At 37.9% G+C, this 286,294-nt stretch overlaps 24 protein-coding genes and 2 long non-coding RNA genes across 49 annotated transcripts in view; 9 read left to right on the forward strand and 17 right to left on the reverse strand.

Annotated features, from left to right (window-relative positions):
* Window positions 1-792: 792 nt before the first annotated feature.
* Window positions 793-1,329, reverse strand: LOC133836775 (uncharacterized). Its single transcript, XM_062267367.1, has one exon. It carries the CDS (start codon window positions 1,234-1,236, stop codon window positions 853-855), a length of 384 nt encoding a protein of 127 aa, XP_062123351.1. The 5' UTR covers window positions 1,237-1,329; the 3' UTR covers window positions 793-852.
* A 275-nt stretch (window positions 1,330-1,604) lies between these two features.
* LOC133836764 (glucose-fructose oxidoreductase domain-containing protein 1) lies at window positions 1,605-3,865 on the forward strand. The gene has a single exon (XM_062267356.1). It carries the CDS (start codon window positions 1,666-1,668, stop codon window positions 2,824-2,826), a length of 1,161 nt encoding a protein of 386 aa, XP_062123340.1. The 5' UTR covers window positions 1,605-1,665; the 3' UTR covers window positions 2,827-3,865.
* On the reverse strand, window positions 3,286-17,112 carry LOC133836753 (ATP-binding cassette subfamily G member 4). The gene is made up of 13 exons (XM_062267345.1): window positions 16,979-17,112; window positions 16,151-16,304; window positions 12,474-12,892; window positions 12,291-12,408; window positions 10,303-10,498; window positions 10,083-10,228; window positions 8,330-8,568; window positions 8,112-8,252; window positions 7,344-7,654; window positions 5,437-5,605; window positions 4,565-4,665; window positions 4,342-4,500; window positions 3,286-4,274 (listed from the first exon to the last, which is right to left on the reverse strand). Exons 3-13 carry the CDS (start codon window positions 12,838-12,840, stop codon window positions 3,930-3,932), a joined length of 2,292 nt encoding a protein of 763 aa, XP_062123329.1. The 5' UTR covers window positions 12,841-12,892; window positions 16,151-16,304; window positions 16,979-17,112; the 3' UTR covers window positions 3,286-3,929.
* A 3,842-nt stretch (window positions 17,113-20,954) lies between these two features.
* On the forward strand, window positions 20,955-22,213 carry LOC133841995 (rRNA-processing protein UTP23 homolog). The gene is made up of 3 exons (XM_062274883.1): window positions 20,955-21,172; window positions 21,228-21,428; window positions 21,480-22,213. The coding sequence occupies exons 1-3, from the start codon at window positions 21,053-21,055 to the stop codon at window positions 21,885-21,887; spliced, it is 729 nt and encodes a 242-aa protein (XP_062130867.1). The 5' UTR covers window positions 20,955-21,052; the 3' UTR covers window positions 21,888-22,213.
* LOC133841987 (dehydrogenase/reductase SDR family member 7) lies at window positions 21,876-23,050 on the reverse strand. The gene has a single exon (XM_062274871.1). It carries the CDS (start codon window positions 22,908-22,910, stop codon window positions 21,945-21,947), a length of 966 nt encoding a protein of 321 aa, XP_062130855.1. The 5' UTR covers window positions 22,911-23,050; the 3' UTR covers window positions 21,876-21,944.
* Window positions 23,051-25,911: 2,861 nt separating this feature from the next.
* Window positions 25,912-26,733, reverse strand: LOC133835991 (exosome complex component RRP40). The gene has a single exon (XM_062266205.1). It carries the CDS (start codon window positions 26,648-26,650, stop codon window positions 25,952-25,954), a length of 699 nt encoding a protein of 232 aa, XP_062122189.1. The 5' UTR covers window positions 26,651-26,733; the 3' UTR covers window positions 25,912-25,951.
* Window positions 26,734-27,164: 431 nt separating this feature from the next.
* LOC133835982 (enolase) lies at window positions 27,165-30,696 on the forward strand. The gene is made up of 3 exons (XM_062266192.1): window positions 27,165-27,326; window positions 28,808-29,540; window positions 29,599-30,696. Exons 2-3 carry the CDS (start codon window positions 28,824-28,826, stop codon window positions 30,181-30,183), a joined length of 1,302 nt encoding a protein of 433 aa, XP_062122176.1. The 5' UTR covers window positions 27,165-27,326; window positions 28,808-28,823; the 3' UTR covers window positions 30,184-30,696.
* A 1,212-nt stretch (window positions 30,697-31,908) lies between these two features.
* LOC133835968 (serine/threonine-protein kinase grp) lies at window positions 31,909-43,274 on the reverse strand. 2 transcript variants are annotated; one of them, XM_062266171.1, is made up of 7 exons: window positions 43,038-43,274; window positions 36,109-36,368; window positions 35,584-35,807; window positions 34,552-34,729; window positions 34,287-34,429; window positions 33,423-33,632; window positions 31,909-32,835 (listed from the first exon to the last, which is right to left on the reverse strand). In XM_062266171.1, exons 2-7 carry the CDS (start codon window positions 36,231-36,233, stop codon window positions 32,162-32,164), a joined length of 1,554 nt encoding a protein of 517 aa, XP_062122155.1. In that variant the 5' UTR covers window positions 36,234-36,368; window positions 43,038-43,274; the 3' UTR covers window positions 31,909-32,161. The 2 variants fall into 2 exon arrangements, with proteins under 2 accessions (XP_062122155.1, XP_062122165.1); XM_062266181.1 differs by lacking the exon at window positions 43,038-43,274 and adding an exon at window positions 39,642-40,117.
* LOC133836017 (uncharacterized) lies at window positions 38,366-39,793 on the forward strand. The gene is made up of 2 exons (XR_009893673.1): window positions 38,366-39,133; window positions 39,261-39,793. It is a non-coding gene; the product is annotated as an uncharacterized LOC133836017 (long non-coding RNA).
* Window positions 43,275-44,406: 1,132 nt separating the features above from the next.
* On the forward strand, window positions 44,407-56,057 carry LOC133835934 (transient receptor potential-gamma protein). Of its 3 annotated transcripts, none has more exons than XM_062266151.1 (15): window positions 44,738-44,903; window positions 47,541-47,583; window positions 49,426-49,604; window positions 49,672-50,040; window positions 50,097-50,429; window positions 50,560-50,742; window positions 50,806-51,683; window positions 51,743-51,856; window positions 51,916-52,111; window positions 52,186-52,380; window positions 52,433-52,658; window positions 52,724-53,077; window positions 53,484-53,789; window positions 53,855-53,973; window positions 54,028-56,057. In XM_062266151.1, exons 4-15 carry the CDS (start codon window positions 49,690-49,692, stop codon window positions 54,259-54,261), a joined length of 3,489 nt encoding a protein of 1,162 aa, XP_062122135.1. In that variant the 5' UTR covers window positions 44,738-44,903; window positions 47,541-47,583; window positions 49,426-49,604; window positions 49,672-49,689; the 3' UTR covers window positions 54,262-56,057. The 3 variants fall into 3 exon arrangements, with proteins under 3 accessions (XP_062122127.1, XP_062122135.1, XP_062122118.1); XM_062266134.1 differs by lacking the exon at window positions 44,738-44,903 and having other exon boundaries at window positions 47,535-47,583; window positions 50,806-51,351; window positions 51,415-51,683; XM_062266143.1 differs by lacking the exon at window positions 47,541-47,583 and having other exon boundaries at window positions 44,407-44,903; window positions 49,426-50,040.
* A 135-nt stretch (window positions 56,058-56,192) lies between these two features.
* LOC133835895 (fibronectin type-III domain-containing protein 3A) lies at window positions 56,193-141,941 on the reverse strand. 5 transcript variants are annotated; one of them, XM_062266067.1, is made up of 7 exons: window positions 104,626-104,717; window positions 102,653-103,127; window positions 86,294-87,360; window positions 75,774-75,827; window positions 66,758-66,927; window positions 62,215-62,515; window positions 56,193-62,154 (listed from the first exon to the last, which is right to left on the reverse strand). In XM_062266067.1, the coding sequence occupies exons 3-7, from the start codon at window positions 87,261-87,263 to the stop codon at window positions 58,352-58,354; spliced, it is 5,298 nt and encodes a 1,765-aa protein (XP_062122051.1). In that variant the 5' UTR covers window positions 87,264-87,360; window positions 102,653-103,127; window positions 104,626-104,717; the 3' UTR covers window positions 56,193-58,351. The 5 variants fall into 5 exon arrangements, with proteins under 5 accessions (XP_062122051.1, XP_062122060.1, XP_062122043.1 ...); XM_062266076.1 differs by having other exon boundaries at window positions 104,637-104,712; XM_062266059.1 differs by lacking the exons at window positions 75,774-75,827; window positions 86,294-87,360; window positions 102,653-103,127; window positions 104,626-104,717 and adding exons at window positions 130,145-132,324; window positions 141,575-141,941.
* LOC133835999 (uncharacterized) lies at window positions 137,604-138,372 on the forward strand. The gene is made up of 2 exons (XM_062266232.1): window positions 137,604-137,900; window positions 137,956-138,372. Exons 1-2 carry the CDS (start codon window positions 137,717-137,719, stop codon window positions 138,240-138,242), a joined length of 471 nt encoding a protein of 156 aa, XP_062122216.1. The 5' UTR covers window positions 137,604-137,716; the 3' UTR covers window positions 138,243-138,372.
* A 598-nt stretch (window positions 141,942-142,539) lies between the features above and the next one.
* On the reverse strand, window positions 142,540-143,228 carry LOC133836003 (uncharacterized). The gene is made up of 2 exons (XM_062266246.1): window positions 143,015-143,228; window positions 142,540-142,963 (listed from the first exon to the last, which is right to left on the reverse strand). The coding sequence occupies exons 1-2, from the start codon at window positions 143,138-143,140 to the stop codon at window positions 142,787-142,789; spliced, it is 303 nt and encodes a 100-aa protein (XP_062122230.1). The 5' UTR covers window positions 143,141-143,228; the 3' UTR covers window positions 142,540-142,786.
* Window positions 143,229-152,267: 9,039 nt separating this feature from the next.
* LOC133834967 (histone-lysine N-methyltransferase Suv4-20) lies at window positions 152,268-169,189 on the forward strand. 2 transcript variants are annotated; one of them, XM_062264771.1, is made up of 4 exons: window positions 152,268-152,870; window positions 155,621-156,479; window positions 156,526-156,590; window positions 166,537-169,189. In XM_062264771.1, the coding sequence occupies exons 2-4, from the start codon at window positions 155,774-155,776 to the stop codon at window positions 167,890-167,892; spliced, it is 2,127 nt and encodes a 708-aa protein (XP_062120755.1). In that variant the 5' UTR covers window positions 152,268-152,870; window positions 155,621-155,773; the 3' UTR covers window positions 167,893-169,189. The 2 variants fall into 2 exon arrangements, with proteins under 2 accessions (XP_062120755.1, XP_062120753.1); XM_062264769.1 differs by lacking the exons at window positions 152,268-152,870; window positions 155,621-156,479; window positions 156,526-156,590 and adding an exon at window positions 163,245-163,456.
* Window positions 169,190-171,043: 1,854 nt separating this feature from the next.
* Window positions 171,044-182,932, reverse strand: LOC133834966 (dnaJ homolog subfamily C member 7). Of its 2 annotated transcripts, none has more exons than XM_062264767.1 (4): window positions 182,453-182,932; window positions 172,449-172,901; window positions 171,542-172,386; window positions 171,044-171,477 (listed from the first exon to the last, which is right to left on the reverse strand). In XM_062264767.1, the coding sequence occupies exons 1-4, from the start codon at window positions 182,584-182,586 to the stop codon at window positions 171,389-171,391; spliced, it is 1,521 nt and encodes a 506-aa protein (XP_062120751.1). In that variant the 5' UTR covers window positions 182,587-182,932; the 3' UTR covers window positions 171,044-171,388. The 2 variants fall into 2 exon arrangements, with proteins under 2 accessions (XP_062120751.1, XP_062120752.1); XM_062264768.1 differs by lacking the exon at window positions 182,453-182,932 and adding an exon at window positions 178,908-179,063.
* A 5,332-nt stretch (window positions 182,933-188,264) lies between these two features.
* Window positions 188,265-209,840, forward strand: LOC133841393 (uncharacterized). Of its 12 annotated transcripts, none has more exons than XM_062273827.1 (10): window positions 188,265-189,522; window positions 192,190-192,216; window positions 199,280-199,437; window positions 202,136-202,564; window positions 202,646-202,915; window positions 203,010-203,549; window positions 204,350-204,433; window positions 207,280-207,519; window positions 207,742-208,146; window positions 209,238-209,840. In XM_062273827.1, exons 1-10 carry the CDS (start codon window positions 188,408-188,410, stop codon window positions 209,369-209,371), a joined length of 3,402 nt encoding a protein of 1,133 aa, XP_062129811.1. In that variant the 5' UTR covers window positions 188,265-188,407; the 3' UTR covers window positions 209,372-209,840. The 12 variants fall into 12 exon arrangements, with proteins under 12 accessions (XP_062129811.1, XP_062129818.1, XP_062129826.1 ...); XM_062273834.1 differs by having other exon boundaries at window positions 202,157-202,564; XM_062273842.1 differs by having other exon boundaries at window positions 199,301-199,437.
* Window positions 209,841-220,328: 10,488 nt separating this feature from the next.
* Window positions 220,329-224,312, reverse strand: LOC133849635 (uncharacterized). The gene is made up of 3 exons (XR_009895403.1): window positions 224,271-224,312; window positions 221,516-221,680; window positions 220,329-221,213 (listed from the first exon to the last, which is right to left on the reverse strand). It is a non-coding gene; the product is annotated as an uncharacterized LOC133849635 (long non-coding RNA).
* Window positions 224,313-224,761: 449 nt separating this feature from the next.
* On the reverse strand, window positions 224,762-226,545 carry LOC133849570 (chitinase-like protein Idgf3). Its single transcript, XM_062285744.1, has 3 exons — window positions 226,290-226,545; window positions 225,661-226,212; window positions 224,762-225,607 (listed from the first exon to the last, which is right to left on the reverse strand). Exons 1-3 carry the CDS (start codon window positions 226,411-226,413, stop codon window positions 224,955-224,957), a joined length of 1,329 nt encoding a protein of 442 aa, XP_062141728.1. The 5' UTR covers window positions 226,414-226,545; the 3' UTR covers window positions 224,762-224,954.
* Window positions 226,546-226,941: 396 nt separating this feature from the next.
* LOC133849578 (chitinase-like protein Idgf2) lies at window positions 226,942-229,973 on the reverse strand. The gene is made up of 3 exons (XM_062285757.1): window positions 229,780-229,973; window positions 227,694-228,251; window positions 226,942-227,632 (listed from the first exon to the last, which is right to left on the reverse strand). Exons 1-3 carry the CDS (start codon window positions 229,886-229,888, stop codon window positions 226,980-226,982), a joined length of 1,320 nt encoding a protein of 439 aa, XP_062141741.1. The 5' UTR covers window positions 229,889-229,973; the 3' UTR covers window positions 226,942-226,979.
* The window catches only part of LOC133849524 (leucine-rich repeat-containing protein 15), a 63,675-nt gene continuing 6,129 nt past the window's right edge, over window positions 228,749-286,294 (forward strand). Inside the window, exon 1 of one of the 2 annotated variants that reach the window (XM_062285680.1) lies at window positions 228,749-228,882. Coding sequence is in view for 1 of the 2 variants with exons in the window: in XM_062285670.1 (XP_062141654.1) it covers window positions 245,486-245,499 (14 nt within the window). In the remaining variant the exon portion in view is untranslated. Of the gene's footprint in view, window positions 228,883-245,470; window positions 245,500-286,294 lie in introns of those variants that run through there. The other variant, XM_062285670.1, reaches the window with a different exon arrangement.
* LOC133849535 (chitinase-like protein Idgf2) lies at window positions 230,163-231,745 on the reverse strand. The gene is made up of 3 exons (XM_062285691.1): window positions 231,576-231,745; window positions 230,961-231,509; window positions 230,163-230,904 (listed from the first exon to the last, which is right to left on the reverse strand). Exons 1-3 carry the CDS (start codon window positions 231,682-231,684, stop codon window positions 230,213-230,215), a joined length of 1,350 nt encoding a protein of 449 aa, XP_062141675.1. The 5' UTR covers window positions 231,685-231,745; the 3' UTR covers window positions 230,163-230,212.
* Window positions 232,403-233,979, reverse strand: LOC133849543 (chitinase-like protein Idgf2). The gene is made up of 3 exons (XM_062285704.1): window positions 233,818-233,979; window positions 233,199-233,756; window positions 232,403-233,139 (listed from the first exon to the last, which is right to left on the reverse strand). The coding sequence occupies exons 1-3, from the start codon at window positions 233,948-233,950 to the stop codon at window positions 232,484-232,486; spliced, it is 1,347 nt and encodes a 448-aa protein (XP_062141688.1). The 5' UTR covers window positions 233,951-233,979; the 3' UTR covers window positions 232,403-232,483.
* Window positions 234,408-238,050, reverse strand: LOC133849553 (chitinase-like protein Idgf2). 3 transcript variants are annotated; one of them, XM_062285733.1, is made up of 3 exons: window positions 237,878-238,050; window positions 235,216-235,773; window positions 234,408-235,151 (listed from the first exon to the last, which is right to left on the reverse strand). In XM_062285733.1, the coding sequence occupies exons 1-3, from the start codon at window positions 237,990-237,992 to the stop codon at window positions 234,490-234,492; spliced, it is 1,335 nt and encodes a 444-aa protein (XP_062141717.1). In that variant the 5' UTR covers window positions 237,993-238,050; the 3' UTR covers window positions 234,408-234,489. The 3 variants fall into 3 exon arrangements, with proteins under 3 accessions (XP_062141717.1, XP_062141700.1, XP_062141708.1); XM_062285716.1 differs by lacking the exon at window positions 237,878-238,050 and adding an exon at window positions 235,837-236,007; XM_062285724.1 differs by lacking the exons at window positions 234,408-235,151; window positions 235,216-235,773 and adding exons at window positions 236,496-237,193; window positions 237,255-237,812 and having other exon boundaries at window positions 237,878-238,044.
* LOC133849603 (chitinase-like protein Idgf2) lies at window positions 238,181-239,868 on the reverse strand. The gene is made up of 3 exons (XM_062285789.1): window positions 239,615-239,868; window positions 239,044-239,556; window positions 238,181-238,983 (listed from the first exon to the last, which is right to left on the reverse strand). Exons 1-3 carry the CDS (start codon window positions 239,721-239,723, stop codon window positions 238,301-238,303), a joined length of 1,305 nt encoding a protein of 434 aa, XP_062141773.1. The 5' UTR covers window positions 239,724-239,868; the 3' UTR covers window positions 238,181-238,300.
* LOC133849594 (chitinase-like protein Idgf2) lies at window positions 240,199-242,163 on the reverse strand. Its single transcript, XM_062285782.1, has 3 exons — window positions 241,570-242,163; window positions 241,022-241,507; window positions 240,199-240,961 (listed from the first exon to the last, which is right to left on the reverse strand). Exons 1-3 carry the CDS (start codon window positions 241,700-241,702, stop codon window positions 240,261-240,263), a joined length of 1,320 nt encoding a protein of 439 aa, XP_062141766.1. The 5' UTR covers window positions 241,703-242,163; the 3' UTR covers window positions 240,199-240,260.
* LOC133849585 (chitinase-like protein Idgf1) lies at window positions 242,255-243,838 on the reverse strand. Its single transcript, XM_062285769.1, has 2 exons — window positions 243,108-243,838; window positions 242,255-243,046 (listed from the first exon to the last, which is right to left on the reverse strand). The coding sequence occupies exons 1-2, from the start codon at window positions 243,766-243,768 to the stop codon at window positions 242,388-242,390; spliced, it is 1,320 nt and encodes a 439-aa protein (XP_062141753.1). The 5' UTR covers window positions 243,769-243,838; the 3' UTR covers window positions 242,255-242,387.

Here is a 286,294-nt window from a genome sequence, read left to right on the forward strand (position 1 = left end):
ACACACACAAACACAGAAAATTACACTGCACATTTGCAGTGTATGGTTGTATGTGTTGGCCGCAGGAGCGCACTCTTTTTTCCGCTGTCCACATATCGAGTTGGCATGACAATTAATTGCATAGACACGTTGCACTTTAGCTTACACTTACCACCATACACACAATACAAAAAAAACAAAAGAAAAAACATCACATCAACAATAAAACATTGGTTATTTAATAAAACTCGTTAAACTGCGCAGACTGCACGCATGCAAACTTTTAACTGCGCTTACAACTTTAAAGACAGGGTTGTTATAGTGCATGACAAAAGCTGCATGCGATCGTCTACAGACACACTCACCCATATTGTAGAAACAAATTGTCCGTACAAAATATAACGGTTTTTCTTGGATCAAATGTACCAAATATAACATTCGTGAAGTTTTATGTTATTGAGATTATTGAGAATGCGGAGCAACTTTGTGTTAGACAATTAATAGAGCTTTTTGATTACCGCAGATAGTTAATGTCTTCCACAGCAGCTGTTTATTGCTGCCAGCTGCAAGCATGTTGTTGGCAATTACGCTCTTTGTGTTGGCTTAATTAATGCTGGGAAAGCTGCTCCTTCTGCGACTACGACTACGACGATGGCATTGCCGAGGGCAAAAAAGAGATGACTGGGAACTCAATTACACTAATTGGGTTATCATATGACAAGGCAAGTTTGTCTCCGAATATCCTTCTTGTTGTACTGAGTGTCAACTAAACATGATTTAACCCAGATTTGAGCAGCCATTAATCGAGAGTGGTTGAAGTGAGAGTAACTTTAATTAATTTACAACATTGTGGGTGCATATAATGTACATATATTAAAGTCGTACGGCTGGCTCAAAGTGAATTAGTTCGGAATTTTCGTTAGATGTGCTGCTTGACATCATCTCTTCCAGCAAACGATTCAATGACTCGGAACCAAGCTCACAATCCTTCTGAATATTATTTATGATCCTCGGACGCATTGCAACATTGTGCTCATCGCTACTTAGAATCTGCTGCAAAGCTGCGCTTATCTGTTCTGAGCCCATAATATAGGGAAGATCTGTTGATTCGGATTCACTTTGAACTGCAGACGAGTACATGCAATGTGCACAATAATATTCATTGTCTTCATTGGCCACCTTCACCATGCGAATGGTTTGTGTCCCCGCTAAAAGGCCAGCTGTAATGCTTACAAGCCACCGAGCGATCGGTTTCATTGCTTACAAATTTTCTTTCAGATGTTTGTGCTTAAATTTTCTGTGCATATTTAATTCCAAAATACAAATAACTTGACATATTTTTCAATGAATAACTTATGAGAATGTGCTCATGAGTATATTTTTTAAAAGGCCGTTACGTGCTTACAGAGTAAACAGCTGTTAACTAACAGATGAAACAGAAATACTTTGGTATTTTCGGTATTAATACCTCAGTCGTCTGCATTTTAAGCAGAAGAATATACAACCGTTTATAATTATACTCAATAATTGCTTAGTTAATAAAAAGTTTTAAATAATAAATAATTATTGACAACTACTGAGAATACCGTATATAAACCACGCAGTATATTTGTAACTTGAGCCTGCGATTTTGCCAGTTACTAAACTGGTCACACTGGCTGCACGACAAATAAACATAAACGTAAAATGCTACCTGGCGTTGGCGTATTTGGAACGGGTGAAATTGCCAATGTGCTGGTGCCACTGCTACGAGAAAAGGGCTTTGAGGTGCGCGCCATCTGGGGCCGCACCCTCAAGGAAGCCAAGGAGACAGCGAGCGCACAGAATGTCGCCTTCCACACCAACGTCATAGACGAGGTGTTGCTGCGCAAAGACGTCGATCTGGTGTTCATAGTGTGTCAGCCTTTTTTGCACGCTGAGATCTCGGTCAAAGCACTGGGCATTGGCAAACATGTGGTTTGCGACAAACCTGCTGGACTACATCAGATGGACGCATTGAAAATGGTGCGGGCATCACAATACTATCCAACACTCATATCGCTGGTGAATCATCCGTTGCGGTTTTTGCCCGCCTTTACACAAATGCGTCGCTGCCTGCAGGAGGAGCTAATTGGGCCGCTGGCGGCCGTCGTGCTGATGGATGTACGCGTCCAGCTGGGCACACTCTTTCCTGAGAAGTACAACTGGATGTGTGACGCACAGATGGGCGGCGGTGCCCTCAATCTGGTGGGCAGCGTTGTGGATCTAGTTAGCTATCTACTGCAACAGCAAGCGGTGCGTGTGCATGGCGTGCTCAGATCGTACACGAAGACAACGGGTGCCATCAATGGCATACGGCAAATTACAGCGCCGGATTTCTGCAATTTCCAAATGGAACTGGCAAGTGGAACACTGGTGACAGTGGCGCTGCACAGTCACACTGTGCCCGCTAAAACGTTCTCGCAGGAGGTGCTCGTTTATGGTAGCAAAGGACATCTGGTGGTGCGTGGCGGCGATTTATTTGTGCTGAAGGAGGGACAACCGAAGGAGGAAGCAGTGTATGTAGATGTGCAGGATTTACATTTCTCAACAAACAACTCTTTGCTGCCACGTCCCTACATCAAGGGACTGTGCAAAATGGTCGGCGCATTAAAGGAAGCCTTCGGCAGCAAGGAGTCCAGCTGGATTAAGGCACCCGTTTCCACAGCAGCCACGTTTGAGGATGGTCTCTATGTTCAAGCCGTCGTCGAGGCGATACGAAAATCAAACGAGACGCGTCAGTGGCAACGTGTCCAGCTATCGACGGATACGCCTCTCAATCACGATCAGATCATAAGATATGGCTACGCACGCATGTCCACAATGTGAAGCACATACATAGATAGATATATATACTACTATATAGGTATTAACTCATTGGCCGACTTACTAAACAAAGCACTTCACTAATCGGCGTCAACCGTAAATGTATTTAACTTATTGTATTAGCATTTATATTCGTGCATTAACAAAGCGTAATTGTTTTTGTTTAGACCGTAAGTTTAACTTAAATCGAATAAGCAAGTTTGAGATATATACATATATATATATTTTTCCAAATTTTGTATAAAGTAACCAGACAAATCTGTAGATTATTCCCCCATGTCAAGTGCTCTCCGATTTGTATTTAACTGTGCAATCAAAATCATTCTAAAAATACAACTAAACACATTCGAAATTATGCAGCAACTCAAGTACTATATTGTTAAGTTTGATTTGCCATAACTAATTGAAGATATACGTATTTTAATATGTAGATTTCAAAACGCATTTGTAAGAAAACATTAATTCCAATTACAAATTTACCATTTTATTTAATCAAATAAAAAAGCCACAAAAATTAGAATCCGTTAAATGTGCTAAATTGTTTAAACTAAAAGTTACACTAACTAAAAACATGAATATTCAAATTTAATGATCACAATGTATCTTTGTTTGTTGACCTTAAAAGTGGAATCTGGTTGTTCTGTGTAGTTTCTGCCACGAATCCAAAGATACTCTATAGTACATAATGTTGGCAAGCTCTTCATTTGGCTATGAAAATTTGTGTGCTTGAATATTGTGACAGCAATCAATTCCATTTCGTTTGATTGTGCGTGATTCTTGCTCATTTGTTTTTGTATTTTTTGTTTTTCCTTCTTTTTTGTGTTTTTGGTATATCAGCATAAAAGATTAAATTAAAACTATATATTACATTAATATGGGTGAGAATAAGTGTTTAAAATGTTACCCTAAAGCCTTTTTTGAACAATTTAGTTAAAGTTATGCAACAAAATCGAATGAAGGTCTTTAACTTAATGCTAAATAAATAGTACAATTAAATAATAAATGAATTTGAAGAATCAAAACGAAAAAAAAAACAAAGAAATAGACACCTAAATATATACAAAAATCATAACTAACTAAGTCTACATCAGGTGTATGATGATGCTCTATCGTTTGTTCAGCTTGCGCCACAGCGTGATCACCGTCAGCACATGCATCACACCAATCACAGTGCCCATCAGCAGTATGCAGTCGGACATGTGAACATCGTAGATCATCATGTACTTGAGAAAGACTTTGGGACTGCGAAAATGACAGTACATGACATTGTCGGGACAGTCGAGGAATTGGCGATCCATGCCATAGATGGCATTGAGCGATCCATGGAAACCAGCACGGAAATAGCTCAGATGCCACATCCAGCGAAACATCGGCGTTATGTCGATGTAACGTGTGCAGAAGCCAAAAACGGAGAACAATACAGCCAAAATGGGTCCGATAAAGACGGCAAGCTACAAGCATAAAAATATTATAATTAGAGAGAGATAATTGCGACAAAAATATGCGAATTTGAAGTACCTTAGTTGGCAGCGTGGCGCCCACAAATAAGCCCCACGCTTGGGCACTGAGCGTGGCCATAATGGCCAAGAGCATAAAGTAATAGATTCGGAAAGATTCAGTGCTGTCGTTATCCGTCAATCGCACGCTAATAACTATATAGAGAGCGGCACACAAACTCTGCAAGATTAATTCATTTATTAAATTCTCAATTCATTAATCATTTATCAATTAATTAACTTACTTGAAAGGGAATCTCGAAGCTGATCAGCGACAAGAAATACGGTCCCAGCTTGTACCAACGATTAAAGTGTTCCCTCGTCAGCATATCGATCTCCAAGGGAACTGCAAGTAACCACAACAACAAAGATCAAGAGTCATTAATGAGCTGGCAAAAAAAGTTAATAATAAACTTATGATGAAAGCAGGCCCGCCCCTGTCAGCAACATGTTATTATATAGGTCAGGTCAGTGGACCGAAAACGACAGTTTTGCGATGTCAAAAACCGGTTTCAAAGCCACACAAAATCAATACAACAAAATTAAATAATAATAAAAACTGAGAAAGTCTCGAGGATATAAAAATGAGTCTCATATTACGCATCTCCATAATTAGTGAAAAAAAGTTTGCTTAACAAGTTTGATTAATGACCGAAAATGTATTTAAATCAAATTAAATTATAGAAGAGTTGTGTAAATTATAGAACAGTAAAATGCTTTGCTCTTTGCTTAATCGATTTAATTACCGGTTTAACCTTGATAAAATGTTTATAGCTTTTTTGTTGGGTTTCTTTGTTAGCATTGATCTTTCAGCCAATAGAATTGGCCACTTGAGCGTAGGAGATCTTTGCGAACAAGAGACATAAATAAGCAAATATCGTTGGCAAACATAAACTGCAGCTGCTGCTGCTGCTGCTGCATATAAAAAACTCCTGACTCTCAAGTTTTTGTTTTTTGCTTTTGTACTCGTATGTGCAAACAGTATTCACAAGTGTTGAGGTCAGCATTGCATAAGTCTATGAACACGAGTAACACCAACTTAGGACGTCAACAGTTTACATTTTGCTTCGTGTTGTGTTGTTGTTGTACTTTAAACTTGTATCTTTATGCTACTTACATGTCAATACCACTGCCATTTTGCCGGTGTAGACCAAGAGGAGGGTTGAGCCATACAGATAGACGTAGTTGCCCAGCACTGAGTGCGCGCTGTTGCCGACATTCATATACAGGTAGCCGAATATCACGCCAATGACTATGTGCGATATGATGCGGGCCAAGAGCAGAAACTGCAAAATAGCAAATAGAAGACATCAATGTATCTATAAATCTAAAGAAAATGTAAGATAAGCGAAGCCGCCACCGCATGGAAGCATTGCATTTATCTATGTGAAGGTTGCCGTCGAGTCGAGTCGCGTCGCTTCGATTGGCTTTTTTGAGTTATATTCACAATTGAGTGGTTTTCGCATACTTCAATTCTCAATAGCCACAAACAAGCCCACATCCATCTACAGCATGTTTCGATGCTTGTGCACAAAGTAGAACAACAAATTAATTCGCAAGACGCTAAAAAGCACTCGTTGTCAATGGCAAACGAATAAATATGAAAAAATCAAAGTATTCATGTAAATTGTTTTCAATTATGTAAAACACATTTGTATAGCGAGTATAGCTCTCAAGTAACTAAAACGAAGCTACATTTCAATGTCTCAAACATAAGCAGCTAATATCGCTCATACGCAAATATTACGTATACGCAGTGTGATACATCAGATTTAATTACGCTTGTAATATAAATTGATATTAATAAATATCAGTAAAAATGTGATTCAATCAATATTAATTAGAAACATTCCCAGCTTTATTTCATTTTTTTTAAACAAGTCAATAAAAGTAGTTTGTGTTGCGTAGCTATAAATTATATCAGGTGTTAATTATATCTTATCTAAATAGTCGTCGGATATTAAAAATTAATAATGAAATAGGTGTAGCAATTACACATGCTTTTGGCCTGCTGACCTCAGTTTAGCACCTTGTGGAGATCTTGATTTAGGATTGTAGTCGAGTGGATTTTAATTGTCAGCACACTTTAGCACTGATTGCCGTAAAACCGAGAAATTGTTCGATAATTTCTATTTCGTTACATTGTAAAAAGTGCAAGTCGTAAAGAGAAGTGTTTTTACTTGTAGTTGCTGCAAAGTGCAGAATAGTTCATGCAATAATGCGACGTGTTCAATGGCATAACAAGGCAATAATTGCCATGAACATTTAATAATCATTACCGTCAAGCTCAAAAATGATGGCAACGATTACTTAAGAGCAAATCGCGTGTAAGTACTCAGTTTATTAAATAAAGAAAAAGGTCAAATATTATTATATGTATGAACACACAAACATATTTCAGACCTTTCGCAAAATGCGTCGAAACAGAAAGCGTATCCAATGCCCAGATAAAGATAGAGGGAAACATGGACTGTGCTGTGCTAGTTGTAATTATGGGCTAGGTACAAGGCAATTAAATATAAAAAAAAAATACAAGACGCATACTTAGATATTAAATATAGTATAGTGCAACGCACTCAACTTAAACCAAAAAATTACTAGACCATAAAAGATGAACACAACACAAAATGGTGAAAAAAGTATAAAAACTTGAAATGAACAGCAGCTAGTACACAAATATATAATATTTAACATTTAAAATGGGTCATACAATTTTTGGGGGAATCGCTTTAAAAAACCTGAATATAACAATAAGTAAATACTTAGCTTGCCTTACTTAATGGGTAAAACGCCGTAAATTGCAACGAATTACCAAATCAACTTGACTGGCAATCAAAGTCAAGTTGTCAACTCGCCGCGTTGCGAGTTGCCAAGTTGCCACTTACGATTTGCGAGTTGCGATTACGATTGGCGAGTTGCACTGCCCTAAACCGGCATGAGCATGACCTTGTTTCATTAACAAGTACGAACTATACTATATAGATTGTATATATACGTTGTATCTTATCATCATCGTATACTCACATAGTTACGACGGGCGCAGACCAAAATGCGTTTCATCAGAAGAAGATATTGCATGAGGAACGAGGCCGATTCCATCTTCCCAGATGTCTCCAATCCAATGGCAAGCTCTGTGCTTCTCACATCGGCAATCTCCACATCATTATCATTATCTTTATCCTTATCGTCATCGTTGTTTTGTGGTCGATCATTGATTTCCTTTAGCGGCAACTCTTCGTAGCCAGACTTCGCATAGTCCAAGCTGGCGATTTGTGTGATCGCCAGCGTGGAGAGCTCTTGGGCCGAGCTGCTCAACTTCTTGCCGCCAATGTTCTCTGTAATGTTGTAATGCAAATGAACATTGAGTATTCATACATAAAGTATACATTTAAGTAGCCACACGCCATTCAAACAAATACAAGTACTCTGTGGCTATGCTGTCGTGCTAATTATTCACGAATCCGAATGACGCAACTACGAGTATTCAATGTGATGTAATTCTTTGATTCACGATATAATGTTGCGCAATAAGAAACTTTCTTTAAGCAATTGCATAAGTAAACACGAGTGTAATAAAAAATCATATTCATATTCTAATTACCAGTTTTTAATTCAAAACTTGTTTTAACTTGAATCCATTTATAATCTTTGATATTTAAAATTGCAAGAAAATTATAATTCTTGAATTGAAATTGTATCCTTATCTCTTTGAATATTCTTTAAAAGCAAAATTGTCACAATTTTAATGTTGCTGCTTATTATCATATAAATGATATCGATCAACTCTCTCACCTCTTATATTTGATATAATGCGCGACATATCGTCGGTATTAACGTAGGGATAACGACTGGCATCCTCGTAATACTTCTGTTTCGCAGCTTCTATCAGATTGCTGATGTCGTGTTGATGTTCGCCAACTGCCACCTCCAGCACTGTGCACAGATATAGATGCAAAAATATATAACATAACTTATTGCAGATACAATCGTGAGCATTTGCAAATACTTACGGAAGTCGGCTGGATTGTGATAGCTGGGACAGATGAGCTGCTGATCGGCTAAGAAGGGCACCAGCTCCTTCACCCTGCCCTGATACATGCAATGCCCATCGGTGACAGTGTAGAGCTTGTCAAACATCTCGAAGATCAGTGCACTCGGCTGATGGATGGTGCAGACAATCGTGTGACCCTGCGAGGCAAGTTTCTTAAGTAGGGCAACGCATGAGCTGCACGAGGAGCTGTCAAGGCCGCTGTGAAAAGGTTAAACGAAAGATGATTCAATTATAGATGATGATAATGAATGATTCAACTAATACATAACATATAGTAAAAGCAATAAACACAATCAGCGCACTTTCTTCGGTAATCATATTCGAGCACTCAACCCAACGGAAAAACACCAAATCATTATTTCAGCAAACAAATCTATCACATGATCAGAGCATAGACGATGCAAAGGGATCGATTTTCAGTTACCCTAGAATCAGTTTCAGTTTGTATATGGGTAATTCCATGACGGAATTTGTCCCGTGCGAGACTCTTTACATTGAAAATAACATAAACTGAAACAATTTTGAAAATAAGAAAAGTTTATTTTAAAAGCTCTAGATAAGTACTTTAATTAGAGCTAAGAAATTATATATTTTATCGGAAAACAGATAAAGTTCCTAAAATTAATCTTAGCTCTAAAGTGCTTATCTAGAGCTTTAAGAATAACATTCACTTATTTTTAAAATTGTTTCAGTTTATGTTATTTTCACTGCAGTGCACTGTAAAAAGTCTCGCACGGGACCAATTTCGCCATGGAATTACCCATATACTATATAGTGCTAATTCTTAAAAGACGATATACCCTTATGGGGTCTTGACAATTCCCTGTATAGCTTTGAACTTTATAATCCCTTTGTTAATTCGACAGACAATCAAAATGTTGCTAAAATGAATTCGTTTTGGCGACTCACACTTAAAAGTTAATGCTCTTTGCGTTCATTACAGACTCTTTGTTTATAGCATTGTACGTAAAAATAACCGGTCATATAATAAACTAACATATGATTCTTATTTTGGGATTCTACTTTGTATACGACTACAAATAGAAAGCGCATTTTTTGTGAACTCGTAGTTAATGAATTTATTCATAGTGTGTATAAAGCGGGTCATTAGACTCTAGCTTTAGAGCTTCAATTTGCAAGTCATTATTCGTAATGGCCATAAAGTTGTAGACATCCATAAATTCCCCCCATCGGGCCTATGGTCGAGTTTTTTCACAGCAATTCTCTGTCATAAGTAACACAAATTAAGTAGCTGAACAATTTAATACTATGCAAATGGAAAATTACAATGGAAAATTTTATGGAAAACAATTAATGATATTGGGTAGAGAATGCACAATTAAAATTTCAATTTCAGACCCTTTGCATTACTTATGTTTAGATGTGCGAATATTTTTTTTTTTGTATTTTATTGCACTTTTCCATTTACTTGAAACACATTTCAGATACTTTTTATGAATCCAGTTATTGGTTACTTTTTTAATTGAACGAATGAATTTTTGTGTACTTTAATTCAATTCTGTTGCTCCTAATGATGTTCTATTATTTCATATTTAATTTTAAATTATAGTTTCATTCATTCGCAATTTATTTGTTCTGTTCTATTTTATTGGTGTGAGGGGGCGTCAATTAAAACTAAGTTCAAAGTACTTTCTGTTCTTTGCGAAGTGGTCGCAATATTTATTTAGTTATCACTACGTCTTGATACTCACGTCGTTGGCTCATCCAGATAGAGAACCGGCGGGTTGCTTATCAGCTCCAGGGCAATGGCAAGACGCTTCTTCTGTCCGCCCGACAGTTTTCCTGTGTGCACATTGAAGCGATGCTCCAGGCCCAACAGCGATAAGATGTGTTTGATCTATGCAAAATCAAAGCAAAGCATTGAAAAGATTGTTGAAATATAGGGCGATTATTTCATAATGACATATTTACCAAATTCAGCTTGTAGCTTTTGGTCACTTTGAAGCCGAGCTTCAAGTGCGCTGCCATCATCATTATCTCGCCAACCATCAGCTGGGGACGCAACAGATCATCCTGGTGAATGTAGCACGACAGCCGGCGAAATCGCTCCGAGCTTGTGGCCATGGGTTTGCCATTGACGCGAATGCTTCCACTGACTCCAGAGGCGCTATAAAAAACAAAAAGAAAATATTAAAAGGGACGCCGCAATTAAAACAAACTCTGTAAACAAAGTCAAGATGCGAGCAAAATTGTGGCGGGTTACGAATGCGACTTTAAGTTGCCGTCTGTGAGTGTGAGAATGAGTGTGAGTACGAGTCTGAATACTTGTAAGCGTATTCATTTCAAGTTCGTAGTTTATTGACCGATAAGCGACATTATGGCGACATGTGTAAATATACTCTGAACTCTAGTCTAAAGCAAAATTGCTGAATCTTTTAATATAACATATAATAATAAAACTCATTAAGTTTTGAAAAGTAAAACGATTATCTAAGAAAGTAGATTAATTGAAGATAAGCATCGAGAACGAATACCTTGAGAATTTAACTTTTGGTTTAGATCTAGTGAATAGAATGTACTAATGCTGTTATTTAGATTAATTTATTATTAGAATCAAAAACAAATTTGTAAAGAATTTATCCGCCAGTTAATTCTAATGAATAGAACTTTCGCCATTTATTTTGTACATCATCTAAAGAAATTTCAAATTATATTTTCCTATATTACAACGCTTTGGAATTCGCATCGCATTATGTAAAAGTTTAGAGATAGGAACGTTATCAGTAATCACTTAATTGGTGAGAAAATACCTTTGTAAATTAATTAGAATAAACTTTTTTGTGGGATGTCTGTCTGGACAGTTGTTACCCAACCAGGTATAGTCACTTGGCATAAGATTAGATTGGTTGTGCAATTAGCAAAGTAACATTTTGATGCAACAGTATATACAGTGATAGTAGAAATTTGTAAAGAATTTATCCGCTAGTTAATTCAAATGAATAGAACTAACGCCATTTATTTTGTACAAAGAAATTTCAAATTAAAGTTTCCTATATTATAACGCTTTGGAATTCGCATCGCATTATGTAAAAGTTTAGAAATCGAAACGTTATCAGTAATCCAATAATTGGTTGGAAAATACCTTTGTAAATTAATTGAAATAACCTTTTTCGTGTGATGTTTGTCTGGACAGTTGTTACCTAACCAGGAATAGTAATTGATTAAATTGATTTTGCAATAGGCAACGTAACATTTTGATACAGTATAGAGATCCGCTCGTGTGTGGACTTTGCCAGGGTCTTTCATAGAGCAGAGGCTGATGCTGTTGCTGTCGTTGAAAATGAATCTGCTGATAGCTGATAGCGTGTGTCTTTGACAGTCAGTGACAGTTCCGACATAGATTATTAGTCTCTCATATATGTAACTCTTGTTAATAGGCTCAATAGGCTGTCGATTGTTCTAGTTTTAATTGAAATTCGTTGAAAGCATTTGCAAGCAAAAATTGCAGTTATGCAAATGCTCGTTCGTCACAGCAATTATGACTCAGGCATTCGCTACAGTCGATTTCATTATCGCTCCGAGGTTCTACTTAGACATGCAACAAAATGCCCAGTGTCTGTTCTAATATTCAGACTTGCATATACTGTAAATAGATATACTATAGATATGTTGGTCGTACGATCTTTGAAGTCTTGTGGCGTCACATCGCAACTGGACTTTGTAGGAACTATACTATATATAGAACGCAATTCTTTATTTAGTAGGATATCGCTAAAGAGAAAGGCATTATTTACTAAAGATACAATAAATTCGCCAAAATAATATAAAAATAACCGCTAAATACAATAAATCAATGCTAATTTATTATCAAGACTGTAGTCTGGTTTTTAAAATATGCAAATGTCGTGGTAATTGTATACAAAAACATATTAATTGAAAGCGTAAATCTAATAGCTTACCAAAATCCCGACATGACATTCAATAGTGTGCTCTTGCCTGCACCCGAAGGACCCATAATGGCTGTTAGTTCACCTGACTTAAAGTTGCCTTCAAGATTATGCAGTATCTCCTTAGTAACTGCCGATGGACAAACAATAGTCAGTACTCTCTTTCAATTATTTCAGACGCCTTTGAGTACTTACCAAACTTGCGTTCGGCAAAGGAAAACTTGCGAACCGCATAACGCAGATCGGAGAATTCAATGTCGATGGGTTCACAGGCGGCAAAATTGGCATGAGCCACAGCTTCGTGGTAATTGAATGTGCGAAACTCGTTGAGATTATTGTTGACCTTATGCGAAGTCGATGATTTCTCATCGATGGACAACTCTGAGCTCGCGGCCGAGGTGCAACAATTCATGCCCAGGCAATCGCTTTTGCCATGATGATGATGATGATGCCGTTGCTCCTTGATGCTGCCACTGGTGCTTGCCTCGCTGTTGCTGCTGGTGTCGCCTCCACCCACGCAACAGGTGGCGTCGGTGGCCTTAATGTCTGGCAAGATAGTCATTTTACTTTATCGAATTACGCGGCTCCACTTTTGATGTGTTTATCGCTTTAGGCTGCAAAGGAAATGCACAAAAAACATTAGCGAAAATGCCCATCATATGATATATCTGAGAAATATTCTAGAGAGCGGCTGAATCATTAATTTGACATGCTTCCAGATGAATACATTAAGCGATGCCTATTAACTGTGACACCTCTCTGAAAAATGGTTTCGTGTTAATACAATGAATAATTGCCAGACAGAATGACAAGCTGATTGACAGACTGACTTACTGACTGCTGCAATTGAGTATTATGCCCTCTTTTAATAGTGTCAACTAAAAAGGGGATTGTTTAATAGAGCCTTAACCCCAACAAAAAATCATGGTAAACACTTTAATAACAGTACTCATTGCTCATTACTCAAAGATCAGAGCTCCATTTAAATGAAATTAGAAAGTTTATAAGGTTTATTTTTAAATTTGATGTACATCACATATATATATAACAGTTTTAATTTACTTGAAAGTACAGTTAAATAGCAAAAACACAAAATAATAAATAATTAATTTATGCATCAGCAAATTCCAGTTCAATTGTTTTGTATTCTCAGTATCGACAATATGCGTCAAAAGGAGTATAATATTTAGTCAAAATCAACAATAATTTGCATTGGCATAAAACACAATTTTTTGCTGACACAAAACTTACTGTAATACGAGTATTTAAAGATAAGTACGTTTGCACCAACGGTAAGAGTAAGAAGTGCACTAACACTTGAATTGATTGATTCAATAAATTGATTCAATTAAGAAGTTCTAGACAAATTGCAAAATGCTGATGTCAATTGCCGCGGTCAAATTTATTTTTCAGACAGTGTCTGGAGAGAATATTTCCCTTAAATCTGTTATTTTTAGATACAAGGCATGAATACGAAAAAAGTTTTCAACTTTTATGAGTTATTGTTTACAATAATTGTGTGTAATGTTTGCTCTGATCCCAGAGAACAATTCGCGAATTGTTTTCGACATTTTTAGCGCAATTGAAATATTTTTAGAATGCCTTCTACTTATTTGATTTTCAGCTCAAACTTGTTAATTGCAATCATTATTGTGCACACAGTTCACGTAGGCGAAGCGGCGATTATTTAGTAAACACAAATTGCATTTTTAACCGGGTATGAGTAATGCGATACGATTAGTAAAGTCAACATGGTAGTTTTGGGTAACGCCTCCAATTAGCACGAGTTTAAATGCGCACTCTATAATTAATTCAGCGAGCATTATTATCAAACAATAGCATATAATATAGCCATAGTTAAATCATACATCTTGGCAATTAATCAATAGAATATGCGCATACATAAATATGCTAAGTGGGTATGACGGAGAGAAAGGGTATTACCTCTCACTTATTTTGCACATACATACGTCATCGTTCTATGGGGAAGTCAATTCAGAGATTGGGGAACACGTTTAGAAAAATGTCAGTTATTTTAAGAAGTGGAATTTCAAAAATGTCTCACTATTTGTATGTACTTAAAATAAAGTCATTGCGAATAGTGCAAGCGAGTTTTAAGCCCATTTCAATTACAGTCACGATCTTGCCATTTTTTATAAAGGCAAAACGTGTAAGCGAGAGTCAGAGAGGGAACGAGGGAAAGACAGACTGAAAGAGAGACACACACACACACATACAACTACGTTTTGGGAATATGGGGTATAAGAGTTGACAGAAAGCGGCAGGCATGATAAAATAAATAAACAAAATAAATACAACAACAAAAAAGTAATAAAAAACCAAACAACAGAAGAACAAGCAAAACAAACTTAGAATGAGAAACATTATGTATTCGACCCTTAGAATCACATTTGCGATAAAGAAAAGTGCCATCGACAAGGTCAGCACGTGGCGATCGGCTTAGAAATCTACTGAATGCGAGCGCTTTGTGTGGGTTCAGGGACAGGGTCAAGGGGGAAATATGCGCAAATAGGCAAACAGAACATATAACACACATTTTCAGGTTCGGCAGTCAGATAACTTAGCGCGAAATTCGTACTTCACAGTCTGTGAGTTCCCGATGTTTTAAATACCTTTCTAAGCAAGCATTACCAACTCTTAAATTTAACTTGTTTTCGAAAAAAAACACTCATGCTAACATAACAATTGAATTTATTTTATTATTATTATTTTTTATTCTTCAGAAAAACTATAATTTATCTTGGAAGACAATAAAATAATAAACTGTTTTGACTTGTTGCGTATCAATACATATTGTAATTGTTTTTAAGAACTTTGTATTTCTTTGCATTGAATAAATTGCGATATTATGATAAGTATTCCAGAAGTAGAATAATACGTAATTGATCTGGTAATCCACAATGGTAAACAGTTTAGCAAAAAAAAATATATTAGCACCTATAATTAATTGGTTACATACCAAGTTGCGTAAAAACTATACTGAACTAGATCATAAATATTAAAAACACATCATTACATTTGATATTTATAGAGTTGATCAGGAAAGAAATCACGCAGCAAAGTAACTTTGCAATTGTTTTTGTGCGATGTACTTATACTCTATTTACTCATAAATAGGAATATGGCTGCAAGAGATAGGCGAAGAGAGTGAAACGAGTGTTACGACGGCTGAAAGAACGGCTGGAACTTCCAGACTGGAAGAGCCACGACGCATTATCAAAACAACAGACAAGCACAGAGAGACAACATAGATAAATAGTCAGAGAGACGCCACTGGCCTACTTTTGAGTTGTGCTGCTCCCGCTGCTCTTGCGACTGAGACTCAGATTGAGATTGAGACTGATGCTGGTGATGCTTATGCTAGAAACGAACCAGAACCCGATAATAATCACAGCATGGGAGGCGAAAGCTTCACAGAAACAAACAAACAAAAAAAAACATTTTTGACTATAAACGGAATGTTTGTAAATACGCATTAACTACACATTGAGAAAAACTCAATCGAAAATTAACATATCTATATATAGGTGTGTATTTATATAAATTAATTAGGAAACCAATTTAAAATTTGCTAATTATATTTATGTACTGGGAAGTTAATTTTGAATTTGTTAATTATATATTTGTTTATAAAATCAATTAATATTTTTCTGCTTGAATTTATATTGCAACTTATTTTCTGTGTATTTTCAGTCGTCTTTGAACTTCTACTCTCTCTCTCTCTCTCTCTGTTTTGGGCAATCGTCCACCCACCCCAACCTAAAAACAAATCTCACTCACTACCGCTCTCGCTCTTTCTTCACTCGTTGCACGTAAACTGCATGCAGTGTCGTCGACTCCATCGCACTCACCTTTATTTGGCCGCCAGCTGAGCTTTATTCTTGGGTGCAGTTCTTTGCCTTGTATTGTTGTTCTGCTCTCACTCGCTAATGATTTGTATTGTTTGGGTGATACAGTTTGTTTTTGTTTGTTGTACTCAGTTGAAAAATCGCGCGCGCACGTGAACTAAAACGATGAGATGCAAATATTTATAAGAACACAAAATAAATAACGTCATTCATGAATGAAATATATTGCATCTGCATTTCCTGTGTCTGTGTATCTTAATCGTATTATGTATACGTTAATATGAAAGACGTATATAGCACAAAATTGTGTAAATATTATATTTCTTTGCATAAGCATTGACAGTTGTTATCATCACACTAAACACGCGATCGCAGTAGTTTCGAATAAATAGTTTGTTATTGAACTCGCTCGCGTTAATAACTTTTGTAATTTTAATGGCAATTCTATTGTTTGCGATTTCCGCTTGCACACAAATTTCAGTAAATTAATGGAAAGAACGAACACATGAGCTTTGTTTTGAAAGATGAGCTGCAACTTCAGCACACACAGATACACATGCACAGATATATACGTATGTAAATGTTTTCTTTTAGTATTTGTACTTGTATCAAATGCAATTGCTGTTGTTGTCATTCGCTGTCGCATTCTACGCTTTGTGGCCCGTTCTTCATTGAACTTATGCAGATCAACCGAAAGACAGAAAGACAGACGGACAGAACAGCACGTAATTAATTTTAATTGTACGTCGATGTCGTTTTGTGTTGTGTGTTGTATTCTTTTACTATGTGTTTGTGCTGCTATTATACACCACACACATGCACATTATTTACTTTTTTCTGCGCTTTTCACTTTGACGCGTTTCGTCTCCTTTTTATTTCGCCCGCTTTACACAATTCGTTGATGCGCGTGTTCCATTTGCGCCGCTGGCTGCCGTTGAACTAAAGAATGCGCTCTCAACGGCTTGTTATTATAGCATACTCAAGTCAGATGCCCGCTCAGCTGTGTTGCCGGCAACACACATATACAGTGGACGTGGAGCCTCAAATGCTCACATTTATACTTCATATAGATTTTGTGGTAAACAATTACGTACCGATAACGTCTAGCAGTTGTTTTAATCAATTAACAAATTATAAATCAACAAATACACAAAATTTATAGCGATTATTCAAATTCTTTCTCTCGTAAAAATATATTATGTTGTTTACAGTGTAAACAATTACATGCATTAAGGTAGCACTTGATTCAATGAATTATCGCAGTGTGCTTCAAAAAATTTAAACAATTGTAAATAGAATATTTCTCTTAAAAATATATATGTGCTTAGTTTCATTATTATCAAATAATGTAAAAAATAATAATATTAAATTTTTTAAAAACATTTGTATAAATGGAATAACATATTTATGTAGAAAAGATCGAATGGCCTAACCTCGTAATGCACATATACAGTATTTTAATTCCTAATAAAGAAAGTATTAAATATGATAAAATATTTAAGTAGAAAAGGTCGAATGGCCTAACCTCGTAATGCACATATACAGTATTTTAATTCCTAATAAAGAAAGTATTAAATATGATAATATATTATATAAAGCTTGCTTTAAGCATTTAACCCCACTGTGCAATTAGCATGGGGATCAGTAGCTTCAATTGACTCTCTGCTCTCTGGCAATTATTCTCGCTCACTCTCTTTCTCATTCTCTCGCTCTCTATCAAGCCGACCTCTTGTAACGATTAACGTTTAGCGTTACGTGGAGAGAGAGCATTACGTTATGCTTTAAATAACTTTGCACATCATAATTTAATGTTTGCGGTTAATGTGTTTAACCATTGTGCGTATGCGTAATTATCCCAAGTACAATATAGCAATTTTAAGACAGTTTAATAGTTATAAATAAATAGATATGTATATACGTAAATACATTTATGAGCACTCAATGGGTAAAGCTTGGGTAATTCTCCATTGCGTTTTTTCCAATTCTCGCTATGAGGGAGTGCAATAATTATAAGTCACACTTTCTGCTCGCAGAGTCTTCACCTGACGATTTTCCCAAGTATTGTGAAATTTTCGTTGATTACCTTTTGTTCTTAACCACGGTCTAATTATAATTTGTAATTTTTCTAAAAAAAAAATTTTTTTATAGACTTTAAGTAATAATAATAGAAAAATCCATTATGAATTTTATAGAAATATTTTTTCTATTTATAAAAATCATTTTAAAATTTCACTCTTACACAACAAAAACTAGATTTAAATGATCGTATTATCAGTTATAATCTTGTCAACGTGGTTAGCGAACTGTATGGCGACCTTAGCTTAATCTGATGTATAACGTACATATGTATGTGATATAACATATAAAAGGGATATCGATTATTTAGCTTGCAATTAGTTTAGATCAAAGTGCCAACTTACTATTTATTAGATTATCGTTAACGTTACGTGATTTCGATTAAAGTCAACAAGATACGCTTAAGCAAATATAATAAAACCACCTTAAAAATCGCATTACCTATTGGATTGCAGATAATTATGGTTATTTGCCCGTGTGCCAAGTCATGATCCGAAAATCTAGCTAGAAAATGACGCAGAATAACAGCAAATGAATTGCGAACTTGAATTGAATGAAGCGTGCTTGAATCTGAAGTACTTAGCAAAGCTTGAATGTGATTAATTTGTTTGTAGAAACAATTATTTAAATTTTTTATATTTAAAAATTTAACAATATTTCAAACTAACATTAATTTAAATTGCAACTGTAACATTTAAATATAAATGGAAATATAATTATTATATTACGATTTAAAGTGCTCTTGTTGTTATATTCAAACGTGTATTACATTGCCAAAGACAATATTGATAGCATTCGGTCGTTTGCTGGGATTGCACTTTAATTAGCAATGAAATAAAATCGCATTAAAAATAAAAGTCGGCTGACAACGCCAAATGTTTGCTAATGGCCACAAAATCCCGAATAGAGTCAATGAAACTGCATGTCTTTTTGGCTAATAATTTAAATATATATGTATGTTATTTCAAATGAGTCTTGACAAGTGAATTAAATTGGCATGCTGAGTGCATTACTCGCTAACTGATGAATGAAGCGAATCAAGCGAGTACTTAGTATTTTGATCGGACTCTGAACTGTGCCTGCTGAGCGTACCTGATGAGCTCCAATAACTGACTGCGTAAGCAAACAATATAAAATCGCGACTCCTGAGTGAAATTTTAAGCACTGAAATAATGGGAGTGCCATTTACGTAGAAAATGCAAAAAACGCCGGTTGAGTAAGAATAATAGAGTTGCCTTTTGATGAAGTTATCTCGCTTCAATCATTCTTGACTTTCACTGGCCTAATGACTAGGCAAATGTGTCCGGCTGCCAAATGAGTACATCGGCATCGCTCCACCGGAAACCCAGGCAAGCCGGCAGCCAGCCAGCCAGGCTTTGACGTAAGATTCCACTAATTACGTATGCAGAACATGCAGAACCTAACAGGTTGAATAAGCAACAAATACCATATGTTAAGCAGTTATGATGCGGAGAGGAATACCGCTTTTGAAAAGTGCCAAAAGTGTTAATATGGCAGAGAGTTAAGAATCAAGCATAAAGAAAAGCTATCTTAAGTTTGCTGATCAAATATGTTAGACTTGTGCGAACCCACTGAATGGACAAAGTCCGATAACAACAATTGCTGTGTTGCTCTTTACCAAGTTCCATATGGTTCACTATCGAACGGAGAGAATAACAAGCTTGCAAATAGTCATCCCTCGCAGCCGATAGAGAGTACATATGTATTTCATTTGCTATCCAGGGGCAACCTTGATGGAATGAGAGCAAGTGCGCAGTTTTATCGCCACAAGTGGCAACTGCAACTTGGCAAATGCGTCACCAACGAAAGTGCTCGCAACTAAGTTGCGTTCTTCTCAATATATAGTACAACATAGTAGTGCTAATCTGAACGATAAGCCGACAGTTGGATTAAAAATGCAATAAAGGAATGCACTACAATCATTCAAGCCATTAAAACTGCACCCAATAGCAATAATACTATATAATTCACCAATGTAGCAACACATGCTCAAGTTCCCAGAAGCCCAGAAATATATGTACCATATGTACCATATGGAAATGCAACAAACGCTAGGTAATCGTATGTATATAGAGTATACATTAAAATGCACATATACACATGTGTACATTGTCTATTTTTGTCGCGTATGTAGGGAATAAACAGAGCCGCGGGTTATGCCCTATGTGCAATGCAAAACCAAGTGAATCATGGTAAAAATAATGAAACAATAGTCTCACTTCAAATGCAAAAAATTTCACCACAATATTTACATGTGTTTTGAATTCACATACAACGTCTCTTAAAAACTATAACTTGATAATTGCGCAGTTGAATTTACAAAAGTATCGCCGGCAGATGCAACCAAAACAAAACTAAACCATTGGGACCAGGAAAATGCAGAAAAGAGGGTGAAAACCCATGTAAGGTGGTGGAAAACACACACGCACGCAACAAATTGTGCGCGCCAAGTTTTGAAATTTTCAAATTTAAAGAGTGCTGCAAAACGTTGAAGTCATGCAAGCTGAGTTAGCAGCGCTGTTCCAGTATATATCAAACTGTACGATCCATTGTTAATTTGTAATTAGTTGTCATCGCTTGTTGTAGCCCCGCAAAGTTTGTAAATTAGCAAATACATTATTTATCTTATCTTATTCATTAATTATAACTTTATATTATTTGTCTGCCAGTAAAAATTGTTGAATAATTGAAATTTCTCTAACACTACGGCTTTTTTGCTATATCAGCCGATGGTCACACTGTTGGCTCGGCGTGTTTTGCTTTCTGTGTTGCCCAAAAAGAAGTTATTTGTTTATTTCTAGTTAAACGATGAAAATCTCGCGCTTTAAAAAGTCACACAAAACCCTGGTGTTTTTCGCCAGCAACTTTGATTATCGGGAGCCCTATCAGGTGCTCGTCGACGCCACATTCTGCCAAGCAGCACTGCAGGTGAAGCAAGCCAATAAAATTGCAACACAAGTTTTATAACAATTTCTGCTTGCAGCACAAAATTGGAATAGAAGAGCAGATACGCAAATACTTTCAGTGCAATGTGAAGCTGCTAACCACACAATGTGTAATATTGGAGGCAGAGGCCTTGGGTGCACCTCTAACAGGTGCCACAACAATTGTGAAACAATTCCACGTGCACAAATGTGGACACGAGGGGAAACCTGTTGCGGCTGCGGAGTGCATCAAATCAATGGTTAGTGAATGGTGTTAAAAGAGTCCATTATTAAACATACTTGCCTTGCAGACCAAGGACAATCGCTACGTGGTCGCCTCACAGGATCGTTTGTTACAAGCAAGTTTGCGCAAGATTCCCGGACGTTGTCTTCTCTACTTGCACAAAGCGACGCCCGTGCTCGAAGCTCCCTCGGCAGCATCCAAGAAATGGGTGCTAAAGCGTGCCAAAAATCTAATGCTGGGGAAGCAGGCAGACAAAATCGATTTTATGAAGCAGCAGCAGGGGATAAAACCAACAGAGCCAACTGTGAAAAAGAAACAACAACGTGGTCCAAAGAATCCGAATCCTTTGTCCTGCAAGAAGAGCAAGAAACAAAAGGCAGCGCCCCAAGGCGTGCAACAGACAACTACAACGATAGCAAAGGCGAAGCGGAAACGCGTCAAGATCTCCGCGCACATCAAAGAATTAATCAATTAAAAAATTAGTTTAATAATTATTACATGTATAATTATCTTGCACACAAGTGATGTTCTTTTAGAGTTTGCCCTCGCGTATCTTATTAAGCGTCTTCTCCGTCATAAACTGACCCAAGATTTTGGTGAGCGTCGCATTGCGTGCGCAATACGCCATCAGATTGACGGGGAACAGTCCACACCATGTGAGATCCATTTTGTTGGCCAGCGCAACAGCAAAGAGTTCTCCACAACGCTCGGCCGTCAGACGCTTCTGGTTGGCGGTGCTCTGACCCACTTTGCCGCCCTGTGAGCCCGTAAATGCCTCCAGCAGGAAATCGGTGGCAATGGGACCCGGTGCAAAAATTGTCACATCCAATTTACGCAGTTCCGTCTTCAAAGCCATCAGATAAGCATTCAGCGCATGCTTGGCAGCACAATAAGTGGCCGAGAAGGGCACTGGACTGAAGCCTGCAATGCTTGAGGTGGCCGCAATGTGACCACGTCCGCCATTCTGCTCGAGGAAGTAGCGCACCACTAACCGAGAGAGATGGACCACAGCAAAGACATCAAGCTCGAAGAGTTCACGATCCACCTGAATCTCAATGTCGGTCCAGTTGGCGCGTTGCGAGCGTCCCGCATTGTTGACCAGCACATCCAGACGCTCGAAATGATTGAGTACCGTGTAGAGAGCTGTCTGATGCTTGTCTAGCTGCAGCATATCTAGTGGCAGGATGAGCACATCCTTCTGCGCCAGCAGACCACGAGCCACTTGCAGGCATTCGGCCTGTACCTGCTCCAGCTGCTCCTGACGTCGAGCACTGAGCACAAGTCGAACACCGTGGCGGGCCAGGCTTACGGCCAAAGCACGTCCAATGCCGCTGGAGGCACCGGTTATCCAGACCACCTGCCCACGCATTGTGGAGAGCGAGACACCGAAACGAGATTTATACCACAGGGCAACATTGCAGTCGAGCACAATCCAGAGCACCACATAGACTACATAGTAGAGGACGAGCAGCAAAAGCAAAAATTCGAGAAACGTCATTTTATTTTGATGACACCTTTGGACTCGCTCTCTATGCCGTAAACGTAACCGTAACCAGCTGTGACTTGCTCTATTCTGGAAAGTCGCCGCTGACACCTGCACTTGCTTCCGTGTTTGCGGCTGATAACGACAATCAGCTGTTTAACTAAGTGAGGAGTGAGTTTTGTGTGCGTGTGTGAGAGCTGATCAGACTTTCAGTATATACCAACTTATGGGTCACACTGTTGGGAGAGAGCAAAAAAGGAACAAAGTTTTGATCATAATACAATAACAGCTGGTAGTCTCCTCCGTAAATTATGGAACCTCTTCAATCATAACAATGAGTGCGAGTGAAAGGCACTCAGTGTATGAGCGAAACGACAGTGTGTGGATTAACCCTTAAAAGATGCAATGGGATTAAAGTTGCCAGTTAGAAGAAAAGAGAATTGAATTTGAAATAAGTTTTTGTTTTTGCATAGACAATCTTTTATTTACTAGTCCTTAATCTTCGTCGTCCGTGAGTTCAATGGCAACATCCAGTTTATCCGCTTCAACTGGGTTTTCTCCTAACCACCTATATAACGTGGCTCGACTCGGCAAAGGAAAGCCTTTCTTGTATAAATGTTTATACGCACGAGGCCCCGCTGTATGTAGACAAATCGCAGCAGAAATGTCTGTAGAATTGAATTGCGTTCGCTTTCCTCCATTCTTTAATATTTTTATTTGGGTCTCCGTGAAAATTTTGCTAAGAGACATATCCAACTGCGTATGTTCCTCCAGCTGCTGGCGTAAAAAACGATTTTCATTCTCCATCTCACGATTCATTTTTTTAAGTCTGTTGTTTTCTTTACGCATTGTAGATTCTATTATGTCGTCCCTTTAATAAAAATGCATTATTGTTTCCCTAAAAGTTTTGACTTATTGTAACATGTTCAACTTACTCTGTTTGAGTGCCCGAATTGGCGTAGCCTAATTTTGTAAGTTTAGGGTCTCTCACTGGAACAGCATCTTCGTTTAACCGCCTTCTTTTTGTGGTCTTCTTCCACTGACCCTCCCTAAAATGCGTTTCGCAAATTTTGGAGTGATCACCTAGTTTGCATTCCAACGATTCCTCCCACAATTTTCTTTTCATCGAACACTTGGGCGCCGTCACAAATTTTACACCATTCACGTGTCTACGGCAAACATTGCAATATGTCATTTTACATAAGGGTTAATTCAAAAAAATTCGTCAGCACACAACCTTTAACGTCAACAATCTCGCGGACGAGACTAGCTGCTGTTATTGTAGCATTGTACTAATTGTAATAATAGTGTGACCATGTTTTATATTAAGCAATCCATATTTCAGTATTTATATATTTCATTTTTAAAATCCCTTTTCTAAGGCGGTTTTTGAAAAACTTTTCCCGATTTTTCTATGGAGAAGGATGATAAGCAAAGCTGCATTTATAGAAAGTGCAGTACAAACAGGACGGATAAGTACTGATCATAATACAATAACAGCAAGAAGTCGCCTCCGCAAAATCTGGTACCTCTTCAATCATAACAATGAGTGCGAGTGAAAGGCGTTCAGTGTATGTAGTGGAGCGAACGAAACGACAGTGTGTGAATTAACCCTTAAAAGATGCAATGGGATTAAATTGACAGTTATAAAAAAAGAGATTTGTTTAACCATTTAATTTTCAATAGTTTTGAATTTAAAATAAGGTGGTATTTTTGTTTTTGCATAGACAACCTTTTATTTACTAATCCTTAATCTTCGTCGTCCGTGAGTTCAATGGCAACATCCAGTTTATCCGCTTCGACTGGGTTTTCTCCTAACCACCTATACAAAGTGGTTCGACTCGGCAAAGGAAAGCCTTTCTTGTATAAATGTTTATACGCACGAGGCCCCGCTGTATGTAGACAAATCGCAGCAGAAATGTCTGTAGAATTGAATTGCGTTCGCTTTCCTCCATTCTTTAATATTTTTATTTGGGTCTCCGTAAAAATTTTGCTTAGAGACATATCCAACTGCGTATGTTCCTCCAGCTGCTGGCGTAAAAAGCGAATTTCATTCTCCATCTCACGATTTGTTTTTTTAAGTCTGTTGTTTTCTTTACGCATTGTAGATTCTATTATGTCGTCCCTTTAATAAAAATGAATTATTGTTTCCCTAAAAGTTTTGACTTATTGTAACATGTTAAGCTTACTCTGTTTGAGTGCCCGAATTGGCGTAGCCTAATTTTGTAAGTTTAGGGTCTCTCACTGGAACAGCATCTTCGTTCAACCGCCTTCTTTTTGTGGTCGACTTCCACTGTTCCGCCCTAAAATGCGTTTCGCAAATTTTGGAGTGATCACCTAGTTTGCATTCCAACGATTCCTCCCACAATTTTCTTTTCATCGAACACTTGGGCGCCGTCACAAATTTTACACCATTCACGTGTCTACGGCAAACATTGCAATATGTCATTTTACATAAAGGTTAATTCAAAACAATTCGTCAGCACACAACCTTTAATGTCAACAATCTCGCGGACGAGACTACCTGCTGTTATTGTAGCATTGTACTAATTGTAATAATAGTGTGACCATGTTTTATATTAAGCAATCCATATTTCAGTATTTATATATTTTAAGTATATATGGTCTTCAAACAGCCATTTTTTAAATCCCTTTTCTAGGGCGCAGCTTTTAAAAAACTTTTCCCCATTTCTCTATAGAGGATGATAAGCATTTATAGAAAGTGCAGTACAAACGGGACGGATAACAATAACGCAATAACGTCCGCTGGAAATCAGCCATCGAATAAATGCCAATAATGACTCAAGTCACCCCCACCACAAGAAACATCACGTTCAGATTTCAAAATATTTCCAATGAGTTTGAGACTTGCGCGCAGGCGACTCAATGCAATCCACACTCAAACACAGCCATGACCAGTTACATAGTTCCATTTGGCCAATGAAATCTAGAGCTGTCAAAGTTATAAATTAAAGTGAATAAAAATAAAAGTTTTACATTAAAGGAAAATGCGAACTTGAAAAGGTTAGTAACTCTATTAAAGCGTCGTTTATTCACTATGCCTGCAACACATCTCCAAGGTTATCACACACTTTGTCGATCTCAGAGTGTCCCGCCTGTTCCAATGACAAAATGGCATTCGCCAGTCCCACAGTTTCGGCTGCCGAGTGAGCTTTCACCCAGATGCGACCGTTAACGCCTACGGCAATTTCGTAGGGCAGTTTTTCCGTAAGTGCTTTCAGGGCTGGACAATTCTCACGCAGCAGCAAACGTCCCAAATTAAGGCTGCACTTGAAGAAGAAACCATCCTGCAGTAATCCCAGCTTGCCGCGCTTGCCATTGGAATTGACGCACACTAATTCCGGTTCAATATCTGGACTGGCATTGAGAACACGTGCATAGAGCAGATCACCAGGATTGAGATCGGGACGATTTTTTTTGGTGGCAGCCTCAAAGGCCAAATATGAAATTGAAGCCGAGTCTGCAGAGCCAATATCCACACGATACACATCACCAGACTTGGCTTTGATAATGCCAATGATCAGATCTCCTCGCGCCGGAACATAGCGTCGCTGATAGTTGTCCACCCAGTACGTGTTTGGTTCCCGGTGTTTCAGTGGACCTGCTTTGCTGGCCACAACTGTGTCGTTGACTCGTCGCAGACCAGGGCCCAATATGATTCGCTTGCCCTTTGCCACATCCTCGACAGCCGTGATGCGCTCGCCGGGCATAACAATGTTCAATGAGCTGGACATAATTCGTGCAAAATAAACAATATAAACAAACTTGAGAGCGGGCCGCGTGCTGAATGCGTGCGCAGTGTGACCAATACTTGCAATAGAAAATATAATCCGTAAATTTTCCCAAACTTGCTCCACACCGCCAGTGCTGTAAAACATGTGTAGTTAGTAACTAAGTACAAATTGCTTTCTATATAAGTTATTTAGCTTAATATTTATTACTAATTTTTAAAGTAAACATTTAAAATTATGTGTTTGCAGCTGTGTGAAATTAAATAGTCATATGTGGATGCCATTAGGCCTAACCTTGTCCGAAGGTCAATTCAAACATTTAGCCCCTTACTGAGAAAGCCGGCAGTCGGTAGTCCGGTGTACGCCTACAACAAGCCAGAAAGAGCCCCCACCTGGAAGCACACTCTCACTTCCACTCAGTACCACGCATCGGCAAGAATTTACGATCCACAAACGACAACAACAACATGGCTCACATTGTATTTGTATCGCGCGCTCTCCGATTCGGCCCAACGTTGCATTCGTCGACAGCGCAAAAAATCAGCCAAAGTAGAAAATTTGTCGTCTGCTCATCGAGTTGGTCGAACGTAGCTTTCAGTAGCAAATCAGTCGGACAAGCCGGAAGCTCGCTAGAGTCGCTCTCGTCTGGATTTCAATTTCTCAAATTTAAAAGTTCTTGGTATGTATCACAAATATTAGATTTATAGTATATAAAAGTGAGAGTGTGTGTAATAATAATTAATATTCAAACACTTTATTCAATTGCAAAAATTGTTTGCTGCTGATAAGCGCATAAATAACTGAACGCTACGATTATCTAACAAATTAGACGACAGACATATATATATATATATGTAATCTATATATACAATTTTTCGCTTACATTTGATGATTGCGAATTACACATTTCCATCGATATTGTTCTTAAAATACAGCAAATACTACAAATTAAGCATCTTTGATGTAACATTGTGCAGTTTACTTTCTTTCCGGCAAATTTTCCTCATTACTTTTGCTACGACCTTAAGCGCGGCGTAGAGGTCATTCGTACAAATCGCACTGCGGTCGCTGCTCTCCCGCATTGCTGCTTTGCAGTAAAAGTGTTTTTTTTTTGCGAATTACTGTTCATTTGCATCATATTTGTTAATTCTGCTAGAGCAACAAATTGTGCTACGTTAATTTAAATATATTCAATTTATTTTTACGTGTCTGCTCTACTCGGTTTTTCTATCAATGAACACAAGTTTGTCAGCTAAACATTAATACATATGTGAATTTAAATTCATACCTAGCTGAGTAAATTGGAAAATTTCATTTGTGTATATTTATTTAAGCCGCAAAAACTACTCTTAATTTCACTTAAAAAGCATGTGAATGTATATGTGTATATTTGTTGGCTTCCTTGATGAAATCTTTGACTTCCCAATTGAAATTAATTCGTTCTTATTTAATTGGATTAACTCATTTTAATGTCATTTGGGACACGCACACACATAGAAATATACATACATATAAATTTTCAGAAATACATGCACTCATTTGTAAAAAAGCGTGTGGTATACTATAAAAAAACACTGTTTTCTGGATCTGGAAACAATATGAATTCTATTTATGTTGTGCCATCGTGCAAAAAAAAGGAAATCGTTAAAAAATATATATATTAATTTGACTTACATTAAGTATGTTATATTTATTGCGAATATTTTATATGTATGTATATACATACATATATATACATACCTACATACGTATATATTTTTCTATGACAATCTATAATACATAGATCATCTCCGGGTCTTATCTGCCACTATAAAATTGTTTTTATTTTCACGGTCCGAATAACATATTTAAATAAAATTTGGAAATCATTTAAAAAATTTAATAAAAGTTACAAAAAACATCAGATGCTTTTAGAATTTTTTAGATTCTTTAGTACTTCAAATATACTTTTTTTTTAATAATTTGAATATACATTTTTTTGTATATCACCTTTCTAGATTTATTACTTATTTAAAAAATATTTCGGTGAATTTTGTATTATTTTTTTCTGTGTTTAAATATAATATTATTCGTATGCACTTTTCTACTATATCATCTGAGATATTAGATAGTTTACAACATAGTACTAATCTTTCAACCAATCTTCTCATCTGTTTGCAGTACAAACGAAAACAATATGACCATCAAGTCGATCAAGGCCCGTCAAATCTACGACTCGCGTGGCAACCCCACCGTCGAGGTCGATCTGACCACCGATCTGGGTCTGTTCCGTGCCGCTGTCCCCTCGGGTGCATCGACCGGTGTGCATGAGGCTTTGGAGCTGCGCGATGGTGACAAGGCCAACTATCACGGCAAGTCTGTGCTGAAGGCCGTTGGCCATGTGAACAACACTCTTGCTCCCGAGCTGATCAAGGCCAATCTGGATGTGACCGATCAGTCTGCCATCGATAACTTCATGATCAAGCTGGACGGCACTGAGAACAAGAGCAAGTTCGGTGCCAACGCCATTCTGGGCGTGTCTCTGGCCGTTGCCAAGGCTGGCGCTGCCAAGAAGAATGTGCCATTGTACAAACACATTGCTGATCTCGCTGGCAACACTGATATCATTCTGCCTGTGCCCGCATTCAATGTGATCAACGGCGGCAGCCACGCTGGCAACAAGCTGGCTATGCAGGAATTCATGATCCTGCCAACTGGCGCCACCAGCTTCACTGAAGCCATGAAGATGGGCTCTGAGGTCTACCATCATCTGAAGAATGTCATCAAGGCCAAGTTCGGTCTGGATGCCACCGCTGTGGGTGATGAGGGTGGCTTTGCCCCTAACATTCAGTCCAACAAGGAGGCTCTCTGCCTGATCAGCGATGCTATCGCCAAGGCTGGCTACACTGGCAAGGTACACAATAAATCTCTTCAACATCTATGGCATTGTTTAACTTTCATCGCTTTTACAGATCGAAATCGGTATGGATGTTGCTGCCTCTGAGTTCTTCAGGGATGGCCAGTACGATCTGGACTTCAAGAACCCACAGAGCGACAAGGCCCAGTGGCTGTCGCCCGAGAAGTTGGCCAACTTGTACCAGGAGTTCATCAAGGACTTCCCCATTGTGTCCATTGAGGATCCCTTCGATCAGGATCACTGGGATGCCTGGACCAACCTGACCTCCAACACCAAAATCCAGATTGTCGGCGACGATTTGACTGTCACCAACCCCAAGCGCATTGCCACCGCTGTGGAGAAGGGCGCTTGCAACTGCTTGCTGCTGAAGGTCAACCAGATCGGCACAGTCACCGAGTCCATTCAGGCCCATTTGTTGGCCAAGAAGAACGGCTGGGGCACCATGGTCTCTCACCGTTCCGGTGAAACCGAGGACTCCTTCATCGGTGACCTGGTCGTCGGTCTGTCCACCGGCCAGATCAAGACTGGCGCTCCATGCCGCTCGGAGCGTCTGGCCAAATACAACCAGATTCTGCGCATTGAGGAGGAGATCGGCGCGGGCGTCAAGTTCGCTGGCAAGAACTTCAGGAAACCACAGTAAACGTTGACACTTCAAAATTCCAAACACACCGAGCACACTCACCTCTCACGCTAAAAACAAAAATAAACGAAATGAAAAAGTAAAAAGAAACCAACCAACAAAATGAACACAAGTGTCGCATTTGGTGTAACGTTTTTGTCAACCTCTTATTTGGGTTTGTGACTGGCGCACAAAGCAACCGATCTATACTATTACCCACACTTTGCTTCGTTATTAGACATTATGATTAACGTTACGATTAGTATGATCCTTCTCCACTCATTTTATGCTGCTCGACAGAGGCACAAATATCATTGTATAACCATAATATGGTACGGATTCATCTATGTTCAATGCTGCCCCGATCAACAATAAAGATACAATACAATTACATACTTGTTATAAGCATCAAATTGTTCGATTCGATCAGTTAGCGAGTATATATTGTTAACACGCTAAAAACAAAAGACGAATCCATTATACTCTTATTCAAAGTGTTACTAGATGTCAAATAAATATGGTTGAAAAAAAAAACAAATGAAATCTTTTCTTATGCATTACAAAATCGCAATGGAAAATTATAAAAAACTCAAAATCCTGAATATCTCGAGAACCGACAGGTCGATTGGGATGACCTTTGGTCAGTCAATAGTCCTTACTAAAAGAAGTTGTTTGACACGGGATTTGCCAGGATCGGCAAGGATACAGCTGAGTTATCGCTTATTTTCTCCGTACAAAAAAGTCCTTATATCTGACGTGTTTGAAGGATGTTTGTCCTTTTGCCAATGTCAATTTGTTTCTTATAATCAGAGCTATTTATGTCCCAAAGGACATCCCAATAGTCCTTCAAATGACCGAGATATTGTGGTCTTCCCGATTTTTTGCCATTTTTCCTATACCCACCCCTTGAAAAAATTTGAGGTGCAAATTTTGTAAATGTCTTGATAATCCATGAATGCCAATCGATAGTCTTAGACCTTCTGATCACAAAAATATATTTCCCTACGAGATCTTTAAGGATTTGGTCAAGTTATGGCTAAAAAAGCGAATGTCCTTTTTTGAAAAAGAGCTATATTTCTGTCATATCCTGCCGAATTTTTAAAGGACACATATTGTTAGCATCGCAAGGACTAACTCTATCGATCGGCATCAAAAAAATATGGGGTCATCTAAGAATCCAACACTTCTCATTTTTTCGTCCTCGGCTGCAGAGGAAAATGTGAAAACCACAAAATCCTGGATATCTCGAGAACCGGCAGGACGATTAGGATGTCCTTTGGCCAGTTGATAGGCCTTACTAAAAGCAGTTGTTTGACACAGGATTCGGCAGGATCGATAAGGATACGGCCGAGTTATAGCCTATTTTCTCTATATAAAAAAGTCCTTGAATCTTGGCTGTTTGAAGGACTTTCGTCCTTTTGATTTTATAATCCGATATTACGTGACAAAAAAGTACTATGGTCCAAAGGACATCGCGATAGTCCTTCAAATAATCGAGATACTGAGGATTTTATGATTTTTTGTTAAATCTCCAATGGGTACCCCTTGAAAATTTTCAAAATTTTTTTTTGTAAATAATTGGGATAATTTTAAATGCCAATTAATAGATTTATATTTATTAGTGTAACAATGAATGTGGATTGACTGTAATTATTGCTGGTGTGAAATTTTTTGAGTTTGCATTTGACATTTATCCGTTAAATTTAAAAAAGTTTCCTCATCAATTTGGTCATGAATGAAACAGTCTTGTTTATAAATATCATCAAAATCGATGTCGATTTATTGTGGCATAACGTTTATCTAACTAAACTAAACTACTTACGCACTAACAATTAACAAAATTAAAAGTTTGTCATTCTATATCTATGTGAAGTTTGTTCAAAGTTTTTAAAATAGCATGAGTGTTTGTAATAAATTCTTTGCTTATGAAGTTTTAACGAAAATGGTAGCACACATATTAAAAAAAATGTGAAAACTTAAAGAGAATTAAAATTATAGACTAAGGCACCGAGTTGGTAGCGATAGCAATGGGCCAAGTTGTTGGCCCCTTTAATACGATATCCTCGAGAGCATGTTTGATCTTAATGAAGCGACGCTTGAACTCCAAGCCGCATCCCTTTGACAGTCGGAAGTCCACAAGTATTTTGCCATCCATTTCGATAATGTGCGCCTTAAACACAAGACGCAGTTTGCGCCTATCGATGGTGGACACAGTGACGACGCCCTCGTCGCTCACCTTGCATGTGTAGCCACCGAGTCGTTCAATGGTGCTAACCAATCGCTTGATGGTGTCATCCCAGCGTGTGGTCACAAAGAAACGCGTCATGCGACGGACCAAGCGCTGGAAATAGTTCTGTGATGCGCTCTGTGTCTGATTCATTTGCGTGGCCAGCAGCAAATCATCCAGCATGGCGGGCTGTGAGAAGCAATAGGTCAGACGTGCCTCCTGAACCAACGCCTGTCGATCGCCATCCGCCTGGTTATTGCCACAATCCTTGTCGTTGAACTCATCATCGCTGCGAAGCGTGGGCATCGGTTGTGAGCAATAGTTGCGGGAAATTGAGTCATCCAGATTGGTGCTAAGATGAGCGCTCGACTGCAGCCGTTGTCGCTTGGCCTTGGGCGAACATATCTCCAGGGCAGCTGCCGAATCGACCAGATCATAGGAGCGATCTGTAAAATAGAGAAAAATGCTTTGTAAAATGACCGTAATAAAAGTCAGCAATCAGCAAGACAGTTGTGCAATACAAAAATGAACGTAAGCAAAGCAAATAAATAGGAAACGAAAGCAGTGCAAAAACCATTTGGTATTTGGTAATAAAGCTCTATGGAATACGCTCGCACCATACAGCTAAAATCACCAAAGAGCAAATAATATGCAAACAAAAAGTTTAATAAATAATAAGTTTAATGCGTTAATATGTAATTAGTTCACTTTGTAATTCGTTGGTCTGGTCGCATCCGCCAATGCTTTGGTAATCTAGCTTTATGAAGTATTCAAATCTATCATACAGCTAAAGCGCCAAAGCAATGGCAGTGCAACAAACGCTGTCAACACTTGATCACATTCTCTATAACTCTTTCACATTTAGGCAATCGTTGTATTGTCACATACGCGGTACAGGCACAGAGCGACCCTCAAAATATGCAAGGCACAGATGTGATTGAGAGTCACTAAGTACCTGGGCAGCAGTATGCGCATTCTATCGAAACTCCGCACTTGAATTTCAAACTTAACTCTTGGCACTTTCTCTTCTTACCATGTTCGGCAAACTGCATGTTGCTCCACTTGTGATCGAGTATCTTCTCGAGGGTCAGACGAGAGCCCGGACTACTTGCCAGCACCTTGCGTAGCAATGAGATGGCCAACGTATCCAGTTTGCTCCAAGGCGTCTGGGTTTGCCAATGATCGTTCTCCTTCCAGTTGATGAACTCTGTGCAGGTCGCTGATGGCTGATCCCAAGGTAGCTCTATGAGTAGATAAACATGCTAATTAATACAAAATTTCTTGTAGCATAACGAAGATTGTGATTTTTAGGCCAATTTGAGCCGTGCAATAAACAAGCTATTTACAAAGTTGACGTGCTCTGAGATTTGCTGACTGTTATTGTCAGTTGTTGCTTATTATTATTATGAATGATTGATTGACTGATTGTTGGCTGGTTGATTGGTTTGGTTGGGCGGGTGCGCTGGCAAGCAATTTAAGCTGGAGCTTTGGTATAAAAGCTTTAGATGATATAAATTATAGAAACAATCTACAGCTAGAATACCAAAGAAACAGCAAAAATGATAGTTTAAACAGTAGTTGCAGTATTAAATGGTTAAAGACAACATCAATAACGAGAATAATAAAAAGAATTCAAGAACAAAAACACATATTAAACACAATTACATTCAAGTACGATGAACCTTTTAAACGGTGCCTTCATATGGATGCGAAATGTGTGTAGGAAACGATCTTATGCGATATTATTTAATGCGCTATGCCTTAATAGATTTTGCAAAATCGAATCGCGTTGAATAGTGAAAAGTGCATTAAAATAAAATGTTATATATAAATTAAATATACACATGGCGATAATAATGTTGAATGAAAGTGGTGGGCACACTCTAATCAAACATACCTCCCGCTAGCATTGTGACCAGTATGACGCCACAGGACCAAATGTCCGCTGGCTGTGCATGGTAGGGCTTTAGAAGGACCTCGGGTGCCACATAGGGTAATGTGCCGCATCGCTTGTCCAGCAGACGCTCCTTGCCCTTGCATCTAAATAAAAATAAAATGATGAAAATTAGAAATTGAAGCAGAGAATTTGAAATATAAACGAATAAGATATGTTACAACATTAATTAAATTTTAGTAGTAGTATCTTTGCTTGTACCTAATACCTAAACATTGTGGCCATGCCGAAGTCTGAGATTTTCACATTGTCGTGCTCGTCGAGTAGCAGATTTTCCGGCTTTAAATCACGGTGCGCGATGCCGCGTTGATGCAAATACTGCAGTCCCGACAGTAGTTGTGTGAAGTAGCGTTGTGCCTCATGCTGTGGCATGCCAACATCAGGTTCTGCAAATAAAGAGGGAGATAAAGAAGTATAATAATAAACAATTTTATAGTAATAATATAAAATGAAAATATTGTAATCAGCAATCTTGAAAAAGAAACCGCAATTTGTAAACTATGTATTATATTTAGAGTACATATGACTTATTATTATTTTTTATTTATATTCCTATGATTCTATTCTATGATTTTCTATAAAAGTTATCGTTTTTAATTCCCTTCAATAAATTTTATATTCGAATACTATACATAAATAGCAATAGCTCTTTTTTATTCTTATTAGTGTCAGTGTCTCGACCTCTTTAACTTCTCATCGTCATTTGGAGTAGCAAAATCATCTGCTAAGCCTTGACTTAAACATCTGTCGCGCCTAATTTAAAAGCCCTTAGGAGGCAATCAGTGCAGTCCTGTGTAGTGCAGACTAGTTTCATTAGGCAACTGACAAAAACGTTGCACTGTTTGCTTCCCACATCTGCCCCCTTATTTGCCATTGCTGCCAGTTCTTGTGTGGTTATCAGACACATTGCCAAATTGCCATTTTCACATCGTCGTCCAGTCGAGAGTTCCATGCCGTGCTGTCGTCGTCGTTGTAATCAAGATCTGTAACTTGTCATTTCGGCTTGTCGTCAGATGTTCAAGCTGTTTGATTTGCCCCTAACGTCTCCCTACAGCCGACCCACCACACAACAGCGATGTCCTTTGCGTCAATGTCAGTTTACATTTGCTGTGCACACATTTGGTCGAGCTGCGTCAACACAACGAATGCTCTATTTGACAGTTAAGGCAAATTGGGAGGCTGATTGAGTATACGTCGTGTATACCAGGATAATAATAGTTATGCTGAGATCTTCACTTACCAATACGATCGAAGAGTTCACCGCCCGCTGCGTATTCCAGGAAGATGTACTCCACGTTGCCTTGCGAACGTTTACCAAAGAAGCGCAGGATGTGCGTGTCCTGCAGCATCTTCTGTATGCAGACTTCCTTGCGCACCGAGATCACAGCATCGGGATGCTTCTTTAGATCGACCATTTTCATGGCCACCGCCTCGCCCGTCTGCCGATTGATCAGCAATTTGACCCTGCGACAAATAAGGGTGAAAGAAAGGGCATTAGATGTTGACTGTGTATCGAGTGTATTTTTTTTTCTTTTGTTCAATGCTCCTATTCCCAATTCCGACGCAGTGTGGTTGACACATGCGCACAAAATTAAAGCAGTAAGACAGGGGAACGAGGTGGAACCGAAGCCGAGTGGCATATGCCGCAAAAAATACGCCGGAAATGTGCGTTCTTCTTGCGCCTCAGAGCGTTTCCGGTTTATTGACTTCTCCAAGCATGCACGCAGCAGCAAATGCCGCAATGTTGATTTGGCTTTCTACTTACTCGCCATAGGCTCCTTCGCCTAAAGTCTGAGCCAGAGTCCAGCCTTCGACAAATTCACGGCTCGCTGCTGCCGACGCCGTCGTTGCTGTTGTCGCCGTGAGAGCGGTTGCTGCGCTGGCCGCCATCGTATCTTTTGCTGGCACGATTTATGTTTAATATCCTGTTGCCGTATCCTGCGCTAACTGCTCTCGCCATGTGTTGTCCTCATGGACTTGTCGTCATCTGAGATGCTGTTGCTTTTGTTGCGGCCAAAAGCATTGCTGCAAAGACCGAAAGAAACAATTAGCCAAGAGTCAGAAACTATTTTACATTTATGATGTGCGGATGTGACGGAAGGGATTCTTGTGTTCGTTTTCTAACCTCAAATTTCCCAGCACCCACGCACACGCAGACATACACACCCACTACTAAAGTACTACTACGTCGTAGTTGAAATGCATATATACACACACACACACACTCACACGAGTACATGTACACACTTTGGGGATGTTGCTGTTACTGGTGTACACACACCAAAGCACAAAAAGCAACTTTTGATGGCCTTTTAATATTTCATCCTTTGGCATGGTCATGGTTCGTTCGCTCCGTGCAACCACATTGACATCACACAAGCATGCCGTCGTCCCCCTCCCCATTTCGATTCCCCTCGCCTAACGCCATCGCATCTCAACTTAGAAACTTTCCGAGATGGCTTTGTGAGCTCTGAGAGAGCACATGCGCTCTCTTCATTCTGAAATTTCGCTTGAATTGAAGCTCTTGAAGTTTACTCTCTCACGCACACAATGACACATTTCAATCTGCATAAATACACATATGTACATATTTACACACGCTATACATACACATTGCAAAGCAGAGACCTTTTGTCGTTTTTAAGGAATGCCATCAATAAATACGCACAATATTAACAAATAAATAAGGTAAAAATATTTGTGCGACAGATAGTTCAGTTAACCTAACCGCAGTTTTCTATTTATTTATTTTTTTCAGCAGGCGTAGCGTAACGCAACAGCAACGATAACAACTATGACTGCGACAGCGAAAGAGACAGAACAGCATCCATCAAAGACGTTGTCGTCGTCATAAAAATGTATTCCTGCTGTCCATGCGTCCCCATCGTCATTTTCACAATATTGCGTAGGAAAGCTCTGCAGCTGCTGCGCTGCTATGGCCACAAACGAATATGACGTCGCGGCTAGAGCTTTGCTTTGCCTAGCGAGGACAGCAGAGACAAAGACAATAACTGCTGTTGCTGCTGCGCTCTCTCACAACGCGACGTTCGCATTGACAGCGACAGCAACTTCTTATTTGCCGGTGCTAAAAAGCTCAATGGCAGGCGTCGACGCTGTTGCCGCTCTTCTCTTTGCTGTTGTTGTTGCTCTGTCGGCTTGTTCAACAGGCCACTATTACGATTTCTTTTATACTCCTTGCATATGCATGTGTGTGTGTACTCCATTTACATTCAACAAAGTGGAATTTTTACCTCTCTTTTACACATATATACACGCACTCACATACATATTTAGAGACTGTGGCACACTCGCTTAATTTTTCTTTTTCTTTCATGCTGCGCTCCCTTTTTAACGCTTTTCATGGCAGCTTCCTCTTCCTTGGCTATTTTTAGGCTAGGTAGAAAGATGGAGATAGAAAAAACGCAAAAAAGGTACATTTTCTTGCGGTAACAATTCGAATTGCGAATACTCTACACGATAATTACGTATACATAATAAATAAGTTACGTTGACGCTTGGCGTATATTCAATATGAGGTCTCTTAGGTCAATGTCCCCTTGATAAACCCCCATTTAATTATAATCACAAATATCCTTTCATTATATTTGGCTTCACAATCCCTGAGATCAATGCACTCCTGCGCCATTTAGGGTTGCTAAATGTGTCGTCCTTATGTCCTTCTGTCATTTCTGGTATTTCCACAATGCGCCGCCTTAGGGTAAAGGTCGTAAAAAGCAACGGTTACAATGTCGGAGACCCCGCTCTCTTTTACTCTTTCGGCATCCTTAACAAACAAACGCAAAATACAGACAACAACGGACAGTTTCTGGTGTTGGTAAACACGCTTAGAAGGTTGGGGGGAGACTTAAAAGCTAATGAGACTTTGTTGGCTACACAAGCCGCAATTGTTTGTAGAGTCTTTAGATTTAATGAGCTTGGAGAGCTTGCTCAAGCCCAGAAAATATTTACTATTGAACTTTTGACATCAAATAATTTAATTACCCTGAACTTGAACTCGAATTGAAATTAATTTTAGAAAATGCAACTTCTTTTTCTACTCGTAAGCAATACGACTTCTTTTTGTTTTGTGCAGTTTGTCATGGTATAAAAAATGAAGTCAAGCGCATGGCAACAGACACGGGATTGCACTTGGACATAGACAAAATCGTAGACGGACGAACTGGTTGCTTGCAGTTTTGTGGCAAACGAGTTGTTGACCAATAAAAAAAACTATCAAAATCGAAAAGTGATATGTGTACTTTTCTCATCCAACCAGGTTTAATTCAAATTCGAAATTGTTGTAATAATGCGATTTTTGGCCTAGAAGCGACTAGCATTTATAATTTTGGCCAAATTTCATTGAACTTCGAGTGCTGTAATAACTGTGATTATGATGAAAGTCCGGCGTACTGGGAACTTGACTATGAGTTACTTGATGCCTTTCTCTGCAGCGAATCAGCTGATCATAAATATGATTTATACCAAAAGTTTTCCAGGCGCTTTAGCATTTGCGGTATATGCAGCATATAATTACTATAAGTAAAGACATGTTATTTGCTGTGCCGCTTTGCTCAAAACCTTGCCCCTAGCAACAGCAACTGTAAGTACCTCGGGGATCGGGGACTGCAGATTGTAAACTCAACTCAACTGAAGGAAGACTGTTGTCCCTCTCTCTTTCTCTGTCTCTGGTTAAACAACTGACGATAAGGCTCAGCAAATACGAGTTTGGATATGAGCTTCGCCGTTCAAAATACAAAAAAAAAACCCAGGAATAAACTTGAATATTCCAGGTGAGTGAGATCGACTTGTCAATACCCTATACAGACAGATAATAACCGACTCAAATAAACTAAACTGAAAAACTTTTAAATACTTTTGAACATAATCCTCAAAAATAGAAGTGAAGTTAGCTTTCAGTTCGAGTGACTCGTTCCAACCTATTTGCACAGGGTATAGAAATTGATTGTATGGCTAAGATGAAATACACACAACTCTCTCTGGGTGGATGCAAGGACAGCCACCAGATGCGGACTCTCGGGCGAGCGACAGAGACGGAGTCCAGAGAGGGGACATAACAGGCTGCCGCAGACAGAGAGCAGAGGAGAGTTGGCAAAACAAGACCAGACCTGAGCGGCAAGCAGCAAGTCTTCTCGGCACTTTTCTTCAATTTATACATATCGTGTTTTAGTTTTTTTTTTTAAGGGAATGGCGGGCTTTGGTCGGCAGGAGCCACGTGAACAGAGCAGAGAAAACGCGACGACTAAGTAAAAGTTAATTTCATTAGCATTGCAGGTTTACCTATATATGTGCTTTGTATTTGATGGTTCAGCCATAACGTAAAGCGGAGACTGAAGAACGATATCTGGTGATAAAGTTGGGGGGTCATCACTTTTTTCTTTATTTTCGACACCGAAACCGAATCGGAGTTTGGGGGACTTGGGAGCGCGCGTCATTGCGAACCGAAAAACCGTCGCGTCGTAATGAGCCCAAAAAATTGTCTCGTTGTCGTCGTCGTCGTCAACTCGGCAATGCGTCGAAGTACTCACGACACAATGGAAAACCCGGCACGGTCCATAGTTTGATGATGGGGCAGCCGTTCCTTGTTTGCCACCTTGTTGCTAACAATGTTGTATTCTCCATAAAAATTCCTTTTTTTTTTGTTCTGCTCCCGACGTTGTCTAGAGGTGATTCAACTAGTATAGTTTTTCTTTTTTTAGAATAGATGGAGAAAACCGAGAATTTTAGACGCAATCCTGGCGACACACGTTGGTTCGTCCTGGGCCAGCGTTAAAACGAAACTGTGAGCAGCGAAACTGCGACCGATACATGACCATTGTATAATATATATTCGCATACACATACATGCCCATAGGCCAGGCCAGGCTACGAGGCAACGAGGCAACTCGCAAATTGCAGAGAACAACGTCGCGTTGCCAACAAAGAGAGCGATAGAGCGAGCAACACATATAGTTTACATATACAATATATATACATATAAATATCCGTATATATTTATATATCTGTTTAAAGATATCTGTATATGTGTGTGTGTGGAGAAGGAAAGACGCGCTTGCGCGCGCCAAAAAGGTGGATGCAACACACTGAGGCTCAACACGTTTTCGGTGGTTGCTGCTGCAGCAAAGTCGTCTCTCCGTTTGGACCGTCGACGTCTCTCGCGCTCCAAAGCAGCAAACAGCTTTCAAGTTTAACTTGCCGCTCGCTCTTAAGTTCAATGCGGCAGCTGTGGCGACGTCGGCAGCCGAGACAGAAACTGAGACCAAGACCGAGACAACACCACACACACACACACACACACACAGCAGCCAAACGACACGACGAGGAGCAGGAGGCAGAGCGTTAAGCAAAGGGCTGTTGCTTCATGTTATTCCTCATCACAACTCACATTTCATCATACATACAGCGTATACTTGTATTTAGCATTGTTGTATTATTGGACAGATGAATAGTCAGTCCACGTTCCCGTCCCCATCTCTGTAAATCACACCTTGACAAAAACCTTTCCAAGTTTTATCGGCATAATTAATACCAACTTTTTAAGGCATATTTCTTCTACTCTTTGTTTCGCTAAATAAAAGTAAATTAAATTTTGAAAGTGTTTTTTTTTTTTTTAATGTAACAAGGATAACTTATCTTCAATTTAAAACGTTTGTTTTAAAAATATTTAAATATTATTCTAAATTTTTTTTTGTTTACAGCTCAGTTGGCTGAGCTTTTTCTCATTTTTGTTTTGTGGTCTTCCGATTTTGTACCCTCTGTGTATTTATTCCATGTGTATACAAGTATTTATATAAATATATAGCTGCTATAACAAAAATAATGAATAAGAGACACACTGCAGCATCCCACAGTGACTCTTGGCAATAAAAACAAGTCATGAAAAACGACAAGGCAATGTGATAAATATAAAAAAAAAATCAAATCGTTTTTAAAGTTCACTGAACTTTAAATACTCTTTTAAAGATTTTTAAAATATCTACAGCACGTTTCAAGGATAATTTCCAAGCTGCCGAAAATGTAAAAACTTCATTTTGTAATTTATAATTTCATTACATAAAACAAGAATCTTTAATGTAAAAATAATTACATGTGTGATCAAGTTTACGTCCCTTAGAACGTCCTCTTCTATGACATATTGTATATTTCTCAGGGCAATTTCACTTATTTCGAGTGAATCGGATCACTCCAACAATTGATATTTCAGCATAACTGCCATCATCCTGTTGGTTTTATCTATATTCAATTTGGCTCCGATCCGATTGAACCATTGGGATCCGTAAGGATGCTGGATGTATTGTCCACATCATTTGGTTTTAAAAATTTGTGTCTGCGACAAGTTCCAAAGTAATTGAGATCAAAGGGAAACTTTTGCGTCCATTGTCCATAATGATGTGGACCTCATAGCAATCCCTTCCTGTTACTGTCCACTCAATCTATCGTAGTCGTATGCGCGCCCAACTTTTTAGAGCCGGTAATCTCCTGTATGCGTTAATATTTCTGGTCTTCGTGCTTTTCGAGCTCCTGGTTGCGTTTTTCTAGTTCCTTTGGATACTTATACTTATGGTGGTGTATTTTGTTAGTTTTGTTGACAATTATCATTTTCCGTCAATGCATCCATCAACATAACCTTAATTTTTCTGCATGCAGTTGCATTTCTTAGTATGTGAGTGTATGAGTGGAGTTCTGGAAATTCGAGAGTTAACACATACACATGAATGCATTCATTCATGCGCCTTGCTGACAAAAAACAATAGCAGCAAAACTTGCCAGGGTCTTGAGATGCGTTCACAATACTAAAACATATGAAACATATGCAGCGTAGAATCAACAAACTTCTTATAAATGAACTTCACAGGTTCAATTTGACAAATGCTATACGCAAACATGCGTAATGTAAATTCCCAAACAAAAGTCAAATTCACCGCGTTATATTTCGTATTCACAATAGAGATGGAAAATATCTTCCCCTATCGCTGTTTTTTGTTTGATTGTCGATAATGTCAATAATGTAGTCGCGTAGAATTTGAATAGGGAAAAATTTGTGTATTCAAATTCATAACTATATAACAAAATCAACCGCTAAAAGTTTTTTGAATTAAATTTATAAAAAAAAACGGTAATACAAGTAATTTATCTGATCAGCTTGTACGTTAAAACCAGCATTAGATTGAATAATTATGCTGCTTCATTTGAATTTTTAACATACATATATTTGATAAAATGGTCGATATATCGAAAACGTCGTGATTTTCCCAACACTGATGCATAGAGCTGCCACAAGTTTTAAGCCGTTTTATCGATTATGCCCCAAATTTCATGATTGATTTGCTTGGTTTAATTTAAAAATTGTAATCCAAAAAATTCAATTAATTTAATATGACTATATTGCAGAAGTAAACGTGTTAAAGCCAAAAAAAAGAAAAAATCTGCAAGTGTATTGAGCAGCTCTGCAGTACACAAGCATGTCTATATCCATCCCGCTCTCACACCTGCAATTTTAATGCTGTACGCAATAAAACACCGAAAGAATTGCGCCAAAAAGTCAAACAAAGCAAATATATAAAGGAAAATGCAAAAAGATGATGATGGCAGCAAGCGCTTCGTATCACGCACACGTATCACTGAATTACTAATAAATGCAAATAATTATGCATACATTTTATGGAATAGACTTACCGCTTTTCCACCACTTGCACACAGCGGCGTTTTTTTGCACGCCTTCCCGAAGGTTTCCTCTTTCAATCACCAAACTAAGAAACTCGAAAGCACAAAATATTAAACGATTTACTTTATGTGTTCGCTTGTCAAGTGCTTTTAGCCATACACATTTTATTTATCACAATTAAAACTCCGTTCAATTAAAAATTAAGAGCCGAAGAGGCCGCCTTGTAGATTTGGCAAACAGAGCTGCGTTAGAGGTGGATAAACATCAATGGCACTATCGCTGCGTCGATGTTTTTGGAATACTTTTAAACATCGATTCTTTATTGAAACCATCGATAACTTTTGAAGAAAATGTTTTTAATTGATAATTATGAATTATTTATTATTGATTTGTTTGCTTAATTTTAATATTTATTTGAATGCGGAAATTATATACCAAAATACAAACTCACTTTGTTGTGCCCCACTATTTTAAAAATTTTTATTGGAGTGTTTATACCGAAAATCGACAGTATATTTACGGTCTCACTGTTCAGTGCATTTTTTAAAACTATCGAAGTCAAAAATACCAAATGTCGATTTGTAAAACGATAAATGCAATAATTTGGCGGTTAACAAGAATTTGAATCAAATATATTAACGGAGCCATTGGTTTTTTATAAATAAATGTGTATAAATTAATTGCTGCAATATTGTGTTTACATATTTTCCAATCTCATTATTTGTATCATGTGGAGACAAGGTTCATTGTCCTCGTCTCCTTTACTACTACACACATGCGCGATGCAGCTTAACAGCCGGTCATAGTTTTCATTAATAAATATCCATCGTATTTCGCCCCAAAACTGAAAGTTCTCCACTCGCGATTTCGCCTACGCTGCTGTGAAGAGTCCTTGCATTCGACCAGTTTCCAGTTGCATATCTACAGCGGACCAAGACGCACGGAAATTTGGAAAATCGGAAAAATATCAGAGTGTGATGACACATACTATAACAAACAAATTAATAAAGTGAAGTAACACTTAACAAAACGCCAATTAGTGCTTTTTAATTTGTAATACAAAAAGAGGCTTATATTTGTTTAAAATTTTTGATTTTAAATAATAATTCTATATTCGTAATTGTAAGTGTGTCAACAAATATTCGTTTTAACTTATTATTCAGGAATAATTCTTTTGTGCTATTTCATTGACCAAATGTATGAAGTAAAATATATTTCTTCGGATTGTTAAAAAACGTTATAGTGACTGTAATAATTTGCGAGGAATGCATTTCTAGGTCATAAACTCTGTTAAAATTGCCCTTTTAAAATGTTCGACTGTAATTGGGGTCACTGTACTTCCGGTTGCAGTTGATGTGAAATATACAAATTTTATTTCATAGTTTTTCAAAATTTGCAAAATATTTTCATAAACTTTTTAAATACATATTTGGAAAAGATTTGCAAAATATTCTGCAAGTATTTATAGAACCATATGAAACGTGTCATAAAACCAAAACAGCAAACCAATCAAAAATCTCGAAATCAAACATCAAAACAATTGGATTTGTTAATTGTTTATAATTGAGAAAGAATCAACGAATAATTGCGAACGTTTTCCACAATTCAATCGGAAAGTAAACAATATTTAAGACAACGAAGTTCTACATAAACATACACTTTTGTTGTTTCACATTAGTTCGCGCAGTTTTCTAATTTGATTTTCGAAATCGCGTTCCGATTATTATCAAAACATTGTCGCTGTCGCTGCTGCTGCTGCTGCTGCTGACGCTGTCAACGTCGACGTCGACGTCAATATCAACGCAGATAGTGCACTGGAGGTGCTACGGCAGCAAACTCGTTCGATTGCTGCACTCAAGAGGAAATCTCAACTCAAGGTAACTAGGGGATGCACACTAGATGATGACACTCGCTTTTCACTTTTCATTTTTCCACTGTACACTGTACACTATTCACTGTTCGTTCTCCTTCTACCGAGTCTAAAGCTGAAGTGCTTCCCCACTTGTGCCAGTTTATCAATTTTATGCAATTTACTTAGTTGGTCATTACAAAAGGGGCACAGAGTTTGTGTAGCACTCGTCAAGTGAGGGAAAACTGAAAGTAGCCAGCTGCAAATACTTGACTTAATTATAGTTAAAACTATCTGAAAGGTATTATTGCTATCCGTTTAACGTTCTTTTAAAGTGTTAAGTAAAGCTTAATTTTAAGTTTTATACTTTTCACATTTTCATATTTCTGTAACTTGCTTACAAGAAATTTAACGGCGAAAACAAGTTAACCTACTTTTTCGCGCAACCGTGTGCGTGTTCACAAACACACACACACACATATACAATGTGCAGTTTGCATGTTTGAACCCAGCAGACCAAGTAATCATATGCGATATATTTGCTTGCGACACCGTTAGCGATAGTTTTTTATTTTAATAATTTTTTTCATGACGGATTTATAATGTTGCCACTTTTTATGTATTTACACTAAGTTGAACTAAATGTCTTTTTATTTAATTCAATTTTATTATTCATTATACCTTATGAACAATGCGATACTATCGCTAGAGGTTTGTTAATTGGTGTGCTGGGTCACCAAAAGGAAACCCAACTCACACACACATAGGAAAATTCGTAAATAACAATACACACATACAGAAACACAGACGTGTGTCAAGGAGGACGCAATTTAAACAGCTTTTAGCAAAAACAAAACACGGCACACGGCACACGCCGAACGACGAACGCCAACAGAAAGTGTTGTCGTTCTTGTTGACGTTGGGGTCTGGGTCGCAGCGGGGGAGATGGGGGATGGGCTGTGCGGTCATCCCGACCGAGTGCAGTGCCCTCAATTAGCAGGCGCTCAAGGACAACAAGAACGACAACCACAAAGGCTGCAACAACAGCAATAACGACAACAACAACAACTACAACGGCGACTGTTGCAACTGTGTCCATAGTTACCATTAATTGAATATTAACGTGGCGTATACGTAACATTTCGTTGTGATTTTATTTTATTGCAACCTATTGGTTATGCAAACTCTCATTAGTTAGAAGAGCAAAGCTAGATACACGCTGGCGATAGGAGATGATGGCTAATGATGATGAAGATGTCATTCATAGTGTTGCCAGCCTGTTAGAATTTGTAATGCATGTGGTTGCCACTTCGAGTGCACTTAAAGAGCACGCTTGACCTTCTACGCAAGAAAACAAGCCAGAAAGCAGTAGTGCACAAACTGCGCGACTTCTATATACCCGATAGTTCCACGGTTTATGCTTATCAGAAATGTCTCTAAAATGTCTTGTCTCCTTCTGCCAAATGTTTCATAGCCAGTATGCCCTTTCAGCCGTCAACAGCCGGGTATTAGAGCACGTCAACAAATGCCTAGCAAAGACTGCAGATTTCACGAGTATGTTGTTGTTGTCTTGGCACGCACTTGCCCTCAATTTCTTGCCAAAAAAAACAAAAAAAAAATATGAAAAAAAAGAGGTAGAAGCACTGCAAGTTCCCTTTGAAGAAGGCAGCACTCGACTGATGGTTCGTCCGGTTTTTTGCCATGTCCTTCTCCGCTTTGCCGTTGGCTTTGTCTGGAAGCTGTACTAACTGCGTAGCCAAGGACGCACATGTGCATGATGTTGCCAGCAGCTTAAGTTGTTGCCGGCATGCCACCGCAACAAGGACACTTTTGTGGGCGGTCTGTGTCTGTGTGTGTGTGTGTGTGCGCCACATCTTCATTCTCCCGACTGCTCTGAATCGATAGCTCCGCCGTCAGAGGCAGCCGGATGTGTGCAACCTTCGTTTGAGGTGAAGCACTGAGCACTGTGGACGTGAACCTGAAGCTGAATCCCCATCACCATTTGTATATTTTCATATGTGTGTGTGCAGTTGTTTGTGTACGCATGTGAGTAAGTTTTTCGCTTGTGTGGCTGCTGCTGTAAACATGTTTGGTCAGCTGTGAACACCAACAACAATTGCAATGTCAGTCTTGACATTTAATTATCTGCCTGATGTTGCTGCTGCGGCTGCAGTTGCAACTGTTTCTGGTAGTTGTGTTGCTGCTCTGTGTGTCAAGGCTTCCACTGTTGCACGGTCAATGTGGTTGTCCTTAACTTTCAAACAGTATTTAAAAGATCATCCTGGTTTTTGTTGATAACTTCATAAACTTAAGTAGATTATTTTGTCGAACACACTTTTCATTGAATCTGCAAGTGCAACACCCACTGCGCTGAGAAGTATGCTATACATTTTGAGTGACAGTAAATCACGAGACGAATACTTAACATAACAAGCTTGCACCTAACACTTTAGTTTATTACATTCAATTGTCAATATTCCTAACAATGTGCTAAGAAAGCCTAAACAAACTTTCTTTTTTATTTCGTGGTTTATATTAGTTTATAAGTACGATTTCTTTGTTAATTTTGTTTGCATTATGTAATTTAAGTAAATGTTATATCTAAATGCTATGATTACTAACTGCACTAACCTAATAACTTGCTATGCTTTATCTCATGTCACAGTTGTCGAAATGGACCGATGCAAAAACTGGAGAGGAAGGCGAAGGTAAATGGCATGATAACAAAACATATATGTAAACAATTATAAAGTTTATACAGAAAGTTAACTAAGTACTAAAGAATGTTCAGCAAAAATTGTAAATAACTTAAGCTTAAGTTTAACTATTTTCAGAAGCGGAGATTCGTGAGAAAATTCTTAGCTATCGTATAGGTTAATTGAACTTTTCAAAGTCTTAAGGTCACTGCACCAAAAATGCAATTTCAAGAATTTTTAATTGCTATTAGGCGAAGTGTTTAAAGCATGTGGTTTGGTGAAGTGGGACAGCTGCAATCGAAGTAGACCCAAATTAGCAAGTGTGGGTGTGCTTGTTTTCAGGTCAATCAATAGTGTTTCAATGGATTGCGATTACAAGTATTTGCCAGCCCTAAAGCTAGCTAGAGGGGCACAAATACTTTGAAATGCATTGATCTGTTGATGCGCTGAAATGTGCTCAATATTTCAGAATGAGCATAGTAATGAAATTAGTTGGCAAGAGTCAAAAACTGTCGCCTCCTAACTTTGTCCTCATTGCGAATTATGGAAATCTCTGTGGCGTTTGATCATCGCCAAAATGCTGGAGGGGTGGAAAGGTGGTATGTGCGGGTGTGTGGGTGAGGCTCTGACTGTCTGTGTGCTGTGTGACTCTGCTTGTGTTAGTGCAAGTGTGTATTTAATATATGCAAAATCAAGCAACAATTGACCCAGATTTCTGTTTGACGGCGCATTTTCGCCTACTTTTACTCTATCCATAAAATGCGACCATAAACTTGTTTGTGTTTCGCTTGAAGAATGCAATTTAATTTGCTGTTAGATGGCTTCATTTCAAGTGAAAAACAAAGAAGCGAAAAACTTTTTTCTTAGCACTGACGCAGCTCAAATTCGAAATATTTGCAAATTTACTATTATAAATTCATAAACAAATAGCTATCTGAAATATTGGTTTCATAAATGAAATATTCAAACCAAATGCAGTTATCCGTTTATGTTAAAAATAATGGGACTTTGATTTGAAGCAAGGACATGCCACAGACCCCACACCACCCACATTGTGCCTCCCACTCGCACTCCCCCGGTATGCCATTTTCGGCCTTGAAACCCTTCGAAATATGCGGTTGTAGCAAAAACCTGTAAAATGGAGTGGGAACTGCAACATTCTGCTGTCTGCCTATTTTTTCACTCAAGGCTGAAATGGGATTGGTTAACTTTGTTATCTGTGCCAGACAAACATTGTATATATATGTTTTTACATAAATTGTAGTATATACTTGGACCTGTGTGATTGCGTTTTGTGTATATGCCAGAGTTATGACTGTCAATTAAAATGCAGACAGCTTTCTTTTTTGTTGCCGCTGTTCTTCTCTTCAACAAATGTTGGTATAAGGTTTTTGACTTAAAGTGAATAGTTTCTAATAAAAGTTACCTAGCATTAAAAGTGTAAATGTTTTAAAAAGATATCCTATCAGAAAGTCTGCTATATGAAGGATTTAAAGAATATCCTGTCGCTAGTCGGAATGGATTTAATAATTTTAAATACAAACACTTTAAGAAGACGCTAATGTGGTCTTGCTTGTATCGAAAATATTTAATTTAAATAATGAAATAAAGAATATTAGAAGACACACCTTTGAGTCGTTTTGAAAATGCTGGCAACTATATAGGTAATTTAAAAAGTCAACGAAGATTTTTCCAAGCCGCCGAACTAGAGAGACTTTTTTACACATAAAGTTCCTTAATACAAATATATTTTGTGAATTATCACATTCATAAAATAATTTATAAGAAGTTGATTAATTTTTCTGCAATATAATTTAAATCGTTTTTATTGACTTACTTACTTTTGTTTGGCAGACGAAGGAAAAAAGCTGCACTTCATAAGTCCGGCGCGCAGGAAATCAGTGTTGGCCCCCATATTGAGTAAGATCAAGAATGGTGCAGATGCCGCGGATGCTGGCGATAAGAAACTTGGCAGTGAGAGCAGCGGAAGCGGTCATATAGCAGTTCAAATCGAACCAGCTAGACGTGTCAAGGTAGAGCTTGCTTAATACGAGATCATTAACATTTTTGAACTATCAGACTAAAATGAATCCCTTGCAGCGGCATAGCATACACGGCATGATGGAGGAGGAGAATACTATAAGGCCGCATCAGGAGATACGACAGCTGACGCTGGAGGAGAAGAAGTTCCTGCTGGCCGTGGAGCGTGGCGATATGGCGGGCACACGGCGAATGCTGCAATGGGCCCAGGACACGGACAACATCAACGTGAACTGCGTGGATCCATTGGGCAGAACGGCTCTGCTGATGGCTATCGATAATGAGAACCTGGAGATGGTGGAGCTGCTTATTAACTACAATGTGGACACCAAGGATGCGCTGTTGCACTCCATTTCCGAAGAGTTTGTCGAGGCTGTCGAGGTGTTGCTCGATCACGAGAATGTCACCTTCCAGACCGAGGGCAATCACGTATGTTGCCATAATATTTGCAAAGTCAAAAAGTATTTCCTTATTTCATAATTTAGAGCTGGGAGTCCGCTTCGGAGGAAACATCCACTTTTACGCCAGATATCACACCTCTCATCCTGGCCGCCCATCGCGACAACTACGAGATCATCAAGATTCTACTCGATCGTGGCGCCGTCTTGCCCATGCCACATGACGTGCGCTGTGGCTGCGATGAGTGCGTGCAGTCGCGTCAGGAAGATTCGTTGCGACACTCTCGATCTCGGATTAATGCCTATCGTGCGCTGGCGAGTCCCAGTCTCATAGCGCTGTCCTCTAAGGATCCCATACTAACCGCCTTCGAGCTGTCCTGGGAGCTGCGTCGTCTCAGCTTTTTGGAGCATGAATTTAAGGTGAGTTGCCTATTCTCGTAACGAATATTGCTAGTTTGAATTTAAATGAAATGCTTTTGATTGAAATTAACAACAAAGTGGCACTTATATGCCTTATTATATGTCTCTCTTATATGGCCGACCTTTGCAGAACGAATACCAGGAACTGCGAAAGCAGTGTCAGGACTTTGCCACAGCTCTACTCGATCACACTCGCACCTCGCACGAGCTGGAGATACTGCTGAACCATGATCCCACTGGACCTGTCTACGAGCACGGCGAACGCATGCATCTCAATCGCCTCAAGCTGGCCATAAAACTGCGCCAAAAGAAGGTAAGTACTCAGCTCGATAGCATTCAAGCAATAAGACTCTCACTCTGATTCCTTTCTACTTAGTTTGTGGCCCACTCGAATGTGCAACAGCTGCTGGCGAGCATTTGGTACGAGGGTTTGCCGGGTTTCAGGCGCAAGAATATGGCATTGCAGGCAGTGGACATCATACGCATTGGCATTTTGTTTCCCATCTTCTCGCTGGCCTACATCCTGGCACCCTACTCCAGCATTGGGCAGACAATGCGCAAACCCTTCATCAAGTTCATTTGCCACAGCGCCTCGTACTTCACATTTCTGTTCCTGCTGATGCTCGCCTCACAGCGCATCGAGAGCTTCATTGGCAGCTGGTTCTGGTCAGACACGAGCACGCTCAACCAGCTCAATAATCCAACGGATGAGCTGCAGCTGCCGACGAAACGTGGCGCCAAACCAACCTTCATTGAGTGGCTAATACTCGCCTGGGTGAGCGGACTCATCTGGAGTGAGGTGAAGCAGCTGTGGGATGTCGGTTTGCAGGAGTATCTCAATGACATGTGGAACGTGATTGATTTCGTGACCAATTCGTTATATGTGGCAACAGTTGCGCTGCGTGTTGTCTCCTTCTTTCAGGTGACGAACTCTGACAAAGGTCATTCAACTTCGGCAGTTCTGAAATGTCTTTTCTGTAAACAGGTTCAAAAGGAAATGATCTTCAACTCGCAGGCAACTGATTTGCCGCGTGAGCGTTGGGACACCTGGGATCCAATGCTCATATCCGAGGGCCTCTTTAGTGCGGCAAACATTTTCAGTAGCCTCAAGCTGGTGTACATCTTCTCGGTGAACCCACACTTGGGACCACTGCAAGTGTCGCTGTCGCGCATGGTCATGGACATCATGAAGTTCTTTTTCCTCTATGTTCTGGTCCTCTTTGCCTTTGGCAGTGGTCTTAATCAGCTGCTCTGGTGGGTTACACCAACGATATTTAGTGTTTCATTCACTTACAAAACTTTCGCTTTTGTAGGTACTATGCGGATTTGGAGAAGAAACGCTGTCCGGAGGTCTCGCCCAGCCTGCTGCTGCACATGAATGGCACCAACGATCCCAATGCCTGCATTGTCTGGCGACGTTTCTCTAAGTGAGTACTTGAATTCAATTAATCAATTACTCAACTAATTTGAAACTGAATTTGCGCAGCCTTTTTGAGACCACGCAGACCTTGTTTTGGGCCGTCTTTGGCCTCATCGATTTGGACAGCTTTGAGCTGGATGGCATCAAGATCTTTACTCGCTTCTGGGGCATGCTCATGTTTGGCACCTATTCGGTCATCAACATTGTGGTGCTGCTCAATCTGCTGATTGCCATGATGAATCACTCCTATCAGCTCATATCGGTGTGTTTATCCTCTTTCTGCCAGTTTAGCCGTCATCTTCCTCAGACTTACTTATATTATATTTTGCATTGCAGGAACGCGCTGATGTGGAGTGGAAATTTGCCAGATCGAAGTTGTGGATCAGCTACTTTGAGGAAGGCGGCACCTGTCCACCGCCTTTCAACATAATTCCCACACCCAAGTCCATTTGGTATGCCATCAAATGGATGCGTCGTGTCTTCTGCAGTGGCTCCTCCGCCGCTCGACGCGAGCATCTCAAAACCATACGCGTAAGTTCCAAGCAACATTTATAAGAGTCCTTACTCAATGATCAATCCTTAGCGCAAGGCTCAGCAGGCTAGTGATCGGGACTTCAAGTATCAGCAGATCATGCGCAATCTGGTGAGGCGCTATGTGACCGTGGAGCAGCGCAAGGCAGAGTCTCAGGGTGTTACCGAGGACGATGTGAATGAGATCAAACAGGACATTTCCGCATTCCGCTGCGAGCTAGTCGAGATACTCAAGAACAGCGGCATGGACACCAATGTGACAGCAGGCCAAGGAGGAGGTGAGTGAGCAGAAAAGTACGAAAACTTTAAATGCATTCAGCAGTGCATTTTTCAACTATAACAGGTGGAGGCGGCAAGAAGAATCGCCAGAAGGAGCGTCGTCTGATGAAGGGTTTCAATATTGCGCCACCTGGTTCCACTGGCTCCTTGGCACCTGTGGCTGAGTTCTCCACGTCGCTGGACAACTACGACAATCAGCACGAGATACTCAGTTCCACGTTGTCCACACTTTTCACGCCCAATTTTATGCATCGTCGCCAGCACACGACGACAGACACCGTAGTGGGCGTGGATTCGCCCACTTCGCCTACCCAAGGTGGCAATGTGGCAACGACTTCAGTGCCGCCTGCAACCAACAAGTACAACAAGACCACGCTGAAGTATAACAAGCGCATTGCGGGCCACAAGAAACGTTGGGGTAAGTGGGCACTACTATACAATCTAAACTTGACAATTGCAGTTTATCATTTAAAATATGAATTCATCATAGTAAGAAGAAGTTCATGAAAGTAAAAATATACCTAATTAATATACCGCAAATTACAGAAATATACCAAAAGCTATATTTGATGTATTGATATAGTACCGCATTCAAAATATACCATAGAGTACTAAAATATACCAGATTGTCAGCAAAGTACTTGAGATTTCTTACATTCTTAAAGTATTTATTTTTATTTTTTAGAAATAAAAATAATGAACATCAATATAAGGTAGGATTTTTTATTTTAGGGTGTTTAGAATTGCGGATACTCGTATAGTATAACATTAAATTTTATCTATTTCATAAACTAAAATACATTGTTCTATTCTTTCATTTCTAGGCACACTCATTGAGGCCGCCAAGGTGGGCAATGTCAGCAAGATGCTGGGACGCTCCAAGTCCGAGGATTCTGTTTGCAATTCCCTGCAGAACTCGACGCCTGTGCATGGCCAGGTGCGTGTCACCTATGCCCAGAACTCGCCCCAGCACAGCTATGGCTACTACGCTGGCGAACCCTCTGCAGCGGCTCCAACTCCGCCGTATCCAACGCCTCCAGCAGCAACAGCAGCAGCAGCTCCTACTCCGGCGCCAAGCAGCGCACACACACACATGGGCGTGGGAGCGCACTTCTTTCACACGACCACCGGTAAAAGGACTTTTGAAATCAATTCTCTTAAACAGTTCAGCAACGTGTGTCCCACTCTTTTACAGGTTTAACGGCCATTGCTGCTTTGAAGCGCAAGCGTAAAAAGTTCTCGTCCAGCAAGAACATTTGTCCGGTTACCGAGTCCATTGCAGCGACCAATGCAGCGGAGCTGCTCAACGACAAGGTGAGTTATCACACCAAAATCAAACACTCTCTCTAACTCTCTTTCTTTTTGCAGACGCTCAAGCGCGTCTCCAGCTATCCGGCAGCCACAGCGGAGGGCGGTGTGCCACACAAGGATCCCGCTCAGGTGCTGAGACCGCGACGACACGAGCAGACACAGAGCCAGCACGATTCGGTGGAGACCTCAACGGAGTTCACCATGTCCATTGATCCATCGAACACGTCTGTCAATTCTCGAGAGCCTCTGATTAGCAACAGCTGCGTCTCCACAATGGGCGCCATTGGTTGATCACTCCTCACCACACGACACTTCTTATAGTATTAGCACCGAGAATACACTAAACAGATATTGCATATATAGTACTATATGTAATCACGACCTTGTCATAGTCATATCACCGATAACCAAATATCAAATTCAAGCTTCGGCGTGTCGAAGTTTCAATAGCCTTGTGAAAGAGTTGAAATTAGTTGTCTGATGAATCCGATTAAAATGAAATAACTCATGAAACATATCAAACTTTGATTATTTATAATCTATAGTAATTCAATCCCTTTGATATAAACTGAAAACTAAACAATTCATTTCACAAGGACCTTAATGTCACCTCTAACCGATCATTGCACATAACTATAATTGGTTATTGCTTCTATCCCAGCCACATATCATGTGAGTGCATTTAAACCGACGATTAAATACCCTCCTACAGGGGGTAAACGAATTTCTTTTCTTCAAATCGTTATATCAAATACCAATAAAACCATCCCATATCGATGTTGACAGTTGCCTTAGCATGAGAAATATTTTTTGTATGCAACTATAAACTACCTACAGATATATATACTACGGATATTTATATATACAATATGGTATCTAAAAATACAAAAACATAACATATATATTGATCGATTTATATGTATGCATAAGGTATAAGGTAGACAATGCATAAGTTTTGGATGAACATTGAATTGCTGTACTTGTACTTGTATTTAGGGAAGCGCTGTGTATTCTTCATTTCAGAAGCGAGGATTTGAGCCAAGGATTTTTGCAAAGCAGTTAAATAAGATACGTTACGCATACGAGGCGTACGCCAGGCATACTCGTAGCATACACCATAAATTTTATACACCGATTTTAAGCAACGCAACAAAACAAACAGAAACACCAAACGAATTGAATAATATCGATAATGATTTTAGCGTCTATACTAATATATAATATAATAATACTAATAAACGTAAAACAAAAACAAAAAGAAACATATAGCATATGTATCTGTAGAATAAATATTGCGAATGCATATACTAAATTTTAGATGAGTTTTAAGTTGTAAGGAAACGCATATGGTTACAAGTTTTAGATTGACACAACAGCAACAAACAGAACAAGTAGAAACTAACACGAAAATAACATATTATCCAAATTAACAAAAATATACATAAACTACGAGTCGCAAATACATCTATGTAGGTACTTAAAATGTTAACAATACGAGTACGAGTCTATCAAATATTAATGCTATGTCACAGCAAGTCAAAAGAACTACCACTACTCCAAGTATTTGAATTAACCCTTCGATATATTGATAATCTATTTATTAACTGCGACATAGTAATTGCAAATCTACATATCAACGAATACGACAACGTCCGACTTGAAACATTATCAGTGTCAGAGCAAAAAGAGCATTTAAGATAAATACTTCGAAAAGACATGTTCCTATTGCGAGATATTTCATTCAGTAAATGGTCCGATTTCAATAATACTAATAAGCAACTAAAAGTAAAACGTTTTAAGTACGCACATAAATGAAACACACATGAAACAACATGAATTACGAATAACCAATGCTGGAGTTTAATTTGATGGCAACTAATGTTATTGTCTTTGCCTTCGAATGTTCAACTCCGATACTCAACAATAAAGTTATAATACAATGCAATACAAGAATAATAGCAAAAATATGTGGAATTCATTTTCGAAATGGGAAATTTTCGTATACTATGTTCTATCAATATTCTGACCTTTGCAGGTGGAATGTCAAGTAAACATAATAAAAAATTGTTATTTGCACAGAAAATAAAACGAACAATTATATATTTGTTTTTAATTCGCAGAGTTTTGATTACATTTGGAAATTTCTCATTCTAGATTCTAGACAGTAGACAGAAAGCTGAAAAAGTTAAGTTAGTATAACATGAAACACACATTGGAGGGAGTTAAGGTATTTGTATATCGCATTTATTTGAAATGATTCATATATATGTATACTTTTGCAAATAAATTGTATAATTTGTTGCATTGTATGACATATGTAAGTATGTATGTATAATAAACAAATAAATCGACAAAGAGTACAGTAATTTGCTAATATATATCTGTATATATATATACGTTTATATATTGTAACCATTTACCGTTGTAAACATACATATTGTGTTTTTTTCTTTTTCTGTTTTTTTATATTTTTCTTTTTTATTTTTTTTTTGCATTTTGTTGTTCTTTTGTTTTAAATTTATTCTTTCGATTTTTCATATATAATATATATATATATGTATATATATATTAAACTATGGAAAGAAACGATTACATTAATTTATTTATTTAGAAAAATAATAATAATTGGAATATAAATCACTTTGCGTTGCATTAGGCTATAAATTTCAAATATATTCTCATCATATATATACTAAATATTTTCATCTTCTTTTGTTTTTTGTTTTCGTTTTTCTTTTTTTTGTATTTTTTGTGTAAAAAATATATTTATAAACATGCAAAAAGAAAATGTAGTATATAAGTGCTTTATATACTATATTTTCTTTTCTTAAATTGTTGTATTTTTCATGTATAGTGTGTATTTTTATAAGAGTGTGTGAGTTGTGTTTGTGTGTGTAGATTTGAGAGCCTTGTCTAGTTGGGATTGGCTATATGTGTATAGCACGCACATGGATGAGAGTCAAAAATTGACCAATAATTTTGGTTTTTCGTTTTATCATTTTTGATTTTGCATTAACATGACATTAACACCGACAACATATTCATGTAAGCTCTGGAATAATTGGTTAGTACAATTTATCGTATTTCTTTTTTTCATTATTATTACTATTTTGTTTCGTATTGCATATTATGCAGCAGCCCACGAATTGAGGCTTGCTTTTTTTCCTTTTTTCTTTCGTTTTATAATGTTTATCGTAATAAATTTGGGATAATAGTTGTTTTGGTTTTGTGAAGAATGAAAAAAGCTGGTTGCGCTGTCGGAAGAGGAAGGACGTTTATCTAGCGATTGGCAAATCGAGAGAACAATTTGTAAATTGTGTAATTTGTGTAAACATTACATACTTACATACAAATGTATTTTGGATGCAGTTGCGATTGCAGTTAAGTAGTATAGTATACTAGGAATAGAGACTAATAAATTCATACTTTTCGTTATTCGGATTTTTTGCATTTAACAAGTTTCGCAGCAATTAGCTTTTAGTAACATGCAGCGCACACACACATACATACATGCATACATATACATATATAGTACATATGCAACAAGTTATCGAGTCATCGAGTCGATAATCGATAGGCGCTTTCTTTTGGTTTTTTCTAAAAAGTTTCTCGATTATACTTAAATCGCTTTCTTCATTATTAATCGTTAATTTGTTGTTGTTATCGGTTTGTTTTGGTTTTCTTATGTACACATACATTGAGAATTAGTTGTTGTTGTTTTTGTTGTTGCACAGAATGCTATAGCACATATGGAGAGATTTGTGTGATTGTGTGTGTGTGTGTCTGTGTAAATTAATTATTATACATAGAAGCATATGTTTGTGATTCGATTAGTAACAAACAATTATATATATGTATGTATGTATACATATATAAATATATATATATAGAGATGTATATGTATATAGATTCTTTAAGTAAATAGCATATCATTTACAAAACATTTACGTGTATGCATGTGTGTATGTATGCATGCATGAATAATTCATTAATTGGTAATTGTAAATTGTTTTGATCTCGGCAAAAAGGGAACGTTCATCATTATCATTATCATCATCATCAACATCGTCATGATCCATTATAGTATTGTGTACATTTAATACAGTTCTGGCTAAAGTTGTAAAGGTATGTGTGAGTGTTCTGCTTACATATTTTTCTTGTATGTTTTCTCTTTCGTTTTGTTTAGGCAATTTACAGGTTGGTTGTTGACACGTTACGTATACGTACATACATATAATATATATAAAAATACAAATACAATGTGTAATTACTAGGCAATCGACGATCACTTATTTGAGACATCAAACATCAAGTGTGCTTCCCCTACTATTACTCTATTCTCTCTCTCCTCTCTATCTCTCTTGCTTTCTCCTTCTCTTGTCTAGCCCCAGAGCATGTGCACCAGCATGGCGACCAGGAAGGTGACAAACACAAAGGAGACCACAAAGAAGACCGCCTTCTGTTGATCCGTCAATCGCTTGCGATTGTAGTATAGTGCCGTCAGCTTAGAGATGACCCGACGCACTGCTCCGCCATGTGCCAGACTGTTGTAGCTGTAGCTGCTGCTGCTGGCGCTGCTGTTGCTGCCACTGCCATTGCCACCGTTGCCACTGCTCGCTCCTGCACCGACCGAGGCGTGCGCATAGTGTGAATGATGCATGTGCGAGTGATGCAAATGATGCTGATGATGCATGTGATGTGCGGCCACGCTATTGCCGCGCAACTGCAGTGTGGAGGATGGTGCTATGGATGCTGCTGATGCTGCGTTGCCGTTGCCATTGCCATTGCCGGTGGCCAGTTCAACGGGACACGCCTGATGCGTATGCTGATGCGGATGCTGATGATGATGGTGGTGATGATGGTGATGGTGCAGTGGATCGCCGCATGCATTGAACGTTGCACTGCCACCGCCACCAGATAGCTCATTCTGCAGGCGACTAATCGCCTGTGGATCGGCGCCAACGCCACAGCTGCCGCTGATGGCCGACGCGCTCACCGAACGCAATCCATTGATGTTGGAGCCATTGCTCGCCGACAATTTGCGACTGTTGCGCTGCTGGGCGGGCGCAGCCGCTGCATTGCCGCCATGCAAATGGTGGCAGGCCAAGGGGCTGGCCGTCAGCTCGTTGGGCACACGATAGCGCAGCGCTGTCGACGGCTGGCCGGGGAACAGCTCGCCCGATGATGTGACACGGACAGCGCACACACGAAACTGGTAACAGGTGCCCGCAGCCAGATTGTCAATGGTGAACTTGGTCTCGGGACCGCGATAGAGTTGTCGATACTCCTGATTGCTCAGCGCAATGGGCGCCACGTTGCTGTCGTTCGTGCCACGCGTCTTGGGCGACTCGAGGGCATCCAGTTCAGCGGTGACCACAGCATACTGCAACTGATACTCGACACGATCGTGGAAGCTGTTCTTCGAGTGCTGCCACTCGAGTGTCAACTGCATCGCCAGCTGTCCGGCCTGATCCATCACACAGACACTGCTGTCGGGCACGACGCGAGGTGCTTTAATATTTGCCGGCAGCGTGGCAGTGGTGGCAAAGACGTACTCCTCGGAGTAGTCACCATCGCCGGCACGATCGGTGTGCGCATAGATGCGGAATGTGTAGCTGCTGCGCTCCTGCAGCTTGTGGATCTTGCACATGCTGTTGGTGCCCGCATAGACGCTCTGGAATTGCTTGGCACGAGCCACATACATCTCCACAAAGTACTTGGTAAAGTCGACTCCGGGCGCCGATGACACCGAGTTGTTGCCGTTCCACTTGAGCTTGATGTAATTGTGTCCCGCACCGCTGCACTCCAGACGTGGCGGCGAAGGCGGCGCCGGTTGCGTTGTCAACTTGGCATAGGCACTAAAGGCTCCCGCACCGATGGCATTCACCGCCTGCACACGGAACTTGTAGCTCGTCTCGGGCGTCAGATCCACAACGGTGTAACGGGTGCAGGCATCTGGCGTGGCAATCGTACGCTCGCCATATTCAATGTTATAGCTGCAGATCTCGCTGCCATGCGTCGCCGGCTGTGTCCAGTTGAGTGTCACCTCTTGCGCGGTGAACTCGTAGCCCTGCATCTGTGGTGCACCGGGCACAGCAGCTGGTGTTGAGACGCAAACCACCTCGGTGGCTGGCCCCGAGCCGGCGGCATTGATCGCCTGCGCACGCAGATAGTAGCGTGTGTAGGGCAACAGATTGCGCAGCTCCACATTCGTCTGGGCTCCCTGGTAGCAGCCATGGAACTGTGTGCTCGATGGCTCTGCTTCGGGTTCCTCACACTGCTGACTGGCACTCTGCAAATTGTAACCGCTCACCGCGGAACCATTTGTCACCTGTGGTGGCTGCCAGCTGACGCTCAAGTGTGTGGCCGATTTCACCAGCACTTGCAGGGCTTCAGGTGCGCCGGGAGGTGCGGCGGCTGCTGTGAAGCGCATCCATTGCGACCAGTTGCCGGCGCCAATGCGATTGATGGCACGCGCTTGCACCTCATAGATGCAGCCCGGCTGCAGTTGCTGTGCCACAAAATAGTCCTGTTTGCCGCGATACACGCTCTTGGGCGTCGCCTCGTCCAGCTGACGCATTTGCGTCTCAAACTCCAGCACCGGTGCACCGCCATTGTACTCCGGCTGATTGAGGCGCAACAGCGCCGCATAAGGCGTGGGCGGTGCATCGCAATGCGGTGGAGGTGGCGCTGTGGGCGTCACCGCCTCGGTGGTCACGTTGCCAATGTCCGAGAAGGGACTCTGACCAGCAGGTCCTTCGCAGCAGGCACGCAACTGGTACGTGGTGCCCGGCTGCAGACGCTCGCACATCGCTTCCGTTTCGCTGCCCGTATAGATGCGCTCGAAATTGGCGCCCGCACTCAACTCGAGGTGATAGCGCAAGATGTCGGCGCCACCAGTGTCCGCAGGCGCCTCCCAGCGCGCCTTAAAGTGTGTGCCATGCAGCTTGCCCTTGGCATGCGGTTTGCCCGGTCGCCCAGGACGTTCCGCGGCTGTGTTGTAGCTGACCTCAGCGGACCAGGGCGAGACACCGGCATCGTTCTCGGCGCGCAATCGAAACTGATAGCTGGTGGCGCGTCGCAGCTGCAGGCAATCGTAGTGTGTGTCGCTGCCCTTGTAGCTGTTCATGTAGCCATGACCCGATTCGAGGTCCTGCAGCTGCAGCAGAAAGTCGCCATCTTGGGCGCGACGCTCCCACACCAGACGCAGCGTGCTCGTCGTGCTTGCCTGCAGCTGGGGAGCCTTGGGCGCTGTGGGCGGATTGCCCGCAGTGCTGTAGCTAATCACCGGCGAGTACAGCGACTGGCCCACCTCGTTGACGGCGGCCAGGCGAAAACTGTAAACGGTGGTCGGTTGCAGCTTGCTAATCAAATAGTGTTTGGTCTTCGTTTTGGCCAGCTCTACAAACTGCAGCGCATTGCCCCTTCCCTCGTCATACTCCAGCAGATAGTGCTGGATGAAGGCGCCATTGTAGGAGGGCGCTGTCCAGCGTAGATTGATCGAATTCTTGGTGCGCGACACCAGTTTGGGGGCAAGAGGTTGATCTGGTTCGCAGGCGGGAGTCTTGAACTCGGTGGGTTCGCTGACGCTCCCCTGGAGCTGCTTGTAGTGCACCTGCAGACGCACCAGATACTCCTGGCCCGGCTGCAGATCCTGCACAATGCACTCGTTTGCCTCGCCTCGGTAGAGACTCTTGTATTTGCACTGTTTGCCCGTGTCGCTGAGCAGCACCTCGTAGCGCAGCTCTTGCAGATCCACCAGCATGGCATCTGTGATCGCTGGCGATACCCAAATGATTTTCGCCGACCTCGAACTGACTTCGATAACATCGGGTTTCTCAATGGCCGAGATTTGTTCGACAATCGACGACTGATAGTCTTCCTCATCTTCGGCGGCCAAGCTCGAGTTGTCTTCGCCATCCTCTGAGGTGCCCACAGAGTTGCCACCGCGATTAGGAACGTGGCCATTGCGCTGCTGTTGTTGTTGTTGCTGTTGTGGAAGCTGTTGTTGTTGCTGCTGGTGCTGCAGTTGATGTTGTTGCTGCTGCTGTTGTTGCTGCGCTATACGACGTCCATTGTTGTGCATGTGCTGTGCCATTGGAATGTTGTTGTTGTTGTTGTGATGTCCATTGATGTCGTTGCGTCGTGGCGATGGTGAATGCGTGGGCGTGGACATGGCAGAGTCTAGAAAGGATTCTTTGAGTTGCAATTTGTGTTCCCCTAAAACCACAATTTGATACTCACTCAGCTCGCGCTGCTTTTCCAACTTGCGCAGCAGCTTCGTGTGCTGCCGCTGGCTGCGCTCGTCTCTGTAGTTGGGCGGCGATGGCGAGTGCGGGGAATGTAAATGCGGCTGTGATGACGTTGTTGTTCCTCCTGCCGCTCCTGTGCTGCCTGTGGACGAGGCCTGCTGCTGCTGCTGCGCTGTTGGTGGCGGCGGCGGCGCTGGCATATGATAGTGGGGTGGTCCATTGCCAGCTGGTCCTGGTCCAGGTGGGAAGCCAGGCAAGGGCGTATAGAAATGCGAAGTGCCATTGGCGCTTATCTGCAAAGCAAAATAGTATCACACTTTAGTGTCAATTCGTTAACTACACACGCTAATTAATAATGTCCCACTTTAAACACAATTTTATGGCTTGTTGTTGACGTGGTCGCTTCTTCGGTTTCCTGCGGCATTTTTCTTCCACCTCCACGTCAATAAAGTTTGAACTTTCAGAAAAGCTGAACTAATAACGACGACCGTCTGTCAACTGTTAGCTGATAACAATTGCTCCGAAAAGAGAAGCACATAAATCTTATCTTTGGCTATTTGCGCGTCGCCATTAATTTTGCCCGATTGTTATTTTTAGTTAACAATGTCCCACATCAGTTAATTAATGTGTGTCACATTTAAAATGTTCTAGTTTCTAACATTCTGTATTTTGTTTGCTGCAAATTTATATGCCACAACCTACTGCAAAAATCAAGGGTATCCGTTAACACGGGTCTTTCTGTTAAGTGGCTGTTGTGCTCAAAATGTACTGTGAAACCCGCCTATTTTAATAGTTTTAATAGTTGACATCAAATAATTTCTTTAAGCTAACTAATTGAATAATTTTGTATAATAGAAAAATAAAATTTATTTTATTGAATAATTGCAAACGTAAATGATTTGCATTTGCCTCAAATTGTGCATAAATGATTCCCAATAATTCGGTATATTTTGCCAAGCATCAACTATTTTGTTTGAGCTGGCCACACTACACACGACTTTTATGCAACAGCTGCGTAACAGTTGAGTGACTTCAATAAACGCTGCGCGCGCATTTGAATTATATTGAGCAATTTTGCGCTATGTAATTGCGAAAATTGTTTGATTATATGACAAAATGAAAAAAAAAAAGAAAAACAGCAAAAGAGAATAACCACCAATTGCATTTGTGACAAAAGTGATAGCAAAATTATCTGTATTTTTGCGCCCACATGCAACATTCACGTATTGCACAAACTGGTTCTAAAATTATGATATTATCATGTTTTATGTGGCAATTTTTGCGTCGCGTTTTTTATTTTTTTTATTTTTTTTTGCTGCTAGCCATCGAGTTGGTAAATTGCTGTCTCTGGATATGGCTGCTTTAACGGCTTTCGAACAGTCAACACCTAATTATACACAGTCATACCACCAAATAAGTTATCTAGTATTGAAGATAAAAACAAAACAAGTTTCCCCGAAAAACTTGGTTATTAAAGAACTTTGAGAGATGCCAAACTTTTTGCGTAACCTTTCGGATTAGTGGTTTTGTATGGATTAATGTTAATACGGATGACCATAACGAATGTACCACAAAAAATGGGTCAAAGTTAATGGGTTTTTGTTTGTCGGCACCAACAACGCAAAAAACCAGCAATAAGACAATGGGAAGATCGTGTATAAGGCATTGCTGAAATATTGCTAACATTTGCATTGGATGGATGGATGGGTGGATAGATGCAAGCATGCGAAAAGCAGCAACAAATGTCTTCAGCTGTCGGAGATTGTGATGCGATGGCACTTTTTGTAGGTATGTGTGTATGTATGTAGTTGTTATTTGTGTTACATAATAATGTACTAGTACTATAGCAGTACAACAAGCAGAGATTATGACCATTCAAATTAGCATACAATCAAATTTTATTCACATTTCGACACAAGTACAAGCGGAAGCTGGAATTTGCCTCATTAAATTTGTGGCTGCCACAGTCATGTTGTTAATTTAGTCAAGAAAAACTATCCACGTTGCCACCGCCACCGCCATCGCCACTTTCATTTCAGCAACAAAGCGTGACGTCGCCCCCCACTACAATCGTACATACATATTATATGTATGTATTAGGAATGCATTGGAAATGGAGCCAAGCGCAGCAGCCTTGGCGGTCTACATAAATTTTTTTATTTACTACTGGTATTTTCTCTAACCTACAAATTTTTCTTTACGATCGCACAATAAACACAGAACTTATTCCACAGCACGTTGCAAACTACCGCACGCTAGGTGGCGCCAGCGTGGCTTACGCTGTGTCGCACTAAGAGAAAAGTTCGTGTTGTTTTTTTATTTCCGCTATTAATGGTCGCGCTTGCAGCTTCCCCAATATCGTCATTTCAATTTACGCCGTGTTGAATGGTTGTTGGTAGCTAGGTATGCAGTATAAAAAGTGGTTTCTAAGTGATTGTTTGGACGAACAGATGCCCAAGAGTCACCTGTTGACCGAGTTTTCCTTCTAGCACATTTGCCATTAAATAGCTTTGGCTTAGCTTTTCTTTAAATTGGAAAAGTTGGCCACCTATTTTGCTTTGACTCTCGGTGTGCGTGCAAAACTTAACTTCTCAGTTTATTAATCCCTCGATTATAAATTTTATTTGAATGCATAAATTAGAAATGCAAAGTGGCTGCAGTTATTTTAAATGTTTCTGATTGCGATAAGTATTAGTTTTCTAACTAGTGCTTTGCACTGCATTTACGAAAAAGTTTGCTGTTTTGCATCTGCCAAATGCCTTTGTGAATTTGCATTCTTAATAGTTGAGCTGTTTCCACTTGCAGTGCTATATCGCTGCACTTAGACACACATACACTCACACACACAAGCAACACAACACAACACATCTTTGCGGCAATACAAATTAAAAGCTGCTTGGGTAAAAACCCAGAGCTCTTGTTTCCAGGAAAAACTTGAGCTGAGGCGCTTCAGCCGGATCTGTTTTGTTTGTTTGCTTGCTTGACGCTCAACTCAACTCATCTCATCTCTCAACTGAACTCAAGTCAGTTCAACTGAGCAAACGCTCAATGAATAATTGGTATATATATTTTATTTATATGCCCCTGTCCATTTCACTGGAAAATGCAATTAGCATTGTGCTTCATTGTTGCTGTCGTTGATGCTGTTGTTGCAATTTGCTCTTACTGATTGGGGGCTCAATTATCTGTCAATTTTACAGCACGCGTCCGCCCTTTCAGCCCCCTAGAGATGGCAGACAGCAATCCTCTTCAATGCAGGTAAACATCATAAGCTTACATTGCACTTTGTGCAATATTTATTTAGGTGACAAATGTCGCCAATAGTTATATATGTATGTATGTATGTTCATACCATACATGCAGATAACCTGCATTCGGTCTGTCGCCTTGGAATTAATTAATGATTTGTAAGCGCACTTTACATACATTGAGCGTTGTGCTAGTGAAAGCTTTGCAGCTATTTTTGGAATAATTGCAATTCGAGTTTAGAAACTATTATTACAAAACAAATATACAATAAAGTAGTTTGAATGTGGTTATTTAATATTTACTGGAACTGATAGTTATCATGAATATTCATTTGCTTAGTGTGAAATGAAATCAACTTAGAACTAAGCTTAGTAATTGGATTGGAAATCAATGAATATGAACTCAAGTCATTGGAAATTTGAAAATGTAGTTTAAATATAATAAAAATAAGTTCCATAATGTTGTCTATTGTTCCTATGTTCAAGTTAGGAAAGTACTTTTTATACTCGCTACCCATAGGATTAAAGAGTACTGTAACTTTGAGCCTACAGGAAATGTATGTAACATACAGAAGGAGTCATCTTCGACAGTATAAAGAATGTACAAATATTCTTGATTAGCGTCAACAGCCAGTATGAAACACGGGATCTTAGAGACTAGCGTAATTTTGAAGTTACAGCATAAAAGTACATACAGTAAAAGCTATAGTATTTAAAATGCATGAAAGTTTGGTTGCGATCGGATAAAAATCTCTTACTTATTACAGGTTTTAATTACTTACACTCACAATCTGGTACATTTTATGGTATATTTTGAATATAGTAGTATATAAATATACCTCATACATCATTTGGTACATGTTTAGTATCTTTGCAGTATATTTTAAAATGAATACCGCATTGGTTGCCTTTATTCACAATAGTTAACTACTATCTAACAGTCGTGCACTTTCGACTATAGTTTTCTTACTTGCTTTATGAAGCTTTAATCTTTAATCTTTCAAAAATAGTAATCTACGACAGTAAATCCCTTAAACTATGTATTCTCTTTAAACATTCCTTTTGTCAAATAAAATTCGTGTATGTTATTAGTACACTGCAATATTTTCGAAAAGATTTCTGCCTTGTATACCAGAATATTTATGACTAATCCCTAAGCTTGCCACAACTGCAATAGATTTCTTTTGGTTGTTGCTAAAGCAACATATTTGGTTGCTTAGATGCGGCAAACGAATAATGGACTTGTGATTGTGAATGTAGGTTTGTATTTTGCTGAGGAGTACTTACAAATGGTGCTGCATGCAGATGAGCCTGTCCGGGATGCAATTGTTGGTATTGCTGCGGCAGCACCACGTGGGTTAGTGTTCCATTCTCGTTGACGTACGGCGGCACTTGCACCGGCACCGTCATTGTCGGCGGCGGTCGATTGTGAGAAACCATTTGAACGGGTGTTGGACCTGCAAATAGTCGTAGAAGAAAGTACAAAAGAATGAATGAAGAAGCCGAGTTCACAGAATTGCTGTATATATATATAATATATATGTGAGTGTGCTCATAATACATTTTTTGGATGGCTGGAATATGCATATGCGGATGCTACAGCAGGCAGCAGAAGCAGCAGCAGCAGCAGAGCAGTAACATCAAGTCATGGCGCCAGCGAGGCGACAACGACAACGACAGCGCGACAACGATGCCATCTCTCGCACAGCTTAATACATACATCTCTGATATATATACGTATATGTGTGAGTGTTTAATAGTCATACACACACACACACACAGAGAGAAAGAGATGCATGTCTGGGTCATAATGTGTGTTGCTGCCAAGCAAAATATGGCCGTCGCTTAACTCATGTGACAGATGTTGCCAAATGTACGAGAACAGATCCAACTCCAACTCCAACTCCAGCTTTAACAGCCAACAAACTTGTCATGCATGCACTCCATTTAACAGACTCGTATACTCAACTATATATTGCTCATACGCAATTAATGATTATATCCATTCGCAAGCTATAAAGTCGAAAGGTGCCGCCAAGATCCGCTTTAAATTATGACCACTTTCCACAATATTTATTTCGCATTTACTCATATGGCATGTGTATATTAAAATACATATACAAACTTCTTTAGACTACCATAAAATATGGTGGTCAGTGTAGTTTGTTGGTTCTGGCCTTTTTTCCACTTGCCAATTGCTGCTCAATTGTCACATGTGTGTATGCACACAAACCATTCAGAGAAATACATATATGTGTATACAATATATATGCAACTAATCCAAATGTCTGCCAGCATTTTTGGCACAGATCACAGGCGGCTATCGCCATTGTTGCGGCATATTATTATGGGCTCAAGGTCTGTGTTTGTCCCTCCCATCAAACATCAAGCGCCAATCTTCTAGGCAAACTAGAGTTGAATGCGTGACACGAGAGCCAAGCACGAAATATGTGTTTTACAAGCTGAGAAATCTAAGCTAAGTAGTATATATTATATATATATATATTATATTTTCCCCCATAGTTCATGTAAATCTTTAAGATTAAGCAATTTAAAGCCAAAAAAGTGAGAATTAATTGCCAACAATTTTACTATACCATTTACTCTAAAATTACCATAAATTTTAATATTTCTTTATTCTTTTATTTGTCGCTGCATGTCAAGAGAACCAAGTAAAATTATAAAGACACTGGAGTTGTGTATAAATCCATTGAACTGTTGCCAAAAACAGTGTTAAAATTCTGACACGCGCCCATCTTTGGACGAAAGCAGTCATTTTCCTCATTTCCCTCGCATGTTTGTGTGTGTGTGTGCTGAAACTGCAACATTGTGGCATGTCATTGCCTCAGTATAAAAGTCAGCAATGCCAAGAAGAAACTAAGCTTTTATGCAATGGCAAACAAAAAAGAAGAAAGAGAGAGATAGAGAGAGAGAGAGAAAAGAAAAGCAGCTGAAGACAAGAAGAAAGAAAACTGTCGGCCTCAATGCGCAGCAGCTCTTCCCATTTTGTCCCCTTCTTCTCACTCCCATTCCCGTTCCCATTCCCATTCTTATTCCCATTCCACATTCCCATTTCGCATTTCACATTCCAAACTCCCATTCATGTGGCCATTCCAAGTCTCACTCCCATTTATTCACAGTGGTATACTAAGTACTTGCGAAGAGAGCAAAAAAAAAAAAAAAAAGCGCTCCATTGATTTGTGGATTTCTATCATTGTTCAATTTGCGGATTTGTGGATGCAACTGCGACAAGTTAAAGCCAAAAGCTGCGGTTGCCGCAAACACACAACGATATTGTTAGCACACATCTTCTTAGCAGATGTCTAGCCAAGATTACTTTTCGATTCTATTCACTTTTCGGTTTTCGGTGTTCGGTTTAAGCAAAAGGTCAAAGAATTCTCTCTTCTATTGTATTTGAAATCTGCAGTTGTTGACGTTTGTCTAATTTAATAAGTTTTTCTCTTTCATACTATATGTCAACAGTGTGATTTATATATTCTACAAAGTACTACAAGTAGTGGGTAATTTCTTGATAAATTGCAGAGAAACGCTATTGCATTGCCAAGCTCTGCTCTTTGTCTTTGAACAACTATTCATTTCATTTATGTTTAACTCAAGGCATTTGTAGATTTATCAGCAATAAAATAAAATACAATTTTATCTTAATGTTTTTCAAGGCTTTTGCATAAAATGAATATTTTATTTATTCGAAAAATAATTAAAAATTGAACAAGCTTTTGGGAATTTCGAAATTTACAAAAGTTGAGTTCATCAGCCACTTAATTTATTTATATGCTTTCGGGCATACAAATTAATATTTGATAGGCGCACAAAATTGTACACAAAAGCAAATTTGTTTCTAGATATGATTGATTATTATATTTACACATGTACTTTAGAATTTGTATTATATTTTTTTGTACATTCACTTAAAAAAAAACTGCTTTTTCACTCTCAATGACACTTGAATGAAATGTTTTAACTGCACTTAAAACAAGTTAAACTTAATGTGAATGTTTAAGTATTGTTTTGTTGTCGAAAATACCCGAAAAAGTGTTAATAACTTTACCCAACATTTGATAAGCTTAGAGAGCGTTGCGAGATCGCGTTTCCAGTCAGACCGACTGTCGGCACAAGTTTGACTAACTTAGTTGCGGACTAAGTACATGTAATGTTGCTGGCTGAGCTGAGTAGGTGGGAAAGTGGGGGATTGGGGGGAGTTAAGGGGGTCGGGGTGGTGGTGGTGCATAGTGCATAGTCTAATCAGGCATAAAATGCAGGCGTGCTTAGCCAGCCATGCGTCGCCATGTTACCTGCACTTAGGTGTAAAAAATGTTGGCTTAGTGCGCTGACGCATAACATGCCAAAGTGCAGGCGGCGATAGTTGATAACAACAACAACAACAACTGTGCATAAATATTCACTTTCGCATTTCTCATTTGCATTTCACATTTGGCATTTAATCAGCCAGCCAGCCAGCCAGCTAGGGAACGAAGTGTCTGGCCAGAAATGGACACCAAAGAGCTGCTCGCAACTTTGCCAAGTGTTGAAAGACAGCAATTAGTTAAGCGTTGCGAATTGGGGATTGAAAAAGAGAGAGTGTCGAGCGGGGGAGAGAGAGAGTGCTGTGGTAGAGCTTATCACTTGGCCAGACAGTTAAATGTCTGCAGCACAGGGTAGAAGACAAAACTCCCGCTGTTGCTGTCGCTGTCTGCACTTAAACTCAAACTTAATTAATGCTAAACAGCTTAAGGCGCACCCCAAAAACCCAACTACTATCCCACCTTTGAGCTTCCCCTCTTTCCGCTTCCCTCTGCAACTTGATTCTCTTTTCATTGAAATCGCTTCGCTTCGCTCGCTTTCTGATCATCTTCCATTTAATTTTGAGCAACTTTGCCGCAGGTCTTTGCCATATTTTCTACACTGTCTAATTGCGTGTTGTTATTGCTTTCGGCTGTCATTATTATTACCATTTATTGTTGTTGTTATTACTCTTTTTGTGTGTGTGTGTGTTGTGTTGTGTATTGTTATTTAAGCATTGTTGTTAGACTGCGACGACCTTTCAATTACTCAGCCACATTGTCGCAGACTGTCATGCAGTCTGCTGCTTTACAAGGTCACACCTTGGCTACAGGCCACGCCTCAATAAGCGTCAGCAAACTAGACGACACTCAAATACACTTTAAATACAGTTTAGAGTATTTGCTAGTCGTTGTTTTGGGTAGCTAGCTCATTAAAGTTGCAAGTTCTTCAAAGCTTACTTGAATTATTCATTTTCTTTTGGTGCCGCGCGACAAAATGTTGGTAGAAAAAAAATGAAGTCTGCGTTCCCATTTATTTTCCCTCTAATCCGCCGTCGCAATGCTCATAAATTTTTTAGCACATGCACAAGATTGCCAATGTATTGGCGACGGGGATGCCAAGGAGAGGAGGCGAGTGGCTAGCTCAATTAGTTGCTATCACGGCGACTAAAACAACATTAAAACGCTGACAGCTCCGACTAGCAGTTACCCTGACTGTATAACTATGAGCGAGCAGCTTCCGGCTTCTTTACAGATAATACGAACATGATAAGTTTCATGATTTATTACCCTATTATAAGTGGAATTTTTGACTAGCTATATATGCGTTAGACTACAACTATATAGCTGAAGCTAGTATTAGTATTTATTCCCATCAATAACATTATGGTGTGCATATGGTTTTGGTAGTAAATCAAATTAAATTTTAATTATCCAAAAATCATAAATACCATAAATATGTTGCATATTAAGTATACGACTTTGTTGCTTAGTAAATTAACGTTTTTGTAGCAAAGACTTGATGAAAGCAGTGCTCTGAATATTAAGTATGCGTTCGTTGGGAAAACATCGCTTACTTTTAAAGTGAGCAAGATTCATCACTAAAAATATTAAGTATACGCCCCATTTTGCTTGGCAAAGTGTAGCACAAAGTGAGTATGCCCAAGAATTGATATTGATACGCAGCAGCTCGGCGCACAAAAGAACTTGCTGATAGCAAAGAGTAAAATATTTGTTTCCTAAACTGTTGGCTGCTTAAATACGAAATATATACAAATACACACACAGAGGCAGGCCGAGATAGAAACACACACACACATACTCTGATACAGAGATAATGCACACTCACACACAGACACACACACACACATAAGTGAGGGAGATAAGAGTGTGGGACGAAGGAGGGAGCCCGAAAAACACGTGTGCGATGTGGCGACACTGCGCCATTTTGAGGCAGAAGATTTATAGGGCCGCAGCAGTACGTCGCTGTCGCTGTCGCCGTCGACATCGTTAAGGATACTTCAAGGACAAACGAAAAGGACACACAGCGAGAGGAAAAACAGCAAAACAGCTAGTAAACTCGACTACTCTCTCGAGCAAAGCAAAGCAAAGCGAAGCGAAGCGACCCAACTCGACCCAGCTCGACCCAAAAACGAGGCCAAGTAAAACAACAACAGACGCCGCGCAGACATAGACATAGACAAATAAAATGCCGACAATAGCAACAACAGATAACAACAACAACTTCGGCGATATATATGTACGAATGTTGTACAATATAGCGAAACAACAGCGATGTGTATGTATGTGTGTGTGTGTGTGCTACGTGCAACGAGAGCGTGTTAGACAAGCGTGCAAATTCCAAATTCAACAATTTGCACCTGTCACTGTTGCTGCGAAGCTGCTCAATCCGAATCCCACAACCCACAACTCAAACCCAAACCCAAATCGAAAGCCAAAGACCAAAGGCCAAACCCAAATCACCATTATATCCACCCAGTTTTCACACTGTTCAAATTCCAAATTCCATGTCGAACTTTCGGACAAGTGTGCTCAATATTTTGGCAGCCGCTGTACGTGTGACCCCCAAGAGGTGTAAAAGGTGTTGGCTCTGCACTTTTGGGGTCAGTTTCGAGTATTTACAGTTTTGCAAACACCCTTTTCTCAGATTGAGACTGAGAATTCTCTCACACACACAATCTATGACGCTCTCTCTCTCTCTGTTGGGTCTTTGTTTCGCCCGCATCGCTAATTTGTGTGCCACGCTCTAGATTTGAGAACATTAATCAAATCAACTTAATTAATCATTTTGGGCGGCTCAACTGCGTTGCAGACTTTGATGACGGCCAAGACGCCTACTGCCTCTAGTTTTTTTTTTGGTGTATTTTCTAGCCACTTTTTAAGTACATATATTAACAGTCACTATTATTATTATTATCGTGTCACAAAACACTTTAGTCCTCATTTTTCAACCTTTAACTACTGGCAAGTCCTTAGATAAATAAACAAATACGAGTATATTGACAGTTGTTATTCTTTCTCAAGTCTTTTGTCAGTTCATTAGTGGCATTTTATTTTCACTGGAAATTTCTAGCGAAAGTTGACCGTCTGTTGACCTATTGCGCAGCAAAATAAAATTGTAAGTAAAAATTTGCCTAATCAACATGCATATCATTCTCATTATTAAGCTCTGGCCTTTGTGTACTCGTAGTCGTCGTCTACCCTTGTCGAGGGCATTTAAATATTTTGGTATATATTGGTACAGTAACGAAGCAGCTTTGAGCAGTTGAAGAGCTGCAGCTTGAAATTTTTGTTTGAAACTAAAATGTTACTCGAATGAAATACAACTTTTATTTGCCAAAGTTTTGAGAATATCTACTAAAAGTCTTTTTTTTTGGGGTAATTGGACTTTGCGAATACTAGTTCTTTTTTTTATTTAAATTAATTAAAAGCTACATTTAAGAGGAAATATGAAACTACAAATTTGTGCATAATTTGTTGGTAAATAAAGTTTAAAAAAAAAACTAAATAAGATTTAATAAGATACTAAAAGTTTGTGCATAATTTATGTTTTGATTTAGATTGAGTAAGCAAATATGGTACAAGTTTGTGCCTAATTTGTAGTTAAATATTCTTGAAAACAAATTAATGGTAAATTGAAAAGTTGATTTAAAACTCAATTTAATAAACCTTTATCTTTGTTGTAAAATATTCTGATTGATAGTAATAAAGTCAAATGAAATATTAACAAGATTTAATAGGCAACTTAATGTGTTGCAAAGTATTATTTTTGATACCAAGAAATATAATTTAAAAATGCAGAAGATTAAAACAATTACTTGTGATGTTTTTTGCTTCCTATTAAATCGTATGATTCATGAGCTGAATTCTAACTAAATCGGTCAGTTAGTCAGTGAGCTTTACATAGCGAGCAAAATTCAAGATAATACTAAGTTAAACTGATTAAAGTAATGCGCACTTGCACCACATCAGATACACACACATGGATATATGTACATATATATACATACATATATAGTAGAGCTATAGTGCAGCATCTAATTGATGGATCGTTTATAGGGTATATGCGATGCGATGAGTGTGCTTTGTGTTGGAATTCAGCGCCAAATCTCATCTTACAATGGAATGCGGCGACAATGCTCGACCGTAAGTGTATGTGTATGCGAGTGTGTGTGTGGGCGTCAACGTGGGGCATTGTCAGTCAATGGTTCACTTAACGACACTTAAGGAACGCATGCAACAAATTGCAGCGCAGCAGCATCGACTCACAGATGAGTTACTCACTGAATTACTGCCCCATCTCCCTCTCTTTCTCTCTTTGTGTGTGTGTGTGTGTGTGGGAAGTGGAAGTGTATAACTTTTGTCGAGTGTCGTCTCCAATTAGAACATTGGGGCCAGCGTAAACTTTCAAATTAACCTAGTCGAGAGTCGACAGTCAAATTGAATCGAGTTCACTTGCTAATCAGAGAGTTAAAGTTGTTGTTCGCAGTTATTTTGTTGCTTTTGCATAAACCGCAAAACAGCACGAAAAAGATAGATACATATAAAACATACACATTCACACACACACACATATAGATATGCATGCATTGAATTTGTCATGGCCATTAAAGAAGGCATCGAGTTGGTCTAAAGCGTCATCTGACCCAAATACCTGACTGCCGCCTAACGTGGCAACGGTAAATGCCAAATGGCCAACTTCTCCAAAGACTCTCTGCCAACTTTGCCAACTGACTTCGCTAGCTGACTTCTATTTCTTCTTCGTCTTTGTCTTCGACTTCTCCAGTGCAGTCTTTTTGCAGTTAACCGAATTCTGTCTGCGTTGTGTGGCGACTTTGTTACTTGACTGATTTCGCTTGCGTGCAGCACTTTCTTTCTGGCCGCACAGATAGATACCCTCTATACCCCAAACACACACACACACTCACACTCAAACGCATGCTAACATTTAGTTGTAATTACAGGCCAGATATTGACTATGAACACTAGATGGCGCCAACTTGGCTTTAACCGTTCCGCACTGCGTGGCAAACAACGCGTTCGCTCGCATTCATTTTGTGCTTATCTGTCGATCGTAAAACAATTTGCAGAATGGCTTAGGCTACATAATAAGAATTCTTATTAAAATTCTTAAAATTAGAAAACCTGAAGCGTACTCTGATAAATATTTACTTGGGTTATAATGATATAAATAATGTAAAAGAAAATCGTTTGAAGTCAAGCGAAGTATCGTAATAATTCAAGAAATAATTCTCTTAAAAAGTTTTGACTTTGCTCTTTTAATTTTAAACCACAAGCAATAAAGTCTTGCAGGGTATTTCGGCAGTCCATTATGAAACCACTTTGGCACTTGTTTAATTAAATCGAATTGAATTTAAATGAATTGAGTATGTCCATTCGGTCAGACATTTAAGCAGCCACAGAAACAATGAAGCACACAAGAACACAACGAAGAAAAACTTGAAACTCTTTGCATGTGACTTGCTTCTTTTTTTTTGTGCAATTCGCACTTTGCGAAAATCACAAGGGCGTGGCAACCAAGTGGTCAACACCAACAGCAAGCAGCGTCCAAAAGTTGTCGTCGAGTTGTCGCCAACGAGATTTGGCACTTTTGATTGTTTCTTGGGGCGGTCAGGCAACAAGTGCAAAAGTCTCTTTGGCGAAATTTCATTTGCAGTTACCATTTAGATGCAGCTAAAAGTGGCTCTGACAAGATGTCAAGTGGTGACATCATCTCGACTTATGCTTGATCAGAGCTGGCAATGCCCTCGTCATAAAAAGTTAAAGTTTAAGAACTTATACTTGCAGAACTTATCAAATAAAAAAAAACCAAATAGAAGGAAATAAAAAGTTGAAAAGCTTGTCGCTTGTCTGTCTTGACCTTGTCAACGCCCATCGCAATTACGGATACTTTGCATTGCAGTGCAGAAAAGTTTAGCTGCTGCAGCTGTCGTTAATTGAAAATTGTCATTTGCACTTACGCTGGCAGCCACAGGGCGTATGCGCAATGTTAAACATCTTTGCTTGTGTCTTACCTGCAAGGAAAAGAGAGAGAGAGAAATCAAATTAGCAAAATGTATTTAAACACACACACTTTAAGGCTTATTACTAGCAATAAAAACAAACTGTGTTTCCAAATGCGTTTTAATAATTAAATCAATTTGAATACAAATTAATCTTTCATGCAGAATCTGTAATTTTTCACCGAAATTTGTTTTCTGATTTCACGCTCATGTCAAAATCAACTGAAGCACGCTCCAATGAAATGTGATTGACTGACCAATACCCTGTTTTCGCCTTAGTTAATATATTTCTATGCCTGCCACATGGGGTATCATCCAGCTGCACAGTTTCTCTCACTTCATGCTTCTGGGGAAGAGCGTGTGGATGTGCTATTTGATTTCGAAATTTCGCCAAAATTTGCTAATTTGTTTAGTTAGCTTTATAAACAATTCGCGTGTATACTTATGCTTTGCATGTGTGCCAAATGAAACATCGCAATTCTCAGGAAAAACGCACACAGAAGAACACTGTTAGATCTTGTTCGAGATGAGTTTATAAATTCTAGAAGCGAAGCATCAAAAACCGCAGGCGACACATTTAGTGAATAACATTTTGCTTTTGGGTTCTTTTGAACAGCATATGGATTTATATGCTATTATTAACACTATGCGTATTACTAGTATTATTATTATTATTATTACTAGTAATATTATTATTGGTATGACCCGACCCGGAGTACTTTATGTGGCTTTTTATTATACGACTGCTGCGGGTCTAAGGGGCGTGGCAAACAATGTCTATAAACTCAACTGCGCCGAGTGTGCCTGAGTGTATCAGAGTGTGTGTGTCTCGCCTTTGGCTGATTGTTGTGCCGAAGTGAGTGTCTTCACTCAGTTTTGTCAGGCGACCCACATCGCAATCATTTTTACGAGCCAAACACACACACACACACATGACAAACGGGGTACTCGTTGTTAATGCATGCGAAATAAAACACGATGTAACGATGTTTCCACGATTTGAATAGTCTGCCGAAGGTTGCCTTTGATTACATATATTGTGGTCGCTGTTTTCGCTTTCCTAGCATACCCTGTAACTTGTAAAAGGAAGAAGTCTATTCCATTGGCAAAAATATAAAATGGGAAATTCAAATGAAATTTAAATTTAATAACACGGAAGCATTGTCTAAGTCATTCAATAGAACTAAATGTCAAATGATTGAAGGCCTTTTAGAAATCATATACATTTAATATATCATTTTATCACTAAGCGAATAAAATAAAAAAGCTCAATCTCAAATGAAAATATTATAGCCTAAGCAAACATAATAATAAAACTAAATTTCAAATGAAAATATTAAAGCTTAAAATTCATTAATATGAAGTTGAAGGTCTTTAGAATTAATATAGATTTTATATTTTATCACAAAGCTAATACATTAAAAAATACTAATAATTTATCTACTACTATATTTGGATATTTATTAATTTCATATATTACATTGTCTTCATGTTAACTACTTAATTTTGACATCACAATTCAATATGCAATGTCCCAGAGTATTTTGCAGTCGTTCTTCCTTTATTCAACTGTCACACCCCAATGTCTAGACACATTTAATCATGTATGTCAATTTTAATGTATACAGCATGTCCGCCGGTCGAGCACACTCAATTCAAGAACACAGGCATTCTGCTGCTATTACTTACGCAAATCAACACTTGAACAGATTTTTTACAATCAGAGTAAAGCAAACAGAATTACGAGCTAGAATTAGTCTTTTAGTTTTATGCGATGCACGTGCTGTGAACTCAACTCAAGAGTGGGCACAACACAAACTAAAGTGGAGTTAGCTTAGCGACAAGATAAATCGCATACATAAAAGCAAAATGTCTTAATATATTTATGTATGCAGATATCAAATTTCAAGGGGGATATCAAGGCTTTGATTGATGAATGGCACTGGAACAATAACTTTTAGCACGCTTACAATCAACTCCCCAAAGAGTACGCTTAGTTTACTATTAAGAAAGAAAAAAATACAAATATTAATGAGCAGCAACAGGAACTGCAGTTAAGCACCATTAATTTAATTTATGAGTTTAATCAAATTCACACTAAAATTACAAATCAAAATAAAATTTATTAGATTAATCAAATGAAAAGCGAATTGTTTGCATTTGAATTTCCAAATATACATACATATATATTTTTTTTGGCTGACAATTGAATGACTGCGAATGGAATTGAGAGCCATAACGGGTAAGGGAATGGCAGCTCCAACAATAACACTAGCCAAATTCAAGTATATACGCTATATGTATATGTATGTGTGTGTATGTTTGTATAGTAAATGATGGCACCAGCTAGCTATGGATGCCGATATATACAATACCCAAATATATATACAGACAATATTTCCTTATGTATTTTTGTTAATAAATGAATCTGCCCAAAAAAAAACCAGCGAGAAAAAAGACGAAACAAAAGCTAAAAGAGACAAAAGTAAGCAGCGAGAATGAAAAATAAACAAGCAAGTGCGACGCTAAAAAGCGAGTGTGCTCGACACTCAAACACTGCGTAGGGAATTATTTGCTGCAGTGTGTTAATTCTTTGTAATATATGCATCACTTTTATTTTAATTAGAAATCTACTTATTAATAAGTATAAATTCAGATAATTTCCCATTCTTTCTTGGCCTGATGCACTCACTTGTTATACCCGTTAAATGCAGCCAGGGTATAACAAGTTTAGGATCAAAAAGGAGCACACACCAGTAGCACCAACGGCATCGACGAAAAAAAATACAAAAAGAAGCGAGAATCACATGAATGGCACTTAACTTGCCAGCCTGAAGTAGAAGCTGCAGATGAGCGCACGATAGAGATGGCAACAGCAGAGGATTGCGAACGTTGGAGTGAGATAGTAAGAGGCAAAACTGTAACAGTTACAATTTTAATGCGCATTGCATGTGTGCTTGCCACACCCTCCGGCCATTGTCTCCCCCCTTTGCTGCTGCTGCTGTTACTGCTGCCGCATCCCTCTTCGTTCCGCATATGTATCTAAAGTAAGTTTTGTTGTTTGATGCCAATTTTTTGCATTGCTCCTCCGCTCCTCCTCTCGACTATACTATATATATTTTTTGTTCGTTCGTTTTTTTGTGGGTTGTTGAACTCGAGCGTCGAGCGCTTGGGTCATAAGTGGCCCTAGCCAAGAGCATTCAGCTAGGCAGGCGGGCGGGGATGGGGAAGGGGAGGGTCAGAGGGCAGCAGTCCTAGTAACAATACCAACAACGACAAGCGCAACACAAATCAAATGAAAGCTGCGATGCCGTCGTCGTCGTCGTCGACGTTGCGGCTGCCTCTTTTTTTCATCAGAGTTAAGAAAAATGCGACGATATAAATATATGTAAGTAACAGACATATATTTCTATGTATAAGTGTGTGTATGTAGTAAATTCAAAAGCTATATAAAATATGTTCAAATAATCAACACACACACACACACGCACGCACTTGGAGAAATTTATGTTTGCTATGTTTTAATGCTGTCAACTGATATTGTTCAATTTCCAAGTTTGTAGACACATTTTTTCTTCTTTTTTTTTTTTGACTCTCCTTACCACAAGCCACACAAGACGCATAGGTTGCCACGCCCCTCACACACACACACACACATACGCAGAGAGAGACGGAACCCCATTAAAAAGCAATTAAAAGACGTTTCTCACACTTAAGATCAGAGCAGGGAAGTCAAGTTGGCAGACAGACGACAAACCTGGCGATATTCGATGTCTTACGGCTATTTGCAAGGTCATCAGACACAAACACACACACACACACAGACCAATACTTTTGTGCGTGTTTGTGTGTGCTCAAGAGTGTTTGCGTTAATAACCTGTGTGTCTGGCCGTGCTTGTATAGTATAAGAATCATGAATATTACGCATACGCCCCGAGCGTATTTCTTGATAGCTTCACACAAAACCAAAGCCAGCAATCGACTCGGGTATACCCTTTAAATAAGACATGAGTGAGTGAGTGTGTACTATATGCATATATTCACACATTCACACTTACTCAAACTTCTCACACTGCTCGCCACTAGATGGCGCCAGCTGCTCTCCCACAAGTAACAACAACAAAAAAGTTTGCTATCTAACTTTTGTGTTTATTATCGAAAACCTAATAAAGTTGTGCAGTTTGAACACAGTGCACGTGAGTGTAAAGTGTGTGTGTGTGGTTGTGGGGGTGTGTGTGAGTGTGTGTTGTACACACTAGTTCAAGGCTAGAGTGTTTCCCCATTGTTTACAGTTTAACAACTTTACCACGTTTTTGTTGATGGTGAATTCTACACGGGGCAAAAATATGTTTGCCCTCTCATCTAGTGGTATAAAAAAGAATCTGCATTTTGCTAATTGGCAAAATACTATATGCATATACTTTTAACCGCAACTGTGCTGGGCTCTGCTGTGCTTCGGAGGCTGCCGATGACATTTTCACGCTTTGCAAATAATAATAAATTCGAGTTTAATAGACTTGTTGTTTTGCACCAAGCGAAACATATGCAAATGAGGCAGAATCAAAGCACACACACACACACACACACACTTACGAGAGTATATATTCATCGCAGATGAGTCAACAATTAATACAGCGGGAACGGAACAAAGCCAAAGACCATTAAGCAATATTAAGCAAACAATTGGACTGGCAGAAAACAAAGTTCAGGGTTAGGCGAAATACACTTTTCGAATGTTGCAACACGCGTTGCAACACAACGAGGTCAAATTAGCGGCAACTATGCAAATGCATTGTGACACAATAGGCAAAAAAAAAAACACCAAAAACAACAAAAATAAAAGGAAGGTAGAACGACCTATTAGCATTTGGCACAATGAAATTGGGTAAACCGACAAAGTCTATAAATCTAAGCGCCAAATCGGATCGTAAAACTGGACAAGTTTATGCTTTTGCTTTGTGCAAACAGTCGTACTATAAATTGTGGGAGACTTGTCAGGTAAAAGAGACGCAACAGTGATGTGCATAAAACTCAGTATTAAGAGTTGAACTGAGCTCACGTTTTGCTCAATAGCCAATCTTAAAAGCATGTGAAAACGATAGTGATGACATCAGCAGCAGCAGCAGCAGACTCCCTCCTCCCTTCGACCCCTTCTTGGCTTTTGCGCTTCTTAGTGCAACGTGCAGACAAATCCAATTGTCAGTGGAGCATTGAACTGGAGCCCAAAAAGCTCAAACTGAAAGTATTTGCCTAGCTGAGTAGTTGACAAAATTGGAAATTGAGATGAAAACCTATTTTGTCAGTGTGTGTTCAGGAATAATGGCAGCACTGTTCTTCTTTGTACAATACTCTCTTGCCTCCCTCCTTTTTACTGTTACTGTTACTGTGACACAATTTAACTGTATATCAGGTGCCCATTTATTCTCGAGTTTCCCCTTAAAAGCACATTTTCGGAAGAAACGTGAAATACGAGTACTTACTGTATTTATTGGTTATTTGCGAGTCTCTTAATAGCTGCACTGCGGGTGCAAAGGTCACAGTGCAGAGGGCACTGCTCATAATTATGCTCATTAAATGGCCATAGACAATGGCATATAAATTACTCGAGAGCCGCCCAGCTCCGTTCGCTCTATGCTCTCTGCTCTATGCTCTACAAGTCTCAATACGCGACGTCAATGTTTGGCAATGTGCGGGCTGAACAAGAGTTAATTAAAAATTATGACCAAAACGTTGCGGCAAATGCGAAAGAGATACAACCACGAGATACCCTAACTTGAAGAATGTTTAAGACTGTATAAAAACAAATAAGTTAGCTACACTTGAATGCGCTCGACTGTAAGATACCCGTTACTCATTTTGAATAAAACCAAAACAGAGCAGTATGTATTTTGTACAATATTCCAAATATAGCCTTAAGTATTTTTGTGGTACATTATTCTGGTATATTTTAAGAATAAATTTATACCATAAAAATACCTTAATATACCAAAGGCTATATTTGATATATTGGCATAGTACTAAATGCAAAATATACCATAGAGTAATAAACATACCAAATTGTCACTTTAGAATTTTATATCTTCAAGTTAAATTATCTTTGAAGATTTGAGCATTTGATTATACAAAGCTTGGAACTTTTTTTATTATTATGCATACTACTAAATGTGGCATATATTATACGATATCTATAACTTATTAAACTACATACCAAATTTTATAACATAAACTTAAATAATATTTGACATATTAAACTTTTTTACAGCGGACAGACATAAGAATTTATTAATCTCATTTTAGCATGTTACAAACCCTTATCAAAATGCATATGACCCGCTTTATTTTTGTGTGGAGTGCTTAAATACATTTTGACTGTGCGCAGGGTATGTAACGAGATTAAAACAGATAAAAAAGATAAAGCCGCTGGCAGCAAGCACATGCTTGTAAGATATTGAAATTTATACCGAGGCTTTGGCCATGTCGAACCGTTGTCAGCGCTTAGAGTTCATCGAGCAGCCACTCAATCGAAGAAGGCAGCTCGCGATGCGATGCGATGTTGAAAGTGGAAAGAGGAACGTAAGTATTTTGATTGACTGTGGTTCAAGTTCTTGCTCTCATTCTCATTCTTATGCTCCCTCTCTCTCTACTTATCTCACTCGATGTTACGCTGTCGATTACGCGTACTTTGATGTCTCCCCTCGCAATCGAAGTGGACCTGAGACGAGTTCATTGAACGCACAGCGCTTTCTACAACTTGTCTGTGCACTGTTGAATGGCACACTTACTCTCCACAGATACTCAATACTTAATGCTCAATGCTCGATGTTCAGCTATCAAATCAGTTGATGAACTGCTTTTATTATTGAGAGAGAGAAAGAGAATTGAGAAGTTCAAGCAAACACAAAAAACAAACACAAACAATACAGAGGTGGAAATGGGGTCAAAGCGAAGGGTAGAAGAAGTAGCTTATTATAAAATCCGCAGCAAAAGGAGCCATTCTTAGTACAATTAAATGCGTATCTTTGATACGAAAACTTTATACTACAATTACGGGTGAATAAAATAAAGTACGTTACGGAAATTTTGCAAAGCTTCTAAAGCATTTGCAGCCTTTTATCAGCGCCGTCTTTAAGACTGACCATTGGTGTGTGTGTGTGTGGGGCATATAAAATAATAAGAATTATGTTGATTAGAAGCACAGCCAGAGTGCGAGTGTAAGTTATGCCGAGTGAAGCACAATCAACACTCCAAGTCTCCTCAACTTCATTTGAAGTGGCGCCTTAGCAAAAACAACAACAGTTTTTCGCACGCAGCCAAGGAGGAAGTGATGGAAAGAGGATGAGGAGGAGGAGGGGGGCAAGAGCATGCTCAGCATTCTTATAATTATAACATGCTCAGCATCCATATCAATATAGCCCCGTCGTCGACGTAGACGTCGTCGTCAGCGTTGTCGTTGTCGCCCCGGGAGAAAATTCCATTAGAGGGAAAAGCCGAGCCCAGCACGCACTTAGAGCCATTTTCTTGTGCCAGTTGATTCGATTAACTAGCAAAAGGAGCAAGGAGCAAGGAGTTGGAGACACATTTCGTCTCTGTCACTTCCGTTTGGCAAAAACCGAAAGAGAACAGACCACAACAGAGGAGGGCGGGGGGGTCAAGACGGTAAAAGCCATTTACACTTGCTTGTAATTGTAAATTATGAGCTTCCACTTTGCACATGGGCTCTAAAACTATTTGGCATGCAGGAAGCCAAGGGAAGCAAACACAGACTCATAGAGTAAAGAGATTGAGAGTGAGTTAAGAGTTGAGGAAACTGCCAATTCCCGTCACATGCAAATACAATTAGCAACTTATGTTTTGGCAATTGAATTAAATTTCGTCCATTTGCAAAAACAATAAACTATGCACAACGCCAAGTTCTTGTCACTGTTCTCTCTCTCTCTCTCACTCTGTCTTGCTCTTTAGATGTCTGATCATTATTATGTGTGGCATGAACAGGTAGAGGACACACAGTTTCTACTCTCTCAATCAATAAAGTCTCCCGACGCAGCCCAATTAGGGTTAAAGCCACGAGACTGCGACAACAGATTGAGCAAGCTTCCTCAGAGTGAGACTGAGACAGAGACTGTGACAGAGACTGAGTCAGAGGCTGAGGTAATTGAGGTTTCTGGGTTGCGCGCTAAACTTGATTAAATTCAATTATCTTGGCCAAACACTCCCCACAGCACAGCACCCTGTTTTTTTTGCTTTTTCTTGCGGCCAAAGAACAAATCTCTATTCGCAATTTCCAAGTATTTCGAGGGCAGCTCCGGTTTTGACGCTGGCCGAAATGATAGCTGAAGCGGATACGACTTTCTGCCTGGCCTCAACTATGTATGATATGTACGATCGAGAGTGCCAGTTTCAGTCAGTTGCAATTCCATTGGCAATTCCAGTTTCAGTTCCAGTTCCAGTTCCAGTCAAACAACTCCGTTACCGCGCTTGCCACGTGGGCGTTTCTACAGTTATGCTAATAGAAATAACTAGAGAGGGGCGCGGCGACAAGGGAAATTGCATCGACAATCGATCGTGCTGTGCTGTTGGGATTGTATACATATATTTATGGCATAGACAAGTTGACCAGATCAGTTAACATATTGAGTGACTTGTGGGTGTTGTCCGGCGTTTGCTCGTGTTCCAAATTAATCGAAAATTGTTTTCTTCGAATAGTTTGCTGGCCGTAAGAATCGCAAGTTTCAGCAGAACTTATCATTATTCATGAATTTTGGCTAATAGCGCATTATTGGTAATTTAGCGCTATTGCAGAGTGGGAAAAATACGGTGAATTCTGTAATGTTAAATGGGAATAACAGCTTCAACTTGGCTATCAATCACTAGTTCAATCTACCTGACACAACCAGAGTTTACTAGACTTTATCGTGCATATTATTAAGCATTTAGCTAAAAACAGTTTGCAACGCAAATCAGTTATTAAAGTACTGAATGAGGCAGTCAATCAGTTAGTTATTGAAGTCCCGAATGAGACAGTCAATCAGTTGATAAGCTAGTCACCCACTCAATTCGAATACACGGTAATCATTTCACATCTTGTACATCAATCATACCACTTCACAGTCCTCAACCAATGGATATATCAAATCATAAATAATATCATATGATATTTTATTAATCAGCTGTTATTTGACTGACAGGTAGTAGGTCAATAAAGTAAAAAAACTGATATTTAAAACAAATTGGGTTTAAAAGCCTATATGATTTATATTATTGAATATTTAGGTTAGTAGATTGTAAAAAGGGCAGTCAATCGGTTAATAAGTTAGTCTTACAAAATGCGTCAATCATAAACAATACCATATGGTGAGTGTAAGGATCGCTGTCAATCAGCAGATCAATCAAGCGAAAAACCAGAAAGTGTAGACTTTAATGTTACTAAACTTTCATTCAGACTGTCAAATTAATCATAGGTTACTGAAATTCTAAAAAATTCAGTCTATCAGTCAGTCACACAATCAATTCTACCAGACGGTAATCAATTAGTTATTACAAATGTTGTAAGTAACGTTAATAGTTGCAACCCAGGCAATCATCAATCACTCAATCGAAATGAAATCAGTCAATCATAAATAATACCAAACATTTAACAGAGAGCAAGTTCAACCATCAATCATTTAGTTGAATTACTCACAGCTATTACAAAGTCTAAGTACTGCTGTTAACTGACATTTTATTATACTACATAGCTTCCTCCCCACACTTAAGTTTATCATGGATAACATAGCATCGTGCTAGTCTATTAATAGATTCAACTAAGTAAATCAAGCACACTACAACAATGTTGCTGCTAAATACGAACTACGCGTTTTGCAGAGCTGTTGATAAGAATTCAGCATCATCCAACATGTTCCGGGACGGATAAGTTGTCATAGTTTCATTTGAATGCTGATGATTTTTTTTACTGCTATTTCTGTTTTTAGTTTGCTGATAACGTTGTTTGCTGTTCCTTCCGTTTTCGAATTGTAAAGTCAACTGCAAATCATTTCAATTTACGTTTGGAGCAAGAGGAATCCGATGAAGAGAGCTTACTTGTTGACTTTGCAGCTTAAATGACAGATACAATTGCAGATGTAGATACAGCTGCAGATATACATATCTATGCGGAGACGTAGTTGTTGTGGAGTTTGGGGAGTGGGGTGTGGGGTGTGGGGTGTCTATTTTGAAGACTTTACGCAGCTTAGCCTTGAGTGTCGCCTAATCATGGGAATTGGAGCTTGCACAGCTCGCTGGCAGACTCAAAACTCACACAAAGCCGGGCAAAGGCTTAGCAAAAGTTTCGTGACGAACTGAGTTATTTAGCGGCTTCCCGACTGCTGCTGCTGCTGCTAAAGCTTGGGATTATGCTAGATGTAATTAGCAGCCATCAGTTAAGAAGGGGGCACATACAGACAGACAGACGGACAGACAGAGAGAGACAGAAGTTAACTCACCATATTCCGCCGAGATGGTGCACATGGGCTGATGATGATGCTGATGCGCGTGCGGATGCTGATGCTGATGCGAATGCGGATGCGGGTGATGCGGATGCTGTGGACAGATACCCTCGTGCGGATGCGGCGCTATATAGTATTCCGATGGAAAGAACTCGCCGGGATACTGTATATAGACCGGTCCAGGCGGCAATGCAGCTGCCACTGGCGGTCCAATGCCATTTGTGCTGTTCCCACCTCCAACTCCTCCGCCACCGCCTCCGCCTCCTCCATTGCTGCTGGAGACGCTGCTCACACTGCTGGCGGAGCTGCCGCCAGAGCCGCCATTGGGCGAGATGCCGCCATGTCCGTTCTCATGTGGCTGTTGTTGCTGTTGATGGTGTTGCTGCTGCTGTTGTTGTTGTTGTTGCTGCTGCTGTTGATGGTGTTGGTGTTGATGTTGATGAGGTGGCGGCGGTGCTTGCAGCATATGATGCTGATGCTGCATGGCCGCCAGCAGAGCCAGTTGCTGCTGTGGATGATGCAGCGCACACACTGGCGGCACCAATTGTGCACCCTGCGGCGGCGTCGCCGTCTGTTGCAGCAACGGCGGCGACGCTGGCAGCGAACAATTTGAACCGTCCGATGGCGATTGTTGCTGCTGCTGCTGCTGTTGTTGTGGATGTTGCTGTGGTGCTGGTCTCACTGCCGTTGCTACCAAATGTTGCTGCTGCACAGCGGCAGCTGCTGGCAATGGGGCTGCCTGCAACATGACAATGTTGCAAGGTGGCGACGTTGAGTTCGTGATGCTATTTAAACTCGCCGTTGACGATGCTTTTGAAGAGCAGCTGCCCGCATTGCTGTTGTTGCTGTGATTGTGGTTGTTGGTGTTGTTGTTGTTGTTGTGGCTTGTGGTGCTGTTATTGTTGTTGTTGTTGTTGTTTTTGTTCTTAATGGTGTTCTGTTGCTCGGCAACATTACGTCGCACCATGCTAAATGCCTTGTCTTTTGTTTTTATTCTTGGGGGCTAGTTAGCACAAGCTTATCACCATGACTGGGAATGTTTTCTCCACTTTATGTGTGTTTATCTGCGAAAAGAGGGAAAACAAGGGAAAACGTCGACGGCAAAATGGTGTTTGCCTTCGAATTAATAATTGCAGCCACGTTTGCCACATTGAAACTTGCCACTGCGATGTGTTTACGTTTGCGTTTGCTACTTCCATTTCCCACCCAAAAAATAAAGAAGAAAAGAGAAAAACACACGGTGACTCCCAAATTGGGGTCGACAACGATAACCCCCGCCCCCTTACCCTCTTCTTCAACGCTTTACCCGCCTTCCATTTCAAGGTTATCATATCGCCCTTTTTATTTGGTTGTATGTGTGTTGTCTTTTATTTAGGTTGTGTTTGCTTTTGGTTTTCGTTTTAGCCCAGTTTCAATTGAATAGAATTGCGAAATGGTTTAGTTCCGCAGAACTCGCTTGACTCTTGCCAGCTTATCTTATCTGCCCAAAAGAAGCTGTATTCGCCACAGAAAAGCTTGTTTAAAGAGCGCTCTCACAACAACAATAACAACAATTCAATTGTTGTCTGCTGCCATTGTTGTCTCAATTAGTGTTGCATAAACTGTTCAATACATTGCATAACTTGCTGATTATATCTCAATCGATGCCACGATTCATATTAGCACATCAATGCATTAATGCAATTTCGTTTAATTCGATTTAATTAATTGCAAATGGAGTCAATTGTTCGATCTTTTCTCGAGTGCATTACATTACACAAATAATGGAGATTTGCAAACTGTTTCAAGGTTCATTTCGTGAAGAGTGTTGCGCATTCCTTTACAGTCGAGAAAATGATTTTATTTGTGCAGTTTGCGTTGACTCACTAGCCAAACAAATGACATTACTAATCTGCAGCTGGAACTAAAGCGATTGCTCACCTTGTTTTCAAATCAATCTAATATTTACAAAGTTACTCACAAAACTTCCTGACTACGAAAGATAAAAAGAATGAGACTATATAACTGAATTATCATTTTAATAGATAAGTTTAGTATGAGCTGCAACTGGAACTAAAGCGATTGTTGTGAGACACATGTTTTGTATTTAACATAGATTACATCTCGAAATTTTCGTTATTTAAGAATAACTTGAATCACTAACAATCAATATATGTATACGAGTAAAACAAAATATGACATTCTTTAACAGTCATTTTTCTTTCTCATAAAATTCCTGACTAAATATATAAATGGAAAATCTTGTTAGTCATGGATTAAAGTTTGATTGTACGTCTTCAAAAATGTTGCATATTTAAAAAATATGTATTTGTTAAGACTAAGAGATAATTAATTCTTTTTGTGCCAAACAAAATCAGAATGCAATATCTGCAACTCTTTTTTTTTTGGCAAATTTTCTAAATTTTCTACTTGATACATTGTTGTTAATTTGTCATACAATTTGCAACAAATAGTGTTGGCTGACCACCCAGAAATGGCAAAGGCATAAAAATAAAGAGACTTCAAAGACGTGGCTGGCTGGCAAATGAAAGTTTAATGAAACCCCGCAAATAACAAACAACGAACAGGCAAATAAACAAACAAACGAAATGAAATGAAATGAGGATGAGTGCAAGTGTGAATGCGAATGTGGATGGTACAAGTATTCACACTCGTATTCGTGTGGTATTCATAGACGTGTCTTAATCGTGCCATGTGGAATGCCAAATGCAGTCTCGGGGGTTCCCCTTGTTTTTTTTGTTGCCACAGCTACTCCAGCTACTGTAGCTCTTCAACAATTTGCGATATTTGATGCCATTGTCATTGTTGTTGTTCTGCCTGTTAATGCAGCTTTAATTTAATCGGTCTGTTGCCTCGTTCTTGCTGCATTTTCCCGCTGAGTGCACAGTTTTTGACACTGCTTATTAGATATAGCACCGACTATATATGTATGTATACACAGCATTTGTATGTGCATACTTAAGGGTTCATTGAACCAAAGGCGGGAAAAGAATGTTTAGCTACAATTCTTAGAGGCAGATTATGCCAATAGCGACCGCAAGTTGCAAAAGTTTTGCATGCAGCAAAGCAGTCTCTAATTGATTTAGTGCGTCTGCAGTGCTACTCTCTCTCTCTCTAGCTTCACCTCTCCCTATCTCTCTCGTTCACTCTTCCCCTGCAGCAGCTGTGGAAAAAGAAGAACAACAAAAACAATGAGTGACTGTTGTCACCTGTCTCAATATGTGCTCTCACGGCTGTCTCAAGTGGCTCAGACAGACCCACGCTCCAGACAATGAGACACATGCACCGTCAGCGATTCCGGTAATGATGCCCTGCCCCACGGCTGTCCCTTCTGCTCTCCCCTCCCCTCCACGGTGATGTGAACGTTGTTGGCCCACGCGGAAATTTACGCAGCTTGGCAATTGCCTTCATTTTGTGTTTTTGTGTCTGGACAGACAGAGACAGACAGACAGACTGTCTGGAGAGGCGACTTTCTTAGCCGTGTATTTGTGTGTGCTGCATTTGTGTCAAAAGTGTCTAGACCGGCCTTGGAGTGGCGTGGCGTGGCATGCCGTGGTGTGGCGTGGCGTGGCGTGGCCTGCGCGTAAGCGTGCCCCAATGCAGCAAAGAGGCTTCTCCTATCCTGTCGCCCGATCCCTGACGACAACGACGACGAAGTCAGCACCTTGAGCGCTTTGATGAGCCCCATTTGTTTTGCTGCGCGCATGACAATGCAGCTGACGATGACGATGAGATGACTGCATAATATAGCAGACAGACACTGCAACTGTCTAGCCGAGCAATTTCTAGGCGAATAATTGTATAGGAAGCGCAGTATACACTGCACTTGCACTGCTTGCAGCCAGCAGCGATCTTTATTGCAAGATTCACTGCTTGCAAGCAGTGGCAGTGCTTCCCCTTTTACAATTTGCCACGATCACTATCAAATCTCCTTGTAATTCGCTGGAATGCATTGCAATTAGTTGCCTGCAGTTTTTGCAAACGATCTTTCGAAAGTAAAACAATTGCATCAGCAGGTGGTTGTACATCAATTATCTCAGTGCATTTCGGGGCAAGTTTACTGCTCGTATACTTAATGAGTCCGAATGGCAAAACGTGGGAGATGCAACAAAGCAGAGGCTACCAAAAGTAAGTAAGCTGAGGTTTTTGATGTGCGGTAATTAAAGTGTAGATTAGTCGTAGATTTAGCATACAAATAAAAGTTCAATCTTTGCAATCTTTACAACAGAGTTACATCATTCTGATGTATTTTTGAAAAGTTCAATTGTTAAATAATCCTATTTACAATCAAGTTAACTTGTGCTATAAAACTGTAGCAAAGTTACAGACTTTTTCTATTTTTATACAAGTTAATTTTTGCTCTCTGACTTGAGGCTAAATTCGCTTTGACGCTTCCCCCATTGAAATGCTCTTAATGAAATAGCACAGAATACACGGAGGCATTTGTGGCAAGCGAAGTGCGATGCTGCCGCTGCTCTTGCCACACGTAGCCAAAGTGGCAGCAACACTTTTTCATTCAGCACTGCTGAACAAAAGAAGAAAAGAAAGGTGTGGAACCTTTTGCATTTCGTTTTCTTTTCTCATTTTATTTATTGTTTTTTTTTTTTCTTACTCTTTTTTTTTTTTTTTTTATTTTGATAGCTTTTGTGTTAACGAATGGCTTACTTACACATACACTTAGACACACACACACACACACAGACAGAGAACGAGCGAAAAGCGGCATTGCAGCCGACAGCAACTACAATAAAGGCAAATTTTCTAACGGCAATTTCCAGCAATTACCTAGTTACCGTTAATAGACATGTTGGCCAAGTTGCCGAGTGGCAATACATGAAAAAATGCTGGCTCCAATGTGCAGTGAGAGAGATGAAGGGGGCGGAAGTGTGGAGAAGAGTGTGCATTGGTTAGAGAGCGACGCAAGTGCATCATCGTCATCGTCGTCAACGTCGTCATCGTCGTCGTCGTCGTTGTTGTTGTCGTCGTCATTGGTGTCCATTTCGCAGCTTTCTTCTGTGCGCTCGAATGCATCAATGGCGACGACGACGCCGATGATGACGACAATGATAATGAGTATGATAATGATCATGAAGCAGCATGTAGCATGCAGCTGATGATGATGAAGTCTCTGGAGTTGAGTTGCTTTTGAGCCACGTTTCACTTGGCAACGCCTACGAGTTGAATAGACAACTTAGGGGCAACCCGATTCGAGTCACAATAAATAGTTATTGTATACCGTTTAAGTGCATTTGGGTTTTTCTTCTTTTTTTTTGTAGTTGTTGTTGTTTGTGGTCTCGGATTTGACCTGATCCCCACGTACCCAATTTCAGTTGTGAGCAATAATTTGTGGTTTCATGCTGCTGCTGCTGCAACGAGACAAGACATCAGGCAGTCATTCATTCATTCAGTCAGTCAGTCAGGCAGTTGTTCAATCAGTCTGAAAGTCATTCAGTCAGGGTATTGTTCAGCCAGGAGGCTAGTCAGTAAGGCAGTTACTCAGTTAGTCAGTCATTCAATCATTTACCTAGTCAAGCGGTCAGTTAGTCAATCAGCCATGTTGTCAGTCAGTCACTCAGCCATGTAGTCAGTCAATCTCATGCAAGATGTTGCCACATTCACTAACCAACTTAATTGCATAAGCCTCTAAGAAACCAGCAAGCAAGCCGCCAGCTAGCCGCATGCCTCAATAATTCCACTCAGCCTGACTGCTGATGATGCTGTTGCTGTGCTGCCTCTGCTGTGGTTTTGTTTGTTGTGCAAAAGCGTCTGCGTCTGCGGTTTGTTGTTGTTGTGGGTAAAAATCACAATTTTCCACTAGTGTATGCAGAAAAGTGCAAGCAACAGGTTGCCACATGTTTTGCACAGTGACATCTTTTGCACTTAATTACGTTTGGCCGAAATGGCAACAACAACAACCGCTGAAGACTCTCAACCACCCAACGGGGTGTAATTTATGTTAATGATATCAAACTGGAATGTGTGTGAGTAATTGTACGAATACCCACCGCATATTTCTGGTTATTGTTTTTTTCCCATACAAAAAAAAAGAGTTGAAGGAGGGGGGAAATTCCGCCTCCATCTGCAGTCGCCAGGGAATTACTTGCATAATCCCAAAAAAAACAAAAAGCAACAAGCCAACAATGCAAAAACCGTATGTGGCTAATTACAGCGATTACATAAACTGTCTAACAAATGTTATGTGCCATGCCATGAATGCCCCAAATGAGTGTGTGTGAGTGTGAGTGGGAGTGTGCGAGAGTGTGAGTGTTTAATGATTCAATTAAACCCCACATTGAGCGTGAAAAGTCGAAATTCTTTGGCCTCGCAATTGAGAGATGACTATGAATACGAATGTGAAAACGAATGCGAGTGCATTCAGTGCTTTCAGGAGTTCCGCCCATCACAGCACGCAAATTGTGCTGTGGTTTTTTCATTTCCGTGGTTGCAAACACAGACACACGTGTCCTAGGCTTGCTCTTGCATTTGCAGTTTGCCATAGGCGTGAGCTCGATGCGGTTGCATGCCACATCAATGACGAAATGAGGCAGTATTCGACACGTGGCATGTGGGTGTGACTTTGGCAATGATATGTCATTATCACAATGCGCCCATTCTCAATTAATCTGCAAGTTGAAATATGCTTATATGTCAGAGTTCAATAATACTTGGAATAACTGTGAAAAAGTGGGAAAAAGAAACTCCAAAGCAAGGTTTTTGTTCCAATCAAAAATCACTTCATTCAGAAATCATATATTATTAAATTCAATTTTAGAAATCAATGATAAATCACACAAGTTCAATTCTAGCAATCATTTTTTCTATTTTCAACAATTTCTTTTTCATTTGAGTACAATTTAACTTCTTCTTACCACTTTGAATTGCAGTCAGAATACTGTGAATTGAAACAGTCAATTAAATACCTCAATCTCAGGCATGCCAAGCGATTGGCACTTTAAATTAATACCACAAATGCTTGGCCACAATGAATGTGTTATGGCTCTGACACTCAACTAATTAAAACCAATATTAAATATTCAATTTCAAATTACTAATTAAAATGCAATAATATATTAATACTAAACAAATAGTATAGTGTATATATTTATATTAGCCAACAAGTTCATAATACCCGTTAGACACGCTCTTTGCTTGTATAACAAACTGTGCTGGAGTTTACTTTGTAACCCGAAAAGTGCAATTATATGTCAACATGTTGAATGGCAAATAATGTATCTTCAGAGTCTGCAATAGCATTGCTTTGTAGCTCTTCCTTGTGTGTGTGTGTGTGTGCTTTTGGTATTTCATACAATTTAATACTGAAATTACAATTGCAGTTTGCCGCATGCTTGTTGCCAAAGGAGAAGCTTTCGGGTAATGAAATAAATTATTAGAATTTATTGAAGTTTGGCGACAGCAAAAGATACAGTTCAGGCAGGAGCAAGGCAGACAGCAGGAACGCAGTGAAGGAGCAAGAAAGCAGCAGCAAGGCTATAAACTTTAAAATGTAATTTAATTGTTGTCGACAGTAAAAACTTATCTCATAAATGCAGTAATCATGCACAGAACACACACAGAGAGTACGAAGGAACAACGACGACGACAATCTGCATGTGGTCGAGATGGAGATGGAAACCTCAATAAATTTCCGCCTGTCGAGCAAGCAACTTGATTGCAAAAGGGTTCTTCTTCTTCTTCTTCATCTTCTTCTTGAAGGTGGTCATTAAAAATTTGCCAACTTCTTTAGATTGATTCCCAACTCTAGGGGAAAAATGCAATAATTGGCAACTTTAAAGCAATGATGATGGGATTAAGCGTTGTTTCTATGATGTGTCGCAATGCTAACGAGTGTCTTGTATATATCTTTTAATCGAGTCATTTGCATAATTACAGATTAGCTGCTGGCTGAGTATTGTGAAATCTGGACACGCAATACGTATAAAAGTGACATTAACTGTGCGTGATTTTTGTATTAATTTTTCAAGATACTTGAATATACTTTTTAGTACTCACTCGCATAGTTCGTTTCGCTTTTGTCTGATGTCTGGCTGTCTGTCCGTCTGTCTGTCTGTGTGTAGATTGCGGAGTAGTCAAGAGAAATGTGAGCACAATTTGTCATTTTTTGTCAGTTAGCATTATAATTGCCATAGAGCAAATGCAAGAAAATCGCTAGGAATGATGAGGGAAGCTGGGTGGGGGGGGGCTCTCTCTCTCTCTCTCTCCCGCTCTCGCTCTCGCTCTCTAAGGGTTTGTGTCTGCTTCGGATGACAAAATGTTAGACAAGGGTTTATACAACGCCTGGCATTTTTGGTCAATTCGTTTGCGGCGCTTAAATGGCGGCGCCACAAACACACACAAACACACACACACACACACAGGGCGACACAGACACATGTTAGTACATAAAAGTTTGTATATTTCAGCGCGTGTGTGTGTGTGTTGTCGCCTTGACAACAGTAAAAAAATGAAAAAGAGATAGAGATAGAGAACGAACAAAAAAGAAAGAAGAAAAAAAAATATCGAAAGGAACGGAACGTTACTGCTGCCTAACGCACCCATCAACCCATCAGACCCAATCCGTACTACTACTATTCGAAAAACCCCAAAAACCCCGCCATCATCAACCCATTCCACAGAGAACAATGAGCCTGTGATTGTGTGTGCTTCTGCTTATGCTTATGGTTGTGATTGTGAGTGTGTTCTGCTTGTGCTGCTGCTGCTGCTGCTTTGGGGCCTGGAGTCCGTAGTCCGTGCCAGAACGGACATGCCAACAACAATGAAGAAGAAAATTTTTGGTGGCGGCTGCCAAGAAAAAATGCCAGCAGCAGCAGCAACCAGCAGCAACGGCTGTAAGCGGAAGAGACTTGACAACATACGCAACATCGGCGAAAAATGAGCGGCCGAAACTGAGACAAGAGACACAGACATAGACACGAGACTGTGACTATGACTGAGACTGAGACTGAAACTGAGGATGTGAGACAGTGAGACTGAGACGCATCATCAGGCGCACATGTCGTATGAGTGACGAGGCAGAGAGTCACAGTAACAGTCACAATCATAGTCATGGGGCAACGACAGCAATCTTTTTCTGTGTATGTGTGTGTGTGTGTGGCATAAACGCCCCGCACAGATTTGATAGTTTTTATCGATTTAAGTAGATTTCGTCGCATACAAAGACAAAGGCCGTAACAACCATGGCAATATACATACACAAACACAAACACACACACACAAAGTGAGGGCTGGACAGACAAGCAATCTTGCTTTTTGGCAAACGTTCTGAAACAAATGAGTGTAAAACAAAAGCAGCCAAAGCAGCCACCGAGTCATCGTCGCTAGTTTTGTCCTCCTTCCATATACTCTCAAGTGCAAGGATCATGCGGCTGCAAATGTGGCCCAAAAAAAACGAAAAAAGGATCACAGTTTACTGTAGATATTTTGGCTGGCTTGACTTCTATTCAATTTTGCGCACAAACTCGCATTTAAGCTACGCATTATGGCAAAGCATGTTCACACTTTAGACATCTACATAAATATACATAACATACATATATATGTATATGTACATATATTGTAAATATGTATGCGTAATCCGCGTTGTCTGCGTCTCAGCAAATGGCACAGATAAACGTCGACCACCCCACAAGAAGGCCACAAAGGGGCAAATGGCAAGGGACAAGTGGCAGAGTGGCAAAGTGGATGTGGCAAAATGGAAGTGGGAATCAAACTCAAAATCAAAGCGCCAATTTATGAGCATAAAGAAAAAAAAAAATACTTGGAATATGAAAAAGCAGCTCGAGTATGAGAGCATTCTCAGTCAAAGTATCATACGATTGGAATTGCTCTCAGCATCGCATCGAGTGATGGTCATACGATTGGCAAAAGACAAAACTTCTTTTCGTTATCGATTCGGACAAATGATAAGCAAAAGTTTGGCGACATTTTATAAACGAGTTTCCAATCAATTAATTGTCAAAGTATTCCAAATGAGCAGCGAATTAACAAAGAATAAAAAAGTTGCTTAATTATTAGTTGATATTAAATTAAGCAAGTTAAAACAATGCGTTTAATTAAATGAAATTTCCTCGAACTCTTTTTTAAATTAAGTTAATAAATATTTTTTTTAATATCTGTTCTGTATAAACTCAAATTTCACCATTTCAATTATGTTTCGATTGCATAATATTTAAAATGCCAGAGAGAATCTCTAATTAAATTCGTTAAATAGTGGGAAATTCAAAATGCATCATGTTTTTTCTCAAATAGCCAATAAAAAATTCAATTGCTTATCTTCTTGCAAATTTATTAATAATTCTAGTCACATTTTGTGCCGGCAGTGATATCACTTCTTTTCATTCTAAATTATATTATTTTATTTATGGCGACATCTATTCTCAGAATCTGCAAAATATTCAGCTTGATGCAATCGATGTCTACAAATGAATTCAAAGACTGCAAACACTTTAAAAATTACTTAAATTTTATTACATTGACCTTATGAATCTTCATCATCATTGTTTGATAGCTATGATTACAAGTATTCGTCATCGTCATCTACCTCCGAACAATATAAAAATGCAAAATTGTTTTGCCTTTTAAGACGATTCCAAGTCAAAGTCTTTGGAATATAAAAGTGTAGAAAATGAATAGCAGCTCTCTCACGTTTCGGTTTGGTTTCTGTTTTGCTGGTCGCTTGGCATTTTGCAGCATTCTTCAAGTCAGTCAAAGTTCCAATTTCAATTCCAATTCCAATTCCATTAGCAATTCCAGTTCCAGCAGCTTGAAAACCGGTTGTCGACAAACTGCACAAAAACTGCATGTGAACCAAAAGTGAACTGAACTTGCATTTACTTGGCTTTTTGTTTTTTGGGTGGCACTTTTGGTGGCTTCTTAGGAGCAATCGTAATGCGCGCCATGCCCTCCTCCGGAGACTCCAGCAATCGCTTGTAGTCAAAGGCTTTGGCCATTGCGGCATGCTTCTTCTTGATGCTACCATAACCAAACATGGCACCCGACTCAATGCTGCCCCCATCGTAGACACTGGCCACCGACTGGGTTCGCTTTGCCTGCTGAAATTGCATCTCGAGCGTTTCACGGCGATAGCGATGGACATTGATGCGACCCACATGGGTGCCCTGGAGCACACGCTCCTGCCGCGGATGTCGACGCACCCATGTCCAGGGTTTGCTCTCATCGAACGGTTCGTGCACGAGCACCGGCAACATTTGGCCCATATACTTTTGATCGGTGCCCTTGTACTTCTTCTTTTTTGGCGGCTTCGGCGGTTTCGCTTTCTTTGCACCCGTCGGCACATAACCGTCATCGTCATCCTCCTCAACGGCAGCGGGTCCATTAACCAGCTTGCGCTTGTGCTTGTTTTGCACAACTTTCTCGTACAGATTGGAAATATCCTTCATGCTCTTACGCTCCGCCTTCTTGGCGTCGTCCGTCTTGGCGCCCTTGGCTTGCTTGGCCTTGTCTTGCCCGCTGCCATCACCTGTCTTTAAGCCATAGCCACCACGCTTATTAGCCGCATCATCAGCAGCAGTTCCATTGCCATCACCACCTTCATCATCACCCTTATCACCCTCGTCTCCGTCGCCCTTCGTCATGCCATCCTTGCCGTCCTTGTCTTCGCCGTCATCGTAATCGCTGCCCCCAAACTTGCCACCACCATCAGCCTCCCATTGCTGCCGCAACTTGGCGCCTCTGCCATCGCGATCCGCAAATATATCCGTGCATTTGTTCTGATTGCTGCCCGTGACAATCTGTTCGATCACCGTGGAATAACGACGATCGGCATAGCCTTGACACGGCAAATCCATATAGTGATCCATCATGACCAGCAGTATGTGCAATATATACGGATGCAGCGGATAGCGCAGATTCCCTTCCGTATCAAAGATGCCATCGTAGAGGCCACACGTATCGGGTCGCACAAGAGGCACTCGAAGCCAATTCCAATGCGAGCACTTGGGATTGAGTATCTCACCGAATTTCTTCAGCGTCAGTTGGTATAGAAAACGACACACCAACTCCAACGGACGTTGCAACATCTGGGCAAGTTGACGCAACATGAGGTTATTGTGCAGACACCAGCGTCGCTCATCCGACTGCCAATGGGCATTGAGGCGTCGACACTTTTGCACAGGTTCCGTCAGCGACGCACACGTGTAAAGCTCCAAGGTTCTGCTGCGCGGCAGTCCACAGGCGGAGGCACAATACATTTTGCCTGAGACGGCAAGAGACGAAGGCAGAGAGAAAGAGAGAGAAACTGTGTGTGTGTGTGTGTGTGTGCGTGTGTTCACAACCGAAACGTGCTACTCATAATTTCTATTGTGCGTAAAATAGAAACTCAAAGTTTGCTAGGCAGTCGCCTACTGCAAACATCTACATAGTTCAAAATATATAAGGAGTATTCCATTATCCATCTGTCTGTCTGTCAGTCCACTTCATTCAAGAGCTATACCTTAGAGTCCTTAAGAGCTAGAGCTATCAAATTCAGCTATAAGTTAGGTCTGTTTTAAGAAATCCTAATTTTCATTGTATAAACACGAATTTCTTGAATTTAATTAGAAATACTGAAGTCTCTCATTATACATCCATCCGTCTGTCTGCTGGCTTCAACAACTGTAACTTTGACTACTTGACAAATAAAAGTTATTTTACATTTTAGCCACAGAAGAGTCATTTGTAAGTTCAATATATTCTATTTTGTCAATATTAATTTGGTTCTTTATCGATTATGTCCAATTTCCATTGTGTAAAAAGGAGTTACTGGTAGATTAACTGTATAAATCGGTCAAAAGTCTCTCATTGGGCATCTGCCTGTCCGCCCGTTTACTTTAATAGCTCTAATGTAAAGCCCTTGAGAGCTTTAACTAACAAATTCACTGATTATACTCCAGACGAGTTATCAATAAAATTGAGCAGACAAATATTAATTAAATAATAACCATATACAATTTTATTGTTAGGTGCATTTTATAACTTTAACTTGGCTCTGTTTGGACTCTGCATAATTTTTATTGTTTAAAAGACAGAAACTTGTAGATTACTTTCGCCCTCGACCCATATTATTATTACAGTTGTATATCAACTGCTTTTCTTCTTGAATCTCCGGCTTTGGCTCGAAAATACACGACGATATTCGGGTTTCTTTTTTAGCACATCTGGTTTAGATGTATCGATTTCATGGCTACTCACACTATTGAGACTATGTATCGAGTAATTCTTTTCTGCCCGCGCTATGGATTGCTGAACCGATTGACGTTTATATCGCTTAGCGCCAGACGCAGCCACGTGTCCATCCTCTTGCAAGCGCAACTGATGAGGATCACGACGCAGCCAGGTGGACTCCATTTTTTCGTTATACGGCGCATGAAAGAGCACTGGCAACGGATCGGCAAAATAGCGCCGCTCCTTATGGCCAACTCCGTCAGGTTCTCGATCTTTCCCTTTGTACATCGGTTGTATTCGAGCAGCATCTTTTATTGGTGCCGCACTTTGCGTTGCATCTCCATCGCGACTTACATAGAAAGGCGTTTTCTTCTTGGACTCGGTAGTAACCGTATCCGTATAGAAGGAATCCAAGTGTTCTGTGTGAAACTTGGTTTTCTTGCGCTTTCCATGCGACGTCTCCTTGAGCTCAAACGCTTTCAGACCCTTCAGCAAACGATCGGGATCGCCTTTGTGCATTTTGGATATCAACAGACGCATAATCTCGGCACGTTTGGTACGCAAATCGATCAGTTGACGACTGCCATGACCAAAGCGACGACCCTTCTCATCGACTAGCGTGTGATTGGAGGGATATAATGTCCGCATCGAACCACTTGGAAGTGAAGTTCCATCAATTCGATTTGTAGCATTCAGCGTGTATTGATGTGGACTGATCTCACTAGGTGATCGTCGTTGCACCTCATAGTTGCGCTGTATGTGTGTTCGTCGATGTTCTTCAGCTGTAGCCTTCCATGTTTTCTGTCCTTGCTCCAGTGACTGTGACTGTTTCCTAATGCGCATTTCATTAGCAATCTGCATTTTGTCCGTGTCCCGGATCGAGTAGACGTCCCAAACGTCGGCTATATATAAAGTAGGTTTTCTTTTGGAAATATGGATACAATTCGTGATACTTAACTGCTGATCGCACACTAGATGTACGATCAGTACTTAGTATCGTATCAAGAGGAAACCGAGCCGATAAATCTACATCGTCATTGAGCACGCTTTTGATGTATTCCAGCAGCAATACCAAACTACGGGGATGCCTTGGATCCCTCAGATTGCCATCCCAAATTGAAGATGTGTAGATAATTATCACAGGCATCCAGGCATGAGAATGGTACATTCTGTGAATTCCATCCCGAGCTCTTCGGATACAATATGCTATTGTAATTCTGCAACGTAAGACTGTACAGCAAAGCGCCCATCTCATTGATGGGCTCGGATGCGAGCATGGACAACTTGGTAATGATTTTTTTGTTACGCTTAAACCACTCATTCCAATCGCTGTTGTTGTTGTTGTCGTCGATGTGTATAGAACGTCTGCTTTGATTCCATTTGATGGACTCGCCGGCGGAGCAACGATTTCGAGAGTATTTTGGCGATCGTGATCCGAGATTTTTCATTGGCCAACAGCTCATTTTGTCACTGGGCACCACAAGAATTTGTTTGTCTAAGTTTCTAGCATATTGTCGCTTGGGTTTGATTGACAAGGCAATGATTGCTCTTATGTCATTATTAAATGCGATCTAATACAAAACTAGTTTGATTTATATGTAAGTTATAGTCTGTTTTGTTTTGTTTCTACTGATTTGCAGTATCAACTAAAGTATTCCACAGGCTATATAAGTGTATTGTCAAGAAGGTTCTACAGTAAGCCATCACAGAGATCGAGACGTTTTTACGTGCGGTCAGACGGGCAGACGGACGTAATTTTTTTTTGCTTTTTGCTGCTAATATGCTTTATGGGGTCAGAAGATGGCGACTGTGTGTGCTGTCTGTTATGAAAATCAAATAATAATAGCTCAAGAGTAAAAAGCAATGCCGACAATGGCATTAAAAATATAAAAATAAAAAACCCAGAGAGACGAAGAAGAAATGCCAAACGAAATGCTCGTAAACATGGGGAGCATGGCGCATGGAGGCACGATTCAAGTGGATAGCGAAGAACGCAAAGTCAATAACCGCTACGCTCCCACCAACATCATTATCATCATCATCATCATCGTCATCATGAACAACTAACCTCGATGGTTTTGGCTCAAAGATGTGCGTAGATCGCCGAGACGTTTTCTTTTCTTCTTTTTTTTTCGTTTTGGTTAATCACAAAAATTGGCAATACAAACAGATGTCGCAGATGTGGGAAAAAGCGCAGGCAACGAGTTGTTGTGATAATAACTGCGACTGCGACTCGCGTGGTCAGCATAAGGTGAGAGGCGGGGCAAACAGAAAAAAGGTAGGCGTGGCTCGAAGCGGCCTAAGCAAACACGCACCTTTTTCTTTTCACATTTTTAGTGATTGTTGCCGCAGTAGGTGTTAGTTATCGGGGCTTTGAGGTTTTGAATTTTTGTTTTCGGGGGAAGTTCACTGACCTCAGACACCGAGAGAGACGAGCACAACACGCATGTTCGATTGGCGCGCGAGCACAGTGGGAATGCACCGGAAGCGAAGCGGGCAAAAAATAGGTGAGTTTATATAGTATATAATATTGTGCTAGTATGATAAATCAGCTAAAAAGTCAGACCTATCAAATACGAGCGAGAGTTTGCTCTCTCGAGTACATCTCAAACAGACCATAAAACTAATAATTACAAAATTGCATGTTCTTTGTTGTTGTTATCACGACAAAGCAAAAACAATCAATTTGATGAGCAAACACACAAGCTGTGTGTCGATGTGTGTGTGCGGCTGTGTGTGTGTAAATCTAAACGCAGATAAAAGTTTACACGAAAAGCTTTGACAACACAAAGTTAGGGGAGGCACAGAAAGTTGGTGTTGGTTTTCTATCTCGCATTTGTATCTGAAGAATGCTTGAGGGAAATCCCAACTCGACTGTCATTTCAAGTGCTCTAACAATATATTTAAACAAAATGGAGAAAAGAAAACGAGAGAGATAAAACCTTGCTGAAACACAAATTTCTGCCATCTCCCATCTTGATGATGAGAAAGTGTTGTTATAAATTAAAGGCGGCCCCCACTGATTGATTGGTTAATTAATTAACTGGACTGTCTGGGTTAGCCGCATTTGTGTGTTTTGGGATTTTAGCAAACGCAAACATGAACAAACGGTTCAAGTTTCACACAATAGCAATAAGAATAATAACAATATTTGATTAATGTCCATTTCATACTTACAGTCAATAAACGCGCTAAAATTCTTTATAATCCTTCACAGCAAACCGTTTTATTTGTTATTTTTTCAACTTTTACTAGCTATTTTAATTGAGAATGTTTATTTTTTGTATAATGTATTGCAGCAACGTTTTGTTGAATAAATTGTTATGCCATTCTAGTGTCTAGCTGGCGATTTATAATAATTAATTCAAAAATGTTTTGCATCGCACAATAATAATTGCCAACAAAAAAGCAATGAACACAGCGGCGTTTGTAAACTCGTTATTTATTTAAATGTTTATTATTTTATTGCACAATTGTTGCACTTTTTGTTATTGTTGATTATAATAATAATTGTTGTGATTTGTTTTTATAACTTTTTTGTTTCTTCAATCAAATCGAGTTTCTCTTCTTTGTTGTTGTTTTTTTCTTTTTTGATTAGTGTTCGTTAGTCAACAATTTATTTGCACTATAACTATTGCATTTTGCCCGCGCACTGTAAGATAAACAACAATCTGTTAGATACATTTTTCATGTGTGTGTGTGAACCGCAACAACACTACAACTTTTTGTGGCAAACGGCAACAAATCCGATCGATTGAAAATCTTTGCAAAAATTAGGTTAATAATTAATTAAATATTGAGAAATGTTCTAAAGTGAAATCAGCGAGCGAGAAACTTCCAGTGAAGTGAATTTCACATTAGGGCATTAATTACGTCGTCATTAGATTGCGTTAAATTATTGTTTGTTTTGCAATTTGTTTGTTTCCCTAGACAAGAGTGAATGCGGTGGCATGAGACGTTCGTGTTGTACACAAATTATACGCTACTCGCTTAACGACCTTCGACCTTATAAAGTACATTTAATTATGACCGGGGGAATACCCCAGTTAATCTTTGCTCTTTTTTTTTTCTTTTTTTGCATATAATATTTTCAGTTGGTTATTGATTGGGGGTTTTTTTTCATTTTTGAGATACTTTTGACGTTTGTTTAGTGATTGTTTGACTTTATGTAACAGCAACATCATCCACAACAACGATTGGCACTTTTGCAATTTTGATTCAATCCAACTATCAAACAATCCAAAAAGCAGACAGCACACGAAATGCCATGGCCCCAAAAAGCACAGTACATTGTTTTTTTCTTTTATTTTTCTGTTGTTTTTTTGCACTTTTTTGGGCTCAGTTTTCACTCATTTCACTCGCAGCCTGTTTATGTTTATCTTTGTGCTTACTAAACACTCACACACACACACACACAGAAACACACTCATGCTCGCCCTCACTAGCTCACTCACTCTCTATCTCTCTCTTGTGCTGTCTTTCAATCACACAATCACACACACACACACACACAAACAGAGACTGAGGCACACCGGAAATTACAATTGAAAAGAGCGCATTGCGTTTTTGTAAATCAAACTCAACACGAAAATAATAAATGTATTAAACAAAAAAAAAAAGAAAACTACTTGTGATGATGTCGCATGTCCGACTACAGCTAAAGCTAAAGCAAAAGCTAAAGAGATAAAACCGCACACAAATGCATGCCAAACAACAAATACACAAAGAGCAGGATGTGAGTAAAACGTAAGTAATAAATAACGGCTTATTTCATCTCTTTTTCTTTTTTGCATTTCGTCAAAATTTCGATGACGTCTTCACACACTCACACACATTCACACACATTCACACACACACACACACACACAAACTCGGGCACTCATGGAATTTGGATATGAATTTGAATTCGAATTCTTGCTACGCGCATTTCACACCAACACAACACAAATTCACTCCACTCACTTGAATTGTTTTAAGAAAACAAATCGTAGTTTGTTCAATCCTAATTATGCTTGTTTGTTCGTTTGCTGTCGTTTGTTGCCGCTTGCACTTAATATTGTAATTGTTGTTGTTGTTGTCGCAGTTGTATTTGTGACAGTGTAAGAACAGTGAAACACGACGCGACTAAAATGCCGTTGCTGTAAACGCACCCAAACCGTACAGTTTGAAAGTTAATATCGGACTGTTCGGAATGCTGGCGCTATTCCCTCGAACAATCTCACGACGCGACCAAAGCCGAAGTCAAAGCCGACGTTCGGTTGCCGATGCCGATGAAGAGCAGCCGAGACTGTTTTGCTGGCAAATGTTGCATGGCCGCTCTCGTTGGAACGCTGCCAGTCCGAAATATCTTTGCGCGCTGCTGTCGCTGACTCTGTCTCTTGACTGGAAGGGCAGCACACACGCGAGTAGTAGACTGGAAGGCAGCAGCAGCAGCAGCAACGGCGTTGTGATGTTAAAGAGGTTCGTAGCCACCGAGTCGCTTGGTCGTTAGGAGACCCGCACAATCCAGTGCATGGGCCGGTTCCGCTGTCAGCTGAGCGGCAAACGTGAGATACAAAATTTATCTACGTACGTACAAGGCAACAACAACAAACCGTCCACGTCGTCAGTCGACGTAGTAAAAGCAAAACCGGCAAAGGCCACCACGACACAGAACGCGACCCGCTGCCTGCATTTTTATTTCATTTTATTTTGCTTGTGGCGGTGCCTGTGTGTGTGTGTGGGCGAAGAGAGCGCGCACAGATACAGTTAAGAGAGCGTGTGCCCAAAAAAGAGAATTTCGCTTATTTGCACCACACAATTGTTGTTGTTGTTTTTCTTCTTCTTGTGGTTTTCGTATTCAAGTTGAGTTTTTTGGGCTCTCGTTTTCAATCACAAAATGCCACGAACACAGCCGATTCGTCATTTCAACTTTCAATATCTATCCAACTCCTGCAAAATGAATTTTTTTGAAATTTTTCAATTTTTTTTTTCAGTTTTGTGTATTTCTTCTAACAGATCTTTTGTCTATTTATAAAGTACACAATTGCAGATAGCAAAGCACAAATCACCAATTCAAATACATATAGTATATATACAATGCGACTAACAGATAACCCCGCACAGTCGGGTCAGAAACCGAAAGTAACCAAATTCTGAAAATCGTGCCATCATCAGAGCTAACACAGCCGAAGTCCCATCATCATCATCATCATCATCAGCAACTTTATCAATTTGAACTGCAACCGCCACCGCAATCGCTGCCGCAGAACAAATCAACGTTGTGGCGATAGCGTTTGAGGGCAAAGCGAGCGAAGAGGGCAACACACAGACATAATGCCCAAGTACCGAGATGTACCCACAACTTGTGTGGAAGTACCACCCAGTCAAACTCAAAGTCTAGTCTAAATCTCTGTCTGATCTTAGCTTCTAAACCTTAGCAAACACGTTCAAATTCATTTTGCAAACTGTAAAAATAGTTTGCTTGAAATATAAATCTTCTAAATTTTAGTTTAAACATTATTATTTCTTATTAGGTTTTACTCTTGTTTCAGAAAATATCTAAAAATTAAACATAGCTTCCATTTATTTTTGAATATGAGTTAAAATGTACTATTTATAACACAACTTTTGCAACAACAATTTTATAGATTTCAGTATAGACATTAAAAAGATTTATTTAGAAATGTATATCACATAAATAATCTCAACTTCCACATCAAATAAAATTGTAAATTCTTGATTTAAATTTCGAAAGCATTTTAGTAATACGGTTAAATTAGTTCTGGAATCAACATAAATTTGTTAAATTTAAATTAAAACCTTTTAAAATGTGATTTTATGTAAAATTTGCATTTGCAATGGTTTTAATAATGTATTGCCTTTATAATTCTTACAACAGAGAGATAATTGATAATCTGATTTATTTTAATTATAAATAATTGCATTTGCTCCACTGTGCCACACCTAAGTCGAGCTTTGACTTTTACTTCTGAGTGTGAGAGTTTGTTTATTTAAATCACAACATCAAATATTAGCATCACAAAAGACTTATTTGTTTTCGTTAATATTGTGCCAGCCTCAAAAATGCCACTAACAAATAATTTATTTAAATTTCGAAATGTCAGCGACAGAAATTCGCATAGAAAAAAGTAAACAAAAAAAATCTGAACCATAAAAATAACTTTATTACCAAATTTATTTCTTTATTTTAACTACATATTATTACGTTTTTTGAGTTTCTTTTGTTTACTTCTACAACAAATTTCTAATGCTGTTCACGACGTACAATCCATTGAGGTAATAATGTACTCGAAGATACTCGAAAGTAAATCGCGTAAATCACAAAAGACTTGCCGTCCACCGCATGTAAAATGTTGATGTTTGCATCAATATGTGTAATAATGATGATTTTGATGTTTTGCTAGCGACGATGACGATGATGATGGTGATGATGATGATGATAATGCTCTGTTGAAGTTGTCCAAGCCTGCTTGACTAGCTTTTGTGGCAAGCGTTCGCATAGAGTGGGGCACTTTAATAAAATTTACGACACTGGAAATGACTATGACGACGGCGACAGCGACGTAAGCCCTGCAGTCGAAGACTGAGAACAGAGAACAGAGGGAGAGAGAGGAGGGAAGATGCGGGAGACATACTACCAACTTGCAAGCCGGCTCAAAAAGTATCTCTGATATTGCAATGCCAGTCTCGCAGTCCCCTTCTCTATAGAAAAAGCAACAGCAACAACTACTGCAACTACAACTACAACTATAGTTGCTGCTGCTGTTTCTGTTGCTATTGCTGTTGCAGTCACTCTAGTGCTTCGACTAGTGCCATCTCTGTCATTGGCTTTATGTCTATAGAGCTATAGCTGTAGCTGCGGCCTGGCCGACGCGTCGCCTCCCCGCCTCCTTTAGCTTGGTGTGGGAAATAATGCAGTGAAGGGAATTTCCAAGACTTGGCAGCGACGGCCGTAATGTGTAATGTATCTCTCTTTGGATACATTTTAAATATTATGCTGTTTGGCGCGTTGACAATGCACACACACACACACACACACACACACACACACACACTCGCACACATACAAAGATACATGTATAGCAATGCTTCCATGTGACTGCTTGTAGTTGGGCTCGAGTTGAAAGCGCCAAAAACATTTGCATTGGTCATGTCAATTAATCAAAACTTTCAATTGATTTCAATATTTCAGCGATGTGTGTGTGTGTGTGTGCAGCTACAGATACAACCCAACTATACATACACACAAACATACAAGAGATACAGCTACGGATACAGATTCGCATGGCAGATACATTTGTATCTTTCTGCTACATTTGTATCTATGGCATTTATCGTTGCGTAAATCAATATTTTTACTACGCCCGCGTTTCCGAATGACAGTTGCATGCAACATTTACTCCCCACATACCTACTATACTATAATATACATATGCATGTAGATACATTCAAATGTAGCTACTAGATGCTGCAGGCCGGCTTTGTCCGCTTCTTTTTGTTCTCTTATTTAATTTTAGCTCAGGAAATCGATTGCAAACAAATTGTATATACATATATATTAGCAATATTAAAGATGAAGACACGTATGAAATTTCAGTAACTTGGCCTTTAAATCGAGAGCCAAGGTGGAGGGGCAAGTGCAGAACGTAGTTTTCATAAAGTAAAGTTCAGCATTTCCATAACAAAACAGGTTTCAACTTATGTGAACCCTTTTAACGGATATGACACAAGTGCAGCCACATTGTAGCTCACAGCAGAATACAACAACAGCAACAGCAACAACAAAAAATATGCATAAATATGCACTAAATACTGCAACAGCAGCAGGAATATCGGACAGCATCATCAACAGCAACAGCAGTAGCTGAAGGAGTAGAGTAGAGAGGGGAGTAGAAGAGTTTTTCATGCATGTGGGTCAGTCTGCCAGATGGCGATGCAATGAAATATTTCTGCAATGTTCGAATTTACGCATTATTTCAATTGGTTGCATAAAAAAAGTGAGTGTGCGGGTGTTTGTGTATATTTTTAACAATGCATTTTTCGGCTCAAACGATGCACAAACTCAGACTTTATGGCCTGATGCTGCTGCTGTTGCTGCCGGCGTCGACTGCTGCTGAGTGCATCAGCTAAAAATAAAGCTCTCAAAGCAAATTGCAAACTTCTGTCGAAAGTAAAATAAGTAGTACAACAAGCATTCAACTTTGTCTATAAAGAATTGCTGTGGCAAGTTTATGCATTGCATATGAAGATTGCTTTATCTGAATATTCAGAAAGAGTTGCATTAAGCCGTCAAGTGATAATTAATGTTATATTATTAATTTGAGCTGATTCAAACATACCATATTTTCAAACAAAAATTAAAAAATATTAAAATATTATTTTTTTCTTAGCTACAAAGTACGTTTTATTAAAATATAATACATTTTTTTACAAAATGTAAAAGTTAAATACAACTCATAAAAAATAAAAATTAGATGTAGTTTTTTTAAAGTTGTATTAAACATTTTTGAACAAATTTTTTAACATTTTAATAGAACAAAATAGGGTTTCCTTGTATTAAATATGTTAAATATGTGCCATAATTTTAAACTACTGTTTGCTGTACTAACATGTTTACTTTCTAAGCTTTGTTAAGTTTAATTCCATAAACGACTAATAAAACTCGAGTATGCTCGACTGTGAAATACGTTATACTTAACACAGTGCGGTATTATTCTTAAAATCTACCATATTAATATACCACAAAAATACTAAAGGGCATATTTTGTATATTGATATACTAATGCATCCAAAATATAACATAGAGTAATAAACATACCAAATTGTCATATAAAAGAATTTCTTGAATAATTTCTACAATTCACACTGATCAAGAATATATATATTTTATGGGGTCGAAATGACTCCTTCAGTTATAAAACCTTTTTACCCTATGGGTAACGGGTATAATTACATTACGCTTTATTGGCTAAATTAAAATGAATTTGTTGTTTTCTTAATTATTTAGCTATCTAAATGCAGCTCAAGTTTTTATCATTTGCGTTTATGAACAGTTTAAATGAATATTAAAAGCTTGCTCTTTCATTAGTTGTATTAAGTTTCGATGCAAATAAATAAAATACTAATTTAAGCTAATAAAAATATTTACTATTTGTTTAGATTAAAGTAAATTGTTTAGTTGTTGTTTTGTTACTTTTGTAATATGCTTTTGCTATGGTAACATTAAACTCACATTTCTGTTATGAGCTGTATTAATTTTCTGTAATATTTAGAAAATGTGTTAAGTAAATATACATATTATTTTTAGCTGTGAAATTTGTAGCATTGCTTTTAAAATTACTTTTTTCTGTACAAACATTAAATGCATATTTGTTTTTTCATTTAGTTAGCTAGCTTAATGGACCACGAATTGCATTGGTTTTTTTTATTGGTTTTTTGTAATAAGTAAACATTAGAAATGTTGAATGTTAAATATTTCGTAATTTTTATTTAGTTCCATGCGAGATACAAAAATTATTAATTTGAGCTAATAAAAATATATTTTATTTGAATAGACGAAAGTAAATATTTTAGTTATTGTTTTGGTACAATTTCAAATACTTTTTACTGTACAAACATTAAATGCATGTTTGTTTTCTTAATTATTTAGCTAGCTTAATGGACCGTGTAGTGCAGCAAGACTTTATTAAATAAGCAAACGTTTCAAATGTGCATTTCATATGGCCAATTTTAGTAGACTTTTGGTATCTCGGAGCTGCTTGAATTTTCACCCATTTCCTCTTAGCCAACGGTCGTCGAGCTTCTGCTTTTGCTTTTTCAGACTGACCCTTTTGGTGAGCCACTTGTGTTGAGAGCAGAGAGGACGCCCAGGTCCTCAATCAGTTTGTGGTGCTAGACGCACCAGAGTTCTTCAGTGACCAGAAATGTTGGCAGTGCTGCTCAAGTGGCCACTTTTGGGGGGACCAAAAGCAACAGCCACAGCAAAAGCCACAGCAACCGACACAGCAACAACTATAACGAAAACGGGTCAAAGCACACACAAACTGTAACTGACAAGTTTAGAGTGTGTTGCCTGCCTCTTGTTGGACAGAGATTCGCTCTCGGTGTCTTTCCGCCTTTATTAATAATTACGACACTGACAAGCGCCAATTAAACAATTGGTAGATCAAAACAAAAGCACAGCCAACGAATGTCAAAAAGAAAGCTTGAACAAGAAAATGAATGAATACTGTAAAAGGTGGGTGGAAAGGTGGAAGTAGTGGAAGATTTGAAAGATGTTGAAGAGGAGAGTAGAGCAAGATAACTAAAGCCGCAAATTAGATATTAAAGTTACAGATATTCGGAACCTCAAAAGAAGACTGAAGACAGCGCAACGATGATGATGATGATTGTGCTGGTGATGATTATGATGATGATGATGATTGCAGATAACGGGCTAAGACGCCAACTGCGGCTGAGACTGAGTCGAAGTCTGAGACGACGACGAAAACAATGTTAACGAAAATAGCATTTAAGGAGAAAGTGCGCATACCAAAGCCAAAGACTTTACAGTCTAACAATTACAACAACAACAACAACAACAGCAGCGAGCCAAAAGCCAAGCTGATGATGAGGAGGAAAAATGTTGACTACCTGCAATGAGAGACACGTTACGGTGGAGGAGGCGAAGGAGGAGGAGACGGAGACAGAGACGGAGACGGAGGCACGAGCAGATAGAAGAAGCAGAAGCAACAGTGCCACAACAACCACAACAGGAACAAGTTTAAATGAGGCGAAATCCGCTTCGGGCCACAAATACAAAGCGAGTGGAACTGGGAGATGTAGCTGAAGCTGAAGCTGAGGCTGAAGCTGGTCAGCTATAAATACAGCATAAGCTGACGAGGCCAATGAAACTACCAACAACTACAACTACAACTACAACTGCAAGTACCAACTGTGCAACAGCGAATGCGTTGCAGCTGCAACCGAATGCGAATTGGAGTGCGAACAACAAATAAAACATTTTTGCAGTCAAGTTGAATGACCAAGCTACAGCATATTCGCGAGTCGAGCAGACCTCTTCATAACTTGGCCAAAATGGGGAGTTGACGCTCGATTGTTGTTGTTTCTGGTGTTGTTGTTGCTGCTGCTGAGATCCCTTCTCTTCTCAAAAGACCTTGAAAAGCATGCCACAGCTGCAACACACAGCTAAAGCAAATTCAACTGCAAAACGGAATGCAACTTTCACCAGTTTGCAGCAAGAGCAACAGTGACATGCGTCACTTGATAGATGGCTGCCACAATTGAAAACAAAAAAAAAAACAAAAACTATGCAAAATTGCACCTATCTGTGGCAGCGTCGAGTCCTCAATCACAGCATGCAGAATTTGTACGCTGCGCGGCAAGTCAAGATTCGGCTTCATCTTCATAATTGCGACCATCACTCATGGCAGACACAACTGCAACTTGATGCTGCATGGAATGATGGCAACACATTGTGTGCCACAAAGTGTCGACTAGTCAAAGATGAAGTCGAAATTGCATTTCACATATAATATTTGCCGAATGACATATTGCAGCTTTCAACACTTTTCAAAAAGCTTACTGAAGCTATACGTTACTAAACTAAAATGTGACAAATTCTTGAAAACATTTTTAATGTACTCTATTATATAAAGAAATAACAACGAACTAAATAAAATTATACTAAATGTTGAATTATTTTTTTATTCGAATATTAGTCGTATACACCTTTTGCCTGGACTCGAATATTTTTCAATTTTACTTTTTTCGTTTGTGATACAAAGCTTAGATGCGTTTCTGTGATTTAGTGGCAATCTATGTGGCAGCAGTATCACAAAATAAATTGCTTCAATCCGGCTGTCCGTCTGTCCGCTGCTTTAAATACATCTAACTCAAAGTCTACAAGGACTGGAGCTGTCAAATTCGGTTTAATATTTCTCAGATTTCAGAAACATTTCAAAAATATTGTAAGTTTTAATCGTAAATCAAAAATATTTCATATAATGAATTAATTTAACTATTTGTTTAGTTAGTTAGTAGTTTTTCTAATAACTAATAGGTATATCATAGTCGAATACTCTATTCTTTTCTTCGCTTTAAGCCGCAGTCGCTTCCTTTCTCGCCCATAAGCTATAACTTTACGGCCTGGCCTTGTCCACATCCATGTTGATTGCCGTCAATCCTTTGAGTGCAATCCGTGCTGGACCTTGACCAGGTCACAGCTCCCTTTCGCTGTCGAGAATAACGCAGAAGAGAAGCAAAAATCTAAAACACAAAAAAATGAAAACAGAGTCTTCTGCCTGAATCTTTTATGTGTTTACTCATATGATTTGTATTTTTTTTTTCTTTTTTTTTATGGGGGGAATTCCCAGTGCTTATGACGACCATAGGTGCGAATACAACCGGTTGTGTCCGCCTAGTTGACTGTGAATACTCTACAATAACTGTTTTCACACAGTGATTAGTCATTGAACTTGGGCATCCACAAATCGTGCATGTTTAATTTAACAGTTTTCGAAATTATTTTGCATAAATAAAAAAAAGTTGTATTCTAATTTGCATTTAGAGCAACATTTTGCACCTTGATGCTCTGTTAATTTCACTCCCACTGTGAAAACGTTTTATTTTTTTTGGTTTGTAAATGAATGCTGTGAAATTTAGTTTTTGCTTATTCATTCAACAATTAGCTTCAAATTTTCAGCAAAGCTGGACTTAAAAGTTAAAGCATTAATTACATTTTTTTTTTTTTTGGGAGATTATTACAGTTAGCATAAAATCAAAGCAACTTTTTGAAGCACAACCTCTTGGCCAGCAAGGTAACCAGCTTTTTGGTATGCAGACCCGGCTCAGCACACACATACACAGCGTCAGCTGTATGTATGTGTGTGTGTGTGTGTGTGTAAAAAAGAAACTGCATTCAAACTCATAAATCGAGTTTTTGCCATTTTTGCATTCGCTCCGCGACGTTGCATTTTTTTCGTTGTTGAAGTTTTAGATTTTTGTTAGTTTTATTGGTGCCAAAGCTGATTTTTCCTAGTCCGACTAATTTTGTATGCATATTTTCTATAGACTTTAATCATTATTTATTCCAGTCCTTTGCTTTCCATTACAGGTTTTGTGGCAGCCAACTTGGTCATGTTAACAGTTTCAGTTATTTACTTGTGTTTAGCACTTGGTGCATTGATTTCTTTCACGTCAACAACAACTACAGCAACACAACTACAACCACAAAAACAAAGTCTCACATGCACAGCTGCAGCAGCTACTTCTCTGTCTGTCAATGTGTGTGTGTGTTGTTGTAAGTCGACTTGTTGAGTGCTCACTGGAATAATCAAAGAAACAACAGTGCATAAACAACAACATCGCAAACATACTTTTCTGCCGCTCTCTGGCTCTTGCGCTCTTTCAGTTACGCTCTCTCTCTCTCTCTCTCTCTCTCCCTCTCTTGCTCTCTGTTACCTTTCCCACCACGATCATATGCTTCAAGTGTAGTTGATGTTGCTGTTGTATACGTGCAAGTGAACGAATAAATATATTTTATGCATGCTGCTTCCTTCGTTCAATGGGAACATTTCTCTGCCATGACGTTGATCCAAGCCAGAGCCCAATGAAAAAACTGACTTTGCACTCGGTTGCTACTATTGTTGTTTACTTTGAACTCCAATAAATAAATACTTAAATACGCGTACACTCAAGCAAAATGAGTGTAATAATGATTTTAATTTCTGCAGTCTTCTTTATTGTCTTGCCTTGATCTCTTGCATGCCACGCTCTCACTCTCTCTCCCTCTCTGTAGCGCACTCTCTCCATTCATTGTTTCCCCTACTGATCAAGTGCTCAATTTTGTTTACGACTTGTTGTTGTCGCTGTTGTTGGTATCCCCCATTTCCATTGACAGTTCCGTGATTCCGAAATTCGCATACCAATGCTTCCAGTGAAACCAATTCCAGTTTTCAATTGGAAGACACGCTGAAGAGCTCTGCCACAGGTTCAACACACTCGCAGCGCTCGCTGCATTGTTACCAGTTTGTCAGTTAGAAGCTGCAGAGACAACAAATACTTTAAGGCAGCTTAGTTCGATGGTTGTCGGCAGTATAAGAGCACACAAGTCAGTATAATATAAGAGCGCGACGAAGCGAAATGCCAAAGCATAATAATCAACAACGATCGCGAGTATGCTAGTATACATAGATGCGGGTGGCAAGGGAAATTTCTAGTTCAGTTGGGGAATTTTCTAGTAAAGATTGGAGTACGTTTTGGGAAATTAGTTCATTTAAAACAAGGTCACATTTAGCTAAAGAAGAAACTTCTGGTTAATTTCTAAAACATTTTGGCAACTTTCTGGTAAATTTCGAGATATTTCGATATTAATTAAGAATGTAATTTTGTATAAATTTCATTCATTTTAAAAAATTGTTTCTAGGAAATTTATTTCTAGCTAATTGTAGTACATTTAGTCTCGATTACATTTCAGTCGAATGCATTTGAATAAATATGTTAGCCAGCGAAATTTCACGAAAAAAAATTACAATATAATTCGCATAATTGTTAATTAAATACGCAGCAAAAATGACGAGTGAAATAATTTAATTCACTTTGCACTTTTAATTATTTTTGCAACTAGCACGATAACGGATTCGCAATCTGTGCACTGCGTAAAGCACGTTCAATCCCCGCACACACAAACATGGGCAACAGATTTAAATCTTGCCTGCAGTTGTGTCGGATCCGAGTATGATGATGATATCTCTTTCAATCAGCCGCCCGCCCGCTCAACACGGGTTCTGTTTCTGTTTCAGTTTCAGTTTTTTGAGTTTGTGTATCTGTATCTGTGTTGCTGTAGCTGTTTCGACTTTAATTCTGGCTCATATGACGCGGCGCGATATGCTGTCTGGAGTTTTGAGCATTGTCTGATATGGAGGGGACAACGTTGTCATCATAAATTGTTGTTAAATTGCATATCATAGATCAAATGACAACTGAACAACGCCCCCGCCTCCCGACTCAGCTCAGCCGTTTAAGTTAAACACGTGGATATTATATTAGAAACAAGTAAATATAACAAATGCAGTAGGTTAAAAGAGCAGAAGAATGTTAATAGTATACATCATATGAAGATTATGTTAAACATTTCGAAATAAATTGGTTTTCTCTTAACAGTTCTCGAATTTCCCATTAAATACTTAAGAACATTAAGATTTATTAACAGCAAAGTAACGTTAAATTCAATTATTGAATTTTAAATATATAAAGATGAACAATTTTAAATTAGTTCAACGTAAGTAGACAAGAATGTAATAGCTAAGAAGAGAGCTAGAATGTTAAAAGTATCGCTTTAGTTTTTGAGTTCTCGGAACTAATTAAATTGGATTTAACAGCTCTTGAATTTCCCAAAGTATTATTTATTCTTAGAAAAGACAATTTTTGCTTGATGCATGTTAAGGTTGAAGTAAATATTCAATCATTTTATTTTTAATTTAAAAATAATTCGATTTTCAAGTTCATAATGCTTACATTTTTGCTTGCAATTTGAAATGTAATACAACTTTCGAAATGTGCCACAAAATCAATTTCAAATAACTCTCAATGCAAGCAAAATATTTGTGTGTTGCGTCAAATCGATGAGAAAATTGAAATGTGCAGCATTTTGATTGCAACCGCACCTATCTATTTGCCTATGGGTGTAGATATGTCAGCGTCAACAACCAACAACCAACAGGTAACGAACGCATGACGTGGAGACAAATGAGAAGGTGCGTTCGCAATGGAGACCTCGAAACCCACTTCTCCTTCTGTTTCTACCTCTGCTTCTTCTTGTTCATCAACTTCTACTACCACTATTTCTGCTTCTTCTTTTTCTTCTTGTGGTTGCATGGCTGCTGAATAATTTGCAAAAGCTTCAAACTATGGTTGCACACACCAAAACACATTAAAAATAAAAAATAATGGAAATAAGATAGAAAAATTGATTGTCAGTCAGTCAGTCAGTCAGTCACTCATTCAGTTAGTTGGTCGATTGTGACTTTAACTCACTCGTAAGCTGTCATGCGGGCTTTTTGGTCTCGTTGTGCCTTTTCTGTCACCGTCATCGTCATCGTCATTATAAACGTCATTATTGTCAGCCAGACAGAAAATGTTAATGTAATTAACAAGTTAAAGTACTGACAAAAATCGTTTGCTTTTGCCATTGCTGTCGCTTAATTACAATTGCGTCGCCGTCGCCGCCGCCGGCAACAGTGCAGTAACAAAATGTGTCAAGGTACTTGCAACAAAGTTGTACAAAGTGCATCTATAGAGAATGCCACTGACAGGCTCGATAGACTCAAATAGACACCTTCCATAAAAAAATACATATATGTTAGCATTATAGAAATGCAAGGCAAATGTTTCTTAATTATATATTTAAGTATTAAAATGTTGTTGAACTTTGAATAACAATCAAAAAATACAATTTTCTGTTATTCTTAATTGTTGTTCATACGTATATACAATTATTTTATCTAGATTCAAGTAAACGACGCCATAAACTTAAGATCACACTTTTGACGACTTGAAGTCGTATCAATCAATCAATTTTGAAGGCAATAAACATAAAACGTCGTTGGTATTGTTGAGATAGATTTAAAAGTATTAAATTAAGAATTCTTATCTGAGAGTTTTTTTTATATCACGAACATTGCTCAGCTTTCATTCAATATCTTGATGGCCAAAAAGTTCACAACTTACCTGTAAAGAAAGAGATAAACATTTTATAAGTTGTGATTATAGTAAAAAAATGTATAAGTATTAAATTTATCTGCAAAATCATAAATTTTATTAACTGGAAATTCACAAACGACAGACAGAAGGGAAATGTCATATTTTATGTCGAACAAGCTCATAAATTTCCTGTTCATCGTTTAAATCAAGTCAAGGCAAATAGATACAAAAAGCTATGTTTGGTATTAAATTTTAATACATGACGCACTCTAATAAACATTTACGATTTTCTAAATTTACCACCAATTAATCAATAATGTGCGAATTTTAAAGAATAAATTTTGGATTTAAATGCATCGGAATGCATTTGCAAAATGCAAAAGTGTCAAAACTACGCTGACACTTGTTCCGCTCTCAATGTTCTATCAAATTAATGTGAAAATATGCATGTTCACGTAGCAAACAAGCTGAGTATTTTCTTCCCCACGCGACAACAGCACAAAAAAAATAAAATAGAGAGAGAGAGAGAGAGAGAGAGAGAGAAGAGAATGGCCAAAGGGGGAGTTAAATGGAAACCTTTTAACAAGTTTTACTTCATCCCACAGTTTGAATACAATACGAGTACATATGTATAGTATTCGTATGCATAAATAGTTCTCTACTTGTATATCTTTTTGTGTGCTGTAAGCAGACGGGAGTTGACACGAACACTAAGTGGGGGGAGGGGGAGTGGAAGAGGGGACTAAACTGACTGACACTTTGTTGGCAAGCAACTGACCCAAACGGGGCAGCACCAATGTTAGCTAAAAAGGATTCCACTGGATACTATTGAGAGCTGCTAACTAGAGTTCTCCACATGTCAAGCTCTAACGTTATTTCGCATGCAACGTTGTCGAGGATTTTAATTATAATGAAAAGCATGTCATTTTTAAATACTATGGCGAATGAAACATTCGTACGCAAAAGAGTAAAATAATATTCATTAAGAATAGAAAGCTTATTGCCTTTAATTAGCACTACAATTGGTAAGCTGATTAATTCTGGGATATTGTATTTCAAGAAAATCCCTAGAATATTATTTAAAGTGTTCAAACCCAATAGATTATTATAATGCAAAAAAAACTGTTAAAATGTAAAGCATTTATGTATCTAAATAATCTATTTTATTTGATACTAAAATAACAAGAATTTTTTTTATTTAATTCGAGGGGCGCAATTTTTAATTTCCTCATCACATTTACATGCAAATTTATCATTTTATGACATATACGTAAGTGTATAAAACATTATTCACTGAAAATATAAAATTTAAATTGTATTTTTTATTTTGACGTACATATTTAGTTTATTATAAATATAATTTAAGATAGCACAGTTATTAGTTTCTTTAATAATTCAATACTGAAAGACTTCTCTTAATAAGAAATATGCCACCTTTCAATCGTTAACCAAAGTCAAACCCTTCACCGATCTCCATAATAGTTTAGCACTTTTTTCACTTTCGATTCTTTATTTTATTTTTATTTTTAATTTATAATTCTGGACACTTTCATAGACTTGTATCAATATGTTTGTATATTAATACAAATTTAATTTGTTATTTACTTTAATAAATCAATATTGAAAATCAGAAGTATAGTATGCCAAACCAAAGTTAAACCCTTCGCCGATCTCCATAATAGTTTAGCCCTTCTTTCACTTTCGATTCATAATTTTATTTGTATTTTTAATTTAATATTCTTGCCACATTCATAGACTTGCACTAATATGTTATATTAATACAAATTTAATTTTTTAGTTACATTCATAAATCAATATTGAAAATCAGAAATACGCCACCTTTCAATCGTTAACCAAAGTCAAACCCTTCACTGATCTGCTTAAGAGTTTAGCACTTCGTTCACTTTCGTTTCCATAAGTCGTCACCTCAATCGTTATCTCCTTATGCCGAGGAGCAGCTCAAGTTCAGGTCTCGTCTTGAGGCTAATCAAATTGCTCAACAGCTTGTCGCCGCATTTGAACGCTACATTAGCTCTGTGGCAAGCAGCTGATGATGGCATCTCGCTTCGCAATGTGGCAAGCCATGGCAAGTTGTGGCAGCTGTGGCAGACAGACGTCGTCGACACACCGTCAGCGCATCTTGCCTGCAGCTCTTTGCATCATTTCTAACACCAAATTGAAATAAATGCGCGTTTTCAAAGTCATTTGCAGGCAAAATAATTACAAGTCCTTTCGCCACGAGTCTCGCGTCTCCTTGCTTCTCAAAAACCCTTTTCACTTGCCACTTTCTGTAGCTGGCTTTGTATTTTTCATAATTTTTTTTCATGTCGCTTGTCGGTTGTCGGTGTGTTGCATTCAGAGTGGATTTTCCGCACTGTTATTTTACCATTGGCTTTTCCCCCCTCACACCTTACCCGAATATGAAAAACAAATTGTTCCCTGGCGACAATTGTTGCTTCAGCTGTAAAACTGCAACTGCGACTTCGACTCCGACTCCGTCGTTGACTGCAGCTTCTGCTTGAGCTTTCAGCTTGGTTCGTGACATTTATTTGCGGATTTCCAGCAAACACAAACACACAACTTTTTCTTTTCGCCTTTTCACGTTTTTCTTTACACTTTTGTGGCCTTTTTTTTTTTGTGTTGCCTTTGCATTGCTTGTGGCTTTCAAGTACGACGAGTACGTGCAACTTGATTTGAGTCTGCTGCTGCTTCCCTCCCTTTGTGCAAACTTCCCCTAAACTATTATCATCATAAGCACTAGAGACACCTTTCGCTTTTGTTGAGAGAGACGACATTGCGCCTTTTGCCTTTGCTGCTTTTACAATATATTATTTTTCGTTTTTTCCGGGGGTCTCTCTTTCTCATTGCAACAATTTTTTTGGAACCTGGGCGGTTCAATGCACGCGTTGCGCTTTAATCGAAAGTCAGGTGAAGGGGCGCAACAACAGTTACAAATTTACCGTTTTGCCATTTTGCAATTTGCAGTTTTCCGTTTTGCCTTTTTTTCTGTTGCTGTTGTTGTTGATGTTTGTTGGTTTGTGGGAAAGTGAATAATTCATAACAAAAGGATGAATTGGCAAATTTTGTGCACCGCACCGGCCACGGATAATGAATGCTTTGCTACAGTTACTGTTGCTGTTACTGTTTGCCCTCCAGTGGAGCCGTTTAATCTCTTCCGTTTACATAACTCTTCAAGTGCAACGCACTCGCTGTCTACAGCTCTGACGCTCTCACGAACGGCAAATGTTTCAATTTTACAACGATAATTGTAGCAGGCAAGATATTGACTTGGTAAATAATTGAAAATACCAGAAAGAGAGGAAAAATCTGTTTAAACAAGTAAGAAAGCTCGACTGTGAGATACCCGCTACCCATTTTGAATAAAAGCAAATATAAATACTATTGTTATTATTGTATTATTGGGCGTGGCAAAAATTTGAAACAAACTTGATCTGCGTGCAGACATAACAAATGCTGTCGAAAACTATAGCTATATCTCTTTTAGTTTCTGAGATTCAGTGTTTCATACGGACAGACGGACAGATAGACAGACGGACATGGCTCTCGGCTATTGATGCTAATCAAGAATATACTATATACTTTATAGGGTCGAAGATGCCTTCTTCCTCCTGTTACAAATCCCAAGCCTCTAGCTTTAATGTGGCAAAAGATAGCAATATATTAAAATATATACGTATTGAGAAAGAGAGATTTTAGGAGATTTCATTCGAAACAAAAACTTTATAAATATTACTTCTGACTCTGCTCTTTTTTAGCACACAGTTTAGAAGTCATGCAGAAAGGTTATATGTTATTAATGATAATTGAAACAAGCAAAAACGTAAGCAAGTGTAACATGTAAGAAAGCTACAGCAAAACAATTTGGTATTAACTTTAAAATATACCAAATTAATAAACCACAAAAATATTAAAATAAAATATACCAAAGGGTACATTTCGTATATTGATACAGTAGAATGCAAAATATAACAGAACAGACATGTCTATATCGTATCGGCTATTGACGCTGATCAAGAATATATCATATTATATATACTTTATAGGAGGCACAAACACATAATACCCTTCTACCCTATGGGTAGCGGCTATAAAAATACTTTCTAAATAATCTAAATCTACCATAATTATATTAAAAATAAACATAAAAATACATTAAAATATAAACATATATTGAAAGAAATTCTAAGAAAAATATTATGGACCCAAGTTACAAATTTAAAATAGGAAAAGACTTCTAAAAATAAAAATTCGATTAATGAAAATCGTCTCTTAAGATGTTGTTACAAATATTATACACAATTCGACTTCTGTAAGCTAGATAAAGAGCTAGTAAATAATTTAAGAACTACACAGAAAATATTAAAAGACTGTGTGAATAATCAACATAAGCCGATAAAAATATATGTAAGAACATTAAAATATATGGGGATAGAGATAGAGAAATAGATTCTAAGAAAAATGTATACAAGTGAAATATGCAGAATAAATAATATAAAGACATTCATAGGAATACAATAAAGTAAACAGCAATAGAAAATAAAATTCTAAGAATAAATGATTGAACTGCACATATAAAAGTAAAATTATTTTCTAGAATTAAATATAGAAATAGGGAAATCAATACATATGTACATATATACATAGGCTGATGTTATCTTCTTCGTAAATAATACCTTACAAATATTAAACGCAACTCTGCTCACTTTTAGCACAGAGTTCAGAGGTCAGGCAGCCACGCGGCGATCAGCACACTTTTGTGTTGTTTATACAGCAAATGCAAACAAAACAAACGACTCATCGACATCACACTCATCTAACACATACACACACTCTCATTTATCACTGTATATGCACGCTATCAATAAAGTGTGGCTATCAAGGCGCCACAAGCTGCGCGTGTTTCGCTGCTGCTTCTTCTTTCCCTTGTTCGACTTTAATAATAGCATAAGACTTGAGCTTAGTTTGATGTAACTTGCTGTTGATCATATTATTACACTCGTAAAAACGTTGTAGACGCTTAATAAGATTTAAGTGCAGCTTAAATATTATTTTATGCAAGTAGTCGAAGTTATTTCCTAAGAAAATCGAATTGATTTATTACCCATTGAGTACGTAGTACTTTAAGAAACTTTTTCATTCTTTAAGGATTATTAATCTTAAAAGAAAACTTTGCTCAAGTGCATTTTAATAACATACATTTAAAACAAAAAAAAAACACATTTGTTAAAGGTAATTTCTTCATTTCTTTGAGTTAGAAAACCAAAGTGATTTATAGTTGAATCAGATGTTCTTTAAGAAGCTTATTCCCTTTGTTCGTAGTTAATACAAAACTTTGTATACTTTAGAAAACTTTCTTCCACGTATGCACAAAAAAAAATAATAGGCAATTTCTTCAGTCCTTCGCAATTGAGTGATTATACAGTCCGGGTTTTTTGCAATATAAAAGATCAACAAGTGCAAGTTGTATTTATTGACCAAAAAAGAAGAAAAAAATCGTTGCTTATGCAAGAAACTTTATGGCAAAAGTTACCTGCCATCAATGCACCACAAAAATTGCGCTAGGCTAATATTAACTTTGGGGTCTGTGGAAAACATCGAGTACTGGTCTTTAATTTGTGCTCAAACTTTGGGGGCGAACTGCTTTGTAATCATTGCGTGTCAAGCGACTAAGAGAAGACGGACTCGATCCCCGCACTCCACTTTGTCACAAAGTTGTCGCCTTCCCGAAAGCAAAGCAAGCGAGCGAGCGAACGAAGGAAAAACTTTACCGCCCAGACGACATTTTAACTGACAACGAAGAAGACGACGCAGCTCGACAAAAGTTTCACATCTCTCAACTTGCGCCTTACCGCTCGCCTTCGTCCCCTTCGTCCATTCTGTGTAACATATTTGCATAAATTTACGTACCCGACGACTAATTCACTTGACGCTGTCACAAAAAAAAAAAAAAAAAAAAACAAAAAAAAATGTTCACAAAAAAACAAAAAAATATACATAAAATTTTATATAAAACAAGATCAAGTTTTGCCTTCATCGGCCTCAGCCTTTGAGTTTCCTGTCATAAAATTAGCTCTTTTCGCAGGGGAGAGCAACGCAAGCAGAGAGAGAGAGATAGAGATAGAGAGAGCGAGAGAGAAAGACACAGGCATCCACTGAGAGCCAGCAGGAAAAGTTTGCTCAGGGAAATCATGACAATTACTTGGGAAAAATGTTTGCATAAAATAAAGGTGCAGCATGAGGCAAAACAAATTATTGTACAAATTATTTGCAAGCATCAAAAAGCTGAAGGGAAATAATGTTAGATATATATATCGTGTTATCTGCGAATATTACATACTTTTAGTAGTTGACAATGCACTTTTAAATTTTACTCTTTAATTCATTTAAAATTTGTTGTATATTCTTTCATATTTTTCCCAACCAGCAAGAAATAATGTTAGATTTCAATGACTTAAAATAATAATAATCTAACAATTATTAGTGCATGCTGTGCTAATTGGCAGCTTCCTAGTGACAAGTTGGCAGCACCAATTGCCAAGTTTGCATTCCTCCAACAAAACGTACATAATTAGATACATATGCTATATATTTATTCACTTAATTTTATTTAAAATAAAAAATTTATAATGAAGAATAAACAAATTGAATTGCAAAAAGAAATCAAGGTTTAAAATACAAAATATGTATATATTATATATTAAATTTAATGTAAATTATATAATTGGGAAACGCCAAGATATGTTTTTAATTTTGAATATAAATGTGTTTAAAATTCGTCATGTATTCTCGCATATTTTTGTCAGTCTGGTTTCAACACTTCCGTCGCAAATTAAATTGTATTCATTGCGATATCAATCTTTATAGAAATAATGTGCTTCAATCTATTGCAAATTGTCAAGTCCAGGGCGTGGCCTCTGCCAAAAACTGTTCAACACCAAAAGTTGTCAAACTGACGCCAAGATTTGTTTGTCTTGATTACTAGCAACAGAGCTGGGTAACAAGTGCACAAATGTCTTGCAACATATTCAATTTCATTTGCAGTTACCATTTTGAATGGACAAAACTAAGCGTATGCAACTGTTAGTCACTTCAACAAGCTGTCAAACTGATGTCATCGCAGCTGGAAAACTCCTCAACACTCCGTTTGCACGTGGCCATAAAAAGTTTTAAGCAGTTGGCATTCGCATCCTTAAAGTTTTATGCAGCTTGACCTTGTGCGAAAGAAAAGTTTTGCGTGGCCATCACTAATTGAAAATAACGTGGCAAATTGTCATTCGCATTTCAAATGGATAATCAATGCAGTAAATCGATGAGCAGAAAACTTGCGAAATGCATTAAAAAACAGAGAGTGAAAAGGAAGGAAGGCAGTTGGCGCACAAAGTGTTGAATTTTTTATGCTTTGTTAAAAGCACTTTTTCATTGCTTGCAAGTCAACTTACGCATTCTTTCTATCTTCTGTCTGCTGATAGGTTGAAGGCATGCTTAATGCCAGTCAACAGCAGCAGCAGCAGCAGAATCAGCTTAGCTCGTACTGCTTTTATGAATAAGTGTGTCACGACTCGTATTCATTTTTATCTGCCACAAGTTTTGTGAATTTAATCAACTTTTATATTGCGCATACGGCGCGTGTAACGCAACTGGCAACTCGCAACTCTTTCCCAGCTGTAAAGTTCGTTGTCTACTTTTGGGAGTCGCATTGTGCCACACACACACACACACATGCTAGAGGTTAAGCACATACACACATACATAGGACTGCGTTTAACAAACTTCAAGGCAACCGCAACACGATGCGCAACATATGTATCACAGAGCGAGGGGAGAAGTCGAACAGCAAGCAAAAGCGTGGGAGTCAGTGTCAGCAGAGTCTTCTTCGAGGAAACAAGCAAGCGTAGAAACGTCGAGAGAAACTGCACTCTTTTTTATTTTATTTTCACTTTTTGCCCAGGCAGGCAGCTTGAAAACTTTTGCCTTGCTGCACAAAACTTTTGCCAGCCAACGTTTTTGCTGAGCGCTTTTCAATTGTTACACCAACCTGAGGGAGCAACTCCAACTTCGAGTGCTCGTATAAGCAATTAAATTTGCACACAATCTGTATAAGGATGCCGCCTTGCAATTATCAGGCAAGCAGGCAAGCTGCCTGCAAACACTGAACATGAAATATTCCTAATATGATTTATTAAAATGTTATTCCTGCTTCTGCTAATGTTAACTAATGCCACAGCTTAGCCTTGAAAGGGTGAAAACGTTGCTGTGGCTATGGCTTGCTTGACCAGAAAAGGAATTAATTATACAACGTCCCACAATTTATAATCTAAGCAGCTTCTGCAATTTATGATAGACTTAATCATAGACATCTGTAGTCATGGCAAAATAGCAAAGCTGATTTCAAATTTGAACTGTTCACTTGTTAATTAGGAGTTTAAGAAAAGCTATTCTATCGGATTTGTCTTAGTGTACTTTAACTTGTCGTAAACAATTGAATTTGTAAACAATTAAATGAAATTTTCCTATTACCTTTGCTTATCAACTTTCCTTGACTCTAATATAATAACAATTAATAATTCAAATTATTTTTACAAAAATATGAACTGCAATTATTATTTGATTTCTATTGAAATTCATTCAAAATTCTTTTCTTCTTTTCACTATTTCTACTAAGTATATACTTTAGCATCTTAATAATAATATATGCTTTATTCAACTAATTTATTATTGACATTGTTCTTCAATTTTTATACTCGTTTTTTTTTTCTTGATCAGCGTCAACAGCTGGCCATGTATATGGCATATTTTGTATGTTATAGTATTTTAATATACCAAATATAGCATATTATAGTTTAGTATATCAATATACTAAAAATAACATTTGGTCTTCAAAAATTCTTCTCTGGCATGTTTCAACGCGTCGACGCTTTTGTATGTTGTAGTATATCAATACACCAAATACAGCATAGTATAGTATATAAATATACCAAAAATAACATGTGGTCTTTAAAAATATTTCTTTGGCATGTTTCAAAAAAATACTTCTTTGTAGTATTACAATATACTAAATACAGCATAGTATAGTATATCAATATACCCATAGTATATTTTTCTATGGCATTTTTTTTTTCATTTATTGGGTATCTCAGAGTCGAGAACACTTGACTATTGATTTTTTAGTTGATTATTAAAAACAGCATATTTTCAAGTTTCTAACACAATCTTTGTATCTTTTAAAAAACAGAATTACTTCAAATTTACATTGAACTAAGATTTCAATTCTTCATTGTTAAAGTCGATAACATGTGTTCACATTTCAAACACAGTCTTCAAATTACATATCGCCGCACTTTACAAGTCAACTCAGCATTGATTGCAGTCTAATGCAAAAGGCAAAAGCCTATAAGTCTCAGCTTATGCATTAGAGCATGTGCTTGCTGTATTTATGAGTCACAGAGCTTGGCCAGGCATTACATAAATGCCGCTAATGCAACCATACATGCACATATATCTGAACAACATGTGCGGAGGGTCAATGGATAGATGCTGTGAAGGAAGAACTGGGAGGGGAACCAAAGGAAACTGGGAACTGGGAACTGGGTACTGGGAGCTGATAGCTGGAAGCATTGTCGCAATATGACGCATACGACGCGTATTTTATGCCCAGAGCCCAGAAATATGGTAAAAATGGTTGAGGCAAATAAATATGACTTCATTATGAGCTCATGCCGCAAAGTGCAGTGCAACAATGGCAACAAAAATGGCGGCCCCAAACAACTGCCAACATGAGCCAAACATTAATAATAAACAACTTACAAGCCATAAACCAATGGGATGCCGACTCACAAAAAATATAAAAGAAACTAAAAAACTAAACGAAAAAAGAATAAAGGCAAAACGTACCACAAAATAAATTACAAAGTGAAAAACAAAATTACGAAAAATAAAAAATAAAAAGCAAACACGAACAACTGCAAACAAATGAAAATTATATTCAATAAACGAGAGAAAAAACGAAGCCAAAAACTAAACGCATTTCAGATGTCGCAAGGCGCGAGGCGCAGGACGAAAAGAATGAATCCAAAGCACAGTCAGTGTCAAAATTATTGCCACACAGTAACAACCAACAACCAACAAACTGGCTGGCTTGGCTAACTGCAAAATGCTGCAAAATTTACACCCAGACAGATAGACGACTTCAGCAGACCGACAAATGACACAAGGCTGGAATACAATACAGAATTAACCTGATTAGCCTGGCTTAAATGTAGCAACCAGCTTCAAAGACAAAATGTTAATAATAATAAGAATACAAAAAATAAAAATAACACAGTGAAGACTTTCTGTCTTAATTGTCTTTTGATGTTAAGTGATATTTGGGAATTTGTGGTTTTCGGAACAGATAACCAAATGCGAAAGCCACAACCGATTTTTTGTTGGCAAAACGCCTTGCTGCCAAATACTCGTACTTAATTCAAGAGAAAATAAAAAACAGAAATCTACGCAACAGAAAACTTGTGAAAAACCAGGACAGAGCAACCAAAAGGGACAATGCTTGCCTCATTGTTTATGGCAAATGTGTGAAAAAGAGTCCGAGTCAACTAAACATAAAAAAAAAAATGTAAAAAAAGAAGCGACGCTGCTCTGCCAGATTATTGAGGTGAAGCGAGAGGGAGTTAGAGAAGGGGAAATGTGCGAACCACCATGTCTGGTGGTCAGTAAAAATGACACACGAGACACAGCGGGAGATGGTCAAGTTGGCGCATACACAACGCACAATGCGAAATGTAATGTGAGAGGAGTCGTATACGTAATGTGCCAAAGCTTAACAGACGGAAAGGTGATGGAAAGTGGCACATAAGTACAACTACAACTATAGAGGGGCGCATTATCATCGTAACACAAGGAGCTGTCCGGTTAACAAGCGAGTAGCGTTTACAACCAAGGCTAAGCTACTACTCGAGCCTTATCGATTGACAGATACCTAATATTGCGTTCTGCAATTTGTTTAAGCAATTATTTAAGCACTAGAAAATGAATGAATGAATTTAGCTAACAAGATGCTAGCTAAATTGTTAATTTCTTGAATTTGTAATTTTTAATTTTTTATTACTTTGTAATTTTTTAAGATTTTACAGTATTTAATAGAAAATGCTCTAAAGTGAGAGAAGAAAATCTAGACTGGAAAGTAGATTGCAAATAAGATGAAGATTGATTTAAAAAAAGAAAAGACTTTTAATCTTAAAACAAGATTTTTATTCGTAATTTTGCATTTTAAGATTACAAACATCTTAGTTTAAGACAAAATTAATTTAATTTCAAAATTGTTTTATTCTAGATTGCAAAGATTCCATGTCGTCAGCTCAAAGTTGACTTTAAATAAATAAATCAAATATGAAATGAATGGAAATAAAATGTATAAATAAAAGAAATCGAAAAACTATGATAACAAATTTATGCAATTCGTTTTAATTTTGTGCAATTTTAAAGCTGCTTTTCGCTGCTTCAAAACTGCAGCCAATTTTGTCACCCCTGGCGATTAATCCCTAGCAGTTAATATAGAGTATATTTGCAGTTTTTTCTTTTTCATTTAACTTGCCATTATAGTAGTTCTGTTGAAAAAGAACCCTTAGCAATTTTAAAGACACTCCCTTACATTTCAATAGGGGAGCGGCAACCACAACGTGTCGCGGGGGTTGGGGGAAGTGTGACGACGCGCTGGGAATTGTGTAAACTGAGCCAATGCGTCTGAGTCTCTCGGAGTCTCGAGACCCCGTTGTCGGCTTCAAAATTAATTTCAGCCAGGAACTAAGTGCGTGCAATCAGTGTTCGTAATCACAGACTCTCACTCTCTCTCTCTCTCTCTCTGTGTGTGTCTCCATTCTCTGGAGAGTGCAAGTTTGCTTTTACGCAACTGATTAACCCCTCAACTCGACGTTTATGGGCACTGGACACTGTCCGACTATAAGTATGAGTTTGAGTTTGATTGTGTGTGCCAATGTGTGTGTGTGTGTGTGTGTTTGAGTGTGTGTGAGTGTATTTGCAAGCAAGTACTTAACATGACTGAGAAGGACAAACGCCGAGCTATGAAATATATTGCCAAATAGCCTTGGGGCTCAACAGGGCGAAAGGGAACGGAACTTGCAACACCAAGCAAGGAGTATGGGAATTACAGCGGGAGGTTTGCTCGACTAGCAGATACTCTGTTAAGGTAATGATTGTAGAGATATTCATTCACATAAGGAAATTCTTATTTGTTCACAGTGAGACTAGCAGATATTCTATTATGGCAATGATCTCAGAAATAGTTCTTCACATAAGGAAATACTTATTTATTATTAATTTTTATTTTTAATTATTATTTCTATCATTATATTTGATATTAAATACAATTTTTGTATTATTTTCATTTCCTCATTTATTATTTTTTTTTTATATTTTAATTATTTCATTAATTTCTTTTGCTTATTTACTAATTTTGTATATTTTAATTATTTTATTATTATTATTATTTGATCACGTATTTTATAATTTATATATTTGTTGTATTATTATTTATTTTTATATTTGAATTTTAATCATTTATATAATAATACCTTTGCTACTTTTTTAGTTTTTAAGCAATATAACGAACAGTTTTTCTTTCCATTTTCACACAAAATAAACAACTATAAAATTTGCTTTCGAAATATTAATTTATAGGCAATACAATTTTAAAATATTCATTTCATCTACATACAAACTTGAAAGGAAACATGTAGTCAGTTAATAATCTGATAGAGATGAAATGGAGAATATATGTAAAGAAGCTGTGCTGTATAGTAGATGATACATATCTAAAATATATTTACTGTTGACAGCAACTAGAATACCCATTTATAAGAAACCATTGAATTGGGCCTAGGGTATGAAAAGGGATAAAAACTCGACGACAAATATCATAAAACGGGCACTCACCTCGATAAAGTTTGCTGCGTTTGCCAGCAACAGCAATTGGTTGTTGTTGTTGTTGTTGCTGCTGCTGTTGTTGTTGTTGGTGACGTTGTTGTGGTGGCTGTTGCTGCTGTTGTTGTTGTTGCTGTTGCTGCTGTTGCTGCTGGACAACGGCTTCCAATTGCAAGAGTTGCAATTGGGGCGCAGTTGCTGCCGCCTGGCCGATATTTCCATTAACATTTGTTACAACGGCCGCCGCAGCCGTCGACGGTGTCAAATGTTGCTTCGCGAGATTCAGTTGCTGCTCCTGCTGCTGTTGCTGCTGCTGTTGCTGTTGCTGAAGATGTGGATGATGATGATGTGGCGCGTGATGTGCATGCTGCTGCTGCTGCTGTTGCTGCTGCTGCTGATGATTATGATGATGATGTGTGTGATGCTGCTGGTGATGCGACAGCAATGGTTGCCCATTGGCGCCTGGCGGCCCATGAGCCGGACAATAGCTGCGATACTCGCCATTGATATCCATGTAAATTGGCGCCTCCACAAGTGGCCAAGCGGTAGCGGCGCCTGCAGCAGCAACAGCGGCAGCAGCAGCAGCAGCAGTTGCTGCTGATGTGGCCGTTGCAGCCGTTGCCGTTGGCGTCAATGTAATCAATTGCACGGGCAGCAGTTGTGTTCCATTGTTTGACTGCAGATGAATGTGCGGTATGCCGCCATGTTGAGCACAATGCTGATGCTTCGGCGACAACTGTTGCTGTTGTTGTTGTTGTTGTTGCTGCTGTTGTTGTTGTTGTTGCTGCTGCTGTTGCTGTTGTTGCTGCTGTTGTTGCGGATGTTGCGGGGAAGGAGCATGCTGCTGATAATAAACTGTTGTCTGCTCATATGCCGCATACAGCGTGCTCCTGCTGAGCGCTGTTGTTGTAGCCATTGACAAACTGCAGTTGCCATTGCTGCCATTGCTTCCGTTGCTGCTGCTGCTGGCGACCAGCGACTGCTGCAGCTGCGACTTGAGTGCTGCTGGCTGAAATGGCGGCGCCAATGGCGTTAGATTCGATTTGTATGCTTTAATCAAAGCGTTATTGGATGTTGTGGGCGTTGGTTGCTGTTGTTTCTGTTGTTGTTGCTGTTGTTGGTGTTTCGCTTCCTCGGACTTGTTGATTGCAATTTGAACTTTACGTACTGTGCTCTTTGTGATGCGTTGATCCACTGCACCGCTGCGATTGTTATTGTTGTTATCGACCACATTCTGCTGCGCTGCTGGCGTTTCGTTGGCATTGCTGCCTTCGGCCTTGTCGATTAACTGATAGCTTTCATCGATGAAAGCCACCAAATCTTGACAAACTTGTGGCACTTTTACATTATCCACCACATCTTCATCGTCATCATCGTTGTCGTCTTCGTCAGCTTGGTCATCATCAGCAGCAGCAGCAGCAGCAGCTTCATCTGGCTCATCGTCGCTCTCGATAACGTGCTCGATGATACGAAAGTTATCGTAATCGATAATGCGTGCATAGCCCATCTCTAGGGCCAAACCCGTTAGCCTAGCCACATCATCCACTTCTTCCTCCTCCTCCTCATCCTCCTCTGCTTCCTCTTTTACTTCCGCAGCTTCTTCTTGCTCATCGTCAACATTTTTATTGTTATTTCGATTCTGATTGTTTCGTATACAATTTGGCATTTCGCTTTCAGCATCAGCTTCAACTTCCAGCTCTTCCAAAATTTTTGGCAACGGCGATCTTGCCGTCTCTTTTCGTTGTGCTTCCTCTTCGATTTCCCCATTCACGTCATCTTCTTCTGCTTCATCGTCATCATCATCATCCTCAGTTTGTGTGCTGTTATCGATAAGTATCGCTGTTGTCTCATCGCTAGTGTCATCGGTGTCCACAGTGGTCGTCGATGCATCGCAGCTCTCGTAGTAATCGCAACTGCCACACCCCAAATCCACGCTGTTCGCTGGTGCCTCCAAATGGGAGCTCACTGTAGCTGCCGCCATTGCTCAACAAGGTACAGCTTTCTTTTATTTACATCAAGTTGTTATTATTATTGTTGTTGTACTTTGCTTGCACACTAGAATTATTCAACACCTCGAATTGTTTATGTTGCACTTGGTTTTTATTTGAGTAGCGCAAGGGTTGCCACTTGTGGCAACTGCTGTTGCAGTTGCATGTTAGCGTTTAATAAATTTATATGCTTTGAGTTGTAAACTGCAAAAGTGAAGAAAATATTAGAATATACAGAATTAGTAATTGAATAACATTTACAAACTATTATTTAATTAAGAAATGAAAGATTTGACTATTATTATTATTTTTAGAATAACTAGAATAATAATAATAATAATAATAATAATAATAATAATAATAATAATAATAATAATAATAATAATAATAATAATAATAATAATAATAATAATAATAATAATAATAATAATAATAATAATAATAATAATAATAATAATAATAATAATAATAATAATAATAATAATAATAATAATAATAATAATAATAATAATAATAATAATAATAATAATAATAATAATAATAATAATAATAATAATAATAATAATAATAATAATAATAATAATAATAATAATAATAATAATAATAATTTGATAGTCAAATAATAATATAATAAATGTAGAATTGAAGTATTAATTGTATTTTGCAATACGATTTCTGATTTTTCTCGTATTTCAAATCACAATAGTTCTCAAAGTTCATGTCAGCTTTGGTCAAAGTCATGACTTTTATATAAAAAATGTACACCAGAAAAAAACATATTTTAAGTTGAATTAAAAATTTTAATACTTAAAAACTTGCAACTTATTCTGCAACACTTCAACTTTGGCTTCAACATAATTTGCGCCTTAAAATATGCAACAGTTTTTTTCACAATAGCAAAAGTTTTCGCACAAAAGCGCTAAAGTAATTAAACTTTATGTTGACAAAAAGTAGGAAAAAAAAACCCAGAACAATGATAATTTCAGCATGCAACAATAACTTGTAGCAAGTGCTCTGTGCTAAATTCAAGCTAATCCAGCAGCAACAGCAGCAGCAAAGAAACCATTTCCGTGCCCCCAGAACACAAACAGAGAACACAAGCAGAGAAAAAGCTCGAGCCTCTTTTTTGCCATGACCCAGTCAATTTTCACCTTGCAACAAGGCGACAGAACATGCAACAGGTGGGTTGAGTTAAGGCCAGCAACAGCAACAACAACTGTGGCTTAACAACATTTACTACTCAAATTGAAATTTTGTTTTGTGCCCGTTGGGCATTATTTACATTGCGATAAAAACTGAAAACTGAAAGGTGAAAGCTGAAAGGATAAAACTGGTGGATGGACTGGTTGTTTGTTCCCTTTGATGTTCTGACTTACCTCAAGCAGTGCGTAGGCTTAATCTGGCTAATAATTTCAGTTTGTTACGCATACGCACCGTGATAAATGACCACATTACTTTTCAGATGATAAATGCCACAATATTGTGACAAAAGCTGTTCGAGATAGATTCACAATGTTGTCATATGGCTAAAATATGGCAAAAATCGTCCAGGATTTCAAGACGCATATTGTGCAGAGTAGAAGACAACGCTGGCAAATGAAATACAAACACGTTGCAAGTACACATCAAAAGGCAGCAAGAGCAATACAAACAGCTGCGACAAGTATTTAAGGGAATGAAATGGAGAGAAGAACAAATGTACTGAACTTCTAATACTCTAGCAGAGTTTTTAGGAATCTTTCCAACACAATTTTAAATTGTTTTCATACATATATTTACTAACTTTTCTGATGACACACTTTTTAATTATGTTTGCAGCTAAATTAATAATGGTTTTAATTAAAAAGAATGTACTAAAAGTTTTTTTTTAATAATTTTTGTCAGTTTTGTTAAACAAATGAGTGAATTTATTAACTTTAGCAAGCTTTTGAATTAATAAAATTAAATGTTGTTCTAATTATATTAAATGAGATAAACACATATTTATATTTTGACTGATTTTAATATTTTTGGTCTAACAAGTTATAATACTATGTTGTGATTATTACAATTAATTTTATTTAGAAAGTATATATATATATAATATTCTGGCAAACTATTTAATTATTTTTATAGCTATTGTTTTAATCGTATTAATTGAGATAGACAAATAAATCAATTTATTATTATTATACTTTAACCAACTTTTTAATTACGTTTGTAATGAAATTGAATGTTCTTGGCAATTACTTTTATTTTTAAAATATAACACAAATATAACGTGCATGGCAATCAACTCGATTGAGTCCTTTTGGCGTAGGGTATCAAAATTGCGTTGATGCCTAAGTCCCCTTAGTTGAGTGTGGAGAGCCGGCAACTTAGCCCACATTTGTGCCTCAACTAACTGTATTCATTGGAGTCGCAGACAGGCAACAGAAAGGCGCTTAAGGATTTAAGTCAACACACAACGTGCACTAATAGCAAGTCTGGGTCGGCTGTGGCACAATCAAATGGGAACAGTGTGAGTAATTAGGACGCAAAAGCGTATAAAACTTGTCACATCGCAGTTGCCGTTGTTGTCGTTGTTGCTGTTGTTGTTGCAGCACCACATGTTAATTATACAAGCGCAAAGGGCAGGCCAGGCACAGACAGCCAGCCAGCCAGCCAGCAATGGCTTCAATTAATTGACTTAACAACAACAACACATGGCAACAAAAAAAAAGAAAAGAAAGAGAAAATGTGAAATGCGAAATGCGACAAATTGACAAATTGACAGACAACCAAAGACGACAGACGGTCAACGGGTCAAGGGACTGCTATAAAAAAGGAGCTAAAACGGATGTCGATTGTCATCAGAACTCTAATTTACTTTCAATCGATTGCTCAAATTGCGAATTTGTCACAAAGTTTTGACAACACACAATGCGAGATTTATTGCAGATAATATACTGAGTATACGCACGATTTATATATATAACATACGTGTATATATTTACAACATCAAAGCAAAGGTCCTGCTCAACAACATTCTGACAAGTCATGCTGCTGCAGCTCAAGAGGCTATTAGTTGTAGTCCTATTTCAACTCAACCTAAAGCTGCCTCTCTCTTCCCTCATCCCTCCTCTCTCCTGGCTTCTCTGTTTGCTTTTTGAGCAGCATTGACGTCAACTGCGACGTGGCTAAACGAAAATTGTGCCACTGTGCACAAGTATAATTTGACACACACGTCGAGCTGTATGCAAAGGGTCTGTTGTTGTTGTTTCCTCCTACCGACGCCCACACAATGGAGCGTGTGGCAGATACTATGCAGATGCCACACATATGGACACATCTTATGCTAAATAGCTGAATAGTTTCCTCTAATCACGTATGAGCTGTTCCTCAAAAACTATTTATTACAAGGGAGTTAGAGAAAAGAACAATATATTATATTGCTTAAAATAGTTTAGCAACTAGGTTTAGTTAAGGATTTTAATATTAGCATCCCAACTATAAATAGACTGTAGTCTGAGGGTCTCTCTTACTCTAACTGCCCACTACTAGAATTCAAAAAAGGTACAAATATTTTAATTTAATTTTTAATTTTAATTTAATTTGGACGTTGACGTACTAACGGCAGTACCATCAAGTGGCCCAGCGATACCAAGCACGGGCTTGTTGACGCGCGGACAAAACAAAATAAATTTGTAAACAGCATGCATTAAACGAAAAACCGCGAATAAATATTAAAAGACAAGTAAAAAAGCTACAGTCGAATGTGCTCGACTGTGAGATACCACATTTTGGATAACAACAAAACAGTGCGGTATTATAGTTAAAATATATTAAATTAATAACCTAATAATACAAAAATACACCAAATGATATTTTTGGTATATCGATATTGTAGTACATTCTAAATATACCAAAGAGTACTAAATATAACATAAAGCAAAATAATAAGGAATTATATTTAAAATATATCCAATTAATATACCAAGAATACCATAATACGAGTATATCAAATGATATTTTTGATATATAAATTTTGTACTACACTCTAAATATACCATAGAGTACTAAAGATAACATAGAGCAAAGCAGTGGGGAATTATACTTAAAGTATAATTATATTTGTGGTATATCGGTATTGTTCTACATTCTTAATATACCATAGAGGCCTAAATATACCATAGAGTATAAAAATAGGTATAATATTTGGCGGTCCCTTAAAGACTTTACTATTTAAGTGTAAAGCAATATTTTTCTCAACTTTAATTAATTTAATATGGCTCCAAAAAAATCTAAATATAACAATATATTATGCTAAAAATAGTTTAGCTACTCTTCTACAGTATTTTACGTTTAGTCTACGATTTGTTTATAAAATCCAAGCTATAAATAGACAGCAGTATTTCAAGGTCCTTTAAAGCTTTTAGTATTTTATTTTAAATACATTATTTTTTCTCAACTTTAAATAACTAAATATTCATCAACAAAGTTTTTTTAAGTTTAAGCGAATATCTGATTCCAACCTTTGATTTCTAACTCACTTTTTTTAAACATTTCTTGAATCGTTTAATATTATATTTGGAATACAAATGCATAATAAAAAGTAGTAATATAATAATATATATAATTGCTCAATTTACTTGACTCTACTATTAAAGTACTCTGCTGTGCACAGCCCTTTGACTGTTCGTGTTGATATTTTAAAAGATTGCCACCCGGCTTGTATGTGAATATCGCGTATACGCTCCACTGGCTTCCATATGGCGCACCAAGAACGCAATGAAATTGCACAAAAACACACTGTAGTATATCAATCTCTGACATTTGCAAAAGTTGCAAATACTTTACGTGTAATTAATATAGCTTCAATTGAATGCAAGCATTATTTTACTCAATTTTATTGATGCATAGATAACATCTTGATTTGACTGTGACCTTTAATTTTGATAAAGCGCAATGAAACGTTTGTTGGCTTTATGTATGTATGTGTTACGATAGTTTTCTTGCGTTAGTTGAGTTTAATTAAACATCCAATCTGCCATATGCTGCGATAGAGTTGTCAAGCGGCTCGCAGATTCTCGTTTGCCAACGACAGTTCTATTTTTAGCTCTGCTGCCCTGCTGATTATAATCAACAACACCAAAACAACAGCAACAACAGCAGCAGCAATCCATGTTGATGTAAATGGCAAATGACAAAGCAACACCTAATTCGAGTCGAGCTAGCTGTTTTTTATCGTTATTATTGTCATGGATGTCCAATACAGATATGGACTCTGTGTGCCATTGACACACGAACGAAAAGCAAAAATAAACTCGTACTCGTATAAAAAGAGGAAGACAGCAGCGATTAGTTTGATGAGAGTATTGAAATGGCAAACTTAATTATTGTCATCAAAATTGAAAGCTTTTGAGTATAATGGAATTTTAACAGGAACACGACATTTTTAGATATTTTTCCCATTTCTATCTCAACAAAAATCAAATAGTAGGCTTCGTATAAACTGCTTCTGTTATAAAAAAAAACAAATTGAATAGCACATTTCTTTTTTTGATAGTTTGATAGTAGATAAAACAAATCGCATTACAAGTTTAAACTACCAATATCAATAAACAATTTTAAGAAAATGCCAAACTTTAACGGTGCCATCATAATGCATACGCTGCAAATGATCAAGACTCCAGCAACATTGAGGGAAATTGTCGTGGCGATTGCGAAAAATACAGATTTGCCGGAGGAGGATCTAATGAAGCCAGTGAAGCAAACACTCGACGTGGGCCATCGCATGGGATTTCTGCAGAAACTCAATGGTAAGCAAACATGAACTTGAAATACATTTACTTTTTAATTTCAATTTCGCTCTAGGCCGATACTTTATGGTATCAATGACCTTTGATACACTTCTGGATGAAATCAAATCCCTCAACGAAACAAATAAATTCGACTTTAAGCTCGACTTGAAGCCAAAAGCCGAGAAGAGAACCATCAAGAAGTCGCTGAAACAGCTCGATGCCAGCAAAAAGAGCATTCTGCAAAAGACGCAGTTGGATAATGAAGCCACGTCGACCACCACATTGATACCATCGCAATTGCTCAAGGCCGAAGCTCTATTGCGTCGCAAACCGAAGCGTGCAAATCTGCCAATTAAATAGCTAAAAGGCTAAAAGGTAGATTGGTTTTACAATATGACCAAAAAGTTGGCTGGCAATTTTAGAGACACTCAAGAAATCGAAAATTTACTGTTTGCTTGTTTTTGTTGCTTCAATAAAGAAAAAAGACAAGGAGAAAAATGCTTTGATTAATATACACCAAAAATATTTCCAGACTCGCGAGCAATTCAACGTCTCGCTTTTGTCTTTCGACTGCCAAGCATAATATTCCCTTTGAAAAGTATGTACACACTGAGAAATTGCTTCTCATTTGTGGAAGTTGACAAATGTCTCAATTAGCGGAGCTCCACGCTGCCTCCAAGAAGAGGCGCGTCTCTTCCTTTTCAATTTGAAAACCAAATGAAGCGTCGACTTTTGCCAAGCAGCAATTTGCAGTGTGCATTGACCATATGGTTGCAAGCAGTGAGTCAGTCAGTCATTCAGTCAGTCAGTCAACCAGCCAGCATCCCACGAAACCAAAAAACCCACATTCCACGACCTCGCGTGCGTCCATTGTCCGTTATCACATCTCCCTTTGGTCTTCTGCTGGTGACCTTTACGATGACGTCGACAGCGACACCGACACCGACAGCGACACCGACAGCGACGATGTCTGCTACGTAGGCAGCGAGAGCAACGCACGGCAAGCAAATGCAATGTAAACACCGGCCACCCAAGACACGAAGCCGAAGACACGAACGAAACACACACGCACGAACGGACGAGCCGTTGAACGAACGCACGAATGCACGAAGCGTGAGAGCGCCAGAATATGGCTGGCTGGGTGTGGTGAAGTTCAATGTGGTGAATGAGAAAGCTTTGCACGAGAGTACGAGTGCAACAAATGTAAGAGCCAAGAAGATGGTGGTAAACGAAGGCGAGGGCGAGTTAGGGCTATAGGGCCGACGTGTCGGTCGGTCCGTTTGGTCATGGAATGACATCGTGATGATGATGATGGGTGGTGATTGTGTTAGTGTTGGTGTTGGTGGTGGTGGTGACTTTGCCTTTGGCGCGTGGGCGTCGTTTCACTCACGACGAGCATTGCAAAAAAGCGAAATGTGAGGTGATTCTTCATGCTCCTTACTCCGCCCTCTTCGCAATATTCTACAATGCTGGCATAAATACTTATGTATACTTGCATACATCTACATACACAAATACCGTTGCGCGTGTTTTGCGTCAGTCCATCTATCCTATCTATGTGTATGTATGTGTGTGTGTGTGTGTGTGTGTGTATGAGAAGTATATGCCAGTGTGTTTGTGTGTGTGCGCGCATTTTTTGAAAATATTCATTGTTTTTGTTGGTAGCTGCATAATGTCAAAGCGGCTTGCGGTTAAATACATACATGTATACTAGAATACCTGCACATATTTATGCATAATTATTGCAACTTCGTGCATGGAAGTTGGCATTAAATATTTATGCATTTTTCGTTGTTTGTTTTTCTAGCCTATTTTACAACCGGCACATGCAAATTGAAATTGTTAAATATTTGCGTAAATGAATGACAGGAAATTACAAAAGAATCAGTCAGTTGTCATCAGAAATCTATCATTTGTTTTTTATACATTTATACATTTTATGTTAATTATTTTCCAATTATATTTTATTTACTCTCATTATATATATATATGCAATATATATTCAGTTCTCATAATAATCTATTCAACTAAAAGATACAAGTTTTGGTATATTATTTATATATCAAGTCCTTTATTTAAGAGTTCCAAAAATTAAAAAACTTTCTCATTCTAATTTATTTATTCAAATTGTTTTTCTTTTCAACTTTCTTGTTGTCATTTAGTTAAAAAGTTAATTTTTATCTTCAATTTACTTTTTCCTAATACTAAATTAATTTGATTTTTCTAAACAACTGAATCTGGGTCAACCCATTATTTACTCTAATTAGGGTATATCGCTAGTCCATGCCGGCAACTTCCTGTGTTTATTTTTAGTTCATAACCATATGTTTGTCAGACGAAGATGTCACACGTCATTCGCTGTGATATTTCCATAGAATAAGCGCAGAAAAAGAGGTCTAGTCTAATCGTAATTCGAAGGTCAGAGGAACTGCTCACTTCCGCTGCAGTTGAGTGACAAATTACAAGCTAGATAACAACTGAATATCTTATCACATTGTCGTCAGCTACGATAAAATTTCAAAACGATCGGATAATCAAAAACAAAAAACCAAATTACACAAGTATGCGATTTACATAGAGCTAGTGAGAGTGAGGGAGAGAGAGCGCTGCATAACATGCACTGCTTGCAATCGCGCGTATCTACTGCAAGCAGTCCCATTGCATACGCTTGCATGCATATGTGTGTGTCAAGCTTCAAGATAACGCACTGCTTGTGCGTTTCTATGTATGTGTGGGATGCGTATTAGTTTTAACAGCTAGTTTTCGAATGTTAAACCAAAGCATGCGAATTTCACTCAACACACATGTTGTCTTTCTTTTTTTCGTCGACTACGCGGAAATTGGAAATTGGCGTGACTAGGACAGTGGATTATGATTCAATTTATATGATTCCCATATGGTGGCAGATAATAATTGAATATTATGGCTAACGAAATTCTTAAGAACTTGAATGCGGCAACATGTGTTGGCAAAACAATAAAAACACATTTAATACGCTCTTGGTCAATTAAACTATGCTCAAAGTGAAACGCGATCAGCAAATGTAATTAAAAGTCAAATGGAATTGAACAGCGCGTGAAAAAATATTTGTAACACAAACAAAATTGAAAAGCTCAACCAGTAACAATTTGTGTGTTTGTATGAGTGGTTAATATGCAATTTGAAAATGCCAAAAGACACGAACACACACCTACACACACACATATATGTAGACACACGCCAACGACAGCGCAGTTTACTTTGACGTCGCTGCAAAAAAAAGGCTTCATTTTGTGCTGCGCGCATGGTAAAATAAGAAAGCGTCGCGGCGCTGCTCGCGGCGACAGCGACGCCGGCATTACTAAGTATTTGTTGCTGCGTCAACTGGTTGAGTTGCTTTACTGCTGGCTGGCTGCACTTGCTATGCCAAAGTCGCAATTGTTGTTGTTGTTGTTGTTGTTGTTGCTACATTTTACTGCCGTTTTGCTTTGTGTGCTGCAAGCTATTGGCAAATCACACACGCATACGCGCACAAGCACGCATACATGTGTGAGTGTGTGAGAAGTTAACATATTGTTGCCTTTTTTGTTGCCTAAATGCAATAAAATGCAGATTAAATGCAGCAGAATCATTGCAATGCATGAAAGCAGTAAGATAATTCTATAAAAACTGCGAAAAATGAAAGTTTCTAATCATATTTGCCCCCAACTTACCAGCTGTGGAAAATGTTGTTGTTATTTTGCACACACAAATACACGTAAACGTACACTCACACCGACAATAACGCGAACACGCACGAATAGACGAGCACGAGCACGAGCACGAGAAGAGAGCGAAGAAAATACATAAACCAGTCCACCGAGGCAGCAGCAACAATTTGTTGTTATTTGTGTGACTTGTTGCTGTTTTTGCGCTTTATGTTGCTGCTGCTGCTGCTGCTTTTACAACTTTTATTGTTGTGGAAAATTCGTTGTTTGGAAATGCGTAACAAGCTGGCAAATTCAATTGAATTTTTACTTGTGGCATTTGCGCGCTATAACTTGAAACACGGCGATAGAAAAAAATCGCATACAACACAAGCACACACGAGACGAAACGACACGACGAACCAAACGCGGCAAACGTTTGATTTTGATTGACGCTGCGCCACTATGGAAAACTGCAAATGAGCTAAAATACTTGCACAGACACACATACACTTGCACGTGAACATCGGACGATACGAACAAATGAGCCGACACGAGCACACACGAAGTACAAATTCGCAAAAGCATCAACGGCAACAGCGCGTGGGAGCAACAGCAGCAGCAGAAAAGAGAGTGAGAGAGAGCGCACACAAGCACGACAAGTAGTTGCATGCAAATTCTTTTGCTGGTGGGTGGCTAAGCCTCGTTTAGTGTGCAAGACGAGTGTGACGAGAGCACCGTGCTGTACAAGTGTAAGCGAGTGCGAGTGATAGTGAACGACTGAGAGTGAGAGTGGAGAGCGCACGTGAAGTCAGTCAAAAATATTTCGAGTGCTTTTGTCAACTACACAAACAACCTGTGTGTGCGGCAGGCAAAAGCTGTTGCGAGCTTGCTGCCTGCCAAAGCTCTTTGGAGCCTACCCCACCAAAATGCAATTAAATGTCTACAACAGAAAAAAACCAGCACTCGGCAATTTTGTTAATTCAGTTACGTTTTCTATTAAGTGCTTAATTAAATGCATTTGATTAACTTCACAATTTATGTGCATAAACAATTCCTATGCATTTGCTGTTTATAGAGGAAATTGCGCATTAAAACGCGGCCAGCCATAAATTGAACTTACAATGTGCCAAAAAGCTTACGGTTTGTGTCTTTGCTAAAACACAAAAGCTATTCAAAACTTTTGCATGCAATTCGCGAAATGTGCATAAGAAGCGCGAAGCTTTTTGATTTCAAATCTCAGATGGGGCAGAAACATTTGGTGGTTTTGCGCAACTTGAGCCACCAGTCAAAATCATTCTTAATAACCTTTTTCTTGCGATTCAGATCGGTTTTCGCCTGAAATTCATCACGGTCCTTTAGCCACATTCTGGCATATTCGTTACCGATGATCATCGCCATTGAAGGACACGATTCCTAAACGCAAAACAATTCAAACAATCTGATGTAATATGCAAAAATATTTACTTCTTTCTCGATGGTAGGCACCATGGTATATTTTTGTGCTCTCAAGCCCGCCTCTGTTGTTAGATTATCTTTTGGCCTGCAGATAATGGCACGTGACCATTCTTTAGATTTCCCCAAGGTAGCCATAGGTTTTCATTTGCAATAATTTTGCTCAAATTAACTCGATTTGATTTTGAAAAAAATTACCAAAATAAAAAAAAAACAAAACGAAAAAATAAATTACTAAACAAAAGTGAAATAATTATATGCATTTCATTTTGACAACTTTATCTAAGCAAAGACATACAAAAATAAATTCATAATCTAAAAAAAAATGTTTAATTAAATTCTAAATAATGAATTTAGAACTTAGATAAACATTTCTAAGAAAAAATAAAGAAAGATGAAGAATTATAATAACATAAAATATATATGTATAATTGACTGTGTATTTTGAAGACATTCGAAAGTTAAAAAGAAGAAAGTAAGCAAATTCTGAACGCATTAAAAAAGTTGTACATAAAGGGAATATAGTGTACAATATTTATTTTGTATATCGGGGAAATATATTACACATGGGGAATACTACGTAACGTCCGATCTGACCTCTGAACGGTGAACAACGCGCCCCGAGACAAACATAGAAATGTTTCAAGGCATTTCCGTCAGGCAATAAGCAAAAACAAAACAAAACAACAACAACGACGACGCGAAACGAAACGAAAGACAAAGAAGTACAACAAACTTTAAGTCAATACGGTACCTACACAAGAAATAAATAAATAACAACAAAAAAAAGGAAAAATGGAAGAAAAAAGAAAATAATACAAAATTAAGTTGAAGAAGAAGAAAAAGAAGCAGTGACAGAGTCAGAGGCATGCAACGTTACCGTAGAAAACAGCCGCAAACCCAGTCAAACCCCCAGAAGACCAGAAGAAGAGGAAGAAGCAGCACAAGTAAAACAACTAGGAAAGCTAAGTTGAATATGATAGACTCGGAGATACCCATTGAGAATAAAAATAAAATTCTTGAGCTTTTAATTGGTGTTGTTCTAACTTTGACTAAATATATGCACTTGTAAGATTATTTCTTGAATAGCTTCTATATAAACTTTGTTTATTTTTTTATATTCATATTTTTATTTAGTTAAGAGTTATTGATTATCAAATTTTAGCTTACTATTTCCATTTTATTTACTTTTACTATTCCATCTTATTACTATTTCCATTTTATTTATTTTTATTTAAATTTATTTTGTTTTATTTAATGAAAAGTTTAAATTTTTTAGGTGTTGAATAAAATTCAATTTGTATTTTAAATGTCTTTAGTATCAGAGGAATCAAATAATACAAAATACATAATTGTTAATTTTTAAATTTTAGTATAGTTTTCGTATTTTAGCTTAATTTCAATTGAAATACTTGGAAAAAAATTAATATTGAGCTTAAAGAAAATAAGTATAAAGGAAAGAAAAAATAAGTATAATACATTTAGTATGGAATATACTTAATGTGGCCGATAAAATACTTCCGGTTGACAGTTAATTTTGAAATTCCCCGTTAGCTTTCTAGGGTAGCGAGTATAACAAAGCCCGGAATATGTAGGTGGTTGTGATGAGGAGAGTAGAGTGTGGGAGGGGAAGGGGGATGTTTGGGTGGGTAACTGGCAACGGTACTGCCAAACGTAAATCAAACAAAAATAAACAACAAAAAACAAAGCAAAACAAATAAAATAAACAAAACTACGCAAAAGTAGCAGAGAGCACAAGCAGACGTCAACAACAACGACAACAGCAGCGACGTCGACGACGACGACGACGATGATGATGGCAAACAAGGAGCAACAACAATGGCTGAGTGAAAAGGGCAGTGGGCATGAAAGAATGAAAGAAGCCAAAGTAAGACACCCACACACACACACACACACTAACACAGCAGGCAAAATGAAATGCTACAAAACAAGGCAATGCAATGATAATAATGATGCTACCAACCAATGCTGCTGCTGCTTCTGTTGTTGTTGATGATGATGATGATGATGATGAAACAAACGAAGCATATTCCGTTTGCTAAAACAAACATTTGCTAATGTTCTCAACAAACTTTTGGGGCCAACAAAACGAAATAGAAAATGCAGCCCCAGCATTCGGACGTGAATTTTAGTTTGAGTTCTCTCAATCTCTCCCCTCTCGCTCGCACATGTACAACTCTATATAAATACACATACAAACATCGAAACGTACTACATACAAATACGAATATGCAAGTGTACGTGCCTGTGTTTGTGTGTGTGTGTGTGCTCTGCTTGCTGTGCGCTTTACAAACAAAGCTACTCCCAAATACGTCCTCTTCATTTTTGTTGTCTTTCTCACTCGCACCACAACTGTTGCTACGCCTCAGTTTGTTCGGTCCTCTTCAACCTCCTCCCTCGCCTACTGTGTATGCGTAAATAAGCGTTTTACTACAACACAGCCTGTCCTTGTTATTCACGCTGCTGCTGTTGCTACTGCTGTTATTGTTCTTGTTGTTGTTTTAGCTCTATTTGTTTATTTCAAAGCTTTGGCGGCAACAGCGCGACGCTGACTTCGACGCCGACGCCGACGTTAACAGCGCTTCTCTTCTTATATGCGTTGCTGTTGTTGTTTTGCTGCTCATTAGTCGCATTCGCAATGCTCCTTATTTTGAGCTTGTTGTGTCTCTGCAGCTGCAGCTGTATTTGTGACTATGCGTGTGTGTTTGTGTTGGTGTGTGCGTGTTTGCATTTGTTTGTTTTAAAATTTTATTGTATTTCATTCAGAGCAACAAGAATAACAACAACAACTGGAAGAGCAGCCATTTATATTATTGCTGTGCTTGCCTTTGGCCACAGCTCTCCCGCATTCCGCTACCTCCGTTTCCGTCTCCCTCACTCGTTGGCTACATTCACCCTTGATCCACTGTGCGAAAGAAAGATAGACAAGGGGAGCAATCATGGACTTGAGGGATGCGGTTTCGGGTGTTGACATGGCCATTTGCATTCTGTTTTGCTTAAAACAAAAACAATAAATTGCTCGCATTGAGCGCCTTCAACGTACCTATTCAGCATGACTGACATTTCAATCAAGTTACGAACTAAATTCTTAAAAACTTAAATAATATTGCTACTTTTGATATTCATAGACAAACTAACTTAACAATTCGTTGAAAAAGAACTTGATTTATCGATTGCCGCAAAATAAATTCGATTTATCGATTAGCAATAGTAGTTATTCGTAGCTTTCAAATAGGCTCAACAAAGCAGTTCAAGAAAGCAGTTCAACGAAGCAGCGCAACGATCTTAGCGTTCACACAGCATGCAAACAAAGCTTTTAATAATTGCAAATGGCCGCTGCTTGACATCTTAAGGGATGGCTTAGTATTTTTGGTATATTATATATTAGGTGAAGTATTTTTTGAATATTACCCGTTTGAACAACTATTTTTGGTATATTCAATATATTATTGTACACTCTTTTTTGCAACAAGTTTGTTTTTAATTTTTTAATGTATTGAGCTTTAAATTTAAAAAACTTTTTATGATTTTCAATAAAAACAATGGTTTTAGTAGTTCATTTTGCATTTTGAAAAAATTGCATTGGTTTGGAATACTTAGCTAATTCACTAGACATTCTTTAATGATCAAGCGGTGTCACAAATTTTTTTAAGCGAAATATAAATTACTAAACAAATGTGAAATAATAATATTTCATTTTGACAACATTATCTAAGCAAAGACATACAAAATTAAATCCATAATCTAAAAAAATTTGTTAAATTAAATTCTGAATAATGAATTTAGAAGTTAGCTAAAAATTCCTAAAAAAAAAAAAAAAAAGAAATAAAAATGAAGAATTATTATGAAGTTATTTGATAGTAGTTCATTAAAATTTTAAAGCTTTTAAGATGTAACTTTTATAAAAAGAAGTTGTAGCCGTTCATTTGCATTTTGAACAAATTGCATTGGCTTTGAATACTTAGCTAATTAACGTAACATTATTTAATGATCAAGCGATGGTCACACTGATTGTAGGGCAACCGTTAGTTAACAAAGCTTGCCGCCATTGCATTTGTTATTGTCCATTTTGCCAAAGTGCGAGCTGTGACCAACCTTGCGCCTGGTTTTATGCAATGCTTTTTGCAATTGTATTTGCACATTGTCAATCGCTACTAAGGCCAAAACACGTACACAACACACACACACACACAAATGCAGAGAAAATACGACAGCTATATGCAACGTAATTATGATAAAATGTATTTCGAGTGCTGTATTTTTTTGCATTGTATATTTAGCTAGAACACAAGTTGCATTATTATTCTTGTTGTTGTTTATTTGTTTTATGTTGAACTGCTGCTGTTGCTGTTGCTCTTGTTGTTGTTGTTGTTCTTGTTGTTGTTGCTGCCACTGTCCCATGTTGACATTGTTTTGACGAAAATACGCTTGTAGCATTTATTTACTAACCAATTTATTTCACTTTTTTTGTCGCCCCGCTTTTATCGGCCACCAGCAACAATAACAGCACTGAATATGTCGAGAACTCCTCCCCCCTCTCTGCTCCACCCCTTTGACTGTCACACCCCCGCCTCACGTTTCACATATGTACGATTGCTTGGGCCATTTTTGTGTGCATTCAGCAAAAATAGATCGTTGTTGTTGTTGCTGTTGCTGTTGGCCGGACAAGTTGTTTTGCTTTCATTATCGTTGTAAATTCGCAAAAGTACAGCTGTTAACAATAACAATGACATGGAGTGTCCAACACAAATTGCCAGCTATGCCAAAAAAATTAATTAATTAAGCATTTTTTGCATTCGCTCGCGACACACACACACACACACACACCCATAAAAAACACGTGAACTCTGAGTGGGTGTTCAGCTTTAACCTTACTCTTCTGCTGTCTTAGCTTGCAGCTGCATCTCAGGGTTGTCGCCGTGCCTTGAATTATCGCACTGTTTGTTCTGTTCACCCTCACCCTCACCCTCCACTTTTCCCCATTATCGCATTCTACTTACAAATAATATAATACTTGCATTTTCCGTGAATCACGCAGTAGAAAATTCCCCATTCTTTTTTTCTAAGTACTTTGTCACTCATCCGCTTCTTTTACCTGTGAAACTTTCTTAAAAAGTGACTCCAGCTTTTCCTCAGAATTTTAAAATTATAAAAATGGAATAAAGATTTTGTTTTTTAATATTTGCAGTTCTTCTTAGAATCGCCATTTTATATAAGTAATTTCGATATTATTTTTTTTTTAATTATTATTATTAATTATATTTTATGCAGTATATTTCGAACTTTTACATTTTCTTCCTTAGAAATTGTACCGTTTCAGACTCTAGTTATTTAAAAAAAAAATAAAAAATTTTAAAAACATTTAAAAACTAAATAATCCTTCAACACGCATTAACAAAATTTTTTTAAAAACACTTGATTAAATAAAATATTACACATTGATTTTTAAATTAAGCATCTGTAACGTAGCTTCAAAACAATTTCACCGTGACCACTCAAAACTTTAAATTTTTATTTGGTATTTTATTTAGTATTACCTCTAAATTTATAAATAACATAAGAATACCATCTTATCTTATGTTATCAATAAATAAATTTTGAAATATTATTAACACTTTATAAAAGTCATTATTGTAGACACCGTTTGAAGACTTTAATAACTTAAGCAAGTGGCAAGTCATCGTTATAGTTAATATTTGTATAATTATCTTGATCTACTAAAAATAGAAATCAGCAAACTTTACTTTGGTATATAATATAAAGCGCTTATCGGATAAGTTTGTTGCTTTTATCAAATTGACCTTGTTGTTACAAATATAAATATTGATAATGATAATTTAAGTGTTTGCACTAATTTGTAAAGACGTCTAAAACCATTTTACATGGTATTAAAAAAATACTGTGAATATTTTACCAGCAATTAGGCGAAAATTGTTTGTTTGAAGAAGGAATCGATAAATCGTCAAGCAATTGACCAAGTGATCGATTAATTGCTGCTCTTAAGCATACACAACACACATACTTACATTAATATGTATGTGAATACGCACACACACATACACACACATATGCATGAAAACATGCTTGCGCTGTAATTATCATGCTCACCTTCCCTTTCGCACAGCAGCAACAAATAATTAAGTTCATTGCTTCTATTTGCGTATTCACTGCCTTGCTTATTTTTTGCGCGTTCCCGTTTCTCTTGTTGTTGCTGTTGTTGTTGTTGTTGTTTTTGCATATTTTTGTAGCCGAGCAACAAAAGCTACCAGCGGCCAAAAGTAAACAACAATAACAACGTAACAAAAACAACAACTACAGCAACACAGCAGGCTCATCTTCATTAGCTCTGCTCTCGTCTGCCGTTGCCTTTTGTCGCTGTCGCTGTCGTCTTCCTCTGTCCTGCTGCTGCTGCGACATTGTACCACCGACATCTTCTCTCTCCTTCTTACACGACTCAACTTTCTTGCATTGTCTCTACTAGGGGCTGGCGTAAAATAAAAGAAGAAAGAAAAAAAACTTTGTTTACTCGGAATGCCAGCGTTGCCTTTGTTTTTGTTGCTGTCATTGCCGTTGCTGTCGTCGTCGCCGTCGCTGCCGGTGATGTTTACACAATTCCATAGCCGAAGTCCAACAATAAAAAAAAAACAAGCAGCGCAGAAAGCTCAAGAGAAGCAGCAACGACGACGACGTCGGCATAATGACCTTCAGCTGCGCCAACGTCACCGTCAACGTCGCTGCCCGCGTTGTGTTTGTGTGTGTCTCTGTATGTGGGCGGCTGTTTGACTCGGCTCGTCTCACTTCGGATTTGATCGGCTTGTTGGACTGTGTTGCTCGGGTCAGGTCTCGGTGCCGCGTACGTCTTAATTTTTATACATGTCAGCGGCATACGCCGGCGACCCACGCACAAACATTGTAAACAAGCAGCGACTGCGCTGCTGGCGTCGCAGCAGCCATCGCTGCCTGTGCCGTTAGCGACGCTTCCTAGTTGTAAATGCTCTCTCTCTCTCTCACTTTTGCTCGGCCGCACTTCGTGTTTGAGCTCACTGTGCAAACAAGTGTTTGCTCGTGGCGTCGACGGCGACGTCAGCAGCAGCCAGCGCTCATGCCTCATGATTTCAAACATTAAAGGGCTTAGCCTACTGACCATCCTTCATCCCTTCATCAAACTTATTTGATTACTTGCCCATAGAGACAGACAAAAAGGAGTCTTAATTAGCATTTCAAACTGCGCACAGTGGGTCACTCTGATTGGAATTCCTCACAAGCAGAATAACTAGTTCATGCTGAATTGCAATTTCCATATCTAATGACTAAGCTAAGGCCACTGTGCATTAGACAAGGCAGTGAGCAAGCAATTTGATTCCGTCTAGCGACACGTGAGAGTTTGCGCACGAGAGATTGCAAGATAACAAACAACAAAAACAACGAGCAAAACAGAGACAGCAATACTATTGTCGACGCCCCCCACGCACAGCATGAAAACGCAATGCACTTTGACAACGGCAAGCAAGAACAACAAAAGCAGCAACCGCGAGCAGCGCTGTTGGCTACAAAAACAAAACAGCTGCTGCAATAGCACAATGCTAGCAAATAAGAATTACAGCTACATGTATGCATATGTATGTATGTATGCTTGTGTGTGTGTACGCACGCACACAAATGCATTGTTGTTTGCATAGCAGAAAATTGAACAACTGCAGAAAGTCTATGACGACGACGACGACGCTGCTCAAGGCGAACTACAAACACATAAACACACACATGCACGTATGCATATGCATGTGTGTGTGTATCATGCATACACTTGCCAGTTTCTATGTGTATCAGCGCAGCAGTCAACGTCAGCCTTTAGCTGAAGACGGAAATACCAAACCAACGATGACGAACGTAAAAACTACGCACCAAGCAACAGCAACAACTACAAATACGACTACAACTACAACCATAAACAATAAAACACGGCACGCAAAACAAACAAACAAGCAAATGGCATGAAGGGAGGGGGGCTGCGGTAAACAACGGGGCCCGCCATGCTTGAGTGTGAGTGAGAGCGAAAGAGCAACTGAATGGGGCGATAGCAGCGCAGCACCTGCCTGGCACTGTTCCCCCCAACCCCCCTCGCGTACACTAACCACACCACATGCCGCCCCCTCCCATGGGCCCCTCTGTTGCTCAGCCCAGCCATCCACTCAGTTAACGAGCAAACAAAACTAAACAAAAACAAATAACTACAGCAAATGGCATATTGAGGCGAAATTCTACACAATCAAAAAAAAAAAAACCTTTCTAAAATTTTACTACGACGTAGTAGAAAATATATTTCTGTTTCATATGTTTTGTTGTTTTATTTTGGCGCTCAGCGCCTTTTTTTGAAGTGTGTTATTCTTCAGGCGTTCGTTCAACTCCTCAGCAGCGGCCCCCGTCCAACGTCGTCACCCGCTGCCCTAGCAACTGGATTCAAACCTGAACCGCTCCTGTCTACTTGTTTGTTTAATTTTTTGCCATTTCTGCTTCACATTTTATTTGTTTGTTTGACTCGCTGCGCATGTGTTGGTGAAGAGCAACTTGCCTTCGTGCGAGGGCTGCACGAAATATATACGAAAAGCGACCTTGATGTGAAAGAGTGCAAATCAGACAAATATTTGTATTTTCGATTTATTTTGTTCCGTTTATTACTTATATTTTTATTAAAATAATTATTATGATTGTCATTACTATTACTTTTGCATATATTATAAGTATTAAATTAAAAATAAATAAACCAGAAATATAATAGTAAACAAATAAATAAATATATATATTTATTATATTTAATGCTAAAATGTTGGATAATTTATTAATAGATTATACACATAAATAATTGTACATAACATTTTGTAAATTTTCAAACTCACAAATGTTTGTAGCAGCCCTCGATTTTGTGTTTTGGCGCGTACTCAGATCGTCCGCTGTGTTGCTGTTGTTATTGCTGTTATTGTTGTTGTTGTTGTGTTTTAAGCATGACAAAGCACCGTACAATTTCACAACAGCAACTTCATTATGATGTTCGGCTTGTTTTTCCACGAAACAACTGTTTACCGAACGTGGCTGCTCTGCCGTCGCTGACGTCAACAGCGCCGCAAACCGCGCAGCGCTGCCTGTGTGCATGTGTAGTTGTGTTGGTGCGTTGTGCTCATTTCATTCAAACGTCCAACGAGAAATTTCATTTCAATACGCAGCCCGGCCAACGAAGCGTCGTCGCCTCGCCTCGCCTTGCGACGCGTCGCAGTCTCTGTCTCTGTCTCCGTCTACGTCTACGTCTCAGTTGAGTCTCAGTCGCTGTGCTGGCGACGCGCGTCGTTTTGTGGGTTCGTTACAAATCGATTTCAATAAGTTTGTCAGTGTTTGTCGGGAAAAGGCGACGCACAGACGTTAGCAGACGTTGTTCGAGAGCGCATCGCATCGCAAAGCAAAGCAACGCAACGCAACGCGTACGAAAATATTTTTTGGGCGCGCAGAAGAAAGTTGAGTTCGCTTCATTTCGTTCGTTTCGTTTGTTCTGGCAAAAAGCAAGTGTTCCGTGTGTGTGTGTGTGTGCGTGAGTGTATTAGTGTGCGCGGGGTGGAGTGCGAAGTGAAGATGCGATAAACAGCAGCAGCCCACTGTTGTTGTGTTTGCTAAACAAATAAAGGAAAAACAAATACAAATACAAATACAAAATTCAAACACAAACATCATGTACAAGGAGAAACGAAAACGGCTTCAATAATAATAATTATCAACATCATCATCGTCATATTTCGAATGTGGAATACAAGAAATGTGAATTAAATGCTGTAAAAACAACGAAAGCGAAAAAAAAGTATGAGTTATTTAAAAACAATATATTTCGCTCTCTATCTCGTTCTATCTCTCTCTCTCTCTCTCTCTCTCTCTCTCTCTCTCTCTCTGTCTTGCTAATTGTGCGTTTGCGTTTTTTTTACGCGCCTTGAAATTTATTTTTAAGTTTCTGATCTGATTTTTTATGTTTACTTTTTGCGTTTCGAAAATAACAGCAATAGAAGGCTAACAAAAAAAAAAGCCAAAAGGTTAAATTAAAGAAAACATAAATATAAATTTCATTAAAAACAAAAACCAAATACAAAGTAATTCAATTGAAATGTGTGATTAAAAAATTTCAATCTAATTGATATGAGTAACTTTAGTTTACACCGTAATTCAAACAAGTTTGTGATCTATAAAAAAAAAAAGCCCAGCAAGCTTTTTATTTTTATCAAGAAATCCATCCACATGCAAATGATTTTTTGTGAAAAACCCACAACTCAAAAAAGAAGAAAACAACAAAAACAAAAACAACGTGACCGCAAAATTCCCAGTAAATCGCACAAAACTGTGCTACAAACAACAATAAATTGATCAGGCCACATAAACAATTTCTAATTTATTATTATGCAAACATATTGAACGCATTTCAAGCATAACAAAAAAAAAAACAAAACACAAAAATTAAAAGCTTAAAATAGCTAGAAACAAATTTCAAGTTAAACTAATTAAACATGAAAACGCAAGAAAAATCCAGCGTGTGTTTGTGTGTGTGTGTGTGTGTGATTTTGTTTACCGTTGTGATTCATCCAGCTGATTGCGCAGCAACATTTTTGCTTTCTGCGCAAAATGCTCTAAACAAAGAAACAACTAAAACAAAAACGAACAAAAAAGTTTAATAATTGCAATATGTGCCAAACGTTGTAGAAATGAACATGTTACACATATAAAATATATGTAAAGCACACAGACACATACACTTTGACCAGGAAGCAAATCGGGCGACAAAGATTGATGTAAAAGCGAGATGCCCAATGCGTACGTCACACACACGCACACACACATACACATGCATGCTTTCGGTATTGAAGCTTGTCGCGCAGTTTCGAGTGCGAATGAGTGCGCACGTGTCCCTGGCTCTCTCTCCGTGTGTGTGTGTGTGTGTGCGGGTATTAGTGAATCACACTGTGCGCGTGTGTGTATGTGTGTGAGTGTGCGAAATAGCTTCCGTCTATTGTGAATGGCGCACTGTGTGTTTTGTTATCGATGGATGTTGTTAGCATTTCTCCCCTGCTTGCTGCTTGCTGCGACTTGTGACTGTGTGTGACTTGTGACATTTTGTCACACACACACACACACATACGCGTCTTTTTCTTAGAGCGTCTGTGTAGCAAGCTCGGTGAATATTCAAAGTGAATTTAATGCCAAAAGAAAAGCGCCTCGTCATTTGCAAAACGCGCACATTTTCCGACAGGTTCGCTGCGTTCGTTGGCCAACGCTACGTATGCGCGATAATCAGCATTCGAGTTGCCTCAAACATTTGTTCATTTCGCTTTACACGTTTCCTTTAACGATAAAGCAAATTAAAAATGGTTCTATTAATGTTTCATTTAAAAACTATCTTTTTCAAATTTTTGATTTTATTTTTCATTTAAAATAAAAGAGATTTCTTTTAATTTATAATTGCACACAAAAACAATACTTAATGTTTTTGCCTATTTCATTAATTAACCTTTATGGGAAATTCCCTTATTTATCCAATTTAAAAATAGATTTTTTTTTTTTTGTAATTCAATTAATTGTTATTTTTTTTAACATTTCTATTTCATGTGAAATCTTTATCGCAGAACATTCGTGAATATTTTCCTTATTTAACTAATAAAATTATTGTGAAATTTAAAGGCACATATTTCTAATCTTGATAATTTAGATAGAGCTTGCGAAAATAACTTCAATTACATTGTGTTGAGTAGTTTGGCTTTATTTTAATTAACAAGTGCTGGAGGTCTCATCTATTTCGCTTGGCAAAAAAGCATAAAGTAAAAGGTGTAATGTAAAATAGAGAAATACTTTAAGTAGACCAACAACATTTGTGCATAGAAACTAAAGTCAACGTCTTTTGTCCCATCAAAAAATGTGCTTGTCACTCTGATCAAGCGTTTTTTTTTTTGGTGAGACTAACTTTAGCACTTTAAGGAAAGTAAATATGTTTGACACACATGCGAATCACAATTTTAAATCTTTTATTTTTAATGATTAACATACAAATTGCTTAATACTAAACTTGAACTTTGAATATTGAAAGTTTCTTGGATTTGACGCAATGTTTGTGGGAAATTTCCATGATAATTGGGAATTTACCTATTAAAAGATATGGTTTATAAAATACGTTAAGAAACACATAATTTTTTGTGGTTTGTTTCTATGCACGACAAAAGTTTGCTCAGTTCAAAAGTTTGTGTTGATAAACTTTTACCCCAAATAGTTCGGGAAATAACGAAAACATTAAATGAACGCGCAATAAAAGTTAGTTGGTTGATTTATAACACTAAACAGTTTGTAATCTTGAATTGAAATTGGGAAATCCAAACAATCGTATTTATCACCGATATGCCAAATCAAACACGTAAAGCAATTAGCAAGTCTCAGAGAGCAGAGAGAGAGAGAGGGAAATCTTTAATAATATCTAGTAAATAAATGAAATAGTAAAATTAACTTGCGAATCTGTTTAGTAAACAAATGAGGTAATAATAATTAACTAATATGGATGTTTATTATTTTCTACTTACAGTGCAGCGTAAATTACCAAGGATCAAATGAAAAGATGCTGATTGAATGCATTTCGCAGGACATTCCTTGAAATCTACAAAAAAAACTAAGAAATATTAAAGAGCACAGAGAGAGCAAGAGACAAGAAAAGTTAAGCAAAAGTTAAGAGTTAATTAGCCAATGAACTACAATACAGAGAACGTTGTAGCCGCAGCCGCAGCAGCCAGCCAACATCATATTCATCGTCATCATCATCATCCGTATCATCAGGAGCCACATCATCAACACATTATTCCACTGCCCAGTTATTCCTCCAGCCAGGCAGCGGCGGCGGCGACGTCCGGCAGCGGAGGGGGAAGCGGAAGCGGAGGGGGAGGAGGCGACAGTTCACCAAAAAACATGGAATGGACTAATGATGATGCGTTGGAGCTCATTGAACAGTATCGGTGCCACACAGAGCTCTGGAATCGTGCCGATCCCAAGTACAAGGATAAATTGTGTCGATTTCGGGCTTGGTCCGAGATCGCGGATCGCTTTGGCTGCAGCAAAGCGGAAGTGGAGCGCAAAATGAATGTCCTGCTCACGCAATACAGACGCGAGAAGCACAAGATGTTTGTGAAAATCTATCAGGGCATTCAGCCCAATCCGTCCAAGTGGTATGCGTTCAAGCGCTTCGACTTCATGGAAGCCGGCGGCGGCAGTTTGAGTGGTTTACCCAACAGCGGTGCCGTTGCCAATTCCTCCATCACCTCATCCGCCACATCATCATCGGTCAGCCACAATGGTCTCAATGGCCTTGCCGCTGCTGCCGTTGCCGCCGCTGCCTACGAGAGCAGCACGATTGCAGCGGCAGCGAACGGTGGCGCCCCAGGTGGCATCGCAGGTGGCGGAGGGGGGAGGCGGAGGAGGTCCTGGTTTGAGTACAACTGGAGGAACAACGCCCGCATCGCAGCACCACAGACGCATCAAGACCAAAGAGCTCAAATATTTTGGAGCGGTGAGTAATCGACGAATAAATAAAACGTATGCGTAATCACAGAGCCAGAGCAAGAGAGAGTGCGAGAGCGAGAAAGACAAAGACGTTGACAAACACAAGTATGACAACAACAACAACACAACGTGAACAGAGACGATTGTCAACGACTGCTTTGACTAGCGAACACACACAAACCTATTAACCCCTTGCTGACCAATGGGGTTGAAAATTACACGCCTTAAATTGCCTACTCGAGTATAATATTTTCATAATACAATCCAAAATCACATTCATTAAAGTACAAAATAAATACATTTATAGTTGAAGTTAAAATTATATAAGCTACACAGAGAAAAAACAAATCTATATTAAAAAAACCTTGATTTAAGATTTTCGGTTTTATAAAAATGAATGAAAACAATGAAGCAAACATAAACCAAGATTATTATGCAAAATTTTCATTTTGCACACCTTACATTGCCTATTCGAGTATAATATTTTCATAGTACAATCCGAATTCAAACTCAATAAAGAACAAAATAAATAGAAAAAAAAACTATATTGAAAAAATCTTGATTTAAAATTTTCGATCTTCCAAAAAAAAACAATCTTGAAAAAAGATTTTTGGGTTGAATCAATATTTGCATGCAAAATTTGCATTTTAAGATTTTAAGATTGTTTTATTCTAGATTGTAAAGAAAATTGCCAATCTTTTCGGTTTTAAAAAAAATAATTATATTTATGTTTCTTAAAATATGTATATTTTCAAATGAAATGAATACAAGTAACTTGCAAATATTTCATTCATATGTTATTCAATTTCTTTTTGACAAGGTCACAAAATATTATCTTCGATTAGCAACAGAAAAAATCATTTAATTAGAAAAAGTTATCAACTTAGATGTACTTAAATTGACATTTATTTTTTATGTTAAATACCGCAAAATTATTTAAGTTTTGTACACTTCCATATATCAAGATAACATCGGTTTATTTTTATAGCCCTTTTTTGACCAGGTCACCAAATAATATCTTTAAGCACACTTATGTCTAAATGATTCTCAAATTCCTTTTCTAACTGCTGCACCTGGTGACGTTTTTTGATTTCTCATTCAGATAAGATACCACAGAAAATTCTACTCAATTCGATAGATAAATGTTAATTCAACTCTTTCTAGAAGGATTCTAAGCACTTGAACATATTGATCGCTTTTTGATGATTGATGAGCATGTAGAGTAATACAAAAATGTAGAAGTACAGAAAAACATATTTGTAGTTGATGAAAAACAAAAGAAGTCTTGGAGATTTCACAAAGATTTAATTTTTGACTAAGACTTTTAACTCCTGAATATTTCATTGGAATTTTTGTAGAGAAACTATAAAAATTGAAAAATTAAATACAAATATACAATTAAAATAACAGATTTACAAACAAATGTTGCATTTTGTAAATTAACAAAAAACTACCACATTTCAAGTCAATTTGATTCTATTGCTGTTAGTGTTAAAGACAGCAGCAAAATGCACTGCTTGCATTGTTTACACTTGTGTTGGCAAGCAGTTCAGCGCATGCTTTTAGTTGTAGTTGTAGTAGTGTACTTATTATTATTTGTTGAATGAGGAAATCGCTAATACGATTTCATCAACTAATTGCAAAGCGAAAAGGGTTTCTGATAGCATTTTGATAAGTGCGTTTGTGAATGTCATAAATTTAAAACAAAAAAACAAACTGTATGAATGTGCATATTTAAGCAGTCTTGATGACGTACAAACTTTATTACACATTTTACACTTGTTAATGCCAGAGCATAGCGCGTGTATTTAATGTAATAAACTATTTCTCAGAAATTGGACAGGTGTTAAATCCTATCAATCAGAACTTTGATTTTTTAACTCACACACACACTTGGAAGAATCAAACGCCGTTAAGTTAACTGTGTTTGAAATTGAGAGAGATGTATAGAGAGTAAGTGAGCGACAAGTGAGAGAGCGCCAAACGGACCGCCATGTGCGCAAGTGACTTGCTGTTTTTGTCTTGCCGATTGTGCGAGCGAGCTAAACGAACAGCATTTTCGCCATCACAGTCGTGCATGCAATCGGCAGTCGCCTCGAAAGAGAGACAGAGAGAGAGTGCGAAGACTACTCATGCTTCGTGTGTCTGTTGTTTTTGTTTTGCGACGACGATCAAAACAGAATTAAAATTTTTACGCATAAATTTTTCTTAGAATTCCGTCGTTGTATGCGTGAGGCATTGGCCTGAGTTACTTGAGCGTGTTTGTATGTACGTGTGTGCATATGTAAATATGCAAGTGTGTGGCGAGTTGGTTTTTTTTTGTGTTGTGTTGTTTTATGTATTTGCTTTGTCGCGCCAGACAAACGAGCAAAGCTTTGCGAGAGCGAGAGAGCGCTGTCTGATATTTCGTTGTCGTTGTCGCTGTCGTCGTTGTCTCTTGTTCGCTCACATGCTCTGTTTTTGTGTGTGATGAAATGTTTGTTTTGCACGGCGAAATGCGCGTAGCACTTGCCAGCGTTGTTGCTGTAATATGGTTGCCCAGTGGCCTCATCTAACTCAACCTCCCTGCCTCCCACTTCCTCCCTACCACAAGCTCATCGTCCCTCCTGCTTTTGTGAGTGTGTATGTCTGCGTATGTCTAGTGATTGTGTGATTCGTTTGGCGTATGTTTTCGTTGCTATACCCGGGTAAAAAGGTAGTTTGAGTTGAGCATAAAGTAGATACAGATGATAAAGATCATAATAGACATTATTGAAATATAGTTTTATATTCAAAATATTCGTGATAAGCCATAATGTGTCATTAATTTACTAGACTTTGGTCACAATAATTCTCCAAAACTTCGTAGCGGGTATTTCAGAGTTGTGCGACAATAGCTGTCTTACTTGCTGTTGTTGTTTGCTTTTGTTTTTACTTTGGCACTGTAGTTTTCACTTGTTCTGTACCATTGTTGTTGTTGTTGATGCTCTGACTGTTTGTCAGACTTATCAAAACAAAATGGCAAGCAGCAGTTTTCGTTGTGGTTGTTGTTGTTGCTGTATTCATTTGCTCTTCTGTTGTTTTCAGAAAATAAATATTATAATATAACACTTCGTTATGAGTAGGTGGCAGACGTAGGGTGGTTGGATGGGGGGAAAAGGGAAATGTGGGCGATGCGTACGACTTGTTTGTGCAAGTTCGGTCAGGTTGTCTTCTGCTTCTTCTTGTTGTGGCATCGAACATTTTACTATTTTGCCAAGTTGAAATTCCATTTACCTTTTGCAGTACTTCCCCCTTTTACTCCCTCCATATCGTTCCACCTCTCGCACTTTATTTGCTTGCACTTTTTGCTGTTTTTCTCCTTGGTCTCGTGTTTTTGTTTTTGCGTCATTATTATTTGCGTGTGCAGGCAGCGGCGTCGACGACGCCCACGCTCACGCCTTCTCCTCCCCATATTGTTGTGTGTGTGCGAGTGTGTAAACACGTGTGTATGTGTATTGTATTTTTGCTCATATTTTACAATTGTTTTGCTGCGGCATTTTCTCCAAGACAGCAAACAACAACAATAACGTCTGCCTGCCTTGCTTGTTTTTACGCTGGCGCTCGCTTGCGTCCCGCAATGTTGTGGTTAGGCCAGGCAGCGACAGCGACGTTGGCGTCGTCGTCGTCGCCGCCGCCGCCACACGCGTTGACTGCGTTTTAATACCGTTGCTCTGCTTTGCCCTGTCCCTCTGTTGTGTGCGCTGTTTTCTGCTTCTGTTTCTCTGCCCGTCCCGCTTACACTCATTTCATATTCCAGCTCCCCTTCCAACTCCTTTCAGTTTGTTTGTGTTTATAAAATGCGTTTCCTATTGTTGTTGCAGTTGGAGCAGTAGCAACTGTTGTTGTTATTTTTGCTGCTGCGGCTGTTATCGTTGTTGCATTTGCTGTGTTTGTAATTCGCGTGGTTTTGTTTTCTCTCGCATGCGCTTTTATAAAATGCTTGACTCTGACTGTGGCTCCCCTGCGGCGAGGCGAAGCGAAGCGAGGTGGGAACGAAAAGTGCAAGGGAAATAAGCAGCAGTCAAAGTAGCAGCAAATAATGCAGGCGACTGCAGCCAACAGCAGAAGCAGCGACGGCGACAGCAACAGCGACGTCGAAGTCGACGTTTGTTTTTGTTTACTCATTCATTGCAAAGTTGTTTAGCTGTGCGCGCAGTGTTGCCAGCTTGGCTGGAAGCTCGACTTCGCTGATGGGATTGTATGGGGAGTGGAGAGTGTAAGGTGTGGGGAGTTGGGAGTGGGGTGTGGTGTAAAGTTGCACATGGTGAAGCAAAACGAACAGCAGGAAAAAGAAGCAGAAAGAAGAGCGTGAGCTGTTTTCAAAAGTTATGCAAGAATTTGAACTATTTTCGTTATGGGAGGTGTGTGTGTGAAAAGCAAAACAGGATATGAATGCATTTGAAAAGAGGTGGGATTTTTACGAGGACCAACCGAATAATTAAGTTGAACACTCCACACACTCACATTTGCATTACACAATTAATTAAATCAATAACAAACTAGAGTTATTTTTTATGCACATAATTTAATTGTATAAAATACGCAAAGCAGACGGAAAAAGTTATTTTCCACACCATTAATAAGTGGGCTACAACAGTTCAAAACAAGTTCATTTTAAATTTCGGGTACTTCCCCAGCTAATTGTGAAGCGCAAAACAAGTCAGTAAGCAGCAGTTGAGAGTGCTCGTCTATAAGATACTCCTGAAATTTCATATGATACTGCAATGAAATGGCATTCAATTAAAAAAAAAACATATTGTAAACCTAAAATAAATAATAGTTTAACATTAAACTAATATGCTTTGAAGCATTTAAGAAAACAAACAAATAGTTTTTTCATGTTAAAAACAAAAGTAAAACCAACAAAAGTTTAACATTAAACAAATATGATGCAAAACATTTAGGAAAAAACATAAATAAATAAATTATTTTCTCATGCAGCAATTTTTTTGTGAAAAAAAAAAAACAAACCAATACTTGACCTACTATGCGTATGCGCAAACTGAAGGCTATTTTCGCACACTCAAATTCGCAACCATTTAAACATCAATAAATATCAAAGTTATTGTTAAAATCAAAAATAAATATTGCCAAATGAAATATAAAATGTAGAGAAAAATGAAGATGTTTTGAGTTTTATGCACATGTGAATTGATCCGCAATTTTGGGGTCAATTAACTCGCTTCGGTTTTCTGCAGTTTCATTAGTTAGTTAATCAATTTAAGTGTGTGCTTTTGTGTGTGCTCAACTAAAATAACGCAACACTTCTTGAACACTTGCGTGAGAAGAATTCGCGACAGCCGTGGGGAGTATAAATAAAATGCAAGTGGTGTGGGGAAAACTGTGTGTGTGAGTGAGTGTGTGTGTGTGAATTTATGCCCTGTAATCACTTGGAGAGAGCTAAAAGAGATTGCAGTGATTGCAGGGTATCTGCGTGTTGCGCCAATTCTATGGGGCCACACTTGGTTGTTTATTCATTGGATTGGATGATAATCAGTTTGTTTACATTTTTTACTTGCACACACACTAACCCACACAGTCACACACACACACAAACGCACACGCGTGCATGCAAAAGTAAAGAGAGAGTGGGAGAGAGAGTGAATAATGTGGAGCATGAAACAGTCAGCTTGGTCTGAGTGAGAGTGTGACAGCGACAGCAACAACGAATGCTGTTTTGCTTTATGCACGTACTTATGTATGCATGTATGTTCATAAATACCCAGTAAACGAAATTTGCGTAAACGATACTTAATATTGTGATAGTTTTAAAATAGTCGCCACAACATAGACTTTGTTTGACAGTTCGTGTTTGCGTGATTTCATCGCGAGAGGCTCGCTGGGTACGTTTGTTAGTGTAGTAGACAGACAAACCTGCATGCTTAAGTGTGTTCATGTGTGTGTGTGTACATGTGTTTTTTATTAGCTCTACCAAAATAATAACACCGACACGCACATACAAACACGCTCTTACTCTAAATGCGTAAACAACACAGCAAAAGCAGCTGCAGCAATAACAATAACAAACCAAACGCGGAGGCAAATTTAAAAACAGCAATCGACAACAGCAACGACAACAACAACAGCAGAGACAGCAAATAGCATTCGACAGTTGTTTTTGTGAATTGTGGAAAGTTCTAGGCGCCATGCCGAACGACGAACTCGCCTCGGTCATGTGAGAGCAAGCGAGAGAGAGCGAGCGAGCTTGCGTCGATCGTGTTGATGAGCAGCAGCGCGCATTAACATATTGTCGTAGGTTGTTAATATTTATGGGCTACTGCGCTGCTGCCATCTCTCTTTTTGCGTTGCGTTGCGTTTGCCTTGTAGGTAATGTTTTGATGACACTGACACTTTTCACACACAAGTCCAATAAGAAATTTGAAATTATAATCTTTGAACCATTGAACGGTGCCGCACTCTCTTCGGCTATTTTGTTTTGCACGAATGCGAAGCTCTCTCGCAGGCAGGCTACTCTCCAAAATGTGTGAGCATGTGTGAGTGTGTATTTTGTTTGTGCGGTCGCTGTTTCTCTCAAAACAGTGACGGCATGCTGTCAGTTAGCCGCCGCTGCTGCTGTCGCTGCTCTGCTCAAACGACTTACTGCGTTGTTGTGCTGTGCTATCATTTTTTCGACAATATGTTTTGCGTTGTCGTCGTCGTCGCGTCGTGCAAATAATCACAATAATATATCGAATATTATTTGTTTTGGTTTTTATCGTATTGTCTATAGCAACTGCACACGTTATGCATTATAACGAAAGTGGCGAAGATTTCGCTGCGCCATCAAATTTGCATCATAGAATCGCAACAACAGCTGGAGCAACAACAATATCAACAGCAACAACCAAAACTGTACTAAATATGTTTAAATATAACATTTGATCTTTCCCAACACTTGTAGACTCGAACTCTCCACATTCTGTTTGCGCGACTCTTTAGCTCAGTACTTTGCGCATGCTCAATAAACAGTGCACATGTGTGTGTGTGTTTGCGTCTGAGGGAGTGTGATTGTGAGAGTGTGAGTGAGGTTTTGCTAATTTGTTTTGATCGTTTGTGCTCGTGTGTTTGTCATTTGTTCGGCATGCACAAAAAAAAAAAAGTCGAACACGAACGGTGTGTGTGTGAGTGATGTGAATTAACGGGCATTTTTGTCAAATTTGTTTATTAAATTTAGGTATGATGATTATAAATATGCATGTGCGCGCCCAAGTCAAAATCAATAACAATAACAAAAGCGAAGCGATTGACCGGCTCAAGAATTTTAATAGGCATACTTCGCATACATATGTATGTACATATGTTTGTATATATGTATCTTGTTTGCATTGTTATAAAAATATCTATGATAATATTTTTGAATTTATTTTGCGTAAGAGGCGATAAAGTACATGTGTATATACAATATTTATGCAAATAACTGCAGATGTATTTATAATCGTCATGCGCTTTCCTTAACCTGTAAAATTCAGCACAAGTGCGCGTTGCATTGTCCATAAACGGCACTAGTGGCGCCATCTTGCGCTCATGGTTACCGCATGCGTTTTAGTAATGGAGTTTGCATGCAGAAAAATGAATCATATATTTTATTGTTGTATTCGAAGAGCGATTGGTTTTTTATGTTGAATTTGTTATAAATTGATATATTTACTTTAATAATAAAATTAAAAATCGTTATGTCTTTTATACGTTAAACAAATTACAGATAGTCAGATTGTTTTTCCCTTTATATTCCAAATTATATATTTTTTTTAATTTATATTATTTAAATTTTTCGACTTTCAATATAGTTTTTTTATTTTATTTTATTATTATTTGCTGTATTTTTTTCTATTTTATGATGTGACTTCAACTTTTGCATTATTGATTGAAAATAAATATTCAGCAATTTTTATCATATTATTATTTGCTGAAAACATTCTGATTTTCCAAACTTTCCCCTTGAGTCATGATTTTATTCTTCATCTTGGAATATTTTTTTCTTATATTGCATTTTGACATAGCATGATGATTAGATGATATTTGGGTTTCCCAAAGAACAACTAATGAAGTCGAATGTTTAAAGTTTCTTTAAAGTTTAAACGACTTTTTTTGACCTCTTATCGTTCTGTTTTCATTGGCTGATAGCAATCTAATTGAAACATATGTATATTTAACTTGGCATTTTTGTGCAGATTCATTTTTGTACATATTCTAGAAAGTTGATAAATTTATGGAATTGTACTTAAGTTCTCTTTGGGCTGGCTCATTGTGAGCTGGTGAATTTTGTGTTAGCTCTTCTGATTGTGTCAGGGTGACTCTTCATATGGAGGCTTCGATAAGAAAGAGAACGCGGAAGAGTGCGAGACTATAAAACAACGACAACTCCACCTAAGTGTGATGGCTGTTGATTATTTTACCTGGTTTTTAATGGTTAATTGCCATTTTGAAGACGTCTGTTCGTTTGGATGAGATACTGTCGAGTGTGAATGGATACCGATCATAGCGGGCACTCGAGATAGGTCAGTTAGAAAGAGAGAGAGTGAGAGAGAGAGAGGGAAACTGATGGGAGAAGGGGGAGTTTGTAGCTTGCTTATCACAACATTACAGACAGGTAAGATAGCTCAACTGTGAGATACATTGCTTGAAAATTTAATATTGACAGATTCTGTTAAAAAACACTTCGTAACATACCTCTGTAATGTTAATGTTATTAGTCTGTTAACAAGAGTTTTCGACGATCACATTACAGTTGTATGTTAAGAATTTTTGTTTAACAGAAACGTCGAATGCTTTAAAAACAGAGCTGTTAAATATGACATTGTGTAAGGACGTTAGTTGCTTCCAGTTGTTTTTATGGGGTTATGTTATATAGGTTAATTTAGGCAGAAAATTAAGAAAATATTCAAAAAGAAGTATGCGAAGAACAAAGATTTGCGTCTCTAATATTTTCGCTTTAGTTAATTATATTATTCCACAAAAATTGTCTGAAATAATTTCTATTATTTCATACATGTAGCACACAAAAATTTAAATAACTCTTCTTATAAAGACTTGATACGCGTGGTCAACATAAGAAGTTATGCTTAAGTTATATAGAGTTGTTGCTCTATCTATCTGATAACTAAAAGTTCATTCTGATGACAACTATTGCTATATTGCATCAGCTGTTCTAGATCAATATCGAATTTACTTTGTAGCAATAATTTAAACGCCAAAAAGTTAATCTAATTTGGGATGGTTTTGCACTCGTGTTGGTCAATGTATATATAAATATGTAGATATAAAAAAACATATACCAAAACATTATTTCGTGTTGAGCAAAGATGAATCTTATATCTCTTGATTAGCAATTTATTTAGAGCTAGTAATGATTTTGATTATTATTTATCTGTTTTAAGATAATTAAAGAATTTGTTAGCAAACCAAAAAATAAACGAAGTTATATATTTAATAGCAAAAAGTGAATGAATTTTATATATTTTACAGGAAAACAGAAATAGTTCCTAAAATCAATTCTAACTTTAAGTGCTAGTTCAGAACCATAAGAATAATTTTTAATTTGTGTTTAAGTTTATTCACTATAAAAAGTGTTGCAAGTGATAAATTCTGCCAGAGAATTATATCCATATATATAATTAAGAAGTTTTTTCTCTGTCTCCTACAAATATTTCCCGCTGCCACAAATTTGTCATACCCCTTTACCTTCAAAAGTGTAAGCGGGTATAAAAAGCGTCATAATGCTGAATCGTGCGTTTTATGATGAGAACAGCTATCAACGAACTTTGCTCACTTCTGTGTGTTTGTGTGTGAGTGTGTGTGTGTGTTTTACCCCAAAGCCAAAACGACAATAAAGCCAAGATTCCTTATCACTCCGATGTGCTCTTTATCGGCCTCTTTGCGTTCACGTTCGCTCTTTTCTAATCTCTTTCTTACGCTCTTTTTTTTGTTGGTAGATGGCCCTCAACATACCCATGCTGATAGCGAGCGGACAAACGCTAGACAACTGGAACACGGCGGGCCAATACTCACCGCCCATAGGCAGCGGGGCAGGGGGCGTGTCCAACTCCCAGCAGCAGCAGCAACTGCGGGTGCCATTATCCTACGGAGGAGGCGGAGGATCAGCGACGCCTTATCCAGGAGGAGGAGGGGGCGGAGGGGGAAGCAGCAGCAGCGAGTTTCAGCCAAGTCCGCACAAGACGATCGACACCTCGGACAACGAGGACAACAACAACAGGGACGAAGCAACCGCTGCAGCACTCGGACAATTGGCTGCCAAAGTGGAGCGACGCACTCCGTCGGGACTTGCAGCCCCTGGAGGCGGCAGCTTAGACGTGGGCGTGGCCGTTGAACCAGGTGGAGAAACGGTGCAAGTTCCGACAGCAGCTGCTGCTTCGGGATCACACAGCGAAGGCGGCTCGAGTCCCATACCCAATACGAATGCGAATCCCAATGGCGGCGGCAGGACAACACCAACAACGAATATGCACGAGGCGCACAAGCAGCAGCATCCGCATCCACATCCGCATTCGCATCCCCATCCGCATCATCATCTGCATTCGCATCTGCTGCAAACGAGTCCGGTCTCCGTTCGGGCTGCAACTCCGCGGCAAGCGCACGAACAGTTGCCGCATCATCATCATGCACCCCATGGACATCATGCCGATGAGCTGGACATTAAGCAGGAGCTGGTCGATTACTTCCATGGCACCTCCGCAGCAGCGGGAGTGGGAGTGGGAGCGGGACAACAAGCGGGTCCGCCTCCGTTGCCGCTGGACTCGCAGCGTTCGTACAGTTCGGCGGGCGAGGAGAGTCGCAGTCTGCAGCTGGACATGGCCCAGGATTTGCGTGTGGCCCAGGCCAAGGCGCAGGTGAATTTCGGTGGCTTTGTCCTCCCCCCGCGCAGCAATAGCGCTCAACTGGCGGCGGCCGCTGCGATGCCGCTGAATATGCGCAAACTGAGCTCAAATGCCGGTCAGCTGTTGATGAGCTCGCTGATGAGGTCGAGGGAAAGCATGTCCGAGGATGGCGATGCGGACAACGATGAGGCAACCGAGTCCGCAGCGAGTCCTGGCCACATCAAGAGCAGCGTCTCCGCTCAGGATGCCAGCTCAGCGGTCCAAGCTGCCGCCGCGTTGTATGCGGAGAGTTTGAGTCGCGACGATTGCGATTTTGTGGGATCGAATGTGTCGATGAAGCTGCGGACGATGGATCGCACACAGCGCATCATTGCCGAGAAGCTGATCAGTGAGGTTCTCTACTTTGGGCAATTCAATGAGTTGGAGCGCACTGCGCGTATTCAGCCCAAGTGACAGTGGCGCCTCAAGAAGTGGCCAAGAGTGGGCGTGGATCTAAAGCAGGAGCAGGGAGTGGCAGTGGGGATGACGGCACAGCGAGCAGCGGGTTTAACGCTCGCCTGGCACATGGCAAACACAACTAGACGCAACGAAATTCCATTGTAGAAAAAGAAAACGAAAGCAAAAGCAAAGCAAATCAGTACAATTTACTTTTAGTCCATTTCTTGGGGTGCAGGGGCAAAGTTACTTAGAGAAAGAAGATGATGAAGAGGAGGGAAGGAGGGAAGGAGGGTCAAACAAAATACAGTTCACTAACCAAACAGCAATCAAAGAATTAAATACTTAACAACCTTCAATATTAAGTACAGATGCGGAGGGGGGGCCTGAGACACATCTATAAAGCTGAACAGAATCTCAGTATTAGTTCATAAAATACAGCAACAACCACATACAACAAAAAATAGCAACAATACAACCTAAACATAGTTAAATTAGTTACAAAATACTTTACAGGGAAGTAAAGAAGAGTTCTACGTCTGCTACTTGGTCGCTTCAATCAACAAAAAAAGGCAAATTGAGAACAAAAAAAAAGGAAAATCAAAACACGAAAGACAAAAAAACGCCAACTCAAAAGTAAAAAAAGAAAATGAAATGAAACTAAATAAATAAAATACTATGCGTGTATGTGTAGATAACTATTGTATGTTTTTTATATGTCAAACTATATATATACAATATCATTGTACCTTATTTTGAAACAGCAATGTTTTCTTAGTCATTTAAGTCTGGTCGTCAAACAAACAAACACACAACAACAACACCAATCGATACAGTAACTGAAACCAACTAAAAACTAAACTATACTTTTTAAAACATCAAACTAAAATTGTATAAATATATATATACATATATCTATAAATATATGTCGTCACTAGTTTGTAAACAAAACAAAAAACAGAAAAGAAAACAAAACAAAATATATACATACTATAATTTATAATTAGCAAAAAAAATTAAAGAAAACGAAACAAAAATTGTAAATTTTTTACGTGCATGTGGTTCTTTTTTTTAGGTCATAATTATTTTTGCATAATTTTTAAGTAGTTTTATTTTTTTATGCAAAGCAAATCAGAGCAAAAAACAACAAAATGCCGAAAAAACATATATATATATATATATGTATATTGTATAGTAGTATAAACACCACACAAACACACACAAAGATGAAAAAAAAAACATTAAATTAATTTATACACACAGAGAGCGAAATTGGTAAATTAGTCATATAAGAGTAAGCAAAGCAAAAACAAAAGCGAAACCGTAGGAGAGAGAAAGATGATTATAATAAATATTATTATAATGATCATATTAATAATAATAATAACGATGATAATGATAATGAAATGTGGAAGAGCTGCTTTTGCTGCTGCCACAATTTGTGTTTGTGTGTGCGTGTGTGTGTTTTTTTTAGCATAGTCGACAAAATGTCCCAAAGGTAAACAAAAAGTCAAAAAAAAATAAAGAAACAACAAAATACAAAAACAAAAATCAACAAATTTTATGTTCAAACTGTGGAATATTCAAATGACAGAAGAGGTCCAGCTGTAAAACAAATTTGGTTGTCCAACAAAACAAAAAAGAAAAAAAAATGAAAGATGAAAGCAAACGAAATTCTATTTGTTCGTGTATTTGAGAACTACAACAAACAAAACAAAACAAAAAACACAAAAAACCAAAAAAAAATGCTAAAACGTAAATAAATGTGTACCTATTTGTCTGACAATTGAGTTTACAATCGAGTTTTTATTACATTTTGCACAACATTGAAATACAACACAGAATGTGAATTAGCCATGACCTAGTCGCATTTTATGTGAATTGAGGTGAGAGGCCAATACTTTCAATAAAATTATTTACATGCAATAATCCTTGAAGAAGTAAGTACAGTCATAACTTTGGACAAAGCAACAATCTATTTTTTTGGGATAAAGAAATTTTAAATCAAAGCTTCGTAAAAATTACTATCTGAAATGTAATCATAGCCTTGCTATATCTTTGCACACTTAAAAAGTACTAAGTTCTACAAGTTTGCTAAGCCCAACTCTATCAATTGGGTTCAACAAATTTAGATGTCATCTAGAAATCCAAAACTTGACAAATTTCACCGCTTAACATTGATGAGAATCAAAAATTCCTGTATTTGAAAAATTTCTTTCTCAGGACCGCTAAAAATAGCTGAAAATCAAAAATTCCTGTATAACTGGAGAACGCACAGTTCGATTTGAATGTCCTTTGGTCAGTCGATAGTGCTTACTAAAGCGCTTCGTTTGACACATGTCCCGACAGGATCAACAAGGATATGCGCGAGTTATGGCGTATTGTCTCTAAACAGAAAATTCCTTGCAACTCGCTTGCTTAAAGGACATTCCAGGATTTTATTGCATATTCGATTATAATACAATAAGAGCTATCTGTGTACCAAAGGACATCACGAAAGTCCTTAAAACGACAGAGTTACAGCTAATTTAGTAAATTTTCAAACAATTTTCCATGCCTACCCCTTGAAATTTTTTCAGAATTTTTTTTTTAATATTTTTGAAATCCTTCAATGCCAAACGTTAGTCATTTTAGTTTTGAATATGGAAATGCAAGTGCCTTTGAAATCCTTCAATATATAACGAAGTTATCCAGCAATGCAAATTGAGAATTTACAAATATTTAAATTTATAAAAATTTAAGCATTAATTTTCAAGTATCACTCTTGATTTTTAAAGGACCTCATTTTCTAGATTCATGAAATTCCATTACATTTACCGATACACGCAAAATCATTTCTTAATGACCAATTTTACTAAAAATAAGAACAAAACCATACAAATTTTTCAGTTTAAAACTATTTTTTACTTCAAGTTTGTTTTGTGTCTTTCACAAAAATTACACAAGATTTACTGCGATTTGCTGTAGAATTGTTTTCTGCTTAAAAATAAAACTTATGTGGCTGCTTAAAACAAATTAAATTGGTTAATTAAAAAAAGGCGACGGCTTAGTTAATTATCAATTAATTAGATCTTCTTAAAAAGATGCTCTCTGAACATGACGTGCACAACAGACACAATAACTAACGACTCGACCCGTCTTTGTCTCAACATTACAAATGAATAGTTAATTATTTTACAAGTCTACAATTTCTTTATAACATTTTGTTGTATTTGTGTATATTTTGCCAAACAGAATAAGGCTAAAAAGGCATCAAGTTGCAAACTTGGCGCATGATTTGTCAATAATCAATTGAGTTGAGGACAAAAAAAAAAAAGAAATGATCAGAAGAATATGTCTGTAAAATGCATAAACTTTGATTTGTGCGTGAGTTGCCGCAAATGTTGTTATAATGATGATATATATATATATATGTTGTATATATAGGTATATATCTGTGGCGATGACGCTGAACGCTAGTCTGGAGTTTTGTTTTTTGTGTTACAAGTCTGTAGATTGGGAGCAGTTGGGAGGCTTAGTACTCAAAGTTGAACGACGCATTGCGTCCGCCGCCGCCGCCAAACTGGAAGAACGATCGGAACATCTGGTTTGGATCGAAGTCAGCTGTGGGAGGAGCAAAAAGAATAAAATTAAGAAGTGAATACAAAATAGTAATTTTCTCACTCACCTTGCTCTTGCTCCTCAATGTCTTGGCCACTGTCGTAACGTTGCTTCTTTCTCGCATCGGATAGGATGGCGTATGCCTCGCCCACCTCCTTGAATTTGATTTCCTCGTCCTGGCGCACCTCCAGACTGCTGCCCGCATGCCTGTCCGGATGATGGACGAGCGCCTTCTTGCGATACGCCTTCTTAATCTCATCCTCAGTGGCATTCCGTGCAATGCCCAGGATTTTGTAGTAATCCTTGCGCTTCGACTTCTTTAAGGCAAACTTTGCATCACGCAACAGACGCTTTATCTCTGGCGTCTTCTCCAGCTGCAGTGCCGTCTCATAGTCGGCCACCGCCTCCTCGAACTTCTCCAGATCACCGTGACACCGTGCACGCAACAGCAACGCCTTCAGATACTGTGCATTCAGCTCGAGCACGCGATTGCAATCGGCCACCGCCTCGCGTAATGCACTGATGCGTGTGTTAACCAAGGCACGATTGTACAGCAGCTTTGAGTTGATGTCCTTGTTGTGCTCATCGATCTTCAGGGCATCGGTGTAGACAACATGCGCTTCACGATACCGTCCCGATTTGAACAACATGTTGCCATTCTCCTTCATCTCCTTGAGCTGTTTGCACTTGCTGCGCATTTTCTTCGACTTGTGATGATCGGGATCCAATTGCAACGCACGCTCAAAGTGCAAGATGCCCTTCTCCAGATTGTCCGTATAGTAGAGGCACAAGCCACGCACATAGATCGCATCCGCCGAGTTGCTGTCCAATTTCATGACACCTACGGCCAAATCTAAAGCCTCATCGCAACGTCCCAAATAAGCCAGACATTCGGCTTTTAACAAGCGATAACTACAAGTACAAATCAGGCATTTAGTAAAGTTTTAAGTAAATTCTTTAAACAGTTTACATACCGCAGACAAGCGGGCGCCAGCTTCAGTGCACTGTCCAGATAGAAGACCACATTGCGATAGGCCTGACTGTCGTAGTTGCTCTGTATGGTTGTCTCCAGTTGTCGCAGCTTCTGCACCGCCTGCTGTTCGCTGCTCAGCGCCTTGCTCTGCGAATCGAGTTCGGCCACCGTTTTAACCGCCTGCTCCGTTCCGATGATGTCGCCCAGCGCTAGGCAACATTTCGCCACACGCACATAGGCCTTCTCGAAGCTGGGATCGAGGCGAATGGCATGTCGAGCATCCGTCAGGGCACTGTTATAGTTGAGCAGCATCATGTAGCAGGCAGCACGGTTTCCATAATACGCCGCAGAGTCGGGACACAGCGAAATGGCATCCGAATACAATTTGAGTGCGCTGGGATAGTTTTGTGCCTTGTACTGATCGTTGCCCAGTTTCTTTTTCTCTTCAGCAATGCTGCAAGCGGAAGAGAAGAAAAGAGTTAGAACGTTCCGTTGAAATAGTTTAAACAAGTAAGAAAGCTACAGGCGAGTGTGATCGACTGTGAGATTCCCGCTACCCATTTTTAATAAAAGCAAAATGTTGCGGCATTATTCTCAAAATATACCGAAAACTACAAAATACTAAAAATATACCAAACGGTATGGTTTTTGTCCATACAAAAGTATTTCTTTAATAACTTCTACAATTTTTATGTGATCACAACTACTATATTTATTATTGTATATACCAAAAATCTCCAAATTGTTGATTTGCGGGGGCGGAAGTGGGCGTGACAAAAATTTGAAACAAACTTGATCTGCGTGCAAACATAACAAATGGTGTCGAAAAAAAATTATACCTCTATCTCTTATAGTCTCTGAGATCTAGGTGTTCAAACGGACAGACAGACAGACGGACAGACGGACATGGCTAGATCGTATCGGCTGTTGACGCTTATCAAGGTCGGAGATGCATCCTTCTACCTGTTACATACATTTCCTGCCGGCACAAAGTTATAATACCCTTCTACCCTGTGGGTAGCGGGTATAAAAATATATAAAGGGTATTTTCCAGTCGATTATGCAGCCGTTTAACACACTTAAATGTTGGCACTTTCTGTTTTTTGCTTTTTTTTTGCGAAACGAAGCTTGGCTCAGCACAAAACTTTTAATTGCTGCCATAACTTGGCAAGCCGCCGCGGTCTCTGCCCAGAAATTGAGGCCACAATTCGTCGTCGAATGCAATAACAACACACTGTGAAAGGGTCAGGAGGAGGGGGAAGAAGAGAGGGTGCAAAGGGCTTTTGTGTTGTCGTCAATCTCTAACTTTGCATAACAATTAAGCCGAGAAGCACACACAAAATTGCACAATTTTCGCTTGATTGCTGCACTTGTAAAACTTCTAAATATTCAAAAATGTTCTAGCTAATAATTGTCACTCCAAAAGTTTGATTTGCAACTGTTGACTGCGACTGCGGTCAGTTTTTCATTCGAATTTTCCGGCAATTACTCGCACTTACCGCGGCAGAAATGTAAATTCCTCAGAACTCATGTAAAATTTATTGGGCATGTGTATAAACTTTTTGTTTTTCTATCTAGCACAACATCGATGGCGAACACAATTTATTGCTAATGGATAATTTTTGTTCACTCTTCACGTAGTTATTTGTGTATATAGAATCGAAAAAAAAAAAATCAAAAGAGCGAACACGTCGTTTTTGCTGGTGGTCCCGGGAAGCCAACGGAAGCGACTGATGTTGATGCTGCCACAGTTTGTGGCTGCTTCTGCTGCTGCTGCTGATTGCAAATGCAGCAAGCGCGCCACGCGACGAGCTTCAGTCGATACTCGCTCTCGTTTTGGCCACATGCTGCTGTTGCCTCTGCTGCTGCTGCTACTGCAACTGCAAACAGCAAAGCGTGAGAGAGAAAACATACGACAGACAGAGAGTGCAACGACTTGCACAACTTGGAGAGAGAGACGTGAGAGGTGAAACGAGGGGTAAAACTCCATATCAATGCGTTAGGCCAAAAGCCATCTTGGCCAACACAAAATATATAGAAAAAAAGAAGCAGATGCGATAACTTTGCTTCGCTTATTCATTCGTTCGTGTTTGTTTTCGCATATTGTCCCAAATTTAACAAGACACCAACAAACAAAAGATTGAACTCTAAAAAGTTTGACCACTTTTAAGTAAAGTTTTGTCTCGTTACATTCCAAATAAAGCTGCACAATAAAGCTTACATTCCAAATAAAGCTGCAGCCTTGTTATTTAGGGTTAAACTTAGATTTAGTTTTCGAATGTAACAAATTTAAATCTTCAATATTGTTGGAAGAAACAAAAAAAGAAATTATGTTCAATACACAAAAATATTTAAGAATTCTATTTAAAAAATTAAAAAATAAATCAAAGCAAATGATCCATTATGACAATAAATATCTCAAATTATACTTCTTGTTCAAATTTAATGCCACGATAAAATTATATTTTAATTCATTTAAATTTTCTTATTAAAATAGTTTTCCGAATAATTATGGATCAGATTAATACAATTATAAATCTATTTCATTTTTAGGGGTATATTTAATAAATGATTAAAAATGTATTTTATGAATATGATTTTCTTTAATTAAGTCCTTTAAATTTTCTTAGTAAATTGTTTCGCGAATATTGATGGATAATATATTGTATATATAATATATCGTCAATGTTAAATTAATAAAAATTATAATTATATTTTTAAAATTATTATCATTAATTTTTTTGAATATAGAATTGTATTTTAATTCATTTTATATTTTCTTACTAAATTGTTTTCCTAATAATTTTGTATAATTATTATATTGAATAAAATATAAATCGAATTCATTGCTTTTGGGGATACATTCATTAAATTAAAGAATTTTTTTTAATTTTTTATGAATATTTTGGAAAAATTGTGGTGAAATTATTTTATATATTTTTTTGTACACACTTTCGTGAAATTTCCAATGATAGTATTTTATTAATATTTTTAGAAAAATTGTAGTAACCGTATTTATGTTTTTTTTTTATATTAATTTATGTAATTTTATTTAATGAATATTTTAGACTAATTGTATTAAGGGTTTTTTTTATGAATTCAATAATTTATATTGTAGTAAAATTATTTTATAAATGTTTTTCCGAATACTTTGATGAAGTTTCTAATGAATGAAATGTAGTAACAGTTTTTTTCTTCTTTTTTTATAAATTCAATAATTTATATATTTTATTTAATACTTTCATGAAGTTTCTAGTGTCAATAAACACAAAAATATGAATAATACAAAGAATTATAACCTCCGTAGGAACAAATACCCCCAGAAGTTTCAATGGACACGCTATAATCGAATTAACTAGATGCAGACATAGAATGAGGAGGAGCATAAGCAATGTTGACTCTCATAACATCGATTACCTTATAAAGAGCACAACAATTACACAGCAGAAAATAACATCATTCTGGAATGAAATTTATATACATTCATGAAGAAAACCAATAATAAAAAAAAAAAGCTTAACAGAGCGTAATCGGTATTTGTTGAAATTGAAATTGCTCTATATGAAGCAATACCCAACCCAACTTATATGCTCTTTTATTTGACCCACTCAACTAGGCAACTAGCTGGAGAGCCAAAGAAATTGATGTTTAAAGATGAGGTCACAAGACAATTTTTTAACGACAGCAGCAAGCAATTGTTTAACTAAAAGCTTATGCAGAAATATGGCAAAAACTTGGAAAGTTTCTGCATAATATTTAGCACGATTTCAATGTTTGAGATTTAAGCTCCAGAGCAAACAATCTGACAAACTCTTCATTGATTTTTTTACTTTTCTTTATTGTGTGCCGACAGACAACAGGATAGGAACGGGATGCGCAGGACACGGATAAGGATGTGGAGGACAAGCGGCTGTCAGAAGCGTGAACTGAAGAGAGGAGGAGTTCATGTTCTATTGACACTTGCTGCAGTTGAGTTTGATGATGGAAGTGAACTGAGTGCAATCGGTCATTGCTCGCATCGTTATGGACTCAATTTACAAGCTGTCAATCGGGCGGGAACAATAGAAAGTGTCCTATATCAGTTGTGTGCTATTTACGGACCACGTATTTAATAACAAGTGGGGAGTTGACTACTCAAAAACATAATAGATAAGATAAAAAGCGACGTGATGGATAAAGAGTTGCAAATGAAAAAAGAAAAGAAAGATATTGAAATTTCATTGCACATTAATTTACCGAAATTTCTTCATTATAATTCGTTCAAAAATGAATTTACCAAAATGAACTCAGCAAAATTTCTTATTTATAATTTCGAAACACTTGTCTTTGATAAAATCAACATCATTTCATCTGTCTTACAGTGCTGTAAAATTCAAAAACATAAATGTATATAGTAAACAACGATATTATCTTAACCTTTGTATGCGATAATAATAAACATTTCTGAACCTCTGTGCATTACAATTCAATTAAAGTATCTTTGTTATGAAAAAGTATTTATATATACAGTGGGGAGCAAAATTGAGTACATGTTTGCATATTTCACATTTCGGAGCGAATGATAAAGAAAACACTTTACTGTTTACTGTTACTAATGGAAAAAAAGTTTATTCTTTTTATTCAATATGTAATTGACTATACATTAACGAGAAAAGATCAACGAAGAAGTGCACAAATATGTAATTGTAAGATTTGTACATTATCTTCAAAGTGATGTTGATTTGCAATGTAAAAAAGGACAAATCTAATTTATAAAATTTTTTTCATTTCTTTTTAATTTAATATCATGTTTAAAACTATTTTTTATTATAAAACCAATCCAATTATTTTGCAATATTGAAATTCACAAAAAAAGCATAACTTCTTAATGTTTTTTTTTTTTTAAATATTTTTATGTATTCAATTTCTAAATCTTTCTCTATAATAATTGTCAAAAAAATATTAATCGATTATTTAAAAAAGTGTCTTTTTATATTTTAATTGAAGATTAAATTTTAAATCTTTTTTTCTAAATTTTGTCAAAAGAGAATTATTTTCTTTTAAGTCAGCATAATTTTTTATAACTCCGTTCATACTACTTGGATAAGTTCTAAAAGAATATCTATTAAGACTTGTAATTTGTATTCAACTTCCTTGCACATATGTATATTTAAAATGCAGGGTATACAAATATTGTTTCGTTTATAATACTCGGATAATTAATAAAACAATTCCTTTTTGTACAAATTTCTATTCAACTTTTTAAACATATTTGAAATCCAGGGTATAAGAATATGCAAAACGCATTTTGAGATGAGCATTAAACAAGATTTTAACGGGCGGGCAATAAAAGACACATCCCAACCCCTTCCCCCAAAAATGCACACTAAAGTTATATAATCGATAAAGTAAACAAATGTAGAGCGACGGCGGTGGCGGTGACGTTGGCGGTGGTGTTGGCGGCATCTTAACATCAGCTATGCGAATAATAAATGCTTGTTTGTTGTTGCTTTGGCGGCCTCAATGTGCGACGCGATACTGGAACTATATAGACTTACATGCAAATGTGCAATAGAGAGAGGGGAGGGAGAAGAAATAGGTGGCTATGTTGCCTTAAAAGAAAAATGCAAGAGACTAGAAAATGGCTGAAAAGAACCTGAATACGCGTTTATAGAAATGTGTGCTATTTGAAAGTGGAACGTGTTGAAGAAATGAAATGCACATTTCAGAGACAGTTTTCAGAAATTCACTAAGCCTTTAACTTTACATAGAATTGCTTGCAAAGTTCGAATTTATATGTAAAGTATATGTAAATAGTTGTAAAACAGGTTAAACTAACAAAAATTTGGCAAACATTTAATTCGAATAAATCGATTCGAAGTCTGCAAAATAGTTGTGAAACAGGTTAAACTAATGAAAAATTTGGCAAACATTAAATGTAAATAATTTGTAGTTATACGACTGAAATGTGTGACATTTATTGCGCTGAATAATTCATATTTTTCATACAATAAATTAACCACAGTGAAAGCTGACAAACGAACAAAATTGGTCATAAATTCATGCAAATTATTAATCAATTCATATAGGCTCAATAAAAACGAAGAAACTTGAACTGCACATGGAATGCGCTTTGAAAATCAAATTGAATTCAAAGAACTTATTGCAAATTGTTGCTCAGAGAAAAGAAAAGAGGGAAAGAGAGAGTAATTTTGAAATGTGTGAAATTGTCAAGCAAGAGCAAAGAGTGCGGAATTTCATTAAAAAGCCACTCACACGTGGTCAGCAGACAGTGCTCGAATAAGTATGTGCACATGTGTAGGTTTATATATGCAAATACAATGCGATATACATATGTATGTGTGCGTATATAGTACACGACGTGGCGATGCCCCGATTGACCAGACGAAGAAGAAGAACTTGTGCGGTTTAAATACATAAGAATGCAAAAAAACGTTCGCTATGGCATTAAAAAACTTACTATAACATTTTCGATCTTCTTGGATTTAACGTTGAATTACTTTGGGGAGTCGTTAGTCCTCTGCGCTTAGGAAGCAACACTCGATTCAGCTTCTGATTATTCCTTGAGCAATTTGACAAGCTTTTTTTTATAGTCACGTAAGAAACGTTGTGTGTATGAACTGAATGTGTACAACTTGAATTTTGTTTTTAAGTACGCGACAGAGACAGATAAGTCAAAAAACCACACGATTTATATGTCTATACTAGATATGAAGTGTGAATTATAATAATAATCAGTTCAGCGTAGCCTATTCAGAATTCCTCGACTTTCGACTTGAGTTAACCAACTGTTAATTTTAAAAACAAAACCACATTTGTTGTACTTATTTAATGCAATACGAGAGGCGACGACGACGAAGACGACGAGACAAATGCACTGAGCTGCAACCGATCGCAAAAGAGAGAAAAATGTTTTCGCGAAAATCTAGTAAAAGCATTTGGGGAAAAGCTTTTTCTTATGTTGCACAGAAAGCGCTTTTCTCACACACATCACAACTTGCAACAGAATGGAATTGAAATCATTATGAAACGAACGCAAAGACTTTGACCTTTGCTGTAAATAAATCTCGCATTGCAAAAATAACTCTAATTGAAAAGAAAACCAAAGAAAACTTGACCGAGCAATACGTCCTTCAGATCGTGTCTGACCAACGAATGCCTTTGCAATGATGCAGACAAATGACTTGATGGATAGATAAGTGACCCACTAAGCAGCTTTCAAGGTGCTGAGAACTTAAAGACATTTTGCTTCGACATTTTTCTTTCTAACAAATATAGAAAATAGCCTTGTACTGAATTAAAAGATAGTAATAATTCTTTATAAAGAGTGTCTGTAATTTAGTAATATAGAAAATAACCTTGTACTAAATTAATAGATAGTATTATTGTTTATAAAGAGTGTCTATAATTTAGCAACAACCGGTTTCATCAGGTTCCTTGCAATCTAATATTATTTGTTGGAGACATTTTGCTTCAACATTTTTCTTTCTAACAAATATAGAAATATATATTGTACTCAATTAAAAGATAGTAATAATTCTTTATAAAGAGTATCTGTAATTTAGCAGCAACCTCTTTCATTAGGTTCCTTGCAATCTAATATTATATGTTAGACACATTTTGCATCGACATTTTTCATTCTAACAAATATAGAAAATAGCCTTGTACTGAATTAAAAGATAGGAATATTCTTTATAAAGAGTTTCTATAATTTAGCATTATAGAAAATAGCCTTGTCTTTATAAAGAGTGTCTATAATTTAGCAACATGATTAACCTGTTTCATCAGGTTCCTGGCAATCTAATATTATATGTTAGCTATGCAGCTATCTTATCGTAAGAAATCTATTTCTAGCACGATCTATTTAATGAATACTTCAAATACTTCAAATACTTTAAAATAGCTCACAGTTGATAACTATACTAACAAGTATTTAGTGCAGTAACTATAAATCATAAATAAAGACTTGGAAGGAGATTATGCCTAAGACAACATTTAAAAATATTATTATATTATTTTGTAAAAATTGTACGAAATTTTAATTTTCATAGGAAATGCTTTTCAGTTTTATAATTTAAACAATTCTGGAGATCAGAAACTGTTTTTAATTTGTTTGTTTTTAATTTTCTTAATTCAGCAATGGCATTGAGTCATCAAAACGCGTGATAATTTTTCATCTGTCTGTCACATCTTTCTCCTTAGCATAAAGACTGCTCCCTTTTGGCCCGAAAGACATTAACCTACATACCAAATTTGTTTCCTCAAATACAGCGACAGCTCAGACATGGTTAAAACCGCTTTTGCTTTGGTTATTTTATAGAAAATTAAGCTTTACACTATACTTTATTTTTTACTAATAATAAATTTAATCTTTAAACGTTTGCAATGTGCATATTACAAATTTGTTGACTACAGAAAACAAAATGAACTGTTTAGGCCAATTTAGTGCACCATGGAAACACATTTTAGTGGAAACAACCCTCGATAAGTGTTTGAATTACTTAGGAACAGTTTCTCCCAGATACTATATAGAGTGGATGAAAAAAGAAAATGTGTTTTCTCGGAATCTTGCCTAAGTTATATTTTAATTTAAAATTACAAATGTAACCGCAATAAAAATAAATGAGAAAAAGAGCACGCTTATTGGGTTTATATTTTATTATAAAGTTTACGTCACATAGCAATAACAAATTTTATACTTTAAAAATAGTTAACGCCTTAGAACTTTTCCCAAAAAACAAAGGAAAATTTCTGTGGTTTATTATTTTCGTTCAATTGAGTTAAGAGGCATTTAAATAATATTGCATTGCGTATAAGTGAGCAATAAATTTATTTGAGCAATAAGTAAGTGACACCTAATCTTGAACATAGGAAAAAACGTCCATAGTACATAGTCTAATTTTAAATTTAATTTACTACACCCATAAAAAGGTAAACCCCAAGTGCAAGTGCAGAACACCCTTGTTCTAATGGCAAGGGGGGGTATGTGCAACTACAAACGTATTACCGGAAATTTTAGTATGCAAATGCATTTGTTGTTCCGTCAACAAATTTCACGCCCCATTAAGGCAGCAACAAGTTTGCTTTCAGTGTGTGGAGTCGCCTCCAGACGACCTCAAAACGAGAAACGACAAAATTGCCGTAGAGGGTATTTGTGCGTCGACCTTGCACATGCAAAAGCTAATCAAGCGTGGCTGCATTTACAGTTAACAACTGTTTTATTGTTGGTCAATGTGCTAAAATGTGTATAAGCAATATTTGTGTTTTTGGTGGATTATAACTCAAATCTATCAGCAAAGATTAGCGTATTAACGCTTGTTGCTTCAAATTGAATTTGCATACAAAAAAAATATAATTTTTTTGTTGATATTTAAGCATTTCACATAAACACAAAATATCAATAACCAAAATAAAGAGATGTTATATAGAAGCTTAAGCGTTATATTAATATCCTCAACTTAAATAAGTTTCGCAACTTTTAATTAAGAAAAAGTTGCCGTCTGATATTATCTGTGATTGACTGTAGATATGGAAAACAGAGTTGAAGGTTTTTTCTTTGTTTCACTTTAAAGATAATTTTGCTAGACCGAATTCTTGGTAACAGAAACTGACTCATTCCACAAAACGAAAATGCAGGCGCAAAAAACTTGTTTGTCAGAGCATAGGAGTGGAGAGTGGAGAGAAGAGGAGAGACGGGAGCTGATGCTTTGGAGATTTTTGAGCGCGTGTGTTGGCGTCTTTGGCAGCAGTTTAGGTTAATGAAACAAGTCCATGAAATCGTAAGAGGCGTCGATCGATTATATAAAATAAAAAGTACGTCAAAATGCTACACAAGCACACACACACACACATAGGCGCACACAGAGTCAAGTTCACCTTGCGCATGTTTGCATATTTCGACTTATTTTGTGGTTATCAAACTGTAAAATTGTGAGCAGTAGGGAGGCGTGGGGCAAGGGGGAGCAACAAGGGCACATAGATAAGGCGCGTTGTTGTTTTACTCACGTTGCCGCGTCCTTTGGCACAATTTGCTCGGCATCAGCTGCAGAGTTGTTCACTTCCTGCGTGTCCACGTCCATTTCTGAGGTTGATGAGGATTCCTCGCGTTCGCTATCGCTAATTTCAATGACGTCTTCCATCCGCAGCAAAAACAACAATGACTAATTGGCGCGCGTGTTAATTTATTTGCCTTATTTGCTTGGCCTTTCTTTTCGTTAGCAACAATTTCGTGTGTACACCGCGTTTACTTTTGGTTTTTGCTTCTTCTTCACACACGCAACGAAAAAATGCTTTTTCTTTTTATTTTCTTTCGTTTAAACCGAACTCCGAAGCAACGAATTTCTTGTGCCTAAAATGTGATATGAATTGCTGACGCCCTATGCGGTTTTGATTATTTAACGATCCAATAATTATTTATTGTGAATCAATTAATTAATTCTACTATTCTAAAAAAATTTTGACCCGACAACAGCGACAGCGTGAATGGAAAATGAACGAAACAAATAGTGGTGGTAAAAAAGTTATCGATGTTTTTCTATTGACTATTGTGGTGGGATTTCAACGATGTTTTCAATGCAGCTCTGATTCTTGAAATGCATGCATGGCGGGTACATTCTAAAGATAAGATAGCTTGTAATTATAATGAATATGTTTAGATAGAAAAAATGTGAATTGTTTCATTAATTTTAACCTGACTATTCGATTATATACACATTGGTAGTGCTGTGAAAAACGGTTTCCACTATATGGTATAATTCTGGTATTTTAGCGTGTTACCAGGCGAGGGTATTTTAAATATCAGCTGTAAAGGTACAAGTACTTGAAATTCTCTTGTACAGATATTAAAATTATGCAGTTGTATTATTATTATAACTAATATTTTTAAAATTGCTTCTTGAAAATGTAGTTTAGTAACGTATTTTTGTATTTCAAAGTATTCGCATAAGAGGTGACCATATTTGATTAGTGAACATAGCAAAAGCTGTGTGCTTTGTAGCATGCAGTTTTTTGTCATGTGAACGTTTAAATGCTCCAATTTGAAAATATAAAAGCAATGCACATAACTTTTTTATAAGGCATAAAAATGCTTTCAATTAATTATTTTTATTATTGTCAAAACAAAGAAATATGAAATTCTTTTAAATGACTGTTCTGATAAAATTATTAAATTTCATTAACAATTATCGTTTCAATATTTTTATTCGAATTATAGACAATAAATAATATATATAAAACTATATTTAAATTTTACTTTGGAAAACTTATGTTCATTACACGATATAATTATAAATTAAAAAGTAAATGAAATAAAAAAAAAAAACAATTTTACTTTTCTTTATATCAAGAAGTTTATTTGTAATGACATATTAATTATGAAGACGAAAAATAACTGAATACTTTAGAATACTATAAAAATACATTGGTGTCATTTGTTACAATTTGTGGATAACCGAAAATCTGATGTTATAAAAAAATATTGTTGGTCCTTTATATATTTTTTTACAATTCGTGTAAAATTCGTCTTTTGAATTGAATTTTTCAGATAAACATGTAAATTTAATTTACAGTGAACGACAATTAATTTAATTAAAGAAAGAAGAAGAAGGAACGAAGACAGAAAGAAAATTTTAAACATAAATTAAAAGTTAGATCAATAAAAAAAGGATAATTTTATACATAATTATTTCTTTGTTGTAACATCAATTTTTGATTATGTTTATTTTATACTATTCTAAAAACAAAGCGATAACCAAGTAATGTAATACATAAAGTTTAATGCCATTGGAAGCACTTAAATAAATTAATCTATAAATGCATAACTTGATTTTAGTTTTCGTTTGGTTAATTTAGGTTATTTTTATCCTATAGATTGACTTGTCATTTTCATATATTGATTTCTAAAAATATTTAATACAATAGTAAAGAATACAAAAATATATAAATATATCCAGCATACATATTTTTAAACGTATGTATATAAATGTGTATGTAAAAATAAATTCAATGAAATTTACATATTGTTCTGCACCCACACAGACATATAAATAAATACGACTGTCTTTTGTATATGTGTGTGTGTGTGATTGTACTTGTGTACACGATGTATGTACATAAATGCGAGGCAAGGAGCGGAGGAAGAAAAAGAGCATTGTGAAAAAAATTGCAATGAAACGAGCACGATTTCCGATTGGTTGTGCCAACTAAAATTGCAAAAGAAATATACAAACACAGAGACATACATACATAGATACAAACACAAACACAGAGGACCGAAAGAAAGAAAGCAGCAAACAGTCGCAGCGAGCAAATAATAGAAAAAGAGAAAATACACCCACCGCATTAACACCCACACACAAACATACATATACAGTCACAATCACATCCATTTACTCGAATGCATGTGTGTGTGTAACACATTAATATTCTCAGAGCCACCATACAGTTGTATATACTTACACATAGTCGTCTATATGTGTGTGTGTGTGTGTGTGTGTAAAGATGCCAAAAGGTGCGAGAACGACAAGCATTTGGTATTTTATTATAAGTACGAGTATCAACGCCTCAGGCCAGCCCCAAAGTCTGACATTCGTTCTTCTATTCGTATGACCCAGCCCCCGAACCCCTTCCCCTGCCCCGCCCGCCCATCATCACACTCACTCGTACATGCTGCAAAATTAAAACACTATGCGAGTGGAACAGAGATGGGGCATGCCGAGTGTTGTTGTCGCACTGCTCAGAATTGAAGCAAAAAATTGCAGAGAAATATAAATACAATGCGACGACGACGACGACGTCGACGATGAGACGAAGACGAAATGGAAAAGTGAAACGAATGAGAAACGAAAAGGGAAAACGACGGTTGACAAACCCACAAACAGCATAAAAAAAAAACAACAGCAGTGAGCAGTGTGCAGATGAGATGGACATCAAAAACCCGGCAGCAGCAGCAGCAGCTGTCTCGCTTGCGCAGCCCAAAAGTTTAGTTTAATAAGGATCTGATGCGATGGAATGGGGGCTGAGGTGATGTGGGGTGGGTTGGCGACACCAGCATGTTATTGGGGAGGGGTGAGTAAAAAGTTTGTCATTTACTTTTTTAATTGAAATTAAAATGCTTTTCCAATAAGAAAATGCGCTGCGCAAGCTAATGAAAATAAAGCAAAAACCAAAAAAAAAAAACAAAAAAAAGAAAATAATATGGTATATGTAAGCAGCTGCGCAAACGCCGCCGTCGCCAGAGTCAAAGTCGAAGGTTAGCTTCGGGAGTGCACGAAGTTTTTTTTTGCCAAATGCATTGCATTTATTTTAATTTACTTGCAGAAATGCAAAACAATTGTCATTTGTTTATATAAGCGACGTCGGCCATTGGAGTGAGTGAGCGCGCGCTACTGGGCAGTGCTCACACTTACACACACACACATGGCAAATATGTAAATACGACGCTGACGCTCACTCATGTTTATTGGTTGCAAGCCACCTGCTCTGTCTGTGTGCACACGTTGCGTGTGTGTGTGCAATGTGTAAGCATGTGCAAGAACGAGGCAGAGTCAACGAGAGCGAGAGAGAGTGAATAAGTACTTGAGTGAGCGAGCGAGAGAGCGAGAGAGTGCGCAGCGTTTGTCTGAAACGAAATGAAACTGAAACGCAAATGAAATGAAATCGTCGCAATCAAAAAACGCCAAGCCAACAAACGAAATGAAAAAATAAATAAAACGAATGTAACTGTATTGTGTATAGGGCGGCCACAGCGACGACGACGTCGACGTCTACGTCGGCGCTGTGTTATGCCGGAAAGTCTGAGAGAGAGAGAGAGAGAGAGCTGAGCTGTTGAGTGTGTGTGTGAGTGTGCTGCTGCTGCTGACGATTTCTTCCGTCTCAACCAACGTTCTCGTTCTGTCTGTGTTTCATTTCATTTGTGTGTTTGTTTTTGTTTGTATTTTACGTTTGTCATTGTGTTTTCGGGGATGCTAACACAGACAGTCTAAGACACACACACACACGCACACACTCGTGCTCACAGTCAGAGGTAGCAATTGTATACCACTCCCACTTTTTGCTTGTATTGGTGTATAATTCAAACGGCAGCACAATCGGATACATATCGGTTCGGCTTTTGCACAATCGGACATACACAGCACACATATTCGTATTCGTATGCCGTTTGCATGTATTTGTAATGTAGATGGGGGCTGCTGCTGCTGCTTCCACTACCACAGCCACTACCAATACCATGACACGACACCACAGCAGCAGCAGCAACACCAACAGCAACAGCAGCAGACGTCGCCGAGGCGAGGCAAAAGGCTCGAGCTCTGGAAACGAAACACATTTGGTTCGCCTTTCATTACGAATTTGTCATTCGTAAGCGAAGGTAATGCAATAAAATTTTTGCGCGCGCATTTCCACATTTTGGACTCTCGACTCTCGTGTGACATCGCTGACGAAAATGTTGTACCTCGTTGGTATATAAAGAGAGTGGTGGTGGAGTGTGGGTGGCTTAAAAAAATAACATTCGTATTGAGTGCGCGTTTGTGTATGTGTGTGTGTGTGTGTGTGAGTGAGTTTGTATAGGACTGTGTGCGCTCTCTCGCTCTCGCTCTTACTCGCTCTGGTGGCAATAGCAATATCGATGTGTCTTTGTGTATGGGCGGGCGTGTGTGTGAGTGAGTGACGATTCCCATTCGAATGCAATTCGTTTCCTTGATTTCTTCGAGTCTCGTCTCAGTCGTCGTCCGTCGTCGTCGTCGTCATCGTTGTCGCTGTCGTTGTCGCTGTCGTCGTCCTCTCGTATGCGAATCTCATAAGCTCAGTGACACGCCGTCGGCACGGTAACGAGTTTCGCTTTACGTTACGGTTACGCTTACGTATACATTTATACGTTACATCCTCTCTCTCTGTCTGTCGCACGCGTTCTGCACCGTGATCTGATTTGTGCAAAAGATGATGCGAATATTCAATTGAAAAATGCTTTCGAAACGCATCTAGAATTCAGTTGGATTGCGATTGCAATTGGAGAATGTTCAATTAAACTATTAAAAGCAACATACAAAAATTAATTCAAATTAATTAAATATAAACAACGTGCTCGTGTGTGCTACATGCAATCATCAATGCAAATCTAATTGTTCTAATCGTTAATAATTATCAAAAAAAAAAAAAATTAAATAAAAAAAGGTAAATTCATGCAACACAACCGAATGACTTGAATCGAAATTAAATACAAAAAAAACATACACAAATAATAAATTCCAATTGGAGCAAACAATTATTGCGGATAACTGAATTCCTCTGAATGTTTTCATTGTTTAACAACTTTAATGTAATTATTTTTTAGTTCTAAAAAAAACTGAAATTTAATTCCAATTAAGATTAAAATAAACAAAATAAAAATTTTGAATTTAAAATACTTTTTCAAATGAATTTTAGGTTGCAATAAAATTTAGCAGAATATAAAAATAAATATTTCTTCAACAAAAGTTAAATTTTGTAAATAGTACTACAAATAATAATATAGAATTCTTAATTCTAGTTATTGAAAAGCAGAAATTAGTATCAAATTTAAAATTAAGCTACAAAAGAAAATCGATTTATTAGTAAGCTAAATTTAGAATAGCTGCAAAAGAATTTCAAATTCTTAGAATTTCTCCAACTTTTATAGCAATCTTAAATGTGCGAAAGTTTTCAAGCAAATGCTACACGCTGAGGCTGAGAGTTCATTAAAGTTGTTTTTTTCTTGTAGTTTTGTAATTTGAATAAATCATTAAAAATGAATTAAGAGTTCATTAATTATATATAGCATGCGTTTATTCTTTTTTTATAGTGAAGTCGCAAACACGAAATTAACACGCGTAAATAATAATCAAAATCAAAATCACAATCAAAATCGAGAAAGAGAAAGAGAAACACAACTATTAAGAATAGAAAAAAACAAAAATTGAGTGTGTGTGGAACCAATGACGAAGCATGGATTCTGTCAATGCCAATAGCCAATCCGTAGCAAGTGAATACAGTGAAAAGCAACTCGAGTGCGAAACCAATGAACAACAGAAATCAATAAGCAACAACAACAACAATAATTCAACAGCAATCAATAACAATTACAGCAACTACAACAGCAACAACATTAGTGCACTGATCGGCAGCAGCAGCAACATGAATACAACAGCGATGCTAATGCATCATCAGCAACAACAGCAGGCAGCAGCAGCAGCAGCCGCCGCTGCAGCCGCCGCCGCACAGCAACAACAGCAACAGCAGCAGCAGCAACAACAGCAGCAGCAACAGCAGCAACAACAGCAACAGCAGCAACATCAGCAACAGAATGGCGGTCGCGACGGCAGCAACAGTTCACGTGGCGCCGGCGATGAGCGGTCCAACAACAACAACAGCAACAACAACAACAGCGGACGCAATGGACGCGGATCCAGTTGCTCCCCAGCGAGCAGTCCAACGCGACATGGCAGCGCTGTGAGTCCGGTGAGCTCGTTGAATCAATCGATGATGGCACAAATGGCACAACAGCAACAGCAGCAGCAACAGCAGCAACAACAGCAACAGCAGCAACATCATCAGCTCAGTCCGCCGCCGCATGTGACGGGTGCATTGCCCACAGGATTGGCACCAAGGATGCCACACGGTTTGCCGCCGCATTCCCTTGGGCTGCTCAACTCGCTGCAGATGATGCATCATGCATCGCCGCTGGAACTGATGGCTGCCGCACATCATCATGTGCCACCGCGATCGTATAACTCGCCGCCGCCGATCTCTACGTCGGATCCCAGTGCCAATGAGTGCAAGCTGGTCGAGTATCGGGGCCAAAAGGTGGCCGCCTTCATCATCAGCAATGAGACAATGTTGTGCCTGCCGCAGGCGTTTGAGTTGTTCCTCAAGCATTTGGTTGGCGGCCTCCACACGGTCTATACGAAGCTGAAGCGTTTGGATATTGTGCCGCTCGTTTGCAATGTGGAGCAGGTGCGCATATTGCGTGGCCTGGGCGCCATTCAGCCGGGTGTCAATCGCTGCAAGTTGCTCAGCTGCAAGGACTTTGATGTGCTCTACAGGGACTGCACCACTGCCAGGTATGATTACAAATCCTTTCAACTTTTCGCAGTTGCAATTTTCGAACTCATTTCCTGTGTTTCGCTTCATTGCGTGAGGGCCCCAATTGCATTCTCTCTCTGCTTCTCTGCGTCTCTACTCCATCCCTGCTGCGTCGCCATCCCTGGCGAGAACGCACTTGCAACGCTGTGCAAATAGTTTTGATATCGATATCGATTCACGTGCCTTGCGCAACTAATCAAAAAACTTTGCTCTCTGTTGACATTTAGCGGAAATACGCAATGCAAACGTAACTGCTGACTGATCCCCTCCTCCCTCCTCCCTCCACTTGCCACGCCCCCGTCCCAAAACGAACTAACAAGGGGCGCGCACATTTGTGTTGCGTAAATTTTAGTGAACGATTCTAACAATAGTTGGCCAACAGTTTTCTTTCAATATAAACTCGCGACGTGTGCGGTGCGCTGTCAAATCATTTCCGTTCCACTGTTGCAGTTGCCGCTGCAGTTGCAGTTCATGTTGCAGCAAATTGTTGCAGTAACTAGCTACAGCCATGGCCACGTATTTAGCACAACTCGTGAAATTCTATTTAGAAAACTCTGCAAAGAATTCAAATTACTATTCTTACATAGAAAAACTGCATTGTTTTATAATTATCATTCATTAAGAATTTATTATTCTTACACCAAGGTGAGCTTTATAACTGAGATCGTTATTATTATTACTTTTTTTTTTTTGAATTGCAAAACATTTCTGTAAATTAAATTAATACTTGTGCAGCTCAGAACATAGAATTAAGTTATAAATAAGCTTTTCAACAAGTTGAAGAAAGTCTTTGATGGCAACTTAATTTATTTATTTTATAATTTTTTGAACTTTATTCAAAATTATGTGAAAATCTTTTTAAAAATTATAGTTAGTAATATTATTTAGAAAGAAAGTTTATAATTCAATTTATATTTCTTTATTTAATAATTTCTTCGACTTTCAAAATTGTATGATTCTATTAATTTAGTTTATAATTTCTTAGACTTTATTCAACATTATGTGAAAACGGTTTAAAAATTATAATTTTAATGTTAGTAAATAATACAAAATATATAGGCAACTTCTTAAGGTATAGAAATTACATAAAAAGACTGAAATTCTTAATATTTGTTATATTTTTAATTGCAATACATTATATATAAAATGAAATCATAAACATAATATTTTGAACTCAGCTTTTATATTTAAGTTTTCATATGAATAAATTAAAAATTTGGTAGTAAATAAACTATTATATATTAAAAGAATTGTAGCTTAACATTTATAAAATTTGCCTAAATTAAAAAGCAGTTCCATAGAAGTACACAGGGCGGATGAGTGATTTAAATAACTTAAGCAAATGCGTGTATAATATTATTACTGAGTAATGAGAAAAGAAAATATTATTAAATACTAATTAGAGTACTTTATAAGAATAACGAGAAAAGAAATTTTACAAATTAACGCAAACAAAGAGAAAACGCTAATTTGATATTTGGCCACTTAAACAGGTGCATTCAAATAAAAAGAATTAGAAACATTAGAAAATTATATATTATATTATTATTATATACATATCAGACTTTAAAGTCTTAGAAAATTTTATCAAATAATTCGAAACATTATTTAATATGAAATATAATTATATACATATCAGACTTTAAAGTCTTCAAATATTAATGCACAAAGTTAGTAAATCATAGTCTAAAATATTTTGTGGGTTTTCATGTTAGTCGCCAAAGCTAATTGAGTTTGCTACAAAAATATTAGCCAGAGAAGGGCGAGAAGGAAGAAGGGGAGAAGGAACCACTGAATGAACCCGAGAGAAAAATGCAATGAAACCACATCTAGTTAATTATGGAAATAGTGCTCCAATGTGCGCACATGCGCTATTCTCAAGTTGCAAGTTCCAAACCCAAGACTCAAGACCCAAGAGGCAAAGTTGTTGTTGTCGCTGTTGTTGTTGTGCCGGCTTGGGCCAGAAGAGTGCGTCCAACCAATTGAAGAACAGTTAAAAATGCGGTTAAACCTATTATTAGCTGGGCAAAAGAGTTTTGTGCACAAAATTGAAGCATGTGGAGAGCGCGCCGACAGAGTCCGAAAAAAGCGAGAAAATGAAACGAAAAGCGAAAAGGGTTAAAGCCAAAAAATATACTTACATGCATATGTATGTATATGTGAATGTGAGCTTGGCAAAAAACCGCTAAAGGCAGTTGCCAGTTGGCAGTTTTATAGGCCTGTCCGGTCGTCTGCTGCGTTTTTGGGACCCGTAACGGGAACAAGGCCGGGCTCGGGTTCGGGCTTGGGTTCGGGGCCAAAGTTGCACCCCACTGCGTGTACTCTCTGGGATAATTACAATGTGTAGTCGTAGTTGTAGTTGTAGTTGTTGTTGTTGTTGCCTCTACTCAAAGGGTCGACGAAGGGGTAAAGGCGTTTGCATTTTCACACCCGCTTGCCCCGAATGCAACGTTGTTGTCGTCGTCGTCATCATCGTTGTGTTCACTCATAAATGAAACATTTTTCGTGTCCCCTGGTTTTTCTTCTTCTTCTTATTTTTTTGTTGTCGCAGTCGACGCTTACACACAACGTTTAACAATTGTTTTTTATACGTATATATGATACGATACTTCACTTGTCTCTTGTTCTTCTCTTTTTAATTGCAGATGCCTATCGATCAAGCCGCCAGAAAGGTAAACACACAAGTATAATAAAAAAAAAACAACTATGGCAATTTGTTGATATCCAAAATCGATCATCAATGTTACATTTTGTGTATGTGCACTTGAGAGTTTTTAGAGCGAAAACGAATTTGTTATTAAATTATTTACGGGGCCAAGCCCAACAACAACAACAAACGAACGGACTTTGCGGAAGTTTTTTAGGACCGTCAAATTAAAGCAAATAGAGCGTGTTAATGTATTAACGGATGTGTTAAAGGATAACTGCAAAATACTATATATAAAATATAATAAAATGGGTCAAGTCGAAGTATTATCAAGTCATCAAAATAACCATTTAACAAACATGATTTCGCGTCTTTCTTTTTTTTTGCGCCTTTTGTTTTTCACTCTAAAAAACACTCTTGAGCTCGTCCGTTTTTGTCACGTTACGTTTGCAATATAATTTTTTCTTTTTTTATTATTATATTTGTTTGCCATTTTTGTCTATAGGCTTCTTCAGATGACAACTTCAATTTTTCACATTTTTTTTTCTCTTTGCTTTTTTATTCTCCAACTCATTTAGTCATTCAATCAGTCAATCAGTCAGTTTGTCAGTTTGGTGCGTCCATCAGTTAGTTTGTCAGTTCGTTCAGTCAATTGATCTGGCAAATTGAATTTGATTTCAGTTGATTGTTGACTGCCTCTTTGACTAAAACGCCGTTTAGAGCTATGTGTCTGTGTGTGTGTGTGTGTGTGTGTGTGCCACATTGGCAACATTGTGGGGCACATTGCGGGGGCGCAGATTGTCGAATTGGATGCAAAGTGTTTGTGGCTATGAAAATTGGCCACACCTTTCTATTAAACTGGAGTAGTTCAAATCGAATTATGCCACAGCTATGCAATTAAACCCCCGCAAAACTCGACACCAACAAAAAAAATAGACACAAATTAATTTCAGTTCAATTCGATGATGCGAAGAATTGAGCAACTCGTGCTACTTGTCTTTCGGCTACGGACAAAAAAATCGGAATAGATTTTGTAATAATAAATGAAATAAAAATAAGAAATATACAACAGAGTAGAAATTAAATAGAAGAAAAGTTTGGTTGTAAAAAAAGTAATGAAAAGATTCGAAAGACAAGAAATTAAATAAAAAGCTATGGAAAGAAAAAAGATATTAAAATTCACAATTCAGTTCACTTAAAGAAACTCATTAAAAAATAATGAAAAGATAGTATTTATAGAAATAGATAGTTACAGAAAGAAACTGATTTATAAAAATAAAAAATTAAATAATATTCAAATTAGTAGAAATAGAAATAAAAAGATACAGAAAGAAAATAATTTATAAAAATTGATAATTAAGAACAGCTTAAAGAACTTATTACGAGTAGAAACTAATTTTTACAAATAAATAATGACAATATTAAGAAGAAAAATTTAAATATTTTTTAAAAATTAATTTTCAAAAGATTTGGAAATAGTAAGTTATAAAAAGAAACCATTTTATCTGATTAAATTATGAAAACATTAAAAAAAAGTAGAAATAGAAATAAAAGGTTAGAAAATTAATAAATTTTTAAAAATGAATAAAAAAAAGCTTGAAAAGAAAAAAATAAATACTTAATTCAAGTGCACTTAAAGAAAATAATATAAATAAATAATATTTTTAAAAATGATTAACTAAAAGATTTGAAATATAATGAAAAGATTAAAAGGGTATAAATAAGAAAGCTTCTGTTAAAAACGTTACAATAGCTGAAACTTGTTATGAAAAAGTAGTATTTATTATTTAGCCTTATTTTGTTAGCAATACTCTACTAATAATTCTTCAATGATTGAGCACTTTAATATTCATCGACTTCACACTTTTAGTGCACAAATCGAAAGACTTCTTCAATTAGAAATCATCACAGCTATTGCACATTTCGTGACACAATTATTTTTTTTATGGCCACAAGGCAAGGGTAGGCAAGCAATTTAAATAAGTCGATTTTCTAAATTAATAAATTGATTAATTTTGAAAATTTTTTTTTATTATTTTTTTGCTTTACCGTTTCGCGGTCTGTGAGGTGTGAGTTTTAGTTAGTTGAAGCAGTTGTTGCGATTTGCATTTTGCAAATGCGACTTAATTGAGTGTAACCAAATAACAAAAGCAACATTGTTGTATAGTACAAAAAAAATATAAATGAAGCAACAATAGATCAATTTATTTTTATAATAAATAATTATAGAGCCACCAAAAAAAAAACACAAACGAAAACTGAACTAAAGAAACATAAAGGAAAATGTTGTAGCTTGTAGCATTCTCTCAGCATCTCACTGAGCTGAGTTGAGTTGAGTTGCGTTGAGTTGAGCTCTCAGCAAAGTTGCAAGTGGGGCGAGTTAAGTGCAAGAAACGGAGACGGAGATGGAGACGTCGGTGGTGGCTGTGGTTGTAGCATGCTTGTAATTTAGTATGCGAACTAAATGAGTTATTAGCACGCCAATTGAAACCAGCAGCAAATGAGTTTCGAGTAGGAGTAAACTCACATGAGTTTTGCTGCAGTCCAAGTCAGAGATAAAGACATGGAAAATGGTTGCCCAACCCTGCAAAATGCCACCCGAAATCCCTAATTAGACTTGCAAGTTGTATTCTGTGTGTTCTCATTGACACAGCCCAGCAAAATTGGCAGTTGCGCTGAGAAAATAGATCTCAAGATATGTCCAAAATTGCAGCATTTCCAAAAAAATGCTTAAATGCTGTGTTAAATTATCTTGCGGCAAACTTCATAAGCAAGCTTTAAATGGCAATTAGAATCAGTTAAGTTCAGTTTAGCATAATTATGACTTTTCCGCATTGATCTGTTATATCCAAACTGTAAATTCGATTCTCTTTGCATTCTATGCTTTCTTTTGAAAAAAACTTACGAGTATTTGCCATTTCAATGATATGTTGATAACTGGCAATTGCCAGTTGAACAACTCGAAACTTTTAGCGTGCGGATCTTCGGGGCGTATTCATCATAGTATGTTAGTAGTCAGGTTCTCTCTCGCTGAGCTCAAGTCCACAATTAGCATTGAAGTATGTTGAATATATCTTCAGCCCCTTCCTCTACGCCTCCGTCTCCGTCTCATCATACCTGAAGGCATGAGCTATGTTATGTATGTCATGTCATTTGTGAATTTGCATGTCCATTTACAATGAATCGCAAATGTTGGCCAATGCATTTGGTATCGACTCGTCTCAGCTCTGTGAACTATCTGAGGAAATTCGAGACGTCGGCTTCTGGCTTCTTCTGGGAAATATGCAAGCTGGCCTGGGTTCAAAGGCAAAGCAGTTAGCGATAATAGACAAATGGCATGCAATCGTGTTGGAAAATAAATGCGAACAAAATCTGTTTGCAGTAGATTCAATTAAGGCTTTGCATTGCATAATTCAAATGCAAAAAATTCAAATATATGAAAATTTCACTGCCAGTTAATTGCCGTTGCATTGATTTAACTGCAATCAAATTGGCTCAACTCTAAGGTGGCAACGTGGCCATAAATTTAATTGATTTTCCCAATTCGAAAGTGACTCTGAGGGAGGGCCAAAGAGTGTCTTTGGAGTTGTGCGATTCAAATCCGTGTTCCCTTTCGCTGGGAAAGCGCTGACAAATGTTGGCAACGCCCCACAATTTGATGCAATTCCAATTGCCAATTGCCAATTGCCAACTACGCAGCTACGATTTTTGATTTATGCAACTAACTGGATTTCATATTTATTTTTTCTTCTATATTTTCGTGGTTAGCCTAGGGGACTCGGACAGTGCCACATTCGTTGGCTAATTAACAGCTCGACTAACCCTTGATTATTGATACTACGAGTTGCAATCAGAAACAAACTCACAGCTGCAAACTGGTTCACAGCTCTGAGATGCAGTCGATATTTCTCTTGCTGTTGCTGTTGCATGTGGCAAGTAGCAGCCAACATTGAACCGGTTTGCAGAATGCCAAAGCCTGTGCATTTTTCTTGTTGTTTTTGTTGTTTTACTTTTTGTTTACTGTTTGCCGTTTGTTGTTTGCTTCAGACTAAACGTTTGTTTTTACAAACATGTCAGCTCTGTGTTGTGTCCGTCAATGCACTTAAAATGCACCAAATCTGTTCGTTGTAGTCAAGTGCGGCAGCAAAGTGAATCGACTTGGTACATACCCTTTAAAAGAGGATTGTTTAGTGAAGATATTCTTTATAAACTGTCTTCACTTTATTCATCACTTCACTTAAGAATCACCTTTATAGATTTGAATTAAAATTAGAAAGTTAAAAGGATAGCCAAGAAAATGTAAATTTAAAGTATTTACTTTATACATTAAATTTAAACTATTTAAATATTTTAGTTTCTTAAATAATAAATGCAATAGAGCAAGTATTTAAATTTATTAATAAGAAGTAAAAAAGTTAAAGTTGAGTGTGCTCGACTATGAGATACCCATTTTGAATAAAAGCAAATCAGATCGGTATAATTCCTGAAACTTAAATACTGCAAATTACTCAAATATACCAAATTTTCGGGATATATATTTTATTTCTATAGTACTATATTCAAAATATACCATAGAGTAAAAAATATACCAGAATCGCAACCAAAGACGCTAAGACCTTACTTCAGTAGGCATTTTTCCCCATACAAAAGTATTTCTTAAATAACTTTTACAATTTTTATCTGATTGCAACTAAATTTTCAGGAAACATAAAGACTTTAGTTATTATTGAATGTACCAAAAATTTCTATGGGTGTATGCGAGTATAAAAATTAAATATGAAAATAGCAGCAATTCAAATATTTTCCAAAGTTAGTCAAGTAACTTATGAACATTCCCTCACGGCATGCATTGCTGCAACATTTTTGTAGACACTTACATCAGAAATACCTCGAGATAACAATGCAGTTAGATTGCTGCCACACTTTGGTGTATATTTATCTGATTGCAATGCTGAAATTTGATTTCTTTTGCTATTTCGAGCAATAAATCATCTTTGAGGAAGTGCGCATAATGTTATTATAATACACTGCAATATGTAATCAATTTTGAGTAAATTCCTTGGCCTAATTTAAGTGCAAATTATGCAATCTTATCCAGAATCTGTTGTAGTACAGATGTACTGCAGAGATATTCTAGGGAAAGCTGATTTCTGGGCAAAATCAAACATGGCATTCTAGCAACATCATCTTGACAGCGAACTTTTCCAATGAAAGTGGCCACAAGGCAGTTGGCTTATCGGTTGGCCCTGTTAACAACAACAACAAGAAGAGTGTTGTGTGTTGTGTTGCAGGCAGTTTTCATCATAAATTCATTAACTTGACTGACACACAAAGTGAGGGAGAAGCATGTTTTGCACGTCATAGATACGTTTGTAGTTACGCTAGGTCCCAAAAAAAACACTTTCGCTGAATAAAAGTTGAAACAACAACAACACCAAAATAGTAGAAAAAAAAATAGATAGTAAAACACTTTTGCTTTTGTTTTTCCTTTTGGCCATGATTCATCATTGAATTGGCTTGCCTTGGGGGCTGCTGCTCTTGTTGCTGTTCTCTTTACATGACCCGTGGGCCAAGTACACAGAACAGAATGGCTTTTGTGTTGTCATTAAAGCAAGCTGCACAATTAAATCTCAACTGGGCTTTTACATGCAAATATTTATTGTTGAAATAACTGCAAATATTTGCAATTACTGCCTACTACAGAGAGCGACAGAGATAGCGATAGAGCCCACGCACAATTATAAATTATTCAATCTGTGTCCACATAAATGCGACTACCTGTGTTAACTGTGTTTATTTGCCCCGCTGTTTATTCAGAGCAAACAGTAAGAATATTTCTTTCGCTTTTTTCCCTTAATTTGTTTAATTTTTTTAATTGTCTGCCCTGGCGCCTACACAAAAGTTTCGAAATAGTTGGGCAGAAGTTCTGTTCTCGTGAGGCGCACACTTTCTTTCAATGCATATTTATTGAACATATCTTTAAGATACCATTGGGTGACTTTAAGTCTCGTGTCACGTGCCCATCGCTAATTGCGACAGCAAAAAATTGATCATAGTTGTTTCTATTTGCATTCTGCCAACTTTTATTAACAACAAATTTGTAATTCTAATTGCTTAGTTGAAATAGTACATTACATAGTTAAATCAATTTTGTCGCGTGTCGTGTCACGCTCTCATCGCTAGATGCGACATCAAATAAATTATCGTTGCTGCCTCTATTTGCATTCTGCTTTAGTTTCCCGAGTATTTGCGCCGCACTGTTTGTTGTATCTTTTGTATTTGTATCTTTATCTGCATCTCTCTTGTTTGCCATAGCTGCCTGCTGTGCAAACTTACTTTATGTCTTTGCCCAACTAACTACTTCTACTACACATTCAGTATTTGTTAAAGACTTTGGAAAAATATTTGAAAATCAAATACAACCATAATTTACTGGAAAAATTGTTAGTTGGCTTTTGCTTTTTTCTAATTATTATTATATTTTTATTATTTTTGTTGTTTAGATTTTTTTTTATGACAGATACTTAAAATGGTAGCAGATTTTATGGTTAAATCAACGGGATATCTGTGGGTTTAATGAGTAAATTAACTTACGGACAGGTTCAAGTTTACATAAATTAACATTACGGAAGAGTAGAATACGAGTAGTTATAATAGTAATATTTTTTCAGACTATGAATTAATAAGGGAAAAAGCTTAAAGAGAATGTACATAAATGCTTAAAGTACATTTTTTAACTTGTCAATTATTAATAGAACAATATTCGAAGGAAAGAAGAAAGAAAATACTTTTTTTTAAGTAATCTATGCTGAAATGTATAAAATTTTATTAAACGCTCTGAAAACATTTCTCAAGTGCCTTAAACAATATTTTGAATTGCCAAGAGACTTCAAAATGTTCAACAATGCAGCACAATACAGCCAAACTCCATAATACTAATAATAATATGTACTGTTAATAATCATAATAATAATATAAAATATACTTATGTATTCACCTGGTCCACCTGATCCTTTGGTGTTTGCTCATTGTGCTTCAGCATCTTTATACTGATACCAAGCCAATTGTCATTGCTTTCAACCCAACAGTAACTCTCTGCAATTCCGCAGTTCCAGACCGGGTCGACCGCCCAAACGTGGCCCCGTTGGCCTCTCACTGCCGCCCACGCATCTCACCCAGCATCCGCAGCTGAAGAAGCATCGCCTGGACAACGGTGACTATGCCTATGAGAATGGTCACATTAGTGGTAAGTACACTAAGGAACACATTCGATTTTACTTCTTTTTTTCATTCTTTTTGGGGTAAGCAATTTCTTTGCGGCCGTCGGCCATGATCAAAACCACGATCACAATCGAAATCGAAAAAAAAAACGCAATTGTAATGGTAATGAAACCATTGAGAGAATTCCGCAATCGCAACCTAAAAACTTGCTCTTGGGCGTCTTTGGAATCCGTTTTATTATCGTTCACAACTCGTGCGGCCAATTGAAAAACGGAATAAAAATTTTTGTGATTTGTTGATGCCTTGATTATAAGTTGAGGCGAACGGATACACACACACACACACATACACACACAGAGATATGCACAATGCTCAATTGTTGCCAGTTGGCAGTTGCCAGTTGCTCTGAACGTTGCACGTTCCCAAACGCTGCCATGTTTTTCCCTGTTCCCAGCCCAGTTAAATGCCCATTTGTCCAAGACCGAAGAGTTGAAGGCAAAGCGAAAACGAAGCGAAAACGCTTTCGAGTCGCAGCCATGTGATTTGTGATTTGTACAGTAAATCGCATTTAAGAGTTACAAACGAACAGCGGAGTTATGACTGCGGCTGCTTGCTTCGACTGTTGCTGCATGATTTCTTTCGCCTCCATCTGTATCTGTATCTCTGGCATTGTAATTATCATAAGTACTTTTCAGATACCCTCTCTGTATACAGCGTGTATCTGTCTTTTTTTCGGCTGTGTACTTGCACATCAGAGCAGCAGCAGACACAATAAAGTAACGCTCAATTGATTGATTTTTACATATTGTACATAGCATTGTTGCGCTATGATTTCCTGAAGCCCTCAACTGACAACCACAGCCACGCCCCTTTCTATTAATGTTGCGCGCAGCAACAATATTAACGCGGCGTATTTAAAATCATTCCAACACTCGACGCGACTTCTTAAGAACGATCAACGAATGAGCCGCCGGCGCCTCTCTTTTTTACTGATTTGCCAAGTCATCTGAGTCTGAGTTCTGAGTGAAATATGGGGCGTTGATTTTTGAGTGATATTGCAGTATTGCTGCATAAAGCAGATGCAACTGCAACTGCAACTTCAACGTTGCGTTAATTGCATTTCGAATGCAACAAGTTAGCATTTTAAAAGCGCCTTTAAAGCATTGTCTTTTTAACTAATTATGCAATGCTATCCATTTAATGGTACACAAATTGCCTACCAGACAAATGTATATATGTATGTTATATACATATATGTATGTATCGCATTTGAGAAAATATTATATGTGCGTGGCTGTGTAAACACAAGGTTGCCATAAATATAGGTGCACTAACATACAATTGTATCGATAGCATATGCGTGTGTTTTCCTTGCTCTCTCTGTGTTTCGTGCTGTTATTTTAGTTGTTGTGTTTAGTCTGGGCGTGCAGACACACACACACACACTACACACATATATTAATTTGTTGTATATGATGGAATGGATGGCATCAAGCCATATCAGCAAAATGTACAATAAAATTGACTGCTCATTTCACGATTGCGATATTAACATGTTTTGTATACAAATCAGAGTGCAAATTTTATTATTATTATTTTATTCGCCATTGTTGTTTTCTGCATTCCTTTTGTTCATCATATTTTGCCAGTTAGGGAATTGTTAAAAAATTTAATCAGCCTATTAAATTAATCAAAATAAAACGAGATTTAATGTGCCTAGTTGTTTAAACTTATAAAATTGAAAACAATATTAAATGAAGTATAACAATTATTTTACATTATAAAATTTTCTATTACATTATACATTATTACATTATTCAATTTATTTAAAAAAAATTGTGATAGGAAACTTTATTTCATTATAGATTTTTATTATATTAATAATGTTATAATTATTGAATTTTGTTTGTGATTTATTTTGTATAATTTTCGCTAGAATATTAATTTTTTTAAATTGCACATATTATAATTTTTATTACCATTTTTTGAACAGTATTAATTATAATATTATTTTGATTTGCGACTAAAAGAAAAACCAAATTTAATGGGCTTAGCTTAAACTGATTCGGATAAAATAAATAAATAAATTTAATAAAATGTATAATGAATTAAATAAATTGTATAATGTTATAAATGTTATATTAAATTTAATATTATTTCCATTATTACAATCAACAAGAACCTTTTTTTGATTATATAAAACTAACAAAAAGGAATATGCAAAAAATCGGTTATTTAGTTTTTCTTCTGTCGCACTGCTATTTCAAAGTTCACAGCTGTATATATGTATTTTTATTGAATTTTTTTTCAATGCCTTTGCGTTAGAGAATTTTTAGTGCAGATTTTTTCAACTAAATTTATTTATATACAATACTATATATACAGCCAATTTCTGCAGGTTTAAAATGTAAAGATTATTGATTTTTTTCATATTTTATATTTTTGTGTGGCATATCTGACAATATTAATTCAATTATTCATGAATTTTATATTTTGTTTGCCTTTAAATTCTATGTATAATATATAATTGTTAATATAATTTCCGTTCACTTGATGATCTTCAAGTTTTAAGCCTAGTAAAATATTCCAAATTATATACTATATTATATTATATTATTATTATTATTATATTTTTATTATATTGAAAATTATTATCACTCAATTAAATTCAATAATATTTAATCAGAATCAATTTCGCCAAATTCAAATTCAAACTGAAGCAGCGTACAATTTTGTTGTTGCAGATATGAATCGGCTGGAGAAGTCGCCGCTGCTGGCCAACGGCTACAATCCGCCGCCGATCAACCACATGGCCTTCATGCAGATGAATGCCCATCATCCGGGTGCCGCTGCCTTGATGTCTCCCGGAATGCCCCCGCACGGACTTCATGCGCGTCCCGAGAGCCAAATGCTGAAGGCAGCTGCCCAAAATGCTGGCATGTCGGCGGCCAATATGGATGCATTGGCCAGATCGGGCATCTGGGAGAATTGCCGAGCGGCCTACGAGGACATTGTGAAGCACTTGGAACGCTTGCGTGAAGAGCGCACCGATGAACGTCAGCAGGCGATTTGTGCTGGGGGCGGCGGAGAGCGAGGTGGAAGTGTGATCAGTGAACGTGATTCGAAACCGCGAGATCTCAGCTCGCATAATTGTAAGAGAGAAGAGAGAGTGGATGATGTATAGCAAGTGCTGATGAGGAGATCTTCTTCTTCTTCTTTAATGTATTGAACAGGTTCACCCACGCGCCAGAGTCCAGTGCTGAATCTGAGCAAATCCGGCGGCAATACGGATCATGGCGGCAGCAATTGCGATGCCGGCAGCGAGCGTAGCGATTGCTTGTCGGCAGCTGGTTCGCCACGTCATCCACGTAGCTTGGATGAGCGCAGTCGCAGCGTTGGCGGCGGTCCCATCATTGGCGTCGAGGACGATGAGGAGGAGGAGAACTTGAGCGATGAGAACCAATCTGAAGTCGATGAACGCTGCCTGGCCAAAGACGATGATGGTGAGTAAACTTTGCATAAGCAGATAACCCACATGACTGACTGACTGTTGTTGTTGTTATTATTTGTCTCCCTCTCTCTCTCTTTCTCTGTCAGACTTGAGTGACACGGAGCGTGATAATCTCTCCACGGGTTCGGCGGCCGCTGCCGCTGCTGCTGCCGCTGCCGCTGCCCATTTGCATCAACATGCGGCGGTGGCATCGCATCATCATCATCACCATCATCATCCGGCGCAAGCCCATCATCTGGCTGGCGTTGGTGCCCAGCATGGTTCACCCACAGCCGAGGCTGCTGCGGCCGCTGCACTGCATCATCAGCGTGCCCTCAACTATTCCCAGCTCGCCGCTGCCGCTGCTGTGGCCAATGGCGCCGTTGCCGGCACTGTCGCCGCCAATGGTCCGCCTTCGGCTGGTGGCGGTGGCGCCTTGACGCCCAATGAGGCGCTGCTGGCGGCCAACGATGCCACAGCTGCAGCTGCTCTCGCTGGCGGCTTGGCTCTTGGTCCGCTGGGCATCGATGCGCATGCCGCAGTGCCAGCCAGCTCGACGGAAACGCTGCTCCGCAACATTCAGAGCTTGCTGAAGGTGGCAGCGGATAATGCCAGGCAACAGGAGCGACAAATCAGCTACGAGAAAGGTGAGTGCTTCAAAATTTATAAGTATTTAAGAGTGCTTCAAGTTAAGTGAAAGAAAACACTTCCAAAAGTACACAGAAACAATAAAAGATAAATGAAAGAAATGGAGATAGAAATGATTTAAAAAGTGACTTCATTAATACGTATAGTGTGGAATATAAATTAGATCAGAATAATATAAAAATAACTTTTTTTGTGTCCAATTAGACTGCCTAATTAAGTTAAAGAGTAATCAGATTATATTCTTTTTGTTTACCTTAATCAATGCATAATTAATAGATTAATTAAAAAGAGTGAAAATTAATTTTGTGATATATTTTATATTAATTGTATTTGTTAAAAATGAAATTTGGTATTTCATCTTCAATTCAATTTCAATTAAATTCATTCAATCCATCTTTACAATCCATGGACATGATGTGACTCGTTTATTTTTATTTTAAATATAAAATAAATGATATATTTTAAGTTTCACAGGATTTTTAGATGAAAGCTATGGCAATTAATTTCCAATCTAGAGTAAAAATAATATAAGCAATGCTTCAAAAACTTGCCTCTTGTTTTTTGAACTTATTTCTATCACGTACTCCACTTATTATACCCGCTACCCCTAGGGTAGAAGGCTATTATAACTATATCAATATACCAAATATAGCCTTTGGTATATTTTTAGTTCGTTTGCGGTACCGCTTAGGATAGCAAGTATCTCATTATCGAGCACACTCAACTGTAGCTTTCCTACTTGACTCACTGTGTACTAATATTTCCTTTGCTCTTCTCTCTTGTTTGGTGCATTCCACAGCTGAGCTCAAGATGGATGTGCTGCGTGAACGCGAGGTCAAGGATTCACTGGAGCGACAGCTTGTCGACGAACGTAAATTGCGTGGTAAGTTTAGCAAAAATAATTAAATAAATGTTGAATCCTCAAAGTGGAAATTAGAAACAAAGCTGATGCAAAAGAATCATTTGCATTTGACAAGCCAATGTATTGACAGTGTCCAGAGTTCTCTCTCTCTCCCTCTCCCTCTCGCTCCCTTTCTCTGTCTCTCTCTCTATGAGTGCCTATGCCGATTCCAATCATGCGCGCTTAATGCAAGATGACTCAAATGACAATGACACCTGATATGTCCGTGGCACAGACGGAGCCACAGAGAACTCTTCAACTCCTTCCATGTCTCCCCCCCTCTCCACCCCTCTGCGTGTCTCTTGTGGCGCTCTGGTGGTCGTCGCCAGGCTAAAAAGGGTTTTAATGCCAAGGCTGCCGTTTCTCTCGGACCTTGTTCGCGGGACCTTTTCAACAGAAATCACAATTCAAATGAATTTAATATCATTTCATTATTTAGTTACACTTGAACGATTGGCAAAAAGTAGCAAATGTCTCTCGAACCCAACATTATTATGTTATGTTGTTGTGTCTCTTTTGGCCATCAGCAAATGGACTGTTGTCGTCGTCGTCGTCGCTTGGGGAGCTGTGGAATTTGAGAGTTGCTTTTGGTTACACAAGGCAAAAGTTTCATTTAGCACACACAGAGAAAAATCTTTTAATTGGTTGTTGTTATGCTTATGACTTGAGTCTCTAAAAGGGTTGTCAGCACTCCGTCCCGGCTTCCCCCTCCTACCCAAAAATCGTTGCTCTCTTAGGGGTGGGTTATGACCAAAATAAAAGATCTTATACAAGTTTATGTTGAAATTGAAAACCATTTAGCCAATTACTACTATGAAAGACATTAAATAATGTATGAAGGCTGAAACCGGTTTGCATGCGCATTGAGCATGAATTAATATTAATCCCCCCGCTCTCAGAGAAGGCCCCTTTGCTCTATATATATAAATTATGTATTATATAGTATTATAAATGTATAGTTTTCGCTAAATGTATGTTAAAAGCAGCAGCAACAGCAGCAGCAAAAAAAATATGCAAATAAATAATTGATACAATACAAAGTATCGCAGCAGATAGTCGCAACTATTTTGCACTCTTTATATAGCATGTGATAATGCCATTTGACAGACACTCTTGTTTTTTTTGCTGCCTTACATTCGATCAGTCTATAATTAAGGGGCATACGCATAAAGTCTGCTCAATTTTAAAGACAGCACTTGAGTCCAGTTTCTCCCCATAGAACGCATTGAGTTTGAGTACATACATTCATATTCACATTCATATTCGCACATTCACATTGGCAGCGGCCGTGCATAAATCAATGGAAATGTCGGAACTTTTGTGGACTTTTGCCGGGGCCCGTCCCAGTTTTTATTTTGTTGTGCTGCGAGTTGAGTTGAATTGAGTTGGGGTTGGAGCTGAGTAAATTGCATGAAATGCTATGCAAAAGCCACACAGACATCTAATTGCAACTAATAATAAAGCGAGCCGGATAAACATCAAGAGGTTGTACTCCCAACTCTCGCGTATTCGTATTCCCAATGTAACTATTGCATTTATATAGAATGAGCATGATAGCATGCCATAAGAGCAACAAAAAAATAAAATTGGCCATTTGCAACGGGAGCGTGGGTGCAATGGAGTTGATAGATAGAACATTGCATTCCCAATCCCGATGAGTGAGTGAAATTCAATCTGCCATTTGCCAGAGTCATAAATTTGCTCCACCCTCAAAACGGCTGTCACCACGCTCGACTGCTTCGATCAGCGATCAGCGATCAACGATCAACGCTCAACGCTTAGAGATCGAACTCGAATTGCGTTGCCTATGACTCTGTGAATGTGCCTTTCAGTCAGGATCAACAAAGCATAATTGCGCCCACACACAAACACAGCAACAACACACAATTACATCTGCAGATACACATACTGACAGATACACGTACTCTGAGATACTTTTATGCGGATGCGCAGTTGAATTGGCACAGCGAACAAATATCAATCGATTCGTTTGCCATTCTCTTCAGCTCTTTCACTATCCATCTTTAATTTGGGTGTGCTATATAATCATGGAAAATTTCATATTTTGATGCAGCAAATCGCTGAGCGACTTTTAAGTGAATGTAAAAGAATTACAGTATTTAGGATGGTTTACTTTCTATTCACAGGTGTGGATATAAAGTTTAATTAAAAAAAATAACAACAGGAATTGAAATGAAAAATAATTTTTTATGAAGTGATTCGATTAAAAATGATTTTATAGAGAATTTGTTAAGCAAAAATATTTAATTAAAAATATAAAAACTGGTTTTGAAATGAAAAATTAAATTTATTGAATTTTAAAATAATGTCATAGAGAAAATTTTAATTTAAAAAATAAAAACAAGAATTGAAATGAACAAAATATAAGTTTCATGAATTTTAAAATGATTTATTAGAGAATTTGTCAAGCAAAAAAATGCTTTAATAAATAAGATATCTGAAAAAGAAGTGTGGAAATGTCTTCTACATTTTCTCTAAAATCAATTCAAAATTCAAATATTCTGTACTCTAAACACTTGTGATAAATATTACACAAAATATATTGTATTTATTCAATATTCGTACTTTACACTTTAAATTTTTTTCCCCTGAGAAATTCATGTGCAAAATAATTGAAAATATCTTATTAAAATTTTATAAATATGATTATTATTTTGTATAGTATATTTTGTATTGTATGAATACAAAGAACAGACAGAACAAATGTTGACTCTAGACCAATTATAATCACATAACTGTCGACATAACATTACTCGATTGCAAACTTAACGGTTTTTCTTGCCTCTGTTTTTGTTGTCCTTTTGCAGTGCTTTATCAGAAACGCTTTAGACGCGAGCGCAAGATACGCGTCCGGTATCAACAGCAGTTGACTGGCAGCGCAGGAACTCAAGGAGGTGGCGCAGGAGCTGGAGGCGGAGGTGGCAGCAAGGGAAATCCAAATGCGAGTGACAGCAATGTCACCTGCAGCGACGCTGAGCTTTGCGCCGGCAACGCAGCGGATGCCAAATGCAGCAGCGGCAACGGCGATGCCAATGAGGCGCTTAAAGGTGAGTGACAAGGCAAAAAGCCAAAAGCGAATAAAAGGCAAAAGCAACAGACAGACAGATAACCGAAGCAAGCAGAGCAATAGTCGAAGTAAAAAGCGAGCCAAACGCATGTCTAACAACTGCCCCTCTCCACCCCCCGTTTCACCTGTCCAACGCTTTGATAACCAACACAGCGCCCTCTCTTTTACCTTTAATCCATTAAACAAAAAAAACAAAACACAGATACCGACGGCGGCAGTCATGGCGGCAGCGACAAGTCCGAGAAGTCTCTTGGCGCCTCCTGTGATGTGAGCGGCCATACGGTTAATTCGGCCACACGCTCCGATTCTCCCACCCACTTCAAGCGCGAGCCGCATTCCGATCACGAAGGCTCCATGGAGCATCAACAGCGCCCCATCACGGCCCCAGATAATCAGCCCCGCTGCTCCAGTCGTGATCGCGAGGATCAACCGCCCAGTGCTGGCTCCGTCGCTGCGGCAGCCGCTGCTGCTGCCGCTGCCGCTGATGGCAGTTTGGCTGCTGCTGCGGCTGCTGCAGCTGCTGCCGCTGCGAGCAATGGAAAGGCACCTTGGAGCTATCCAGGCATCGATCTGATGGCCACTGGCGCCTTCTGGCAAAATTATTCGGGTAAGTTGAGCGCTCGAAATCTGCATAAACTAGATGAGAGTTGAGAGATAGCAAAAGTTAGTGCTGACTTGGCAATTGTTTGGTGGAGAATTGGAGAGTAGAGAATTCAGTAGTCTCGTTTAGATTAGTTCACAAAATGAAAAATATCTAAAGTGTTCAACTATGCAAACTTTGTGACCAATTATTTTATACTTAAACTAACGCTTAAGATCTGCATAAACTCAATGAGAGTTGAGAGATAGTAAAAGTTAGTTCATTTTTTAGAGTGGTGACTTGTCAATTATTTAGTAGAGAATTCAGCAGTCTCGTTTATGTTAGATTAGTTCACCAAATGAAAAATATCTAAAGTCTTAAACTAAACTAGATGAGAGTTGTGAGATAACAAAAGTTAGTTGATTTTTAGAGTGCTGACTTGGCAATTATTTAGTGGAGAATTGGAGAGTAGAGAATTCAGTAGAGTAGAGTAGAGAATTCAGTAGTCTCTTTTAGATCAGTTCACCAAATGAAAAATATGTTAAACATTAAACTATGTAATCTTTGTGACCAATTATTTTATACTTCAAATAATATGAAACTAATTTTATGATTATTAACATCTATTTTGTTTAAAGTCTGATTTGCAGACAATAATATTGTCTAAAGTCTATTGTCTAAAGTATATGAATTATCGATTGGTGGAAAAAACAAACCAATAATAGTGTTAATAGAGTTAAACTATATAAACTTTTCTCCATCTTATTTGTACTAAGCAACATTATGGTTGTATAAATTTATAAATAATTCTATATTATTAAATATCAAAGGGCTACTAAAAAGAATACAGTCTGAAGTGTTAGCTCTATAAACTTTGCAATTAAACTGATTTCAAATTAATATTTTTATTATACAAAATGATGCATAATTTTTTTTTTTTGAAATAATACTAGGGTATTAAATGTATATAGTATATTTATTATTAGTTGTTGCGCAGCTAGTTTTCAAATGCTCAAATCGAGACTGAGCAAGTTTTTCTGTTATTGGGGTTTCTTTCTGTAAATTTCACTTAACTAACTCTCAATTTTTTTTATATTTTCCCCCTCTTCTACTTAAAGAATCCCTAGCCCAGGAGCTGGAGATGGAACGCAAGACACGAGCTGCCAACGCTGAGCGCGATGTGAAGAGTCCGCTGTCGGAGAGACCAACGGCTTATTACAAGAATTCGGTGCTCTTTGGCAGTGCTAATTAAACTGCATACTGGAACAGAGCTGTTAGCTGGACAAAAAAGGTGACATGGATATTTGATCTCAAAGTGCAATCCAAGCAAGCGCAAGAAATGGCAAGTGAATGATTGAAAAAAAAAAACAGTGGCAGGTGGAAAGTGGAATCGGGAAGCGGGAGAAACGAGAAACGCGGCCAGAACCAAAATGCAGAATCCCAGGCATTATTAGAGCAAACTTTTGTACATATATTTACTTATATATATACTATATACATATATATTTAATATGAGATGAGTGTAGAAGAATATTTAGTATGTGGATTCGATTCGTCTGCAGATCGTTGCAAACGATCGCGACGGCGATCAGTTTGAAGTTGAGGATAATATAGGCAAAAATGAATGAGTAAAAAGCACTTCCAAAAAGTTAAAAAAAAAATAAAATAAATAAATATGAGTGCTTAAATGAGTGCTCGTAGTTGTACGTTACGTACATTCATGAATAGTTTCCAGTATTTTATATTTTGTACATAGGCATACAAAGACTTTTAATAAAAAACAAACAAAAAAAAAAAGAAAAGAAGATAACTCAATACTGGGCAGAAGAAAGAGTCTTCATGGGCTACTACAATAAAAAAAAAGAAATAACAAAAATAGTTGGCATACATAGCATTTAACATCCAAGCGTCAAAATTTAGCATCGTTTCAAATAGTTAGCTTAGTTTTTTAATTTAAAACATATGCACAAACACACATATACATTCGATTACTGAGTATGTGTGTCTGTGTATTTAGTTCTGCTACATTTTATATGCCGGTTTTTATTAGTGTTTTAAAATGAGGGAAAGAAGAAAACTTAGTAATTATTAAGAAGTAAACCGATCATTAATGTTAAATGCTAAGATTTTAATTTATTCAGTAGCCTAGCAGCGGATTAAGCTATAATATTAACAACAAAAACAACAAGAACAAAACAAAAATAAAACATAATGTATTTCACTTGCTTAGACATTAATCCTTAAACAATATGCTATACTATATAAATATATATATATATATATATAATACTATATGCTATTAAATGATAAACAGAACTTTAAACGGCCGACATTAAAAGATATGTTATAGAAATGACATTAAATACCTATTTAAACGCTTCATATGCTATTATACATATATATAAACTTAAAATTACATTAACTTTAGTCATAACAATAGTCACTGAACGTAATATATACAACACTTAATGTGCTACATTCATCGCTCGCTGCAAAACAAAACAAAACAAAACAACAAGAAAAACAACAATTGTTACAATAAATAGCATGAAAACAAACAACAACAATAAATACAGCAGAAAAAACAACATAAGCAAGTAGAGAACAGAAACTATAACGAAAAGCGAAAAGTTTAAAAATAATACATAATAAATTATTATTGCATAAATAATAATGTCCAAATGTGCTTTTATTTAACTGGGTGACTCTTTAATGTTTATAGCATTTAAAGAGCTTACAACTAAACGAGATAAATTAGATAAAACTAATCTCTGGGTGTTGGAAATTTCAGAAATTTAAATATCATGACAAAGACTGGATTTGGTGAGTTGCGAATATGATTTAAATCTTTTTATGAGCTGAGCTTAAGAGTTGATTTAAGATGAAAATGTGATAAGCGAATTAACTATATGTAACAGAGTTTGTATTCCAAATAAACTCTAACAGCTGCAGGACTATAGATCATTTAATAACACACAAAATGATTTGCAGAGCTTACAACTAAACGCGATAAATTAGATATTATTCTCTGGGTGTTGAAGATTTCATAAATTTAAATGCCATGACAAACTTTAAAGTATTTAAAACTGGATTTGGTGAGTTGCAAATATGATTAAAGTGAATTTTTATAATTTGAGTTGATTTAAGATGAAAATGTGATAAGCGAATTAACTATTTGTATCGGACTTCTTATTCCAAATAAGCTTTAACAGCTGCAGGACTATAGATCATTTGGTAATAGGATGTTGGCTATATTTTGCTTGACAGTTGCTGGAATAGAACTGATTTAATAACACACAAAATGATTTGAAGACACAGATGAAGCCGTATCGACAAACTGCATGTGGAAATAAAAAGAATCAGAAGAACCCCGAAGATCAGTTCAGATTAAATGCGTGGCAGACAAAAAAAGAAAGAGTGAGAGAGAAATCGTCAAATGGTCTTGACGTGGCTCAGACGTTCGCTTAAACAGTTATCGATGCCATAAAGACAACGTTGGATGATTTATGCGTCTGGCTTGATTTAAGGGATCAGCTGAGAGCTTTAACTAAATGCGAAGTGAAGAAAAAGAAATGAAACGATGTGAAGCGAAGCGACGAACACAGAACTATATATTGTAATTATGATTATTGAAAAATTATATTTAATTTACAGTTAAACGATCACGTATGCTCACAAAGTAAGTCTTGTGATTTTGTTTTTTTTTTTTTGCGGTTTTTGGGCAAAAGGCCTCGCGGTCAAAAATGCCAAAGCAGCCAAAAGATTTGACCTCAATTATCGATTTAACTTTATTATTGGTTTTGATTTGGACTTTTTGATTTGGTCTCGACTCCGATCGGGATCCTGCCAAAAACGAAAAAACTTGAATTCAAATGGAATGCTGTTGATTGCCGGGTTGCCAAAAAAAGGAAGAACAACAGATCAGTTCTTCGTCGATACTGGCATTAGGTGGGCAGGTCGCTTAATTCTCGTTAATTTCTGTTTTGGCAACGTGCAACGTTTAGTTGATTGCGGGTTCCCCGCAAAATGCTTTCCCCCCATTGCATTTAAATTGATTGCCATCATCTACAGTGTTAATTGCATTTCAATTAAAATGCACGAATTGACAAACTATGGACAACCTCGTTTCACTGTTATCAATTAAAGATTTTTTTCCGACCCACTAAATGATAAACCATAAATGCTCGACAGCAAAACAAATACAGCAAAAGGTTGAAAGCAATTAAAGAAGCTGAAAGTTGGCCAACTTCCACCGCCTAGACACAATTAAAACAATCATTTTTCATATGCGAGCAAGGAGTTGTATCTGTTATTGCGATTGCACTTGGTATCTGCCCCATTGCTATTGGGTTAATTCGTATCGGGGCAATCGATCGTGCGATTTGCTTTGGCAAAAGAAAAAAAAAAGAAGGAAAAACATTCAATTTGGAATGTTTGCAATTGAAGCTGCAGATTGTCCAAGATCTGTTTTGTTTGTTGTTTTGTTTTCTTTGTTGGTAGGCGTGTTGCTTAATCATCGTTATGAAATTAATTTTTACTGCTAAACTATACTGAGGGTAGTTGGGACTAGATAAGTAACATAACTTGGCTACTTTGGTTAGAGTATTTGCAAGTGCGATGTGTTTGTGCTTCTTTTTGCCCATTTCAAAGCAAAGCTCTGTTCGCGTGTTGTGCATCATTTGGCAGTCAGAGTCTGCGTCGCGTTGCCAGCTAATTCGATTTGTTGTTGTGGTTGTTGCAACAAAAACCGATCGAGAGATGTGCGTTTTTTTTTTGTTTTTGGTTTGGTTTGGTTTGCTCCTCTCGATTCGACTGCAGACAAACATATGTTGCATTAATTGTTCATGTTGCTCAAAAGCAACTCATGTTCAATGAGTTTTATTGCTGCTCAACACACAAACAACAACGACAACAACAACAACAACAACAACAACAACAACAACAACAAAAGCAACGGCAGCCGAGGAAACAAATGAAAAGAAAAATTGCAAACAAAACATTTTTCATTACGTGATATTTAAGCAAGGGTAGAGAGTGGAGAGCAGCAACAGCAGCAGCAACAGCAACGAGTAGATGCTCAGCTCTTGGCTCTTAAGTGGCGACAGCCGGCAAAGTGCCATGTATACAACAACAACAACAACGACAGCAACAACATCTACAACTACATACATGGAGGATTGTTTAGGGTCGTCGCGATGCCATAAGGATCTCGACATCGCCTCTCGTCTGCATTCCCACACGCGATCGCAATCGCAGCCAGAGCTTTGCCAGTCGTCCCATCGCCTAGGCGCTGAAGATTCAAACGTATCTATCAGCTGCACATGACCTCAGTCGTGAATCGCGACTCAATTACAATTTATTAAAAGCCGCGCAACTGATTTATAACCAGACTCAGACTCTAGAGAGAGAGAGCGAGCGAGAAAGAGAGAGACCCTTCTTCTACTTCTTCTGGGCACAATGTTAACGTGTCTGGCCATTGACGTTTTGTTGCTCGGTTGCTTGTTCGCCTGTCATGCTGGTGGGGGCAAATTGGCGGCTTATTTGTGTGGAAATTGCCGGCAAAAGAGACAGAGACAGAGAGAGCGAGGCACAGTGAGACAGTTCCAAGAGATGCCTTAAAGTGGAGCCATATTCCTCTAAGTATGCGCTGCGAGCTCGGCGCTGGTGGTGACAGTTCCTTGTCAGCAAGTTACACGACCCCAAAAGGAGTGAATATTATATGTTGTGTATGAACGTGAACATGATCTATGTTATGTTAGGGAGAGATCAGTGCAGTGGGAAGGGGGGCGAAGGGACACTGAAGTGTCCTCTGAAGTGCATCTGTCTAAATACTTATTAATCTTCAGATCGGCAATTTCTGAGGTAACAAAATCCGCTTACCATGTGTTTTCTCAGCTTTTGTTTAGCAAAATTCCAACGATATATATAGTTTTTTTGAGTATGCCCGCAGCCGGAAAGCGGTAACAATGCATTTTTTATAAGAAACATATTTTGCGTCCATTATTTCATAAATCCTCGAGTATCTCGATGGCATCGACCCCGTTTACAGGGCGATTCTAATGCACTCAGGCGAACAAGTCTTGCCAATGCGGTTACCTTTTTATGGGTAAACACACAACACAACACAACGCAACACAAGAAAAGGACCTGGATCCTATGAATGTAGCAACAACATGCAACAAATACGCAGTAGACGAGTTGGGAATTATTAGGCTTACATATGTTATATGTTATGTATGTCGAGGGAGCGCGGAAATTGTGGTTTGATTTCTTCTGGTGCCAGCTCCTTGCAGCTGACGTTTCTTTCGGGGTAATTGCAAACAATCTGCCCATAACATGACCAGAATGGCAAGTGTGCACCGCAGTGCAACAGAGACAGCACGAACGAACGGAACGAGCGAGAGTGACAGCGAGAGCGAGACAGCGTCGGATTGTTCGAGTGGAAGTGGCATTGCTCAGCAGTTGTCTCGCTCTCGCTGTCTGCGCAGGACATCTGATATTATTTCGCTAATTCGATACTTTTATTTCGTGAAACGGGCCAGCACACAATCAATAGCACTTTTCTTGTCTTTTGTGTTTTTCCTTTTTTTTATTATTTCATATTTTTTTCTTTTTCATTTTGCATAATCTTGATACCCTCTATGCCGGTGTGGAAAGGGGTATATTATTATATGAAATGCATAAATTATTTAATTGAATTTAAGTACACTCTTAATTCACTTAAGTCTGCTATAAGAAAACTATTAATATTATTTAAAATACGTTCTTTTCATGTTTCAAAAATAAATATATTTTAATTAATATGAAATTTGTATTTTACACTTACAAGGCTAGAAAACCTTAATATACATATAATTTTTATCATTATTATATTTTATACTACTAAGAAAGTTATTCCTTATTTTTAATTTTATTTTAATTCTATTTCTTTATTATTTATTTCTTATTTATCAGCATAATTTTAATTAAATTATATTGCTATGAATGTTGTTCTTACTTTTTAATTTTGTTATTATTTTTTTATTTTAGTTTTCTTAATTTTTAAAATTTTATTAGCATTATTTTAATGAAATTATATTACAATGAATGTTATTCCTACTTCTTAACATAATTAATATTATTATGTTTATGTTATTTATTTACATTTTGTTAAATTATATAACTATAAATATTGTTTCTACTTTTGAATTTTATTTTTATTATATTTTCAGTTTTATTTACTTAATTTTTATTTCTTGTTTTTTTTTTAATTTAATTTATTTGTATTAATTTCTTCCCCTTTCTAAGGTATTTGACAGGCGAGCAAACTCTTTAACTCACACATTACATTACGCTTTGGCGAGCTGCTTATAGAGCAACCTTTGATTATGCTTAATAATTTCCTGAAAAATAAACATACATTTTGTGTGAATGCAATATGATCCGTTATTTATTTGCATTATCTTCGCAGCCTGCTGCAGTCTTCTTCTTCGGTGTCCACAGAGTTTACAGTGTCTGCGGGCTGTTCGTGTCCACACACACACACACACACACAGAGAGGCAGAGAGTAAGAGAGATGTTCAATGAACACATACCTCACTACTTATTCTTTTTTTTTTTTGTGGTCGCTCCTTAAAAATATATTACCGTTATGCCAGCAGACCACACATTATGTTAATATTATATATTTTTTAAATTCGTTTTTTTTGTGAACGCGTTCACCGCACAGAAGAGATTCTGTGATTTATGCTCTGAGGTCTGGACACAGGTGACAACAGCTGTCAATTGCTTGGCAATTGGCAACAGTTGCCAGCGATTTTTGCGTGTGGTGCGTGGGAAGAGTTTCTCGGCAAGAGTTTCCATTGAGCTTTTTCGACTGTTCGACTGTTCGACAGCCACCAGCTTCTCTTCTTCCGGACCTGGCAAAACCACAACTTGTGCACGTTTCTTGTTTCTTGTTTCTGTTTCCACCCCCCAGCCCAGATTCCTTGCTAGCTACTCTCGCTCGTAGAGCTCGTGTTTAATTTCACAGGAGTAGAGCTGAAGCCCGCACCGGCTTCAGGACAATATCCATATCCTTATCCTTCTTGCTTAGCCTCTGGCATGTGGAGTGGGTGTGTGGCATTGTGGAGTGAAGTGGACCGGGCTGAGAGGAGCAGAGCAGAGTAGAGCTGAGCTGAGCTGTGCTGGGGTCGGGGACAAAAAGAAAAGAAATGTTAAATTTCTTATGGGAAGCATGAATTACGGCCACTTTTTCCTGAACGGAACGAAACTGAACAGAACAGAACAGACCGGAATGGCTATGGCTGTGGCTATATGGCCTTTGTGGCTCTTTGTTGTGTGTCTTAAACAATGTATGTGCGTGTGTGTGTGTGTGCGTACTTACTTCTAGTATATACATATAAGATGTGAAATGTATATGATTTTACGTGGCAAGTCTTATAAGAATGAATATTGTGCATGTCCTCCCAAATACAGGGTGCTATGACAGAGTAATAATATGATAAGACGCAAGTAAGCAAATAGATTGACATCTTAATGGGCCAATATTATTATATTAATATAATATAATTAATATAATATTATATTCAATATAAATGTAAATTTATTTAGAATATATTTTATTATTGTTAAGTTTATAAACTGCTGGGTTATTTGTAATTTTTTCTTTTGAATGTAAATGTTCAATAACTTAGAATTTTGATAAGTTCCTGTTTCCTAAAGTTTATCAATAGTAAGGTATCAATCAAGGAACCTGTATAGAAGTTTCTTTATGTTCACACAATTACAATATACATTTTGGTGTTCTACACACACCCCCCCACACACACACATACACACTCAGATTCATGGCACATCTGAGTAAGTTTTTGTTTGAGTAAAATAAACGCCATATTGTAGACATTGTTAAGGTTTCGAAAATTTTATAATTAATTTTCTGGTTAACATGTTTTTCATATGTGTAAATATGCGCAAAATCCATACAATACAAACGAATTTCCCACTTCCACTCCCTCTCTCTCTCTATCTCTCTCTTGTGCTTGCCATAGTTGTTGCTGCTTCGTAAAGTTCAGGAAGTGTGTTTACAAAGAAAAGCCTTTTGTACAAGTATCAGATTCCTGTGCTGATTACAGAAGCACACCCCAGCAAAAAATAAAAAGGGAAAGAGAGAAACTTCAGTGGGCAGCCTCCATCCCAACTCCTAGGCATTTACCCATTTTCCATTTCCCTAAAAATTTCCAGCATGTGTGTGCTGTGCTGGGAATATTTATTAAAAATTTAAACATTATAAATGATTGTCTGTTCATATCCTGTGTGTTTGTGTGTGTGTGTGTGTGAGCTCCGAGATCTTAAGCAACAAAATCGTTGAAACGAAAACGCAGCCAAACAACATCTTGTCTTGTGGCGCCGTGACTGGGCACTTTTGGGGTCGCGATATTAACCATTAAGGCATTAAAGTCGGCAACAGCAATAGCAACAATAGCAACAACAACAACGGCAGCTCAGTGAAAATCCTTTACAATACACATGCGTTCACATCTTGTAAGTTTTCAACGTCATTTACTGCGATTCAATTCAATTTGAAATTCAAACTCTTTTCGGTTGCTTTGGAGATTGAATGAGACGGACTGAGACTGGGATTGGGACTGAGACTGGGATTGAGACTGAGTGACATGACCATGACGATAGGTAGCCAAATTGCTGTGTCATGCCGCTGCTTTTAGTGACTGCTGCAAATGGCAAAGTCGCCGTTGATTTCATCGGACAATACTCGTCTCGTAATCCAAACTTCATTTGGCTTCTACATCTTGTATTCTCGTCGTTGTCGCTCTGCATCCTTTATTTTTTTTCTTCTTGTGTATTTTTTTATTAACACTACAGTGGGTTTTTCTTATTCGTTTTCGTTTTCGTTTTTTGTGGCCGTCATGCCAAGTGATCCATCTTAATTCGTAAAACATTCGTCATCAGTTTTCCAAATTTTCTATTGTGCAAGTCAATTTTTTGTTCGAGTTCTCCTTTTTTTTTTCTAGTCTTGTTCTTGATTGTGCATTTTAATTTGTCAGTGCAAAAGTATTGCATAGCATTGTGCGCTGTGGCAGCTGCGGACACAGCGAGCTGATCGATGACGATTCTATTTGCCAGCCCAAAATAAATATCCACACGCAAATAGATTCATTGCGTGATGGATTGCTCGGGTTGTGCTCTGTGTGGCTGCCAAAAGGGGATTGCTGTAATCTCTTTAATGCAAATTAAAAGTGCTGCGAAAAGTGCTACACACAATAAGCTGAGTTTTCTAATATGATAAGACTTGGAAATACTCTACGACTTAGGTTACCAAGTAACAAATATTAGACAAAATACATAAATGGGCAAAAAATGTATTCAAATATTCACATTTTTTTTTGGTTTTATTTTAATCAATCTAAATTTCAGATTGTTTGATCTTGATTTAAGATTATGCCTTCTTGGTTTGGGATGTTTGCATTCTTGAATCAAGATTATTTCGTGGTTCAATTTTGACATCAAACAAGCTCGATTCAAGATTTTATTTTTGACTTTAGCTTGCTTTTGCTTTCTGTGTACTATATATAATATATAAAAGCGAAGTTTTAATATATAATTATGCTGTTATATAGGTATTATCATAGTTTTAAAATAAACAAAAATAAATGAAGAATCATTTTCTTTAAATTTGATGCAGTTTGGGTTGCTTATGAGAATATCTAAAATCTGTAAGAAAGCTTCAGCATTGTTTACTTTGCACTAAATGAATCTCATTAGGTTTTCTTAAATGATAATCGGCAAATAATTATGAATTCATAAAAAGGGAAAGCAATATAAAATATACAGCAAATGTTACTCTGCAATACCAGCAGCTTTATGGCGAACCCGTTCCTTCATTCTTTATCGCAAATGTCATCGCAGCCAGACGCAGTAGCAACACCAAATTGAGCTGAGATGATTTCGGGAGGGAAATTAGTATGCAACCCTTTTTTGGTTGATGTTGAACCAAAAAAAAAACGGGAATGTCAAACGCGGTTTAGCGATACGTCATCGTGATTTGGCAAATTTGACAGCCGATAACATGCAGAGAAAAGTCGAGATGAACATTATATGTAGTAGAATTGAATAAACATCGCATGGATGAAGAGGGGGAAGAGAGTCATGCGGACAAAGAAGAGTTGAACGTTTGCTTAATTTTTTGCATAAATTGTTCAGTGATTGTGTTATGAATGTGTGCCTTCTAACAGCAGCTGAGATTGCATTGGATGATACGTGGTAGTCGGAGAAGAAGAAGAATAAAACAATGAGCACATGGACAACAACAACAACCACTTCGACACTTTGACATAAACACAATCTCTCATCATTGGTTGCGTGTCACGCACAGATTTCTCATTTGCTCGCAAAACGAACTGCCAACTGTCAAATTGTTGTTGATAAGCTGTGTGCGTGTGTAACAGTTGTATAAACTCAACTCAATGCAAAAGGAGCTGTAGTTTTAGTTGCTCCAGGACCATTTCAACTCTCAGCTCTCTTGTTGTTGTGTCTCTTTGGTCAGCAAATAACAAAAATTAAATTATCAGTGGCTGGTGCATCAGCCTTAATTCGTTTTGGCGCTGTACGCGTGCGCACGCAATTTCCCAAGACTGCTCCAATTGCCCCATGTCCCGTTCCCCTTTCCTTTAGTTGTCTACCCCAAAGACCCCCACGCAGGGATCCAAACACAAGCGACTGACATAATCGTGAAATATTGGCACGCCAGCTATATCCTTATTTTTTCCCAGGCCAGGCTGAGTTAGGTATTAGCTATACTCTTTAAGCAGATCGATTTAACAGCATCATGTAAAGAGTTATTGTAAGTCTACAAATTGGCAAAGCTTTTGAGATGTAAGTTAGTATTAGATTGTAATACGATTGTGTATGAATTCTGCGCCTATTATCTAGGCAACAGTTATTTGACTTCGATCAAGAAATTTTGTTGTCTTATGGTACATCAGAATAATTAAGTGTAGATGATTGAGGCTTGCTTTAATTAACCAGTCTCTTGCAATGAACACAGATAAGGAAATCTGAAATTTACTATCTTTTATGAGTTTTTTAAATGTATCTATAATTTATTTATAGCTGCCACTTTGACATAGTTTAAGAGATTAAACTCCATCCATTGACATTCAAGTGTATTAAAAGTTTGATTATATTTTCTTGTACCTAGTAAATAAGAAGGGTACTTCGCAGTCGACATGCCCACGATATTGAAACGTGTGATTCTGAATGAATGCTCCAAGATCATTCGCTTGTGCAATATTGACACACACAATAGTAGAAATGAATAGAATTGCCTCGTTCGATTTGGAAATGTTTACAGACCAAAAGGAATTGAAACAGCCCCCGATATGATAGCAGGCGACGTTTTACGAGTGTTTATTTGTACATCTAAACATCTAAACGGTTCCTCATTCTCGTACTCGTACTCGTATTCGTAGATACCCCCAAAATGCAAAGCAAACATCGCAAACACGCGCTGGGTGGCGCATTCAATGTTACGACGAGACGAGAGTATGGAACGTTTTTGATTTTAATGATATACGGGCAAGTATTTTTTGAGTTATTGTACAGGGCCGTCGTCGTCGTGTGTAGTGTAATAAAATCTCACCCAGACTCGATCGGGATGGATGCAGTATAGTTTTATTGTTTTTTTTTGTCCGTCTCCGTCGATTTAATTAAAGCCAGAGCAAAGCGTACCGCCAGCGACGTTGTTACTTGGACAATTTACTTGCCGTTTATTTGTTTGTTTTAGGCGCGTCGTCATCAGTCCGCCTCAGTTTAATCCTCCTCCTGCCCAAAATGCTTTGCCACCTCATCCATTTATTCCATCATCCAGTCAGTTCAGTTGCAGTCGGATGGTTCGCTCTTAATCTCTCAAGCAATTTCACACGTTTTGTTGTGTTAAATAACTATATATACTATACTATACGGTGTATTCTGTTGCTTGCCGTTTTTAGTGTGGTAATTAAAAGTTGTAAATGTTTATGTTCATTCTTTTGGTGACCACAAGTCTAGGGCAATCCAAATTGCATACGCATACGTCGTTTATTGGGAAGGGAAGTTGTCTGAGTTGTATTAAAGTGTAACAAGAAATGAATTGTTAATGAAAATACAATATAGGAATAAGAAATACGAAAAAGAAACTACAGTTTAAGACTTTCTTTTTAATCATTTGTAAAACGTTAAGTTTAATTTACGAATACATCATTTATTGGTGACATCAAAGTGATTAAATGCACAGCGCCAATGCAGTTTATGCTCGACACTCCAGAGATGTCGATGTGTTTTATTCTTTTTTATAGGTAATCCATAAACTTTAGCACACGTTTCTTCATTAATTTCGACGTGTTTATTTGTTTAAACTAACCTTTTATGACGCAGTGGCGCTAGATCCACATACTATACACTGAGATATAGTAGAGGGGCGAAGTGGGAGTCGACGAGGCGGACTCTGAGCGAGTTTAGGGCATCCACATCAGAGGGCATCGCTGCCACTGCCGACAGCTAATTGAATTTAATTGGCGTGAAAAATCTGTAGAAAAATAAACAAAAACTTTTCGTTTTTCAAAAAATTTCAACTTCTTGTTTTGATATTGTTTTCTTTTTTGCTTTGCTCTGAGGTTGTTGTTGTTTTTGTTGTTGTTGGTTATGTTGCATAATTTTACGAGTTGTTTATTTCGTTTAGCAACAATAATTTTAACTTGAGCCCGACCACCATTTACGGCGCATTTTTATTGTCGCTTGCAAATGAATAAAACAACGAGAACAGCACAACAAATAACAAGCAAGAAAACAGCAATAACAAAGTCAAAATAATTGTGGTCAACAACCACGATCGGGGCGTTAAAAATCTATAAACGAATGCACAAGGCTCTCTCTGCTCTCTGCACGGTGCCAGGGAGATTTCATTTTCGGCGCCACTTGGCCAAAAACTTGACGTAACTTGACTTGGCTAACAAGTCATCAGGGCAATATGCTTAAATCATGTTGTGTGACAACCCGCTGACAATTGTACAGCTCAATTCAAGGTATCCAGATGATGATGAACTTCAAGCCAACGACGATGACTGAATCCACTTAACGATGCACTGCATCCACAGCACACAGCACACAGCACACAACAAAGCCCTCAAGGGTCTTGTGTGTCAGCAGCAAGGAATACCATTAAATCGCGAAGCGCGTGGTTTATTTAAAATTAACAAACCAATAAAAATGCAGACCAGCGGCAAGCAAAACAATAGCAATACGAATGAGCGCACACTGTGTGTGAGTGTGAGCAGCAGCATTGCGAAATAAGAAAGGGAAAGAAAATCATTTCTTTGCTCTGCTGAACTTCAGTGCTCTTCTCATACATTCTCAAAAAGCTTACATGGTGACCCCCAAAGTTAATTGTCTTCGCCTTTGGAAGTTTGGCGTTCTTTTCTACATTCTCTTAACAATTTTAAAGTAAAATGCATTTTTAATGAAAGCTTAAGAAAAGGCAAAATCTTAGGAAATGTTGTGGTTATTAGAATATGCAATTATGTGTGATGTGTTTTCACTTTTTTTTCTATTACAAAGTGTGTGCAAATGTCAAGCCTTAAAATTGATGTTGATGTGATCAACTATAGACTATATTTAATTTGAATTAGGGTTTGTTAAGTTCACGAATTTCTATGGAAATACTTTTCGAAGCCATTGATATCTGATATCAGCAATACTCACCAGTGAATAAATAAATTTCCCGTTTGTCTCGTTCTTAAAAAAGGTAAGTCAAATTCAGCTATTGATTTTGAGAAGATAATATACCTAAAAGAGTATCTTAACTAGTCATAATCCGCTACTCGCTTTATATTAAAAGCGTGCATTTAATTAGTATTTATATACTCAGTCGATGACGCTTTCTGCTTTTAAAATTATTATCAACCAAAATCAGTTGTATTAACAATATCTTTATTTGTAAATTATTAAAAGAATCAATTTAGCAACATTATAAAGCATAAATTGGCAAATTTCTATGTAAATCTCCATTGATATTGTCAGAGCAGCTGCTGATATGATATATCTGCAGTAGTCGCCAGTCGGTAGTGCGCAGCTGACCAATTTCTGGTTTGGTTTGGCAAAGCCATGTTACTCCATGCATTTCTTATCGTCATCGTGAGCATCGACAAAGCAAAACAATGCAACGCGCAATCAGCGACACTTCATCGACGGCCACCGAAAAAAAGATGCAGAAAACAAAAGGATACGAAGCGTAATGAGGGCGAAAATATCTTTATTTAAAGAGGTAGTGAGGTAGTCGTAAGGTATAGGAGCTTGCCTTCCACAGAAGAAGGCAGCAGCAGTAAAAGCAGCATACATATTTGTCATTCGCATGGGGCGCAGGCTGTTGGCAATAATCGCAGAGCAAATATCATGCAAAGATCTCTTGTTGTTGTCCCACTAGCGACCAATGCGGCTTAATTAGATGAGGCGACAAGCTGCCAGGAGCCAGCATCGAATCGAGTCGAGTCGCAAGTCGCGAGTCGCGAGTCTCGAGGAGCAGCAGCCACGATCGGTGATACTTGCGCAGGAATATGGCACACACTGAGAGCTGAGAGATCTTAGACTGTAGACTGTGGCTAAAACAATGCCATGTTTACAAGTTGTAGGCATGCATATGTACTTGACTCGTACTCGACTCGTAGTTCGCCCCGAGATAAGTTAAATTCTTCCTTAAGGCCTTAAGGGTCTCGTGTGCGATTCGGGTGTGAGCTAGTTTAAGGTCTCTGTGAAGCAGAAGCTACTGCCACTAATGGCATATTTTGCATTCCAAAGGGCATTGCGCCAATTGCAAATAATTTTCGAGTGTAGTTTGCTTAATAAGATCACGATTTCCCGATAAAACAACAGCCAACAGCCAGAGACTAGACCACAAAACTTGCACTTGTACGAAGTCGAGGTATATGCACTAAATTGTAACTTTATGAATTTTAAAAGTAAATAAATGATGTAGAGAAAAGTTATAGCAAAATAAGTAATTCAAAATTCATTAGAAGTAGGATCATTCAAACAAAATATTATTAATTTTATGCAGAGTATACGAAATTCTAGTTGCCATTGCTGCACTTCGCAGAAACAATAACTTAATTTAGTTGTCTTACATCGTGTCGTTGCCGGCAGCTCAGCAGTTCAGCAGCAAACTTCAATTGGTTTCGAGTGGCCCTCTAAAAAGGCATCGCAGTGCCATTTGGCCAGTTGGCGTCGTCGTTGCCATGCTTGGCCGGGTGGTATGTCAGCATGTTTGGCTCTGTGGACTGCACACATGCGGGAGGGAAGAAAAACTACGCATATGGGGAGCCAAGAAGAGAGCACGAGAGTTCCATGCAACTATCGAACGTAGCGCCAATTATACAAACAAAAGCTGCGACGCAGTCCGAAATCTGTAAATCTGCAAGGCAAATACAAAGCAAAAAGCACAAAAACAAAAAAAAACAGAATACCCAAGTAAAATGCCATTTTAGCAAGATGGTTAAAAGGCGATAAACGAAAGGCGCACCGCTGGGTGCCAAAGCCAAAAGCGAAAAGCGAAAACCAAACCCAAACCCAAAGACAAACCAAACCGAAATACAATTAAAGCCAGATCGGCAATGAGTTCAGTATGGGAAACAAGCAACGCGTTTTGCAGTTCCCTAATGGCCAATGAATTAATTTGCAGTGTATTTTAGTTTACAACTTTGTAATTAATTTGCAAGCGAAACAGATAGATCGAAGGAGAGGGAGAGACACTACTTGCACTCCCTGGATGATAGAGATAGAGGGAGTCAGGAGTAAGGAGTAAGGAGTATTTAGAGCAGTCGATATTTGATGGCACGCAGCATGGGGAAGCGATCTCCGGTGCATTGGCCACGGAAATCGTCCAGCGTCAGATCGAAGAGGGCGACGCCCAGGTTCTTGGCCTTCGCATATTGTGCCTTGCTGCCTGCCGTATCGGGATCATCGAAGCTGACCCACAGTCCATGAGCGCCATCCGAATCCGCCACACGATATGCAAAACTTCCATGACGTTTCGTGGGATCGGGGACACGTGTGATGGGCGCATCGCCGCCTTTGCCATTGACGTTGCTGGGATTGGGCAGCAGCTTGCAGATCTCCGCCCAGTTGAGCATTCCGGGTGTTTTTGTTTGCGGTCCAGCTGGCGCTTCACCATTAGTGTTCGTTACCACAGGCTTGTCTACATGGTCCGAGTCCAAAGTCAGTTTCCAGGCACGTCCATAGGTGGCAATGCCAATGTTCAGCTTGTTGGACGGCACGCGCTGAAGCAGCCAATGCTCCATCTGGAAGTTGACGCTGTAGTGGGGCAGACGATTATCGCTGTTGATCTCGTAGAGCGGAGCAGTGTAGTCGGCTTCGTCGGGGTTGCGGGCGGGTGTCAGGAAATCAAAGGTGCCCAGATTGATAAAGTCAACCTTAGTGGCGATGGCAGGTGCATCATAATACCCTGTAAAGCAAACGGATTAGAGAAGGTTTTCTCTTTAAATTTCCTCAACTTACAACTGGAGTTGACATTGGGCAGCACAGTGAGCGAGAGGAGCAGATCGTTGGCTTTGAGAGAGCTGCTCAGCTGAGAGACCAGCTCAGTCATCTGGGTTTTGTGCGTATCGGCATTGGTGTCCACAACGAAATCACCGGTGAAGAACTTCTTGAAACTCTTCCATGCCATGCCCACATCGGAGTGCACCTTGCGTGGCTTATTGCGCGGCAACTCGAAGGCCAAATCGAGGCCATCGAAGTTGAAGCGACGCACCAAGTCCTTGGCCGATTCAATGAAACGTCTTTGTCCCTGCACACCGGATTCCAGTAGCTTGACGTATTTCTCCTCAAATTCAGTATCACGATCACCGCCAACGCTCAACAAGAACTTGACGTAGGGATACTTATCCTTAAACTGTGTGACCTGGGCAAAGTGACGATTATCGTAGTCCAGTGGTCGATTGATGCTCTGCATCTCAAAGGTTTCCGGATGAATGCCCGCATAACCGTAGATCACGTGAGTGCAAAACTGCAGTGCCAGCTCCAAATCAGGTAATGTAAACTGAGCCAGACCTGAGAGTGTGAATCATCAAATACGTAATGAGTTAAACAGAGCAAGAGAGCGAGCGAGACACAAGCATAGTGCGTACCTTGTCGCAGAAAGCCGCGAGAGTCGTAATAGCAAATTAAATTTGGACCAGCGCTCACTTGCAGTGGAGCTGAGAGCAACACAACACTGAGCGCCATGCCGAAGCCGAGCCAAAGAGAGCGCATTTTTGCGAGAGCGAGAGAGAGTGAAAGCGAGAGCGATAGCGCAAGAGAGCGTTAGAGTGACAAAGGTGATGATGTGAAGCGAGATCACAATTAAAGACGTCCGCACGAAACGAGGCACAAAACGAAACTAAATCCGAATGGGAATGGAAATGGGATGAATAAAGCTTTGCTCAGAGTCAAAGTCGCAATAACAATAACAATAACATTAACAGATACGAGATCGGGTAATGGGCTTTATACGTATTATCAACGAAATTTCTACGGAATTACGCGACGACTGACGTCAAGGTCAATATGAGATCACCCCGCTTTCGGGTAATTTACAAACCTTAGCCATATAAGCGTGTGTGCATAGTGAGACATTGCCAGCTTCAAGTACAATGCCATCTTATTTGGCAACGGCTTACAAACAACTTTAAATATGTATTTGGCGATAAGCTCTCACCAAGAGCATCATAGTTCAAGCAGCCAAATCTCTGTCAGCTGATAAGCGCCAAATGATTTCACTCGCGAAATATTCAAGATAATTTTAATATTTATTGGAGTATTATGATTGATATTTGCATTTACAAGCGATATTTGATGGCACGCAATAATGGATATCTGTCATTTGTGCACTGGCCACGGAAATCGTCGTAACTCAAATCGAAGAACGCCACGCCGCCCAGATTCTTGACACGCACATAATCCGCTTTGTTAGATGCCGTCTCCAAGTCATCGTAGCTAATCCACAGACCCTCAGTGATGCCCTCCTGTACGGCACGGAATGCGAAGGTGCCGTGGCGCTTCGTTGGATCGGTGACACGCCTCAGAGGCGAATCGTTGCCCTTCAAGTACTTATTGTTTTGATTCTCCAACTTGCCACAGATCTCGGGATAGCTCAGTATACCAGCTTTTTGGGATTGCAAGCCAGCTGGTGCAGCACCTTCAGTGTGTTGCACAACGGGTGTGCCTTCGATGCCCGATTCTGCGGTTAGTTTCCAAGCATTGCCGTAGCTGGCAATACCCAAGTTCAGTTTTTGGGAGGGGAATCCCTGCTGCAGCCAGTGCTGCACTTGGAAGTCGATATTGTAGTGATCCAGGCGATTTTGGGTCGCAGAACTGTACAGTGGCGAAGTGTAGTCGGCCTCATCGGGATTGCGGGCAGGTGTGAGGAAATCAAAGGCGGCAAGATTGACAAAGTCAACAAGACCGTTCAATGCAGGCGCATCAAAGTACCCTAAGTATAAGGAAAGAGATTTTTAGGTGATAATGTTAATTAGTAACTACTCTTTACTTACACGTTGAGTTGACATTGGGCAGCACCGTTAAGCTCAACTGTAGTCCGTCATTTCGCAGTGAATCTTTCACATCACGCACAAACGCTGTGAACTGTTCCTTGTGGAGGGCAGCATTGGTGTCCACAACGAAATCCCCAGTGAATAGCTTCTTGATACTCTTCCAAGTGGCACCAAGACCGCTGTGCACCTTCCTCGGCTTATTGCGTGGGAATTGGAATGCAAGATCGAGGCCATCAAAGTTGTGGTTCTTCACAAGGGAGAAGGCCGTCTGAATGAAGCCTGCCTGACGCACTTTTCCGCCCTCAAGCAGTTCAATATACTTATCGGGATGATCGGCATCGATATCATAATCACCGCCCACACTCAGCAGCACTTTGAGGTGTTTGTACTTGTTCTTCAGGGATGTGATTTCATCGAATTGATGCTTGTACACATCGAGGTTCTCGTTCAAACTGTACGCCTGATAGTTGTCGCCGCGTATTCCCAGATAGCCGTAGACCAAATGCGAACAGAACTGTAGAGCGATCTCTAAGTCTGGATTTAGTAGCTTGCCCAGACCTGCGAATGGGATTATTGTCACAAGTTTGTTAAGTGTAATTTGTGTAAAATTGCCCGCACTTTCAATCTGAGAATGAGATTCAGAATGAGAATGGATATGTGGGACTGCAATCAAATGACCCCCACTGTTGTCAGTGGTGTCTTTGCCCACAACGTATTGTGATCATTGCCTCGCTGTGACTCAATTTAGACTGAACAACAACAAACTTGTTGAAATGATATGTATATTGAGAAATTTATCGTTTGCTTGAAGTGCGCACAGTTGCCTGAGAGTTTGCATAAATGCGGCAATAAATTTTGAAATAAGATTTCCACTGCTTATTAATAAATATATTAAAGCGTATCAAAAGTATAAATCGAATGTGTTACTTATTACTTTTGTTCTGTTTTTGGCATTACTTAAATACATTTATCCAATGCGACTGCCATTTGGTTCCACTGTGCGTTGTGGCGTCCTCGAGTCATTCACTTGTTTGGTCTCCAACAGAGCAATGTTGCTGCGGCAGTTGTCGCGTTGGACTCGCTGAGAGTTGTACACTCAGATTTCGCTTCAAAGTGCGTGGTATCTGTTTGTTTTCTTTCGTTCATTTACTTTGTTTTAAATATTAAAAGCGCTTTTGTTGTATTGTTGGTAAGTCAACTTCTAGAATCTAGATCTTGCAATTCAAATTCTTGTTTTGTTTTCTATTCACTACACTATTTGTTTGTAACAACAACATTAAGCAAGCTTGGAGTTCGTTTTAGAGAGCGAGAGACGCGACTCGATTCTCTCTCTCGTAAAGCTTCAATGATAAGCCACTGACCTCCAGACCTGTCTAGTAATCGTAAGCTGCGAGTCTGCCTTGGCGTTGGCTACGTGATAGCTTTTTTAATTGAATTAGAATTCTCAGAACGGTTTGTTTTGTGTGAGTTGACATAAATTTGTGAATATACATATATGTATGCACTCTATATGTTTTGCATTGGGGCACTGTGCTAATATTATAAGTGTGGCTGAAGAAAACAGGAATTTTGTGAATTAAAAATGCAAAAAAGAACAAAGAACTCAATCAATTATATAAGAACAGCTTCTGTGTTAACTTATAAATACACAGAATAATCTCAAATTCAGAGTATTTTGCATTTTTAATTTCTCCTAATTCTAATTAATGATTTTTATTGATTTTATTGATTCAAATGAACAATATTTTAGATAATCAGAGCTGCATTTATTGTTCATGTTATACGAATACTTTGATGTTATTTAAATTGCAACTTTTTGAAATGCATATATTATTATATAATATTTAACGTCATAATTCTGGTTATTTCGCTTTTGATTACGTCGAAATATTTGTTAATTAGAAGAAAGTGAAAACTGGTTTGCCGAAATTAATTCTTGTTATTTGGATGTTATTTTCACATTATGTTATGTGCTAATGAATTAAGCATTTATTGACTGTGCCAATTGGCAAAACTTTCCTTGAATGTCAAGGTTGTGTATTGTACTTAAATTACCAATACAAATCACAATTCGATAGTGTCTTACCTTCGCGAGTGTAGCTGGCCGAATTATAGTAGCAAACCAAGTTTGAGGCTGCGTTGGTGACACTCACATGGAGACATGCGAGAAACGCAAACAAAACCAACAGCTTCATGATGCGTGAATGTTGGCAAAATACACAATAGACACGATTGGAGTTACACGACCGCAGCGTCGTTTAAATGAAATCGAACTGAAGCTGAAATTGAAATCGAAAACGCAAAACACCGAGCGACAAAGTTGAGCTTATGAGCTGATGACGAAATCAAAAGCTTCCGCAGAGAGCAGCTCCAACAGAGTGTAATATTTTACTCAAGAAAAATTCGAATACGAATGCCTGTTTCTTGATAAGCCGCCACAAACATTTATTGAGTTGACTTTTATGTATATTTTGTTGTTTTGTTTTTATTGTGAATTTAAAATCCAAGTCGTATCTTATTTAATGTCTACGATTATTCCGAGAAGTCGTTTTGTTGGTTCCTGGGACGAGCGAACCAGCTCCCAAACGATATTTGATGGTGCGCAGTACTGGGTATTGATCGCCACTGCACAAGCCACCAAAGTCATCATAGCCCAGATCGAATAGAGCAACACCTCCCAGATTGGTTTTAGCATAGTTTGTCTTGTGGGAGATGGTATCCAAATCATCGTAACTAATCCAGATGCCTGCTTCACGTCCCGTTGCTGGACGGAAAGCGTAATTCCCGAAAGCAGTGCGGTGCAACGCCGACTGATCGTCCTTTTTAACATGGTTCTCTGGATTGATCAGTTGAGAGCAAACTTCCGCAAAGCTGAGCAGACCAGCCTTCCTCGTATATGGACCTGGTGGTGCGGGACCCTCTGTGTCTGAAACGACGGGAGTGCCAGTTGTACCTGATCCACTGGTTAGTTTCCAAGCGTTGCCATAGCTGGCAACTCCCAAATTGATTTTGTTGGGGGCAAAACCACGGTTTAGCCAATATTGTGCCTGAAAATCAACGTTATAATGGTTCAAACGATTCTGAGCTTCCGGATTATGTAGTGAGGCTGTGTAGTCCGCTTCCTCAGGATTGCGTTCGGGTGTGAGGAAATCAAAGGCGGCCAGATTCACAATATCAACGATCTTGTTTAATGCAGGAACATCAAAGTACCCTGAAAGAGGAGATCCTTAGTAAATTTTCATAAATTTCATTTTTTTTTGTGCTTACAAGATGAATTGACATTGGGCAGCACGGTCAAACTTAGCAGAAATCCGCCAGGATATAGCGTATCCTTGATGTCACGAGCAAACGTCGTAAACTGATCCTTGTGCTTATTAGCATCAGGATCTACAACGAAATCGCCTGTGAATGGCTTCTTAAGAGATTTAAAAAAGTTTCCAATGGCTGAGTGAACTTTTCTGGGCTTGTTGCGTGGAAATTGATATGATAGATCAAGTCCATCGAATCCATAGTTCTTCACCAGAGCGAAAGCCGACTGGATAAAACCTGCTTGACGCGCCTTTCCTCCTTCGAGCAGCTCGATGTATCTATCATTTTGAGGATCGCGATCACCGCCCACACTCAGCAGGACCTTGAGCTTAGGATATTTGCGTTTTAGTGCGGTCACTTCAGTAAATTGATGTTGCTTAATGTCCAGATTTTCATTCAAACTGTAGGCTTCATAGGTGGCACCTCGTATTCCTGCATAGCCATAAATCAAATGCGAACAGAACTGCAGACCAAGTTCCAAAACTTTATTAGACAACTGGCCTCGATCTAGGATAATGAAGTTCAGGAATTATTATTAATTATATCCTTTATATTTTAAATATTTATGCTCACCTTCACGTAATAAACTTTCGGAATTGTAGAAGCACACCAAATTTGGTTCGTCCTTTGTGACATAGCCAAAAATGCATGGCAGTGCCAAAAGTAAAGCTAGCACTTTCATACTGATAAGTTGAAGTTAACTTTTATGTCGACTGTTACGTTGACTAATCAAAATGAGACTAAAGTGAAAATTGAAAGCGCAGCGGAATTTATCTGATAACAAATGTACTCAACTGCAAAACAAGCTTTGTTTATGACGATAACGAAAGCAAATATACATTAGCACATACTCATTAAGATAAATATAGAACAAGTCGAGAGAATTCAAGTTATCCCTCAGTACTGAAACAACCGTTGCATGTATTTAAATAATAAGTTTGGCATCTCTTAATGTTGAATTAAGATATTACTGATGACTAAGAATTTGTTTGCAATTTCGTTATACTTACATTATAATCAAATAGATGGTTTTCAAAACGTATTTGCTGATAATCTTACTTTTAATTTAGATTATACTCATTAGATATACGATATTCTTACTTTCGATTTATATTATCTTCATTAGAGCACTGGACATGCCTTCAAATATTCTCAGAATAAATTATTTTTGCGCAGCACGACAGACATTCTAATTAACATCCATATGTGTGTTAATTTAATAACCTGTTTTGTTTATTTTGACGCTTTATTTAATTAATATTGTCGACTTTCTTTAAGTAACAGTTATCAATATTTGTTTCTATGGAACGTGTTATTTCAAATAGACAAAAAAAAAATAGATCTTAAAGCGAAACGGCAAACGGAACAGAACATGCTGATAGTAATAAAAGCTATAGAGTTCTTGCATATTAGAGGTGATTTTATTGGTTTATTTAAAATAAACAAATAATTTTATGTAATACAATTTATACATTCAATTTTTAGTCCTGCCATTTCAAAGGCAGTCCCAATTCTTTTCTTATAGTGCGCAGTACTGGGAACTTTTTGCCAGAGCACACTCCTCCAAAGTCATCGTACTCCAGATTAAAGAGAGCGACACCTCCTAATAATGGATCAGCATGCATTGCCTTATGTTGTATGGTATCCAAGTCATCATAGCTAATCCAGATACCGTCATGTCCAGAACCCTTTGCTGGCCTGTAAGCGTAATTTCCAAAATTCGCAGCCTCTATTGGCGACTGAACATCCTTCTCAATTTCATCTTCTACATTTGCCAACATCGTGCATATTTCTGTGTAGCTGAGAAGACCAGCTTTCTTTGTGTAAGGACCTGCTGGAGCAGGACCATTTGTGTGTTGTACAATAGGTTTGCCAGTATTACCCGATTCTTCAGTTAGTTTCCATGCATTTCCATAGGCTGGAATACCCAAATTGATTTTTGTGACAGGAAATTCTTTCATCCAGTAGTCAGTTTGAAAAAGAACATTTAAATGTGGCAATCGATCCTGTGATGTCAGTCCGATAAGAGACGCAGTGTAGTCCGCTTCTTCGGGATTTCGCTCGGGAGTTAAGAAGTCAAAGGTGGCAAGATTTACAAAGTCAACGAGACCGTTCAGCTTCGGAATATCAAAGTACCCTACGCAGAAATACTTTTCAATTATTTTGTTTAATTAAAAACAATTCTATTGTACTTACAAGTGGAGTTAACATTAGGTAGCACAGTCAAGCTTAGCAGAAAGCCATTAGGGTGCAGGACATCCTTAACTTCGCGAGCAATCGATATAAATTCTTCCTTGTGCTTTTCTGCATTAGGATCCACAACAGAATCGCCAGTGAAGAACTTTTTGACACTTTCCAAAGCCGCTCCCAATGTGGAGTGCACTTGCTTGGGTTTGTTTTTGGGAAACTGATAAGCCAAATCAAGACCATCGAATCCGTAAGTCTTAACTAACGACAAAGCCGATTTGGCAAAACCTTTTTGACTCTCACTTCCTGCCTCAAGTAGTTCAATGTATTTATTCGGATGCTTTTCATCGATATCACGATCACCGCCCACACTCAGTAGCACTTTAAGCTTAGGATATTTGCTTTTTAATGACGTGACTTCAGTAAAATGATTCTTTTTAATGTCTAGCTCTTCATTTAAGCTGTGTGCCTCGTAGTTGTCACCACGAATTCCTGCATAGCCATATATCAAATGCGTGCAGAACTGCACAGCAAGAGTTAAGTCTTTAATCGGTAACTTGACTCCATCTGATTAAATATGGAATAAGTGATTAATTAGCTGTTTTAAATAAATGCAATTTGTTTTCACCTGAATTGTAAAAGCACACTAAATTTCGATCACGATAGAATTCGTCTTCTGCATAAAGACACGGGAGCAACAAAATTAAAGCTAACACTTTCATGGTGCTTAGAAAAGTCCTTAATTCACACGACTTTTGCATTGACTAATCGAATTCCAACTAAATTGAAATTTAAATCGAAGCCCTATTTATAGGAAACCAAATGCAGATGCATGCAAAACTAGCGTATATGATGACAATATCAAATCAGCACAAACAGCTTAAAAAACAAGTCGAGATGATTTAGCAAACCGGAATTCGTAATTTAAATCATTAATCAAATGATGTACTTTATTACTGTTTTCGTTTTCTTAAACTTTTCTAACATACAAATTTGTGCTATTCATTTTAAGAAAGTAATATTAAATGTATTATTATCATTTGTAATAGTCACAAGAAAGTACATTTTTCTTGATTTAAATAGTTAAGTATTCCCTTAATATGCTTACCGGATATTTCAGAGCTGCTCACATTAATAACTGATTGATTTTTATTTATTTTTGCCTACGACATCTACTTATCATTAAGATGCAAACACAAATATATCAAGATAGAGCTGCTTATTTGGCTGTTTAGCCTTTTTATTATTATACAAAAAATAGTGTAGGGGTGTATTTACATGTACTCGTATTACTATTGAATTATATAATGGGATCAATTTTGGTTATTACCACAACTTGTTGTTTTATTGTGTGCAGTATGGGAAACTTTTCATTAAAGCATGATCCTTGGAAGTCATCGTAGCCTAGATCGAAAAGAGCAACACCTCCCAAATAAATTTTGGAGTAGGCAGTTTTGAAACTCACAGCATCAAAATTATCGTAGCTAACCCAGATTCTCTCAGTGTTTGAATCCTTTGCACTTATGACATAGCTGCCATATTTGTTAATCTTGCTGGTCAAAAGATCATCTTTCATAATGGGTTTGTTTGAATGCGCTAACATTAAACATATTTCTGGTAAGCTGCGTACACCTTCCTTTTTCAAATAGGGTCCTGGCGGAGCAGGACCATTCGTCTTCGACACAATTGGTTTTCCAGTTTCTCCGGAATCTTCGGTCAGTTTCCAAGCATTTCCGTAGCTAGGTATTCCCAAGTTGATTTTCTTATTATCGAATCCTTGGTGCAGCCAATATTGCGCTTGAAAATCTGCGTTATAATGAGACAATCTCTCTTGTGATTCCTCGTTGAATAGCGGAGCTGTGTAGTCCGCTTCTTCAGGGTTGCGTTCGGGAGTTACAAAGTCAAATGCAGCAATATTAACAAAATCAACAAAGTTATTAAGCACCGGAACATCGAAATACCCTGCACAAATAATAATTCTTTTAACAATATTCAATGAGAAATGTGTAAATATTTGAGTCCTTACAAGTTGAGTTGACATTGGGAAGCACAGTCAAGGTTAACAGAAACCCATCTTGGTGCAGTTTATCTTTCACACTACGGACAAGCGATGTGAATTGATTTTTGTGCTGATCTGCATCAGGATCCACAATAAAATCGCCTGTAAATATTTTCTTAAAACTTTTCCAAATCATTGCAAGGCCTGTGTGCACTTTCTTGGGCTTGTTCTTGGGAAACTGATAGGCTAGATCAAGACCATCAAATCCGTAGTTCTTGACTAAAGAATGAGCTGACTTTATAAATTCTGTTTGTTTCTCGATTCCCCCTTCAAGTAGCTCAATGTATTTGTTTGGATGGTCTCCATCGATGTCGTGATCACCTCCCACACTCAGTAGTACCTTTAAGTTTGGATAGTGGCGTTTTAAGGCAGTCACTTCAGTGAACTGATGTTGGTTAATGTCCAGTTCTTCGTTTAAACTATGTGCTAGAAAATTGTCAGCTCGTATTCCCGCATAGCCGTAAATCAAATGGGTACAGAATCGTAGGGCGAGAGCTAAGTTTGAAGTCGTCAACTGGCTTGGAGCTAGTACAATAATATCATTTGGTAATTGTTGATTAATTACATAATATTTTGAAGATAACTTACGCTCACGTAAAGTGCTTGCTGAGTCATAATAACACACTATCTTATGATCTTGCCCATTTGCAGGGACATAAAGTAAATGTATTAACAAAAATAATATGAACACTTGAAGCGTATTTGCCATTCTGAAAGCTATACGACTGTAACGTCGAGTAAACAAAATCTTATTGAATTAATTTCTTAAATCGTATTGCTTTTAATAAATGTATAAAATACCGTAACTTTCAAAATACTGGTTTTGATTTAATTATCATATCTAACTAGCTTTCTGTTGTTGCGTTGTTTTCATTATACAAATTTGGATATAACGCAAAAGCACCGACAAAAATCTGACATAATCAAAATATAATACTAATTTAATTAAATTCGCTACCCATAGAGTTTAAGGGTTGAAAATATAACTTTTTTTCGTTGATCAATGGGCACAATTACTTACCCTCAACTGAAGCGTTTTTTATTGATTTTTTTATGGATACAAGATCAATATACATATATTTTAGATGTAATTAGGAATTTGCTTAGGGAGAGCTGCTTTATTGGCTGATCACCATTTATTGTAGCAATTAAAGAAGTACACTTTTCACATTTAATTTTTTTTTTATTTTTGAAATAAACATACATAAAATATTTTGAAAAGGCCACTCAAACGTACTCTTTTAAGAATAAACAGTTTAGTTTGGTATACACGCTTGCACACATTAAACAATTGGATCAATTGGATATTGTCCCTGAACTTGTTGTATTATTGTGTGCAGTATGGGGAACTTTTCATTAAAGCATGATCCTTGAAAGTCGTCACTACCTAGATCGAAAAGAGCTATGCCGCCCAAGTATCTAACGGAGAAGGCTGTTTTGAATTTAACAGTATCTAAATTGTCATAGCCAACCCAGATTCTTTCAGTATTTAAATCCTTTGAACTTAACACATAGCTGCCATATTTGTTAACCTCGCCAGTCAAAAGATCAGCTTTCGTAACGGGTTTGTTTGGACTCTCTAGCAGCAAACATATTTCTGGTAAGCTGCGTACTCCAGCTTTATTCAAATAGGGACCTGGCGGAGCAGGACCATTCGTCTTCGACACAATGGGCTTTCCAGTTTCTCCGGAATCTTTGGTTAGTTTCCAAGCATTTCCGTAGCTGGGTATACCTAAGATGATTTTTTTCTCATCAAATCTTTGATCCAGCCAATATTGCGTTTGAAAATCAGCATTATAATGAGACAATCGCTCATGGGATTCGTCCTTAAAAAGCGGAGCTGTGTAGTCCGCTTCTTCAGGGTTGCGTTCGGGAGTTACAAAGTCAAATGCGGCAATATTAACAAAATCAACGAGGTCATTGATCACCGGAACATCAAAATACCCTGTATAACAACATACAATATCAATTTGCAGCGAGAAATATATAAATATTTGTGAACTTACAGGTCGAGTTGACATTTGGAAGCACAGTCAAGCTTAAGAGAAAACCATCTTGGCGAAGTTTATCGCTCGCACTACGGATAAGCGATGTGAATTGATTCTTATGCTGCTCTGCTTTAGGATCCACAATAAAATCGCCAGTGCCTAACTTCTTAACTGCTTTCCAAGCCTTACCAAGAAGTGAGTGAACTTTCCTGGGCTTATTCTTGGGAAACTGATAGGCAAGATCAAGGCCATCGAATCCGTAGTTCTTGACCAACGAGTGAGCTGATTTTATAAATTCTATCTGCTTATCGTATCCGCCTTCAAGTAGTTCGATGTATTTATTTGGATGCTCTCCATCGATGTCGTGATCACCTCCCACACTCAGCAGTACTTTCAGACCTGGATAGTGACGTTTTAAGGCGGTCACTTCAGAGAATTGATGCTGTTGAACATCCAGTTGTTCATTTAAGCTGTGTGCTTGATAGTTGTCAGCTCGTATTCCCGCATAGCCATAAATCAAATGCGTACAGAATCGTAGGGCGAGAGCCAAGTTTGAAGTTGTCAACTGGTTTGGATCTACAATACAATTATATTATTGTTTGATTATAAATTAATTACAGAAATTTTTGATGAAAACTTACGTTCACGTAAAGAGCTTGCTGAGTCATAATAACACACTATTTTATGCCCATTTGCAGGGACATAAAGTAATGGCAACAACAAAATCAGTGCGAGCACTTTTATCGAATTTTCCATTCTTAAAGCTAGACGACCGCAACGTCGAGTAATCAAAATCGAACTGAATTGAGTTCTTAAATCTTATAGCTTTTAAATATTTGTGCGAATTTCAATATGTATATACATATATATTTATATACTTTCGCTGTTAGATTAATTATCATATCTAACCAGCTTTCATTTGCTGCGTTCTGTTCATTATTTAAATTGCAATCAAAAACACAAGTTCAAAGAAAAAACTAATAGCGTATGGGTAATTCGAAGAAATATATTAGAATTATATAATTTTCAGAAATTTTATTAGCAAATCGGCAATCAAGATTCAGTTACCAAATTGGTATTCTAGCTAGATCAATTTCTGGATAGGTCGCATTCTCACTCAAAAAATTTACCCTTATAAACTGCATTATTGGAAACATTCCCGCATTGCATCCGTCCTGGTAATCATCGTATCCGAGATCAAATATAGCCACACCTCCTACATGGTTCTTGGCATACCTTGCCTTGCTGACAAGGGCATAAATGTTGTCGTAGCTTACCCAGACGCCTTCAGTGTTAGGTTCGAATGGGGAATAGTGAACGTAGTTACCGTACGCCTCCTGATCCTCTTTTGTCGTCGAATCTTTATAGAGAAGTGCATTGTGCAGCAAGGTGCATATCTCCGGATAGCTAGCCACACCATCTTTTTGGGTATATGGACCTCCCGGAGCAGGACCCTTGGCATGATAAACGATAGGTACGCCACTTTCACCTGATTCGTAGGTTAGTCTCCATGTATTTCCATAAATGCCAAATCCCAAGTTTAACTTATTTGAGGGAAATCCTTGCTGCTTCCAATATTGCACCTGGAAGTCAACGTTAAAGTGCGGTAGTCGATTCTGGGTTGCGATATGGTAAAGTGGAGCCGAGTAATCAGTTTCGTGGGGATTCCGTTGGGGGGTGATGAAATCAAAGGCGGCCAGATTCACAAAGTCTACGTCCTTGTCAAGTGCAGGAATATCAAAATACCCTACGAAAAAGAATTTATAAGTGACACTTTTCTTATTTCAATAAGATATTTGGGTGTTACATGTGGAGTTGACATTCGGCAGCACAGTCACACTTAAGATCAATTCATCATTTTGCAACGTTTCCTTTAGGTTCTGAACGAGCGTTGCAAACTGTTCCTTAAGCTGCTCTGTATTTGGTTTCAGTTTTTCTATTCCTTCTTTGTTCCACGGTTGGTTCCGTGGGAATTGATATGCTAGATCAAGGCCATCGAAACCAAAATTCTTAGCGAACAAGTGAGCTGACTGAATAAATTCTTTCTGCTTTTCTTGTCCTGCTTCGAGAAGTTCGATATATTTATTAGGCTGCTTCGCATCAATATCACGATCTCCGCCTACACTCAGTAGCACTTTCAAGCCTGGATATTCGCTCTTAATGGACGTTACTTCAGTCAAATGTTTTCTCTTAATGTCCAGACCTTCATTCAGGCTGTTCACTTGGTAGTTGTCGCCACTTATTCCCACATAGCCATACACCAAATGTGTACAATAGGGAGCAGAGAAGAGCAAGTCATTTTTGGTCAGTTTTCCAGAGCCTTTGATAATAAAAGTATCGGATAAAGATAATATTTATAAGTTGACTTCATGACTTACCTTTGCGTAAAGAACTTTCTGAATTGTAATAACACACGACTCTAGACTCATTGCTAATGACTGTAGAGCAAAGACTCGCAAGCAAAATACAAACAGCTAAACGATGCATACTTTGAATTGAAATTGAGATTCACTTGAACATTCAAGACCGAATCTCTGATCAATTCGAAGAGAACTGAACTTCAATTCCAAATCAAAGCCTAATATGTACAACAGATGACAAAAGTGCTAACTAGCAAACGATCTAAGCTTTTGCGTGAGCTTGGAATTCGTCTACATATCTAGCCTAAGATTAAGAGAAAGAGAGGAATTCAATTAAGTTGTTAATTAAAAGAAGCTTTGGAAACTTAGGTTTGGTTATAAAGTTATAATTATGCAAAAACATTCAACTTATAAATATATATTAGCTCTCTTAATTAAGCTACTAAATGACTTTGCCCAGATAATAAATTTACATTTTTTGAAGAATTCGAAAATTCTTACTATTCTTTTTTCCCACTGTAGATTGTCTTTTATGAATTAAATATACACCTAATTCGTTCACAAATTGAGCAAACAAATAATATATAATATAAATATAAAGTATATTGATAATCTACTGTCACTTTATTTGACATAGTTGACAACAATTATTGATAAGAGCTCTTTACAATGTGGTTAATAGAGAATGTTGCAGTTTGGGTCGGGGAAGCTGATGTAGTTCAAGCTTGGGATCCGGTTGCTCAGGATGTAGCAAATATGATCTTATGTGATTTAATATTAAAAACTTTTCTTCATTGCAGTAGCCTTGAAAGTCATCAAATCCAAGGTTGAATATAGCCACACCGCCAATGTATCTACTCGCATATCTCGCTTTGTTAGCAAGAGTAACTAAATTATCGTAGGTTAACCAGAATCCTTCGTGTTCAGCGTCAAGTGTTTGATTGTATGCAAAGCTAGCGGCTAGTGATGAATTATAATAATTTTTACCATAACCGCGTTGCAGTATATTGCATATTTCAGAATAGCTAACAACACCATCTTTTCGGGAAAATAAATCTCCTTGAGCAGGACCATTCGTATGTTGTACGATGGGTTCGCCAGTTGTACCAGATTTGTGAGTTGTCGCCCAAGCGTTTCCATAAATACCAAATCCCATGTTTAAATTACGATGACTAAAAGGCCGGCTTTCCCAATAACGCACCTGGTTGTCGACATTCATGAATTTCTCTCTATTCTGAGTGGAATTGTGATAAAGTGGTGCTGTGTAGTCCGCTTCGTGGGGATTTTGTGTGGGTGTGAAGAAGTCATATGTGCCCAAATTTACAAAGTTAAGATTACTATCAATTCCAATGGCGTGTATATACCCTATGAAAAGTAGAACAATTAATAGTGCTTACATCAAAACGATCTTGGGGTATTACTTACAGTTGGGGTTCACTCTTGGTAGCATAGTTAGAGTTAGCAGTAATCCATTAATTCTGAATCTTAAACGCGCCAAATATTGAATAAAATCATTAAATTGTTCCTTGCGTTTCAAAATATTCGCAGGCATGCTCCGTGGAAACTGATAAGCTAAGTCAAGACCATCAAATCCGTACTTTTTAACAAGCGCATACGCTGACTCGATAAATTGTATCTGCTTCTCTAATCCTCCGTCAAGTAGATCCATGTATTTATTTGGATACGCCTCATCGATGTCACGATCTCCGCCTACACTCAATAAAATTTTCAAGTGCGGATATTTGCTCTTAAACGACGTCACATTGCCAAACTGATTTTGTTTAATATCAAAATCTTCATTTAGAATCTTCACTTCATAGTTGTCTCCTCGTATTCCCACATAGCCATAAACCAAATGAGTGCAATTGATCAGAGGTATTTGTAAGAGCGCATTGGTAAGCTTTGCTGGACCTGTAAAGATTTTTGTATCGATCAAATGTTCTTGAATCCAATTAGAACGTTATTTTAAATACCTTCACGCAAAGAACTTATCGTATCATAAAAACACACTACTCTGGGTACGTGTTCAGGTACGACTTCATGATCGGCATATGCAACAATTATATGCAGACTTAGAAGAAGAATAAAATATTCGAGTTTCATCATATTGTCGATTCTGTTCCTTTCAGTTAAACTACTCGAGCGTGACTAAAGTTTAATCTTGATTCATAAAAGAATCTAAAACGAAAATATAGCAAAGCTTTTGCTGGCTAAGGTATTTGAAGCGATAAAAGAGAGTCAAGTCAAGTCAAGATTCTCATAAATCGGTTCTCAAAATATTAAATGAAACTGGTGTAGTTCTAGTTTTGGATCAGGGTGCTCAGGATAAATTAGAAGGTATTATTCTCAGGTTATTAGTTAGGGGTAGTATTTATGGTAGACATCAAATCAAAGATCAAATTAGCAACACCGCCAAAGTAGACTTAAGGAAAGAACTAAATATTCAATCTTAATCTTGAGTGACATTCTCTTTCTTACAGCTACACCATTCAAGCGTGTATGAATGAAATGTTTGAATGAACTCAAGCTTATATTTAAATCACAGAAGAAGTTAATCGGCATACGATCTAAGCTTTTGCTGGTGACGTTTTTTAAAAGCTTCTGTAGGAAATATCATAATCTCATTCAGAGAAGAGAGCAGTGGAATCATGTCAGGGCTTTATTTAAAATTAATTGCTTTTGCAATCAGTTTATTATGGAAGTAGAGGCTTTAAAGTCGTTTCTGAAATATTTACATGTCAAATTGTGTATTTAGTAAAACTAGTAGAGAAATGCATGTCCACTCTATATATTAGGGCAGGAAAGATTTAATGGAACGAAGTATGGGGAATTTGTTTCCCGTGCAAAGTCCACGGAAGTCGTCATAGCTCAGATCGAACAAAGCAACACCGCCCAGACCTCTGCGCTTAGCGTAGTCAGCCTTGATGCCTGCAAAGTCAGGATCATCGTAGCTAACCCATAGTCCGTGCTCGCCATCCTCATCAGCCGGGCGGAATGCATAGTTGCCATATTTCGATGTGAGATCGGTGGTCTTGCGTATTGGGGCATTGTGTCCACGATAGGCAGCTGTTGCATTCTGCGAAATTTTCGAGCAGATTTCTGGCCAACTCAGCAATCCTTCAGTGCTGGCAATTTGAAGTCCACCAGGTGCTGCGCCCTGAGTACTAGGTACCACTGGAGCGCCACTTACGCCAGAGTCTGTGGACAGTTTCCAGGCACGGCCGTAGGAGGCAATGCCTAAGTTGAGCTTGTTGGTTGGGCAATGATTTTGTTGCCAATAGTTCAACTGGTATTCGATATTCAAATGGGGCAGACGATTTTGCTCGTCCAAGAAGAAAATGGGAGCACTGTAGTCAGCTTCTTCCGGATTGCGCAGCGGAGTCAGGAAATCGAAGGCAGCCAGGTTAATAAAGTCGAAATGATTGACAATCTTGGGCACATCGAAATACCCTAAAGTGCGTAAATGATTTGGATTAATACGTATTACGTCAGGCAATTAGCAATGACTTACAAGTTGAGTTGACATTGGGCAAAACAGTCATGGTCAGCGATAGATCCACGCTTTTCAATGCTCTGCTCAGCTTTGAGACAAGTTCTGTGTACTGTTCCTTGTGCACCTCAGCGTTGATATCGACGATATAATTGCCGGTGAATAGCTTCTTAAAACTCTTCCAGTAAGTGCCAAGGGTGCCGTGAACTTTGCGTGGCTTATTCTTGGGCAACTGGAAGGCCAAGTCCAAGCCATCGAATTTATTGCTACGCAATAAGATCATGCTGCTATCGATGAAATTTTGTTGCGTAGTGGCATTTGCTTCGAGCAGATTAAGATATTTGTTTGACTCGGATGCATCCAAGTCATGATCACCACCGACACTCAAAAGGATCTTCAGACGGGGGAATCTAGCACGCAATTTCGTAATATCTCCATAATGGAACATATCGATATCGACATTTAAGCTCTGCAGCTCAAAGGTTTCACGATTTATGCCCGCATATCCGTAGACCAAATGCGTACAAAACTGCAGGGCGACCTCCAGATTGGCGACATCAAGTTTGGCCAGACCCTGACGCAAAAACGCGCTCGAGTCATAGTAACACACGAGCTTGGTTTCGCCTTGAACGAGTGATAAGCTGTGAATGCCAAGCACACAAAGCAGCAAGAACAGCTTCATATTGAGCGATTAATACGACGCGTACTAAATGTTGAAACGTGCGGACTTAATGAGTGTTTAATTGAAACTGTCTAACGTCGAGCACATTCTCAGATTCTCACAGTCGCATCTTAAAAAGCTTTCATTCCCATTTACGTACGATTGCAAAGCTTATCTCACCTTGCCAGTTGCTGCTAATCGTTTGACTGGTGTTATTTTTTTATTTATTATTCTTCAGAGTAGTTCCGAGTTATTCGTATTTCACTGGAAATGTTTTTTTTCTTATTTACATCCGTTGTTCCAACAGTGAGTCAAAATATTAATTGCAAAACAGTTTTAAAATGTTGTGAATTATTGCCAATTGCTTATTTTTACGAGTACTTTGTGCTGTGGCTCAGAGTGAGCCTCAACCACATTGTACAACTCATTATGTCATTATTTTTGTTAACCTTTAGCATGACGGGCAATCGAAATCAGTTGCTTGTTGAGTAGCTCAATTATTAGACTCATAGTTGTTTACGAGTACTTTGCTTTGTGATTCACAGTGTGACGCCTCGTTGCGCATCATGAGATCTCAATGATCAGCAAGTTGTCTTCCAAGACTTTGGAAGACAGAAGGTAACCTGCTGGGCTTTTCAGGCCGAAAAAGCAGAAAAACGTTGCACAGCAGCTGGCATTAAATTAAAAATCAATTGAAGCATTAAATACCCGAAACAAATACGTTAAAAATATTGTATTTTGTGGGCTCACTCACCAAGTAGCGAATCCTAATCACAAAACGGTCACAACAATGCCACATTTTGGCAACACGCATTAGTGTCGTGTGTGTGTGTGCGTGTGAGTGGATACGCAAGGATGAGAAGGATGCGAATCGCATGTGACACCACCAATTATACAAAAGACATGCGAGCATTATTTATCTGGCCCCGAAATAGAGAATGCCAGAATGCCATACACGAATAATCCTCACACGCTGCTTAGTGTTGACAATGGGGGGACAAGAGGACAATGACAATGACAATGGCGAAAGGCGTGTCCTGAGTGCGAGAAGGCGCACAGTTAATCTGTAATGTTCCCTGATGTATTACATAGCGACACAGAGGTACTTCACTTTGTATAACAACTATCTGTGCTTCCCATTGTTTTCTTGATTTATATCATCTGGAATTTCTGGTGTTGCTGTGCTGTAAGTTAAACACAGTCGAGCATTTGGATTTAGATTGAATGTCTGTCGCGGCACTTTTGGCTTTGACTTTGTGTGAAACCCAAAATAGGTCAAGCAAATATGAGAAACATAAAACTGGTAGCAAATCCACAAAATCTGTCACTCTTAGTACACAAAACATATCTCATTCATATCATTCACTAATGGACTGTAGTTTTGTCGATGATATTTACTCTTGATATTGTTTCTAAGCAAACATAATAATACATCTTCGAATGTGTGTTTAATGTGACTCGTGGCTGGAATAGAACTGATATTCTTGACTAGAAATGTGATATGTTTCAAGTGGAAAATCAATAATTTCAGCAATCTCATAATTACTATAATATTTTCATTATGCATTCTTATAAAATTCTCTTCAATTAGATTTTCCTTTTCACTTCACAGTTCTCATCTCTCATCTCTCGTCTGCTTTGTTTTTGTGTGTTTCATTCTCATAATTTGCTGCAAAGTTCTGCGGCACTTTAGTTTGGCTTCTTCTATTCACGTCGCTTTCTTTGTTTCTTTCTGCTGATGCCTCCCCTCAGGTAAGCCAACATGGCATAATTAAGTCCAATAATAATTTAAATAAATACCTTTACCAATTTGGGGCTCCTGCCCCGTCTCCATTCTCGCCATTCTTGCCATTCACCTTTTCATAATTATCTATGCTTTTGTGGGTAGCAGGTGCACAAAACCGCAAAACCATTTGCCTTTTTACTTATTTGTAATTAGAAATCCAGCAGCAAAGTTGCTTCGATGTTTTGGCTCCCTTCCAATGCAATGCAAAGATACAAAAGAAAATTCACTTTGCGCAAAACAATTGCCATTAGAGAGTGTTCAACCCAATTGATGTGCTTAATCAGTTTATCAGCAGAGTTTTCTTCTGTCTTTTTGAGGGCTTTTTCTCCCCTTAGCAAATTCATCATTGTCAAACGCGGCTTGACATTTTCTCTTCTTCAATAGTTGAAAAAAAACGGGGAAAAAATACAGTAAAAATGTAAACTTTTTTGAGGGGTTTTTTGTCGCTTGCTTTAGTCCGGTGCTATAATTAGAAATTCATAATGAATTTTATTTACTCTGGCCACAACCAACAAAAAAAAAACGAAAAGGAAACAAAAATTCGTTGTGACGTTGTGACATGAAAACGTTCCTTAAAATTGATGCGCATTTTTGTGCAAATAAAATTAAAGCCCTCCCCCCTCACGGCTAACCGACCCCCTCAGACTTCCATAAGCCAAAAGGCATATCAAATTATCAGCCAAGGGCCGAGCGGCAGTCCGTCAGCCGAAAGTCGAGTCGATGAGATGAATGAGGAGGGTGTTAATGCGGCGTGCGGGTATCAAAGCGACGTTTGAAAAATAAATTAAAAATGTTTGTTGACTTAAGCGCAAGGGAAACGTACAGACAAATAATTGAAAATTACGAAAACTTTACGAATTCAAAATACTCTCAAAAAAATGCTTTCTTTTCTAACAAAAATTGTATATTTTGAATACATTTTTTTCTTTTAAAGACTATTACTGCAACTTACTCAAGTTTCTAAAAGTATATTGGATTATAATCCGTTGTTGCATATTGGAAATTGAACTCCTAATGTAAATATTTCGTAATAGAGTATGTTGTAAAAAGAGAATTATTTAAATTTAATTTTTTAATGAGCCAAAGTGCTTTTCCTTACAGACTTTGGGTAGCGAGGAGGGATTCTGTCATTCATTAGGTAGCAACAATTTGTTGTCTTCATTAGAGGTTGCATCAAAGAAAACTTTCTGCATTTTTTTCGGTTGTCTACAGTCTATCTTCTCGAGTGGAAAGCTGTGAAGAAAATGATGTCCAACATTGGACAATTCCAGTAACGGAAATTGGTTTGAGGTTTTGTACTGCGAATCTCCGATTCCCCATTTCTCTCGCTCTCTCTCTCTCTGATTCGCTGATTCTTTGGCGCCACATGTCATCGAGCTTGAAGGACTCTGCTTTCGGTGTGACCTTCGTGCTGTTGCTCATATTCATTATAAGCCTAAATAACTGTTGTTTACAAGCGGTGGCAAGTGTCAAAATACCAGCCAGCAAGCACAAGGGTTCCACATTGACCATCGACTGGCTCGAGCACTGGCGCCTTCTGGTTTTCTGCTCAATTTGCTGATGTCTCAGTCCTTGGTCTCGGGTTACCAGCCAGTTGCAGCTAACCGAGTGACTTCTTATTGGGTTAGCCCGGGTTATTCTTACAGTTTTGATTTTGATTCGACTCACCAGAACCAGAACCCCGGGAAGGCGCTCAAGTGTCAGAGAGAAGAAACCTTACTGGCGTCACACAAGCGACAGTTGGCCATTGTTATTATTATATCAGTGCGCTTTTTTGCCGTTGGAAATCAATATCGACAACAAAGTGCCATATAAACGATAAACGACAATAACAAAATATAAATGCATGATATTTTTTTTAATATGAATTGTTAATAAAACGATAACAGTATTAACATGTTATTGTTTCTTTGTGCATTTTAAATTATAAATTAATGGTTGAGACACATTGCAAGTTCAAATAAAAAGAAGAGTTGAATAATGTAAGTAAATATTATTGCAAATATGTACAAATGAAAATATATTTTTTATATGCTTTGTTATAAAAACAAAACCAGTTTACTGATGACTATATACCTCACAATTCTACATTTCTCTACTTTTGAATTGATCAAAAATATTTAAATTATGGAATCATTGTCTACAGTCTGCTTCTCCATTATTTATTTTTAATGGGTATCGACGGTAATGAATGTATAATATAAATTAAACGAATGAATACATATAAAATATATAATCACACATATTGCGCATTTTTATACAACTTTTGTTAGTTTTAAACATGAATGCATTAAGGGCAGCGGCTTCCATTATATAGTATTCTCATAAAAAACGGTGAGATGAGAAAATTGAACGCGAATGCATTTTTAATTTCATATTTAACGCCGCATGTAAAATGTAATTAAAACAGAATAACAACAAATTAAGTGGTTTGTAAATAAATTAAAAAGTCGCCATTGCTGTGACGCCAACTGCCGCGGTTAATTTCCAATATGAATCTCTGTGTAAATTATTACACAGAGAAGTAAATTAAAGTTGCTTTCATTGTTGAATCCTTTTATGAGTAAAATAAGCAATAAACTTATTTTTATTTATTTCCAATAAGCCCTTATACTCGTATGCATCACCCATTCTTCGTCATTCAAAATGGAGCAACGACTTATAACTTAGTTCCACTTAACCCAGCCAAAATTAAAATAATATTTTCCCCACTCGAACCAACCCCAAAGATTCCCACAAAAGGAAAATCTTATACGCTACAGGCCAATATTACGGACAGACCAAGACCTCGCCACTCGCAATGTCTATTTTCTATTTTCTATTTTTCTATGCAAATGACGGGGCCGCAGACTAAAAACAGTTCTAGAACTTGAGTAGCAACCCTTTACGCATAATGCGTAAATCTCGAAATGTTTTCTTTACTGCCTTATTATACACTTCCTGAAAAGTATGCTGCTTTTGTCACAAATCAAGCAAGCCGTTGAATAAAACATTGTATATTCTCTTTACATTGAGTTTACAAATATTTCTTCTTTGCATTTTGAATTAAACTTTTACTTTCTAAGGGTATAATGATCGTTGCTACTTCAAGCATAGATACTATTTCTTGTTTTTTAATTGTTAAGTTTTGTTTTCGCCCCTCCCAAGTAGTACAAATGCCGAATCCTGGAACGTTGAGGAAACAAAAAAACGACCCCAATCTCCTCCAGACCCTTAAGAACTTAGCCAATGCCAAAAAGTTTAACGAAGTGTGTAAAGTTTTTCTGCCTTGCAGAACAGAAACGGCTTTTGCATTAAATTTGTGTAAATGGATTTTGCTAATGGATCCAATAATTCATTTAGAATTTACTTTTCAGCTGGCAAATGTTGTTTGCGCTGAGGTAAATAGACAATAACTTGGCGCTTATTTTCGTGGTGGCAACGAAGACAAGTTGTCGTGTAAAATATAAAGATGTTGTCTATGAAGGAATATTTAAGTATTCGTTTTATATATACGTATATTCTGGCACATATTAAAAGTTATAAATATTTGATAAATGACATGTTTGAAATTTCGTAGTATTTCTTCACATCTTTTCTGCTAAATTCATGCTTTTAACAACCGACATTTATTCTTCCGCAATGGCAAATAATATTCAAACTCTCAATTAAAATGTTTACGCCCAATAAATTGATTGAAAAATACATGAGAATATGTTTGTGCTTAATTTTATTTATTTCAATTTTTTTTTTTGTGTTTGTTTGTGTCTGCTTAACAATATGAAAAATAAATCTGACCATTTTTTTCACACGTCGACGCGGACACGCAAGTGAAAAATGCGGAAAGAGATGAGGTCGAGTTGGATATGAAGGAAGAGGCTGAAGAGGGGGTGATGTAGGGTATGTGGCGACGCGTGCTTACAGCCAAAAAGGGCAAACAATGGACATCACTTTATCTTTTGTTGATACACACCAAACACACTCGCACACACACTCACACACATTCGCATATGTATTTCATGATGATGGAAAAAATCAGTGCCGCATAACGAAGGTCCTTTTTGCGTTTTGTTGTTGATGCTGCACCATTATTTTGCTTAATTATTTACATGAGTAAACAGTTGAGTTGAGTTCAGTTCTCGGTTGAGAGTTTGAGGCGCGGGTGCGCTCGGCTATTGGGTTTGCGTGTAAATCAACAACTCCGCCAGAGGTATTCATATATATTTTTATATAAATTTCATAAAAAAAGAGAATATTAGTGTACGTGTGCGTGTGTGTGTGTGTCTGGCAGCGTAAATAATATTAACGATAAACTGTCATCACATAGTTTGCAAAATCCCCAACGATCGGCTTATGAAACTAAACTAATTAAATTTGTGATTTTCTCTTTTTTCAAAACAAAGAATCCTTTTGCAGGGTATTTGTGCATCGAGCTAAAATAAGAATGAACTCAGTGTTGGAGGCTGGCAGGCCATGTGAGTTCACTCGTTTAAATAACCGCAAGCGCGGCGGAAAAATGGTCAAAAGCACATTTAATGGGTCGCTGCGTGCGAGAATTGGAATTGGAGAGTGGTGGCGGTGGTGGTGGTGATGGTGAAAACTTGGTCAAAGGAAATGTGAACTGTGGGTGAGATTGGCGGAAATTGAACGTGAATACACACACACATACACATGCATACGAATCAGACATGTGAGAATGGTTTACGTTTTGGCCAAATCCATTTCGTGAGAAACTCAAGCAAAACGTCTGAAGTTTCTCGCTTTGTGCTGCGCTTAATGTCTTCTCACAGCGAATCAAATCGAAAACAACACAGCGCGCAGACGCTTCTCCAATCAGACGAAAGTTGTTTCTGGCCAACAACAACAACAACAACAACAAGTAAGAAGCAAGAGCAGAGATTTCTTGTGTTGTTGTGTTGTTGCTTTGTTTGCCAATCTGAGTTCCATCAACGCCATCAAGTTGAACGCGTGCAACATCTTCGACTCCTCCTTTTGCAACCCTGACAATAATAATTTTGAAATTACAAATTCACAAAACGTATACGAAATTATGCACAATGCCTCTGCCTGCCTGCACTTCAGCGTCGTTTGTGTTCGCTCTCCGTATTCCGTTCTCCGTTCACTCTGTTCACCTCTCTTGGCAACCTACTTGAAAACCGTTGCCAAAGTCGTCGTCGTCGTTGTTGTCCTCTTTCTACCTCCTTTCGCCATATACCCGCAGTTGTATCTTTCCATCTTTCAGCTGCCATCTGCCGCTGTCGCTGTCGCTGTTGCTGTCGCTGTCGCTGCCGTTGAATAGCTGTGCCGCGCCTAAAGCTCTTTCATGCTGCACATACGTATACTTCATATACTCTTATATATATATGTATGTATGTATGTCTGTATATTTTGATACACATTTATATAAAAATATGTTTATCGCCCATATTGTATATTCGTATGTAGGAGTATTTGTACATGAGCCCAAGACACACCAAGGATTACGCGTCGCAGAACTTTGGCCACATCCTCGACTACGTCTCTGCACAGTGGCGCAGAAACTCTTAACAGTTAGCTTTAACCTTCATTTTTCACTCATCTCTGGTACTTTCATAGAACAAAAAGGGTTCTAAAATCATGATTTTGGTCTTAGTGCTATAAATTTTGGTATAGAAAGAACATTTGATATAAGACCCAAGTTCTTATAAATAACATATGAAGTTCTCATAGTTTTATGACCAAAAATCTTAGTATAAGATTTAAAAAAAATATTACATTTTATATTTTATTTCATTGCTTTTTTTATTACTATATATTTATTATTTTACTATTTTACTTATTTAATACGCCTTCATTTTCATTCGGTTTTATGTTTGTTAATCATTCTACAAACGAAATATTTATATTATCGATTCGTGCAGCATTTGCACCTAGGACCTCCTATCTTAGACTGGCATGAAGAATAAATTTGCATTTTAAAATTAAAAAGATCTTATATTAAGATTAAAGTCTTGATTCAAGATTGTTATATTCAAGATTGAAAAGAAGATTGCACTTTAAGACCTTCAAAAAATAATTTTGTTCTTGTTTCTTAAAATGTTGGATTTCCTTTCCTTTAAAATTAGAACCCAATTTTTTATGATTCCGGTAACTCTTGTTTTCATGACACAACTTTTAAGCTGGTGTTTTTCAGTGTTCATTTAAAAATCTATTATACTTCGATACTTACTTACTTCGATATAAGTTTATCCAGCAATTGCCTTTAATTCATTAGTTTATGTACTAACTAAACATTTTGCATTGATTTATGCAGTTTTTTTAACCACTGTGCCATCTCGTTGTTCACCTTGTATAAAATCCATAAAATTCACATTTAGATATTGCTCAGCGACCGGGGCTTCCATGTTGCCGCAGCAGAGCAGAGCTCGCTTGGCTTCTTGAGACCGAGACCGGGAATGGCATTCATCATTCATTCATAGCCTCAACAGTTGCTGCAATTTTTCATTGCAACATGGCGAAGTCGCTGCCGCTGTTGCTGCCGCGACGCGAGTCAATCAAATGCCTCAAGTTCATTACGAGCTGCCAGAGTTGTTTGGTAAGTAATAAGCGTTGAATCTGGTTGTAGTTGTTGTTGTTGTTGTTGTTGTAATAGTTGCTGCTGGAACAGTTTGTGACTTAGGCAGAGGCGAGAGCAAGCCACGTCTGGGCAGGCCTCCGTCCCATCATCATCATCATCATCATCTCATCGTAGTCCATTTTCCACTGCTACTTTGCGCCATGTTAAAGTTGCCTCCGTTGTTTACTTCATCGACGTCGCAGCCTCTGCTTCTGCCTCAGCCTCTGCTTCTGCTTCTGCTGATGAGGATGTGGATGAGTTTGATGCATGTTTTGTTAGCTTCTGTTGTTGATTTGGAATGCAGTTTGGTGGTATTGCCCCAAGGCTTGTGATGCTGTTCCCCACATCCGCTACTTCGGCTCGCCTCTGAATTTCGATTACTTTTTCTTATCAATATCGCAGTCAATACTTTATGTTATGTTCAGTCTCGAGCTGTTGGAATTTTTCTTCCTTTTGCAATTTGTCTGCATAATTGACCATTGATGTGCTGATTTCTTTTTGCTGTTTTTTCTTTATAACGTAATCACATTTTAAATGATTCCTGTATCTCAGATTTATGATAATTGAGTTAAGACCACAAAAACAAAAAATTGCTTTGCTGTAAATGTCATTTAAAATTGGGAAGTGATTTGAATTAATCTATTTATGGCTAAATAAATTACACTGCGAGTGCGTGCATAATTTATTTGTTGGCTATTTTAGGGTAGAGTATTGCTATCGTTAAATGTCAAAGGACATTGCTGTAATTACATTCATAAAATCTAGTTTCCAATACAACTCAATTCAGGCAATGGCCACAGCCATTTGCCTCCATTCTCCGGCCAAAAATCGTTGCATGCAAATTTCAATTTTTCGCGAGTGACATAAATTTATTTTGGTTTTTCGTGTCGCCTGTAAAAGTTTTGCAAACAACTACTGCTGCAGAGCGGAGCAGAGGAGAACAGGAGAGTTTCAGGCACTTGCATAAAATGGCGTAGTCATGGGCTTGAAAATGGCGAGCATTTGCATATTTTGCGCATTCTGCGACAGAACGCGACATTTTATTTGGAAAAGTGCAGCAGAGCAGCAGCAACGACAGCAGCAGCAGCAGCAGAGGGTGCCAAAATGGCCGCCAGAATTGTTGGAAAATGTCAACCATGAGCGCCGACCATTAAACAGCCAGAGCCTGAGCCTACTGTGCGTGTATACGTGTGTGTATGTGTGTGTGTGTGTTATTTGTAGTCGCTACAGTCAGCCAACCAAAGCGTCGGCCATGCAATGCCAAGCCAAGCGGCGTACGACGAGTCGAAGCTGTAATTATGCTGTAGACCAAAGCAAAATAATTACTTTGATCGCAAATGATATTATTTTGTCGCCAGCCAGCCAGCGAGCGAGAGAGCGATGGAGTATGTGTGTGGTAGTAGTACGTACTATGTTGCAAGTGTGAGGGGCGTGACCGACTCTATTCTCTGCATGCAATTGAGCTGTGCAATGGCCGCTGCCACCCGGTGTGGCCGGCGTCCATCGCGAACCAAGCCGGGCGACGACAACGATGGCCACCATTAGCCAAAAGTGCAATGCATTTGGCAAATTTGCATATGCCAGAAATTGGAGTTAGGGCCATCGAGGTGTGCAGTAGTAGGGATGTATATATATGTACACACATACGTATATACGTATGTAGATGCACTGAAAGTTTCTGCAACCGTTTTCCCGCCTGTGTCCAGCCACAAGTTAATTACTTTTTCGTACATTTTCGATGGCCGCTCGCACAAAAATGTTATTTATTTCACTGCACACGGAGCTCGCTGCCCCTATTTCTGCAGCTCCAACTCCACATTCAGCTCCAGCTCCAACTCCAACTCCAGCTCCAGCTCCACATTCACATCAACGTCCGCACTCGCGCCCTCGTTTCACCGTCGAAGCTGTATCCGCTTGCCATTGCTCTTTGTTAGTTCGAATGCGTTTTCGCATTTATATGTAAATTTTTTGTTTGCATGCTGGAAATATTGCTATCGTTGTTCGTTCCGAGAGTTCGACAAATGAACAAGGACTATTGAGTGTGCTCCGTGGTTGCCAGAATTGCATAGAGAGGAGTAACTTTTATTTTACAACTTTTTTTGTACTTGGGGTCCGCCCAGGTACATATGTTATGACCCTGAGCTGAGTGGAGCTCTCGAATTGGCTGCCAAGAGCTGTAACCAATGGGCGACCAAATATATCCATTTGTTAGCCAACTGAGCATGTATTTCATCATAATGAATCACGGGGAAGATTTAATTTGTGCCACAACAGATTCAACAACGGATTTTAAACACTGTTCACTTTCCAGGGAATCAGATAAATCCCTTTGCTTGTAACAGGTGCAGCTTTCTATTGAAATGTGATGATAAATTAGACAGCGAATTGCAGCTGATACTCAAGAAGTTCTAACTCTTTCCAGAAACAGTAAAGTCATCAATATTTCAGGAAAAGAAAGGAATAGATTCACATGTAAATGCAACTTACATAACTTTTAAGTCGAGGTGGTCTCTAAAGTAATTCAAATTTGAAATACGCTTAAATTGCAGTTAATATTCAATTTTTTTTTCTTGCAAAGGGAAAATGAAGACGGGTATGTAAGAAAGGAAGAGGATTACAATAAATAGCACCTCTCAAAATTTTGCCATGCAATTCTCATGCATTCGAGATGGTCCCTAAAGCAGTTAAAATATAAAATACTCTTAAAATGGAGTTTATATTAAAGGAGCGGTGTTTTTTGCCCAGCAAGAGTAAATTCCTTGAACTTTCAGTGGCATAGGAAAATACCATATAAGCGCGGTTTTTCCTCTTGTCCAGGGAAAAGGATAATGCATATGTTAGAGTGGAAGAGAATTACAATAAATAGCATCGAACTCCTCTATGCGATTCTCATCCAACGCTGTTGAAATTGAAGGCAACTAGAAAATGAATTTCTGCAATTTAAGCAAGAGGCAGCCTCTTTCTAGGTATTTCTGCTGCAAAAACAAAACAAAACAAAGAAAATATACATATGTGTAATATACATATGTGTAGAGTAATACATTCGAGGTGGTCCCGAAATAAGTTGAAATTTAAGATACACTTAAATTGCAGTTCATATTTAAGAAGCTAAGAGCAAATTCCCTGAACTTTCAGTTGCATGGGGAAAAGAAAGATGCTTAAGGGAGGGAGGGTAGAGCAGAATTATAATAAATAGCAGCAAAGAACATAAATTTCTCACAAAAAGAAGTTAGCAAACGCAGTTAAAATTGAAGACAACCTAGAAAAGGAATAGCTGGCATTTAAATATAAGTTATCACATTGCCAAAAATAAAAAGAGAGAAGATATGTGTAATGTGTAAGAGTAGATCGAGACTGCAATAAATACATTCACATGCTTGTGCTGCTTGCACAGGACCCTTTCTCTGTGATTCTCAAACAATCGAGACATCTAACAATGCAAAAGCTTCCAATCAGATGCTCTTGCGTTCTAGTCGCCCTTTTCAAATTCATAAATTTTATCATTGCCAATCACATTGGGTGGAGTTGCACAAGTGTTGCGAAGTGTTCGAAGATTACTGAACGGCGGCTGCATAGTCAGCAAACTCCACATACACATACATACATACATTGGAGTCCTTGGATAAGCATATGCATTGGTTCTTTGTGGTTTGCTGCACAGGTACAGACGGGAAGGGGTTCGAGGGGAGGCAAGCACAACCAGGGGATGAGACGACGCGTCGCCACCCAAACAATCACTCGACGCTTTTGTTCTTGCTGATGGAATTATTTGTTCGCACATTGTCAACTTTGCTGACATCCCAGTCCTGTCTCCTATCTGACCGTGTGCATCTCTCCCTCCCTCTAGATGTGTGTGTGCAGGCTGTGTCTTTAACAGTGGCACGCCCCCATCTCTGCCACCACCCACAGGCAGGGCACAAACAACATGCATATGAGGTCGCATCGCATGCAAAATGCAATTTACCGCCACCACTGCAAGAGGTTTTTTGCGATGTGTTTTGGGATCGACTCGGCTCGGCGCTTATCTTTGCTTTCATTTCATAAACCAGTGACTCTTGCAGCAGGTCCCTGTCCTCTGTCCTCATCCGCATTCGCATCCACATCCACATCCACATCCGCTTTCTGCTCCTGCACTTTGGCTCTGGCATTTGGTTACAGTTTGTACAATTTTCGGACCCCCAACACTCAACTCGAAAAACTGAAACAATGAACTGCGAGACACTTTGTTGCAACTGCAATTGAGAGACGACATCTGTATGCGTGTATTGTGTGTCTGTGTGTGTGTGTGTGTTGTACTCGGATGTTTGCTGCAGTTTCAGCCACAATGTATCATCCGAGTATATCAGAGTTGAACTTTTGTGAGGCTGTCACAGGCTGAGAGAAGCACGTTGTTGCATGCATACAACAACTGGCAAACGAGGCAAACAGGCAAATTCCTAGCCCAGTCTGCGACTTGATTTGTAACTTCATTAAGTCATCGCATATGCCGTATAAGGGGGGGCCAAAGGCTTCTCTATAAATCATATGAAATTGTTTTTGCTGGCCCTTTGGCTTGCCGATCATTGTCAACATTGTGCAGCAGAATATGATTGCTTTTTGATGCAGATCTGCAGCTTCCAATTTATGTTAACATAAATATAGGTTTAAAGAGGTTTCATTTGCAGCCACATACATATGTGAAAGTCTATATTTTTTATGACAGTCTTGTAGTCTAACGTATGATATATTTTAAATTATTATATATACCTATTTCCACTGCACCAAAAAACCTCGTTTTTTTTCGGTTTTCTTCCGTTCAGGTCGAATGTTACTTTCGCCCAATGTAAAAACATTGTAATATATTTTGAATAAAGTAGCTTATTAATATACCAAATATTTAATTCGGTATATTGCAGTACTGCCGTTTATTAATTTGGTATTTTATAAGAAAACAAGTAAGAAAGTTACAGTCGAGTGTGCTCGACTGTGAGATACCCGCTACCCATTTTTAATAAAGGCAAAATATTGCGGTATCATTTTGAAAATATACCGAAAATACTTAAAAATACTAAAAATATACCAAATGGTATGTTTGGTATATCAATATAGTACCACATTCAAAATATACCATAGACGGCTCAATATACCAGATTGTCAGCCAAAGTAACTAAGACCCTTATAAGTAGGCGTTTTTGCCCATACAAAAGTATTTCTTTTATAACTTCCACAATTTTTATCTGATCGCAACCAAATTTTCAGGAATCATAACTACTATAGTTATTATTATATATACCAAAATTCGCAACTCTAGCTTTAAAATTACGCTTGTTATTCGATTTTTTTGATTTGCGGGGGCGGAAGTGGGCGTGGCAAAAATTTGAAACAAACTTGATCTGCGTGCAAACATAACAAATGCTGTCGAAAAAAAATTATAGCTCTATCTCTCGTAGTCTCTGAGATCTAGGTGTTCATACGGACAGACGGACGGACACACAGACACACAGACACACAGACACACAGACACACAGACGGACAGACGGACATGGCTATATCGTCTCGGCTGTTGACGCTGATCAAGAATATATATACTTTATAGGGTCGGAGATGCCTCCTTCTACCTGTTACATACATTTCCTGCCGGCACAAAGTTATAATACCCTTCTACCCTATGGGTAGCGGGTATAATTAACGCAATATTTTGCTTATATTTAAAATGAGTATCGGGGTATCTCATTGTCGAGTGCACTCGACATTGTACTTTTTTGTACTCTATGGCATATTATAAATGAATACCAAATAAAGCCTTCGATATACATAAAGTATGTTTGCGGTATATTAATAAATTAATACCATAGAAAAGTTCCGCAGTATTTTGCTTTTATTCAAAATGAGTAGCGGGTATCTCACATTCGAGTACACTCGACTGTCGTTTTCTTACCTGTTCCTTCTTTAGGTGGGAGAGAATTCTTGTGACAAATGATTACACTTGATTAACATAATGCAATATGTACATAAATACTAATATGTACGTCAGAGCCTATATATAATAAATATACATTACTTTTAGAGTTCGCTTTCAACTTGGATAATGACACGCTACCATGCAAATTGGTAATTTAGATATAATTTGTTAACCGTCACTGAGTCAAAAGCAACTCCGGTTTCTTATTACTCATTCCATATTTAATTTTCACTACAACAAAATAATTTTCCACATCATTTTCCTTATATTAATACCCTGCAAAAGCGAGTTATGTCTGCTTGTAAGAAAAGTCAATTATATTGCAATGAAATAAAGTTTTCAAATTTCCATTTTAAATCATATTTTTTCTACAATCAGTTCTATTACAAGTGTAACAAAAGCAACCGCAAAACCAAGGTATCCGCAATATGTTATTTGTTACATGAAATTAATCTGTTAAATTGCAAGTCAACTAATTGAGGTCCAACAGATCCTCGACTTTTTATGGCTAATATTAAAATATATAAAAATTGTAATATTTAATAAGTTGAAGGCCTGCAGGCAGGGCAGTCTTCAAAGCCGAGAGAGTCAGACACTTGGGAAGCCATCAAAACAGAAAACAGAAAACCGACAACAGAAACCGTTGCAACAACAACAACAACTACAACTTATGCTAAGTGCTGGCAACAAGTGGAGAAATGGCTATAACTTGAATTGGCTATGCGATATCATGTCAAACAGACATTTCAATTCAATTAAGTTTTGTTGCACAAAGTTGCATCCAATGGCCAATTTGAAAAACTTTTATGCAACAATTTCCCATTTGAAGGCTGCATAAATTAATTAACGTAGTAGCAAAAAAACGACCAGAAAGAGCGTACTTAGTTGGTAATTTTATTCTCTCTTAACCCTTGGAAGCCATTTGACGTTTCGTTTCTGGAAATCAGAGCAAAACAAAGCATAAATCGATTAAATTCGCTGTCATTTTAAATTTGACACATGAAACACAAAATGCTTTGCGCCAAAAGGGATGAGCTTGTGGAGATGGGGGATGTTCCCCCTTTCGATGGAGGATGGCGCTTGTTGCTTGCTGTGTTTGTGTGTGTGTGTGTTTGTTACATGTATTGTCACTTGGCGTGAAAACAACAACGCACCAGCAACAAAAGCAACATATGCCTGGGCACAAACACCCCGCAATTTCCACTGTCAGCCCTTTGATGAAGCTTAATGGTTGTAGAGATAGTAGAGAAGGAAGACCGAGGTCGGGTGGTTGTTGAGGGGGGATGTTGTTGTCCCCGCGACGTTTATGCAAATTGTCATTCGTTTGTCTGTGAAAACAATGTGAAGTCATTTGATCTTTGGCTGAAACAGCGAAACCAATAAAGCACTTTTCTAGGAAAGTGCATCAAAGTCAGAGTCAGAGTTTAAGTTGCATTTCAGTTAACTGGTTTTGCAAAGAAGACTTCAGCTACATCTCCATCCGGGCCAAGTATTGGGAACGCGCTTCCGAGTCGTGTTTGGCACATGTAGTTTGTAGTCGTCATGGCCCACACTCTCCACTCTCCACACTCCACACTCGGAGCGATAGCGATCTCATCAAATGCATCAACACCCTCAACACTTGCGACAACATTATTTTTTACGTTACATGCACAAGTCTTGAAGTTTCCGTTGGCTGACGGTTGTTGTGAGGTCTAAGACGTTGGCCCAAGTCTTTCAGCCAATTGAAAACAATCAAGCTAAAGTATTCGCAGTGCGTGTTATTGCACAATTTATGTGTGTGTGTGTGTGTGTGTGTTTCTAATGAATTTTTAATTGTTTTTCAACCAAAAGATTCGATCTACTACACAGCAAAATGAAACTAGTTCTTGTAACATAAGAACTCCCACTCGCAACTGCCTCAAGTTGAAGCCACATAAATAAATTGCTGGCAATTACGGCGTTAACAAGTTTTATTGACTGACTAAATGTGCTGTGTTGTCCTCCCTCCCAAATCGCAGTTGGCCCTTCATACTGCCAAAAGGACATTTCATGGGCTTGTACAAACGTTTAAATGTCTGTTAAGCTTCGCTCTCGCTCCCACCGAAAAATTTATTTGCGCTTTGTCGCCGTCTGGCCAATTTTTTTCCTTCTTTTCTCTTCTTTTATTTTGTGCTGCTGTTGTTGTTGTTGTTGTTGGACATCAGTCGCTTTGAGGGTGTTGTCTGGCCTTTTTGGAAGGACCCCAAACAATGAATAATACTCTCGCAGCCAGTCAAAATCACTTGCAGTCAGTCAGCTAGTTCATTCCCCACTGACCTCTCTCGCCTCTCCCCATCTCTCACACTGCGCTGTGTTAGCCCCATTTATTCCGCCAAATCAATCTTCGTTGGTCGATGTGAACATCCACATAGTTGGCTATCGGTTGTTCGACACTTTGTTGCATTTGAAATTTATTAGCAACATTCACCGGATCGACGACCAAACCCAAACTCCCAAGTGTGTGTCCGCGATAGGAAATGGAAATCCAAATCGAAATCGCAATCAGAATTCGCACATTATAAATGTAGCGTGTGAATTAACATCACAAAAAAACGTAGTAAATATGTAAGGGAAAAACTTGGAAAAATTGACTAGAAAAATGAAAATTCTTGTAATGTGGCTTTTTCTATATGTTTTTTGTGCTTTTTTCTACTCGCCTGGGAGTCGACGACGACGGCAGCCAATAAAAAGATAAAGGAACAACTATCGCCCCGGTTCGGAACATGTGCCTGCTGCGTTGTCTGGGCCATGTGTAATGGCCTCGCTCTTGGTCTTGCTCTTGCTCTTGGGAAGTCTTGTTGCCGGTCTCGGGTGGGTTGTCACCACGCGACTAAAGGAGGTGGAGGAAGCAGCTCAGTCATAGCCACAGCGCTATCAGCATATGCGGTTTAAGTTGCGGTTGACATTTATTTCACGCGCCATTGCACAAATAAATGCGTTGCGGCTTGCCATTTGGGTATTGATTAGACGTCGTCAAGGGAAGGGGGGTTGGGACAATAAACGAGAAATATTGCTGCAGGATAACGGGTAGTTATAGCAAATACCATTCACTATAATCATCCGCCTGTCATATTTCAAGAGTCTAAAATATGGTTCAAATACTAGAGCTCAATTCTGATTGAAAGATCTCGCTTAAAGGTTGTTAAAAACTACAATTGAATATTTATTTTTTAATGTGTATTGCAAATGATGAACAATTTTATCTATTCCTAAAAAAAGACAAAAATATACCATTCAGATTTAAAATGCTGAATTTACGTAAAGCTTAATCCAAACAAACCCAAAACAATTCTAGTTATCACTCCCAAAACTTGTTTTGGGTTTTTGAGTTACCTAAAAGAATTGATTTACATCTAGTTGTTGATTTATCATTATTTTTATTGATGCATTAGAAACAAGTTAATTCATCTAGTGAATTACCTTAATTAATTTATTGAAATATATAATTGTTAAATGACAAACAAGTCAATTCACCACTTTATTGGATAACTAATTATGAATTATTATTAAGAACGTAAAACAATTCCCCTTTTCTACTTTGATGATTTTAACTTGAAGTCAATATATTATTATTTGATGACCATTGATAGTTAGATCACAAATAAGTCAACTTAGCTAGTAAAATTAACTTCATTAAACTAATAGTGGAATGGAAAAAAATCGCATTTTCGACATCGACCTAAACTTGAAATTAATATATTAACTAATTTTCATAAAATGAATTTATTTAGTTATGTTTGTTAAAAACCAAAAAAGGAAACTCAACTGCATTAAATGACTAATTATAAATTCATTTTGAAATCATGAAACAAAACCCTTTTAATTGACATCGATTTAAACTTGAAATGAAAATATTAACTAATCTTCATAAAATGAGTTTATTTAGTTATATTTGTTAACTAAAAAATAAGTAATCTGAACTGCATTAAAACTAATAAATTAAAAAAAATTAATTTTTAATACTTGAAACAAAACCCTTTTTATTGACTTCGACCTAAACTTGAAATTAATATATTAATTGATCTTGGCGTTTAATTTAGTGAATACCTTGACACTCACAACAATTCATATTCGTATTGGGATTCGCATTATCGGCATTATCTGCTGCTCGTTGTTGGTGCAACTTGGGGCAACGCCCACAACATTTGGCCTCTTTTTTCGGGTCAACCGACTTCGGCTTCAACTCGATTTCTTCGACGTGTCTTCTTCACTTGTTGTTGTTGCTGTTGTTGCTTCTTCTCTTGCCAATTTTAATTTTACGCTTCAAAGTTTCATAATTTTTATGCATTGTTTTTTTTCTGTGTTGCTCGTTCTTGGTTGTTGTTGTTGTTATTGTTGTTGTTACTCCTTTCGGACCGAACATCAAAAGTGGAAACTTTCGACTGCTGCTTCTGCTGCTGCTGCATGAAATTCTTGTCACGTACGCAAAATTTTAATTGATGCCATTAAAAGGCCGGCCACAAAACGAGTTAGGAAAAAGGCATAGAAAAGGCAAAATACTCGTACAACAATACTTTCCGAGGGCGGTTTCGATACAATACGAGTTGAGGAAACAATTGTGTGTTGCCAAATGAATTTAAAGAGGCAGATAAACCGCAGATGCCTCACGATTGCCACGATTCAACGTGAACTAATAGAGTGTGACAGTTAAGTGTGCTTAGCTGAGTTACTTAGTTTGAAGTCCAGGCGGGTTTAGTTACCAAGTTTCCAGATTTCAGATTTCAGATTTTAACAGCAGCATCAGTTGGCTCCCAATTAGCTAAATGATTGAGCACCTTTCTGTTCAAGTGTTTAACATACTTCTAATTCCAAGACTAAGAACAAAAGACTGCCAAATGGACTTGAGCTGACATTAATTAATGGAATCGCTGATCATCTTCGCACTAACTCAACATACAACATATATCACAAAACTAAATTAAACCGTAAAATGAATTAAATGGGGGAGGGAAAGCGGAGAAAACTTGACGTGGCATTTGAAAATTTTAATTGCGTCCCCACGGGCCTCATATGTGTGTCTGTGTGTATGTGTGTGTGTGTGTGTTGACTTTAATTGTGTGAAAAAGCAAAAACATTCTAATTTACGATGCGCGAACAATGTGTGTGTTTGTGTGTGTGTGTGTGTTTGGAATGTGATAGCGTAATTATTATGCAGACTAAAAGTGCTGGCTGGCATTCAAGGACCGACTATTCGTATCGCATCGCATCGCACTCGCAACAATTGCAGCCAAGATTAGGCAGCTTAGTTGTCACGCCCTCCTCCTCCTAGCTCCCTTCGCCCTGCTTCTGATCCTGCCACACAACACACCCGGCACAAACCGGCAAGTCCTTTTAATCTTTCCACGTGAGTCCTGTGTGTGTGTGTGTGTTTGCCTTTTGCATACGCACATTGGCATTGCAAAGGCAATCGGAAATCTGCCGGCAGTTGGCATAACAGAGACCACAATGTGTAAATGTACGCCCAGAAAGTGTTTTATGCAATTTCCCTTTGTTTGCCATTGTAATTAAGTTGACAATCCATCATCATACATCATCATCATCATCCGCATCGGGCATCAGGCATCAGGCACCATGCATAGGAAATATATTTCTCCCTCCTCCCTCCCTCCTCATATATGTTATGTATTTCGATCCCATTCAGTGTGACGATTTTCTAATTTTTCACAATTTGTTTAATACATTTCAAATTCAAATTTAGCCAAAAAGATTGCCACATGATGTCAGGCATGTGGTCAGCGAAGAGCAACAAAGAAATTACATTTGATAAAGGTGCAGAAGTGAATAGTTGAATGAATGAGTTTTGAGAAGATATTTCAATTATGAATATTAAAGAATCTTTATATAATCTTCAGACTTAAATGTTAGTTTATATTTTGGCAAAGTTAAATAAATATTTATGCGATGAATCTTTATATAATTCTCAAATTATATTTTAAGATATACTGGAGACATTGACTAACAGATAATGGCGAAGAATGTATTAAAATATAGAATATAATTTCGAAAAATATGCTTAGAATAAAGCATTCAAGCATAAAAAATCCATTAAACTATATTTATGTATATTTTGCTAATGTTTAATGGATTAAAGATATATTTGAAGCATGAATATTTCAATAATTTTAATACTAAGAATATGTATATAATTTGTTGACTATAATTTAGGAGGTTCTATGTAATGAAATTAGTAAGAATATTTACATAATCTGTTGTGTACTATATATTTTAAGAGATTTCTTGTAATTATCTATAAGTTTCAATTTCGACAATGAATCATATTTAATAATAAATATTTAATCGACACTTATTCCAAATATATTTTAGAATAACCTTTACATTTTGTGAGCTAGTTTATATATTGCAAAAGTTTAATGGATTTTTTATGCTTGAATACTTTATGAATACTTTAATAATTTTATTCTAAGAATATTTTTCGAAATTATATTCTATATCTTAATACATTCTTCGTGTGTTAGTCAATGTTTTCAATTTAATATAATTTAATTTAATTGCGAGTTTCTTACTTAATAAGTAAATACTGGCTAATGTTTTTAAAAATTTGAAAAGTCGGAAAATGTTTTAGATAGTAAGGACTTTCTAGTTTTGCCGCAACCATCATCAGTCTGTTAGTGGCAGGCAGCATCGAACCCTTTCCAAACTCACTTCAGCCACAGCACAAATATGACAAAAGTTGCAGGCAAAAAAAGAATAAAACAAAAAAAAGGCAATGACTGCAAAAAAAAAGAAGCAGATAGAACAGGAGACAGCGAGACGAACGAAAAGATGTATGTAAGTGTGTTTAAACTCAATTAGCATAAAATGCAATCCATCATACAAAATGTCAAAAACTGCTGAGCAAAGTTTTCACAAGTCAGTCAGCAAACTGATAAAAAAAAAAAACGAGAGAACGAACGAACCAAAAAAAATTAGAACCGTGAATAGGGGAAGGAAAATGGGTTTAGCTATGGAAATTCTAATATATTAAAGAAATATGATAATAAAGTTGAGTAGGTAAATTTTGGGTTCGTGTTCAAGTCAAACGATAGAAAAAAACACTAATAGAAAATCGCCACAAAAAAATCACATGTGTGTCAGCTTATACCCTTAAAATGTTTGAATTGGTGGATTGAAGGATATACAATATGATATAATATTTATAAATCTGTCTAAAATGTAGAATTGTAAACTTAAATTTCGTTGCAATTTGTTAAATTATTTAACATTAATTTATAGATATTTATTACACATTTTGTACGATTACAGGGTATTTGAACTACTTTATTTTTATTTTTATAAATCTGGCTAAAATATGAATTGTAAAGTTAAATTTCGTTGCATTTTGTTAGATTATATAATATTCATTTATAGATATTTATAACAAATTCTTTACGCCTACAGGGTATTTAAATTTATCGTATAATTTGTTTTGCCAGTTCAACGATTTTCTCTTCAGGTATTTACGAGCTTCCTGAACTATAAAATGCGCCGTTATGCCAAATTTGAACTCTCCAAATAGCAAAGAAAAAAGCAAAAATATCTAGCACGTGGCCTGTTGAAGTGGGTGGAGAAGATCATAAATTTGCAGGTGAACTGAGCTAGCCTTTTGTCTGGCTTTGAATTATTGTCACATCTCTGGCGATGAAAAACCTGACCAGAGTGCTATAAACTTTCAACAAAAGGCTCACAGGATATGGCCAGGAGGCGCAGGACACTGCCATAAAATAGCCTTCGACACACACACACACACACACTCACACACACTTGCTTAATAGCCGATCAGTGAGGCAAAGATGTAATAAAAATATGTAAAGAAATGCAAGTTTTTCATATCTAAATTACGTTTATCCTTTGACATATACAGCCACCGGACTAAAGAAGTAGTTTACAACTAGAATTTCACTATAGATATTTTTCATGCAGTCCTAATCCCAGACTTAATTCCCCTTTGGGGGCGTGGTCGAGAGTTGTTTGCCCAATGCGCAGATCATTTTGGCCTGCAGCGAGTTCCGGGCAAGGAAGCGAATGCAATAGCAGCAAGGAATTAAAATGGCAGCCGGCAAACAGTTAAAATTGCAAGAAAATAAACGAAAGGAGTAAGAGAAATGTCGACAAAAGGAAATTTTCGCTTGGCATGCCAAGAAAATTGCATTACGCAGATGTTGCCAATTGCCAAGGAGGAAGAAGAAAAGGGAAGAAACGAAGAAGCAGACGAAGAATTTGGCGTTGGGGAGTGGTGTGTAGGCGTGGGCGTGGCAGCCAACGAAGTGCTAAAGAAAAAGTCATAAAATGCAAACATGAAAAGAAAATTGCAAATGAAATGTTGAGATTTTTCCTGCCAAGCGCAAAACGCCAATAAAATAGTGCAAATTTTGCTTTGCAAAAACGAAGTTCTCTTTCTCTCTTTGGGGAAGTTTTCCTCCCAATCCCTATATGTATAATATTTTTTGGGAGAAAAATCTGAACGTTAACATAAAATTTTCATGAAAAATAAAGAAACTACGACAAGAACGAGAACGAAAACGACGACTGCACCTACAAAAACCAAATTGCCCAGCAAAATGTATAAAGCATAAATTTTAAATTAGTCCATGAGGAGGAGAAGGAGGAGCAGGATGTGAAGCGTGATAGGATATTCAACAGAGAGCTGACAACGGCCAAATTAAGCAGAGACTAAAACCAAAATATTGTTTTTACCTTGCAAGTAAAATATTTATTTAATATAGTATCGTACAATATTTTTCGATGAGGGAGCGAGCGCGCGCGCACTGCAAAATTCAAAGGAAATGCCTTTAAATTGTAAAACGAGACACATCAACAATTGCATACCAGGACAAACGTAAATATATACATACACACACACACAAGCACTGTAAAAAGACAACAGCAAAAACAAAAGCTCTTAAGTAAATAATGAATATTGTACTCTTAAAAGCCAGGCGCAAACACAATGCAAACACACTGCAAAGTCACAAATGCAAACACACAGTCCAATCGGATTGTACATAAGAAACGGAATGGAAGTGAAACACTGTGTGCCATCTTTAGGGGCGGAGCCAACAGCTGTCGCAGCGGCAGCATGGAAATGAAATCTCGCAATGAAATTGAAATGAGTAAATGAAATATAATGGCAGTGAAACACAGTGCAGAGCGAGAAAAAGGGAGCGAGAGCGAGAGCTACCACCACTCACACATACATATACCAGAGAGACGCACGCTCAGAGAGCGCGAGCCAGAAACGAATACTAATGCAGAGTGTGCGAAACAGGATTACATACACGCACACAGTATGTACTTACGAAGTGTTGTAACGTAACGGCAGCAGCAGTTGGCGCTCGGGTCGTGCATTGGTTGCCAAGAAGCCTTTGCAACTGTTGTTGTTCAGACAGCGGCGGCTGCAGCTGCTGTTTTATTATAACGTCGCTCTTACAATGCCAGACGACTACCAAAATTATGTGCGAGCAAATAAGAAGAACTCAACGAACACAAAGCGAAAAAACGAAATTCAAGACAAGATTAATAAAATGTTGCTGTCATTAATTTCATTATTATTATTATTTCTTATCGAGTTTGCCCCGCCCATCGTCTCATTTGCATATTGCAGATGTATTGGTATGTGTGTCTGTGTGTGTGTGTGTGTGTGTGTGTGTGTGTAGTGTCCACTTATCGTCTTTGTAGCTACGATTGTTTTCCTGCTGTTGTTGTTGTTGTCGCGTCTCGCCAGCAATTAAAAAAAGCAAAGTACAAGCTGCGATTTCTGTTGTTCACAATTTCCATAATGAAAATGTTTGTATGATAAACGTCTCAGGCCAATTTCCATACGCTTAACAAGTCTGTGTAGTTTCATGAGTTATGGCTAGAAATGCAGACACAAACTGACTCCCATATATTAAATACAATATTTCAACTGTAGTATAATTTTGCAATTTGCCCCGAAGATGACACCTGCAACATTCATTCGTGGCAGGACAAACCCCATTTTAGTGGCCCATACACATGCTAGACTGGCCAATTTTGCACAAGTCCAGAAATTAAGTTGAATTTCTTACAACTAAATCAAATGCCTTGATAAATTGCATTACACACGCAAACTGTACGTTCAACAAAATGGCCGAGCGACTTTTGATGCCTATCTGCCATTAAAATGGGACCAAAATAGTGCCCCCTATCCCCTTTCCCCACCTACTCCTCCACTCCCTCTTCCTAGACTGCACTGTGAGTGAAGTGCAGTGCAATTTGCGTGTCTTTTAATGCTTTTTCTGCGTTTTGCATTGGAATTCTTCTCTCACTCGCGTTTTGTATTACACTTTGCTGTCTGCTTTAACATTGTGCTTTCAGCATAACTCTATACATATGTAAGAATTATGCACAGAAAGAAATAAATAAATCAAAGATCTAAAAATTGTTGAAATACATATAGAGAAAAAAGTAAAGTAAAAACTTTATTTCAATTTTGTCATAACTTCAAAATATATAAATTAATATATATTTCTATTTCTCTTTAAAATAAGTTTTTGAAATGATGTTTATTGCGTGTGATTCTTCAATGATAAAATTAGTTATCTCAATTATTTTTATTGCGCATAATCCTTTAAATTGAGAGAGTTTTATATTTAGTCAAGGATTAAATGATAAATATTTATTGTCTATAACTTGAAGAACTCAGAAATTTTAGTCTTTTCAAGATTTGTACTTTTCATTTAAATGATGTTACAAAAAACTTTTTAAAAATGTTTTTCTTGCTGTGTATTTTCATAAGTAAATAGTGAATTGCATATGTAATACATATAAATGCATAATGCATAGTTACAACTGGCTGTCAACACAATTGAGTAATTAGATATAGAATCATCTCGCTGTCTGAGCTGCTTTCCCATTCTTTATCTGGTCATCTTCAAATTTGAGGCTGTCTCACTGTCAGCGCTTATTTTCCCAAGTTGAAGAATTTTCATTTAGATATCACGTGATGCCATCAACGGAACTTTTACACAGGAAAAGCATTTGTTGATTTACAGCGCAGTTTTTGTTGTCAGCAGTGAAGATCTTGGGAGTTTTTCCTTTTTTTTTGGTTTTTTAGGTTGTCATCGTTTCGCATATTTACGATTATTATTATGATTGCAACTCGCTCGTGAGCTTTGAACTGCAATAAATGCTGAAATTCGTTTGGATTTGCCGTAATTGCAGTCTGCACTCAACAGATTGAAGGCGAAGGCGAATTGAAGTCTATGTTGTGAGTGGAGTTTTGAATTTGATCAGTCTATAGGAGGTCTATAACGATGGAGATGGCTTTGGCTTTGGCTTTAGCTTTGCTTTTGTGGCTTTCTATTTTTATGCGGCATGTGTGCGGAATCAGCGAGTGGAAGGTAATTGTACCGAGCATTTCACATTATTATTTACATTAACATGAACGACAACAAACACGCTGCAAAGATGGAACGCCTGACGATGGCGATGGCGATGGAGATGACGATGACGATGGCAGGAGCAGTTACACGTGTGAAAATCAAATTCCATGGCATCACCTACGCAAATTACCAAATGAACACACGCACCACAACAAAAAAGGGGGAAGGGAAGGGAAGACAGGGAACCTTGTTAACCTGGAGGGCCTCGACTCCACTTGAATGGGTTAAACGCGCGTTGCTTTGCGTTCGTTCATTATGCCAAGCAGCTCATTCATTCGCAATCGCATTCCCCACCACCCCCTCCCAACCTGCCTGCTCACTCATATTATATTCATTCATCGATGATTATTGCGTTAATTATTATCCTGTTGGCTGCCCGGGGGAGCAACACTGGATAGAGAGCATATTTGTGCGTAAACTTCAAAAGGAATGCCAGCTATTTTCGTTAAGGTCCAGCCTGTCTATAGTACCTGCAATCCCCTTCCCTTCCCTTCCTTCTCCTCTATCTATTCCCTTCTATATGGTACACACATAGGCATGCCGGCATATCCTCGACCAGTCGAAGCAAAAACATCCTGCTTTCAACATCATTAACAAAGCATCATCATCATCATCATCATCACCATCATCTTCATCGTGGTTGCGACGACGCCTCGGGCTGCGTCCAACTCCTGTTTTTCCAATACGTTCTCAGCTAACTGAAAGCAACTGACCTAATAAGCATTCACACAGCGACCACCACTAAGCAGCAAAGTGTTGTGCTCAATTTTAATGCTATTAAGTATTTATAAAGCTACGTTTCTGAATATGAATATTATTGACAGCAAAATTAACAATTGTAGCAAAGAATGAAAAGCTTCTAACTAAAAGTATATCTCAATTTGCAAGACAACAACTTTAGCTTTTCAAAGCAAATATAAAATGTTGGCTTTAAATATATATATATTTCTTTTAATTCATATTTATAGAATATTATTACAAAGTTAACAATTGCAGTAGCCAACAATAAAACAGCTTGTAAATGAAATAAAACCATTTCTGATAAAATTGCCAAGACAAAGAGTCAAACTTTTAACTGCAATTAAATAAGTTTGGCTAGAAACAAATGTATATACTTAAAATTTGACAGCTGTATCAAAGAATAAAATAGCTTCTGATTTAAACAAAGTAATAACAATGTATATTAACATATTTTTCTCTTTGTTAAGATTTTTAGAATATTACAACATAAAAACAATTGTTGTAGAGAACAATGAAATAGATTATGACTAAAGCAAAAAACCATTTTACATAAAATTTCCCCAAACAATCAGTTTAACTTTTAAATTAAATTAAATAATTCTAACTATAAGCTTGTGTATATATTTCAAATTATACAATTGGAGGCAACAATGAAATAACTCGTGACTAAAAAAAGCCCATTTCGGCTAAAATTCTCAAGGCACAAAGTGTAGGTTATTTAATCATATTGACTATAAAGATATTTCTGTTAATTCATACTGTTAGAATATTATTGCAAAGTTAGCAACTGCTGCAGCCAACAATGAAATAGATGATAACTAAAGCAGAAACATTTCAGTTTAATGATCAAGTCAAACAGTTTAATTTTCAAATTAAACTAAATTTGCTATGAATCGACAACATTTATTTTTAAATATGAATAATATTGACTATTACACTTACATTTGCTGAACGAAATTGCTGCGCAAATAGCAATGACTTCAAAGAGTTTCGCTTTCAAGAACAATTAAACATTTTTCGACTATAAATACTTCTGTTCGCAGAATTGTTTTAACCAAATACCTGGCAAAGCACTTCAAAGCCTACTCGCTTTCTGTTGCCAACAGCAGCAAGAACAACTCGGAAGTTGCTCGGAAATTATAATCATAATTTTAAAGACCAGATTCGTTTACAACATTCTCACACTTGGCGTATACTTAATGACATAATTACAGAGCAGCAGCTGAATTAGAACTAAAACTTAATCAGTCGCTCAATTAGTGATTCGAATGCAATCGAATGCCCATTAGCCACTGAACTTCCAAATGCCTCCAGTCATTTCTCTTTCTCTGTTGCAAGTTTGTAGGTATAATCAATCAAGAAATTAATTGAATGACGTTTTGTGGCAGGCAATGAATAAATGTCGATAGCCACAGATGAAATCGAGTTCTGTCTGCAGTTAAGAATGTATTCTTCCTTTGTGTGCTCACATTCAGCAAACGCCTCAAAGTGCCAATTAAGCATTTTGTACATTGCAAAAGTAACAATTACCTTTGAGGTTCAGGTCAGGTGTGCCATAGTCCGCGCCTTCAAATTCTCAATTCCCAATTGCATGCGACATTTGTTCGCTTCATTTATTTGTTTGCCTGTTGTCGCCGGTTGTTTGTCTGAGGACTAATCGAAATTAAATGACGTGTGAATGCTGGCAGCTGTCAGTCGAACATAGCTTTCAGCTTTCAGCTTTCGACTCGACTCGACTCTCTTGATAATTTTTCGATTCTCAATTGCCACTGGCTTCAATTCAATTGCCACGTAGTTTTTTTTTTCATGACGTCTGCTGCCTGTTGATTGTCGGTTGTCATTTTTGTGGTTCTTTTTATCAATTTTGTGCTCGACGCTTTTCGATAGGGGCGAACACAGGCGACACAATATGCAGTCCTCATAAATTATGACGATTGTCGATTACGACTACGATGACGATTATGATTATGATTATGATTGCCAACTGCCGTTTGTAGCTTTCATAAATAACATTTTTCCAAAGCATTTTACGCTATTATCAACTACACTGCGCAACAAAATATGAACAAATTATGTATAACTTCATATTTTTTTATGAAATATTCCTGCTAACTATTTCAGGTATTTATGGTTTTAGCAGCATGTGTGTGATCCCAGGCTAAATATTTAATTAATGCTTAAATAAAAGACGCTGCTCTTTTGTTCGCCTGAAGGCATTTTCAACCAAAACTGTGAGAAAACTGTTGGCAGAGGAGATCATCAATTAGGTTGGTCAGAGCTTTCAAGTTGAATTTTTAAGTTTGGAACCTATAAAATGTGGAACACAGTTCTATCTGCTAAATTCCTTAATCCGAAATTGTTAATATTCTAAAAACTATAAATACTTGCAAATTAGTTCTGGCTATAGATCAAAGTTGTCTTTACTTGTTTTTATTGTACGTACTATTCGAGTATTTGATTAAAAGTATTCAACTCTTTTGTGTGCTGCGAGGTTAAAAAGTTAAATGGACCAAGTTGAACTCGCGTGTAAAATGTTAATTGTTATGCTTGATTTGCTATGGTTTCTATTTGAGATCTCTTATGAAAGGTAATCAACAATGAAATTAAAATGATTTGCCTAAAGATACTGAGTATTTTTATACTTGCTAGTTATAGAAGGTTGAATGGTATTATAAGAAACCATTTGATCAGCGCCACAGCCCGAGACAATAAGCCATGTCCGTCTGTCTATCTGTCCGGACAAATCTATAATATATAATTTTTCTAATGTTTCGCCCCCGCAAATCGGAAAATATGAAAGCGATTTCGACAATTTTGATTTTTGTTATATACAAAAATACCTATACTATTTATGATTTCTGAAAATTTGGATACGATTACATACAAATTGTAAAAGTTATTAAGGAACAACTTTTTAATGCAGAAAATATCTGCTACAATTTGGTATACTTTGTAATCTATGGTATATTTTGAATGCAATACTATATCAATATATCAAATATAATGTTTGACATAATTGCAGTATTTTTACGGTATTATTAATTCGGTATGCTTTAAGAATAATACCGAATTTATTCAAAATGAATTGCAAGTATCTCACAGTCTATTCCACTCGACTGTAGTCTTACTTGTTTTTATTGAAATTGTAGGGTAGATTTTTCGTTATCAATTCACTTAGAATCGCCCCTCAAGCTGTGATGTGAGCATAAAAATGAAGCTGTCTGCAACTGTCATCAAATTTCACTCAAAGTATCATTATTTGCAGTTTTGTGCTAATAGTTTTTGCCTAGTTGACGAGCAACATACGAGTGCGAGTGCACAAAAAAATATATGTGTATAGCAGGCAAGCTGTGTCTACGCGTTAGACTTTAGAAAAAACACAGATAATTTACATATAAATTAAAACTTAACAGCAGCTCTAAAAGTAACCGAGTTACATACTTCACATAAATTGTTGGCAATGGAAGCTGTAGAAGCTGTAGATGTTGTAGAAGCTGCTCGTCAAGTCAGTTTGTTCACCTCGTCTTGTCTCGCACATTTTTGCTGCTCATTTCAAATTCCGCACAAATTTCATAAATGACAACGAGAGCAAGTTATAGACGAAATCTTAGAATGTAATACGACTGATTCATATGACAGGGCATAGGACAACACATGTCCTGCCAGTGTCATGGCTACACCCACACACACATGGAAAAAGCGTCCCCCACAGTTTATGGCATGCACAACAGACCGCAAAATGTTTAAATGTCTTTGATAGCTGACAAACCCTGGAAAACGAAACGAAATTTTTGCTTTTGGGCTTTGGTATTTTGTGTCAGCTTCAAAGAATGTTAACAGTTCGAATTTGAAATATTTTTGTTGAAACTATAACGGAAAATGTGCGAGAACAAATAAACGAGAAGGTAACCTGTATCCAGAATTGAGGAGAAAGCAGCTAGTCAGTAGTAAACTAGATAGAAACAGAAACAGCATGTTTGTGCTTCTTTAACAACATTCAGTGTTCGCCTTCTTGACTTGAAAGGCGATTGATATATCCGATCATTAATTATCTCCCTCAAGTCTCTCTCTCTCTACATATAAGGCGCCTACTTTCTTGCCACATTATTTGTTCAATTTCACGGTTCATATTCGTAAAGATACCAAAAAATGTTGTGTTATTTTATCCGATGGCAATCTCATCAATTATTGATTGTATTTTTTCGAAATTCGTTTTAGCTACTCTGCCGAATCATTCGGATTCATTTGTTGTGTGGCATTGCCTAATGATTGGAGCTCTGATGTTTAATTAGTGTTCCGAAAAGTAATAGTAAGCTAATGCGGACAGAATTGAAAGTAAAATAAACCAAATATTTTCAAACTCAAGTGTCACAGTTAAATTAATGATCAGAGCATTAAAAATAACATGTTCAATCAGAAGTCGATGCTTTGTATTGCTATCGTCGACTGACTTACACTGAAAAATATGTCAGCACCCATTCTCTCGTTCACCTTTCGTGTCTCCAGACACACTCTCTAATTGGCATAATCCATTTATGGAAGGTAACCGCAGAACAACATGAGACGAGTCAGTCGACGACAATGGGCAAAAGAACACAACAGCAACAGAAAAAAGGAAAACAAAAAGAGAAACAAACAAAATAAGTCGGGTAGTTACAATATGACAAGTCTAGTAAATAAATAATGCCCCCTGTCCATCCACATCTCTACCGCCCGCTGACTGGCGCACAATAATAAAGAGAAATACGAGACGCCTTCGACGAAAATCCTTTTTATTAGTCCGATAAAAGCGGAGAATGGAAAACATGAAAAGCCAATGGGCCACCAGGCGATTTGCATTGCCTACTTTGCGGCGTCTTTTATTTTCGTTTCGTTTTGTTCGCTGCGAGTTGGGAAAGTTGTACTACAAGGCTACAAGACTACAACGCTGTGCTTATTATAATTTCCTCTCTTTTGTGCATTAGTCGCATCGCCCATTCCATTGCATTCAATTCCACCCACTGTGCACAGTGGGTTAAATGGCTAAATGCCATTTCGCTGTAAGCGTCTGTTTTTTTATGTCTTATGTCTTTCTTTATGCTTATTACAATTTATAAGTGCAGTTGTTTGTTGCTATTTCCCCGAATGCATTTACCACTCTACATCTCCCCCATTTGACTTATGGAAAGCAATGTGAAAAAACAACGGAAAACGGAAAAACAAATACCAGATAAGTCGTTTAATTTTCTAACAAGATTTCGCGGTATTTTTGTAACAAATTCATGAAAACTCCCCCTGGCACGTGCTACGCTAATAAGCCCAACCAACAACCAAAAAAAAAAAGAATCTCCTTCATCAAATTTGATACAGAAATTACCCCAAAAATGCCAAGAATGTTTGTGTTTTTTACAAATCTCATCTTTCCATGGGGTTTCAGTTTCATTTGGCGTAGGATGACTTTGATTTGTTTGCTTATCTTTTAAAATTTTACTTCTCGCGCGCTGTCTTCATTTGCAGTTCTCATGGAATGTTGCCGACTAGTAAATACACTAAAGAGAAAGTGTTTTTTGAATATTAATACCTTTTTTTCAAATGAACTCAAATTAACATATTAAAAAAGTATCCATGTTAAGCTATGCATTTACCCAAAGCAATTCTACAAATAAAATTGCTATGTTTATTAAACAAAGGCATAAAACAAACAAAATAATTGAGTATTGTCTGTTGTTAAACTTTTTTTTATTATATTGTATTTCATATAAACATTAAGATAATAACAAAAAGACCAATTTATGAAAAAGGAAGGGGAGATCCTGGCAGGGTAAGATTGCCCTTGTATGTATATTCAAGTATACAAATAAATGTTGCCTATCTTATAGGCGCATACACATAGCTTGACATTCATTCTTCGCCATAACTCCGCCAGCTCGCTATGATATGACAAGGAAATATATCTTTGCAATTAGGATAGTCAGAACTATCGATGAGTATTCAAGGAATTTTAAGATTTCATAAAAAAATTTCGTGTGCAATTTTTTAAGGGGTATGCAAAGAAAATTGGTCACAAAATCGGGAAATCCACTGTATATCGGCCATTTGAAGGACGATCGGGATGTCTTTTGGCACAAAGATAGGTCTAATAAATAGAAATTTATTAGTATACTAAAAACAACGAATGTCCTTCAAACACCCAAGTTACAAGAACCTTTTCGTAAATATAAAATATCATATATCTTGGTCGTATCCTGCTTGATCCTTGCGAGTCAAACACAGATCTCGATGAGACCCTTAATCATGCCAAAGGATATTCAAATCGTCATTTTAGTTTTTCAGTTATCCTGAATTTTGTTATATTTATCTTTTCCGCTTCAGCCGCGAACCAAAAAATTACAAGTGTTGGATTCTTTGATGACCCCATATTATTAATATGCAAATCGATGGAGTTGGTTCTTGCGATCCCAGGAAATTTGAAAATGCGATATGCTTTGGCTGAGATATAGCTTATGTTCGAAAAAAGACATCGTTTTTAATCAATATATCGTTCAACTCGTTAAGAATATTGTCCGGATGTATCTTTTGCATTACGAAAAGCCTTCGTGATGTTGATGCCTCGGTGCTCGAGAAGTTTTATTGAGAGTTCCTTGTAAACTACTGTCTAGAAGTATTGTCTAACAAAAAGGCGCAGAAATAATAATTAAAGAGTGGGAGTGAAGGCAAAGTCGATTTCATGAATTTAATTAAGCTCATTACTTTAATTATTTCACTTTAAATACTTACCTCTTTAAAAACTTACCCCCTCCTGTTGATAGTTGTTCACCTCATTTAAAATTTCAAATAATATCTTTGTTTACTTTTTGCTGTTTGTTTATTTAATGCATATATCAATAGTTATAAGAGTGATTGCATATGCAATAGTAAAGGTTTATTTAAACATCTAAGCTTAAAGTAATTTAAAATAATAAATAAAAGATTAAAGTATTTGCATTCTTCTACATTTTTTTCAATTCGCCAACAAACCAATTGCTGCAGCTTCAGTTGCAATTAGAAAATAACATTTGTATGGAAGCTTGTGAAAAATGCAATTTGGTTTCCACGTGGCTGTCGTAAATTCATTAAACTAGTTGTCGCATGAGCATGAGTACAGCTGTCAATTTGAAGTACTAGATAAATAGCGCGCCACATTCTGATAGATAATGCAATGAGAGATATAGAAATGTTGACATTGTATTGTTGTTAGCAATGTCTGCTGTCTGGCCCAATGTTTGTTGTGGGCTACATGAGAACACGAACACGAACACGAATGTGACAGTCCGCAAAATCAGTAAAATAATAGAGATATGCAGTTCATGAGCTTTCTATAAATGTACTCTTCTAGTCACTTAGTTCAGGCTGGCAACAAAGTTGCCGTCACACAGCTTTGAAGTCGACCGGCCACAGAGCCATTCCATTAGCTACTCATGAGTATATTCACACTCTCCAATAGTCACTTGTACAGAAGCAGCCCCCACAAATACACAAAAACACAAAACGAGCTGTTTCTTAAGAAAGAGAATCGCAGATTCACAATAACAATGCGGCAAGCTTTAAAGTCTCAGTCTCAGTCTCAGTTGCAGTTGATTCTTTTATTGATCGTTAAACATGATTTAGGCCTGACAATAAGACATTGTTAAGTTCGAAGCGAGTCATAAACTCTTCGAACTCTTGTGGTTTTGCTGTCGGTTTTTAGCCACATTACCTTGCCAACAATTTGCAGTTCAAACTTAACAATTTGCTTACGGTCGCCTCTGTTGCCGACAAAAGCTGAGCTGACACCAGCTACCGTTTGGTTTTCACCTCAAAAAAAAGTAACATGCATCGTTCTGAAATTACATTTTGTATTTGTACTTATACCCTGTAAAGCATTGCGAGTAAATACTGCATATCTTATATATATTTATTTTATTTATTTATTATTATTTATATATATTTTTTATTTATGAATCATTTCAAACCAGTATTTGATTATTTTCTACGCACTGTCGCCATCTAGCGTTTGTTTCTTGCAACACTCTCGCCTCAGGCTTCACACGTTTTAGATCAACGCAGATCTGAGCTGAATTTGCGGATATTACGCACCAGTCACTAATCATACGATAAGCTATGTATTTTGATTTTTTGCTGAAAGGGTATTTACTCTTTGGCAACTCTCGCTCCTTTTATTTCTTGTTATATTTCTGTTGTGTTGCACGCCTAAATGTCTTCTAAGTGGCGTAAATTTTAAATTGTTGCCTCAAGGCGCGTCGCTTATTGCTGTTTGCTGTTTGCTGTTTGGTGTCTGTGTTTTTTGTGCTCTCGTTTTTCGACTGCAACATTTTGATTCGTACAAGCAAAGTGGTCAAGATTTTATGGATTAGTTTCAGACATTGCATTCACATAGGGATTTATGCATAATTTGATATGCAAATTATAAAAGGATACATATATACTTATGTATAAAATGAACACGTTTTTGCGTTGTTCTTTCCTGTTTTTTTAAGACAATCAGTAAGAATTTGGGAGCGAAAAATGTTACTCATTCACGCAGACAAATTCATCATTTTGCAATCCTCAACATTATAATCAATTTCAGCATATTTTATGTTGAACAATATTAAAAATAAAGCATTATTGCAAAGGGTATTCAGTCTCAAGCACTGCCAACTTGTTAGACAATTTGATTGATTGTTGTCTATAGTACAAAGCGAATAAAGCAACTAGGTACAAATGAAATTAACAGTAGTTCAAGTACTCCGCAACGTCTGTCACAAGTTTTCGCATCCACCATAAATTGGCAGTCTACAGCAATCGCTATCAACGCGCACAGCTGTCAAAGCGACGCATCAAATAAATGACACTGAAAGTCAAAAATTTTTGTCACGCAGCCTTCGACAGACGTAATCAGTTCCGCTTACGCAAGTCACAAAAGCTTCGGCTGAGAACTAGAGACTATAGGCAATAGACGTATAGATGGTTTTGCTTTATGATGATGGTCATGTGGAGTCTGAAGACTGAAGGCTGAAGTCTGGAGGCTGATGATGATGACAGTCGAACGAGGAGAATTTTTTTTTTTTGGGGAGTGTGTCACGCGTGTGATTGACAAGGATTTATGATTGTTGTGCAAATGTTTTTAGTGAGTTTCAAAATTTTAATATCATCGGACTTGAAGTGCGACGACCTGCTTAGATCACTTGAAAAGCCAGGGAAACAAACATTCAATGAAATGCTGATGCTGATGCTGTATGTAAAGTACATATTACACACTCAGTTCAGTCACCTCAGTCGGACAGACAGACGGACAGAAAGACAGACAGTTGTGGCCAAACACTCGTGGCCACCCATCTGTGCAAACATTCGCTGCAAATTTTTCTATGCGCATTGCATTTCATCTCTAAGTCGAGATATGGGCGACTAGCAGGAGGACAAGTCCCTTTCAAGTTGGTGTGTGTATGAGAGTGAATGTGTGTGTGTGTGTGTGTGTGTGTGCTGTGTGCATGTGTGTGCATAAATATTCATGCCTTGTTTATGCATATTTACGTGTCAAGTGAATTCGTTCTGCTTCTCCTTCTTCTTAGCACGCTCTTTGTCTCGCGCTCTCTCTCTCTCTCTCTCGCCATCTCGCTTTGCCACACTTGCAGCTTATCTATGTGCTACTTGCATCCTGTCGTATGAGCAATGTTGTTTCCCCAGTAATTCTGATCCTTCTCGTCTCGTCTCGTCGCATTTCAAGTATGTTTGCCTTGGCAAATGTGACGGCGTCGGGCGCTGTGTGAAAATTTTTTGTTTATGCTCACATTTCATTTAAACGTGAGTTTGTTTGTTTGCCAATTTGAAGTGCTATAATGGTGGTGGTGGGAGGTTGGGAACTGGAATCTGGAAACTGGGCAAAGTACGCCCGCCAGGGTGCCAACGAGATGATGCAGCAGACTTCGATTGCAGTTTGTGCTGTGCCAGCAAAAAATGGTTGTATACAAAAAAAAAAAAAAAAAAAAAAAAAAAAAAAAAAACGAAATAAAAATGGGGTCTATCTCTGTGTGGGCAATGGCCCTTGATTAGAGTGCTTAAAGCTGAAAATGCTAAGCGAATTTGCTCAACAATTCTATTTAATTTTATTTACTCAAAGACAGCTAAATTGCAGTCATTTTGTAGTCCATTAAATTCAATAAAAAAGTGTGTGTTTGTGTATCGTGATAGTGTTGATAGCAAACAAAGACAGGCCACACTGTGTGTGGATAATTGAACTGAACTAAGGCCAAAAAAAAAAAGCCAACAAACATTAACAACATCTACAACAACAACAGCAACAACAATCAGAACAACTAATTAAATGCTACAACCCCCGCGAAGTCAAAGTTTGTGAACTCGTTTTCATTACGAGTTAATTTGAATGTAAATGAACACAGAGCCATGAGGGATGGAGGAGACACAACAACACAGACCAGAGTGTTAGAGGAGAGTAGAGTAGATAAAATGTTTTTGGCTAATGTTTCAATTAAGTAGACAGTCAAAAATTTAATTTTCTTTCATTTGGCAAGCAATGTGGAAATGAAAATTGTTCGCTCTGCGCTCAACTGAAAAGTGCCACCCAAGCTGAACCCCACGAGACAACAACAACGAAAACAACTCAACTCTGACTTTGCGAAAGAAGAACAAAGTTGGCAATTGAGCTTGAGAGATTGGTTCTACATCGGTTGTCCTGGGTGATGTTCACAAGGAATTTCAATGTTCCACTCATAATTTCATGTAATTTCCATTAATTGTATAAAATTAATGCCGTTGGCTTAGCGAGCGAGCGAGTTAAAAGCTTTGCTGCTCAGTAGCCATTTTCATGATTTTCTACGCACTTTTGCCATAGCTGCAAGTGCAGCCAAATGACTAAAGAAGCAACCAACATCCAGCAACCAGCAACCACAACTACATCAACAACATCGATGGCGATGGCGAACAGCAGCAAACTGTCTATGCTAATTTTGGACCTCTGATGACTAGCCGGCTACTGGCTACTGGCTACTACTCCAGCTACCTTTTGTTTCAAGGCGACGGGCAACGGTGACTGGCCGTAAAAAAACAAAAAAAAAAAAACAGCAAAGGAGAAGAAAAAAAAAACTTAAGCACGTTTTGGACACGATCATGATCGCGGTATCCAAATCCTACCGCGCACTTTTGGAAAAAACACCACTCAGGGGCATTTTCTAGCTTATGCCTTCGCCTAGCTTCAGCTCCTACTACATTGTTGATCTGTTGCTGCTGCTGCTGTTGCTGTTGCTGCTGTTGCTGTTGCTCGTCTGTAACAAAAGGCGGTGGTATGCAAAAATTTACTGTTGAAGGCTTCGGTCACGCCCCTGCTTCATGGTAGTCGACTCCAATTCACAAGGAGTAGCTGCAAAGCAATTGCAGTTGAGTATTCAGGCCTTAGAAACGACAAAGAAAGAAATTGTAGATAAAAACTGAATAAGTAATTAGAGATGGAACGAGTTCAAGAAGAAAATTAAACAAGTAAGAAAGCTTCAGTCGAGTAAATGAAAGCCAAACAGTGCGGTATTCATTTTGAAATATAAAATACTAAAAATATACCAAGTGGTATATTTAGTATATTGAATAATATACCGCAGAGTGTAAAAAATACCATATTGTCAGCCGAAACAACTAAGACCCGTAGTAAGTGAGCGTTTTTGCCCACACAAAAGTATTTCTTATATAATTTCTATGATTTTTATCCTATCGCAACCAAATTTTTTTAAACAAACTTGATCAGCGTGCTTCCTTCTGCATATTACATACATTTCCTAGAGCCGCAAAGATATAATATTCTTTTACCCTATGATTAGCGGGTATAAAAACATATCATGCAGAACCCTGTTTTACACAGTTAAAAGCGATTAAATCGGGACTTAAATCTTCAATAATGTCAAAATTGAACCAAAAAGCTAAAATCTTTCATTAACATTAAAATGCTACAAAAAATAATAATACAACATTTAATAACATATGTATGTACATATGTATCCAAAATTTTTAATGTTCCGCAAATGTGATGACTTTCAATTATTTGATCTGTAAAAAAGATGCCTCAAGAAAGTTTCAGGTAATCACTCTTACAAATAATGTACATATATATAAATGTACATACATATTAATAATATTTATTAGTATTTAATATTATTAATATTATTATTTATTTATTACAAATATACCGCTCTAATGAGCACTTAACAAAATACTTTACATACACTCTTGCGAACGTACGCCATCATATGTATGCTTGTTGCGCGGCCTCCCACGCGTATCAAAACTAACAACTAAGAGAAAATGTTCTGATTAACCCCACTTATTGGCAGCACTGGCAGTCAAATGGCAGTACTGCACTTTGGTGCGAAGCCCGATTTGCACGCAAAACGACCAAAGTTGGAGGCATGTTCGGCGCTTTCGGTCACTGTGCAAGCTCTCGGCATATCGCTCGCTCGCTCACCTCACTCGCTCTATCCCGCTCTTTCAATTTCAATATTTCCATACAAATTTGGCTTCTTTTCTGTTGTTACGCTAATATTGTCAAATGCTTTCTTACTACAAAACGCTGCTCTGAAAGAGCTTGCATTTAAAAGCTTTCTCTGCGAGCTTTCTACCTATGATCCGCTGTTACTGCATATTTGTGACAAATTCGTGATGGACAACAACAAACACGCTGCCAAGAGTCACAATTCGTAAGTCCGCATTTCGCATTGCAGTTTTTGAGCTTGACTTCTGCATGCTGTCTACTGATAATTACACAGCTGGTCTTAGGTTAGACGTGGGTTTACTTGCGTTCAAATTTGCTTAAAATTTATTGTCTTAATGAGAATTGAAATAAAGTTGATATGCAAAAACATTAGGTATTTAATGATACTCTAAATATAATATTCAAATGTTAATACAAATTTAACAAAATTGTGTTTTTTAAACAACAAAATAAGGTGAATTTTTCTTGGTAATTAGAATATGCACTTCATTTTTTTAAATTTTTTATAAGAAAATTATTTTTTTTTTAATTGAAATTTTTATTTGGAATATTAGAAATACGAAGAAATATTAATTTTAGAATTGAGTTATGCTTTCTTTGTTAGTAATAACTTCAGGAAATCTAAGTACATATTCTTTATAGGTTTGGATATGTACTATAGGCACAAATTTATAATACCTTTCTACCCATGGATAGCGGGTATAAAAATATTGCTTAAATACAATAGATGGTGTGTGCTAAGGTATTTGATTCAGTGTTGAGGCTGTTCTCGATTACACTTTCGTCAATTCAATGAAATTTCCCGCTGTGTTGAAGTTCTTTTCTCAGTTCCATTTTCGGTTTCTTGTCGCTAAAGTTGGCTTTGCAAATAACAACAAGAAAATAGCAACACGTGTCCGTTTTAATTAAAATAAATAAATAGGCGGCAGCTCAGAAATAAGTAAGTAAGTATAGATGGAGTAGACACATTTTCGGGAATGGGCGTTGCCCGCGTTCATGTTGCCATTACCATTACCATTTCCTCCTTTTCCGTTTCTGTTTCCATTTGCATTTGTTTTCAAAAGCAAACGTCAAAAATTGTTGGTACTATTAAATTTCATGCGTCTATTTGATTTGCCACTGAAGTGAGTCCGTGAGACGCTTTGAGGGTGACGCACTTGCCTCAAGGCAAAGGGTTTGGCTGCCTCTCTTTCTGCCTCCCCCCCCTTCGCACACTCTCGTTGGTTGCGTGGGCGCTGCAGGCAGTGTAATATTTTTTGGCTGCCTTGTATTATTTTTCTTATAAAACGTGCGTATTCGAATTTGAGGCGAATTATTATTTGTATGCGGGGGGAACAACTCTGCCGAGTATTAGCTCAACTGCAAAACGTTTCTTGGAAAACCATTGCAGAACAACTTAATTTCTGTTTCTCGTTATTGTTGCTGTTGTATTTTTGGTAGGTTGAGCTACCAATTTGCATGCGGCGTATAATTTATAATAAATAAATCAAATGAAAAACGCATAAAAAGAAGACCACCAACCCCATTGCTTTCTGGCTTTCCATTCTCCCCATTAGATGGCCCCAGACATTCTTTCCTCTCTCGCTCAGTGTATGAGTGAGTTATTAGCTTGGGCCGAGGAGGCCAAGAACGAGGCCAGACCAAGTCAAGACAGACCAAAGCAAACCAGGGCAGAGCAGAGCGTTTCCCTTTTGTGAATTGCAGCCCTTTGTCTGGCCAGGATTATGACCATTTATTTGCCTGTCATGTTGTGCGGCAGTCTTACAAAATTATTTACCATTCGAGGTACTACATAGCTTGCGGTCCGTTTACCTAGTCGAAAGTCTAGGCAAAAGTTTTAGCATAAGACGATTTGGCGTGCCACTGAATGAAATCAAAATCAATGTGGCTTCCAGTTGCTTTTGTTGCCCCCGTTTTATAAAGTTTTGAGCCTATTGAATGTGGATTAGATTTGGCATCGTTTACTTACCGCAAAACTTTTCATCCAAGTCGATGTGGCTTGACTTTTGGCCATTTTTCCAACAACGATTAGATTAAAAGTTGTTCAAGAAGTTAATTAAGCGTAATTTGGCAAGCCAAACATCCTGTTTCTGTCTACTATTTTGATTGCGAATATCCAATCCATCGCAACAAATGGAAACCAATCAAAATTAATGCTCTCGATGCTGCCAAACAAAGTTCTCTCTCTCTCTCTCTCTCGTACGTTGTTGCTGGCCATTGGCAAGCCATAATAATAATTTATGTTGTGTTGTTGAGAAGATCTGCAAACGATATATGCATGAGTATGAGTTGAAGATGAAGTTGAATTTGGAGTCAGAGACTGAGTATGGCGGCCAAGCTTTTATATAAATGCGCATTTTTGATTGATTCAATCAAAACGAAGAAAACCCAACAACGGGCAACGCGACGCGATGCGACGATCACTCAAAGTATCTGTATGTACATGAGTGCATGTTCAGTGGAGAGGCATCGAACATCGAGCATCAAGTTTTCTGCATGCCTGTCACGTAATTTATTGATTTAGCTCTTGGGAATACGAAACGTCGGATCGCAGCGCAGCGCAGCGCAGCACCAAAAGCAAATCGTGAAAAATGAAATGTTTGCCACCGCAGTGCCTTTAGTGCCAACGGCATGGGATGGGGACGAACATCAAGAGACGGAAGGCAAAGATACTAAAAGAGACAGAGAGAGAGAGAGAGAGAGAGGCTGAAAAGTGCCCCGAATTGAGACTGGCTAGCTGATTGGTTCATGTCGATGTCGATGTCGATGTGATCATATGGCTGGCGGCTGCAAATTCAAATGCATTGGCCACATCTGTGAATGCAACTGCGTAAAGGAGGCGAAGCCATTTACGCATGTACACATTAAACGATACGATATACACAGCATCGAGTGTAGCTCCATCTTGTACCTCAACTTCAGCTTCAACTTCGACTGCAACTTCCAACTTCCAACTGGATAGTCAGCCAGCGATCATCGATCAACAGACGCGAATGCAGATAATGGCCGACTTGCCATTTTGCATTTTTGCATTTGTAATGAAAAAGAAAACCAGAATAAAATGTAATTTCTTGTTGCTGTACATGAGAAATACAAGCAGACAGACGGACAGACAGATGGACAGACAGATGGACAGACAGATCAGGTCGACCAACAGCAAAAGATGTTCAACTAAGCCGACAACTTGCATCAAAATAAATTGCAGGCGCATTGAACTTCAGCTGCTGCACAGTGGGACACATTTAAATTTAAGAGCTGTTTTGTCATAAATCAATCAGCGAATAAATATATATAGCATGCGTAATTTATCACAGCATAAATCTTCACATAAATATCAAATATAGTGCAAGAAAACTTACCTTTTAATTGGTGTCATTCGTGTTACATAAATAACAAATATTACAAAAATATTCGAATTTTGCAAACTTGCAAAAAATTGTACATGGGTGAAAATAAATAGAATTAAAATTACATTAAATATAAAATATATAGATTATCTTACATTAATTCGTGTCATTTAAGTGATATTTTGCAGCTCTCAAAAAAAATAAAAAGAAAATGGTAAACTATAAAATCATGTTTATTCTTGGCA

The sequence above is a fragment of the Drosophila sulfurigaster genome, chromosome 2L, assembly GCF_023558435.1.
Source record: "Drosophila sulfurigaster albostrigata strain 15112-1811.04 chromosome 2L, ASM2355843v2, whole genome shotgun sequence".
In the NCBI taxonomy this organism is placed as follows: domain Eukaryota; kingdom Metazoa; phylum Arthropoda; class Insecta; order Diptera; family Drosophilidae; genus Drosophila; species Drosophila sulfurigaster.

What these genes read in the sequence shown, in the direction of transcription:
- LOC133836775 (XM_062267367.1), bottom strand. Translation starts at nt 1,236, where the DNA reads ATGAAACCGATCGCTCGGTGGCTTGTAAGCATTACAGCTGGCCTTTTA.
- LOC133836764 (XM_062267356.1), top strand. Translation starts at nt 1,666, where the DNA reads ATGCTACCTGGCGTTGGCGTATTTGGAACGGGTGAAATTGCCAATGTG.
- LOC133836753 (XM_062267345.1), bottom strand. Translation starts at nt 12,840, where the DNA reads ATGACTATCTTGCCAGACATTAAGGCCACCGACGCCACCTGTTGCGTG. An exon ending in AAAGCTACAAGCTGAATTTG is followed by an intron (nt 10,229 to 10,302) that starts GTAAATATGTCA and finishes GATTTTGCATAG; the next exon opens with ATCAAACACATCTTATCGCT. An exon ending in GCTTCGAGATTCCCTTTCAA is followed by an intron (nt 4,501 to 4,564) that starts GTAAGTTAATTA and finishes TTAATCTTGCAG; the next exon opens with AGTTTGTGTGCCGCTCTCTA.
- LOC133841995 (XM_062274883.1), top strand. Translation starts at nt 21,053, where the DNA reads ATGAAAATCTCGCGCTTTAAAAAGTCACACAAAACCCTGGTGTTTTTC. An exon ending in TCTGCCAAGCAGCACTGCAG is followed by an intron (nt 21,173 to 21,227) that starts GTGAAGCAAGCC and finishes TTCTGCTTGCAG; the next exon opens with CACAAAATTGGAATAGAAGA. An exon ending in CGGAGTGCATCAAATCAATG is followed by an intron (nt 21,429 to 21,479) that starts GTTAGTGAATGG and finishes CTTGCCTTGCAG; the next exon opens with ACCAAGGACAATCGCTACGT.
- LOC133841987 (XM_062274871.1), bottom strand. Translation starts at nt 22,910, where the DNA reads ATGACGTTTCTCGAATTTTTGCTTTTGCTGCTCGTCCTCTACTATGTA.
- LOC133835991 (XM_062266205.1), bottom strand. Translation starts at nt 26,650, where the DNA reads ATGTCCAGCTCATTGAACATTGTTATGCCCGGCGAGCGCATCACGGCT.
- LOC133835982 (XM_062266192.1), top strand. Translation starts at nt 28,824, where the DNA reads ATGACCATCAAGTCGATCAAGGCCCGTCAAATCTACGACTCGCGTGGC. An exon ending in AGGCTGGCTACACTGGCAAG is followed by an intron (nt 29,541 to 29,598) that starts GTACACAATAAA and finishes TCGCTTTTACAG; the next exon opens with ATCGAAATCGGTATGGATGT.
- LOC133835968 (XM_062266171.1), bottom strand. Translation starts at nt 36,233, where the DNA reads ATGGCGGCCAGCGCAGCAACCGCTCTCACGGCGACAACAGCAACGACG. An exon ending in TGAACTCTTCGATCGTATTG is followed by an intron (nt 34,730 to 35,583) that starts GTAAGTGAAGAT and finishes CTTTATTTGCAG; the next exon opens with AACCTGATGTTGGCATGCCA. An exon ending in GGCATGGCCACAATGTTTAG is followed by an intron (nt 34,430 to 34,551) that starts GTATTAGGTACA and finishes ATTTTTATTTAG; the next exon opens with ATGCAAGGGCAAGGAGCGTC.
- LOC133835934 (XM_062266143.1), top strand. Translation starts at nt 49,657, where the DNA reads ATGAATCCCTTGCAGCGGCATAGCATACACGGCATGATGGAGGAGGAG. An exon ending in TAAAACTGCGCCAAAAGAAG is followed by an intron (nt 50,743 to 50,805) that starts GTAAGTACTCAG and finishes CTTTCTACTTAG; the next exon opens with TTTGTGGCCCACTCGAATGT. An exon ending in GGTCTTAATCAGCTGCTCTG is followed by an intron (nt 51,684 to 51,742) that starts GTGGGTTACACC and finishes TCGCTTTTGTAG; the next exon opens with GTACTATGCGGATTTGGAGA.
- LOC133835895 (XM_062266059.1), bottom strand. Translation starts at nt 132,113, where the DNA reads ATGGCGGCAGCTACAGTGAGCTCCCATTTGGAGGCACCAGCGAACAGC. An exon ending in ACGCAGCAAACTTTATCGAG is followed by an intron (nt 66,928 to 130,144) that starts GTGAGTGCCCGT and finishes GACTATTTGCAG; the next exon opens with GTCCAACACCCGTTCAAATG. An exon ending in ATCTGCATGCAGCACCATTT is followed by an intron (nt 62,516 to 66,757) that starts GTAAGTACTCCT and finishes TTTGCTTTGCAG; the next exon opens with ATAAGCGCCAATGGCACTTC.
- LOC133835999 (XM_062266232.1), top strand. Translation starts at nt 137,717, where the DNA reads ATGCCAAACTTTAACGGTGCCATCATAATGCATACGCTGCAAATGATC. An exon ending in ATTTCTGCAGAAACTCAATG is followed by an intron (nt 137,901 to 137,955) that starts GTAAGCAAACAT and finishes ATTTCGCTCTAG; the next exon opens with GCCGATACTTTATGGTATCA.
- LOC133836003 (XM_062266246.1), bottom strand. Translation starts at nt 143,140, where the DNA reads ATGGCTACCTTGGGGAAATCTAAAGAATGGTCACGTGCCATTATCTGC. An exon ending in TGCCTACCATCGAGAAAGAA is followed by an intron (nt 142,964 to 143,014) that starts GTAAATATTTTT and finishes TTTTGCGTTTAG; the next exon opens with GAATCGTGTCCTTCAATGGC.
- LOC133834967 (XM_062264771.1), top strand. Translation starts at nt 155,774, where the DNA reads ATGAACTACAATACAGAGAACGTTGTAGCCGCAGCCGCAGCAGCCAGC. An exon ending in CCCAGGTGGCATCGCAGGTG is followed by an intron (nt 156,480 to 156,525) that starts GCGGAGGGGGGA and finishes GTACAACTGGAG; the next exon opens with GAACAACGCCCGCATCGCAG. An exon ending in AGCTCAAATATTTTGGAGCG is followed by an intron (nt 156,591 to 166,536) that starts GTGAGTAATCGA and finishes TTTTGTTGGTAG; the next exon opens with ATGGCCCTCAACATACCCAT.
- LOC133834966 (XM_062264767.1), bottom strand. Translation starts at nt 182,586, where the DNA reads ATGGAAGACGTCATTGAAATTAGCGATAGCGAACGCGAGGAATCCTCA. An exon ending in GTGCCAAAGGACGCGGCAAC is followed by an intron (nt 172,902 to 182,452) that starts GTGAGTAAAACA and finishes TTCCGCTTGCAG; the next exon opens with CATTGCTGAAGAGAAAAAGA. An exon ending in CATTGAGGAGCAAGAGCAAG is followed by an intron (nt 171,478 to 171,541) that starts GTGAGTGAGAAA and finishes CTCCTCCCACAG; the next exon opens with CTGACTTCGATCCAAACCAG.
- LOC133841393 (XM_062273827.1), top strand. Translation starts at nt 188,408, where the DNA reads ATGGATTCTGTCAATGCCAATAGCCAATCCGTAGCAAGTGAATACAGT. An exon ending in TCGATCAAGCCGCCAGAAAG is followed by an intron (nt 192,217 to 199,279) that starts GTAAACACACAA and finishes TCAACCCAACAG; the next exon opens with TAACTCTCTGCAATTCCGCA. An exon ending in TGCCAATGAGGCGCTTAAAG is followed by an intron (nt 207,520 to 207,741) that starts GTGAGTGACAAG and finishes AACAAAACACAG; the next exon opens with ATACCGACGGCGGCAGTCAT.
- LOC133849570 (XM_062285744.1), bottom strand. Translation starts at nt 226,413, where the DNA reads ATGCGCTCTCTTTGGCTCGGCTTCGGCATGGCGCTCAGTGTTGTGTTG. An exon ending in TCGCGGCTTTCTGCGACAAG is followed by an intron (nt 226,213 to 226,289) that starts GTACGCACTATG and finishes TCACACTCTCAG; the next exon opens with GTCTGGCTCAGTTTACATTA. An exon ending in GCCCAATGTCAACTCCAGTT is followed by an intron (nt 225,608 to 225,660) that starts GTAAGTTGAGGA and finishes TTTGCTTTACAG; the next exon opens with GGTATTATGATGCACCTGCC.
- LOC133849578 (XM_062285757.1), bottom strand. Translation starts at nt 229,888, where the DNA reads ATGAAGCTGTTGGTTTTGTTTGCGTTTCTCGCATGTCTCCATGTGAGT. An exon ending in GGCCAGCTACACTCGCGAAG is followed by an intron (nt 228,252 to 229,779) that starts GTAAGACACTAT and finishes TCCCATTCGCAG; the next exon opens with GTCTGGGCAAGCTACTAAAT. An exon ending in GCCCAATGTCAACTCAACGT is followed by an intron (nt 227,633 to 227,693) that starts GTAAGTAAAGAG and finishes CCTTATACTTAG; the next exon opens with GGTACTTTGATGCGCCTGCA.
- LOC133849535 (XM_062285691.1), bottom strand. Translation starts at nt 231,684, where the DNA reads ATGAAAGTGCTAGCTTTACTTTTGGCACTGCCATGCATTTTTGGCTAT. An exon ending in CGAAAGTTTATTACGTGAAG is followed by an intron (nt 231,510 to 231,575) that starts GTGAGCATAAAT and finishes TCATTATCCTAG; the next exon opens with ATCGAGGCCAGTTGTCTAAT. An exon ending in GCCCAATGTCAATTCATCTT is followed by an intron (nt 230,905 to 230,960) that starts GTAAGCACAAAA and finishes CTCCTCTTTCAG; the next exon opens with GGTACTTTGATGTTCCTGCA.
- LOC133849543 (XM_062285704.1), bottom strand. Translation starts at nt 233,950, where the DNA reads ATGCAAAAGTCGTGTGAATTAAGGACTTTTCTAAGCACCATGAAAGTG. An exon ending in AGTGTGCTTTTACAATTCAG is followed by an intron (nt 233,757 to 233,817) that starts GTGAAAACAAAT and finishes ATATTTAATCAG; the next exon opens with ATGGAGTCAAGTTACCGATT. An exon ending in ACCTAATGTTAACTCCACTT is followed by an intron (nt 233,140 to 233,198) that starts GTAAGTACAATA and finishes ATTTCTGCGTAG; the next exon opens with GGTACTTTGATATTCCGAAG.
- LOC133849553 (XM_062285716.1), bottom strand. Translation starts at nt 235,957, where the DNA reads ATGGCAAATACGCTTCAAGTGTTCATATTATTTTTGTTAATACATTTA. An exon ending in AGCAAGCACTTTACGTGAGC is followed by an intron (nt 235,774 to 235,836) that starts GTAAGTTATCTT and finishes TTATTGTACTAG; the next exon opens with CTCCAAGCCAGTTGACGACT. An exon ending in TCCCAATGTCAACTCAACTT is followed by an intron (nt 235,152 to 235,215) that starts GTAAGGACTCAA and finishes TTATTTGTGCAG; the next exon opens with GGTATTTCGATGTTCCGGTG.
- LOC133849603 (XM_062285789.1), bottom strand. Translation starts at nt 239,723, where the DNA reads ATGCATCGTTTAGCTGTTTGTATTTTGCTTGCGAGTCTTTGCTCTACA. An exon ending in AGAAAGTTCTTTACGCAAAG is followed by an intron (nt 239,557 to 239,614) that starts GTAAGTCATGAA and finishes TTATTATCAAAG; the next exon opens with GCTCTGGAAAACTGACCAAA. An exon ending in GCCGAATGTCAACTCCACAT is followed by an intron (nt 238,984 to 239,043) that starts GTAACACCCAAA and finishes TCTTTTTCGTAG; the next exon opens with GGTATTTTGATATTCCTGCA.
- LOC133849594 (XM_062285782.1), bottom strand. Translation starts at nt 241,702, where the DNA reads ATGATGAAACTCGAATATTTTATTCTTCTTCTAAGTCTGCATATAATT. An exon ending in GATAAGTTCTTTGCGTGAAG is followed by an intron (nt 241,508 to 241,569) that starts GTATTTAAAATA and finishes AAATCTTTACAG; the next exon opens with GTCCAGCAAAGCTTACCAAT. An exon ending in ACCAAGAGTGAACCCCAACT is followed by an intron (nt 240,962 to 241,021) that starts GTAAGTAATACC and finishes TACTTTTCATAG; the next exon opens with GGTATATACACGCCATTGGA.
- LOC133849585 (XM_062285769.1), bottom strand. Translation starts at nt 243,768, where the DNA reads ATGAAGCTGTTCTTGCTGCTTTGTGTGCTTGGCATTCACAGCTTATCA. An exon ending in GCCCAATGTCAACTCAACTT is followed by an intron (nt 243,047 to 243,107) that starts GTAAGTCATTGC and finishes TACGCACTTTAG; the next exon opens with GGTATTTCGATGTGCCCAAG.